General features: G+C 42.1%; 1 protein-coding gene across 1 annotated transcript; it reads right to left on the bottom strand.

Moving 5' to 3' along the window:
* Positions 1-126,465: 126,465 nt before the first annotated feature.
* gipc2 (GIPC PDZ domain containing family, member 2) lies at positions 126,466-264,654 on the bottom strand. Its single transcript, XM_069939324.1, has 6 exons — positions 264,273-264,654; positions 172,043-172,228; positions 156,239-156,419; positions 141,987-142,096; positions 131,459-131,540; positions 126,466-128,669 (listed from the first exon to the last, which is right to left on the bottom strand). The coding sequence occupies exons 1-6, from the start codon at positions 264,555-264,557 to the stop codon at positions 128,518-128,520; spliced, it is 996 nt and encodes a 331-aa protein (XP_069795425.1). The 5' UTR covers positions 264,558-264,654; the 3' UTR covers positions 126,466-128,517.
* Positions 264,655-288,358: the final 23,704 nt, after the last annotated feature.

Genomic DNA, 288,358 nt, shown 5'->3' with positions numbered 1-288,358 from the left:
TTCTCACCGAGAAGTCTGCCAGCTGATCAGGTTCACTACCCAGGATTAGATCAAGTATGGCCTCTGTCCTAGTTGCCGGTCCACATACTGTCATAAATTCGTCTTGGATACACCTGACAAATTCTGCCCCATTTATCCCTCGCAGTAAGGAAGTACCAGTCAATATAAGGGGAGTTGAAGTCCCCCACAACAACAACCCTGTAATTTCTGTACTATTTCAAAATCCGCCTATTTACCTGTTCCTTAATGTCCCAAGGGCTATTTGGGAGCTTATAGATTATTACCAGTACTTAGATTGGATTCTTTCTATTTCTGACAACCACCTACTTAGTAGACACTCCCTCTACAGTGTCCTCCCTTTCTATAGACCTGATGCTACCACTTCCACTGACAACTCATTCCACACATTCACCACCCTCTGATTTAAGAATTTCTCCCTCTTGTTCCCCTTAAACATTTCACCTTTTGCCCATCTCCTCTAGTTCTTGTCTCACCCAACCTCAGTGGGAAAAGTCTACTTGCATTTACCCTATCTATACCTCTCAGAATTTTGTATACCTCTATCAAATCTCCCTCATTCTCCGACACCCCAGGGAATAAAGAAACATCAACCTTACCTACAGCTCAGTTCTTCAAGTCCTGGCAACATTCTTGTAAATTTTCTCTGCACTCTTTCGAGCTTTCCTGTAAGTAGATGAATAAGACTTCACACAGTACTTGGCCTTACAATGAAAAGGAAGATCATTTACCAAAAGATAAAGACAGCATAATAGCACCATTATGGAGTTCATTCAGGAGCCTGATAGCTGCAGGCATCTATAAGATTTATTCTCAACCTCCTATACTCAAAGGAGAATAGGCCTAGTTTTTCTAGTCTTTCCATTGAATCATAGAACAACGACAGCACAGAAACAGGCCCCTTTGGCCCTTCTAGTCTATGCTGTATCTTTATTTACTTTGTCCCACTGGCCTGCACCCAATCCATAGCCCTCCATACCCTTCCCACCCATGTACCTGTCCAAATTCCTCTTAAATATAAATATTGAGCCCACATTCACCACTTCATCTGGCAGATCATTCCACATTTCCTCCATTCTCTATGTGAAGGAGCTCCCCCTTATGCTTCCCCCTGAACCTTTCCCCTTTCACCCTCTAGTTTGTATCTCACTTACACTCAGTGGAAAAAGCCTGCCTATATTTACTTTGCCTATGTCCCTCATAATTTTCAGTATCAAATCTCCCCTCATTCTCCGACGCTCCAGGGAATAAAATGTTGATCTTTCTGCCATCTACACTCAGCCCATTGTCAACACACTTCTGTACTTTGCCGAATTCTGTCTCAATGTCTCCTGTACCTGATTCACCTGCCTCTTCCAGCAGCGTGTTCTAGATATCAAACATTCCTTGTAAGAAAGATGTATCCCTTAGATCCCTTTTAAAGCTCTGACCTTTCAGCATAAAGCTCTTTGTTTTGATACTCCTAGCGTGGAAAATAGGTTTTGACGATCATCCCTATCCATGACTCTCATCTATTTGAACTTGAACTTGAAATTTAAGCCTGTGAGTGCAGTCTGGAGCCTTTCCCCTGATAGGAGGAGGGAGAAGGGAGTGTATCCAGGGTGTGATGGGCCTTCATTTTGGAAGGTCGGGGAGATGCAGATAAATTCCAACTCTGCAGCCTGTCTATATCCTAGCGTAACGGACTGAGTTTCCACACAAAAGCTTTCCAAGATTGAATTTCAAAATGATCTCTTCAGAATCAAGCTTAAACTGTAATGGTTTAGGTTTTAACACACACGCATGCACACGCATATTTTTGCATAGTGTGGTTAAGTTTAGAGATAAATAGTAAGTGTTATATTATTAATAATTAATAAAAAATATTGTTTTAAAAAACCATTGTCTTGGTTATGCCGCCTTCTGCTGATTTAGTTTGTAACACCTGGCATAACTTTCCACAACCTTCAACAATATCCAGAACACCTCCAAATGTCATGCCATCTGCAAACTTGCTGATCCATCCCTCTACTTCTTCATCCAGGGTCCCACATCCCCGTGGAATTCCACGGGCCACTGAGGTTGAAATCTGAAGTAAGAGAAGAAAAGGTTGGGATCTGTGGAGAGAGAAACCGAACGATCTCTTTAGGTCAATTACCTTTCACCTGATGCTTCTTGACCTGTTAAATTTATCCAACATTTATGTTTTTATTTTAATAAAGGACATCCTTGGCTTTAGCAGTGGAAAGTAAGAAAATGATTCAACTGTTTGTGTGGGTGATCTGGATGACTTCACGTACGGCTTTTGGCAAAACCAATGTTTTGAAATGAATCATTCTCATAATGTAGAAAAAGGCTGCAACCAGTTTGTGCACAGGAAGTTCCCAGAAAATAGTGTTCTGATAAAGGCCAGATGCAAATAGAGGAAGACAGGAGATTACACAGTGAACGAAAAGTGTAAAATGTCAAAAATACTAAACAGATCAGGCAGCATCTGTTGAGGAAGAAACAAAATCAAGGTGCAAGACCCTTCATCAAAACTGAAAAAGAGGAGGAACTAGAGGGAAAGTCTGAATAGGATAGTTGAGCAGTTAATAAATCATTAAAAGGAAATTGGAGAGAGAGAAAAAAAGAACAATATTGGAACTGTTAGAGGGAGAAAACAATAGACACTGGAAGTCTGAAGTAAAGAATGCTGGAAATGCCTCACATTTGCTGAATCCACGCCAGTTCTGACAGAAACTAGAAGAGCTGGATATAGAGAGTGGCTGAATTTTGGATATAGAAATGGTACAAAACAAAACAGACCCTTCAGCCCAGCTAGTCCATGTCAACCAATTGTGGCCTAACCCAATTTGCCTGCACTTGGTCATATCTCTCCTTGCCCCACTAATCCATAAACCTGTCCATTTGACTTTGGAAGTAAAAAAACTCAAGGCTGGAGAAACTCAGCAGGTCAAACCGTGCACTTTATGTAGCAAAGATGAAGAGACACAAACAACGTTTCAGGCTTGAGCCCTTCATCAAGGTATGACAAAATGTAGGCAGGCGCCTGAACAAAATGATGGTGGGGGGGGAGCACAGTCCCACAGGCCGGAGGTGATAGGTCCTTAAGAGTGGAAGGGCACAAGAGAAAACAAGGGATGGGGGGATAGCTCTCTGAATGGATTTTTTTTTTAATTTTTTTTTCTTTTGAATGTTGGTATTGTTCCTGCTTCTGCACTTTCCTCTAGCAGCTCGTCCTAGCTACGGACCACCCTCTGAGTGATCAAAAAGTCCTGTCATGTTCCTGCTAAATCTTTCCCCTCTCGTGCCCTCGACTCATAGAATCATTGACTCTGAGCCCTCGCTTTCAGATTCATGGACACGACCCTTCAGGTTTTGTTCTTTTTTGGGTTTTTTAAAAATTTTTCAAAAAGTTCAGAGGTGACATAATTGAGATTTCCAGTTAAGATGGAACTGAAGGAATGGGTAAAGAGGAACTGTTTTCATTGGTTAAGGAGAATATCAGAGCCTTCCCCCTCCCTCTGCTTGCTGGTGTGCCCTCTTCCCCTTATCCTTTAACATTAATACCTAATCTTTGAATCTTCCTAACTAACCTCTTATGTGGAACATTGTCAAAGGCCTTATTAAAGTCTATATAGACAACATCCACAGCCTTCCCCTCGTCAACTTTCTTAGCAACCTCCTCGAAAAACTCTATAAAATTTGTTAAATATTATCTACCATGTACAAAACCATATTGACTACTAATCAATCCCTGTCTTTCCAAATAATTATATATACCATCTCTAAGTACACTGTCTAAGCACCCAGCACCAATGTCAGACTCACAGGCTATTAATTACCAGGTTTATTTCTTGAGCCTTTTTTAAACAGTGAAACAACATAAGCTCCCCTCCTATTCTCTGGCACCTCCCCTGTGGCTAATGGTATTTTAAATATTTCTGTCCTAGCCCCACTATTTATACACTAACTTCCCTCAAGTTCCTAGGGAAGATCTTGTCAGGACCTGGAGATTTAACCACCTTATTTCTCTTTAAAACAGCCAGTACTACCTCCTCATTAATCTGTATATTTTCCATGACCTCACTACCAGTTTTCCTTACTTCACCTTGATGAAAGGCTCAAGCCCGAAACATTGGTCATGTATCTTTACAAAGGACACCCTTTGACCTGCTAAGTTTCTCCAGCATTGTGTTTTTTATTTCAATCACGGTGTCAGCAGACTTTCGTGTTTCACTCCTGGAGAATCAACCGCTGAACTTTACCGTCAGTGGATTTACACAATATAGGTGCAGCTAAATGATGGTGAAATTGCGCAACTGACCTGTGGAACTGTATGAATGATGCCAGTCCCAGTTGCCCATAAAATTAAAATCTCACTTCAAGATGGTAAGAACTTACTTTGTTCTTTCTGCTACTCTTTTTTCCAGTTTTATCCATCTTTGAGTCCAAATTAAGGTTAAAGTCCCCTCCTATCAGTATATTCCCTTGTGTATCTGCAGTCTTCAAAAAGATATCTTGCATAAATTTTTGATCCTCTTCATTAGGTGCATATACATTGAGCAAATTCCAAAATTCTGAATATATCTGACATTTTATCATTACATACCTCCCTGCTGGATCTATTATTTCCTCCTCATATTTTGATTGGTACATTTTTATTGATTAATATAGCTACTCCTCTGGCTTTTGAATTATATGATGCTGCCGTTACATGTCCTATCCATTCTCTCTTTAATTTCTTGTGTTCCACTTCACTTAGATGCGTTTCCTGCATGAATACTATATCAATTTTTTCTTTCTTCAGTAAATTTAACAGCCTCTTCCTTTTGATTTGGTTATGTATTCTATTAATTTTTATAGTCATATAGTTTATGAATTTGTTTATAAACAAATTTATGGTTAAATCGATGCAGGAAATGCAACTTTTGGATATATGGAGGAGACAACACCCAAAGGAGAAGGAATATTCATATTATTCGGGTACACATAAAACATACTCAAGGATAGACCTGTTCCTGTTGCCAGCCCACATCCAAGGGAGAGTTAGAAAAACGGAATATAAAGCTAGATTGTTATTGGATCACTCAACCCTGTTATTAGCAATAGAACTGGAGGTCATCCCACCGAGAACGTATAGATGGAGATTAAACTCCATGCTACATAAAAGACAGGATTTTAGAGAATTCATTGAGCGACAAATTAAAATGTACTTTGAAATAAATACAGAATCAGTGAAAGATAAATTTATACTATGGGATGCAATGAAAGAGTTCATCAGAGGGCAGATAATAAGTTATGTAACTAAGATGAAGAAAAACTACAATCGGGAAATAGAACAGCTGGAAAGGGAAATAGCAAGTACAGAAAAAGAATTCTTCTTTTTTTCTTCTTTGGCTTGGCTTCGCGGACGAAGATTTATGGAGGGGTAAATGTCCACGTCAGCTGCAGGCTCGTTTGTGGCTGACAAGTCCGATGCGGGACAGGTAGACACGGTTGCAGCGGTTGCAGGGGAAAATTGGTTGGTTGGGGTTGGGTGTTGGGTTTTTCCTCCTTTGTCTTTTGTCAGTGAGGTGGGCTCTGCGGTCTTCTTCAAAGGAGGTTGCTGCCTGCTGAACTGTGAGGCGCCAAGATGCACGATTTGAGGTGATATCAGCCCACTGGCGGTGGTCAATGTGGCAGGCACCAAGAGATTTCTTTAGGCAGTCCTTGTACCTCTTCTTTGGTGCACCTCTGTCACGGAGGCCAGTGGAGAGCTCGCCATATAACACGATCTTGGGAAGGCGATGGTCCTCCATTCTGGAGAACAAGGAAGATACAACAAAAAGAAGAGAATTGTCGGACAAAAAAATAAAATATGAAACATTACAAACGTATAAGGTGGAGAAGAACATAATGAAGACAAACAGAAGTATTATGAGCTAGGAGAAAAAACGCACAAAATACTAGCTTGACAACTTAAAACAGAACAAACTAAAAGAACGGTATTGGTATCAAGGAAAAAAGACAAACAAATTACATATAACCCAACAGAGATCAATGAAAACTTCAAGGAATTCTATGAGCAATTATATCGAACTGAGAATGAAGGGAAAGAAGACAAAATAGATGAGTTTCTAGCTAAAATTGAACTACCGAAATTGCAAGACGGGGAGCAAAATAAATTAATAAAATCATTTGAAATAGAGGAAATACAGGATATATTAAAAACTACCGAACAATAAAACCCGGGAGAGGACGGACTCCCAATAGAATTCTATAAAACATTTAAAGACTTATTAATTCCTCCTCTCTTGGAAGTAATGAACCAAATTGAAGAAACACAAAACATGCCAGATTCATGCAAAACAGCAATAATTACAGTAATGCCAAAGGCGGGGAAAGATCCACTAACACCAGCATCGTATAGACCAATATCTCTATTAACACAAATTATAATAAAATAGCTAAACTATTAGCAAACAGATTGGTCGACTGTGTACCAAAAATAGTAAAACTACATCAAACTGGATTTATTAAGAAAAGACGAACAACGGACAATATCTGTAAGTTCATTAACTTAATCCATGCAGTATAAGGAAACAAGTTGCCAACAGTGACAGTTGCCTTAGACGCAGAATTAGCCTTTGACAGAGTAGAAAGGAATTATCTATTCAAAGTACTACAGAGGTTCAACCTACCAGAGAAATATATTAATTGGATTAAAGCATTATATAAGGGACCATTGGCAAAGGTGACAGTAAATGGATATATATCAAACCAATTTAAATTAAGCAGGTCAACTAGGCAGGGATGTCCACTATCTCCCTCACTGTTGGCGTCAGCTATAGAACCACTGGCAGAACTGATAAGAACATAAAATAAAATAAGAGGGATAAAAATAAAAGAGAAGGAATATAAAATCAGTCTATTTGCAGATGACGTTATAATATACTTAACAGAACCAGAAATATCAATAAAAGAACTACATAAGAAATTGAAGGAATATGGAGAAGTATCGGGGTACAAGATCAATGCAAATAAAAGTGAAGCGATGCCAATAAATAATGCGGATTTCACAAAGTTTAAGAAAAAAATCACCATTCAAATGGCAAACACAAGCAATCCGATAACTAGGTATTCAACTAGATAATAATCTAGGCCATCTATACAAACTAAATTATCAGCCATTAATTAAGAAATTACAAGATGACTTAGAACATTGGAAAGATTTACCACTAACACTGATAGGAAGGGTAAATTGCATTAAAATGAATATCTTCCCAAGGATACAATACCTATTTCAATCATTACCAATTCACCTAACAGAGAAATTCTTCAAGGAGCTAAAGAAAATAATAAGGAAATTCTTATGGAAATGGGGGGGGGAAACCGAGGATAGCGCTAGATAAATTAACAGAATGGTACGAACAAGGGGGCTTACAGCGACCAAACTTTAAGAATTATTATAGAGCAGCACAATTAAGATACCTATCAGATTTTTATCAATCAAGGGAACAACCAGATTGGACCAGATTAGAGCTAGATAAAATAGGGGAGAAGGTACCTGAACATATACTATATAAGTGGGATGAAAAATTGGTGCAACATAGGAATTTACCAGTATTGCATCATCTGCTCAACATTTGGAAGAAGATTCACGTAGAAAGGAATAAAACAAATTATCAACTACCAAAATTAATATTGACGCAAAATCAACTAATCCCTTTCACAATAGATAGCCTTTCCTTTAGAGAATGGGAGAGAAAAGGGATCAAAAGAATAGAAAATTGTTTTTCGGGAAATAAATTATTATCTTTTGAACAAATGAAGGACAAATCTGGTATAACTCACGGTACAATGTTTGCATACCACCAACTGAAAACCTACTTGAAGGACAGATTGGAAAGCAGTCTGAGGTTACCAGAAGGAAGCAATTTTGAATATGTGATTACAGACACAATGATAATTAAAAGATTTATAACAAACATGTACATCAAACTGCAAGAGAAAGAGAACGAGGAAACAAGCTGTAAACCCAAACAAAAATGGGAACAAGATCTAAACATAAAGATAAAGAATGAAACATGGGAAAAGCTATGCTCCGGAACTATGAGAAATACAATAAACACGAGGTTACGCATGATACAATATAATTGGTTACACAGGCTCTACACCACACCCCAAAAGATAAATAAATGGGACCCAACAGTATTAGATAGATGTTTTTGTTGTAAGAAGGAAATGGGAACAATAGTACATGCAATTTGGGCATGTGAGAAAGTGAAAAAATTTTGGGAAGATCTAAATCAGGTATTAAATAAAATTACAATAAGCAATATACCAAAAAACCCAGAGATCTTTCTTCTAAGTAATATAAGAAGTAAAGAACTTGGACTCGATTTGGATGGAGCACAAAAAAGATTTATTATGATAGCCTTAGCTATAGCAAAAAAAATGTATAATGTCAAACTGAAAATCAGAAGAGAGCCTGAGAGTACAGCAATGGTACATAGAAATGAATAAATGTATTCCATTGGAAAAAAATAACATATAATTTAAGAAATAACATCACAGTATACAAACAAATTTGGGAACCGTACATGGAACACAACAGAGAGGGCCTACCGCGGTCCTCCACCACCTAAAATGACAGAAGGAGAAGAAGATGAAATGAACTGACCCAGTATGCAAAAGTAGAAGACACAAATTTCTTGTTTATTTTCATTGTGTGATGACATTGTTTAATGGGTTTAATGTATCATATAGGTTGAATGTTGAGTGGGTGGGGAGGGGGGGTGAAGGAGGGAGGGAAGGGAGGGGGGGAAAAGGGGAGAAAATGACACTTGTATCAAAGAGGGAAATGTTTGTGTGTATTTTGGTCAGTATGGTTCATAGTGTGAAAAATAAAAATTTTTTAAAAAGATAGTAAGAACTTAGGGGAGGCAGTGGAACAGTCCAGTCTCACTACACTCTCATTTAGCAACAGGGTCCTTGTTTTCCTCTGGAGAATCTATTTTCCACTGGGAATGATGAGCATGGAAATATTCCCTGTGGAGATTGATCAATTTATTGTATAAATAGTTCAAATATTTTCAAACCAAATGTAGTTGTATTTGCCTATGCAGTTCAGGAAGAGACCTTTCAACCCACAATGTCTGTGCCGTACATGCTGCCCAAATAAAACTGCACATGATACATATCCTTTTAATCCTTGCATATGGGCTCATCTGGAAGCTTCTGAAGCATTACTATTGCATCTGGTTCCATCTCTACTCTGGGCAGGCGATTCTGAAGCAGTGTGGAAAAAATCTGCTCCTCACATCTCCTTTACGCTTTCCCTCCTCTTACTTTAACACAAGTCCTCTAGTTTGTGATTTTTTTTAATCCTGTCAAAAATATTCCGAATGTCTACCCTAGCAACGCCTCTCATAATTATAGAAACTTCTATCAGGTCTTCCCTCAGCCTCTGACACTCTAGAACAACCCAAATATGTCCAGTTTTTTCCCTTAATTCATGTCCTATAATACAACATTACAAAACAATACACGCCCTTCGGCCTACAATGCTGTGCCAACCTATTTAACAAACGAAACCTTCCCTACCTCACACCCATAAACCTCTCTTTTCTTGCAGGCAACATCCTGGTAAATTGCATCGGTATCCTTCCCCAAGTCCCGACATCATTCCTGTAACGAGGCGACCAGAATTGCACCAGTACTCCATAGGGCCAGTACTTAATGCCCTATCTACTTACAAGGTCATTTTCAATGAGCAATGGACCAGGATCACCAGATCCCTCTGCACACCAATTCTTGAAGAGCTCTGCCATCAACTGCTTACTTTCCCCTTACAGTTGACTTCTGAAAGTGCAACACCTCACACTTGTCCAGATTAAACTTCATCTGCCATTGTTCTGCCCATATTTGTAATAGATCTCAACCCTGTTGCATACTTTGATAGCCTTCTACCTTGACCACAATTCCACCATCTGAAAATGGATTAACCTGCCCACCTACCTTTTCCACCAAGTTATTTGCATACAGAGAGTGTTCCATAACAACCGTTGCAGAATGTCACTGTCCACAGTTCTCCATCCTTCCATTGCCACTCGCTGCCTCCATGGGCCAGCAGATTGTGAATCCAAATTAGCAAATCACCATGGATATAATGCATTTTCACTTATTGGGTCAATTGAGCATGAGGAGTGTAATATAACAAAATTAAAGTCAACGAGCTTGCATTTCATATTTAGTTGCGTTTCATATTTAATTAACCCGGCTGTCGCCACTCGTCAGGTCACCTGACCTCTCTTGTTCCAATCAACTTCTTCCTCCAATCAGCTCCCAGCTGCTGCCTCATGTCTTTTAAAATTCTAACCTCTGCCTCTATTAGCTTTTTCTTCTTTCTTCTTTGGCTTGGCTTCGCGGACGAAGATTTATGGAGGGGGTAAAAAGTCCACGTCAGCTGCAGGCTCGTTTGTGGCTGACAAGTCCGGTGCGGGACATTACAAATATGGGCAGAACAATGGCAGATGAAGTTTAATCTGGACAAGTGTGAGGTGTTGCACTTTCAGAAGTCAACTGTAAGGGGAAAGTAAGCAGTTGATGGCAGAGCTCTTCAAGAATCGGTGTGCAGATGGATCTGGTGATCCTGGTCCATTGCTACCTTTATTTTCATACTATTTAGGTTGTTTACAGCAGAGAAAAATTAGATTAAACCCACTTACGTGGAATGTGTTATACGAGCTGTGCAGTTTTTATTTCTCATTTTTAGACTTGACAATAAAGTTGAGTAAAGCTTGGAAAGCAACCATCAAGTTTTTCATTTTCACAACAAGGAGCTTTGTCACATACCTTCATAAACTCCATGTCCACTACATCCACTGCCTTCGTCACTGCCTCAAATACGCTCAAGTTTCTAAGACATGGCCCGCCTTGCACAAAGCCATACTAACTTTCCAAATCCTATCCCTGACAATTCTCTCAAATAGCTTCCCTTCCACTGACATGAGGCTCACTGGTTTATAAAATCCTGGATTATCCCTGTTTTCCTTCAGGAACAAAACTGGCTAGAATCCAGTCCTTTCGGATCTCGCCTGTTGCTCGTGAAGACACAAAGATCATCGGCAAAGCCCCAGCAATCTCCTCTATTTATGTTGATTTGTCACAAAACACCCAGTACAGTGAGAAGGGTTCTTCTGCGAGCTGATGAATAGGTTATCTCTAACATTACCAATGGCCGTATATTGAGCACAATTTACGAGGATTACGATGAAATGGAAGGTCATTTAGCATCAAGCAAGGGCAGCATAAATTCAGTGTTATAAGTGTTACGAGCCCAAAGGACCCAAACACCAGCTGCAACAGAAATTCACCAAGACAATGGCTACTTAAACAAAACTGGTTTTATTTTCTTAATACAGAATAATAAGATCAATTCTTAACTTTATTATCAGTCACCTACTGATCAATACTTTCTTCCATTTTCTGTACACATACGTAAAATCTGTGCCTCTTAAACGTCACGTTACGTTTAGCTATGCAGTATGCCTCAGACAGTTCCATTATTTTTTCCAGTTTCATTTTGTCTCCTTTAGCAGCAAATGCGAAGTTATTATACAACTCCAGGGCTTCATCACCCACGACGTGTAAGAAAACTGATACTTTCACTTCATCACTTTTCTCATCAGCTCCAAATGACACTAAATACAATTCTAAATGATGTTTAGATCTGTTCCAATTTTCAGCCACATTACCTGTCAGCTAAAGTTTCGCTGGTGGATGTAATCCTTCTATTTTTCACTTTGTTATCTTCTCTTCAGTGACCAGTTGCTGACTTTAGATTTTACCTTTTAAAGTATTTCCTTCTAATTTCCTTCATCCCACTTCTGACACCATGTTTCATCTTGTGTTCATATGTGTGAGTTCTTAAGATAACACATGGATGAAGGTAAAGGTTCTTTACTTTAAAATTGATATGAACAGCACCATGAGGCAGGCCATGAGGCTGCAAGTCTCCATTACGGATCCAGCATAATATGTGTCTCCTCCTCTGTGTCAGCCCCTGGTGGCAGCCAAGAATAATCAATCAGTAAGGCATTGCTAGTTGCAAGCAACCACGATTACTATAATTACATTACACCTACTTTTGAAACTCTCACAAGCATGCCCCATTTTCTCTTCAAAGCCAACTGCAGACATGAAGTCTACTCTTGCATAGCTCTTGCATGGCAAATGAGATGTTTGCTTGTGAAGTGTGACCTAATAACTAAACCTCACAATCTTACCCTTTTAAGATATGCTTTATCATAATTTTATTAACTTATTCCGTATCTTAAGGTTCATTCAAAATTCAGATTTATTGTCAGAGTATATACATAACATCACATACAACCCTGAGATTCTTTTTCCCATGGGCGAGTTAGTAATTCTTGCCTCTTTCTATAACTTGGGATATATCCCATTAGGGGAATTTGGTCAAAATCCCAGCAGCACTTCCTTCTGATCTCAAAAAACATGAACACATTATCATTCTCCACACACCTTCTCCTTGGAGAATTACCAATGCTAAGTTCTGATTTAGTTCGATTGCTCTGACTCCAAACATGTTCCTTCATTCATTCCTTTCCCTAGTTATCCTCTCGTCTGTAATGCAGCTACAAAGTGCTTTCGATTCTATTTCCTCCTAGTTGCCAAGGGCACTGGAAAGTCTACAGTCATGCACTTTGGTGGAAGGAATAAAAGGGGAGACTATGAATTGGATGGGGAGAAAATTCAAAATTCAGACATGCAAAGGGACTTGAGGATCCTCATGCAGGATACCCTGAAGGTTAACTTCCAGAATGAGTCAGTGGTGAAGGTGAAGGCAATGTTGGCATTCCAATTTAGAGGAATAGGATGTAAGAGCAGGGATGCAGTTATTGAGGCTTCATAAGGCATTGGTAAGGCCTCACTTGGGGTGCACGGCACAGTTTTGGACTCCTTGTCTAAGAAAGGATGTGGTGGCAATGGAGAGAAGATTCACAAGAATGATTCCTGGAATGAAGGGATTAGCATATGAGGAACGTTTGATGGCTCTTGAGCTGTTCTCCTTTGGGTTTAGCAGAACGAAGGGGGCCTCATAGAAGCATTTTGAATATTGAAAGGCTTAGACTGATTAGATGTGACAAAGTTGTTTTCTGTGGTAGGGGAATCTAGGACAAGAGGGCACAACTTTAGGATTGAAGGGCGCCCATTTACAATGGAGATGTGGAGGAATTTCTTTAGCGTGGCTGTGGAGGCCAGGTCATTGGGTGTATTTAAGGCAGAGATTGATGGATGTCTGAATAGTCAGGGTATCAAAGGAGAAGGCAGGGGTTGTGTGGGAGAATGGATCAGCTCACGTTGGAGTGGACTCGATGGGCCGGATATCCCACTTCTGCTCCTGTATCTTATGGTCTGATGGACATTTCCCAGTGCCTCACTTGAGGTTTTTCCTGCGATCTTTATCTTCCTCCAGGGTGATGTTTGTTTGTCACCACCTGAATCTTCCCCATGTTTCCTTTCTCATTTTGATGAGATTTCTGGCCTCACTCATCATCCAAGGTTGTTTGACATTGCTTTCCCTGTCTTACTTGAACATGCTGGGCATGGACTCTAATTAGTTGGACCTTAAACAACTCCCACATATCATTTCAGTGGACTTTCCCAATTATGGCTGCCCCCCAATTAACTCCCCCTAGCTCCCATCTAATCTTGTCTTAATTTGCTATAATTAGAAGCTACCTCAGTAAATACATGTTATTTTTGAATATCTGATTTTAAACATTTTAGACCATATGTGTAGTCAAACACAAAATTAAAAAATATGAATACATAAGTAGAAAAAATTATCATGCATGGTGGGTGTAGCCCAAACCTTCCAATACCCCCCCCCAACACCCCCCCCCCCCACCACCCTCCACCTAAAAGACCCTGAAAGAAAGAAGAGAAAAAGAAAGTTAGAGTGGAAAAATAAGAAAGGTTGCTGGAAAGCACCGTTCACTCCACGGATTTCAATTCGCCATGTAACTCATCTTCTTCTTTGGAGAAGGTTAACGTGGACTCGAGAACTGGAAGAAATTCAACTAAAATTTTACACCTGGGACCTGGAAATATAACCATAGAACCATTCTGCAACCACTCGCTGAGTGAAAAAGCATCCTCTAATATTTCCCCTAAACATTTGCCCACTTACCCTTAACTAATGTCCTCTTGTTCCAACATCCTCACCCTCAGGGGAAAGAGTCTGTTTATGTCTAGTCTATCTATTCCTTTCATAATTTTAAATACCTCTATTAAGTCCCCTCTCAGTCATCTACCTTCCAATGAATAAAGTCCCAGTCTCCTTAATCTCTCCCTGTAATCCAGATGCTGTAAGCCAGGCAACATCCTAGTAAACCTTCTCTGGACCCTCTCCACCTTATCTTTCCTATAATTTGGAGACCAGAACTGAGCACAATTCTCCAAACCTGGACTCACCAATGCCTTAAACAGCTGTAGCATCACCTCCCAGCTCTATACTCTATAGTATGATTATGAAGGCCAGCATTACCATATGCCTTCTTAACCACCCTGTCTACATGGAAATCCACCTTCAGTAAACTCTGTACCATAACCCCCAGGTCCCTTTGCTCCTCTGCGTGCCTCAATGCTGTCCCCTTAACTGTATATGCCCTATTCTGGTTATTTTTACCAAAATGCAACACCACACACTTGTCTACAGTGAATTCCATCTGCCATCTTTCAGCCCACTCTTCCAAACAAACCAAATCCTTCTGTAATCCAAGAAAATCTACCTCACTATCCACCACTCCCCCTATTTTCATATCATCTGCATATTTGCTTACCCAGTTAACCACACCCTCCTCTAAACCATTAATATAATTGATAAACAACAAGGGACCCAGCACCCATCCTTGAGGCACCCCACTTGTCACAGGCTTCCAACCTGACAGACAGTTGTCCACCATGACTCTCTGCTGTCTATCTCCCAGCCACCTCTGAACCCATGTCACAATCTCTCTACTAATTCCTAGTGACTGAACCTTCCTTATTAACCTTCCATGCAAAACCTTATCAAAAGCCTTCCTAAAATCCAAATAGATCACATCCACCACTCTACCTTCATCCACCTTTTTTGCCACTTCCTCAAAAAACTCAACAAGGTTGGTCAAACATGACTTTCCTTTTTCAAACCAATGCTGGGTGCCCCTAATCAATCACTGCCTATTCAGATATACTTATATATTATCTCGAAGAATACCCTCCATAACCTTCCCCACCACCGAAGTCAAACTTACTGGCCGCTAATTACTTGGCCTACACATACTGCCTTTTTTGAACAACTGAACTACATTTGCAACCCTCCAATCCTGTGGTACCATCCCCTCCTCCAGTGATCTTTGAAAAATCACTGTCAGTGCCCCCACTATTTGTTCCCTGACCTCCCTTAAAGTGCTGGGAAAAATCCCATCAGGACCAGGAGACTATCCACCTTAATTGACCCAAGAAGCTCCAAAATCCCTATCCTTTCCATAACTAAGCCCTTTGCCTCTCTTATCTCGTATAGCCCAATGTCCCTTTCCCTTGTGAATACGGACAAGAAAAAAATTGTTCAATATTTCTCCCATCTCATACGGCTCCTGACATAGTTCACTGGTCCCATCATCCAGTGGACCGATTCTATCCTTAACCCTCCTTTTACTGTTCACATATCTGTAAAATCCCTTAGGATTCACCTTCGCCTTATTAGATATGGACACCTCATTCCTTCTTTCTTCCTTTCTAATTTCCCTCTTAATGTTCTTTCTGCAATCTAAGTAATGACCAAACATCTCCTCAATCCCTTGTTTTTTAAAAAATTTGGTATAGGCCTCCCTATTGTCCCAAACAAACTTCTTAATTTCACCAGAAAACCACGGCTCCCTCAAACCTTCAGTCTTCCCCTTCGGCCTGAATGGAACATAAATATCCTGTACTCTCAAAATCTCACCCCTAAATGCCCCCCAAATTTCCTCTACATCCTTTCTGGCAAAAAGATCAGCCCACACAACTCTCTGCAAATCTCTTCTCATTTCTCCAAATCTGGCCTTCCCCCACTCGAAGACCTTCAACCTTGGACCCGGCCTATCCCTTTCCATCATTAAGCTAAAGCTAATGGACCCATGATCACTGGATCCGAAGTTCTCTCCAATGCTCACCTCCGTCATTTGCCCTATTTCATTACCAAACAACAGATCTAACACCGCTCCACCTCTAGTTGGTGTCTCAACATATTGCTGCAAAAAGCAATCCTGAACACAATTCATAAATACTAAGCCATCCTGCCCTCTTACTGACTGTGTTTCCCAATCTATGTTTGAAAAATTGAAATCCCCAACCAACACCACCCTATTCCTACTGAACATCTCAGCTATTTCCTTGCACATTTGCTCTTCTAGTTCCTTTTCCCCATTTGGAGGCCTATAATATACCCCCATAATAGTAACCTTATTTTTCAGCTCTACCCACACTGCCTCCCTCCAGTCTACCTTGCCTCAGCACTGCTGTAATATCCTCCCTGACAAGTAATGCCACACCTCCCCCTCTTAATCCACCAACTCTGTCACATCTAAAGCAGCAAAATCCTGGAACATTTAACTGCCAGTCACAACCTTCCTTCAACTACGTCTGACTAATGGCCACAACATCATAATGCCACATATCAATCCACACCTTTAGCTCATCCAGCTTCCTTACTACGCTCCTCGAATGGAAATAAATACATCTCAGGGATCTCCTACATCCTACCTTCTGTCTATCCTCCTCTCTACTATTCTCACAATCATCACTACATCTTTTTACTACTTCATGCTGTTCCTCCCTCAAATTATTTAAACATGCCACTTTCCTTAGCCTACAAACCTTCTCCCTGCTGTCCTCCCTAACTTGAAACCCTGTCCCCAAAACGTACTAGTTTAAACACCCCCCCCCCCCCCCGACAGCCCTAGATAATGCCAGGAGACTGGTCCCTCTGGGATTAAGAAGTAACCCATCATTATGGTTTAGGTCCCATCTTCCCCAAAAAAGGTCCCAGTGGTCCAAGAACTCGAAACCCTGGCTCTTACTCCACCCCTTTAGCCATGTGTTTAACCTCCACCTGATTCTATTTTTGCCTTCACTGTCACGTGGCACAGGAAGCAATCCAGAGATTACCCCTTAGTGGTCCTCCTTTTAAGCTCCCTACCCAACTCCCTATACTCATTCTGCAGGACCACTTCCTCCTTCCTTCCAACATCATTGGTACCTACATGTACCATGACCTCAGGCTCCTTACCCTCCCCTTTTAGGATGTTCTGAACGCGTATAGTCACATCCTGGACCCTGGCAGCAGGGGGGAAAACCACCATCAGGTTTTCCTTATCGTGTCCACGAAAACCTCTGTCTGTCCTCCTAACCATTGAATCCCCTATAACTATCACCTTTTTCCTTTTATCCCTACAAAGGTTGACCCCACACCTCTGCCCACCATAGTCTGACTATCCCCCTCCCCAGTACTCAAGGTGGAGTACTGATTTCTAAAGATTACAGACTTGGGTGCTTGCACATGAACCTGACCCCTCCCTTTCCTCCTCCTCCTAACGGTAACCCACTTCCCCTCCTCCCTGGTCCCTGTGCGACCACCTGCCTGTAGCTCTTGTCTATGATGGCTTCATTCTCCCAAACCAGAGTGAGGTCATTGAGCTGCAGCTCTGGTTCCCTATTTCGATCCCTTAGATGCTGAAACTCAGTACACTTTGTGCACAAGTGGACGTCCGGGAGACATGAAGAGTCCATGACTTCCCACATGTGACACTGAGATCAGAAAACTGCCCTCTTTCCTTCCTCTTTCTCCTCACACCTTATTAAATTAACTGGGAATGTCTTACCTTTAGTACAAGCACGTTCGTCCTCAGCCTCTGCTTGCTGAAGCCTCTCGAGCAAAGCCTCAAGGACCCACTCCTTCACTGTGCCACTCAGCCGTTCCTCGCTGGCCACTCCTTTGTCTTACCCACCTTTTATTGCCCTTGACCAATTAACCCCACAGCCTCTCGTAGCTCCTCCTCCTCTCTTGTGATTGCCCAAGCACTGAAATCACCACCTCCTCCGACTCCTTGCCCAAACCTGTATGCCGAAAGCCCGGAAAGTTTTTATACCTTTACCTTCCAATGGCCTCTCGTACCTCCATAGGTTCTCCATATTTTCAGAAATATAACATACTTATTTCTGAGGTTGTAAGTAATTTTCTCAAGGGGAACACAGCGATGCCTTTTGTGCGTTCCAACCGCGATGGGAGCCTGACTTCCAAGTAACTGCAATACACTTTCTGGTCCCTGCCAATGTAATCATAACAAATTCAACTTGATATTTAGATCATTTCAATTTTAGTCTTATCCCCATTATATTTCCCAGTGAAAAACAATTCTGGGTTTTGTGGAAATGAAATTCCAATAATCTATTCTAAAAAAAATTTCCAAAGAGGCCTCACTTTTGAGCATGACCCAAGTTGAATGCAAGGAAGTTCTCATCTCCTCGCCACATCCAAAACATTGATCGGATCAGTCTGACTTCAACTTATTTAATTTTTGTGGTGTGAGGTATGACTGATACAAACAATTGTATTGTACTAATCTATCATATTGTCCTTACATAAATCAGAGCAGTTTTATTCATCAGTACTTACATTTAAGACTGATTCCCATCTCTGTCTAGAGCCCCCCTGTTTAGGGGCTCCCCTCAGTAAATATATTGAAGACAAGATTGGATAATTTTTACATAGTATAGGGAAAAGGCAGGACAGTGGAGATGAGCCTATCATCAGATTGAATTGAATGGGGGAGCAGGCTCGATGGGCCGGATTGCTTTTTCCTGCTCCTATTTCTTATGTTCTTGTGCCTTCCTCCAAATTAGTATTTTCCCACAAGTTGCAGGCGTATCCATGTTCATATCTGTGTTGAACCCTTGAGAATTGTGATCACTGGTCCCAAAATGCTCTGTCACTGAACCTCGAATCACCTGGCCAGACTCATTCCCCAGTACAAGGCTGGAAGATTCAAGAAATCTTCCAACTTCTACCCCATCTAAACCTCTGACACTAGAAAGTCCCAGTCAATATTGGGGAGATTAGCACCTCCCATGACGTCAAACTCGCATCATTTACATCTCTCCATAATCTGTCCAATTAGCTAGGCGCTACCCCAACCATGCCTTTTTTTAACACAAAGGGTGGTGGAAAGTGGTGGAGACTGGTGTAACAGAGACATTCAAAAGACTGTTAGACAGGCAAGAAATATAGAGGGCCATGATATAGATTCATTGGGAGTAAGTTCACATAGGTCGGCAAGACATTGTGGGCTGTAGGGTTTGTGCTGCAATGTTCTTTGGGTTCTGGCAAATGAAGGCTTTGCTCCCGAGATCATCGGCGGATCAGAAATGGAAAGGATGAGCAAATTTAAATTCTTGGGAGTCACTATCTCGAAGGATCTTTACTAGACACAACACACCAATGGCACTATGAAGAAAGAATGTCACCACCTCTACTTCCTCAGGAGTTTGTGTAGATTTGGTAAGATACCAGAAGCCCTGGCAAGTTTCTACAGAGGTGTGGTGAAAAGTGCGCTGACGGCTGCATCACGGTCTGGTGTGGGGACACCAATACCCCTGAGCGTAAAACCCTCCAAAAGGTAGTGGATGCAGCCCAGGACATCACAGGTGAAACCCTCCCCTCTGTCTACAACATCTACAGGGAATGCTGCCGTCGTAGAGCAGCAGCAGTCATCAAAGACCCTCACCACCCAGCACACGCTCTGTTCTCGCTGCTGCCATCAGGAAAGAGAGGTCTAGGCGCCATAAGCCTCGCGCCACCAGGTTCAGGAAGAGCTGCTCCCCCTCCATCATCAGACTCCTCAACAACAAACTCAATCAGAGACTCATTTAAGGACTCTTACTTTATTGTTTATTTTTTCACCTCCCTGAATTGTAGTCAGTCATTTACATTTCTTTATTTGCTTATGTGTACATTTTCTTTTGCACAGCCAATAAGTGATCATTCTGCTGTACCCACAGGAAAATTAATCTCAGGGTTGTATGTGCTCTGACAATAAATCTGAAGCCTGACCATGAAAATCGTGGTCTTGTTAGTGGGGGGGGGGGGGGATGTGCTGCATGGCCTTGGAGTTTGATGGACAAAAGGAGGTGATGAGATGAGCGAACAGTTTAGCTTAGGATGGACTCAATGGGCCTACTTCTGTTCCTTTATCTTGTGTGATCTTGTGATCATGTTGGTAAGTACAATGTATGAATGGACCGTAATTCTTCTTGCATAAGAAGTGTAAAATGCTCTAATAAACCATAAGTAATAGATAAATACTCACAGTTGCAGCAAGTGTAACAAGACTGTAATGTTACTGTCGTGCTGGTAGATTACAGCGCCATAGAATATTAGGTTCTCTTTTCTCCTCAAACACATACTTTCCATTTCAGAGTTTTGCTGTCTTATGCAAATACTTTTCTCCGCACTCCGAAATGAAATTCATCCCAGAAATCTTAAAGAGCAAGATTACTAGCAAACTTGTTGGCAAACGTAAAGAAAGGGATCTTTTTTTTTCCAGATTGCCCACACAATTGATCTTGCTTCATAAGTGAATCTAATCCCAATCATTATATTTTTTCCAAAATTATTGTTTTCCTCTATCTGTTCCATAGTCTGCATTATATTACAGTGTATTGTCAAGTTTTGACAGTGAAGTGTCTGAATTGCCAAACATAACAAATACCGTCGCATTTAGTTGGAACTAGAAAAAATGTTTTTACACGTTTGGCCAAAAAAGTTCTGCTTCAAATAGATGCTATGAAATTGCAGGTTGTCTACACGGTACAGTGAAGAATTTCTGTAAGAGACCTCACACAAACTTGGCTTAATTTAAGTACCATATCTTTATAACTATAACCATTTAATTCATGTCAGATGTGACAGATTATGTTGTATTTTATATTGTAAATAGATATGTTTTAAAGGAGAAAAGTGTGGCAGGTTTTATTTTAGTGCAGGTCACACTTCAAAATAGATCTCATTTAAAATGCTGGAGCTCTGCTCAGGCCAGACAGGCTCGGCTCCAAGTGCCTTTGCAGAAACTTTGGCGAGTGCCTATCAGGACTTCACAAATGGATTGTTGCTTTGGAAAGCAACAGATGAAAGAACTCGGAGGATTAGGTTCAGAGCCACAGAGTGCAGTTTGCTGTTCTAAGAGGGTCATGTGGTTTTGCAAGCAGAGAGAAAAAAACAGGATTTTCTCTGAGAGTGAGAGTGAGAGAGAAAAAGAGAGAGTGAATTCAGTTCTACAGTTCAGCAGCAGCAGCTGGGACTGGAACAGGACGAGCTGGCAAGCTTGTGGAAAATCCCCATTTTGAAGATGGGTAGTGAGTGCTTAGTTCAGCCTGGTCAAAGCCCTTGTGGTTCATACAAGAGGAGAGGACTGGCTGCCTAATGTTTCACTTGAAATAAGGTCTGTGGTGACCTGAAGTGGTTATCATCTGAAAAACCCTGAGGGGACAAGTTTCTTCAGCAAGACACTGATGTGGCTGATTAGAAGAAATTAGTTTGTGTCCAGCGACCATCAATTCTCTCTCTCTAAAAACCCACAAGAACCTTCCTGAGCAGTAACCATTTATTTTTTAAGCACCAAAGCCTGGTGAACTTTATAAATGTTAAATCCTGTGCACAGTATAAGAATTTCCCGCAACCAGTGAACTTGGATGAATGAGAAGTGAGAATGGACTGTGAATCAAAGAACTTTTCTTAACTTACATACACATTACATACACATGCACTTAGAATTACGAGGGGGTTATGGTAGGTTGAATTAATAGTAATGTTAAAGTTTGACACTGTTTTCATATTTAAAAACAAGTAAAAGCAACTTTTGTTTAAGTAAACATTTGTCTTGGTGAATATCTGTTGCTCCTGGGTTTTGGGGTCCTCTGGGCTCGTAACACAGATCTGTGGAACACTCATTCCCCACTTTATGGCCTCGTAGCTCAGGAATCTTTTCTTCCACATGTTGGCAGCGGCTGGTACGTTAGGAACATTTAAAAGACCCATAGGTGTTTAGATGCAAGAAAAATAGAAGGTCATGGGCTGTGAGGTTGGAAAGGGTGAGATTGGTGTGGAGAAGATTAAATAAGTTGGCATAACATCACGGGCCGAATGCCCTGTACTGTGAGGTACTGTTCAATGTGCATCTGAACTACCCACAAGAAGTTCCTTAAGCCACTGATGGCACTTCCGAAAGATCCTCTTAAACCACTGGCAGGGGACACAAGCCAACATCAGTGCCTTTTATCCCAATAGCTCTGCCAGTCTACTCTAGTGCCCACACCATGTCCTGAACATTATCCAACACCCAAGACCAATGTCCTACTCCAAGAACCACTTCAGGCACAGGTTATCAGATGAACAGTGAAAAAAGTCCAGGATTTTCTCAATGCCACCCTTGAAAGTCTTGACAACCTCACCCACACATCGGGGTCCCTCTCTCAAATGGAGGACGAGTATTTGGGATGGCTTAGAGCAGGGGTGTCAAACTCAAATTCACAGGGGACCAAAATTAAAAACTTGGACTAAGTCGTGGGCCAAACTAAATATTGAAAATTTTCAACAACATCTGCATGTTTTCTCTTCTTTCAACATATGTAATGTTAAACTTTTTCTTATTAAAATAAATGTTTAATAATAGTTTTGATTAAACTCTTTCCAGAAGAAGCATTAACAAATGAGAAATAAAATATTCAATAAATAATATTTCTCTATAGCCTTTAAGCTCCTTTTAAATGTTTTTTTTTTCACAAGCCAACAAGTCAAAAAAATAACAACTTGCTTCAATGAAAATCCAATCTTTCAACGATGAACAGTCCAAAGTTAACCAAAGAAAATATGAATCCAAGCTTAGCTTGCTCCACTGTGATTTACTCTGATGCACCTGGGTCTAAACCAGATACTTGGCATCTCTTCTTAGATGCAAGTTCATCAAACACTGGGGTCAGAGTTTGCCTCCCACCTGTCTTGAAAGGTCCTGTGTTCTGTCTTTCGTTTGGCCATTTTTCATAAGGGTTTTATTACATGTGAGTTAGGCGACAGGTCGCAGATACTAATGAAAGTAAAGAGAGGAGGTGGGTGGGGGCGATTAGCGGGCTGATGCCAACACATTTGCAAAGCATTCTGGGATTTTTAGTATTAGCTGTGCATGTACTATACTGGCGCGGCGGCCAGCGGACCAGCTCTAACACATATTTGATATGATCTTGCGGGCCAAATATAATTATATCACGGGCCAAATTTGGCCCGCGGGCCTGAGTTTGACATGAGTGGCTGAGAGGAAGTATAGTCCACTAACAGGCTCTTTCAGCCCATGAACCCATGTCACCCAAATACACCTAATTGATCTATAACCTCCCCAATACAGTTAAAAGAATGGGAGGAAACCAGAGCCCACGCAGACACGGGGAGAACGTACAAACTCCTTACAGACAGGGTGGGATTCGAACCCTGGTCCTGATTGCTAGCGCTGTAACAGCCTTGTTCTAATCACTATACTAACCAGAGTCTATTCAATGGGAAAGTACAGAAGTGAAGTCCAAGTGGTAAGAAGGAGTGCAAAACCTCCAAATGACCAACATGCCCCTTTCAAAGGCACAAATGGGTCCCGCATCAGCCTCATTAACCACTTCAGAACCCACTTTTTCTTTTTCTTTCTTTGGCTTGGCTTCGCGGACAAAGATTTATGGAGGGGGTAAATGTCCACGTCAGCTGCAGGTTCGTTTGTGGCTGACTAGTCCGATGCGGAACAGGCAGACACGGTTGCAGCGGTTGCAGGGGAAAATTGGTTGGTTGGGGTTAGGCATTGGGTGTTTCCTCCTTTGCCTTTTGTCAGTGAGGTGGGCTCTGCGGTCTTCTTCAAAGGAGGTTGCTGCTCGCCAAACTATGAGGCGCCAAGATGCACGGTTTGAGGCGATATCAGCCCACTGGCGGTGGTCAATGTGGCAGGCACCAAGTGATTTCTTTAGGCAGTCCTTGTACCTTTTCTTTGGTGCACCTCTGTCACGGTGGCCAGTGGAGAGCTCGCCATATAACACGATCTTGGGAAGGCAATGGTCCTCCATTCTGGAGACGTGACCCACCCAGCGCAGCTGGATCTTCAGCAGCGTGGACTCGGTGCTGTCGACCTCTGCCATCTCGAGTACTTCGACGTTAGGGATGAAAGCGCTCCAATGAATGTTGAGGATGGAGCGGAGACAACGCTGGTGGAAGCGTTCTAGGAGCCATAGGTGATGCCGGTAGAGGACCCATGATTCGGAGCTGAACAGGAGTGTGGGTATGACAACGGCTCTGTATACGCTTATCTTTCTGAGGTTTTTCAGTTGGTTGTTTTTCCAGACTCTTTTGTGTAGTCTTCCAAAGGCGCTATTTGCCTTGGCGAGTCTGTTCTCTATCTCGTTGTCGATCCTGATGAAATGGTGCAGCCAAGATAGGAAAACTGGTTGACCGTTTTGAGTTTTGTGTGCCCGATGGAGATGTGGGGGGGCTGGTAGTCATGGTGGGGAGCTGGCTGATGGAGGACCTCAGTTTTCTTCAGGCTGACTTCCAGGCCAAACATTTTGGCAGTTTCCGCAGAACAGGACGTCAAGGAACCCCAAGGGACCAACAACAATGAAGAAGAAGGTTGATGGGATGAAGAAACTTTGATGGTTTTGGAGCAAAGGGAAGTTAAGTTTCTCAACCGCATTGTTTCATAAAACCATATAACCATATAACCACCTACAGCACAGAACAGGCCAGTTCGGCCCTACTAGTCCATGCCGTAGAAAATCCCCACCCTCCTAGTCCAACTGACCAGCACCCGGTCCATAACCCTCTAGTCCCCTCCTATCCATGTAACGATCCAGTCTTTCCTTAAATATAACCAATGATCCCGCCTCGACCACGTCTGCCAGAAGCTCATTCCACATCCCCACCACCCTCTGCGTAAAGAAATTTCCCCTCATGTTCCCCTTATAATTTTCCCCCTTCAATCTTAAACCATATCCTCTAGTTTGAATCTCCTCCTTTCTTAATTGAAAAAGCCTATCCACATTTACTCTGTCTGTCCCTTTTAAAATCTTAAACACCTCTATCAAGTCCCCTCTCAATCTTCTACGCTCCAGAGAAAAAAGCCCCAGTCTGCACAACCTTTCCCTGTAACTCAGACCCTGAAATCCTGTCAACATTCTTGTGAACCTTCTCTGCACTCTCTCTATTTTGTTTATATCTTTCCTATAATTTGGTGACCAAAACTGTACACAGTACTCCAAATTTGGCCTCACCAATGCCTTGTACAATTTCATCATAACCTCCCTACTCTTGAATTCAATACTCCGATTTATGAAGGCCAACATTCCAAATGCCTTCTTCACCACACCATCTACCTGAGTATCAGCCTTGAGGGTACTATTTACCATAACTCCTAAATCCCTTTGTTGCTCTGCACTCCTCAATTGTCTACCATTCAACGTATATGACCTATTTAAATTTGCCTTTCCAAAATGTAGCACCTCACATTTATCTGTATTAAAGTCCATCAGCCATTTCTCAGCCCACACCTCCAGCCTTCCTAAATCACCTTTTAATCTACGGTAATCTACCTCACTGTCCACAACACCACCAATCTTTGTGTCATCCGCAAACTTGCTTATCCAATTCTCCACCCCTACATCCAGATCGTTAATATATATAACAAATAATAGTGGACCCAGGACCGAACCCTGAGAAACTCCACTAGTCACCGTCCTCCAATTGGACAAACAATTTTCTACCACTACTCTCTGACACCTTCCATCCAACCACTGCTGAATCCATTTCACTACCTCCTTATTTATACCTAATGCCTCCACCTTTTTTCCTCACCTCCTGTGGGGAACTTTGTCAAAAGCTTTACTAAAGTCCAAATAGACAACATCCACAGCTTTCCCTTCAACCTTTTTGTAACCCCCTCGAAGAACTCAATCAGGTTTGTCAAGCATGATCTACCCCTGACAAAACCATGCTGATTACTCCCTATCAATCCTTGTTATATGGTTATATGGTTATATGGTTATATGAAACAATGAGGTTGAGAAATGTAACTTCCCTTTGCTCCAAAAATTTGTAAATAGCATCCCTCAGAACACTTTCCATCAACTTGCCCACCACAGACGTCAGACTTACAGGCCTATAATTCCCAGGTTTGCATTTGGACCCTTTCTTAAACAGAGGAACCACATGCGCCACCCTCCAATCCTTTGGTACCACCCCCGTGGCCAATGACATCCTAAATATCTCTGTTAATGGCCCCACTAACTGTCCACTAGCCTCCCTGAGTGTCCTTGGGAATATTTTGGCCGGTCCGGGAGATTTATCCACCTTTATCTTTTTTAACACAGCCATCACTACCTCCTCGGTTTTCCTTATATGCTTCATGACCTCCCCACTATTTTTCTTTACTTCAACTGGTTCAACATTTTTTTCCCTAGTGAATACCGAGGCAAAGAAATCATTCAAAATTTCCCCCATTTCCTCAGACTTCTCACTCAGCCTACCCTCGCTATCTACAAGGGGTCCAATTTTATCTCTCACTAATCTTTTACTTTTAATGTACTTATAGAAACCCTTTGGATTTATTTTTACTCTGTCAGCCAAAGCCTCTTCTTTTTTTGGCCTTTCTAATTTCTTTCTTAAGATTCCTTCTACACTCCTTGTAGTCCTCCTTCAACTTCTCAGCTCCCTGCTCTTTATACCTCTTCTACACCTCCCTTTTTCTCCTAACCAAATTTCCAATATTCCTCGAAAACCAAGCCTCCCTATGACTTCCAGCCTTTCCTTTGATCCAGACTGGGACATAATGCAGACATAATTCATGATGCAGACATTCCTAATATGAGGAGGAACCATGTGGCTTGACTGGGTGTCAGCCTGTGGAGACATACACTTTGGAGGTGAATTAATTGTCCAGAAGGCTAGTCTAGTGCTGAACAGCTCTATCCTGCGTACACAATATTCCCTTACCAGAGAAACTGTTAGAATTGTAACATTTAATTTAATTTTTGATTTAATTAAATATTTTTAAAAATTTTTAAATTTAGACATACAGCATGGTAACAGGCCCTTTCAGCCCACAACCCCATGCCACCCAATTTACACTGAATTGATGTACAAGCCCACCACCACACCCCCATACATTTTTAAAGGTGGGAGGAAACCAGAGCCCCTGGGGAAAACCCTTGCAGACACAGGGAAAACGTACAAACTCCTCACAGACAGTGTGGAATTCAAACTCGAATCCTGATTGCTGGTGTTGTAACAGTAGCTAACAGCAATGTTTGTAGACAGAGGTAATATGCGGACAGGAAGGGTTTTGAGAGATATGAGGCAAATGAAAGAAATAGGATGAAAGGCCTGTTTCTGTACTGTAAAACTCTCAAGCAAGGACTGAGGGCCACAGGGTTTTATTTTTGTAAATTTTATCTTTCATTTGCATCAATGGAAGTACAGTATTTATCCATATCATAAAAATAATAAAAAAACAATGATGCAAAAAGAAAACATCATTTCATATTTTCTCTCCCCCACCCCTCCCTCCCCAAAAAATGTAGGAAAGATAGAAGAAAAGAAATAAAAGCCTGGCTGATAATCTTGATTAATTCAATTTAAATGTCATAGTGATCTTGAACCTTGAGTTAACTAAGGTGAGTTGGAGCGGAAATGGCGGACGCTGTAGATGAAGTCATAGCAATAAAATCAGTATAAGGTTTCCAAATCTTATCAAAATTATACATTATTTTCTTTAATGGTCTACAGTTTAGTAGTTCCATTGCCATTTATTCAACCCCACATAATTGTCTAATTTCCACATTACGGCTTTACATTTCTTTGCTATTGTTACATTTAAAAACCTGATTAGTATCTAACTTCAAATCAAAAATATCTCCTAACAGAAATATTTTTGGATCTTTCAAAACCTGCATCCTCATAACTCATCCCAATGAAATATTTACATCTTCCCAAAATTTTCCTACTTTTTCACATTGCCAGACTGCATGGAGAAAAGTTCCTACTTCTTTATTACATCAAAAACATTGAACAATTTGAATTAATCCCATGCAATTTATATGCAGTATAATACAACGGATGTAAAAAATTAAACTGTACCATTTGGTATCTAATATTAATTGTATTAGTTATACTTTCATGACATAATTTTGACCCTACATCTTCTTGAATTTGTATATTTAAATCTCTTTCCCATCTCAATTTAGATTTAAACAAATCCTTCTTCTGCACACTCTTGCAATTTTATATACATATTAATAAATCTTTTGATAAATGTATCCATTATTAAATATTCAAATTGACTTTGAAATTAGACCCTAACTTTCTTTTTAAATATGATTTAAGCTGATAATAATATAAAATGATATTATTTGGAACTCACAAAGATTAGCGTATACAGAGCCGTTGCCATACCCATACTCCTGTTCGACTCCGAATCATGGGTCCTCTACCGGCATCACCTACGGCTCCTAGAACGCTTCCATCAGCGTTGTCTCCGCTCCATCCTAAACATTAATTGGAGCGACTTCATCCCTAACATCAAAGTACTCAAGATGGCAGAGGCCGACAGCATCAAATCCACGCTGCTGAAGATCCAACTGCGATGGGTAGGTCACGTCTCCAGAATGGAGGACCATCGCCTTCCCAAGATTGTGTTATATGGCGAGCTCTCCACTGGCCACTGTGACAGAGGTGCACCAAAGAAGAGATACAAGGACTGCCTAAAGAAATCTCTTGGTGCCTGCCACATTGACCACCGCCAGTGGGCTGATATCACCTCAAACCGTGCATCTTGGCGCCTCACAGTTCGGCGGGCAGCAACCTTCTTTGAAGAAGACCGCAGAGCCTACCTCACTGACAAAAGACAAAGGAGGAAAAACCCAACACCCAACTCCAACCACCCAATTTTCCCCTGCAACCGCTGCAACCATGTCTGCCTGTCCCGCATCGGACTTGTCAGCCACAAACGAGCCAGCAGCTGACGTGGACATTTACCCCTCCATAAATCTTCATCTGCGAAGCCAAGCCAAAGATACTTACCTTTCATTTTGTCAAAAGTAAAAATAACGAACCTAAAAAATCAATCCTTTATCCTTTTTATTTCGCACTTATACCAAATATCAAAATAAACATTATTAACCATAAAGGGAATCAAAGGATTTTGCTTTAATAACATTCTAGCCAACTGTTAATTCTTGATTCCATTCCATATTTTAAGTATATGTTTCAAATTGGCGTATCAATTTTCCCTCTCAACTTTCTTTCATGCCATTTATACAAAATATACTCAGAATTATTTTCTCCTATTTTATTCATTTTGATTTGTACCCATGTTGCCTTTTCATTAGTTCAAGAACAGGACAAAAATCTAAGTTGAGCTGCTTTATAATAATTTTTAAAATTAGGCATTTGTAGTCACCCCGAACATATTTCCATGTTAGTTTTTCCAATACCATTCTAGGCATTTTATCTCGCCAAATAAACCTTCTTACACTTTTATTTAAATCTTGAAAAAACATTGTTGGTTCAAAAATTGGTAATGATTGAAATAGGTATTGTACTCTAGGAAAAATATTCATCTTTACACAATTTACCCTTCCTATTAAAGAAATTGGCAAATCCTTCGATCTCTAATTTTCTTCAATAGTGGTATGAAATTTAATTTAATGAAATTATTTAAATTCTTATCAATATAAATTCCTAGATAATTGACTGTCTCCTTCTGCCATTTAAATTTTGCCATTTTCTTAACTTGAGTGTAATCTGTCTCGGTCATTGGCATCACTTTACTTTTATCAATATTTACCTTATAACCTGATTATTAACCCATACTCTGCCAATCGAACATTTACTTTTTTAATGAACTTTCAAGGTTTATGAGATATAATATTACATCATCTGTAAAAATTTTAATTTTATGCTCTTTATCATTTATCTTAAAACCCTTATTATCTATTCTAATCACCTCTGCTAAAGGTTCTATGGCCAATACAAAAAAAGGAGATAGTGGACAACCTTGTCTAGATGATCTTTGTAATAAAATAATTGATATTTGTCTATTTGTAATTACTCTCGCCTTTGAGCAATTATATAATGTTCTTATCCAATTTATAAAATTTATTGGAATTCCAAAAACCTTCAATACTTTCAATAAATAGTCCCATTCTGATCTATCAAATACTTTTTCTGCATCTAAAGCCAAAGCTATGATGGTATTTATCTTTTCTGTGCCATATTTAACAAACTTAGGTCTGCGGGGGTGTAGGATTTGGTTTTGAAGAAGTGTATAGCAGTAGCATAGCTTTGTAGAGGTTGCACCTTGCTCGTCATCCCCTCTCCACCATGTGGACAAAAGTGTCAGTCTCGCAGCGCCCATGGATGGTGGGAGACCAGTTGAGTTTCTCCAGCATTTCTGTGTTTTGTCTTCAATCACAGCTTCTGCACACCATTCCCATGCCAACATGTCTGACCACGATTTCATTCACTGCTGGACTGAGACCGCTCACAAATTGGAGGAACAACATCTCATATTTTGTCTGAGCATCCTCCAAACGGATAGCATTAACATTGAGTTCTACAGTTTCCATTAGCCCCACCATCTTTCATTAAGTCTTCTGACCTCTAGCTCTGTCTCTCTCCCTCTCTTCCCTTTGTCTCCTTTCACAGAGCCAAAAATTACCCTGCCCTCCCTATTCAATTCTCACTTTTTCTCTCTCCTGTCCTCTTATCTTATCCAATTAAGACCTCTTGTCTGTTGGTCTGGACTTCTTCCCCTGCCCATTCTTTCCTTCTCATCACAGCTTTTTTAATATAGGGCTCTGCCTGATTTTTGCTCATGCCTGAAATGTCTTTATCTCCGATAGACACCACGAGACCAGCTGAGTAAGCAATGGGCAGCTGTAAAAACTCAGTGGTCACCAACATCCGTGGTAGAAATGGTCAGTCAATGCTTTGGGAATTGAAGAGGGAAGTTTCCACTGTGTCCATCTTTTCTTCAACTATTCCTACTACTTGTGAGCAGTTTTGGGCTCCTCATTTAACAAATGATGAGCTGATGTTGAAGGGGGAATCAAGGGAGGTTCACCAGGATGATTCTGGCAATGAAAGGGTTATCGTATGACAGCTCTTTGCCTGCATTCATTGGAATTTTGGAGAATGGTGGTGGGGGGAGGGGGGGAATTTCGTTGAAACATTTCCAATGTTGAAAGGCGTGGACAGAGTAGATGTAGAAAGGTTGTTTCTCATGGTGTGAGAGTCTAGGATTAAAGTGCATCTGTTTAAATAGAAATGTTTAGGAATTTCTTTAGCCAGAAGATGATAAATCTGTGGAATTTGTTCCCACGAGCAATTGTGGAGGCCAGATCATTGGGGTATATTTAAGACAGGGATTGATATGTTCTAGATTGGCCAGGGGTATGGTGAGAAGGCCAGGCAGTGGGGCTGACTGGGAAAATGGATTAATGATTAAATGGCAGGGCAGGCTCGATGGGCTGAAGACCCTATTTCTGCTTCTATGTCTTATGGTCATATTTTTTCTCCAATTTCCCCCCCTCCCCCACCCCCCCACTATAGTCTCTCCCAATTGGGGTCCAAAACTCCATCTCCTCTTGGCCCTTTCCCAGCATCATCCACACCTAGATATAGTTGATATATTTCCCCCCTACCGCCCCTTCAGACAGTTTCAATACAGGATCCTGACCCCAAACGTCCACTATTTCTACCCACGGAGGCCACCTGACCTGTTGAGTTCCTACAGCACCTCACTGGTTGCTCAAGATTCCACAATACTTACTCTTCCATCAATAAAACTGAGGGAAAAGCCAAAATGATCCAGATACTAGTGAACGAGAATGTCTACAGGTGCTGTAAAAAAGTGCTGGAGAAACTCAGCAGGTCCTGCAGTATCCAGAGGAGGCAAAGCTACATAACCAAGGCCTGAGTCCTTCATTAAGGTATGAGATAAAAGCCGGCAGGTGCCTGAAGAAAAGGGTGAGGGAAGAAGGGGCAGGGAGGGGACCTCAAGTCAACAGCAAAGAGGCCATAGTTGGCCATGCATAGGAGGGCAGGTGGGGAGAGGAGAGGTGAGAATTGATCAAGGGAGAGGAGTGAATGCAGAGCTGGAGGAAAGGAGTCAGAGGGATAGGGTAAGGGAAGAGGAAGATATATAAAACTGAAAAATGACAAAGATTGTTATTAGCAATAAGTGAACATTGTTTATTTAAGCAAATATTTGTCTAATGCAGTTTGTAATCCTTTACTCTTTCTTTTCATCACACATACCTTAATAACGTCGAATAACATTTCACAATTCTTGCCAACCTCGAATGCTTCTCTCGATGTTTGCAAGCATTGTTAATTTTTCCAATATATGTTGATAATTCCTCTAAGGTGAGTTCTTCCGTTAACACTTCATTAACATCTTCACGTAAACATTATTGATCCATTTCAGTGAGTTTCATCATTCACTTGAATGAGAATTAATGCATTGGTGCACACTGTCACAGTCCAAAGTTTCAAATCCCAGATTTTTTCCAATCTCTGCAGTGTCTTGAGAGACAGTTTTAACTTGTACTACCAAAATAAGACGTTGGATGTTTCCATTGCCGAACTTCTACTTCTCACGATAGCTTTAGACATATAAGATACTTTTGCCATTCCATGTTCTTTAATTTTATCTTTACTCTTGATTAGAGTTGGAGCAGATGATTCATTCGTACTATTTTAACAAATGATGCACCATCTTCATGTTGCTTAATAATTTCCAGTTTCTTTTCCAATGTGAGCCATTTACATTTATTATGTGGCTCGTCTTCACCGCATTTCCTTTTACCGGTAATTTTTTCTGTAGGGTGCACTTTAATACAACAGAAATAAAATATTACAGAGCAGCCACGGCCTTCCTACTCAGTCTAGAGTGATACTAAGACATTAAGCGATAATAAAATTGAATGAACGCGCCGAGCGGCGAGGATTATAATTTAATGTGTCTGCAATAATGCTCACCGTTATTAGTCTTTTTTTCAAACTTTATTTAAAGATAGAAAAAACAATATACAATCCAATAATCATCAAAAATTGATTTTACAAAGATATATAAAAGACAAAAAAACTCAAAAAACCCCAGAAAAATTAAATTAAATTAAAAAAAACCCAACCCCACCCTCCCACCCCTTCAGCCAGCTCCCTTAAGGGGAGACAAAAATATAAATTATATATTTTTAAAATTCTAAATGTTAAGACCAATTCAAAGCATATATTCCAAATATGGAGACCATTTGCTAACAAAAAATGAATAATTATCATGTAAATTATAGGTATTTTTTTCCATAACAGTACAAGCTTTCAATTCATTTTGCCAACGTAGTATATTAATCTCTGTATTGTCTTTCCAAGTAATCGTGACACATTTACGTGCTACTGATAACACCAAACGCACAAAAGCAATTTGAATTTTATCCAAACCTAATCCCCTCAACGAAATCAAATAACCCAACAAGAAAATCGTTGGGTCTAATGGTAATGTAAAGTTATACAATTTTTCCAAAACTACTTTAATTCCTTGCCAGAATGGTTGAACTTTAACACAAGTCCAAACAGCATGTAAAAAAGTTCCAATACATGAATCACATCTAAAACATAAGTCTGAATTACTAAACCCATATTTTTTCAGTTTCTCTGGAGTCAAAGATAATTGATGTAAAAAAAATTATAATTAACCATCCCATATCTTACATTAGTGAATTTGATTACATTGTCCTGACACATATCTGCCCAATCATCTTCAGGAAAAATAAACACTAAATCACTCTCCCATTTAAGTTTAGATTTTTCCCAATTCGGTTTATCCATATTATCTTGTAACAAATTGTATATGACTGAAATATAACCCTTCTTTGGTACAGAGGAAATCAAAGACTCAAATCTTGACAAAGTAGGTAAATTCATCTCTCTACCATAATTATCCTTTACCAAGGCTCTAAGTTGGTAATACACAAAAGTATTTACAGATATATGAAATCTCTCTCTCAATTGATTGAAAGAAAAAAATTGTCCCTCTTCAAAACAATCCTGTATTGCTTTATACCCTTAAAATTAATATTACTCTTTAATATTAAGTAAATATTAAGCATTGAAAAAGAACTAAGCTGATTATTGTACAATGGAGATGAAATTGATAATTTATCTTTTGATCACAAAACCCTATATTTTTAAATCCAGATCTTTAAATATGTTTCAATACTGGCATATTATATTCCTGCAACAAATTCAAGTTCCAATGAAATATAAATTCACGTACCTTGACTTCAGAAATACATGCCATTTCCACCTTAGCCCAGCAAGGAGGTTGATCTAGATCCATCAACCTGCTAATAAACTTCAACTGGGCCGCTTCATAATAATGCCACTCGAGCTCATTTACCTTTCCATAAAAACTCCCACACTACCTTATTTAAATCCTGAAAAAAACCTTTTGAAAGTAAACAAAGTATTGACTGAAATAGATATTGAATCCGGGGGAAAAATATTCATTTTAATACAATTGACCCTACTAATCAACGTTAATGGAAGATCTTTCCACTTAATAAAATCTGCTTTAATCTGTTTTAATATAGGCACATAATTTAACTGATACAATGACTGATAATTAAAGTCTACAAACACACCTGAATATTTAATTTTATTTGTCCACCTTAATTTTGTAATAATTTAAATTCTGAATAATCTCCTATTCCAACTGGTAAAATTTTAATTTTATCCAAATTAACTTTATATCCTGACAGTTCTCCAAATTTCAACAAACACTGCTTCAATGCAACTGCTTCAATGACTGTTCCAGTTCCGTTAAATATATCAATACATCATCTGCAAATAAATTAATCTTATATTCTTCATTCATAGCCTTCATCCCTCTAATTTCATCATTTTGCCTAATAGACTGAGCTAATGGTTCAATATCCAATGCAAGTAAAGCTGGTGACAATGGACAGCCCTGCCGAGTTGAACAAGTCAATCTAAATGGTAAAGAAATCTGACCATTTGTCACCACCATAGCAATTGGGTTTGTATATAAAGCTTTAACCCAGCCAATAAAAAAAGGGCAGAATTTAAACTTTTCTAACACCTTAAATAAAAAATCCCACTCAACCCTATCAAAAGCCTTTTCTGTATCTAGTGCAACTAACATAGGATGGTTAGGCTGCTTTCGGTATGCATTGACCAAAGTAATTAATTGAAGAATATTATCTGATGTATTTCTGTTCTTAATAAAACCTGTTTGATCAGTATGTATCAACTTAGGTAAGTATGTAGAAAGTCTATTAGCTTGACTATAATTTTATAATCTACATTTAATAAAGAAATAGGTCTATGTGAAGACACTTTTAATAGATCTCTATCTTTTTTGGAATAACAGTTATTAAGCACTTGAACAAGATTCTGGCAGCTCCTGTTCTTCAGTAACTTGTATTAACACATCTCCAAATGCATTAGATAAATCATCATTAAAAAACTTATAAAATTCCACAGGAAATCCATCATCCCCTGGGGACTTTCCATTTGGCATTTCCTGTATAGCTTCCTTGATTTCAAAATCTGTAAATGGAGATTCCAATTCCTGAATATCTTTCTCAGCTAATACCAGTAACCTTAATTTAGATAAATAAGATCCAATAGAACCATTATCCTGCTTCCCCTCAGAAGTATATAATTTTTGATAAAAATGAATAAAACTTATCATTAATTTCCTGAGACTTATAAGTAATTATTGAATTCTTTTTAATGGCATTAATAGTCCGAGATGCCTGTTCAGTTTTCAGTTGCCAAGCAAGTACCTTATGAGCTCTTTCTCCCAACTCATGATAACGTTATTTAGTTCGATTAATTAAATGCTCAAACTGATAAGTTTGTAAAGTATTACAGTGTAATTGGTTCAGCATCATGCTGAAGAAGATGCGCTGGATGGGTCACGTCTCCAGAATGGAGGACCATCGCCTTCCCAAGATCGTATTATATGGCGAGCTCTCCACTGGCCACCGTGACAGAGGTGCACCAAAGAACAGGTACAAGGACTGCCTAAAGAAATCTCTTGGTGCCTGCCACATTGACCACCGCCAGTGGGCTGATAACGCCTCAAACCGTGCATCTTGGCGCCTCACAGTTTGGCGGGCAGCAGCCTCCTTTGAAGAAGACCGCAGAGCCCACCTCACTGACAAAAGGCAAAGGAGGAAAAACCCAACACCCAACCCCAACCAACCAATTTTCCCTTGCAACCGCTGCAATCGTGTCTGCCTGTCCCGCATCGGACTGGTCAGCCACAAACGAGCCTGCAGCTGACGTGGACTTTTTACCCCCTCCATAAATCTTCGTCCGCGAAGCCAAGCCAAAGAAGAAGACAGTGTAATTTCAATTTCGCTAATGCAGCTTTTTTGTCTTCAGTCACATCCTTCTGAACATCTTTCTCTAACTCAACAATCTGATTTTTCCAACATTAAACTTTCTGCCATATGTTTCTTAACTTTCATAGAATAACTAATAACCTGTCCCCTCAAATAAGCTTTTAATGCATCCCATACTACAAAATGACTATCCACAGAATTAATATTCTCAGTCAAAAATAGAGATATGCTCTTGAACAAAAGTAACAAACTCTGTTTTTTCAATAACATTGCATTAAACCTCCATCTATACGATGAACGTACCACTTCTGAACTTTCACAGGAAAAAAGTAATAATGAGTGGTCTGATACTTTTATATTCAGCTTGCACTGCTCTACCCTGTAGGTGTGCTGATACCAAAAAAAATCAATTCTAGAAAACACATCATGTCGTGATGAATAAAAAGAAAAATCTTTCTCTGTAGAATTAACCTTTCTCCAAATATCTACCAGATTTAAATCTTTCATCAATGAATTGATTTGTATTGTTGTCTTTGATTTCCTTATACTCTTCGGGTTTCTGTCCAATGAAGGTTCCAAAACAAAATTAAAATCTCCTCCAACTAAAATATTTTCATTAGCTTGAGTTAACAATAAAAAAGCTTCTGAAATAAACCGCTCATCATCTATATTAGGCACATAAAGATTAAGCAAAGTCCAAGATTCAGCAAAAATTTTACAATTCACCCATAAAAATCTACCTGCGTTTCCCTCTGGATTCCAATTCAAATGATAAATTTTTATGAATCAAAATCGCCACCCCTCTTGCCTTAGAATTAAAAGAAGAAAAAAAAATCATGTCCAACTCAATCTCTTTTCAATTTCAAATGTTCCTTTTTGATCAAACGTGTTTCTTGTAAAAAGGCAATATCAATTTTCATTTTTTTTTATATAAGACAATACTCTCTTTCACTTAATTGGACTATTTAATCCCTGAACATTAAAAGTTGCAAAATTCAAAGTAGACATTTTTACTAACTACTAATATATTTACACCCTATAAAATAACACTCCCCTTTATAATTCTTCAAAAACACAAAAAAACGACCCCTCAATAAACAAAAAATATGTTAAAAATACCCCAAAAATTATTTTAAAAACCACCCAAAGGTAGTAACACCCTAAAAATCTGGGTGTGGTAAGCCCACTAGTGGTAGATGACAGTCAAAGCTTTCAGTGTCATCCACCCCCCCAGCCAGATACATATTCATTATGTAATTAAGAATAATCAAATATAGTAAATATATTCAACCCAATGATTCCAACCCAATGATTGTTCCAGATCTTCAATGTCAAGAAGTCTTCATGTCAGCTCTTCTTTCTTTCCATTTTTACCATTCTGTTTACCCTCCTCTTAAGAGATGATGGTGAAGACTGCCCATTTCTTTGCAATTCTGGCAATGAATTAGCAAAAACCAAGGCATTGTGATCATTCTCAAAAAATTGAGATTGAAAGTTTTCGTTAAAATCCTTCAAAATTGCAGTTTAATGAAAAGCAAACTTATAGCCTTTTCGCCATAAGATATCTTTAGCCGAATTAAATTCCCATAATCTTCTAATAACCTCTTGACTCAAATCGGCATAAAAAAACACTAATATTTTGAATCATCAACAGGGGTTGACTCTGCCGCACTTTCTGTACAATCGTAAAATAATTTCTCTATCTTGATATTTCAAACAACGAATCAAGACCGCCCTCGGTGTTTGTCCTGGAAGTGGTTTTTTCCTCAATACTCTATGGGCCTGATCCAGTTCCAAACCTTTAGTAAAAAGCTCTTTACCCAGTACCTCTGGGATCCAATGCTTAAAAAAATTTATTGGATCAGAACCTTCAAATAGTTGGAAGACCAACTATTTTCACATTATTTCTCTGGCTTTGATTTTCCAATGAATCAATCTTCTTCAATAAATCCCTTCTTTTATGCTCTACAGCAAACATACTGCACTGTGGTGCACTTGATAGAGCTAATACTTATCCAGCAATGGTCATTACCTTTTGCTGTGTCTTTACTGTATTCTAATTAGCTGCTCTACTAACATTCTGGGGAGAATGTAATTGATCACAAGGCAAGTTGTGAAATGTGCCATGTAAAGGTGTTTTTCATTCTTTTTCTTGACTGACAGACACTCTGCTGCCCTGGAAATAAATTTCCCATGTATCGGATTCTCAAATGTCCACTCATATAGCTGCAACTTCGACACTGTCCTCGACAAGGAAGCAGATATACTGAAAGGCACCACGTCTCGTTTATGACCAGCTCCTAGCAACAGCCTCTTGAGCACAGAACTGATAGGGCCTTGCCAAGAGCTCAACAAAGCACTGCCTTGTCCACCCCTGAAGTATCGTCTTCCCCTGTCAAGCACTTGCAATAAAGTCATGTTTATATTGGAGCACACAACCAGTGATGAGTCACACAACTTATTTTAAATGATAAGGGGCAAAATAAAGATTAAATATCTATACAGGGAAATAAAAAAATCTGAAAATCTTTCAAGACCAATTTGCCATTCAGTTATCATGGCTATTCTGATCTCAGCTTGAAGAACTACTGTCCCAGAGTTCCAGTGACCCCATTCAATTCAAGATTTAGATTTCAGATTTACAGCCTTCAGGAAGAAGCTATTCCCCAGCCTGGTGCACCCTGCAGGTTGAAAATCAAGACCTGTCAAAGGGCGGATGAACCCTCTCGTAGGGTCAATGACCATCTAGCAAGCACGTGCTGTGAAGCGCAGAAAGGGCATCCCTTGCATCAAAACTTGGTCTGGCCATTCACTGCAACAGAATTTCCCTGCCCCCCCCCCCAGCTGTCTTGGACCTCACCCTGCTGTTACATCTGGGAGAGGATTTCAAGAGGGGGGGTCTGTGCAACCCCCTACTCACCTAAAATCCATTCACACATAAAGCTGCTCCTTTCTGAGGAGTGGAGTATCCTCATATCAAACTGAAAGGAACCATCATCATCCTATGGGATGGAGAACCGGAAGAAGACTTCAGAGATCTGAGGTGGGAAGCATGACACTGAGCTGTAACATAATTTTAAGTCAGTTTACAGACACCCCAACCACTTGTCACTTCTGCAGTTGAGAGGAGACAGTCTACCACGTCTACACAAGGTGCGAGAGGTTGAAGTCTCGCTTTCATTTTCTAAAGGGGTTGCTCATCAAGTTTCAGTTCCCTCACTCTTGATCTTTGGCCATCCATTGGGGAGGGGGATTGATCACTCGGGGGATCTTCTGGTCATTTTGATCCTGGGACTCCATGGGTCTACACAGTGGTCAGTTGAGGTTTCGGCCCAGGCTGACTGCCTGCCCATCTCCTGGGGTTGGGGTCATTTTGCCTCTATGGGTCTACACAGTAGTCAGTTGAGGTTTCGGCCCAGGCTGACTGCCTGCCCATCTCCCGGGGTTGGGGTCATTTTGCCTCTATGGGTCTACACAGTGGTCAGTTGAGGTTTCGGCCCAGGCTGACTGTCTGCCCATCTCCTGGGGTTGGGGTCATTTTGCCTCTATGGGTTTACACAGTGGTCAGTCAAGGTTTCGGCCCAGGGTGACTGCCTGCCCATCTCCCAGGGTTATATCCATGCCTACATGTCCCTGGAGAAGGAGCACACAATGTCCACGGGTAAAATGGGGGATTTCCAGGACCAATGGATACTACGGGGGCTCTAGTGTGTTCTAGATAGGGATGACAATTTTAGAATTTTAACTTGTCAGCGGTGTGTACTTAAAGTTCTGTAAAATTGTAGGGTGGTACAGTTAGCACAGCAATGAACACAACACTAATACAGCACCTATAATCCCGGTACGAATGCAGTGCTGTTTGTAAGGAGTTTGCATATTCTCCCCATGTCTGCATGATTTCCTCCCACCCTTCAGAAACGTACAGGGGTTGTAGGTTAATTGGGGTATTTGGGTGGCACAGGCTCGAAAGAGCCTGCTACTTGTGCTGTATGGCTAAAAAAAAACGTGTTAAAGTAATTTTTTTGAATCATTGAACAAATCGACTTTGTTAAAGGGGGAGAAAAAATGCAGAATCAGTGGCATTGTTGGCAGTCACGGAAACAGAGTGGCAACCTCGAGGGATTGTCTGAGCATTAGATTGTCTATATGGCAGGCCTTCGCAATGCTTTCCAGAACTATTTCCATCACTGCTTGTAATACTTGTATACAAGTTACTCAGCTCATTCTTCTTCAAGACATTATCAACCATAAAATCTGATTCACTGTTTTATTTAGAGCCTCTCAAGGCATATTTTACCACATCAGAAAATTATGTATTTTTTTCAATGAAGCTATTTTTGTAACCTTGGAAATGTAGCAACTGTTTGCACACAATAGATCCTACATATTAGGAGAAAGGGGGAGATCTCTTTGAAACATTTCAAACATTGAAAGGCATGGACAGAGTAGATGTGGAAAGGTAGTCTCCCATGATGGGATTTCTAGGACAAGAGGGCACAACTTCAGGATTGAAGGGCGTCCGCTTTGAATGGAGGAATTTCGTTAGCTATAGTGTGGTGAATTTGTTGCCACAGGTAGTCGTGGAGCTCACATATCTTCTCTGTCTGAAACTGTTTCGGAAGTCACATCACCTGTCAATCAAAGTTGGACAGGCCACCCATTAGTGCACACCTTGCCATTGGCTAATTTAAATTACCTGGGGTCATTAGCGGCTAGACACTCAGATTAGAACTGTATAAAAGATCAATGCATAGCACATTCTTTCTCTCTGCCCTGATGTCCAAACTCCAGACATCACTCCACGACAGGTCACTACTGTGGTCATCACTAGAAGTGTCACAGGTAAGGTGTGCACTGTACTTAAGCTGAGCTGCAATATTGTGATAGATCAATACTTGTAGAGAGCTGCACCCTTATTGGTACAGGGAACTGGGAGTGTGTGTGAAAGTCCCTGTCTGTAGAGTGTGTACTCAAGTCTGTGAGCGTGTAGACTACGTGACCACTGGTATCAGAAACCAACCCAAGTCCTATGTGAATGTCTCCAATATTGTTTAGTAATAGAGTAATTGAGTACTGTTTGACATTCTCCCCTGTTTGTCTCCTGTGTGTTCAATAAAGTTACCCATGATAGTAACACTTGTGTCCAGACTCTTGAACCCACCAGACCTGATACTCTTCCTAACACAACAAATTTGTTGCCACAATCAGTCGTGGAGGCCAAGTCATTGGGTGTATTTAAGGCATAGATTATCAGGTTCATGTCGAGTTTATTGTCATCTGAGTGCACAAGTACAACCTGACGAAACAGCATTCTCCGGTCCTCAGTGCAAAACATGGAGACACACAACCAGACATAACACACACAGGCAAACAATACATATGCAGGACAAGCATTATATATATTTTCTTTTTAAAATATTTTTATTGAATTTAACATATAAGCATAAATACAGAATTGACAATTATGTAATAAATCATTTGGATAAACGAAAAAGCACATGCAAAAAAAGCCAATGGAAAAAACAGTCAATAAAACTACATCAGTAATTGCTTCTGTAAAAGAATATAGATATGTTTTTGGGATATAAATTGGGGAAGGGTTTTTAGTGTAGGTCACATACAAATACTTTTAAATAGATCTTATTTAAAATACTGGAGCTCTGCTCATGCTAGATATGCTGGGGCCAACAGTCTTTGCAAAAGCTTTGGAAAGTGCCCAAGTGACTTTACTAATGGATTGTTCTTTACAAAAAGGCAACAGATGAAAGAGATTATCAGAGGTGCCTTCTGTCTGGAGTGGAACTAAGAGGGTCATGTGGTTTTGCAAGAAGAGAGGGTCAAACAGGCTTTCTCTTGGGGGGGAGAGAGAGAGAGAGAGAGACAGAGATCAGTTCTATGGTGTTACAGCCAGCAACAGGGACTGGAACAGGACAAACTGGCAAGCTTGTGGAAATATGTCTGTAAAGATAGGGACAAACAGAGGGAAAGATGTGGGAAATCTCTGAAATGCATTTACTTTAATGCTAGGAGAGCTGTAAGGAAGGTGGATGAGCTGAAGGTGTGGATAGACTCTTGGAAGTATGACGTGGTGGTGATTATTGAGACGTGGTTGCAGGAGGGTTGTGACTGGCAGCTAAATATTCTGGGATTTCGCTGCTTTAGGTGTGATAGAATTAGAGGGGTATTGTGTAGCATTGCTTGTCAGGGAAAATATTACAGAGGTGCTGATGTGAGATAGATTGGAGAGCTCGTCAAGGGAGGCGGCATGGGTGGAATTAAAAAATAGAAAAGGTGAGGTTACAATTATAAGGGTGTATTATAGACCACCTAGTGGGGAGCAAAAAATAGAGGAGCAAGTGTGTAAGGAAATAGCTGAGATCTGCAATAAGCCCAGGGTTGTGTTAGAGGGGGATTTTAATTTTCCTAATATAGATTGGGAAATACTTTCTATGAAGGGGCTGGACGGATTGGAATTTGTAAAATGTATACAGGATAGTTTTTTTTAGAGCATTACGTAGAGGTAATGACTAGAGAAGAGGCAGTGCTGGATCTACTATTGGAGAATGAGATAGGGCAGGTGATGAAGGTGTGTGTTGGGGAGTACTTTGGATCCAGTGATCATAGGGCCATTAGCCTCGATGTAATTATGGAAAGGCATAGGTCAGGACCTAAGGTTAAGGTTTTCGAGTGGGGAAAAGCTAGATTTGAGGAGATGAGAAAAGATTTACGAGGAGTGGACTGGAACGATTTGTTTTATGGGAAGGATGTAGTAGAGAAATGGAGGTCTTTTAAAGGTGAGATTTTGAGGATCCAAAATCTTTATGTTCCTGTCAGGTTAAAATGCAGGGTCAAAAGTTTGAGAGCCATGGTTTTCAAGGAACATTGGAAACTTGGTTCGTTAAAAGTGGGAGACCTTCAATAACTATAAGAAACAAGGAATAAAGGAGATGTGTGGAGAATGCATTGAATATAAAAAGAATTGTAAGAAAGAAATAAGAAAAGCTAAAAGAAGATACGAGGTGGCTTTACTGAACAGGGTGAAAATAAATTTCTATAAATAAGTTAATAGCAAAAGGAGAGTGAGGGATAAAATTGGTCCATTAGAGCATCAGAGTGGACAACTGTGTGTGGAGCCAAATGAGATGGGGGAGATTTTGAACAAGTTCTTTTCTTCGGTATTCCCTAAGGAGAAGGATATTGAATTGTGCGGGGTAAAGGAAGCAAAGAGGGTAATTATGGAAAATGTAGTGATTAAAAAAGAGGAAGGCTTGTAGATTTTGAAGTATATAAAGGTGGATAAGTCTCCAGATTCCAACAGGATTTTCCCCAGGACCTTGAGAGAAGTTGGTGAGGAAATAGCAGAGGCTCTGACAATGAATTTTGAAATGTATTTAGAGACGGGTATTTTGCCGGTGGATTGGTGTATTGCACATGTGGTTTCTTTGTTTAAAAAGGGTTTGAGGAGTAAGCTTAGCAATTATCGGCCTGTAGTTTGATATCTGTGGTAGGTAAGTTCATGGGAAGTGTTTTTAGAGATGATATATATATATAAGTATCTGGAGAGACGGGGTCTGATCAGGGACACTCTACACGGGTTTGTGCGTGGAAGGCCATGTTTGACCAATCTTGTTGAATTTTTTGAAGAGGTGACTAGGAATGTTGATGAAGGGAAAGCAGTGGATGTTCTCTATATGGACTTCAGTAAGGCCTTCAATCAGGTTCCGCATGGAAGGTTAATTAGGAAGGTTCAAGTGCTAGGTATTAACTTTAAGATAGTCGAATGGATTCAACTGTGGCTGGAGGGGGATGCCAGAGAGTTGTAGTGGATAATTGTCAGGCTGGAGGCCGGTAACAAGCAGTGTGCCTCAGGGTTCTGTATTAGGTCCCTTGCTGTTTATCATTCACATTAATGATCTGGATGACGGGGCGGTAAATTGGATTAGTAAATATGCAGATGATACTAAAATAGATGGAACTGTGGATAATGAAGAATGTTTTCAAAGATTGCTAAAAGATTTGGACTGCTTAGAAGAGTGGGCTGAAATGTGGCAGATGGAGTTTAATGCTGAGAAGTGTGAGGTGCTTCATTTTGGAAGGAATATTCAAAACAGGAATTACATAGTAAATGGGAGGGCATTGAAGAATGCAGTGGAACAGAAAGATCTAGGAATAATGGTTCATTGTTCCCTGAAGGTTGAATCTCATGTGGATAGGGTGGTGAAGAAGGCTTTTAGAATGCTGGCCTTTATAAATCAAAGAATAGAATACAGGAGTTGGGAAGTGATGTTGAGACTGTTCAAGGCATTGGTGAGGCCAAATTTGGAATACTGTGCGTAGTTCTGGTCACCGAATTATAGGAAGGATATCAACAAGGTAGAGAGGGTGCAGAGAAGATTTACGAAAATGTTACCTGGGTTTCAGAATCTAGATTACAAAGAAAGATTGAGCAGATTAGGTCTTTATTCCTTGGAGCATAGAAGGTTGAGAGGGGGATTTGATAGAGGCATTTAAGATTGCGAGGGGGATAGATAAAGTTGATGTGGATAGGCTCTTTCCCTTGAGGGTAGGAGAGATTGAAACAAGAGGTCATGAGTTAAGAGTTAAAGGGCAAAAGATTAGGAATAACATGAGGGGGAACTTCTTTACTCAAGAGTTGTGGCTGTGTGGAATGAGCTTCCAGGAGAAGTAGTGGCAGCAGTGTCAATTTTGTCATTTAAGGAAAAATTGGATAGGTATATGGATGGGAGGGGAATGGAGGGTTATGGGCAGGGTGCAGGTAGGTGAGACTAGAGGAGAGGATTTAGGTGTGGACTAGAAGGGCTGAGATGGCCTGTTTCCATGCTGTAATTGTTATATGGCTATATGAGGAGAAGCAGCCCTCAGCTCATCCACTATGTGCAGGATTCGAGGTTCAATGTTCAAGGTTCCTTTTATTGTCTTTAAAAATATAATATATATGATATATTTCAACTTTTGTCTGCCTCAAGCCAAACAAAGAGTCGCTATGAGCATCGCCGGCACTCCTAACCAGAGGAGAAAGAGAAACAACAGAGAGTCCTGTGGTAAACCACTGTTGTGCCATGATTGGCGGCTTCCAGCTGCACCCACCTCCCGAGACTGATGCTACCCTTAGCCCCTTGCATGTTCTGTTGTCCCTTTGCTTCTATCAGTCGATGAGGTTGTTGGTAGTTCCTGTCTTTAGTTAGGAAGAGCCTGATAGTTTCACAATAACAGCCTTTTGTAATTATTGATGGAGCATCCAGTCCCATCAGAGACACTCAGTGTAGATTCTCCTCCAGTGCTGCCACCGTCTTTGCAGCTGCACTGACTTCTGTTCAAACCACTGGCAACCTGAGGTTCAGCTCCAAGCCACCAATATGTTCAGGATCCCTTCAGTGTTCAAGGCCCTTTGCGAGACCTTCTTGCACTCTGCAGTCTCTGAAACCCAGCTCTGATACCAAGTTCCCCTGAGCCAGTCTCCAACAGCACGCAGCCTGTGTGAGTCCTTCGAGTGTGTCACCAACTCCCTGCAGCCTGCGTGAGTCTTTCAGCCGCTGAGCTCCTCGCCAGTCTGCTACTGTGGTCACCGTCCTATAGATTCATCTTCTCTGCTTCCCTTTCTCAGCAGGAAGTGTTCTCCCTTTACTGGTGCCCTCCGCTGGTCCACTGTGTGCCCGGAACCTGCAACCCCTCATAGTATGCTGCCAAGCACAAGTGCCACCATCTTGGTTACAGACCTCTGTGGTTGCAGGTTTGAAAAAAAAACAATTAGGTCCATTAGGAGGCTGTCAGCATCAGAACTGGACAATAAGACCCTGAAGGGCAGCGCTATGTCTCTGGTCCTCACATTCCCGGGTCCGCCCTAGCGGAAGCGCTGCTATCACAGCAGCTCTGGCAGCACCACAATTTGCTAAAGACAAAGGTGGTGCCCATTGAGGAACAGGTGGCAAATATAACCCTGAAATTCTTTTTCCTGCAAAAATTGCCACTTTTTGGCAGTGCAAAAAAAACTGTGCACAATGTAAACAAATAAAGAAATGTAAACAAACTGACAGTGCAATACAGAGGGGGAAAAAAATCAATAAATTGCACAAGAAAGAGTCCTTAAATGAGTAAAACATGAAAATCTGTAGACACCATGGATGAAGTAAAACACACACAATGCTGGAGAATCTCAGCTGGTCAAATAGTATCCTTTATATAGCAAAGGTAAAAATATATAACTGACGTTTGGGCTTGTGCCCTTCATCAAAGTATGGGAAAATGTTGGCAGGCATCCGAACAAAAGAGTAAGTTGGGGAGGAGTGGTCGCAAAAGCAGGAAGAAGATTATAGGTGGAGAAGGGAGGGAGGGGACATCAGTGATCAAGGGGAGGAAGGATGGCTAGGAGAAGGGAGGAAAGAGAACTAGAAAGGGGAAGGGAAGAGGGGAGGCAGTAACTGGAAAAGTCTATGTTAATGTCATCTGGCTGGAGAGTGGCCGAACGAAAAATCAGGTGTTGTTCCTTCAATTTGCGGGTGGTCTTGGTGGGATAATACATGAGGCCATGGACAGACATGCAAGTGTAGGAGTGGAAAAAAAAGGTTGAAAACCACTATTATAAAGGTTTATAACAGTTGTTCTCAATCTTTCTCTTTCCACTCATATCCCACTTTAAATAATCCCTACGCCATTGGTGCTCTGTGATTAGTAAGGGATTGCTTAAGGTGGGATGTGGGTGGGAAGGGAAGGTCGAGAATCACTGCTCTAGACCCCATTGTTACAGAAATATTTTGTTTGAGAAAAATTGTCATTGGCCCATTTCCTTTGGAGTTCTGAAACCGTGCAGTTAACAAGTTAATGAGGGTTGATTAAAACAGTGGTTTAAAACTTTTTATTTCCACCCACATCCCACCTTAAGTAATCCCTTACTAATCACAGAACACCGATGGCATAGAGAATAATTAAAGTGGTATGTCAGTGGAAAGAAAAAGGTTGACAACCCCTGTGCTATAATAACGACCATCCCTAATCATCCTTCCAATGACCTAACGTTTAAGGTCAGATTTTGAAAAATACCCAGATATGCTGAAAAATCAGGTTTTGTTTAAATGGTGAAAGATTATGGCATACTGTTGTGGAGAAGGACATGGGAGTGTTGTGTATGAATTGCAGAAGCTGTCATAACCTTCACAAAAATAGGCTATCAGCCGGGAAGTGGGATTAGGCTGGAATGTTCCTTTTCAACTTGAATTTTCACAATAGGCCAAATCACTACCATCTGTTCCATTACTTTCTAACAGTCCAATATTCCAATATGGTGACACAACTGATAGCTCGGGTACCAGCGATTCAACTTTAATCCTGATCTATGTGGAGTCTCCGTGTTCCAAGTATGTTTTTCTTGAACAGAACATTCATCATTACAGAACGGGATAGGGCTTTCAACCTACGATGTTGTTGCCATCTAATGTAAACCTATTCCACTACAATTTAATGCTTCTCTACCTCTCACCCACAAAACTCTATTTGTTACATCTATGCACCTGTCTAAGAGTTGTTTAAATGTCCCTATTGTACCAGCCACCACCACAACCCTTGGTAACCTACCACTCTCTGTGTTAAAAACCTTACCTCTAATGTCTCCCCTAAACATTTCCCCACTCCCTTAAACTTAGAATCCTGTTTTTTTTTCAGATTCAGATTTCAGATTTATTGTCAGAGTACATATATGATGTCACATACAACCCTGAGATTCCTTTTCCTGCGGGCGCGGCAGAATCACCACTAATTGATAGAACTACACAACGTATACATGCAAACAAATAAAGAACTGTAAAGTGATAACAAATGTAAACAAACTGTGCAATACAGCGAGAATAAAACAAAATCAATAAAGTGTACCAGTGAGAGTCATTAAATGAGTCCCTGATTAAGTTTGTTGTTGAGGAGGTTGATGGTGGAGGGGTAGCAGCTGTTCCTGAACCTGGTGGTGTGAGTCTTGTACCTCTTTCCTGATGGTAGCAGCAAGAGCAGAGCGTGTGCTGGGTGGTGGGGATCCTTGATGATCGCTGCTGCTCTTTGATGCCAGCTATATAGATGTTCTCAATCCTGGGAAGGGGTTTTCCTGTGATATCCTGGGCTGTATCCACTACCTTTTGCAGGGCTTTACACTCAGGGGTATTGTTGACCCCAGACCAATCCATGATGCAGCTAGTCAGAAAATTTCGACCACACATCTGTAGAAATTTGCCAGGGTTTCTAATGTCATGCCAAACCTGTGCAAACTCCTGAGAAAGTAGAGGCACTGACGTATTATCTTCCCGATGCCATTATTGTTTTGTGTCCAGGAGAAATCCTCCAAGATAGTGACTCCCAATAACTTAAATTTTCTCACCCTCTCCACCTCTGATCCCCCAATGATCACTGGATTGTACACCTCAGACTTTCCTTTCCTGAAGTCAACAATCAGCTCCTTAGTTTTGGTGACATTGAGTGCAAGGTTGTTGTTGGTGCACCATTCAGCCAAGTTTTCAATTTCCCTCTTGTAGTAAAAACACACCAAAATGCTGGAGGAACTCATCCGGTCTTTTCAGTGTCCATAGAAGACAAAGGTACATTGCCGACATTTCGGGCCTGAGCCCTTCTTCAAGGAATAAGCAGAATAAGCCAGAAGCGGGAAATGTCCGAAAGTCTCAGAATTCAGACAGTGCTGGCGGCTGGGGGAGGAAATCAGACCAACAAAAGGGTTATTTTTAGGCTTGTTTGAGAATGATTGTAGATTGTATTTTATTTATACAGCATGGCAGAAGGCCCTTGCACCCCTTGAAACCCCAATGAGTACAATCCCAGAACATCAAATGCTCCTTATATGATAACCCCTTTATTCCACTTGTGAACCTTCTCTGGACCCTTTCCAAAGCTAACACACCTTTCCTGAGATAAGGAGATAAACTGTTAACAAAACTCCTAGTGTCATCTGGCCAATTACTTTAAAAGATTCAAAATTATATCCTCTCCCAACCATGTATCTGTCCACATTTTTCTGAAAAGTTAAAATTGAGCCCTCATTCACCACTTCGGCTGGCGACTCGTTCTACACTCTGTGTGAAGAAATTCCCCCAATGTTCCCCTTAAACATCTCCCCTTTCACCCTTAAGCCGGTTTGTATCTCACCTAACCTCAGTGGAAAAAGCCAACTTGTATGGCTCCATTGAGAATGACTGTTGAAACCCAACGCAAAATACTTATTGAGTTTGTTTGCCATTTCTTTGTCTCCCATTACTAATTCCCCAGCATCATTTTCCAACAGTTCAGTCCACCCTTATCTGTCTTTTGCTCTTTATATGTCTGAAAAATACTTTTCACATCCCCTTTTAAATATTACTGGGTATCTTACCTTTGGAAAGGCCCCCTTTATTCACAATCTTTGCCTTCTACCAGTTAGCCAATCTTCTCTCCAGGCTAGTACATTTCCCATAATACTATGGACATCTATCTTGTTTAGCAGGCTCGTGGTTTTGCAAACATCAGTGCTGAAATGGTTCTGCACTCTATGCCTGGAAGAATTGTGCTCATTTCAAGAAAGGGAACTGACAGGTATTCCAGAGTTCTCAATATCAGATATCAGATTTATTGTCAGAGTACATACATGACATCACATACAGCTCTGAGATTCTCTTCTCCTGCATGCGCAGCAGAATTACCACTAATTGGTAGTCCAAAAATAAACTGTACACAGCGTATACATGTAAACAAATTAAATAACTGTAAACTGGACCAAATGCAGGATGAACCTAGAATGCCAGCTCTGTTGGTGTTATGTTTCTGGAGTTACTCAGGAGGCTTCTTAAATAACTTAGAGAGGCAAGATACAAATAACAGAAGATACTTTACTTACTGATGTCTTCCACCATCTCTGGAAACTGTTCACACACTCATATACATATACATATGCCCCATGGTTACAAAATAGTTCACATTATCCTGACTGTATAACATCCCTCCTTCTCAAGATAAAGAAAAATTGAGAGCTATCACTTTCTTTTCATTGTAACTTAAGTAACTGAACTTGTCCACTAGTTTATTGACACAACTATTTTTAAATAGTTCTTATTGATATCGCACTGGCGACAGTACGTTGCTTCGCCATCTTGTGGATTTGGCTGCAACCCTTTGGTTCTGTGTTGCTGGTCCACGTGGAGGAGATGGAGCTTGTTGTGCTTCATCTGACAACTGCTGTGTTGATGTTTCGGCATTTGTGGTTGTGATCTCTTCACTTGATACCTTGCTTGCTATTGGTGTTGCAGGCTTTGCTGGTATTAAAGCTTTCTGCTTCTTGTGTTGGATGGAGGTGAATTCTGTTCCTCCTCAGCTGATCGCCAGGGTCTATCTGGACAATGTAAGATCTTGGTGTCTCAGCTTCTCTGATGACCTTTGCTGGGCTCCATGTTGCCCTCTGAAGAGTTCTGGCAATGTTTGTGTATGTTTGTTAAAATACTAGCATCCTTCTTCTGGTTTCCTCTTGGTCTTCTGGAGGGTGCATTTTGCTTGGCAAAGTTGTTTTATATCTCCTGCAATATAGAAGTTCTGCCGGGGACTTCATGTCAGCCCTTAAAGGTGTTGTTCGTAATGCTAGAAGAGCGACGTATGGGTCTTCTTTTGTTTTGCGTCACTTAACCAGTGTGCGTTTCACAGTTTGCACTTGTCTTTCAATGAACCCATGACCTTTGGTGTAGGATGGGGATGATGTAGATAAAACCCATCCTCTGCAGCAAGCTTTCTGAATTCTTGTGACGTGAACAATGTTCCATTGTCACATATTCCTTGCTCAGGTACTCCTTGTTCAGCAAGGAGCGCACTCATTTCTGAGGTGATAGTTGAGGCTCTCAGGTCTTTCAGCCTTTTGACGAATGGAAACTTAGAGGAATAACCACTCTTGATTCTCGGTCAACAAATCTGCTCCCACTGTGTGCCATGGCCTGGCAGGTACATCTGTGGAAATCATTTCCTCTTTTTGTTATGCATTTCTGTTGATTGTCTTGGATATCTTCTTCGTCTGGATCTCATAATTGACAGAGATCAACTGCAACTCCCGATGGCTATCCAGGTCTAGAATTGCTAATCCTTCTGCATCTATCACGTAGAATGTACAGAGGATGATCTTTCCCTTATGGCAGCCATTGATCTTCACTCTCCCTCACTACTTGATCATGGGTCCACCATGGACTCTTAATGTGACATTTGCTGTTTCCAATGCACCATCTTTTGGAATTCCTTTATGTTCACTGGGGACATCTGGCGGTAAAGTCTGAGTGGAAGGATGTTACTTTGTGATCCAGTATCCAGCTTCACTTTTAGGTTAAATATCGTAGGCTTGTTCTGGATTGTCCTCTGTATTTGGATCCTTGTATGCAACTCACTTCCTTCTTCCATCTCACCTGACATCTCATGAAGGGACATAGATTCTATGTCCAGTATCTGGGTGTCGGAATCCTCATTGTTGTTTCCTTTTATGTGGTGGATCTTCTCCTTGTCTCATCTCTTCACTGGTATCACTGGTTTTTTTTTTGTTTAAGGCACAGAGGACCCCAAAACCCAGGACCAATAGAAATTCACCAAGACAAATGGTTACTTAAAAAAAGTTACTTTTAATTTTCTTTAAACATAACAACAGGATCAAACTTTAACTTATTACTATTAACTTATTGTAACCCCTTTCTAATTCTTCGTGCACGTGTGTGTAATGTGTGTTTAAGTTCGGGAAAGTTCTTCAATTCACAGTCCAATCTCACTTCTCACTCCTCCAAGTTCACCGGTATCAGGGAATTCTCAATCTGTGCACAGAATTTAACATTTATGAATTTTCACCAGGCTCTAGTGCTTAAAGGTAAATGGTTACGACTCAGGAAGGTTCTTGTTGGTTTCAGAGAGAGATTTGTTGCTCATTGAACACACACACAAACTGATTTACTTCCATCAGTCACTTCAGTGTTTTGCCAAAGAAACCTGCCCCATCATAGGTTTTCCAAATGATAACCTCTTCTTCCAGATCACCACAGAGTTCTTCTTGTTTCCCTTAGTTCAGGAGAAACACTCTAGCCTCTCATTTCCTCTTGTAAGAACCACAAGGGTTTTCACCAGGCTGAACTCAGAACTCACAACCTGTCTTCAAAAATGGGGTCTTCAACAAGCTGCCAGCTTCCAAAAGCCATTGCAGAACTCGAACTGAATTCTCTCTCTCACTCTCTTAGAGAAAGCCTGTGTGGTATTTTCCCTCTCTCTCTCTCTCTCTCTCTCTCTCTGCTTGCAAAACCACATGATCTTCTTGCAGGGCTCCAGACCCAGTCTTTGGAAGATTTTGTCAGCTTTGAAGCGTTACACCTGCTTCTGACGTTCCTTACAAAACAGTCTCATTTTCTTTTGCAAAGCAACTGGTTCCTGCATATCAAATGAAATCTCTTTTTTGAAGTGTTTCTATCTGTTTCTTTGTGAAGTTACCTACACAAAACACCCCACAATCTATCTCTTTTAAAAAACATATTTACGTATAATATACATCACATCTTCATACCAGACTTGCACATCTTCGCCCAGTGATTTTCTTTACCACAGGCTCTACATTCAGAACCGTCCGTGGAGTATTTGTTTCAGTCATCAAAGGGGTGTTGTCTACCGCACTTCCTGCAGGACCTGGGGGTTTGCACTTTTCTGATTGTGTTCTTTATAGCATCAACCCTTCCTTTTCTTTGCTGTGGGTGGGTCTGTATAGATAGGAATTTAATTTGCATCCTTGTGGCTTCGAAAGCTCTGGCTGTGTCTATAGCTTCGGCCAGCTTCAAGCTACCCTTCCCTATAAGAGACTTTTTCTCTTCGCGATGGGCCCTCCCCCATATTAGCTGATCAACTAATCTTTCCTCTATATCCTTAAATCTGCATTTTGCAGCAACAATTTTTAGTCTAGTGAGGAAGTTATCAAAAGTTTCATCAGTCTCTTGCTTTAAGACTTGAAATTCATAGCATTTAATTCTATGATTAGACCTGGGTTCAAGGTGAGAAGCAAACGTGGCAAGTATCTGATCTGGATCATTTTTCTCCACCTCTGTAAGCTCCCAGCTATTAAATAAGTCAAGGCCTTGCTCCCCTGCCCAGAGAAGTAGATAACTGACCTTCTCCTCTGCTGTTGTATTTTTAAAATAGCTTTTGAATGATAAATCGCACTTCTGCTAAAACTTTTTAAACAATTCATCAATGTCATCAGCCTCCCGTCCATCGCTGTTACTCCAGCCATTTTTTTTAGTTTTTTTTTTCTCTTCTTCCCCTTTTTATTTCAGTGACTTACAATCAATTGTATGGCTTTATTCTAGTTCTCTGTACCGCTGCCACCATGTAATGTCTCTGTGTTACTTGGGAGGTTTCTTAAATAACTTAGAGATGCAAGATTCAAATAACAGAAGAGAATTTACTTACTGATGCCTTCCACCATCCCAAGAAACTGTTCACACATTCATTCACATATACATACACCCCACAGTGGGACACTACAGTTACTACAGTGAGAAGGGTGTATTCTTACACAGTTACAAAATAGTTCACATTATCCTGACTATATAACAGTTGGCATGGATGAGTTGGGTTGAACAGCCTGTTCTACGTCTCTATGATATGCTTTTGTAATAGCTATCAGGTCATACTATTTATTTTTATTTGTGCCTTAATCCAGGTGTTCTTCCACAACTGCTACATATATTCAGACACATAACCTCACAACAATTGTTTTTGTTTACCACTTATCCAAATTCTGACCTCATTTGTAGGTACACCCCTGTGCTTGCTTGAATTGTCACTTCTGGAACATTTTGGTTAATAAAATCCATTCTGCTGTCTTTGAAATATATTGCTATGTCTTTATGGTTGCCTAGCAAATTTGTAGATCTGCAATGGTCCAAGAAGGTAGTTCACAATCTCCTTCTCAAGTAAAATAAGGACAATAAATTCACTCATAAAAAAGCATGTCCTGGAAATCTTTTTTATTGCGCTTTTCACTCTCCTAAAGCTGCTGGTCTCCTGACATTAGATTTGTGATTTATAACAAAAAAATTAACTGCAGAAGCCATTTGTGTTAAAACTTGCTGTGGACGGAGAAACAGGCATTACATTAAAAACAAGTGCAACTCGGTCTTAAAGAGCCAAATGTGTTTTCAATTTTTCTGGAATTACATTTGCCAAGGAGATGAAGCATTAGCAAACATTGTCCTTCCCCTGTGCCCCAATGACTCAAGCAGAATGGAGTGACGAGCCAAAGGAACCTTGTGGTACAGATTCCATGAGTGTGATTCCAAGGTTAATGATCAGACCAAGATGGGATGAGTTGGGTTTCGGGAGAGCTCCAACATCAGCTGAGAGGAAATAAACACAGTTGTGGTGAAGAAACACTTGCCTTCGTCAGCCAAGGAATTGAGTGCCAGTGTTAGGACATCACATTACAAATGCATGAAGCGTTGGTGAGACCTGCTGCAAAGTTATACAGAGGGAATTCCTAAGCTGCAAAGGGGGCAGTTAAGAATTTCAAGGATGTTGCTGGAACTGGAGAGCTTGCGCAATAAGGAGAGGCCTCATGACTTTTCTCCCTGGAGTGGTGGAGGCTGTAGGGTGAAACTTAAAAATTTAGGCATGTTGACAGGCCCTTTTGGCCCACAAGCCTGTGCTGTCCCCTAATTCAGTTTTAATGGTGGGAGGAAGCCAAAGTGTCATGCAGACATGAGGAGAAGATACAAACTTCTTTCAAAGAACACCAGATTGCTGGCGCTGTAACAGTGTTGCACTAACTATGATATTACGCTGTTTACAAAATCATCAGGGCATTAAGGTAGATGGTTTTAGTCATTTTCTCGGGGTAGAGGAATCGAAAACTAGGCATGGACTTGTGAGAGATGGGAAAACTGATCTAAAATTATGAACATGAAGGAAACTAAAATTCATACATCAGTTAATGGCTGTAACCAGTACAAACAGGATGAGCTTCGGGGTTAGGATGCAGGAAAGCAGAGTCAGCACGATTAACATAAGAATCTTCTTTGTGACAAGAGCCACCATAAGACTAAGATAAGGAGTGGTAAGGAACAATAGAATGTAGGAAGTTGAGGTAGTCTGGATCAGATAAGGGTCTCCTAGCCCTGGACAGAAGTACCAAGTCCTACATATCTAATTAGCTAACCTTACACAGATTTATACATATTAAATTAGCCAACCCTAGACAGGATGAGCCAACTCTGCATATCAAGAGACTGTAGCCCCGAGAATCAGGAAGGTGTGAATAAGGACAATAACATGAAGGGACACTGACAGGATACCCCCTGGTCCTCCAAGTATACTGAAATTGCACGTAGGCAGGAAGGATTGCCTAATGCCAAACCTCTCCAGCAGGAGGCAGAAGAATGTAAGGGGGAGGGTATTCCTATACTGAAATCAACTGTATAAAAGTTGGGTGAGCCCCAGTGTATGTGTGTATTCCCAGGGTAAGGGGAAGCACCCAACTTTGCATTGTTGCTGTAATAAATGTTCTTTGTTCTCAATTTTTGTCTCGAGCAATTTCTTTAAAGGTACTTCTATTTCTAACAGATTTAAGGTAAAGGTGTAAGGTTTGAAAGGGTCCGGAGGGGCATTTTTTCCCGCAGTGTGGTAGGCGTGGGGGAACGAACTGCCACGTGAAGTACCAGAGGTGGGTACAATTGCAACGTTCCAAAGACATTTTGACATGTACATTGATTGATAGGAGAGGTGCAGAGCGATACGAGCCAAACACTGGCAAAAGGGAATAACTTAAGTAGGCTCGGACCAGTTGGGCCAAAGGGCCTGCTGTGAAACCTGATGACTCCATGACATTTTTGTAGCACCTCCCTGAGGACCCCCAAGTGCTTCACCACCTATACACTTAAGTACAATAATATTTCAATAATATAGCAGTCATTCTCAACGGGGTCTATATGTCTCTTCTGAGGGCCCTAGCACATTGTGGGGGTGGGGGGTAGGGGGGGGGGGGAGCCACGGACAGAAATCATAAATATTTTTTTGTTTTTTTTATGTAGTCCGTAGGAGAGAAGAACAGAAGAAACCAACTAAACTTTACTGCTTCACAGGGAATGGGGTTCATAAACTTTGAGAAGAGTCCTAAGGGGGTGGATAGCCTAAACAAAGGTTGAAAATGGCTGACTTAGTGGGCTCAGGGCTTTGGTGATGGCAAACAGGCCGATTTATTGCACTTTATTTATATTTAATACCTGATACAGGTTTAATTACCTTTTCTTCGATGTTGTACTGCATTAAACTAGATTTTCAGGTGAATCAGGGAGCTTGGGAAAAGGGGCCGGAGAACCACACTGCATTTGAAGCAGGCCTTTCTGCCCACATCCTTCATGTGAACCCTTGAGTATTAATCATATTTAGTCTGAACCTCCTGCATCTTCAGGGATTCAAGTTTGTCCGGATGCTTCTTAAATATTGTGAGAGAATCTGCCTCCGTCGACCCCTCGGGAGGTATGTTCCAGATTCCAATCTCCATCAAGGTGATAAAAATCCTCCTCAGATCTTCTCTCCCCCCTTACTCTAAACCTACTTCCTCTTATATTAGGTACACCTTCTCTTCGGACAATTTCCTTCCCAATACCTTATCTATCCCACTTGTATTTTACGGATCTCTGTCAGTTCTCCCTTAGCCTCTCCAAGGAACACAAACCAAACCTATGCAGACTGTCCCCTCATCTGAAAGGCTGCATCCCAGCCAAAATACAGCTGAATCCCTTCTTTAAATTTAAAAAAAATTTTGGCCCACAAGTCCGTGCCACCCAATTTACATCCAATTAACCTACATCCCTGATGGGAGGAAACCAGAGCCCCCGGGGAAAACCCATGCAGACACGGGGAGAACATGCAAACTTCTTACATCCAGTGTGGGATTCAAACCCCAGTCCTGATCGCTGGCGCTATAAAGGCAATGTCCTAACTGCTATGCCAACCATCCTGCCCACTTCTATTTGAAATTGAGGAGGAACGAAAATTCTACATCTTCTTCAATGCAACCCCCTACTTCATTTAGTCTGGCAGCCAGAACAGCATACAATATTCCTGATGTGGCCTTTCCAATAACATCCTTTCTCTCTTCTGGCTAATGGAAGCAAGTATCTTAACCACCTCATTTGTCTGTGCTATCACTTTTTAAACCATGGTCTTTTTCAAAGTTCAGTTATTGTCAGAGAACATATATGACATCATATACAGCCCTGAGATTCTTTTTCTGCAGGCCAGGCAGAATTTCTAATTACTGGTAACAGTAAACTGCACTTAAGAAGAAAGAAACATATACAAAAGACAGATATGTAAACAAACTGACTGTGCAAATACAGAAAATAAATATTCAGTAATAAATAATGAGGAAAATATGAAATCTTAAATGAATCAGGAGTCTGATGGTTGAGGGTAGCATCTATTCCTGAATGTGGAGGTACCAATCTTTCTGTTCCTTGGTACTCAATAGGGCCATACCATTCAGACAGAATTCAGCCAGACAGGATCGTTCATAGTTTTGGTCACACTGCTGTAGGAAAGACGACATTAAACAGAAAAGGGTGCAAAAAAGATTCACAAGGGTGAACGCTGGGGTAGGTCTCCTGCGCCTATTTCCTTAAGTTCTTATATTCCTGACTGTGCATATGCCCTGCATTAAAACATCTGCATTCATTCACTATGTGATCAAGTCTCTGCATTCGTATTTGACTGGAAGCTGTGAATGAATCCGGGAGCTGTGAATGAATGCAGAGTGATTCCAGATCTGAGTTACTGTCACTTAGCAGGTAATCGCCTGGCTTTTAAGCTAGTAGGTTGAAATTCCAATGCCCATTTCAGCTTCTTGCGAATGCATGAGAATATATTGTCATAAGTACAATGTACAAATGCACTGAAATTATTACTTGCTACAGCCAAACACATACATAAGGTACACCAGCTGAGGCCTGATCTTAGAGGTTTATAAAATTTTGAGGGGCATGGATAAGGTAAATGCTCAGTCTTTTTCTCAGGGTAGATGATCCTTGAACCCCTGGGTATAGTTTTAAGATTTAGGAGGAATTTTTTTCACTCTGAGAGTAGTCCACGTCTGGAATGAGTTGCCAGAGGAGATGATAAAACCTGGCGCAATTTGTCATTCAATAGATATTTGGAGAGATACATAGATAGGAAGGGCTTTGAAGGATATCAAGCAATTATGGACCAATAGATATTTGAAGAGATACATAGATAGGAAGGGCTTTGAAGGATATCGACCAATTATGGACCAATAGATATTTGGAGAGATACATATATAGGAAAGGCTTTGAAAGATATCGACCAATTATGGGCAAATAGGATTAGGCTAGAATACCATATTGGTCACCCAGGACTAGCTTGGCTGAAGGTCTTGTTCTATCCTGCCTGATTCTAGTGATATAAATTAAAATGACCACAATATGCCACAAGATAGAAAAAGAGATTATAAAATGGAAGGGTAGTTAGTGCAAAAAATGTAATGTTTCAATCATGCAAACAGATCTTTTGATGGTTCTGGGGCAGTTTATGGTGAGGCTTGGGGTAGTGCCAAGAGGATTAAGAACCTGATAGCCATTGGAAGAAAAACTATTCTTGAAATTTGGAATATTGTGTGCAGTTCTGGTCACCAAATCACAGTAAGGTTATCAGTAAGATTGAAAGAATTCAGAGAAGATTTACTAGGACGTTTCTGGGTCTTCAGGAGCTGAGCTACAGAGAAAGATTAAACAGGTTAGGACTTTATTCCTTGGAGTGTAGAAGAATGAGGGGTATAGACAGAGTAAATGCGTGCAGGTTCTTTCCACTTAGATTAGGATAGAGAACATGGCTTTAGGGTGAAAGGGGAAATGTTTAGGGGGAACATTAGGTGGAACTTTTTCACTCAGGGAGTAGTGGGAATGTGGAACGAGCTGTCATCTGACATGGTAAATGCGGGCTCACTCTTAAGTTTTAAGAATAAATTGGGTGGATACATGGATGGGAGAGGACTGGAGAGTTACGGAATGGGTGCAGGTCAATGGAATGATGTTTTGGGACAGACTAGAAGGAACAAATGGCCTGTTTTCTGCGCTGCAGTGTTCTATGGCTCTAAGCCAGAGGTACTGATTTTCAGAACCTTATGTCTGAAGGTAATAAGAATAAGGGATTGTGACCAGGGTGGCAGGGAACCTTGTTGAAGCAGTGCCTCACTTAGATGTCTGCAATGATGTGCACAATGATCTGGTGACACTCTGGAACAGTTCTGCTGCTTTGTTGCCATTTCTCTCTGTTGGTTGAAGTGTTCGGTCAATGCATTGTTGATTCTCTCTCATGCTCATTAAAATTACATGGATACTCTTCCCATTGGTTTATGTCCTGTCCAGTGGGGTTCTCACTCATATACCATTTTAAGTAATCCCACACGCAAGTCTGCAAATACTGAGATTGCAGTAAAAAAGCACTGAAATGGAGGAACTCGGCCGGTCTTTTCAGTGTTCATAGTAGACGAAGGTATATTGCTGATGTCTCGGCAATATATACTTGTCTCCTATGGATGCTAAAAAGACCAGCTGAGTTCCTCCACCGTTTCAGTGTGTTTTTGTTAATCCCTTACTAGCCACAGAGCACCTATGGCACCCTGTCCTTATAGCGCTATCGATCAATCCTGTTAGTTAAGATTAATAGACTTTAATCACCTTAAGATCTCAACACATCTCACATGTTGCTCACCCGGTTCCAAGGCAGGTCCTGAGGAAGGAGTTTTTCCAGAAGGGAGGAGTCATAGGTTCAGGGGGCGGGCCAGCTCCTACAGAACATACATACTACATATATGTATGGTGGTTGCACCACATTCAATGTTCGTTACAGGTTCAGTCTGTCCCATGGTCTTGTCTGTCACTGTGACCGTCATAAGATTCACTGTGGTTCAACTGCTGGCTCCCGGGCGGTGTCTTGTGCAACAGGCTGTGTCACCGGTGGCTGAGGGGGGGATGAGCAGGACCATGGGATTGCTTATTCTGGGGTTGGGGCGCTGCGTTGGGCACAATTAGTGGGACCAGCTGGCCGGGATTACCATGAGGTGAAGTTGATTGCTTGGTCGAAGGGTCCCCTGCAAGCGCCAAGTCTCGGATGGAAACAATGTCCTGCCGCCCATCCTGGGACTCCACATAAGCATATTGGGGGTTTGCATGGGGGAGGTGGACCTTTTCGAACAAAAAGTCATTCTTGTGGCATCTGATGTGCCTCCGGAGCAGGATGAGCCCAGGGGACGTCAGCCAGGATGGCAGAGTGGTTCCCGACGCCGACTTCCTGGGGAAGGAAAAGAGCCTGCCTTTCATGGGGTGTTGCATTAGTGGCGGTACCGAGGAGGGACCTAGTGGTGTGGAGTGCCTCAGAGAGGACGTCTTCCCACCGGGGGATGGGCAGGGCTTTTGACCTGAGGGCTAGGAGGACTGCCTTCCAGACAGTGGTGTTCTCCCTTTCTATTTGGTCCTGCTCATGGCTAGGCCTTTGGCCAACAGGTACTGGTGCAGCTCCTCATTCATAAACAAGGATCCTCGGTCACTATGGATAGCAGAGGTATATCCAGAGGTAGGGGATGGTGAAAGGGAAGCGGGAGTATTCATCTATGATATTTAGGAAGTATATGTTCCTGTTGGTGGAAGGGAGGGGACCCTTGAAGTCCATACACAGATGCTCAACTGGGTGGGCGGCTTTGATGAGGTGGGTTTTGTCTGGCTGATAGAATTGGGGTTTACACTCAGCACAGACCAGGCAGGTCCAGGTCACCTCACTGATATCCTCAACCGAGTAAGGGAGGTTACGGGTTTTAACAAAGTGGTAGAGCCTGATGACCCTGGGATGGCAGAGGTTGTCGTGGAGGACTCGGAGGCGATCCAACTGCATGTTGGTGCATGTCCCCTGGAACAGGGCATCGGGACGCTCGTTGAGCTTCCTGGGCTGGTACAAGATCTCGTAGTTGTAGGTGGGCAGCTCAAATCTCCACCTCAGGATTTTGTCATTCATAATTTTTCCCTGTTATTTGTTATTGAACATAAAGTTGACTGCACACTGGTGAGTCAGCAGGGTGAACGGTTTGCCACCCAGGTAGTGTCTCCAGTGGTGCACAGCTTCCACTATGGCCTGGGCTTTCTTCTCAATGGCTGAGTGCCGAAGTTTGGGGGCCTGGAGGGTTTGGGAGAAGAAAGCCACTGGTTTGCCCACCTGGTTGAGCATGGCAGCCAGGGCAAAGTCTGACGCATCACTCTCCACCTGGAAGGGGATGGATTTGTCCACAGTGTGCGTCACCACCTTGGCGATGTCGCCCTTGAAGCATGTGAACACCGTTTGAGCTTCCACCGATGGGGGAAAGGTGGTAGATTTCACCAGGGGCCGGGCCTTATCCATGAAATTTGGGACCCACTGGCCGTAATACAAAAAGAAGCCCAAGAACCTTTTCAGGACCTTGAGGGTCTGGGGAAATGGTAGATCGCATACGGTCAGGGTCGGGCCCAGTGACGCCATTCTCCACCATGCAACCAAGAATGGCCAGCTGTGATTTAATATAATCTTGATTATATGTTAGGTTGAGGTTTTTGGCCGGCTAGAGAAATTTCTACAGGTTAGCCTCATGATCCTGCTGGTCATGGGTGCAGATGGTCACATTGTCCAGGTAGGAAATGTGGCCGTTAGGCTGTAGTCATCCACTATCTGGTCCATCTCCCTTTGGAAGACAGAGACTCCGTTAGTGACCCCGAAGGGGACCCGGAGGAAGTGGTAGAGGCGGCCGTCTTCTTCGAAGGCAGTGTATGGGCTGTCCTCCGGATGGATCGGGAGTAGGCTAGGCATCCAGCTGGGTGAAGCGGTTTATGATCTGACCATGCAGTGTTTCTCTTAACAACCACCACCTTGTGCCCTCCAGGAGCTGGTGCTGTGCTCTATGATCCCCTCTGCCAGAAGCCGTTTGACTTCTGCTTTGATGAAGGCTGTATCCCTGGGGTTATATCGCCTGCTCTTAGTGGTGACCGGCTTGCCGTCAGGGGGTGAAGATTTCAAACACAGGATAGAGACCACATGTCTTGTTTGGAGGTGGGATCGGGTGCTTTAAAAATTGGCAGGGAGGGTGTGGCCCGTCAAACTAGTATGACTGGTGCCCAGAGCTGTGGCATGTTAACGAGCTTAAAGTTATAGTCCATGCCCCGCCCAGTCAGTGTCACAATGCAGCTGAGTGGGATTTGAAGCCAGGGAGGGAGTAGCTCTGCACTGTGCCTGGGTGAATGAAGCTCTCCTGTATCAAATAAGCAGTTCGTGAATGAAACAAGAACAGGGACAAAAATTACCAGGATACGGAGCACTGCAGTTACTGAAACTTGAAAAACAGGAGAATGTGAAATATGGATCTACATGGAAATATGAAGTGGGGCCAAAAGGACTGAGAGGATGAGCTTGACGAGAAGGTCATCCCCCCCCCCCCTCCCAAGAGGGGTGAATGGCCTGTGTTTCAGAATAAGTAATTGTGTTCATGTCAGGCAGCAGCTGTGCACAATGTGAAACTGAGATCGCATTCAGGGTTGCACCAGAAACTATGAAATTGTTCAACTCAATTATTCAAGATTATTTTATTGACATGTAATGTGATATTACACAAAATTTCCTTGAGTCTACTGTAAGGCAGAGAACGATTTGCTACCAGCAGAAATTTCAATCGGAGAAAGGGTGATTCCTGCATTTCATGCTTTTTATTTTTCTTTCCGGCTTTTACAATAACAGTTGTGGAAAGCTGTTTAATATGAGTCAACAAGGCCCTCCGCTCTCAACCTAGCAATAATCTTCGAGAGAGATTCTGCTGCAGTTGGAACTGAAGTGGTGTGCAGATGGTCCACTGAAGCAAAAATGCCATGTTGAAAATTTCAGCAGGTTGCACAGTGTACCTCATGTAGCAAAGATAAAGATACATAACTGACGTTTCGGTCATGAACCCTTGATCAAAGTATGAACAAAATGGAAGCAGGTGTCTGAACAAAGTGGTGGGGGGAGCAGGGATGTTGCACTGAATAAGACTCAGTTGACACGCCTCTCCTGGAATCAAAGCAAAGAGAATCCAACCGCTGCGTCTTAGTTTCTTGCCATACGCAAAAGTGCTGGAGAAACTCAGCGGCGTCCGTAGGAAGCAAAGGAGAACCAGCGTTTCAGGCCTGAGCCCTTTGTCAGGGTATGAGCAAAAAGAAGGCAGGCCTCCTGAATAAATAAAAAGGCAGGGGTATGGGGTGGTGGGGGAGGGGGGGGGGGGGAGGTGAAGACTGGAAGGAAGACGACACAGGGGGAGGAACACAGGCCTAGCAGATGCTAGAAGTCTGAAATGAAAGATATTGGAGACACACCAGCATGCAGCATCTGCAGAGAGAAACAGAGTTAACAATCCAGATCAATGGCATTTCATCATCCTCTTGATGAGCCAGAGTTGATGTTTCCCCAAGATGTTTGGAACCCAAGTCTCAATGTCAGAGGTCATCCATTTACAACTGAGATAAGAAGCAATCTCCTCACAGAGAATTTTTTTTAAAATTTAGACATACAGCACGGTAGCAGGCCTTGTGCTGCCCAATTACACCCAATTGACCTACAAACCCCATACATTTTCAATGGTGGGAGGAAACTGGAGCTCCCGGGGAAACCCACAGTAGCATGGGGAGAATGTACAAACTCCTTATAGACAGCGTAGGATTCATCGTTAGAGCTGTAACAGCGTTGCACTGACTGCTACACTAACCGTGCCGCCCTAATGTGATGACTATTTGGAATTCTCTACACGAGAGGGGTGCGGAGACTCAGACACTGAGTATATTCCACAGGAATGAAGAATATGGTGTTGATGAAGACCAAGAGGATTGACCAGGCAGTAAAGGTTGTATATATGGACTAGAGCTAGGTCACCAATGGCAGATTAGCCCAGAAGGTTAGAACACATGGTATCCATGGAGATCTGGCTGATGAGAAACAAAATTGGCTTGGTGCTAGGGGTCAGGGGGTGGTATTGGAGTATTGTTTTCAGATTGGAGGCCTGCGACCAGTGGTGTGCCACAAGATTCGGTGATGGTTGCTGATTGAATACTAAATAATTTGAATGAGGTGACATGATAAGTAAATTTGCAGATGACACAATATAGTGGACTGTGAGGAAAGCTACAACAGGGGACTGATCAACTGGGAAAGTGGGCAAATGACCTGCAATTGGCATTCAACTTTGACAAGTGATTTTAGGAAATTAAACCAGGGCAGGACAACCACAGCAAAATGACAGAGCTCTGAAGAAGGTTATAGAACAGAAAGTGTGTACAAGTACACAGTTCCTGAAATTGGCTATGTAGGGTGGTGGAGAAGGCAATGGCATGATTGACTCAATCTTCTCAAACCGTTGGGATGTCACGTTCTAGTTGTATACCACATTGGTTGGACCACACTTACAGTACTGGGTGCAGTTCTGGTCAAGACCCTGATTACATTTGAGAGGGTGCAGGAAAGATTCACAAGGAGGTTGCTCGGACTTGAGTCATAAGGAGAGATTTGATAGGTTTCCCTGAAACTGAGAGGTGACCTGAGAGAGGTATATGAAACCACGTGGATAATAGATAAGGTGGATGGTAACAGTCTTTTTCCTGGAGAGAGCAAAGATTTTAAAATGAGAGGAGAGAAATATAAAGGAAATCCGAGGACTGGTTTTTCAATCACAAGGTGGTGGGTGTATGGAACTAAGTCCTAATGAATGAAACTGGCAGAGGCAAGAGCAACTATGACACCAGGAAACCTTAGGATTTGGTACATGGATAGTAGAGGGATATCTAACATACACAGGTAAAGGGATTAGCTTAGAGAGATATATTGGTTGGCATGGATACGTTGGGGCAAAGATGCTGTTTCTTTACTGCATCACTCTGAATCCAGGAAAATGTCACTGGAGTAAAGAGGATCCATACAGAGTGAGGGGAGGAAAGTTTAGTGGAGTCATCAGGGGTAAGTTATTTACCCAGAGAGATGTGGGTTCCTGGATTGCATTGACTGGGGTGGTAGTGGATTTTGGAACAATAGGGGCCTTTAAGAGACTGTTTGACAGGCACATGGATGAAAGAGAAATAGAGGATTATGGGGTAGGAGGGGTTTCATTTTTTTTGGTGGATTATATGGTTCAGCATCACATCATGGGCCAAAGGGCCTGTACTGTGCTGTAATTTTCTACATTCGACATTGATTTTATTGGGGAGGGGGCAGAAGGATGACAGGAGGCAGAATGGTTTACTCCTGTTTCTGTTGAAGGTGAGTGTTTAGAAGTGTGAGAAAGTTTTGCTCAGTTTTTTGCACCAGGCGTGGCGGGTGCCTGGAATGCATGTAGTCGTGGTGGAGGCTGGCACAATGGGGACATTTAAAAGACTCTTAGACAGGCAAAAGGATGAAAGAAAAATGAAGAGTTATGGGTGTGAGGAAGGGAAGGATTGGATTATTGTGGAGTAGGCTGACATAGGGAGGCACAATATAGTGTCTGATTTTCTATTTACAGTTGTATTGGATTGAAGCCCATACAAGCACTCGCACACTCACATTAGCTTGCACCCAAACTGTGGGACCCACTGGGGGAGGAAGGGGCTCAGTGCAGTTGGAGGCAAGAGGGGAGGATTCCTTTTGTGCTAGACCCCGATGGAATATGCTTCCTACGGGGATTTCACAGTCTCCCACTCTGGGGAATACAGAGGATTATGGCTTTGCTCCAGTATCTCCATACATCGGGATACCCTGGCTAGCCTTAGGGGACACAGTGTCCCGTTACCTGCGATCCTCACGGACGGAGCCTACTGTGGCGACCACAATCCGGGACAGGGAGCAGGAGCATCGCCACGTGGAGGGCAGGAAGATAGAAACAGTGTGCTCAGACTTAAATATGCCCCACTCTGCAGAGCAGGGGCCAATGACTGGGGCCAGCCAATGGCAGTGCGCGTTCAGGATTATGGGTGGGTACGCTCTTGATTGGCTGGTTGCTGGCCAGTGGGGTGTGGCTTTCAGTGAAGGAGGTGGCTGATTGGCCAACGGTACAACAGCACAAATCCGATTATCCTAAATGATTGGGACTGGGCCTATTTTGGATAAATGTTATTTTTGGATAATTGGTCACTTTTTTAGCAACAGCAAATCACTTGTAACCGTGTCTCGGTTTTTAAAGCATGAAAACAATGTTTAATTCTCACCATAAAAACAACCTGAACAGAATAAGATAAAACCCAAAGCCAAAATCCTGAAATTCTGCTCAGACGTTTTTCCAAAATTCTCAAATGGTTTCAATCTGTGACATCAGTTGGGCTCCAGGAAAAAATCACGGATAACTGAGGATTTCTGATCGTTTCGGATATCCTCGTTTATTGAAAATTTTCAGAGGCGAAATGGCGCCTTTTGTACTTCGGAAGATTTCGGATAAGTGAGGATTTCTGATTCTTCTGAAATCCTCAAAATATCTGGGGAAAAGTTTTTCTGGAACCGAACAGACATCACTTCCGGGTCCAAAAAAATGTTGGATAACCTGAAGATTTTGGATAATCCGATTTTGGATAATTGGAGTTGTGCTGTATAATATTTCTATGTTCTTCATAGTATATATACAGTATATAGTGGACACATAAGAGACTGTAGAGGTTGGAATCTGGAACAACTAGTTAGATGGTGTTTGGTGATGGGTATGAATGGTTGTAGATAAATACAAATATAGCAGTGTCACAACACCATGACTGAACACAATGGAAGAGAGAGAAGTTGTTGCCTGTTGGATGGAGATGTAACAGGCGAGCTTTACATGGGTAATTATCTTGTTTTAAATGTCAGTGGAAAAGTTTCTGGGGAATTCACAGGCTTTGTCTCTGACGTGGTCAGGGAAAGATGGATGAAACAAGTAACAAGGAGCACGTGGTGGGTTCTCAACCGCCAAACGTTCAGGGTGAGTCAGTAAAAAGCTAAAGCACAAAAATGTCCATTTTCCAGAGGAGCTGCAAATATCCTCTGAGGCCATTAGAGAGGAAGGTCGGGCACCTTGCAAGTGGAACGCAATGAATTTTGCTAAGGACAAGGTGAGAAAATATTCAGTGAATGGCATTATTTTAAAGGGGTGTATGAAGAAATGGAAAGGGAGGGAGGGAAAGACTGGAATTGCAGAAACTAGAATGGAACAAGTCTCCAGACTTCCCTATTTCACTCCATTCAACTCCTCCACAGTGGAATCTCTTCGAGGGATGTCTATCCTGAAGAGTTCCTCCCTCCTTTCTTTGAAGTGAGTCTCTCTCACCGCTCCCCCTCTGCTCTCCCTGCTCCTCTCAAGCTCTGCAACTTTGTACTCACCTCGGCTCGCTTCCACAGCCACATTGTCCTTCTGTATTTACTGCAGAGATAACTGGAGGGGATCAGAAGATTAGGCAGCGTCAATGGAGGGAGAAGGTTGGACCACATTCCAAACCGAGAGCCTTGGCTTCAGTGAAATGTTCCAAGCCCGCTCTGCTCTCACAAGTGGGCGGTTAGGATTCTGTGGCACAGTTTGAGGAAGAGTTTGCCCTCCACATTCTTAGGTCTGCTTTGTTCATGAATGAGTGAGTCAGACACCAGACTGAGTCGAAATCAAGGTTCTTTGTTCTTTATTGCCGGATTGCAACACTTGCAACTAACAGTGTTAGTTGGAAAAGGCGCATTCTCCCGATATCAGCAAGTGATGTTTTTTTATACCCCAGGACACGCACTTAGTAAATTATCATACCATTACATTGTCCAATGAATTAGCTGTTGCTACCCTTCTCTGTTAGTCTGCTACACATCATTCTTGTTAGTGCAAAGCTTATCTTGAGTGTACAAGGTCACATCTGCATTCTGTTACTCCTTAGTACTGGGTGACTCCTTCTCCGGTCCCATCTCATGATGTTTTTACCTTACAACATCCAGTGTTCCACTGAGGTGAACAGAATAGTGGAGAAACACAATAACTGTAAATGCTGGGACCTTGAGCAAACAAAGTGAAGCTGGAGAGATTCAGCAGGTCAGGAGAGAAATGGGCAGTGAGTGCTTCAGGTCCGTCTTTGTCGAACCTTGAGGAAGGATCCTGAGCTGAATTGTGAATGCTGTCCGTCCTGCTGAGTTCCTCCAGCTTCTCTTTGTTTATTGAGGGCTCCCAAAGGGTCTCGGGCACTGGAGGCTTCCTGATCATGTCAGAGGTTTGGACCTGGAGCTTAGGATGCCAACATAGGCATAACGAGGGTAGGTCAGCTACGGCATGTGCCCAGGGCACCATTTGAAGGGGGAGGCACTGGTCCTGGCCACCTCCAGCCACTCCCTCCAAATGACTGCAACCCCTCCCCTCCGTGCTTCCCATTGGCCGGCCCGGCGCCAAGTTTGTCTTGCATTAATTCACTGCCCCGTCAATTGTCATTGTCCCCTCCCGTTCTTCTAAACTCCAATGAGTCCAGTTCCAAGGTACTCAATCTCTTCTAAGCTCGCCCCCTTCATTTTTCACTGTAATTGGCTTGTATCGCTTTATTAGATGGTTCAGTGACGTGTTATCTTCAAGAAGTAGTTTGGACAATGATGACTTTGCGAGCAATCCCTTAACCCATGAAAAAGCCAAAGAAGTGGAAGTGGACAGGTGCATTTGGAAAGGCAGCGCCTATCAGCGATGGCAGTACATCATTCTGAGTTCACATGTTGCTGAAATCTTCAGGAGTTGGTCATATTAAATGTCACAACATAATGAAAACCAGTGACAGAGTGAAAATAGCGATTGGAAACCTTGAGCTCGGGAAGGAAACGCGCAGAGTAACCGGCTTTCAGCTGAAGAGTCCGCGGTAAATAGTTCAGAGGCCACAGTGGATGTGGGTGGGTTTCTATTTTAAGAAATATCCCACTCTGCGATAAAATGCAGAGTATATCCACCCGCTAATTCGCATTCATCTTAATTCGACATTCAAGTTAGCAATCAGATTTAAAATGAAACCAAAACTAAATCCCCCCCCACCCCCCCACCACCGTCCTGAAAATCCTTCTGACCAAAACATTGCTTTTTTCTTCTCCCACCATATTTGGCAGCTGCGTCCAGCCGAGCGATCTCAAGGTTACACTTTCACCTCTCGTTTGCTCTACTCGCTGAAGCCAAAAGCTGAGCAGAGAAACTGACGGGGCCACTGACTCCCTCCTCTCACTGTGGGCGACCAGAGTCCGCCCAGGCGATGTGGCAAATTGCATGGAAGAAACATGAAAACAAATCGCAAGGCGGGAGGGGGGATTTTCCAGTCTCCTGGCCCTCTTACTTTACTTTCAATTGAATTCTACAAGCTGCAGCACAGGAAATTTCTGTTTGCATCGGGATACTTTTTAAACCCCCACCCTCCCATCAATGAGACAGTCCAGCTTGTAAACCACATTGGAAAAAAAAAGCCCAAGACTCATTAGGGATTTTGGAGGTAATGGGTTTTCTCAAAGAGTCAGAACACATTAAATTTGATTTGGAAAATATTTGATACCAGAGGATGTTGTGCCTTAGGAAAAAAAAACACGAACTGGCCCGCTACAAAAGGAAAGAGAAAAGTGTCTCCAACTTTTACCCGAAGATTGTTGAAGTTTTAGATTCACTTTTGGCATAAACACTTCTGCAAAAAGAACTCGTGTTAATTTAATTAACGTGGACCAGTGCTGACCACGGCCTTAAAGTTTGAACAGGGGTGCAATTTCAGGGCTTGCCATAGGTGCTATTTTTGGTAGATACGCCACTGGATGCCAGTGAATGGAACAGGAGTTTGTGCAGCTGTAAAGGGCTTTGGGAGCAGTGGAGGCGAATCCATGGACAATGTGGACTTCAGTAAGGCTTTTGACAAGGATCTGCATAAAAGGTTAGTTAGGAAGGATCAAGCATTAGGTATTAAAGTTGAAGTGAAATGAATTCAACGATGGTTGGACGGGAGATCCCAGACGGTAGTGGTGGAAAATTGTTTGTCAAATTGGAGGCTGGTGACTAGTGGAGTGCCTCAGGGATCGGTACTGCAGAATTTTCTATCCTAATGCAGGGTTTCGACCCAATTTGTCTCCTCCCTCCCGACATCCCCTCCCCAGAAGATGTGGCTCGATCCTCTGTTTCAACTCTAATTCCCCATTCGCAGGTGACATTTTGTTTTGTTTATCAAGAAACAAAACACTAAGTTATTGTTTCTGTATCTGTGCCTATTAACCTTTCCTTTAAGCTTCCTGTACGGCGGCTTGGTTAGCACAGAGGTGGCACAGTTAGCACCAGCGAGCCAGGTTCGAATCCAACGCTGTCTGTAAGGGGTTTGTATATTCTCCCCATGTCAATTGGGTGTAATTTGGTGGCTCAGGGATCATGGGCTGAAAAGGCCTGTTACCATGTTATATGTCTCAATGAAAATGTATACACTACACAAAGGCAATCCCACTGTGCCTATGAGCTGCTGGTGGGACCTGGTGGGCAGTGGATCAGGCAGCATCCATGGGTAGAAATAACCTGTCAACCTTTCGGGTCAGGACTTTGATTGAGTTTAAAGGCGACGCTGAGTCCCTCCAGCACTTCATTGTTTGGTCAAGACTAACATCTGCAGTTTTTGTGTTTCTCTGTGGTTTAAACCGATTGGAATGGGATTAAACAATAACATGAATTTAAGCAACCAAAAGGGGATATTTCTCAATATATAATTACCTTTAAATATCAAGTACCATTTAAATATTTCAGACCCTTTTTAAAAAAATTTTAGTTATCAGTCACAGAAGCAGACATCTGTTTTCCATCAGAATAACTGGCCAGTGAGGTGCTGTTTGGGGCTAAATTAAGTGATAACTCAACCAAGGAATTTTCGGTCGTGTGGCCCTTGCCATCAAGTTTAAAACATTACAACATCCACAAAAATATTCACTGTCTCCTGTACCCCTTCACCACAGTCATCTAGTGCAGAAAGGACCTGACCTGGTAATGGGTCTGCTCTGATCGACCTGACAGCAGGAGGAACAGAAGTGTTGCTTGCATAACTGTGTCTATGACTCCAATTGCAAAGTATGCTGTTTTCCTTTTAACCATATAACCATATAACCATTTCTGCATAAATTCTGCATGAATGTACGGAGGGGACATGGAGTAGTTCAGCTCTGTGACGCAACTGATTGAGGGGCTGCCTCACAGCTCCAGCAACCTGGGTTCAATCCTTTCTGTTGGCCGGTCCATGCAAGGTTTGCACATTTCACCCTGTGACCGCGAGTCATCCCCCCATCTCCCCTCACATCGCACAGGCATGCAGGTTGGTTCAGTTAAGTCCAAACATCTGATGCCAGAAATCCAGACCAGCTGAGAATCTGGACTTTTCAAAAACTCTCAAACTTTAAAAAAATTTACTGGGCTTCTGTGTGCGTGCGTGCGTGGGTGTGTAAGCATCACAGATGAACAGTGGCAACAAGAGACCATGTGTTTTGTCAAGGGTTGTCTTTATCTTTCTTTAAAACCATTTGTTTTGATAAATGAAGCATGCTGTATTTGCTAATAAATAAACTATAAATATTTACCAGCTCATCTCTTCTTTATTCCTCCCTAAATTTGAATTTTAAAAGTACTGGCCGAGAATCCAGAAAATCCAAAAATCTGGACAGACCCATCTGGATTTTCAGATTTCTATTGTAGATTGCTTGTCCATTTTAAATGGCTCAGGGTGTAGTTGAGGGTTAGAATGCAGGTGGAGAGTAGATGGGAATGTGGGGAGAGAAAAACAGGATCGGTTTAAACAGGTTCTTACTGGTCAGCGTGGATTTTATGGCTCAGGTATGCAAATGCATTTACACTTCCTTCCGTGCATGTCAGAATTTTTGTGCACTTGTGTATGTAGATATGGCGTGTATGTCTGCATGTGCATGCTCATGTGTTTGCACACGTGTGTGTGTGTGTGTGTGTGTGTGTGTGTGTGTGTGTGTGTGTGTGTGTGTGTGTGTGTGTGTGTGTTCCTGTGTGTGTGCTGTGCATGGACATTTGCTTGCATGCCAAAGACTGAGATCCGATCATTCTATAATATTCTACATTTACAAAATTAAAAAGGTGGTGGGCTGGTATTGTTAGTGAAGGGTGAAATCAGAGTGGCTCAGACAATCAAGATGTAGAATCAGTCTGGGAGCAGTTGAGGAGCATCACATTTTGGTGGAGCGGTTATCAAAAGAGCATAGCGGAAATGTAGGGATGACATAAAACAAGATATGAAGGCTGGATGTAACCAGGGTTCTACTGTAATCACAGAACACGTTAATAGAACATTGCAGTACAGTACACATCTTACAATCCATGATGTTGTGCCGACCAACATATACCTACTCAGCCATCTCACCCTTCCCTACCTCACAGCCATAACCCTCGCTATTTCCTGCATCCATGTGCCTATCCAAAAGTCTTTTAAATGTCCCCATTGTACCACCTTCGCCACCACCCCTGTTCAAATCAACAGTTTATGTGTTAAACCAATACAGTGGAGGATGAAATTCCAGGGTTTGAAGCAGCCTACTTAGAATCAGAATCAAAATTTATTATTATGAACACGTAATGAAACTCGTTGTTTTGCGGCAGTTTTACAGTTTGCTACCTGTGTAAATTACATTTCAAAAATAAATAAATAGTGCAAGGAAACAGGATAAAGTAAGACAGCGTCTGTGGTTCATTGTCCATTCAGGAATCTGCTGGCATCGGGGATGGAGCTGTCCTTGTGCCGCTGAGTGCTCATCTTCAGGCTCCTGTACATTTTCCCCGATGGTAGCAGAGTAAAGATTTGCCAGGACTTCAGGAGTTGAGTTCCAGGGAAAGATTAAACAGGTTAGGGTTTTATTCCTTGGAGCATAGAAGAATGAGGGGAGATTTGATGGCGGTTTACAAGATTATGAGAGGCATAGACCTCTCATGCAAATAGGCTCTTTCCACTTAGGTTGGGGGAGATAAACATGAGAGGTCATAGTTTTAAGCTGAAAAAGGAAAGGTTTAAGGGAACTTTAGGGGAAAGTTCTTCACTCAGAGTGGTGGGATTGTGGAAATGGGCTGCCATCTGATGTGGTGAATGCAAGCCCGATCTCAAGTTTAGAGAATAGATTGGATAGATACATAGATGAAAGGGACTGGTGTAATAATGGTCCACAAAGACCAGAAGGGCCAAATGGCCTGTTTTCTGTGCTGTAGCATTCTATGGTTTTAAGAGGGGCCCTTAAAGATAGAGGGTGCTTTCCTCAGACACCGCCTCTTTTAAATGTCCTCAATGGAGTGAAGACTGGGGCCCATGATGAGGCAGACCGAGTTAACAACCCTCTGGAGTTTTTTCCAGAGCTGTGCATTGGCATCTCCATTCTAGTCAATTATACAACCAGACAGACTCTACTCTCCACGGTGCACCTGCAGAAATTTTCAAGTATTTGGAGAAATACCAAATCTCTTCAAATTCCTCACAAAGTATAAACACTGGTGAGCTTTCTTCGCGATTGCATCTGAGAAATTTCTGAGGAACAGTGCATTCTGGATGGGATACCCCATAAGAAGCGGTTAGCTACTAGCATTGGTCTTCCAGGAAAGAGGCCTTAGAGCAGTGGTTCTCAACCTTTTTCTTTCCACTCGCATCCCACTTTAAGTAATCCCTACGCCATCGGTGCTCTGTGATTGATAAGGGATTGCTTAAGGTGGGATGTGAGAGGGAAGGGAAGGTGGAGAATCACTGCTCTGGACCCAATTGTTACTGAAATATTTGGCTTGAGAAAGATTGTCATTGGCCCATTTCCTTTGGAGTTCTGAAACCATGCACTTAATGAGTCAATTAGGGATGATTAAAACAGTGGTTTCAACCTTTTTCTTTCCACCCACATACTGCCTTAAGCAATCCCTTACTAATCACATATGGAATACTTAAAGTGGGATGTGAGTGGAAAGAAAATGGTTGTGAACCACTGCCTTAGAGTATGAGGGAATTATTCCTGAAGGTGGAAATGGAAGTAGCTTAATCTGAGCTGGGGCCTGCATTCTAAGCAAAAACAACAACAAAGTTATGAAGAGCAAGTTGGCTGTGATATTGAAAGATATTTGGGTGCAGAGACAATGGATGTCATTTGAGAAATGAATATAAAAACTGCAAGTTAAATTTTCAATTTCAAAATGTAAAATAAAAATCAACCTAATCATGGCTAACGAAAGGAGTGAAGGATCGTATTAGATCCAAAAAGGTGTCATATCGAATTGCCATGAAAAGGAACAGGCCTGATATTGGGAACAGCCAGAAATGAGAGGATTTATAAAAAGAAAGAGAAAAGCAATGAAATAAGTGCTTTGTTTTGATCTTTAAGGAAAAGGCTCAAATGCTGAGAAACCAACAGCCTAATGAATAGGAGAAAAAAGGAAGCAAGAATTAGTACTCGTGTAATAGTTGATACCTGTGTAAAAGTTGATCCCTGCCTCTTTTTGGCCCAAAAATATTTTCTGTACATCCCATGTAAAAGTCAACCCCTCCTCCCTTATTTTTGGCCCTGACTGCCCTCCTGCCAGAGCTCCCAACGCCCCGACTGCAAACCCTCGCCTCGGCCACTCAGTCATCTGAGTTCCCGATGCCCCAACCGTCGATCCTCACCTTGGCTGTTTGCCCACCGGAGCTCCCGGCGGCCCGACTGCGAATGCTCAACTTGGCTGGCCTGCCCACCGGCGTACACAATGCCACAAACATAAACTTACCACCTGGTCCTGGCCATCTGAGCTCCTGACACCTTGAACGTCGCAGGTACTTACCGCAGTCAAAAGTAATATCCGTGTAAATGTTGACACCCCCCCTAAACTTGACCTTAAAAATTGGTCCCCAAAACACGACTATTACACCAATATATATGGTAAAAAGGAAGCACTGGATAAATTAATGGGATTGAAAACTGACAAATCCCCAAGACCCGATAAGTTGCATCCCAGAGCACGAGCCAAAAATAGTTTCTTAAATTATAAATACGTTCTAAAGTCTGTAGACGAGATTCCAAAACTGTACAGGGTTAGTAGGTTAATTAGTCACATGGATGAATTTGGACAGTGCAGACTTGTGGGCTGGAAGAGCCTGTTTATTCTGTTGCTCCTCTAAATTATATTTTTTAAATTAAAATTAGGGAACTGTTTCTGCAGGTTGGAAGATGGCCACTGCCGCTGTTTAGAAAAGGAGGGAGAGTGAAAACAGTGAACTAAGGGCAAATAGCCCAGTCGTCAATGCGCTCAATCTCACCAAAACCAAAGTGCTGATTGTTGACTACAGGAAGGGAAAACCAAAGGGGTACGATCCAGTGATCACTGGAGGATCAGAGGTGGAGAGGGTGAGCAAATTTAAGTTCTTGGGAGTCACTCTCTCAGAGGATCTTTCTGGGACCCAGCACCCTAATGGCATCGTGAAGACAGCATGACAGCTCCTCTACTTCCTCAGGAGTTTGCGGAGGTTTGGTATGACACCTGGCAAATTTCTACAGAGGTGTGGTGGAAAGTGTGCTGATCGGCTGAATCACGGCCCGGTATTGGGACATCAATAACCCGGAGCATAAGGTCCTCCAAAAGGTAATGGACACAGTCCAGGACATCACAGGCAAAACCCTCCCCATTATTGAGTACATCCACAGTGAACGCTGTCGCCGGAGAGCAGCAGTAATTATCAAAGGCCCTCGCCATCCAGCACATGCTCTGTTCTCACTGCTGCCATCAGAAACAAGGTATTGGCGCCACAAGACTCACACCACCAGGTTCAGGAACAGCTGCTCCCCCTCCACCATCACTCTCCTCCACCACAAACTCAATCGGGGACTCATTTAAGGACTCGTACTTCATTGCTTGTTTTTTCTCCTCTCTGTATTTTACAGTCAGTTTTTTATTTGTTTGCGTGTGTACATTGTGTACAGTTTTTATTTGCACTACCATAAAGTGGTAATTCTGCTTTGCCCACGGGGAAAAGAATTGCAGGGTTGTATAGGCAACAAACCATGAAGGGTTGCAGACTCCGGGGAGCAGCGGACTGGTGCACAGCATCAAATATGTGGAGAATATCCCCCTCCCCATCCCCCCGCAGCCCCACTGAGAAGCCTAGAAGATGATCCTACAGGAAGGTGAACAGAACAGCAGACCAGGAGGGGGGCTCAGTGGCCAAAAGACCCACACAAGCCGTGGGCTGCTGGAGACCTGCGGTCAAAAGACCCACATCGGCTGTGTACTGCGAAGACTGGCTCAAGGGAACCAGGTATCAGACCCGGGATTCAAGAGGGTGCTGAGGGCTTCCAAAGGGCCTCCACTGCTTCCTGATCATGTTGGGTCTGGAGCTCAGGTTGGCGATAGATCGAACAGGAGTCTGTGCGGCTGCAGGGGCCCTGGAGGCAAATCCACGGACCCTCAGTGTCTCTGAAGGGACTCTCTTTTGCTTCTCTTATTGTTAGGGGCGCCAGGCCATGCTCATGGTGAAAGTTTGCCTTACGGCAGACAAAAGTATATCATTTTTATTTATTATTTACATGACAATAAAAGAAACCTGGAACCTTACTAACCACACCACGCTGGATCTGATTGTGAGTTGCAAAAAGAGACCTCTTGGTAATTTAGACAAATTGAGTGAGTGGACAAATTCATTGCAAGGTTAAATAATAGGTCATCCACTCTGGTATGTGTGGTGATACAACTACTGCACTGGCTGCACTTCTACCGGCCAACTGCAGTGTACCTGCAGGTATGCAATCTGGGAGGCCGGCCCACCTACCAGCTGTCATTCACCGGCCCGTATAAAGACATGAGCCGGCCCCTTCAGGGGACAGTCAGACACATGGAGCCAGCAAAGATACTAAGATGTGTGCAAGTTTAAGCTAATTAAAGCCTGTAGTACAGACCATGAACTTTGCATCAAAATTCATCGCACAGGCCTATATTAAAACATCTATTAAAGCTATGGACTAAAAAAATAAGATTTTAGGATCAAAAGGTAAATTGTCAATTTTAACTCCACTATATAACAATCAGCTTATTTCTTTTTCAATGTTTAATAGTCATTTAAAGAGTTGGGATTCTAAGGGTATAAAAACTTCATAGGATTGCTTTGTAGAGGATAATTTCTTTCTTTTAATTGCTGAAAATTCTTTATTTGTTTATTATCAACTTCGAGCTTTGGTGAAAAATATGTATGGTAGAGAGATGATTTTACCTGTATTCCTGGAATTCGAGTCTTTGATTTCTTCTATACCAAAAAGGGGTTATATTTCTGTTATGTACCAAATACCATGTCAGTAGTTCCTCTGTTTGCGCGAAAGCCGCACTGTGATTCTGGGAGAATATTCCCGGCGACACTAGGTATTATTCTATTTAGTAGAATCCTAGCGAAGATTTTGCCTGCAATGGAGAGCAGCGTGATTCCCCTGTAGTTTGAGCAGTCTGACATGGTCTTTGCCCTCAGACAGCTCCAAGAAAAGTGCAGAGAACAAAACAAAGGACTCTACATCACCGTTGTTGACCTCACCAAAGCCTTCGACACCGTGAGCAGGAAAGGGCTTTGGCAAATACTAGAGCGCATCGGATGTCCCCCAAAGTTCCTCAACATGATTATCCAACTGCACGAAAACCAACAAGGTCGGGTCAGATACAGCAATGAGCTGTCTGAACCCTTCTCCATTAACAATGGCGTGAAGCAAGGCTGTGTTCTCGCACCAACCCTCTTTTCAATCTTCTTCAGCATGATGCTGAACCAAGCCATGAAAGACCTCAACAATGAAGACGGCTGTTTACATCCGGTATCGCACGGATGGCAGTCTCTTCAATCAGAGGCGCCTGCAAGCTCACACCAAGACACAAGAGAAACTTGTCCGTGAACTACTCTTTGCAGACGATGCTGCTTTAGTTGCCCATTCAGAGCCAGCTCTTCAGCGCTTGACGTCCTGCTTTGCGGAAACTGCCAAAATGTTTGGCCTGGAAGTCAGCCTGAAGAAAACTGAGGTCCTCCATCAGCCAGCTCCCCACCATGACTACCAGCCCCCCCCACATCTCCATCAGGCACACAAAACTCAAAACGGTCAACCAGTTTACTTATCTCAGCTGCACCATTTCATCAGATGCAAGGATCGACAATGAGATAGACAACAGACTCGCCAAGGCAAATAGCGCCTTTGGAAGACTACACAAAAGAGTCTGGAAAAACAACCAACTGAAAAACCTCACAAAGATAAGCGTATACAGAGCCGTTGTCATACCCACACTCCTGTTCGGCTCCGAATCATGGGTCCTCTACCAGCATCACCTACGGTTCCTAGAACGCTTCCACCAGCGTTGTCTCCGCTCCATCCTCAACATCCATTGGAGCGCTTTCATCCCTAACGTCGAAGTACTCGAGATGGCAGAGGTCGACAGCATCGAGTCCACGCTGCTGAAGATCCAGCTGCGCTGGGAGGGTCACGTCTCCAGAATGGAGGACCATCGCCTTCCCAAGATCGTGTTATATGGCGAGCTCTCCACTGGCCACCGTGACAGAGGTGCACCAAAGAAAAGGTACAAGGACTGCCTAAAGAAATCTCTTGGTGCCTGCCACATTGACCACCGCCAGTGGGCTGATATCGCCTCAAACCGTGCATCTTGGCGCCTCACAGTTTGGCGGGCAGCAACCTCCTTTGAAGAAGACCGCAGAGCTCACCTCACTGACAAAAGGCAAAGGAGGAAAAACCCAACACCCAACCCCAACCAACCAATTTTCCCCTGCAGCCGCTGCAACCGTGTCTGCCTGTCCCGCATCTGACTTGTCAGCCACAAACGAGCCTGCAGCTGACGTGGACTTTTACCCCCTCCATAAATCTTCGTCCGTGAAGCCAAGCCAAAGAAAAATGTACCAAATATTACAAGACAATATATGGCTAAGCCGGAATGGGAGAAGTCTAAGCTTGAATGGGAAAATGATTTAGCTTTTGTTTTTCCTGAAGATTATTGGGCAGATACGTGTCGTGATAGTGTTACAAATTGACGAATGTGCGGTATGGAATGGTTAATTATAATTTTCTACATCAGTTGTATTTAACGCCAGAGAAATTGAAAAAATATGGTTTTAGTCATTTGGATTCTTGTTTTAGATGTGGTGTATGTACTGGAACTTTTTGACATGCTCTTTGGTCTTGTGTGCATGTACAACCATTCTGCAATGAAATTAAGTTAATTTTGGAAAAATTATATAATTTTGTTACCATTAGATCCATCTATTTTTTTAATGGGTTTTATGATTCCTTTAAAGGGATTAGGGTTGGATAAATTTCAAATTGCATTTATATATTTAGCATTGTCTGTAGCTTGAAAATGTGTAGCATGGAAAGATAATATAGTGATTAATATAATGCGATGGCATATAGAATTGAAAGAATTGAAAGTTTATATTACATATAATCTGCATGACAATTATGCTTTTTTTGTTAATAAGTGGTTACCATATTTGGAATATATGCATTTAGATATATTTTGATTTATTATATACTTTTAATTTCTGTTTATATATTTTTAGCTCTCCTTAAGAGAGCTGGCTGATGGGGTGGGAGGGGGGATTTGATTTAATTTTTTTTTAATTCTTTCATTTTTTTTAATTGATTTTTTTATATATATATTCATATAAAATTCTCTTTATGGAATGTATTCTGTATTACTACTAATGATCTTTCAAATAAATAAAGTTTAAAAAAAAGAATCATTTGCACAGCAGCGCTCACAGGATTAAAATAAAGGGAGAGTATTGTTTATATTTGATAGATTTGGAAACGTTGATTTTCAGAGAAGTTGGGCATTCGTGTACAAAAATCACTGAAAGTGTTCATGCAAGGGAAACAGGCAATTAAGAAGGTAAATGGTCTGCTGGCCTTCATTGAAAGCACATTTTGAGTTCAGGATAGCTTGTTACAATCATACAGGGCCTTGTAAAATCACACCTGGAGCAATGAACGCTGGGTTGAACTCAAGGGAGTGCAGTCAAGGTTCTGACTTCTGGGAAGGTGTAGAGCAGTTGGTCTCAACCATTTTCATTCCACTCACGTACCACCTTAAGTATTCCCTGTGCCATCAATGCTCTGTGATTAGAAAGGGATTGCTTAAGGTGGTATGTGGGTGAAAAGAAAAAGTTTGAAAACCATCCCTAATTGACTCGTTATGTGCATAGTTTCAGAACTCCAAAGGAAATGGGCCAATGACAATTTTTCTCAAGCAAAATATTTCAGTAACAATTGGGTCTAGAGCAGTGATTCCCATCCTTCCCTTCCCACTCACATCCCACCTTAAGCAATCCCTGACTAATCACAGAACACTGATGGCGTAGGGATTACTTAAAGTGGGATGTGAGTGGAAAGAAAAAGGTTGTCTATCATTTTCCATTGGATGCTGTATGACATACAAAACATATATTTAATAATTATATTTGTGATACAACATCCAATGGAAAACGAAAGGCAGCTGACGTTTCCAGCCTGAGCCCTTCCTTAGGCATGCCAGAAATCATGCAGGCAGTCAAATAAATGGGTGTGTATGGTGGTCAAGTTAAGTCAAGTTCAGGTTTATTATCATCCGATTGTACAACTACAACCCCAATCTTGGTGCAAAAACATACATACAGTAATATCACACGATCAAGACAATCAATACATATTCAGTACATAGATACAAACATAAATAATAAATAAATTTTATTTAATGAGGTCAATCCTCAAACACAAAGCCTGTGGAGACCAGATTTATGAAAGTACTTTTGGGCACATAATATTAATCGGCTACCATTATAGTGAAAGGTTGCGAAGGCTCGAAGGGCCAAATGGCCTGCTGCTGTTCCTATGTCACTCTCTCTGCCCATCATGCTGTGCGGAAACTGGCAACACAATTGACCAAGTTCCAGGGTCTGGGATTATTGGTTCGGGCATAGAGGAACTAATTTACAAGCAACGGAATCTACACTTAATTTCCTACCACCCACAGAGCAGTGCTGAACACGGGACTGTGAATTTCGCTGAATACAGGCACATAAAGGAACATTTTTTATTTCTAGCACGGAGCATAGAAAACGTCCAAAATATTATACCAATGTGTTTCTCCATATGACTGAACCTCAGAGTGGTTCAGGCAGCCTACGGCGGTGAAGACCACCCTCTGAGTGAAGACAACTTTCTCCATCCCCATATCCTGAAACTGTGACCCCTTGTTTTAATCAGCTACCCCCAGCTACAGGAACCATTTTTGTTGCCTTCATCTGTAGAGCACTGTCAGAATGTTTACTTTTCAATAAGATCTTCTCTCACTCTTCAAAAATGTTAGTAAAGAGAAACAAAGCTAACTATTTAGATCCAAGATCTTTCATCAGACTTGAAACATTAGTCCTGTTTCTCTTCCCATTGATGCTGATCAGGCTCCAGCGTTTTCAGTTTTTAATGTATATTTATGTTGATTTGCTGTTTTTATTTCAGAAATTCAGCACCTGGAATCTATTTGATTCCAACAGTGGCAGTGAGGTGGAGGTAGCTATCAACTTTACATTCCTAGGAATGAAATACCTTTGATAGCCAAGATGGTGAACCAGTGCCTCAACTTCTACAGATGTGGGTGTGTGGATGTGGGTGTGCCTCAAGATTATTGAATATCATGTGGTGGCGCACTCTTTCATGGTGAACCGGCCCCGTGAGTAACGCCAGGTGGCAGGGCAGCCATGGGAAGATGGCACCGTCAGGGGTTCTTCCTGACTCAAACCTCCCTCTCAGTGTGCGCCTCGGGCAGCGATTATGACATCACCATGCACGGGGTGACTGAGCCAGCACTGCCCTCAAAGGGGCACGCGCCAAATTCAAATAAACAATCGTTAACGATCTCATCGTGGTGGCTGTGCTTTCTTCAGCTACGCAGTGCGTCACAATCATTTATATCAGTGATCTGGATGATAATGTGATAAATTGGATCAGCAAGTTTGCAGATGACACAAAGATTGTTGGTGTTGTAGACAGTGAGGAAGGTTTTCAAAACTTGCAGAGACATCTGGACCAGCTGGAAAAATGGGCTGAAAAATGGCAGATGGAATTTAATACAGACATGTGTGAGGTGTGCATTTTGAAAGGATAAGCCAAGGTAGGACATACACAGTACATGGTATGGCACTGAAGAATGAGGTAGAACAGAGAGATCTGGAAGTACAGATACATAATTCCCTGAAAGTGGCATCCCAGGTAGATAGGGTTGAAAAGAGAGCTTTTGGCATATTGGCCTTCATAAATCAAAGTATTGAATATAGGAGTTGGGATGTTATGGTAAAGTTGTATAAGACATTGGTGAGGCCAAATTTGGAGTTGTGTGCAGTTTCGGTCACCGAAATACCAGGATGTTGCCAGGACTTCAGGAAATGAGTTACGGGGAAAGGTTTTACAGGTTAGAACTTTATTCCCTGGAGTGTGCAAGAATGAGAGGAGATTTGAGAGTCCCACTGAGGTGAGCTGAGATGGGTTAAGGGTGAAAGGGTAGGTTTAGGGGGAACATAAGGGAGAACTTCCTCACACAGAGAGTGGTGGGCGTGTGGAATGAGCTGCCAGCTGAAGTGGTGAATGCAGACTCAATTTTAACTTTTAAGAAAGAAATTTGACTGGTACATGGATGAGAGAGGTAAGGAGAGCTATGGACTGGGTGCAGGACAGTAGAACTAGGCAGAATAACAGTTTGGCACAGACTGGAAGGGCTGTGCTGTAATATTCTTTAGTTCTAACTGTGAAAGGTGGATACAATTTCAATGTTTACAAGACATGGACAGGTACATGGATAGGAACAGGCTGAGGAGGATATGGACCAGTCCAGGCTAATGGGACTATCTCAAGAAGGCATTTAGGTCAGTATGGACCAATTGGGCCGCAGGGCTAGTTTCTGTACTAAAAATGCATTGTAAATGATGGAGGAACTCAGCCGGTCTCACAATGTCCATAGGAGGTAAAGATATATTACCAAAATTTTGGGCCTGGGCCCTTCTTCAAGCTATAAGCAAAAGAGCAGACAGGCTGAGAGAGAAAAGTGGAAGAATGGGAGGGAGTGCAGACCAACAAATGAAAGGTGGGGTTTTAAAGGAAACCCCACCCATCTTGGTCCCACTGTTTCCTTACCCTTCGCAATGTCTGTCATGAATGCTTTCAAAATCTGGATGTTGTTTTGAATATAATTGGTCGGCGATGGTTTTGACTGAAGGCTGTGTGGCTGCGGAGGCTACAGGAGCGCTGGGCGCGAGTCCACGGATATTAAAGGAAACCCCACCCATCTTGGTCCCACTGTTTCCTTACCCTTCGCAATGTCTGTCATGAATGCTTTCAAAATCTGGATGTTGTTTTGAATATAATTGGTCGCCGATGGTTTTGACTGAAGGCTGTGTGGCTGCGGAGGCTACAGGAGCGCTGGGCGCGAGTCCACGGATATTAAAGGAAACCCCACCCATCTTGGTCCCACTGTTTCCTTACACTTCGCAATGTTTGTCATGAATGCTTTCAAAATCTGGATGTTGTTTTGAATATAATTGGTCGCCAATGGTTTTGACTGAAGGCTGTGTGTTTGCGGAGGCTACAGGAGCGCTGGACGCGAGTCCACGGATATTCGGTGCCTCTGAAGGGACTCTCTTTTGCTTCTCTTTTTCTGACCGTAAGGGGCGCCGGGCAATTTGTGTTGATGGCGAATCTTTGACTGAAGGAAATTTCATGTTCTATCACATTTTATGTGATAGATGACAATAATCTTGAATCTTTGCTCCTTAGGATTTAATGACTTTCCAACTCGCTAGTTTCTCTAATACTGCTTTAATATTGATACTTTTCCTCTTCAATTTCTCCAATAGTTTTGCCAGGATTTCAGTGCCTTTTTTCATGATGACAAACAGAAAATGGATGTTTTATTCCTCTGCCATTTAATTCCCCGCTATGCCAGCACTTGCACCCTGTGGAAATTTCACTAGCCTGTGGAAATTTGACAGGTCACCAGCTTCTACTGGTGAACCATTGAAAGTGTCCAGTCAGCGTGCATCACTGCATAGGATGGGAACTGCTCCGCCCAAGGACGCAAGAAAACGGCAAAGGGTTGTGAATGTGGCTCAGGTCATCACCTCACCTCCCCTCCATCGATGCCTCCCACTGCCTTGAAAAAGCAGCCAGCAAATTAAAAGACTCATCCCGCAATCTCTTCACCGCAGCTCTCCATCCCTCCCCCTCCTCTCCCCACCTTTCTTCCTCACCCAAGCAGGAAGATCAACAAGTGATCACTCACCATCAGATGCAAGGACAATTTCTTTCCTGCAGTCATCAGGCTCCTGAATGATCCTCGTAACAGTAAAATACCTGACCCAGGGTCCAGGCCCAAACTTTGGTTGCCATGGACTTCCTATGGACGCTGCGTGATCTGCCGAGTTTCTCCAGCACGTTTGAGCATTGCACTCAATCCCAGCATCTGCAGATTTCTGGTTGAAGTCTGCAGTAGAATTATATTACTGTTGCTCCTTGCCAGTTGAACTTTCTCTGTAACTTCTGCATTGTGTGTTTCTGGTTGTACTGTGTATGAGTTGTCCAAATGGATTGCTCACAAAACAAACTTTATCACTGAAGCTTGGTACATGTGACAATAAACTTGAACTTATTCTGGATGTAAAGGACCACATTGGCTCTGTCACCTTCCTTTCTACGTACTTGCAGAAGTTCTTGCAGTCCATTTTTGTTTCTTGTCAGTTTATTCCCAAAAACTATATGCCTTTTGTTTTAGTCAACTTCTTGGTGTTCCTTGGCTGAGTGCTGTAATATTCCCAGTCCTCAGCCCCACAGCTGGGACTGACAATTTCATAAATCTTTTTCTTGGATTTAATACCACCTTTAGTTTCTCTTGTCAACCCTGTTGGGTTTTCGTGCCTTCAAGGAATTTTTTTTTCAGCTAATTCTTCATTATTCCTTTCCGTATTAACCATTGCCTGTCTATGGTCACAGCTTTTCCTCATCACCTCTTCACAAACCTCCATTCTTTCTTTTAATTGAATTGAACTGTTAATTGTTGAGATACAATGAAAAGCTTTGTTATGTGTGTTATTCAGACAAGTTAACCCATACTTAAGGACGGAACATTGTTCAGCACAGACAAGTTGCCTCTGTTTCCATATTGTCTGGCTCTGTGACTTGGCTGGCATGGGCACATTGGGCCAATGGGCCTGTTTCTGTGCTGTAAACCTCGATGACTCGAAGTCAACCCAGTAACCTGCCCAATAATTATTCTTCAACTAGCATTTTACTAGACTAAATTACCTGGTTGTTTATGACACTGTTACTTCCAAAGGGGCCTTGGATATAGCAGCTGCTGTAATCCTGATCAGAAATAAAACACATGGAGGAACTCGGTGGGTCAAGCAGCATCTGTGGAGGGAAAATTTGGACATTTCGGGTCAAGATCCCGAATCAGGGTAATTTGATCAACTTCACTACTAAATTCCATCTGCCCAAAAAAAAAGCCTTTGTGTCACCATCCTCCATCAGGAAGGGCCCTCTGTTCCTTTCTCTTCCACTTGGCAAAGCTCGTTCTTACCCTCAACAACTTTTCTGTGGAGTCCTCTCACTTTCTACAAATTAAGAGGTGTAGCCATGGGCCCCAGCCACACTGGAGCAGTCCCAGTCCCAAACCTATTCTGGCACCGCTCCCCCCCCCCTTCCTCCTCAGCATCGACAACTGCACTGCTGCTCCCTCCAGCCGTCATGCAGAACTCCTCCATTTTATCAACTCCACTATCAACTTCTGTCCCGCCCAAAAATAAAAACCTCAGACCTGATCAGAGGGTCTCAAAACCTCGACTATCATATGCTGCCTGGCCTGCTGAGTTCCTCCAGCAGTTTGTTCAGAAGAGATTGATTGACTGAATAGCATTTTGGGTCCCATGCAAAGGCAATTTCGTCTCAATAGCTGGAAACGAAAAAGCTGAAGCCACAGTCAATTTAAGAACACACATATGGAAACGATAAAATCTGCTTGATTGACTGTCAGGCAAATTGATTTAAGGCCTCTGAAGGTCACATGCCTTCAGCAGCAGAGCGATATGGCTAAGAATAAACTCAAACTTTGGGGCGGCACGGTTAGCGTAGCGGTTAACACAACGTTATTACAGCGCTGACGACCTGGGCTCGAATCCCACGCTGTCTGTAAGGAGTTTGTACGTTCTCCCCGTGTCTGCGTGGGTTTCCTCAGGGGCTCTCTGGTTTCCTCCCACCCTTCAAAACATATGGGGGGAGGGAGGGTGTTTAGGCTATCTGGTTGGCATGGGCTCGTGGGTCAGAAGGACCTGTTACCGTGCTGCGTATCTAAATGTAACATTTTGATGAGCTGCTTCTGTCAGTTTTTTGAAGGTGGAAACCACACAGCGGTCAATCACCAGATGGACACTCTGCCCTCTTGGCTCATTGCACTACCAATTTGAGATCATAAAACAGTGGATTTGACCACTGACAGAGGCTGTGAAGAACATTATCATAATTCCTAAATTTAATACGAAACTTTAAATAGAGGCATTCTTTAGGTAGCCTGGTTGGGTTCGTAACCTTTTATTATCACCCACAAGTCGACTGGTTGCCAGTTCTTAATTTTTATTTTAGACATGCAGCACGGTAATAGGCCCAATTACCCTGCACGCCACCCAATTACCCCCAATTGAACTACAACTGCATGTACATTTTGAAGGGTGGAAGAAAACCCAAGCAGAAACGGGGAGAACGTACAAACTCCTTACCTCCAGCGCCAGACAGTTCTCGCCAGTCTCGTGATCATCTTGGCTCCACCCCTAATACCCACCCTCCCCAATCCTTGCACCTTTTGGAAAGCTGCTGGGCTGCCCGGTGATGTCTGCATCTCTCAAGTCGATGAGGTCCAGAGCCAAATACTGAGAGTCCCTCAGGCTTGAGGCAAGGACCTCTCCCAGCCCTCAGCTCCTGTCAGTAGTCTCAGCCCAAAGTGAGTCTGACACTTGATTCCCCTGCCAGCTCATTCCACTAGACTGGAAGTCTAGCAAGCTTCACCTCTCTGTAATTATATCCCATCGCCACAGAGACCAATCATTACTAATTGCCTTTGAAATTCTTATGTCCTACAAACTATTTACCAAAATATACAAATCTAATATAATTACAGTGTGGTTTAAAAGCCATTAAATTCCAGAAAAATGAATGTCATGTGAGCAATCTGGCTCACAGAAAAAGAAATATTGTTGGCAAGTTCCAAATCGAAAGAGTCATGAACAATACACTGTATTCAGGGAAGTACAAATCTGTAAAAACACAGTGCTGGAGAAATTCAGTAGGCCAACAGTGTACTTTATGCTGCAAAGAAAAAGATACATACCTTGATGAAGGGCTCATGCCCAAAGCGTTGGTTATGTATCTAGCTTCGCTATATGAAGCACACTGTTTGACTTGTTGAGTTTCTCCAGCTATGTGCCTCATAATAGTTGCACATTACCTCATGGCTCTTGAACTCAATCCCACAGCTATAGAAGGCCAACACACCATATGCCTTCTTAGGCAGCAGCTTTAAGTGTTCTATGGACACAGTCCTCAAGACCTCACGGTTCCTCCACGCTGCACAAAGTCCTCCTGTTAACATTACATTCAGTCTTCAAATTTGACCTACTATTCTATTGAACATAAAACCTCTTGTGAAGTAGTTCCCAGTGCAGTTTGGGTAGAGTACAGTATTGAGAGGGGGCCACCTTTCAGAGAAGCATTAAACAGAGTAAACTGCTTTCTTCCAACCAGCCTCACCTAGATCCATTTGCACTCTCAAGTGGACATGAATGATCCAGTCACCATTTGAATGTAGAGAGTGAAGAAATATTTATTCCTTAATCAACAACTGATGCCTTCACGAAGAAGGCTTGCCGGTGGCTCGACATTGTGAGGTGTTTAAAGTGATTTAGTATGTCACCAAAGACTCTCAAAAATTTCTGCAGGTGTACTGTGGAGAGCATTCTGGCTGGTTGCATCACTGTCTGGAACGGAGGTACCAATGATCAGGTCAAGAAAAAAACTTCAGAGGGTTGTTAACTCGCCTGCAACATCACGGGCACTGGACTTCACTCCATGAGGCGGTGTGCTAAGAAAGCAGCCTCTATCCCCCACCACCCAGGCCATGCCCTCTTCACTCTGCTACCATCAGGAAAAAGGCGCAGGAGCCTGAAGACGAGCATTCGGCGGCACAAGGACAGCCTTTTCCCTGCTGCCATCGGATTTCTGAATGATTATTTAACCCAGACATGGCCTTACTTTGACTTTTCGTGCATTATTTCCAATTATTTTTGTAAGGTTGTTTATATAAATATTTGCACCGAGATACTGCCGCAAAACAATGAATCGCATAACTTGTTCATGACAATGAATTTTGATTCTGATAAACAGAGCACTTGTCACACACATTTTTGGGGGGGCCTGGTTTGGGGGCCCTGGATACCATCATTTCAGTTTAGAAGCCATAATCATTCACTGAAAGCATTTCATTGGATCCAAAGCACTTGAGAGTCATCCTGTGGTCATGGAAGACACAAGGAAGACATTTTTTTGCTTAATGGGAGCATGCCTGTCTGTATGAATCACTAATGCTATTTACAAAGAGATTCTATTAATGTGGCTGCAATTACAATATGATGCTAAACATCACAGAGGCAATTTAGGCTGGCCTTTATACCAAAGAGATACGAGAAATATGATGTTTGAAGGGTCACAGAGGCTGTTGTTCCTCTCATTCTAATTAAGCAGCATGGTGAGAGAAGTGGTTAGCGCAACACTGTTATAGCGCCAGCGAATGGGACTGGGGTTCGAATCCTGTGCTGTCTGTAAGGAGCACGTATGTCCTCCCCGTGTCCGTGTGGGTGTCCTCTGGGGGCTCTGGTTTCCTCCCACCCTCCAAATAAAACATATGGGGTTGTAGCTTAATTGGTGTAATTGGGAGGCACGGGCTTATGGGCCGAAAGGCCCTGTTACCATGCTGAATGTCTAAACTTATTTTAATTAAAAATGTTAATTAAGCCAACTTTTTTTTCATATTAACTCATCTTTTGTGACTTGCCATCCAAGTGAGTCAGAGAAGCCAAAGGCTACCATAGCCGCTTCTTTCCCAGATGAAGAATTGCTGAAGGAATTCAGCAGGTCAGACAGCATCCGCGGGTAGAAAATGTCAACGCTTCATCTCTGGACCCTTTATCAAAACTGTTCCTTCCGCCCCTGCTTGCATGCAGATCACAGATTGTAGATTCAGTCCTTCCTCCACCTCAATAAGCCCATTTACTGCAAGAGAAAAGTTCCTCAAAGTGAGGGAGGGAAGAGTTAAAATGGACTTGAGGGCCAACCTTTATACCCAGGATGTGCGGAAACCTAAGAAGCAGGAGTAGGCCATATCCAGCCATTGCATCTGCTCCGCCTTTCAATGTGATCATGGCTGATCTGATGATAGGCTCATCTCCATCTACCTGCTTTTACCCCATTGTGCTACCAATCAACCATATCAGACAAGGATCTGTGATTAATAGGCTTTAATCACCTTTAGATGTCAGCACATCTCACATATTGCTGGCCTGGTTCCAAGGCAGGGACTGAGGGAGGGGTTTGGGCATAACTGCCTTTATGGGGATATCCAGGAGGGAGGAGGTTCAGGAGTGGGCCAGCCCATACAGCAATACATCCAATATTCATAATGGTAGCACACAGTGGTAGCACCACACCCTTGTCCCTTAATTCCATTACAATGTAGAAATCTATTCAACCTTGCCTTAAATATATTTAGTGAAGTCACCTCCACTGCTTCAATCGGCAGCAAATTCCACAGATTCACCGCCCTCTGGGAAAAGCATTTCCTCCCCGTCTCTGTCCTAATCTACCACCCTGAATTGTGAGTCTACGTCCCCTAGTTCTGGTCTCCCCTACCCATGGAAACAACTTCTCTACCTCTATTTTATCTATCTATGCCTTTCATAATTTTATATGTTTCTATAAGATCGAGCTGCCTAATGCCGTGGCATAATGGAGTACAATTGTGATGTTTAAAAGACATTTAGACAGGTTCGTGCATAGGCAAGGATCAGAGGGTTATAGGTTATAGGTCTGTTTTGGTTCTGTGAAACTCTATGACTCTGGAAATAGTGTTGAGGTCAGAAATTCTCACAACATTTAACCAGGACCTAGAACCCTTTCTTGATGCTGTACACATAATTGTTAACAAGTACCGATTTCCAGACTTAGTTTTCAGCAGGGGACCTACACAATCTACAATAACCCTAGTGAAAGGTTCCCCAACAACAGGAATAGGTTGTAATGGAGCCACTGGAGGACCCTGGTTAGGTTTCCCCACAACCTGACAAAAATGACATGTCCGGCACCAATTCACAACATCCTTCCTCGAACCAGGCCAGAAAAATTATTTCAAAATGTTATTCGTAGTTTTCTTTACACCAGGATGACCACCTAAAGGTGTACTGTGGGCTAAATTTAAAATTTCATTCCGGTAATTTCTAGGAACATCCACCTGATGAATCACCCCCCCACCCCCCACCCTTCATTAGCAGGAATATCAAGAGGTCTCCATTTTCTCATCAACAATTCATCTTTTAAGTAATAACCACAAGCCATTTCTTTCATCACCTGTTCAGTTACTCCTTCATCTGTTAAGTCAAGAAGACTTGTATCTGCTCTTTGTTGTCGAATTAACTCTTTCCTTGACAAAGAGAAATCCTTACTATCAATTACCCTGCTCTTTCAAAACCATTTCAGAAGCACCGGGAAATCTCTGTCAACTGGATCTTCTTCATCTCTCAATAATTTCTTAGACTCCGACCTTGTAACTGCACACACAGGATATATCTCACAATTCTCTTACAATTCATCCTTCCGAGGCCGATTTGTTAATCTCAAAACTGACCCAACTTTATCCTCTGCCAAATCATTCCCTAATAAAAATGAGGCACCCTGCATGGGTAACTTTGAAATTACTCCTACCACAACAGGTCCTTTAACTAACTCTGAATTTAGCACTATATTGTGAAGAGATATCGACTCCACCTCACCTCCAACACCTTTAATCAAAGTTGTCTCCCCTGTGTCAGTCCTTTGATCCAGAAATAAAACATCTTGTACCAACAATGACTGTGTAGCCCCAGTATCCCTAAGAATTTTAACTAGAACCTGTGATTCTCCCTCCTTTACTGAAACAAAACCCTCTGAAACAAAAGGTTTGAAAACATCCATGACACCCTTATCAGGTTTGGAACATCCGCTCTGCCCAAATTCAACTGTTTGAATACATGCTTCTGGTAAAACCTTCTTTTCTCTTTTGTTTTTCAATGCTAGACAATTCACAATAACATGACCAGGTTTCTTAAATCCAGAGGTTCTGTCCTTTCCAACCTTCTCTTCACCTTTTTCTCTTTACACTCTCTCCAGACATAATTTCAGGTTTACTAATCTTGCTGCATATCAATCCTCTGAACAGGGTTATTAATCAGTTCCACATTCACTTTCTGAAAATGCCTACCCAATCTGAGATGTACCTTTGTGAATCAGCGCAAATTCGTCTGCTAATCTAGCTGTTTGACGCCACGAACCCACATCTCTCTCATCCAGGTATAATTTAATCTCCTTGGGGACACACCTTTTAATTTCCTCAAAGGACCCCAAAATCCAGCAGCAATAGACGTTCACCAAGACAAGTGGTTACTTAAACAAAAGTTGTTTTTAATTATCTTTAAACAGAATCAAACTTTAACTTATCTCTATTAACTAACCCAACTTAACTCCCTTCTAATTGTAAGTGCACGTGTATGTGTGTAAATTTAAGAAAAGTTCTCTGGTTCACAGTTCAATTTCACTTCTCCTTCCAAGTTCACTGGAATTCTTATACTGTGCACAGAATTTAACATGTATAAAGTTCACCAGGCTTTGGTGCTCGAAAGGTAAATGTTTACCGCTCAGGAAGTTTCTTTGGAGGTTTGCAGAGAGAGATTTGTTGTTCCAGGATTTCCGCAACTAAGGTACTACCATTAGTCACCTCAACGTCTTGCTGAAGAAACATGTCCCATCAGGGTTCTCCAGATGATAACCTCTTTCTTTCAGGCTATCACAGAGTTCCTTTCTGTTCTGCTTATTCCAAGAGAAACATCAGACAGATAGCACTTCCAGCCATTTGCCACTCTGGAGTTTCTGTTTCAGTTCCAACAAACTTCTCCTGCTTGTTTCAGCCATGACTGTTCAGTCTCTCTCTCTCTCTCTCTCTCTCTCTCGCCAAAAAAACCCTCCTTCTCCAGCAAACAATTCTCTCAAAGGACCCCAAAACTTCATCCCATTCATTTCATCATTTCAATTAGCACCTACTTGTGAAATGTGCATAGAATTCTCCATAGTTTCTGTAAAGTCACTGAATATAAATTCTTCAGTATTTCAAATAAGATCAATTTTAAAGTGTGTGTATGTATGCAACCTACTCTAATTTTACCAATTTATCTCCCAAATATATCTATAAATATTACATCACAGGATGAATAACCAAAATAGGATGTATGCAGTGAAGGGGAGGGCATTGAGGAATCCTGAGGAACAGAGGGGTCTTGGAATAATGGTTCAGCATTCCTTAAAGGTAGATTCCCATATAGATAGGGTGGTGAAGAAGGCTTTTGGTATGCTGGCCTTTATAAATCATAGCATAGAATATAGGAGCTGGGAGGTGATGTTAAGACTGTTTAAGGCATTGGTGAGGCCAAGTTTGGAGTATTGTGGGCAGTTCTGGTCTCCAAATTATAGGAAGGATATAAATAAGGTAGAGAGGGTGCAAAGAAGGTTTACAAAAATGTTGCCTGGATTGCAGTATCTTGAATATGAAGAAAGATTGAGTAGATTGGGACTTTATTCGTTGGAGCGTAGAAGGTTGAGAGGGGATTTGATAGATAAAATTATGAAGGGAATAGAAATGGTAGATGTGAATAGGCTCTTTCCCCTGAGGGTAGAGGAGATTGGTACAAGGGCTCATAAGGGTTGGGGGCAACACTTTAGGAGTAATATAAGAGGATGCTTCTTCACTCAGAGAGTGGTGTCTGAGTGGAATGATCTACTGGAAGAAGTAGTTGCGGCGAGGTTAATTCTGCCATTTAAGTGGAGGTTACATGGATTTGAGGGGGTGGGAGGGTTATGGGCATGGGGTAGGTGGAACTAGTGGAGTTTCACGTAAATCGGTGCGGACTGGAAGGGCCAATATGGCCTGTTTCCATACTGTAAATTGTTATATGGTTATATCTTCTTCCATGATGAAGTCACAAACCAGATAAAGTGGCTAAACACAAAAATAGACGCAATAAAATGATGTCCTTTTTTCCAAAGAGACAGCAAATTGGTCTTCATTAATTCAATAGCCACTGATTCTGTTCCCCTTCTTCTAGGTGTAACTCACAAGAAACAGCACCAATTCTGGTTCTGTAACTCAACCCTGTCTTTCACAAGGTTTCAACCCCTGTATGTCACTTCTGTAAACTCCAAGTTGAACTATTCCAAAACTGAACTCAAAATGTCAGTATTCGGTAATATACTTCTACAAGTCCTTGCCCCAGCACATGGTGCCTAAAGCTGAAAAGCTACAAGGCAATGTGTTCATTTTTGCTTGTGAAGGGATGGGCCATGGATGGATGGACTTCTACAAGTCATGTGACAGTTACCTCATGGACAAGGTGAGTCCCAATTCTTGGAAACCACATGACCATCAGTTTTATTTCTATCAAAATTCTGTTCCTTTTTCAATCCATACCCATAACAGCCTCTGAACTCATCTGTGTTCAAGAAGCGTAAGTGGCTTTGATTAAAAATAGATGGCTTCCTCAGCAGTTCTTGAGTAATTACAATTCACTTCAAATCCATTTGCTCTGTCTGTCCAAGACACTGACTCCGAGAATGAACACCGTTCTCAGAAAGCAATGACTATCAATGTGGAGTGACCTGTGTGTGACCCTGTACCAACCTGCAGCTAACTTACTAAGAGTACAGATATAATATTTTAACTCTATAATTTACTTTACTAAGACATTTTTATGAAAGAAATATAGTTTAACATTAAATTAAAGGTTAACACAAATCTGTTACAGTATTTTTTAATGTTGTATTTGACTACATGTATGGTCTAAAAAGAGTTAACAAAATATTTTTTAAAAACTAGTCCCTTATTAACTACAGAGCACCTTTGGAATAGGATGTCATAAGTGCTCTGTGGTTAGTAAGGGTCTGCTTAAAGTGAGATATGAGTGGAAAGAAAAAGATTGAGAACCACTACTTTAAAAATAGCTGGGAAACTCTCCACAGGCTGGTCATGAAAGACACTTATATAAATGCATATTTCTTTCTTTGATTTCACGTGAAACGATTGGCACCTTAAGAGGACCCGGAGGCGATAGAGCAGTGATTCTCAACCTTTTTCTTTCCACTCACTTACCACCTTAAGTAATCCCTGACTAACCATAGAGCACCCATGCCATTGGTGCTCTGCGGTTAGTCAGGGATTACTTAAGGTGGTAAGTGAGTGGAAAGAAAAAGGTTGAGAATCACTGACTCAGAAAAGAGGTGCCATGTGCAGGGCTACGGAGCAAAAACAGAGAAGTGAGATTAAAATAATCATTTATTGGCCTGAATGGCCTCTGATTGTTACCTTTCTACCATGTAGTATACCACAAAAGTAGAATGAATGGATGGAAGTACATGCATTGTATGGGCAGAAATGTTTGCTGTTTCCAACAACTCAACTATAAATTTTCCAAATTAATTATGACTGCAACAGGATCATTACTACTTGTTTTGAATTGGACCGCTTAAATACAATCTCCTCGAATTCCATGTCGTGTTTATAGCTCTGGCATTGACTGTGAATAATATGAAACTGTTTCCACTGGCTGATGGTTAGAGTACCCAAGGATCAGTAGCTGGCAAAACAGGCAGAGAAACGACCAGGAAAATACTATTTTACTTTGCCTGATAGAGAAGGTGAAGCAGATTCAGAATCAGAATTTATTGTCATGTGAATGTCACGAAATCCATTGTTTTGCCGCAGCATCACAATACACTTATACAAAAATAAATAAATTAGTGCAAAGGATAGAAAGTGAGCTCGTGAATGTAGTTCACCAAATACAGAGAGAGGAAAATGATTCCGGAATTGCAGGTGAATGGGATGGATCTACCAGATGCCAGCACAGGAAAGCTGGGCTAAATGGCTTCTTCCTGTATTATATTATTCATGGGCCAAAGGATTTTACTATATTCTGCACGAATGACTTGGCTGAAGAAATTTCCTTCTCTCCATCTGTACCCATCACACTTTTAAAAACGCTTTAATTGGACTGTATTAATAGCCACACATGATTCCAGAATTTCAAAGGTTTATGATCAATCTCAGACATTTTGGCTTTTATCCCAAGCAAAGCTGCTTGCGGCTGGTGGCTGTAGTTCTGAGTCCGCTACATCCTGTTGTGTGGCAGATGGGATTGGGCTGAGCGCAGAGGTCAGGATTTGGAGCATAAATATCAGCATATTTGTTATGTATTTGGGCATCACATCATCTTCCTTTGCTTCACTTTACACATCAAGCACGCTGTCTAACCAAAATGTCCAAATGACTTTGTGGGCCCTGGAAAAGCTCCACATTTTAAAAAATTGCGTTTCCCAGAACCAAGGAATAAAAAAACTGCAACTTCCCTTCAAAATAGCTATGGCTTTAATGTTGACTCTGTTTTTCCACTGTACTAAAAGATTCCACGCATCATTGTTCAATAGTGTACTCATTAAGCATGCTTAAGCAATGATCTAACTTTGGTAAGCTTCACGACACAGTATCAAAGCCAAACCCAACGCTCAAGGCCATCACCTGAGCACAATTTCCAATCACAAATCACTGATGACCACCAGGAACAGGAACCCTTTCGCTGCTCTGCCCATGACATCCAGTTCCCTTCCATTGCTTGAACCATCCAAGCACAGTTAAACTTCTCATGTGCAGCCAATTAGGGGCCGCACATTGCCGGTTTCTGTTATTCCTACCACAGGAGTATGCACGTATTAAAACAATTCAGGGAACAGATATTCGCCCTGATGGAATTCACAAATCAGCTGATATATGGAATAAAAATCACTCCTGTGGAATTTATGTGAGGAAATGAAGAATTTTGTCCATCTTCGTCAAAGCTTCACATTGCAGAAAATTGCAATACCATTGTTTATTTTTGGAACACAATCCTTCTGTAATGCATGTGCATTCAAGTCTCACTCCAGAGGTCTAAACGTATACACCTAGGCTGACACTCCAGCATAAAACTGAGAGGGTGACGCGCTGTTGAAAGCGCTACCTTTTCGATGAGGTGCGAATGACCACATCTGCTCCCCGTTACAAATTTAAGGGACCCTGGTGCTGTATTTACATAAGAATATAAGAAATAAATGCAGAAGTAGACTATCTGGCCATGGACTCAGCTCCACTTACATACCTGTTCTCCATAGCCCATAATTTCCACCTATTCAAAATTCTATCTAGCTGTGTCTTAAAAACAGGTTCACTACTCTCTAGAAGCAGTTCCTCCTCGTCTCAGTCCCTGAGTCCTGAAGCTGTGCCCTGCCAGTGGAAACAACCTCCCAGATTCTATCTTATCTATTCTTTACAGAATTTAATATATCTCTGTAAGATTCCCTCCTCATCCTTCTGAACTCCAATGAGTAAAGTCCCAGGTCACTCATTCACTCCTCATGAGACACCCATTTAGTTCTGGAATCAACCTGGTGAACCTCCTCTGCACTGTTTCCAAAGCCTGTTACCAGCCCAGGGGACCCATAAACAAAACAGCAATAGATATTCACCAAGACAAATGGTTACTTAAACAAAAGTTGCTGTTAATTATCTTCAAACGTGAAAACAGAATCATACTTTAACTTATCACTATTGACTTGACTTACCTAACTTAACGTGTATGTAATGTATGTGTGTAAGTTCAGAAAAGTTCTTTGGTTCACAGTCCAATCTCACTTCTCATTCCTCCAAGTTCACCGGTTGCAGGCAATTCTTATACTGTGCACAGAATTGAACATGTATAAAGTTCACCAGGCTTTGGTGCTCGAAAGGTAAATGGTTACTGCTCAGGAAGGTTCTTGTCGGTTTTCAGAGATTCGTTGTACGCTGGACACCCACAACTGATTCCTTTTTTAATCAGCCACTTCAGTGTCATGCTGACGAAACTTGCCCCCTCAGGGTTCTCCAGATGATAACCTCTTTTTGTGGTTTTTGTTCCTTCTTGTTTCCCTTATTCCAAGTGAAACATTAGGCAGCCAGTCCTCTCCTCTTGCATGAACCACAAGGGCTTTGAACAGGCTGAACTAAGAACTCACAACCCGTCTTCCAAATGGGGTTTTCCGCAAGTACCAGTTGTTGCTGCTGACTGTCAAACTGTAGAACTGATCTCTCTGTGAGAGAGAAAGCCTGTTTGACTCTCTTTGCTTGCAAAACCACATGACCCTGTTAGAACAGCAAGTTCCCTTCCAGACGGAATACAGCTCCGACCAGTTCTTTCATCTGTTGCCTTTTGTAAGCAACAATCCATTAGTGAAGTCTCTTGGGCACTCTCCAAAGTTTTTGCAAAGGCTCTGGGGCCGACATGTCTAGCATAAGCAGACTCCAGTATTTTAAATAAGATTTGTTTTAAAGTGTTTGTATGTGATCTACACTAACAAACCTTTCCCAAATTTATCTCCCAAAAACATATCTATATTCTGTTATAAGCCTTACTCACATAAGGAAAATTAGATATTCTCAACTTGAGAATCTCAAGTAAGAGGAGTAGGAGATTCTCCCTGGCCTGGAACATTGGGTGATATTCATATTTTACCCTGACATCACAAGAACAAATTATCTTGTCATGTAAAAGACCACTTTAACTTGGCTATTCAGCAATTTGGGATTTCTCAAGTTTTTTTTTTAAATTTCAATCCAATCTTGATTCAGATTTCCTCCATAATGAGGCATTAACCAATTTAAGACAATACAATGATTTCACTTAAGTTCAGGGTATAAATGGCAGCACTACCAGAGCTGTCGCAATAGCAGCGCAGGGAGCAGGGACACAGCGCTTCTCCGCAGGGTCCAACTGCCCTGTCCTACTGCTGATGGCTTTAAATGGCCTATTAAAGGAGCCGACAGTGTTTGGGGTCTCAGCCACAGGCAGTGGTGCCTGTGTTTGCCAGCGGCCATGAGGGGTTGCAGACTCCAGGGGAGCATAAAACTGGTGCAGGGCGTCAAAAATGGGGAGAACGTCACCCATTGAGTAGGAGAAGCCGAGGAGACAGCCCACAAGGATTGATGAGCTCAGAGGTAGACCTGCAAGTGGTTCTGCGACCGAAGGACATACACAGGCAGTGGAGGGCTGCCGGACACTGGCTCATGAAAACCAGGTATTGGAACCGGGACTCAAGAGGATGCTGAGGGCAAGGAGGACTCCCGAAAGGCCCTGGGTGCCTAAGGGTTCCTTATCACGTCAGAGGTTTGGATCGGGGCTCAAGTTGCCAATGGCTTGAACTGAACTGGTGCACGAGCGCTGGAGGTGAATCCACGACACTCAGTGACTCTGAGAGAACTCTCTTTTCTTCCCTTTCTCTGACTGTAAGGGGCACCAGCCAATGCCATTGTGAATTTTTGTTTGCCTAAAGGCAGACTAAAGGCAATTTTATGTAATATTACATCTCTGTTTGATTACATGGCAGTAAGTAGTATCTGAATAGTGCAATACTGCCTGGCAGCAAGAACACTTGGCACATGGACCAGACCATGCTCACCTGCCACAGATTAAAACCAAAAGGACCAACTTGCACACTTTCTGTAGAATGATCAAAGTGGGTCACCGTGATTTCCAGATTGTTTGAAACCATGTTTCAATGCAATTTATTTTTTAAATGTAATCTAACTTGGCAAAAATACCATGTCCTTGGTTGTACCATCGGAGGTCTTAATAAACACTAAGAAAAGCTTGTAAGTTTAGAAGCACAAAACTTTATTCACATCAGGTAACTGGTCATGTATTGATACACTGTCGCACTGAGCATGCTCACCACTCAAGTGTGATGTGGCTCTTACAATGTGTCGCACTGAGCATGCTCACCACTTAAGTGTGATGCGGCTTACAGTCTTGCAGTGTTCAAGCTCCAGCATAAAATAGTCCCAAGTTTCCTCTGTATATAACATCCCTCCTTCTTTAAAATATGTATTAAAAATTAAAAGATTTATTAAGATTTAAAATTTCTTAAAAATAAAATGTTACTGCTTCTTTACCTGCACTTGCCATTAGGAATTAATTATTTTAATTACACCATTGCAGTTCTATATTCTTTTCAGCGGAATCGCACTGGTGGTAGGATGTTGCTTTTGCACCATGTAGACCTTGTGGCGTCTGTTTGGTTCGGTGGTGTTAGTACGCTTGTGGGTGGTCCTGTTGCCTGCTGTTCAGTGGTTACAGTGTTGTTGGTTGGGGTTTCTATTCTCATCCCTTCACAATGTAAGTGAAAAGTCACATGCATTTTGTGTTCAAGTGTCTTGAACATGGTCAGGCCCAGAACCTCCAGCTATAGCACCAGGGCTTCGTCAGCAATCCCAATGAGTTCCAGTGCTGGTGTGGACCCATCACTTTCAGCTTCTGGTTGCCCCTTCCACTGTTCCAGTGGATTCTCACTAAGTCCAGGGTGAACTTCCAATAACTTAAATTTAGACATATAGCACAGTAACAGCCGTGGTTTTCAAGGAATATTGGAAACTTGGTTCGAAGAAAAAGGGAGGTGTACATTAGATATAAGAAGCATGGAGTTAAGGAGATGTTTGAAAGATACATTGAATGTAAGAGGAATCTTAAGAGAGGAATTAGGAAAGCTAAAAAAAGGTACGAGAAAACTATGGCAAGCAGGGTGAAAACTAATCCAAAAGAGTTCTACAAATATGTTAATGGTAAGAGGAAAGCTAGAGACAAAATTGGTCCCTTAGAAAATCAGAGCGGAAAACTGTGTGTGGAGCCTAGAGAAATGGGGGAGATATTGAACAGTTTCTTTTCTTCGGTATTCACTAAGGAGAAGGATATTGGGAGATGTGAGATTAAAAAAGCAAATTGGGTAAATATGGGGAATATAGAGATTACAAAAGGTGTAGTTTTAAGGCTTTTGAAGAATATAAAGGTGGATAAGTCTCCGGGACCAGACGGGATCTTCCCCAGGACATTGAGAGGAGGAAATAGCAGAGGCTCTGGCGGTAATTTTCCAAATGTCATTAGATATGGGGATAGTGCCGGAGGATTGGCACATTGCGCATGTGGTTCCGTTATTTAAAAAGGGTTCAAGGAGGAAGCCTGGCAAACTAAGTTTGACGTCTGTGGTAGGTAAATTAATGGAGAAAATTCTTAGAGATAGTACTTATAAACATCTGGATAGACAGGGTCTGATCAGGAGCACTCAACATGGATTTGTGGGAGGAAGGTCATGTTTGACCAATCTGATTGAATTTTTTGAAGAGGTGACTAGGAATGTGGATGAGGGTAGCGCAGTGGATGTTGTCTATATGGACTTCAGTAAGGCCTTCGATAAGGTACCACATGGAAGGTTAGTTAGGAAGGTGCAGTCTTTAGGTATAAATTTTAAGATAGTCAAATGGATTGAACATTGGCTGAAAGAGAGAGGCCAGAGAGTGGTAGTGGATAATTGTCTGTCAGGTTGGAGGCCGGTGACCAGTGGTGTGCCTCAAGGATCTGTATTGGGCCCATTGTTGTTCGTTATATACATTAATGATCTAGATGATGGGGTGGTGAATTGGATTAGTAAATATGCAGACGATACTAAGGTAGGTGGAATAGTGGATAATGAAGAAGGTTTTCAAGGATTGCAGAGGGATTTGGGCTGCTTAGAAAGGTGGGCTGAAAAATGGCAGATGGAATTTAATGCTGATAAGTGTGAGGTGCTTCATTTTGGTAAGAAGAATCAGAATAGGACATATGTGGTAAATGGGAGAGCACTGAGGAATACAGAAGAGCAGAAAGATTTAGGAGCGACGGTACATCGTTCCCTGAAGGTAGAAACTCACGTGAATAGGGTGGTGAAGAAGGTTTTTAGTATGCTGGCCTTTATCAATCATTGCATGGAATATAGGAGTTGGGAGGTGATGTTTGAGATTGTATAAGACGTTGGTGCGGCCTCATTTGGAGTTCTGTGTGCAGTTCTGGTCGCCTAATTATAGGAAGGATATAAACAGAGTGGAGAGAGTGCAGAGAAGGTTTACCAGAATGTTACCTGGGTTTAAGCATCTAGAGTATAGGGAGAGATTGGACAGATTAGGTCTTTATTCTTTGGAGCGTAGAAGGTTGAGAGGGGATTTGATAGAAGTATTTAAGATTATGAAAGGGATAGACAGAGTGGATGTGGATAGACTATTTCCGTTAAGAGGAGGAAAGATTAAAACAAGAGGACATGAGTTAAGAATTAAGGGGCAGAGGTTTAGAGGTAACATGAGGGGGAACTTCTTTACTCAGAGAGTGGTAGCCGTGTGGAATGATCTTCCGGGAGAAATAGTGGCGGCGGAGTCAATTGTATTATTTAAGAAAAGGTTGGACAGGTATATGGATGCGAAGAAGATGGAGGGTTATGGGCATTGTGCAGGGAGGTGGGACTAGAGAGGGGTGTTTGGTTCGGTGCGGACTAGAAGGGCCTAATGGCCTGTTTCCGTGCTGTAATTGTTATGTTATTTCAGCCCACAGGTCTGTGGTGCCCAATTTACACCCCATTATCCTGCACGCCCTGTACATTTTGAACAATGGGAGAACACCAGAGCCCCCGGGGAAAACCCACACAGACACGGGGAGAACGTACAAACTCCTTACAGTCAGCGCGAGACTGGAACCTTCTCAGATCTCACGTTGGATATCCTATCCATGATCCTGTAGAAGACCAAATGTGGTGACAGCTCAGCAGTCCCAAGGAAGGGGGAAATTGGGCAGCGCAACAATGCACCTTGTAGAGCCACTACCTCAGAGCACCAGAGACCCATGTTCAACCTGAACCTCAGGCTCTGTATTGAGTTTGCACTTTTTCTTCCTGTGGGTTTCCTCTGATTTTCAGATTCCTCCCACATCTGAAAGATATGCCTTTAGTAGAAACTGGGATGTGTAAATGGGGTTTAATGGTCATTGCAGAATCAATGAGCCAAAGGCTCTGTTTCATGCTGTGATTGTTTTGGGCAGCAAGGTTATCGTAGTGCTCGCGTCCCGGGTTTGAATCTAAGGCTGTCTGTGAGGAGTTTGTACGTTCTCCCCATGCCTGCGTGGGTTTTCTCCAGGTGCTCTGATTTCCTCCCACCCTTCAATAAGTACAGGGCTGTAGGGTAATTGGGGTATATTTGTGTGGCAGAAGGCCATTTAAAGTAAAGCTCCCTATATCTCAATGGGAATTTTATAAAATATATTGTTTTATTATTTATTTAATGTGGCTCACTGTTTAAATTATTCTAAGTTCTTTGATATGCTCTGAATGGTATCAACTGAAATTAAATTAATACTTTTCTTTCAGAGCCCAGAGGACCCCAAATCCCAGCAGCAATAGACATTCACCAAGACAAATGGTTACTTAAACAAAAGTTGCTTTTAATTATCTTTAAACATGAAAAAAGAATCACACTTTAACTTAACTCTATTGACTTACTTAACCCCCTTCTAATTCTAAGTTCATATGTATGTGATATGTGTGTGAAGGTTCAGAAAAGTTCTTTGATTCACAGTCCAATCATTCCTCCAAGTTCACTTGTTGCAGGCAATTCTTATACTGTGCACAGATTTTAACATTGATAAAGTTCACCAGGCTTTGGTGCTGGAAAGGTAAAAGGTTACCGCTCAGGAAGGTTCTTGTCGGTTTTCAGTAAGAGATTTATTGTTCCTTTTTAATCAGTCATTTCAGTGTCTTGCTGACAAAACTTGCACCTTCAGGATTCTCCAGATGATAACCTCTTTCTTTCAGGTCACCAAAGAGTTCCTTTCTGTTTCTCTTATTCCAAGTGAAACATTAGACAGCCAATCCTCTCCTCTTGCATGAACCACAAGGGCTTTGACCAGGCTGTCTTACAACTGGGCTTTCTTGCCAGCTTGTCGTGTTCCAGTCCCAGCTACATCTGCTGGCTGTAACACTGTACAAGTGATCGATTGATCAAACGATCTCTCTCTCTCTCTTTTTCTCTCTCTCTCTCTCTCTCTCTCTCTCTGAGAGAAAACCTATTTGACTCTCTTACAACAGCAAGTTTTCCTCCAGGCAATATGCAACTCCAACAAGCTCTTTCATCTGTTGCCTTTTGTAAACAACCATCGATTAGTGAAGTTTCTTGAGCACTCTTCAAAGCTTTTGAAAATGCTCTGAAGCCGATACATCTACCATGGGGCAGAGCTCCAGTATTTTAAATGAGATCTGTTTTAAAGTGTTTGTATGTAACCTACACTAAAAATCCTTTCACAATTTATCTCCCAAAAATATATCTATATACTGTCACAGAAAATAGCACGCTATTCAGCCCTTCGAGCCTGCTCCGCAATCAAATAGGATCACACTGGTCATTTGATTTAAGTTGCAAATTCCTGCTTTCTCTCCAAACCCCCTTGATCTCAGGAGCCACATTCAACTTCCTTTTGAATACTGTACATCTAGTGAGCTGGCATCAACAACTTTCTGTGGTAGAGAGTTCCACCAGTTTACAACTCTCTGAATGAACAAATTACTCCTCATCTCAGTCCTAAATGGCCTTACATAGATAACATAGAACAGTACAGGCCCTTCAGCCCTCAATGCTGTGCCGACCCATATATTCCTTAAAAAAAAGTACTAAATCTTCCCTACCCCTTACATAAGAACTAGGAGCAGAAGTAGGCTATCTGACCTATCACTGCCTGTTGCACCATTCAACATCGATCTCTTGGGGGCGGGGTGTGATGGCGTAGGTTGGAGACGTGGAAAAACACCTTTCCTGGCAGAATTAATTAAAACCCAAATTGAATTTTTTTTTAAATACTGTAATTAAATCTCTTTAACAATGGCTATGAAGAAATTTAAAGCTCAAGTTGTGAAAAAAAATTACGAAAGAGCTTAGTATGACTGAAGAAACTTGGCCTACTTTCATGCTGGATGGAGCCTGGTGACTCAATTCCTCTCCTGCAACAGACGACCCGACAAGCGACGGCACAGGTGCATCTCATTCCAGCGCTGCTTCTCCAGGATGCCAATAAAGATGGCGTTGAAGTGAGGAAGAGAGTTCCTGAGCTGACTTCACAGCAACAACTGTGCATGCGCGGGATTCCGCACAAGGACACAACTACAAAATCCACTACAGTGTACCAGACTACAGAGCCCTTGTCAACCAGTGTTTCTGGTCAGACCAGAGCCAAGCAAAAGGCTTGTAGGCAAATAAAACCTGCCATTCTGTCCACAGTGGAAGAAGATGAAGAAGCAAGAACAGAAGAAAAGTCTTCTGAAGATTTAGAGGGAGAGTAATTAGTTCAGCATGAACATGGGCCCCAACCTCAAAGGTAAAATTGAAACTACTCACATTTCTCTGTTGATCCTTTAAGTCAATTTAATTTGATTTCTCAGCAAATTAAATCAATTGCTAATCAAATGAAACAGGAGTTTACATCTGTTAAAGTTCAATTCGATTCACAATTTGAATCTATTAACGATTATGTGACTAATTATTTAATCTGATAATGGTAAAATATGCTGAAGCTGTGGATAAAGTTAAAGTTCTAAAAATTGAAGAAGATTTTCAGGATTGCCATTTTGATGTGGAACAATGCAAAGATACAGGCAATAAAATGGAAGATTCCTTTACAGCTTGGGAAGTTCAAAGGAAAGATCTTTTACAAAAAATTGATGTGTTGAAGAATCAAAGTCATAGGAATAATGTTAAAATTGTTGGACTGCCCGAAGATTCTAATCCGGTGCAATTTTTTCAAAAATGGATACCTGAAGTTTTGGGTTCTGAAAATTTACCAAATGGTTTGAAATTGGATAGAGCTCATAGAGCTATCTGAAAAAAAAATTTCTGGGACAAATGCCACAGTCCATCTTAGTCAGATGTTTGCGCGATCAAGATAAAGAAATGATACTAAAACTGGCAGTCCAAAATGCCAGGAAACAACAAGCTCCGTTAATGACTGGATATTTTTCTACACGGACTTGAGTCAAATGATTGTTAAGAAAAGGAAAAAATTTAATCCAGCAAAATCAGTTTTGCTTTTCGGTACCCAGCTGTATTTAAGTATTTTTTTATGGAGAGTTTCAGTCACGATTCTTTACTGATGAGAAAAATGTGTTGCCTCATAATAAATAACGTGGCAGCCGAAGTTATTCTTCTAAGCAACTAAAATGAGTCAAGATAAATCATGACATAACCTGCAAAGGATGGAACATCGAGAATCCATTGAGATCGATGATGATCAAATGAATAAAGATCTTGAAGAAGTTTATCATACTTGACGGACTGAAAAATAAAGTTACTTCTGTATTCCATCCCGGGTGGGGGCAAGATTTTTATCTTCTCCTTCCAAGTCGAGTGCCACTTTGTGGTGGAGACCACTTCCCATATGGTAGAGGGAAGTAGTAGTTATTTTTTTTCAGTATTATTTTTTGGGGATCCTTTTTTAGGGGTTTCATACTTTCTTTTATTGAGAGATATTATTTACCTTTGGAGACTTCTGTGGAGCTGGGATCTCTGGGGATGGGAGACAAGAACTGTGTATTTTAGAGAAAGAAGGTTTTGGCTAATGTTAAAAAATTGAGAGTTGATATTGCATTTTACAAGAGACTCAGTTAACTGATAAAGAACATCAAAAATTATAAAGTAAATGGGTTGGTCAAGTTATAGCTTCATCTTTTAATTCCAAAGGAACTACATTTTAAATCACAATCTACTGTAATTGATTCTGCAGGGAGGTTTGTTTTAGTTAATTGTCAAATTTATTCTGAATTTTGGACTCTTATGAATGTTTATGCTCCTCATGTAGATGATGAGAAATTTATTCTGGATTCTTTTCTTAATCTTGTAGAAGCATATGAAAATGTGATAATTGGTGGTGACTTTAATTGTTGTTTAGATTCATTACTAATCTCAAAAATCATTGACAAAAACAAAAACCACAAAAAGAATTTTAGCTTTTATTAAATATTTGAATTTAGTTGATATTTGGAGGTTGAATCGAAGGAAAAAGATTATTCATTTTATTCTTTCAGGTTTGATTCGTATTCAAGAATAGATTTCTCTTTAGTTTCAGCTCAATTACAAGGACAAGTAATTCATGCAGATTATAAGGTGAGGATTTTATCAGATCATTCACCTTTATTGATTTCATGTTTAGGATCTGAAGAGAGTATTTCAGTTTATAGATGGAGATTTAATCCTTTGATGTTAACGAATGTTGATTTTTGTAATTATATGAGAAATCAAATTCAGGAATATTTGGATATTAATACTGATTTGGTGGATAACAAATATGTTTTATGGGATGCTTTAAAAGCTTATTTGAGAGGTCAAATAATGTTTTTCTAGTAAAATTAAGAAAAATTATCTTAAAGAACTAAATAAATTGGAGAAAGAAAGAGAATTTACAGAAAGATCCATCTGTAAAAAAATGTATTATAATTCAATACTAACTTATAGAACTGAGAAGTTAATTCAGAGAACAAAACTGAAATAGTATGAGTTGGGGAAAGAGCTCATAAGGTGTTAGCTTAGCAATTGAAAACAGAACAGGCTTCTAGAACTATTAATGCTATTAAAAGAAATTGAAAAATTACATAAACCTCAAGATATAAATGGCTCTTTTAGAGATTTTAATGCTAATTTATCTACATCTCAATTTAATAATGATGAAATAAAGATTGAAATATTTTAGCTCAAGTTCAACTTCCTTCTTTAAATTGCCAAGATTCTAAAGAATTGGATTCCCCATTAGTTAGAGAGGCCATTAGTGCACTTAATTATATGCAGAATGGTAAGTCTCCAGGTGAAGATGGTTTTCCATCTGAATTCTATAAGAAATTTAAAGATTTATTAATGTCTCAATTAATTAAGGTATTGAAACAAGCAAAGGAAGTCCATTCTTTACCAGAGTCTTTTTCTAATGTGATCACGTCAGTAATACCTAGGATAGATAGAGATCCGTTAAAGACAAAATCTTATAGACCAATTTCATATTAAATGTTGATTATAAGTTTGTAGCAAAAATTTTAGCCAATATTTACAAATTTAATTCATTTAGATCATTCTGGATTTGTTAAAAAAATGATATTCTGTAGATAATATTGCTAAATTTATTTGTTTAATTCATTCTTCTCAGATGAAATCTGATTTAGCAATGGTTTTATCATCAGATGTTGTAAAGGCATTTAATAGAGTAGAGTGGAAATTTTTATTTAAGGTGTTATAAATATTTGGATTTGTGAAAATATTTATTAATTGAATTTTCTAGGGAGGGAGTTCATAAGGTGAGGGCAAGGCCAGCATCAATGCCAGAGCTGAGAATCTGAGAACCATGAAACTCTACATCACATAAAACAAGCCCTTCGGCCTTTCTAGTCTGTGCCGAACTATTATTCTGCCTAGTCCCACTGACCTTCACCCAGTCCATAGTCCTCCATACCCTTCCATCTTTGTGCCTGTCCAAATTTTTCTTATATGTGAAATTGAGCCTAACATTCACTACTTGCTCCACACTCCCACCACTCTGTGAAAAAAAATTCCCCCTAATGTTCGCCCTAAAATTTTGTATCTCACCTAGCCTACTTGCATTTATTCTATCTATATTAAAGGTATATTTGTATACCTTTATCAAATCTTCCCTCATTCTTCTATGGAGGGTAGGTATGAAATCCTTATCTGCTTGACCTTTCCCTGTAACTCGGTTCCTGAAGTCCAGGCAACATCCGAGTAAATCTTCTCTGCACTCTTTCTTTCTTATTGATATCTTTCCTGTAGTTTGGTGAAGGAAACCGCACAAATACTCCGTATTTGGCCTTACCAATGTCTCATACAAGATTATTATAACATCCCAACTCCTGTAGTAAATGAAGGCCAATATGCCAAAAACTCTCTTTATGAGGCATTGCAGTTTGGAAGGACAAATCAAGGTAGGACATACACAGTAAATGGTAGGGCATTTAGGAGTGTGGGAGAAGAAAATGATCTGGGAATACAGATACATAATTCCATGAAAGTGTCATCATTACCTCCTGAAAGACATTACTTAGAACTTACTGCTTCAGCCTAGCTTTTGATCATCTGTTTTCATGAGAATATTAGCAAAACAATTAGATCTAGGAGCATGCTCAACCTGTACATTAGTACACTATTGCTGTATGCTTGATTTCCTTCAAGTCGTCCTGCCAGATAGCTATTGAACATGTTTGTGCACGGTAATTCACAGTTAGCTGGTGCTTATAGAGATTCCCAAACAGATTTTGTTTTTCAATTTTTAGATCTACAGCATTGTAACAGGCACTTTTGACCAACAAAATCATGCTGCCAATTACACCCAATTGACCTACAACCCCCTGTATGTTTTTAAAAGGGTGGGAGGAAACCGGAGCCCCCGGGGAAAACCCAAGCAAATACAGGAAGAATGCACAAACTCCACAAAGACAGCATGGGATTTGAACCCCAGTCCCGATCGCTGGTGCTGTAACAGCATTGCACTAACCACTACCACACTGCCCCAGCCTGCATCATACAAAGAGTTTGCTTTTTCAAAAGCACCTCTCAACAAATAAAATTGATGGGAAAATGTCCTGATTGATGCAGGTACAGGAGCATCAAAATCAGGACTGCCAGGCTGGAAAATAGCGGCACGGTTGGCGTAGCAGTTAACGTAATGCCTTTACAGCACCAGTGATTGAGAATGGGGTTGGAATCCCACCCTGTCTGTAAGGAGTTTGTATGCGTGGGTTTCCTCTGAGGGCTCTGTTGTAATAAGAGCTGTTTTTAAAGTGATGCTGGGAGAGGTTTACTTCCAGTCTGTCTTCTTTACTTCCTGTGTGTGCCTTGTGTGTGTGCTTGGAGGAGAAATGACAGAGGAAGAAGATAAGCCTCTGTGTGTGTACTTGTGGTTATGCTGCACTAGATAATGTTCTTCTTTTGAGCTTGAAGTTGTCAAGTGGTTCTTTCTCAAAGTAGAAGTTACCACAGGTTCTGGTTTCCTCCCGCCCTTCAAAACATACTGGGGGTGTCGGTTAATTGGATGTAAATTGGGCAGCTTGGGTCAAAATGGCCCAAACAAAAAAAGATCAATTCCTGCAGGCTGTGAGTTAATCATCCCAAAATATTTATTTTAAATTATATCTTCATGTATATATGTGATTATCATGCACAATGTATTGTGGGTGTATGTGTGTGCACTGTGGTCCAGAGAAATGTTTAGTCAGGATGTATAGATACAATCAGATAACAAACGTGAATTTATGGTGTGGAGAGCAAATGCTTCGGTCTCCCCAACATTGTGCTGCTGTGTAACACCACCTGTGAGGCATCCCTCTCCTTTGGGACTGCTCCATGCCTATGTGTGGGGAGGAAGGGAGACACATAGAATAGACTCCATTTATTTGGCACCTCTTTCCCAAATTTCTTTGTGCTCGTTGCTCTTTTACTGTAGGAGTCTTTGCACAGCAAGCAGCCACACACAGAACTGATTAATTAACTCACTCAAGCCATGATGATGGAGGGATACAGACTCACCAAGATTTTGGAAGTTGCTCCTTCTCATGTGTTAGAAATAATCCCAAGGGATCTCTTGCATCCATCTATTATGCTTTTTTGTACTTGGTATTTGTCCTGGGTAAACTTGTACCTCTCACTTTGTTCGTTTTAGATTGGTCACCGTGTTTGAGCTACCGAAAGAAAACAGAGACACTCGCCGAGAGCAGTTCAGTTTATTACTAAATCTAAAGCTGAATTCAAACTACAATATGCAAGCCCTTCCCAATTATACTTATCAACGCCTGGACTGGTCCCAACTGCCGAAGCGAGGCAATGACCGCACACTTGTAGTAGGTTGTCGGGGCGCTGGTAGCAGCTTCTCCACCTCCACTGACCGGTATGTTAGCTGGACTCTAGAAGTTCTTCTTGCTGAGAGACGTTTCCACCCCTCAGAGAGTCTGAAACTTCAGCAGCGGGACTTATATTACCCAAAAATTGTTTACTCATAGCCCATCACCCTGAATAAATGGTTTACTTATCTTCAAAGTCTCCTGACAGTCTGCGACCAACAAAAGACAACTGCATCTCTGGGCCTCATGGTGGAATTTAGATTATGCATACATTATTCTCAAAGTAGGTTACTGATACTCAGCCTAAGCAAAAGCATGGTCTAAATCCTCCATTACAGTATTTTAGAACCATAGAACATTACAGCACAGAAACAGGCCTTTTCGGCTAAACCATTTTTTGACTGGTCCCACTGACCTGCACCCAGTCCATAGCCTTCCATATCTCTCCCATTCATGCACTTGTCCAAATTCCTCTTAAATGTTAAAATTGAGCCTGCATTCACCACTTCGGATAGAAGTTCATTCCATACCCCCAACACTATCTTTGTGAAGAAGTTCCCCCTAAACTTTTCCCCTTGCACTCGTAACCCATGTCATCTGGTTTACATTTACTCTGTCTATACCTTCATAATTTCAAATACCTCTATCAAATCTCCTCTTATTCTTCTATGGTCCAGGGAATAAAATCCTTACCTGTTTAACCTTTCCCTTTAATTCAGTTACTGATGTCCAGGCAACATCCTTGTAAATCTTCTCTCCACTCTTTCTATCTTTCCTGTAGTTAGATGACCAAAACTGCACACAATACTCCAAATTTGGCCTCACCAAAGTCTTATACAACTTTACCATAACATCCCAACTCCTGTACTTAATACTTTGATTTAAGAACCCAATGTCCAAAAGCTCTTTTTACAACCCTATCCACCTGTAATGCCATTTTCAAGGAATTATGTATCTGTATTCCCAGATCCCTCTGTTCCACTGCACTCCTCAGTGCCCTACCATTTACTGGATATGTCCTTTCCTGGTTTGTCCTTCCAAAATGCAACATCTCACACTTGTCTGCATTAAGTTCCATCTGCCATTTTTTAGCCCATTTTTCCAGCTGGTCCAGATCCCCCTGCAAACTATCAAAATTTACCCATTCAAATCTTTATTCGCCTTAAATTTGGATTTTAAAAGTACTGCCCAAGAATCTGGAAAAAAATCAGAAAATCAGGACCGACCCAATCAATGAGCAGTTCAGATTTTAGGACATTAGGGTTAGGGTTAGGGTCATTGTTAAAAGATTTAAATTCCTAAAGAGGCTATTGTGTTCAATTCTGGTCACCTCATTATAGGAAGGATGTGGAAGCAATGGAGAGGGTGCAGAGATTGACCAGGATGTTGCCTGGATTGGAGAATAAGTTTTGAGGCAAGGTTAGCAGAGCTGGGACTTTTCTCTTTGCATCAAAGAAGAATGATAGGAGACTTTAGAGATAAGATAAGATGGAGAGCCAGCACCTTTTACCTAGGGCAGCAATGGCAAATACCAGGGGACATCTCTACATAGTTGATGTACACAAAGACTGAAGATGCCAAAACTGAAGGCTTTTATTTGCAGGAGACGGACAGCATCCCTGTGTCAGTCGCTCATACTGGCCTGGACTCGAACTGGCGGCAGGCTTGTGACATGACAGCCTTTATGGGGAAGAAAGGAGGGGGGAGTCATGAGCCAGCCAGTGAGAGCAGGGTCAACCAGGAAAGGTTATGTCATTTACATATGAAAAAAATGTACAATAGTGGTTTCACCACAAAAGTGAAAGGAGGAAAGCTGAGGGGAGACATTGGGGTTGTTTTTGTTTTACAGAGTTGTGGGTGCCCAGAATGCCTTGCAACGGTTGAGGGCGAAACATTAGGGCCATTTAAGAGACTCTTAGACAGGTACATGGATGAAAGAAAAAGAGGGTTATGTGGTAGGAACAGGGCCGAAGGACCTGTTCTGTGCTGCAGTGTTTTATGTTTTATACAAAAGTAGTTACAAAGCGAGGGGAAATGTGTGCCTGAGTCACAATAAACATCCCAGGCAAACAGATCTCACTCTAAATGGCTTGTTTATAATATTTTCCAAACTGGATTAAATCCCATAACTGACTCAGATATTGTGCAAAAAAAATTCACATGAAAATGAGATAAGTTAATCAAGGTTATGCACTTGGTTCAGTTCTGAGCACTTGAGGGTGTGCTCTGCCAGGGTTCAAGCTTTTCCCGCTCTTAACAATAGCTTTTCACATAAGAGGTCACATTCTTTGCATTGGCCCAGCCTGCCATCATGGCAAATGAATAAAAGGCATTTCAATTCCAGTTGTGCCGAATAGTACACTTAATGGATGCTTTAAATAAAACACAAACAATGCCAGAACCATAGAATGCTATAGCACAGAAAACAGGCCATTCAGTCCCTCTAGTCTGTGCTAACCATCATCTTGCTAGTCCCACTGACCTGCTCCCATTCCATAAATCTCCAAAACCTCTCCCATCCATGTACTTATCTAATTTATTCATAAAACACATGATCAAGCCCACATTCACATCAGATGGCAGCTCGTTCCACACTCCCACCACCCTGAGTGAAGAACTTTCCATAATGTTCCACCTTGACCTTTCCCCTTTCATCTTAAAATTATGACCTCTAGTATTTATCTCCCCAATCTAAGTGGAAAAAGCCTACTAGCATCCACTCTGTCTATACCTCTCATAATCTTGTTTCTTCTTTGGCTTGGCTTCGCGGACGAAGATTTATGGAGGGGGTAAAAAGTCCACGTCAGCTGCAGGCTCGTTTGTGGCTGACAAGTCCGATGCGGGACAGGCAGACACGATTGCAGCGGTTGCAGGGGAAAATTGGTTGGTTGGGGTTGGGTGTTGGGTTTTTCCTCCTTTGCCTTTTGTCAGTGAGGTGGGCTCTGCGGTCTTCTTCAAAGGAGGTTGCTGCCCGCCGAACTGTGAGGCGCCAAGATGCACGGTTTGAGGCGTTATCAGCCCACTGGCGGTGGTCAATGTGGCAGGCACCAAGAGATTTCTTTAGGCAGTCCTTGTACCTTTTCTTTGGTGCACCTCTGTCACGGTGGCCAGTGGAGAGCTCGCCATATAACACGATCTTGGGAAGGCGATGGTCCTCCATTCTGGAGACGTGACCCATCCAGCGCAGCTGGATCTTCAGCAGCGTGGACTCGATGCTGTCGACCTCTGCCATCTCGAGTACTTCGACGTTAGGGATGTAAGCGCTCCAATGGATGTTGAGGATGGAGCGGAGACTCCCCTCATTCTTCTTCGCTCCAAGGAATAAAGTCTTAACCCAGTGGTTCTCAAACTTTTTCTTTCCACTCATATACCACTTTAAGCAATCCCTATGCCATCGGTGCTCTGTGATTAGTAAGGGATTGCTTAAGGTGGGAAGGGAAGGTGGAGAATCCCTGCTTTAGACCCAATTGTTACTGAAATCTTTTCCTTGAGAAAAATTGTCATTGGCCATTTGCTTTGGAATTCTGAAACCGTTATGCGCACGGTTTCAGAACTCCAAATGAAATGGGCCAGTGACAATCTTTCTCAAGGAAAAGATTTCAGTAACAATTGGGTCTAGAATAGTGATTCTCCACTTTCCCTTCCCACTCACATCCCACCTTAATTAATCCCTTACTAAACACAGAGCACTGACGATATAGGTAATACTTAAAGTGGTAAATTTTGTCCCTTACTGTCCTTTTACTCTTAATATACTTATAGAACCTCCTTCAGGTTTACCTTCATAATATCTGCCAGAGCAACCTTGTCTTCTTCTTGCCTTCCTGATTTCTTTCCTGAGTATTTTCTTGCTTTTTTTGTACTCTTCAAGTACCTCATTAGCTTGTTGTTTCCTATACTCGCTATACATCTCCCTCCGAAACCAGATTGCCAATATCCCTTGAAAACCAGGGTTCCGAATGCCTTTAATCCTAACAGTAACATGCAAACTCTGCGCTCTCAAAATTCACTCTTGAAGGCCATCCTCTTATTCAACTCACCCTTGCCAGAATAAGATATCCTAATCTGTTCTTCCTAGATCCATTCTCATTTCCACAAAATTTGCCTTCCTCCAGTTTAGAATCCCAACATGAGGACCAGATTTATCCTTTTCCATATTTATGAAGCTAATGACATTATGGACACTGGACCCAAAGTGTTCATCTACACGTACATCTGTCACCTGACCTGTCTTGTTCCCTATTAGATCAAGTACTGCATCCTCTCTCATTGGTGCCTCTATATATTGATTTAGAAAACTTCACTGAACACATTTCACAAACTCCAAGCCATTCAGCCCTTTCACAGAATGGGAATCCCAGTCAATATTTGGAAAGTTAAAATGTCCTATCACATTGTTCTGCTTCTTACATCAGTCTGCTATCTCTCTACAGATTTGATCCTTCAATTCCCTCTGACTATTGGGCATCTATAAATACAACCTTATCAGTATGGTCACACCTTTCCCGTTCCTCAACTCCACCCATATGGCCTCTGTAGACAAATCCTCCTGGCTGTCCTGACTTTTCACTGCTGAGTTATTTTCCCTGACTAGCAATGCCACTCCCCCCCCTTTCATCCCTCCCTCTCTATCATGTCTGAAGCAATGGAACGCCAGAACATTAAGATGCCAGTCCTGCCCCTCCTGCAGCCAAGTCTCACTAATAGCAATATTATCATAATCCCAAGTGTCAATTTATGCCCTAAGATTGTCAGCCTTTCTAACAATACTCCTTGCACTAAAATAAATACACCTGAGAAAATTTATATCATGTCCAAACCTTTGATTTCTGTCTATACATGCAGTCTCCTCGCTTGACCTTTATCCTGCTCCTTCTCACTAACTGCTCTAACATACTGGTTCCCCCCCCCCCCCCACCCCACCACCACAAATCTAGTTTAAACCCATCAGGACAAGGCTAACAAACCTACCCGCTAGGATATTAATCCCCTTCCAGTTCAGACCCAATCCATCCTTTCAGTACCGATCCCACCTTCCCTGGAACAGAGCCCAGTGATCTAGAAAATTAAAGCCCTCCCAACTACACCAGCCACTTTATCCTCCTATTTCTAACCTCTCCAGCATGTGGCATGGGAAGAAATCCTGAGATCATTGCCCTGGAGGTCCTCTTCTTCAACCTAGCACCTAACTCCCTGAACTCTCCTTGCAGGACCTTATCACCCTTCTTGCCTATGTTATTGGTCCTTACTTGGACCACAACATCTGGCAAATCATCCTCCCAACTAAAAATGTTGTGAAGTCGATCTGAGATATCCCGTTCCCTGACACCAGGGAGATAACATACCATCCAGGATTCACGACCTCCCGCACAAAACCTCCTATCTATCTTCCTAACTATGGAAGCCCCTATCACTACAACCTCATGGTGAGGATTACAATTACAGAATAATTAAGATTGAGTGGACAGTGCGACCGATCAGTCGTTCTGGAAGACGTCTCTCTTTCTCTCTTGGATTGTCTTAGAAAGATAGAAGCCATCAAGATACTTTTCGGGCTGCCTCATTGGTGGTTAGGACTGTGGACTTGGTCTTTGGCAAACCTCATTGGGGCTTAGAATAGGACTGTGCTGTTGAGTAGGACGTAGGGTAGGACTGCTCGGTAGAGGGCTGCTTGGCTGAGCAATCAATGTAGAAGGAGACTTGCTGTCTGGAGATATTTCTGAAACATTGACGGTAGGTTCTGGAATCTCATCAGGGTCGCAAGTTGTGGGTGTGGCCATAGGATCATCCACTGTTAATTGGTCGATGTGCCATTTCCATATTTTAGTTCACGCCAGTATGAATAAGAACAAGGACACAATTTCTTAAGGATAACTCCTCTCACCCATGACCCCCTATTACCCTGGTAGTCTCATACCAGTATTGGTTTTCCCACCTCTAGAGACCTGGTGGATTTACTGGGAGACATTGATTACTCCATTCAACGGCCAATGTTTGGGTGCACTGTAGAAAGTCTTGTTATTAGGTTACTCCCAAACATCAATTCAGCTGGTGTTCTCTTGGTAGTAGAGTGAGGCGTTTTCTCAACAGAAAATCCACAATTTTGAGGTTCCATGATGCGTTTATGTGTTTCTTAGTCTTCATGCCCTTTTGAAGGTTTGTACAAAACCTTCTGGTTCCCCGTTGGTGCTTGGCTGGTAGGATGCTGTCAAGATACTTCTTATATTGTTATTGCACAGGAATTCTTTAAAAGCAGACCATTATCAGAAACTAGTTCAATAGGCAATCCATACTTAGTAGTCTTTCATTTGCCTGGTTCATTGTTGTTTTTACTCATGTGTGACACTACTGGCCATTTTGAGTATGCATCTACAAGAATAAGGACGTTTTCTCCCATAAAAGGACCAGTGAAATCAATGTGAACCCTTTTCCAAGGTCGTGATGCCCATTTCCATGGGTTAGCCTCGGCTTTGGGTTGTACATCTTGACAAATGCTACATCTCCTGACCGATTGTTCAATATCAATGTCTAGTGAGCACGATCAGATATGCATAGGTGCCAACGCCTTCATCCAAACCATTCCTGGGTGGTAGTGGTTGTGGAGTTCTGATAATATGGCTGTTTGCCTTTTTGTAAGGATGATCTTTCTGGTTTTCCACAATAAACACTCTTCCTCAATCGATATCTCATGGCGCCTTATATATTGGGATTTTAGTTCTTCCGATATCATTTCGGCCTCGGGCCACTCATTTGACATGAAATAAAGGACCCTTGATAATCCATCTTATTTTCATGTCTTTGCTGATCATCTTTGCTGTAATTGGTAAGTGATCAAGCTATTCTTGACTAACATGCTGTAGCCTCTGTCATCAATTTAATCATCTCATCTTCCTGCTCCGTTTCTGGTAGAGGTAAGCGAGATAGAGCGTCCGCGTGGTTGCTTATTTATCTGTCAAAACATAATTATATGGATATAGCATGGCCCACTTTTCAATTCTTGTTGCAGCTACCACTGGTATTCTCTTTTTAGGACCTAGGATTAAACTCAGTGGTTTGTTATCAGTGTAAACTTTCTACCGTATAAGTATTGGTTGAACTGTTTTGACACTAAATATTATGGCAAGTCCTTCTTTTTCCAGCTGGGCATAATTACGTTCACAAGTCATCAAAGAGCAGGAGCCATAAGCTATCGGTTGTTCTCCTCTGTGATAGGACCGCTCCTAATCTGACTGGCGAAGCATCCACCACAAGGGTTACTTCTTTCCCTGGGTCATAGTGGATGAGGACATTGTCGCTGGACATTAATAGTTCTTTCAAGCGGTCCACTGCTCCTCAATCCAGCACCTTTTTGCTCTTTTCTCAACAATTGATTTAGCGGATTGCTGAAAGTTGACATATTTGGAATGTGCTTCTGGTAATGGTTAACCAAGCCCAAGAATGACTGCAATTCCGCTCTGCTTGTTAGATATGGTGCTCTGCGGACAACTTCAGTACCAGCGGTGTCCATTCGGACTCCTTCTGTGTTAATGGTAAAGCCTAGATTAGTGACAGAAGATTCCATAAATACACACTTGTCCTGTCGTAGATGGACGTTTGCTTGTTGCAGTCAGGTTAGGACTTTTTTTTAGGTTGGATGTGCTCATCCCGATCTATAATTATGTCGAGGTAACATCCTACATTGATGCCATGTAATAATTTGCCATTGGTCGCTTGAAATATTGCTGGAGTTGCTGATATTCTGTATGGCATTCAGGTATAGGTGAATAACCCTAAGAGAGTATTGATTGCCATATATTTCTTTGGGTCTTCGTCCAACTCTATTTGTTGGTATGCCTGTGATAAATCCCAGTTTTGTGAATTCCTTTCCCCTGTTCAGGGCCTGGAATAATTCTGCTTTGGGCATAGGGTGTTCAGGAATCTGCAGGGCCTGGTAAATGGTGACTTTGTAATCACCACAAATTCAGATTTCTCTCATAAAATTGGCCTTTCAGCCATATCTGGTGGCCTTTCGCACTGGCTCGATGGGAGTTGCCCAGTCACTGTATTGAATTTGTTCCAGCATTCTCTCATTTCTAATCTATTGAGTTCCGATTCAATCTTTCCTTTTATTGCAAAGGGTACTTTAAAAAAAAATTTGGTTCAAACCCTGATATCAGTTGTAGTTTTGCCTGGACTCCCTGGATTTTACCTAGGCTTTTTTCGAAAAACATTTGATACTTCTTGAGGATTTTTTTAAAGCTCTATCTGGGCTCTAGCTTAAGTTCATTATTGATCCAATCTCGATCCAGTCTAACTCAATGTATGATATCCAGTGTCTTCCGAACAGCGCTGGCCCCATTATGTCCACGATGTAGAGGGGTGGCCTTCTTGGTTCTTTGTATTGAACGTTCACGTCGCATGTTCCAAGCACCATGACCTTATCCCCTGTGACTGTCTTTAAAATCATACTGGTTTTATTAAAGGGGAGCTGGGTATCAGTTGTATTAAATACATTGGCATCAGTGACACTGCTGCCCCCGCGTCCAGCTCCATTCTGAGAGGTTCATTATTGATTTTCAACTGGAGTTCAAATGAGTTTATATCATTTAATCCGCAAACATAAATGATCTCTGATGTCCTCTTCCGAGTTGTTTTGTTTCTTTCCCAGTGCTAGGGCTTTCATCCTTTTCTTCGACTCTTTTCATCCTGGGTAAGTGCTTTCCATGTTTTGGGTTTTGCCTCTTATCCATTTTTCCTTGGGCATCAGGCCCTGATATGTCCTTCTTTATCACAGAGATGACATCTGGCTTTCTTAAAATACCAATCATTGGAACTGTGGTGGTTGTTCCCGCAGCGAAAGCCTTCTTAGCGGGAAAATTTCCCAACTAGTAGATCTTGTTGGCCGATGTCCACATTTTTAATTGGCCATTTCTGAGCAGCTGTCTTGAATCCAGTGTTACATCATCTATGCTTAGTAATTTCTGTTTGGTATTGCGGTCAGCCAAACTCATCACTGAACAGTCTCGTAACACCTGGGTTAAGAATTAATCAAAATCAGTTTTTTGCTAGTTTACATAATGCAGCCAAGTATTCACTTAGTTTTGCCTATTCTTTGTGTTCTCTCATAAAATTGGCCTTTCAGCCATATCTGGTGGTTTGGGACTTGGATGTGCCCCTATTCTTGTGCACAACTGTGTGTACGATTTTGTTCCCAGATTCTCAGGTGTCAGCAGAGACATGAGTAGATCAAATGTTTTACTTCCTATTAGGCTAAAGAAAAAAGTGATCGCTTTCAGTTTATGGGCAGTGTTTCATCAATATTATGGGCTTGACAGTAGTGGCCAAATCTTTCTATAGTTCAAACAGTTTTCTTCTGGCTCCACAAATTCTCCAAACTTTACCTATGTATTTCCCGCCAATTTGAGATTTCTGTCCTTTGTTCTCTGTGGGGTCCATTGCATCGAAAATCTGATAGATTCCCTTTTAAATCTTCCCTCCACTGTCTGGAGTAGGAGGCCCGTTTTGATCCTCATCGCACTGCCACTGTTGATCCTCAACATTCACTGGAGCGCTTTCATCCCTAACGTTGAAGTACTCGAGATGGCAGAGGTCGACAGCATCGAGTCCACGCTGCTGAAGATCCAGCTGCGCTGGGTGGGTCACGTCTCCAGAATGGAGGACCATCGCCTTCCCAAGATCGTGTTATATGGCGAGCTCTCCACTGGCCACCGTGACAGAGGTGCACCAAAGAAAAGGTACAAGGACTGCCTAAAGAAATCTCTTGGTGCCTGCCACATTGACCACCGCCAGTGGGCTGATCTCGCCTCAAACCGTGCATCTTGGCGCCTCACAGTTTGGCGGGCAGCAACCTCCTTTGAAGAAGACCGCAGAGCCCACCTCACTGACAAAAGGCAAAGGAGGAAAAACCCAACACCCAACCCCAACCAACCATTTTTCCCCTGCAGCCACTGCAACCGTGTCTGCCTGTCCCGCATCGGACTTGTCAGCCACAAACGAGCCTGCAGCTGACGTGGACATTTACCCCCTCCATAAATCTTCGTCCACGAAGCCAAGCCAAAGAAAGAAATAAGATCGCTTCCCCAGTACAGTATACAAGTGTGATGACATGATTTACATAACACTATCATAACCTTCTGCCTCCCAAATGCTCTAGAGTTTATCTACTGCCGGCTCCAAAGCCTCAACATAGCTCATCAGGACCATCAGCTGGATGCACTTCTTGCATTTGTAGTCATCAGGGAAACTCCTGACTTCCACATCCTACAAGAGGAGCATTCCCCTGCCATGGGCTCCATCCCCACACTCTGCCTATTTATGATGGTAGTGTGGCCCCTGGGGGAGGCGAAAACCAAAGAAAAAACCTGTGCCCAATTTCAGGGAAAAAAAAACTTTGGAAAATTTCTCCCCATCTCCCCAGTGGCAATCGAGCAAAGCTCCAGGGGATCACTGAAAACAATGACACTACCAGCATACTATTTCTAATATTTGATGTTCTATTTTACAATTTAGAACAAAAAAAGGAAAAATTGATCCCTTCTCCCTTCAGTAAAAATACATAATTGGCATTTCAGGCTTGAACCCTTCGTCAGGGTATGGAACAATATTGCCAGATGTGTGAGCAAAAGAGCAAAAGGGTGTGGTCACAAAGGCTGGAGATGATACGTGGAGGAGGGAGGGAGGGGAACAGCAGCAATCAAGGGGAGGAGGGATGGCTAGGTGAAGGGAGGGAGGGAAGGGAAAGAGGTCAGCAGAAATTGGAAATGTCAGTTAATGCCATCTGGTGGAGGGTGCCCAGATGGAAAAGTGTTATCCCTCCTGCTGGTGGTCTTGATGGAATAGTACACAAGTCCATGGACAGACGTGAGTGTGCGAGTGTGACACAGAACTGAAATGTTTGGCTACTGGGAGGTCTCTGTCACTGCTACGGGTGGAGTGAAGGTGCTCAGCCAAGCTATCTCTCAATCTGCGCCCAGTCTCTCCAATGTAGAGAAGGCCACAAAGGGAGCACCATATGCAGTAAATCAGTCCTGCGGATACACAGGTGAAGTGTTGCTTCATTTGAAAGGCCTGTTTGGGGCCCCAGACTATGACAAGGGGGGAGGTGTGGGCACAAGTGTTGCACCTCCTGCAAGGGGGGGAGGGAAAGAAAGAGATTGGTGGGGAAGGGTGAGTGCATAAGGGAGTCACAGAGGGAGTGGCCCCTATGGAAGGTGGGGTGTGGAAAGATGTACCTGATAGTGGAATCCCATTGTAAGTGCCAGAAATTCCAGAGGATGCGGAGGCTGGTGGGGTGGTAGGTGAGGATAAGGGGGACTCTATGTTTGTTGCCTTTGGAGGCAGAGGGGGCCAGGGCAGATGAGAGGGAAATAGAAGAGATGCGGGTGAGGGCCAAGTTCATAGTGGTGGAGGGTAAGCCACAATTGTGAAAGGCAGACATTTCAGAAGATCTGGACTGGAAGCCCTCATCTTGGTAACAGATGCGGCTGAGATGGTGAAATTGAGAGAAAGGGATAGAATCCTTGCAGGGGACAGGGTATGAGAAAATGTAGTCAAGGTAATTGTGGGAATTAGTGGGCTTGTAATAAATGTCATCTCCATCCCAAGATGGAGACAGAGAGATCCAGGAAAGGGAGAGTGTTGTCAGAGATGGACCAGGTGAGTTTGAGATCGGGGTGGAAGATGGCCGTGAAGTGGATGAAGTTGACAATCGCAAAGGCAGATGATAGATGGAGAAGGGAGGGAGGGGACAGCAGCGATCGAGGGGAGGAGGTACATCAGTTATGTATTTTATCTTTGCTACATAAAGGACACTATTTGACCTGCTGAGTTTCTCCAGCATTGTGTGTTTTTACTTCAACCACAGTGCCTACAGATTTTTGTGGTTTACTACTTAATGGATGCATGCCTGATCCAATTTAATTCAGATTTACTGAATTAAGTAAGTCAGCAAAAATCTTAATAAATTTTCCACGTAAATTTCCCTCACTTCAGTTGTCCAAGTTGCCAGTCAACCATGCACCTTTCAATTCTGGACAATTAATAGAAGAGTAGAAAGTGCAGAAGACTTAATCCTTTCAGAATGGACTGCAAGTCATTCGTTTGTCCATATTTACAACTTGATTTTATCCTTTTATTTAAGCTGAGAAAAACATTCCCAATAACCAGTGCAAAACACAAACATGCTGGAGAAACTCAGCAGAATATGCAGCATCCATAGGAAGGGTAACCTACGTTTCAGGCCTGGGCTTTGGTCCCTATGGATATTGCTCAAACTGCCGTGTTTCTCCAGTACGTGTATTGTACTTGACCCTAGCATCTGCAGATTTTCTTGCTCAACACCAATTACCTGAGCTTTAAGTTTTGGCTTTAACTGTGTCAGCAATCTGGACATGTGAGAGAGTAGAAAAATTTTGGGATGATCTCAATCAGATATTAAATAAAATAACAGAAAACAATATACCAAAGAATCCAGAGATCTTTCTCCTAAGTAACATAAAAAACAAAGAATTTGGAATTGATTTGGAGGATGCACAAAAAAGATTTGTTAAGATAGCTCTAGCCGTAGCAAAAAAATGTATTATTTCAACCTGGAAATTGGAAGATAATGTGAAAATACAACAATGGTATATAGAAATGAATAAATGTATTCCATTAGAAAAAATAACATATAGTTTAAGAAATAATATTGAAATATTCGAACAAGTATGGGAGCCTTACATTAAATACAATAGCGAAAACCTACTGGGGACAAACATTACCTAAGTTGATGGAAGGAGAAGGAAAGAAAAGAATGGACTCTGTAGAATTTCTGGTGTATTTTTGTTGAATGACAACATTGTCTGACTGAATTAATGCAACCTAGATTGTATACCTAAAATGGATGAGAGGGGAGGGGTGGGGGGGATGGCTTGGGAGGAGGGGGGGGGGGGGGGGGAGAAAAAGTCACTGTAAATGTGTGAAAAAGAAAAAGTGTATATCATGGCTATTGTGATTTATGGTGTGAAAAATAAAAAAATTTTAAAAAAAAATAAAAAAATAAACCACCGTTCTCCCTCCTGTTAAAAAAAAAATTAAAAAAAAAAACTGTGTCAGCTATGTCGCTTTTGTCAACCGTGTATTTTATTTGAAGAATTGCGCTTTTAAAATACAGATATGGCACATCGATTTGCTGGAAAATCATTTTCATTTCTTCAGGCAAACAAATCAGGGACATAACTTGGGTACATGCAACAATGCATGTGGTTGGAAGAGGCAGAACCCATTTTGAGTGAAAGCAGGAGTGCCAATGGATGCTTTTGAATGTAAAGATATGTTCTCATCCAAGTCAGCCAATTTTTTTGGTAGTTTCCCATTATCTGGCACCTACGGAGATCCCAGATACCAGAATTTTCCAGTTGATCTACCACCCCCGTACGTTTTCAACAGTGGGAGAAAACGGGAGCCCCTGGAGAAAACCCATGCAGACACGGGTAGAAGCTACAAACTCCTTACAGACAGTGTGGGATTCAAATCCCAGTGTCGCCGGTTCTGTAAAAGCATTGCATAAACTGTTCTGCCCTGAGACCGACTCACTCTTCTAATGCTTAACTAATGCACCTACATGAAGAATGCATCATTTAAAAGACAAGACAGTGCAAAATGTAATCGGAAAAACATTCAGTATTGTCGTCTTTAATTATGTCAAGTTCACTTTAATCAGGTAATTCCAGTAACTTACAAAATTGAAATTCAAACCCGTCGCTGGCGCTGTAACAGTACTGCACTAACCATGCCGCCGTCATAATTAACCCCCACTTATTTTATTCAAATAACTGCTGCGGGTGGGGCACGACCAGAGCGCTCTGCTCAGCTGGCTGAATGCTTGCTCCCATCTTTACTAAGGCAACCCAACTCATCTCTACGCAAGAGTCCTGGTCAGACCCTCGGCGCACATTTCTCATGCTGACAACCCAGCTCCCCTCCATGCAAGTGTCCCAATCAGGCCCTCAGCAAATCTTCCTCTCACTGACAACCTGACTCACCTCTACGCAAATCTCCCGATCAGACCCTCGGCACATCTTCCTCATGCCGACAACCCGAATGACCTCTACGCAAATGTCCTGGTCAGACCCTTGGTGCACATGTCTCAGTTGCAAATCTCCTGCTCAGATCCTCAGCACATCTTCCTCACGCGGACAACCCTGCTCACCTCCACACAAGTGTGACGGTGAAAAGTGCGAGAGAATTGAGGAGCAAACCTGTATGTGTCCAACAAAATCTCATCACTACCCCCACCGTGTCTAACCACCCAGTCTTATTTATTTGATTTTTTTTAAAATTTACTTACATTCAGCACTTTAACAGGCCCTTTCAGTCCACGAGCCTGTGCCACCCAGTTCCACCCAATTGATCTCCAACCCCCAGTACATTTTAAAGGGAGAACGCATTGACAGCCCAGGATTTGAACCCCAGTCATGATCGCTGGTGCGGTAACACTATATTAACCATGCCACCCTCAATTTTTGTTGTTGGTTGTTTGAGCCTCTGGTTGATTGAATTTTGGATAATGAGGATTTGGGGGAAAATAACAACCAAAGAAACATCCCTACACCTAACCAAAATAAAACAAAGCGTTCAAGTCATATCTACATTTCAGCCAACATCTATCAGTCAATCACTGAATCAATTATTTGATCATTCAGCTCACTTGTGGAATTTTGACATGTGAAAATTCTCCAACCACCCGCCAAGTTAAGTGGATGGTCATTAATATTGAAGACAATTTTTTTTAAAATTAGATTCTGTTCTTAGTGAATAAATGCCTAGTCATTTTTACTAGTTTGTATCATGCCTACCTTATACCATGAGGAACCCTTTTTTGGGGCAAGACTATGTGCTTATGTCATCACTGAAAACCCAGGGAACAAACTGATCCAATTTGGCATTAAAATAACATTGGCCAACTCACCATATTTACCATACAGTGGTAGTTACATTACACATGGAATAGAATTTTTTTGCTTTCTTGCACAAATTAACCTAGGAATACTTGAACCAAAACAGAAGGAACATTCATTATGCTGAATGCAATGATGAATTACGTATAATGTGCTGAACAGTTATTGCACACAAGAACTATTTCTGGAGCAGATTGTCAAATTAATGCTGTTGACACAAAACGTGTTGTGCAATACTGTTGGAATACTGAAATTAATATTAAATAATGCCAGAAATGGTTATATCATTGTAAAATTCTGAACAGATAATCACTATACCATGCTAAGAGCTGAGAATTTGAGCTGATACAACAGCATCTGTTGTAGATGATGTGTACATTTAACAAAACCAAGGGATTCAGACCGAGTTAACAACTAAAGGGCTGGAGTGCATCAAGATGATTCAATCCCAGGCAGGATGTAAATGACCTCAGTTGCCAAATGGAAATAAGATGCGATCTAATACTAATTACAGATAAAGAAATTCAGTATTGTGTAATGCACTGCAGTAATTGGTTGTGGATTTTATGCTAAAATGTGACACTTAAATGACTTGTGACTTGCAGATCACAGGAGTTACCAAAAAGATTGATTCACATTGGTACACAAGATCAACTCCTCCATCACTGAATTTACCTTTGAGAAAGGAAATTGGATTCTTATAAAAGACGTTTGCTTGGACGCTTGACCAAAGATGTTGCCTGAAGTATTGGTGAAAAATATTCAACATACATCAGAGTTAAATCTTTCATACAGAACATTGAAAATAATTAACACAGAGTTTGTCAAAAAATTTAATAGAAAACAATCTTTACAGAAGGCATTTTAACATGTAGTGTAAATCATTTTTTGTTTTCAGTAGTTCAGTACAGATGCTTTTAGGTTAGGCAAAGTAGTCATTATTTTGTGGCATGTTGAAGCCAAGGTACGACTGTGCATTTCCACTGTGCATACAAAACAAATCAACAAGTTATTTTTCCTGGGATGAATTATTTTCCTTTACTGAAAGTGCAGAAGAAAGTTTGTTGTGTTTGGAAAGCAAACTGGTCCCATAGAGTTGGAAGCATCCAAATTTTAAATCGCGAGTCTCCTCCAACCTCTAAGTTGATCATTATTTTCATTTCTTAATTTGTTTAGTCCAAATTTGGTGGAGTAGAGCTGGCTGGTGATGTCTCATTAAAGGATAAACTGGTGGCATCAATAATGGATGATACATGTACATAAGAATCATTACTATTAATGGTTTGATATAACTCCATTATGTGACACAGGTCCATGCCTATCATATAGCTCTCCAGCCCACAGTGAAGTGGGCCACTCTGGAACATATACTTGGATTATACAGATGTAGGACATGGGGCACACCTGTGGGGCTCAGTAATATAGGGTAGGGCACTCAAATAAACCATAGACCCAAGACTCAATCATATGGCATGAACCCATGGAGACCAAATCTGGATGCTGTGAAAACTGTTTGAGGTAAGTGATTTGTTTTAAGCAAATATAGAGTTAAAACAATATAAAATGGATTAATAACTAATGACTCACTGAAAAATATAGCAAAGTCAACAAAAATCTATTTGGCTATGGAACAAAACTAAAATAAATAAAGATGTTGAAGATTATAGACATCCAATGCATGATGCAATCTCATGAATTATATCCACTACATACCACCCTAAAAAATGAAATTAACCTGTTCCCAGCAGATGGTGGAAAAAATTCAACTCAAAGATTATATATAAAAATTATTTTAATGAAAAGTCTTGACCAATCACCAAGCCTCTCTGCATCATCTAGTGTTTAAGGAACTGTTGTTGAATTAGTGAGTAGTGGGGGCAGGTGTCGCGACAAGGCTATCAGCATAAATCGTGATCAAAAAATTCACCACAATTAAACTCCAATCTACATTCAGCTAAGTCAAGAGACAGTGTATTCACAGGCTAAATACAGAAGGTACAAGATTTATTATTAAAATAGAAATCTTCTTATCAAATGGCTGTTCAATTGATCTCTCTGGTACCAAAGATTCCAAAAAAATTAGAAAGCAACTTGGTCATTAAAAACACACAGTGCAACATTATTAGGCACTCCATGGTAAATAAATTCAAGGCTTCAAATATTATAAAACCAGACTTTTTGGTTTGTAATTCCTTTGATCCAAAATACAAGTTTAAAAATTATACAAAAACCTCCATTAGGTTGAAGGAGTGTACAAATATTCTTAGAAAATCTTTGGTGCAATACCATTTATAATTAGCACATAATATTGTTGTCCGCCTTACCTAGAATCCATATACCAGTGGTAATCTTTTTGCTATCACAAAAATTAAACGGGGTGTTGTAAATTTTAAATACCCGCTCTATTCACAGTTCTACTTACAACAGGCAATGTTTATCATCAATTAGATACCAAGTTAAACCTTTCTCAATCCCCTTGAACTTTACCTAGTGATAAATAGTCATTTAAGTTACGTGCTGTCCCTTTCGTAGATCCTTACAGTGAGAAAGGAGAGCACATTTAAGTCTCGCCCACCTTAATGTCTAGGGAAAAACAGCAGTGATAAATACGTCAATAATTTATCAAGACCTGAAAAAAGTGAGTGATTAATAAAGGCAAGTTTTACGATGTGACAGCCCTGGCAAGAATGAAATTAATGCTGTGTTTTATTGGCTATTCTTTTGATGGCTATTCTTTCTTTCGTTCCTGAAAAGTGACAGGGTAAATTGAACACATCAATCACAAATATGTTCACTCCACCCAGTCTATTTGAATTTAATGAAAAATGGAACTTCAAAACATTGCATATTAATTCCTATTAAAATGTTGGCACTAAAGTCGTCCCTTCTTTGCATCACCTATTGCTCCCCAAATATCAAAAACAAACTCATCTGGAAATGCAAAGTCGCCCAGGGCTTCATCAAGTGCCACTGCAAATTCATCAGGATTTTTCTTGTCTTTTCCAACTTCAACCATGGTGGCAGCTGAGAAGAAAAGGGGAAAATGGATTTTAATCAAAAGCATGCATTTTAACACAGTAAAAGGTCCTGCTCAGCAGAGTGTTCAGGACTTACGATTGGTGCAACTGAAAGTCCCAGCAGTAAAGAAAAAGGAACCAAATTGACTATCCTAAACAAGTAACATTTGACAGAGAAGTATCAGAAAATCAACTGCTCAATCAGCAGTATCTCCAATCAACACATCAGGAACAGATGGAGATCTCTCTGTTTAACTCGTTCATTACAGTCGAGCTGCTATCTCAATACCAAAGATTGGTTTCCTTCAGGTACTCTGGTTTCCTCCCATATCCTAAAGACATGCATTATAACAGGTTAATTTCAGTAAATTTCCCCCACTGTTTAGCTGAATGATAGAATCTTGGAGAAGGGGGAAATGAGAATGTGGGGGGGGGGGATTTTATAAAAATAGATTAATGAGTGGTTTATGTTCAGCATGGACTCAATGGGCTGAAAGGTTGATTTCAGTGCTGGATGTCTCCATGTCCTACAGATCCTCTCCATAGCCATGCAGCATTTAAAGCAACCACTAGTTCCTGAAATCTGCTCCAAGCATTAATCACTTAAAGTCCCGTAACTCAGACCACTCAGTGTATCCTTTCCTGATTGAGAAACAGTAGTCACCTGATCTCTACCTGCATCAGCTAATATTTCTGCAATTTTAAATACTAGTCTTGTTAGTGCTTTAACAGTATTAAAAGGGCTCCAAAGGCTCTTTTATCAACCAGAAAGGCGGTATGAAAAGCATTTCCCATGTTTTAATTGCGTGCAGTATGATAATTTAGAATTGCATTTGTGGCGCCCATCCCTGCAGCCCAAACAATAAGGGTTGCTAACTCCTGGAGAACAGTAGGATGATGCAACAACAGTAGGTTGGTGCAACAACCCTCCAAGGAGAAGCCTGGGAGAGGACCTGACAGGATAGGAAACCAGAGCAGCAGACCAGGCACTTGTGTAGGGCTCAGCAACCAAGGCCTTGTACCGGGTCGCAGGCTCCTTATGACAGATTTATGGGAATCAGATACCACGTCCAAGATCCTCAAGGCCAGAAGATACAGGAGCAGATGCAGGCTATTCAGCCCATCGAGTCCACAACATCATTCCATCATGAGCTGATCCTCTTTCCCACTCAGCCCTTCTCCCCTGCCTTCTTCCCATAATTTTTAATACACTGACTACTGATTCCAAAATTCTCTGCCTTAAGTACACCGAATGACTTGACCTCCACAGCCACCATGGTAGCTAATTCCAGAGATTCACCACTCTCTGTCTAAAGAAATTCCTTTGCATTTGTTTTAAGTGGACACCCTTCAATCCTCTTCTCCTATCAGTGAGGTTGCCAATGGTGAGCAGGCATCCAGAAGGGCCTCAAGTGCAGACAGCTTCCTAACACAAGGAGTCGAAGAGGGTGACAGAATCTTCAGTCACTCAGTCTCTGAAGAGACTCTTACTTCTCTTGTCTTAGAATGTAAGAAATAGGCACAGGAGCAGCCCATTGTGTCTGCTCTACCATTCAATGTGATCATGCCTGATCCGATGATAGGCTCATCTCCATTTACCTGTCTTTTCCCCATATCCCATAATTCCCTTACTATGTAGAAATTATCATACCTTGTCTTAAATATATTTATTGAGGTCGCCTCCACTGCTGCGAATTCCACAAATTTACCACTCTTTGTGAAAAGCAGTTCCTCCTCATCTCTGTCCTAAATCTTGAGGCTGTGTCCCCAAGTTCTGGTCTCCTCTACCAATGGAAACAACTTGGCTATCTCAATCTATACCTTTCATAATTTTGTACATTTCTATAAGATCCCCTCTCATCCTTCTAAGTTCCAGGAAGTACAGACCCAGACGACTCAATCTCTCATTGGCCAATCTCTTCATCCCTGGAATCAACCTGGTGAATTTCTCTGCACTGCCTCCAAAACCAGTACATCCTTCCTCAAGTAAGGAGACAAGAACTGCACATAGTACTTAGATGCAGCCTCACCAGTGCCTTGTATAGTTGCAGGATACCCTAGCTCCTTGCTCCCAAATTCAATTCCTCTAGCAATAAAGGCCAACATTCTATTTGCCTTCTCCACCTGCAAACGAACTTTTTGTGATTCATGCACAAGCACTCCCAAATCCTCCCTCGTGGCAGCACGTTGCAATTACTTGACATTTATAATATTCTGATCTTCCTTTCTTCCTTCCAAAGTAGATAACATCACATTTGCCAACATTGTACTCCATCTGCCAAATCCAGATAGTGACAATGGACAAGTGGCACCTTTGTGCGCCTTTACAGGGTAATCAAAGGAAAACTAATTTTGCATGCATTACAAAGGAATGCTGAAACCCTGGCAATGAGATTATGAAAATATTTGCTAAGCGGCTGATGAGAAGTCACATGGTTGGATTTCTATGCAGCATATTGCAGTCATCATTCACAAAGTAGCCTCCTCTAGACAAGATGTAATTTTTTCTGGAATCTTTCCATTCTTTTTCCATCTGGCCCCTTAAATCATCTTTTACTTTAATCTGTGGTCTTATTCCTATGCTGACCCCTGTGCTTTGTCTCCTACACGATTCCAATACAGCTCAACCATGGACAATTCAGTTTCTGACTGAGGATAACACAGTCATCTGGATTTAATGAGTTCATACATTTCAGATAATCGGCAGCTTTGGAAGTTTGAAATAAAAGTGTCGTTTTTATTTCCATAGTTTAATTATCACCCATTTTTCACATATAAAAATACCAACAAACTCACCTAGTTCTGTGTCCCTTATGCCCATGTAACTTTCTAACAGGTCATCAACTTTACCGATTGCTTTCTCTTCGAATTCACTCGGCTGTTGATTAAAAAAAGATCATTCAGAAATGAAAATGAACACATTTAGCACAGAAAAATAGATCTACCCAATGTTAGTACCCTCAGACACAAACTAGCAGCTCCCAGAAATACACAATATCTCCATATTTTACAGCCAATTAATTCTTTGAAGGAGATTCAATGGAGTGGAGGAAGCACAAATTTTAATTGAACAAGTCAATATCCCAGAAACAGCAGTAAAATTTTGACAATAATCTGAGTGGCGAAGATAAATATTTGGAAGACCAAGAAATCAATTATAGGGAACTATAAAAGAAGAGGAATTAACATCTGGGGCAGATTTGCCATGATCACATTGAAGGGTGAGGCAAATTTGAGGGGCCAAGTGATATTTTCTTATTGGGATGAGAACAGTGTAGAACAAGCTGCCAGCTGAAGTGCTGAGTGCAGGCTCAATTTTGACATTTAAGAACAATATGGATAGGTACATGGATGATCCAGGTGCAAATCAGTGGGACTAGATGGAATAACATTTTGGCACAGACTTGATGGGTTGAAGGCTATGTTTCGGTGCTGTAGTGTTCTGAAGGAGCTCAGATGTTGGAGGAGGAATAAAACAATCAACCTGACTGGCGCTGAGTGTTGTACTTTACTCAAGGGATTGCTACAGAACATAGCACTGGGAGATTGTTCAGCCCTTAGCTATTCCATCATAGTCTGCATAAAGCATTTTCTCAGCATCCTTCAACTCATCAACGTAGGTCATTTTTTTTCTTCAAGCATTTACCCAGTTTCTCATACACTATCTCAGATTGAACATCACCCAAATTTTAAGATTACAAAACTCAACAGGTTGGAACGTCACGAAGAAGAAGATTGCACTGCTGAGATCAGTAATCGCAAAGGGACTGGTATATTCCAAGCCGCTGCTGATAGCAGAGGATTTCTCGCATAATGAAGAAAAATCCCCAAACGCATGTCCAACAGTTCAGAAACATTCTTTAATTTTAATATTTAATTTTATTTTACACAAACTTACAGTACAATAAACAAAGCCATCCATGTACATATTCATACCTAAAATCTGAATTTGTCCCCATACCCCCAGCAGATACATTCCAAAAACTTATCTCAATCACAATCCCCCTATCAAAACCTGTAATTTAAAAGAAATAACAGTAAGAATGCCATTCAAACAAAAATTTAGGAGGCAGGTGTGGACGTGTCAATGTCTGCAGAAGATTTCATGAACAGAAACACAGAGGCTACACTGCAAGATGCAAACCACCCTTCAAAGACGTATGGTCTGCTTTGGGTCTTGGGCAGTTCCTTTATTCCTAAACACTTTGCTCTTGCCATCACTCTGATACAGGTTAATCTTGGTCTCATCTGTTCACAAGACCTTTTGTAGAATTGTGCTAGCTCTTTCAAATACTTCTTGGCAAACTGTAATCTGGCCATCCTGTTTCTGTGGCTAACTAGTGGTTTACATCTTGCAGTGTAGCCTCTGTATTTCTGTTCATGAAGTCTTCTGCAGACACTAGTCATAGACATACCCATGCTTGCCTCCTGAGGAGTGTTTCTGATCTGTCGGGGATTTTTCTTCATTATGGTGAGAATTCTTCTGTCATCGACAGTGGAGGTCTTCCTTGGAATACAAGCCTCTTTACGATTCCTGGGCTTACCAGTAATGATGTTCCAAACTGTTGATATTGGTAATCCTAATGTTTGAGTGATGTATCTTACTGTTTTATTCTTGTTTTTCAGCTTCATAATGGCTTCTTTGACTTTCATTGCCACATCTCTGGTCCTCGTGTAGAAAAATGGCAACATCAGACTCCAATGGTGATCAAAAGCTTAGAAGCAAGCCTACCTCTCTTATACCTGCACCAATGAAGCAATTAAACATACCTGAGTACTCACAAACACCTGTAAAGCCAAATATCCCAAGCAACATGGTGGCCTGAAATGAGGGGACGATGTATAAAAAGCGCTGTATTTCAACATGGCCAAACCAAAATATATACAAATATCCTTTTATAAAATCTGGAAGGTGCACTTTAATTACATGTGAATTATTTGATTACAAATTTTAAAATGTGGAGCATAGGGGCAAATATAAAACTGTGTCCCAAACATCATGGAGGGCGCTGCATTTAATTTATTCAGCAATTTCAAATATCCAATTTTTATTTTGAGAACTTTCATTGTCATTTATTCACTGTCTCCTGCAGACAACCATCTTTCCCCATTATGCCTTTCATAATGCACCATGACCTCAATTGTCATTTAATTTGCCATCCTTGACACTGACCATCAAGGTCTCCATCGCCCTCCTCCTTTCTCTCCATCTTACCATTTACTTTAACTTTTGCAGTTCTTTTGAAAGCTCATCAGTGCAAAACATTAAATATTTCTCTTCACACATTTACTACCTAATCTGTCTTGTCTACTTTTATTCCTTCCATACATTCCCCCTCATGTATGCATCAGCATTTTCTGAAATACGTCAACACTATTCATTTCAACTATTCCACACAGCAGCAGGTTACACATTTTTAGCACTTATGAATCCCCCTCCCTCAGGTCCTCACTTGATTGGTTTATGGTCATTTCATAGTTAAACAGAAAACAGGGGAGTGTGGCAGGCGCAACACCATTGCAGGGTTGTGGTGATCCAGTTCAAAACTAGTGTTGATCATTAGGAGTTTCTACATTCTCCCCATAAGCTGTGTGGGTGGGTTGGTTTTCTCCCACCCTTCAAAGACGTATGAGGTTAGTAGGTTAATTGGTCACATTGGTGTATTTGGGCAACACAGGCTGGTAGGCTGGAAGAGCCTGGTACCGTGCTGCATCTCCAAATTAAATTAAAAATTAAAACAGTACACCATAGGAAGAGGCCCTTTGATCCATGATATCTGCACAAAGACGATGCTACTTGCACAAGATCTAAATCCCTCTACTTCCAGTAGATTCAAATGTTTAATCAAGAGAGCAAAAATAAATTACGAAAGTCTTTCTTTGGCTTGGCTTCGCGGACGAAGATTTATGGAGGGGTAATGTCCACGACAGCTGGAGGCTCGTTTGTGGCTGACAAGTCCGATGCGGGACAGGCAGACAAGGTTGCAGCGGAAAATTGGTTGGTTGGGGTTGGGTGTTGGGTTTTTCCTCCTTTGTCTTTTGTCAGTGAGCTGGGCTCTGCGGTCTTCTTCAAAGGAGGTTGTTGCCCGCCGAATTGTGAGGCGCCAAGATGCACGGTTTGAGGCGATATCAGCCCACTGGCACCAAGAGATTTCTTTAGGCAGTCCTTGTACCTCTTCTTTGGTGCACCTCTGACACGATGGCCAGTGGAGAGCTCGCCATATAACACGATCTTGGGAAGGCGATGGTCCTCCATTCTGGAGACGTGACCTACCCAGCGCAGTTTGATCTTCAACAGCGTGGATTCGATGCTGTCGGCCTATGCCATCTCGAGTACTTCGATGTTAGGGATGAAGTCGAATATAAAAACCGACTGCAAAAGCTTTTATAAATATGTCAAGAGGAAAAGGTTGGTGAAATCCAGAGTAGGTCCTTTGCAGTCGGAATCAGGGGAATATATAATGGGGAATAAGGAAATGGCAGACCAATTAAATTCTTACTTTAGTTCTGTTTTTACAAGAGAGGATACAAATAACATCCCAAGGATGTTGGGAAACAGAGACTAATGCAAGGGAGGAACTGAAAGAAATCAGTATCTCTAAGGACATGATCTTGGGGAAATTGATGGGATTGAAGGCAGATAAATCCCAAGGGCCTAAATCTACATCCTAGGGTACTCAAGGAAGTGGCCATTCAGATAGCAGATGCTTTAAGAATTATTTTCCAGAACTCGATAGACTCAGGATCAGTACCCACGGATTGGAGGGTAGCTAATGTTACCCCACTATTTAAAAAGGGGGGTAGAGAAAAAGCAGGGAATTATAGGCCGGTGAGCCTTACATCAGTAGTGGGCAAAATGATGGAATCCATTATTAAGGATGTAATAGCAGAGCATATGACTAGCAGAGAAGGGATCGGACGGAGTCAACATGGATTTACAAAAGGTAAATCGTGCTTGACAAATCTATTGGAATTCTTTGAGATGGTGACAGGTAAAATAGATGGGGGAGAGCCAGTGGATGTGGTGTACCTGGACTTCCAAAAGGCCTTCGATAAGGTCCCGCATAAACAACTGGCTTCCAAAATCAAGGCTCGTGGGATTGGGGGCAAAGTATTGATGTGGATTGAGAACTGGCTGTCAGGTAGAAGACAGAGAGTTGGGATAAATGGCTCGTTTTCTGAGTGGCAGGCGGTGACCAGTGGGGTGCCACAGGGATCTGTACTGGGACCCCAGCTGTTCACAATTTACATTAATGATCTGGATGAGGGGATTGGATGTAATATCTCCAAATTTGCAGATGACACTAAGCTTGGAGGGGTTGTGTGCACGGAAGAGGGGGTCAGGAAGCTCCAGTGTGATTTGGATCAATTGAGGGACTGGGCAGATACATGGCAAATGCACTACAATGTGGATAAATGTGAGGTTATCCACTTTGGTAATACAAACCGGAGGGCAGATTACTATTTGAATGGCAATAGATTAAGAGATGGGGAAGTGCAGAGAGACCGAGGGGTACTTGTACATCAGTCTCTGAAGGCGAGCATGCAGGTACAGCAGGCGGTTAAAAAGGCAAATGGTATGTTGGCCTTCATATCAAGAGGGTTTGAGTATAGGAACAAGGATACCTTACTGCAGCTGTACAGGGCCTTGGTGAGACCACACCTGGAGTATTGTGTGGAGTTTTGGTCACCTTATCTAAGGAAGGATGTTCTTGCAATGGAAGGAGTACAGAGGCGATTCACCAAGCTGATTCCTGGAATGGCAGGAATGACTTATGAGGAAAGATTGCGCAAATTGGGATTGTACTCGCTGGAGTTTAGAAGATTGAGAGGGGATCTCATAGAGACATATAAAATTCTGGCAGGACTGGACAGAATGGATGCAGATGAGATGTTTCCAAGGATGGGAAAATCCAGAACCCGGGGCCATGGTTTGAGGATAATAGGCAAACAATTTAGGACCGAGATGAGGAGGAATTTCTTTACCCAGAGGGTGGTGAATCTGTGGAATTCATTGCCACAGAGGGCAGTAGAGGCAGGTTCATTAAATCTATTTAAGAGGGAATTAGATCTATTTCTTCAGTATAAGGGTATTAAAGGTTACGGAGAGAAGGCGGGGACGGGGTACTGAATTTTAAGATCAGCCATGATCTCGTTGAATGGCGGAGCAGGCTCGAAGGGTCGAATGACCTACTCCTGCTCCTATCTTCTATGTTTCTATGTTTACCCAGAATCCTCTTAAATACTACTGTCATATCTACTTTCTCCAGTACCTCTGGCAGCCTATCCCAGAGACCGAGGACTTGACCCACATATCTCTTTAAAACTTCTCTCAACAGTAAACCCCCTGATATCCAGCACCTATGGGGATTGGTAGATGCCAGATATTTCCTGGTTGCTTGAGACTTATTCTTACAATCCCAACTGATACACCTGCATTATGAATAAACAGTTTAAAAGACAAAATACCATGCTGTACTTATACCGAACAAACTTCACTTGCATAAATCTTCTTTGGCTTGGCTTCGCGGACGAAGATTTACGGAGGGGGTAAAAAGTCCACGTCAGCTGCAGGCTCGTTTGTGGCTGACCAGTCCGATGCGGGACAGGCAGACACGATTGCAGCGGTTGCAAGGGAAAATTGGTTGGTTGGGGTTGGGTGTTGGGTTTTTCCTCCTTTGCCTTTTGTCAGTGAGGTGGGCTCTGCGGTCTTCTTCAAAGGAGGCTGCTGCCCGCCAAACTGTGAGGCGCCAAGATGCACGGTTTGAGGCGTTATCAGCCCACTGGTGGTGGTCAATGTGGCAGGCACCAAGAGATTTCTTTAGGCAGTCCTTGTACCTTTTCTTTGGTGCACCTCTGTCACGGTGGCCAGTGGAGAGCTCGCCATATAATACGATCTTGGGAAGGCGATGGTCCTCCATTCTGGAGACGTGACCCATCCAGCGCAGCTGGATCTTCAGCAGCGTGGACTCGATGCTGTCGACCTCTGCCATCTCGAGTACCTCGACGTTAGGGGTGTGAGCGCTCCAATGGATGTTGAGGATGGAGCGGAGACAACGCTGGTGGAAGCGTTCTAGGAGCCGTAGGTGGTGCCGGTAGAGGACCCATGATTCGGAGCCGAACAGGAGTGTGGGTATGACAACGGCTCTGTATACGCTTATCCTTGTGAGGTTTTTCAGTTGGTTGTTTTTCCAGACTCTTTTGTGTAGTCTTCCAAAGGCGCTATTTGCCTTGGCGAGTCTGTTGTCTATCTCATTGTCGATCCTTGCATCTGATGAAATGGTGCAGCCGAGATAGGTAAACTGGTTGACCGTTTTGAGTTTTGTGTGCCCGATGGAGATGTGGGGGGGCTGGTAGTCATGGTGGGGAGCTGGCTGATGGAGGACCTCAGTTTTCTTCAGGCTGACTTCCAGGCCAAACATTTTGGCAGTTTCCGCAAAGCAGGACGTCAAGCGCTGAAGAGCTGGCTCTGAATGGGCAACTAAAGCGGCATCATCTGCAAAGAGTAGTTCACGGACAAGTTTCTCTTGTGTCTTGGTGTGAGCTTGCAGGCGCCTCAGATTGAAGAGACTGCCATCCGTGCGGTACCGGATGTAAACAGCGTCTTCATTGTTGGGGTCTTTCATGGCTTGGTTCAGCATCATGCTGAAGAAGATTGAAAAGAGGGTTGGTGCGAGAACACAGCCTTGCTTCACGCCATTGTTAATGGAGAAGGGTTCAGAGAGCTCATTGCTGTATCTGACCCGACCTTGTTGGTTTTCGTGCAGTTGGATAATCATGTTGAGGAACTTTGGGGGACATCCGATGCGCTCTAGTATTTGCCAAAGCCCTTTCCTGCTCACGGTGTCGAAGGCTTTGGTGAGGTCAACAAAGGTGATGTAGAGTCCTTTGTTTTGTTCTCTGCACTTTTCTTGGAGCTGTCTGAGGGCAAAGACCATGTCAGTGGTTCCTCTGTTTGCGCGAAAGCCGCACTGTGATTCTGGGAGAATATTCTCAGCGACACTAGGTATTATTCTATTTAGTAGAATCCTAGCGAAGATTTTGCCTGCAATGGAGAGCAACGTGATTCCCCTGTAGTTTGAGCAGTCTGATTTCTCGCCTTTGTTTTTGTACAGGGTGATGATGGTGGCATCACGAAGATCCTGAGGCAGTTTACCTTGGTCCCAACAAAGCTTGAAAAACTCATGCAGTTTGGCATGCAGAGTTTTGCCGCCAGCCTTCCAGACTTCTGGGGGGATTCCATCCATACCTGCTGCTTTTCCACTTTTCAGTTGTTCGATTGCCTTATATGTCTCATCCAGGGTGGGAACCTCATCCAGCTCTAGCCTTGGAGCAGGGCGGAATCTTGGACTGAGCGGTTGGTACTGAAAAGAGATTGGAAGTGTTCTGACCATCGGTTGAGGATGGAGATCTTGTCGCTGAGGAGGACTTTGCCGTCTGAGCTGCGCAGCGGGCTTTGGACTTGGGGTGAGGGGCCGTACACAGCCTTTAGAGCCTCGTAGAAACCCCTGAAGTCGCCAATGTCCGCGCTGAGCTGTGTTCGTTTGGCGAGGCTAGTCCACCACTCATTTTGGATCTCCCGGAGTTTGCGCTGAAGATGGCTGCATGCGCGACGGAAGGCTTGTTTCTTCTCTGGACAGGACGGCTTTGTAAGGTGAGCCTGGTGGGCAGCTCGCTTCTTTGCCAGCAGCTCCTGGATTTCCTGGCTGTTTTCGTCAAACCAGTCCTTGTTTTTCCTGGAGGAGAAGCCCAGTACCTCTTCAGTGGATTGCAGTATGGTAGTCTTCAACTGATCCCAGAGGGTTTCAGGGGACGGGTCCGTGAGGCGGGTTGCAACGTCGAGCTTTGCTTTGAGGTTTGCCTGGAAGTTTCCTCTCGCTTCGTCTGACTGCAGTTTTCCAACATTGAACCTCTTTCTGGGGGCTTTATTGTTCCTGGGCTTTGGCTTGAAGTGAAGGTTGAGCTTGCAGCGAACCAGCCGGTGGTCAGTGTGGCATTCCGCGCTAGGCATGACCCTGGTGTGGAGCACATCTTGTTTGTCACTTTCTCGCACCAGGATGTAGTCCAGGAGGTGCCAGTGTTTGGATCGGGGATGCATCCAGGTGGTCTTAAGGCTGTCCCTCTGCTGAAAAAGGGTGTTTGTAATGACAAGCCGCTGTTCTGCGCAGAGCTCCAACAGGAGGCGCCCATTGTCATTGCACTTGCCGACGCCATGCTTGCCCAGGATTCCTGGCCAGGTTTCTGAGTCTTTGCCGACACGAGCGTTGAAGTCGCCCAGGATGACAACCTTGTCGGCTGTAGGGGTACGTTGGATGAGGTTGCGCAGGTCGGTGTAGAACTTGTTCTTTTCTGCTGGTTCCGCCTGGAGGGTTGGAGCATAGACACTGATGAGGGTGATGTGACGCTTGTTTTGAAGTGGGAGTCGCATGGACATGATTCGGTCCGAGAGGCCTGTTGGAAGGTTTTCGAGTTTGGAGGCAATGAAGCTCTTGACCATGAAGCCTACACCAGATAGGCGTCGTTCATCCGAAGGCTTGCCAGACCAGTAGAGTGTGTAGCCCGCGCCGCGTTCTTGGAGGCTGCCTACATCTGCCAGGCGGACTTCACTGAGAGCGGCTATGTCGATGTCAAGTCTGAGGAGTTCATGTGCAATGAGGGCAGACCGACGTTCAGGTCGATGGCTGTCAGTCTTGTCTAGCATGGTTCTGATGTTCCAGCATGCTAGCTTGAGTTTGTGAGCATCTTTTGAGGGGGAGGACGTGGAGGGGGAGGACGTGGAGGGGGAGGACGTGGAGGGGGAGGACGTGGACCTGTCCTCGGGCCTGCGCAAAGGAGCTTTTAGGTGGAGTGCAGTGCGCATAGTACTGGCCCCACCCTTTACACCCATGGTTCGTGTGCCGTGAGGTCGAGTGAGGCAGGAGGAGGCCCCGGTCCGGACAGGGAGTGGGAGGCGGCGGCCCCAGTCCAGGCACAGGGAGAGCAGCAGCGGCCCCGGCCCCGGTCCGGGCGAAGGGTAGACGGCGGCGGCCCCGATACGGGCAGGAGCAAGGGGGAGACGGCGGCCCCGGCCTCGGTTGAGTGAGGCAGACGGAGGCCCCGGTCCGGGCAGGGAGTGGGAGGCGGTGGCCCCAGTCCAGGCACAGGGTGAACTGCGGCGGCCTCGGCCCCGGTCCGGGCAGTATGGACCGACCTAGGAGGGGAGGCAGACCCCTCCAGCCCGGGTAAGAAACCTGCATAGGAGAAGGCCACTCCGATATAAAACCTACGACCCAAGGACCTCGCTGCCACTTGCATAAATATATAAACTTTAAACCATCTTACTTTATTTTCAGTCACATTCTTTGAAAACATTTAGTTCCTCTCCCCACAGAGAGACACCCGAAAGATGAACAACATTATAGATAATTAATCCCCTCTCCCCAAGATTACATATAAAACCTCTGACCTGGGCGACTCTTACTAAGCAAGGATAAGGAGGAAACTTTAAGCGATTCACCCCAACGGTGACCAATAGACAATAGGAGCTGGAGTAGGCCCTTCGGCCCGTCGAGCCAGCATCGCCATTTTACAGATCATGGCTGATCACTACCATCAGTACCCCTTTCCAGCCTTATCCCCATAACCCTTAACCACGTCAACTAGCAATGGCATTGCTGTTTCTCACAACTCTATTCATACAGCTACTACGAGCAAAGCATGACCAAGGCTCTCTGCTGGATGAATATTTGCTCCCATCTTCACCAAAGGTTTGTGTGTTACATCAGGGATCATTTATTTTTACAATTTTAAAATTGCGCATTTTTACCTATTATTTTATTCTTATTTATTTTAAATTTTTTTTTTAATTTTATTTTCCTCAATTGTTTTGCAGTTGCTTGAGGCTGCCAATTGATTTAATTCAAGACATCATGGATTTTACTTATAGTAACATGGGAAAAGATTTGAATCTAAAGTCAAAACTTGTTTTGGAATCATTCACATTGAAATAACTTCATCTCCACTTGAGGGAAATCTCAATGATTTCAAGTATTCCACTCATTTTTTTTCCTTTGAGGGAACTTGTGTTCTACCTATAAATGGAGCTGAATATTAAAACGGTTCTTGTCAGTTTTAATCATAATGATACAAGATGTTATACTAAAAAAAAATCACATTCAGAAACAGGTGTTCCTCAGAGATTCTTTCTAAGGCCCTTTGAGGTGAACATCCAAAACTCTCCTCTTTTCAGACAACTTAATACAGCATGGAGCTTGAAACAATGCAAGCATTTTGATGCAAATTGTTTGGAACCTCATTCAGTGGATCATAGTTCTGTTGCACTTACCAATTCTTCCACAGTTGCAGGTCCCTTTGAACGCAACCGTAGTGTCCCCCTTCCAGTACCAATCTTGCCCTCACCACCAGGTCTTCCCCGTGATCGGGGCTCAATCACATCTAAAAAAGAAATCAAAATTTTTAAACTTGCACATCCCCACCAGATAGTCTGGACTTGGAGGTCATCGGTGATCTGCTCTGCCTGTTCTATTGTACAAATTCAAAATGTCAATTAGACAAGAACAAAATACTCTGAAATTAGAGTCTCTTCATCACAATCTTGATTGTAATGTATTTTTTTCTGAAGTGATACAAATTGGGGGATAAATAAAATCTTAGATAGAGAAAGAATTGTCCGAAATATTGCCAAAGGTTCTTTACCGAATAGAGTTAACAAGGTCTTGATTTAACAAAATGGCATCACTCGAGGAGGAATGGGTTAAGAGCCTGGAAATTCCAGGAAATAGCATTACTTGCTGAGTTGAGGTTGTCCATAAATTATTGATTTGTGCAATTTACAACAGTTGTATCAATAGTGCAATGGAGCCAAAATCTGATTAACCAGACAAATTAATCAATCCCAGTTGGGTGTCTATTTTAACCTCGAGTCACTCTGACATGAAGCTGGCCACTGCTAATTTTCCAAGTCTCAGTCTTTCAGTCAGCCTCTATAGTGCAGCTTCAATAGAAAGCAGATTCACCTCAACTGAACATCCAGCACACCAACCATTAATTTATAAATGACAGCAAGTCATATGCCATCATATAGCCCTAACTTTGGCTCTATGATTTTTCTGCTGCACTGCATTCTATCCAATCCCAGTAGGGAGAAAGAACCTGTAGTCACACTGACCTCACTCGGCCCTTTCAAATTGCCATGTAAACTGGGCAATTTACTGGATTGACAACCCAGGTATGTGACTATTTGAAAGGGTCCAAACAGGTCCCAGACCTATATCAGAGGTGGTCAAGGAACCCACTAAAACGTACCTGGGCATTCTCTGGCAATTTGAAAGGGGAAATGATGGATCTGATTACTCTGGTGACATCAGTGTAATGGGGGAAACCCCTGGCTGGCTCAATGCGGGATGTTATCGTGGTTCTGCCTCAATGTGCCGCTGCCGCGAAGGGTTGAGGGATTGGAGGGTGCTGCGATGTGTGGTTGCGCTAACTGCTACATCAACTGTACACTAATTCTTTACTGACATTAAAGTGGGAAAGGAAGTAGCAAATATAGGGTGGAGGGGGTAAACTAGATGAGGTGATAGGGTACTGGACAAGTAAAGGCAAGAGAGGTGAACAGACAGGTGGTGGTTGACACAAATCTATGGGGGGGGGGGGTTGGTTTCAGGAAAAGTTGAGAGGAGCTAAACAGAACCAGTTAAAGGAGGAAAGAGACAGTGGAATGTGATCAGGATGTTTGGGAGTAGGGGGGGTAAGGCAATTACCCCTCAACCAACATTATACAGCATATCATTGCTTAATGCAGTTTTTCCTTTACAACAATTACTACAAAACACCTATCACTGGCTGTAATGCATTTGAAATATGATTTTAAAGTCATGCACGGACATCTTTCTTTCTCTCAACGTCTCAAACTACAAGTCAAGTGGTATGGAAGCGCTGACAATTGAGCAAGACTGCAGCCATTTTTCAAGTGCACTTCCCATCCACAGAAAACGAGATTAAGATCCAGTCATGGCTGGTGATGTTGGTGAAAATAATTTTAAACAATAAACTGTTGACAGTGCAAGAAATGATTCTTGGTGAAGAAAGAAAAGCTGGGGGGACTCAGCAGTTCAGGCAGCATTTATGGAGTGAGGCAGTTAGCAAGCGCGTCGGCTGGGAAACCTTTGAGACCCAATGAGCCCCTGCAGCTCCTCTTCGTTCACTGAAGGTTTCTGCATCTGCAGCCTGTTTTTGAAAGGAAATATTCGGAGTGAGACACAGCTGCACCGCGAAGCGTAGCCCAATGGTGGGGCTTGGCACAGTCTCTACTGGCAAGAAGGCTTCCTGCATTCCACTTGCATTAAATGAGAGGATGATCCAGCAAAGAACAGTAGAGTAAGTGAGTGGAGAAGGCTTGTCAACCAGCTGACAGTGTGGAGAGCAGGAGATCTCTTGAAAAACAGGGGGATAGCACACTCTGGAGTATTCCCTCCCAGAATACTGGGACTACATTAAAGGCAGCAAGTAAATGCAGAAAATGCAAGGAATGCTCACAAGATCAGACACTATGGGTCCAATCTGTTCTTTTCTCAAAACTCTAATATGTTTGAGATGTAACTTGCATGGTCACATAATTCCAAGATCTGTCATGGGAAGAGATTACCAAAAAAATTCAAGGATGTTCTCAAAGCCTTCTTGGAAAATTGCAACACATCACACTGTGATAAGTCAGCATTCTCTGGTAACTGGTGGCACCAAAATGACAGAATTCCTGCACCATTGGAGTTTACTCCCATCACTACACAACAATAATATTTAATCATTTTTTAAAAACATTATAAAGAGGGAGGATATTACAACAGTGCTGAGGCAAGGTAGACTGGAGGGCTCGTCGAGGGAGGCAGTGTGGGTAGAGCTGAAAAATAAGAAGGGTGAGGTTACTATTATGGGGGTATATTATCAGCCTCCAAATGGGGAAAGGGAACTAGAAGAGCAAATGTGCAAAGAAATAGGTGGGATGTTCAGTAGAAATAGGGTGCTTTTGTTGGGGGATTTCAATTTTCCAAACATAGATTGGAAAACGCACTCAGTAAAAGGGCAGGATGGCTTAGAGTTTATACAATGTGTTCAGGATTGCTTTTTGTAGCAATATGTTGAAACGCCAACTAGAGGGGGAGTGGTGTTAGATCTGTTGTTTTGGAATGCAATGGGGCAGGGGACGGAAATAAGCGATGGAGAGAACTTTGGATCCAGTGATCATGGGTCCATTAGCTTTAGCTTAATGATGGAAAGGGAAAGATTGGGTCCAAGGTTGAAGGTCTTCGAGTGGGGGAAGACCAGATTTGGAGAAATGAGAAGGGATTTGCAAGAGTTGTGTGGGATGATCTTTTGGCCGGAAAGGATGTAGAGGAAATTTGGGGGGCATTTAGGGGTGAGATTTTGAGAGTACAGGATCTTTATGCTCTATTCAGGCCGAAAGGGAAGACTGAAGGTTCGAGGGAGCCATGGTTTTCTGGTGAAATTATGGTTTGTTTGGGTCAAGAGGGAGGCCTATACCAAATTTTAAAAAAAACAAGGGATTGAGGAGATGTTTGGTCGTTACTTAGATTGCAGGAAGAACCTTAAGTGGGAAATTAGAAAGGCAAAAAGAAGGTATGAGGTGTCCATAGCTAATAAAGCGAAGGTGAATCCTAAGGGTTTTTACAGATATGTGAACAGTAAAAGAAGGGTTAAAGATAGAATCGGTCCACTGGATGATGGGACCGGTGAACTATGTCAGGAGCCGTATGAGATGGGAGAAATATTGAACAATTTTTTTTCGTCCGTATTCACGAGAGAAAGGGACATTGGGCTATACGAGATAAGAGAGGCAAAAGGCTTAGTTATGGAAAGGATAGGGATTAGTAAAGCGAGGGCTTTGGAACTTCTAGGGTCAATTAAGGTGGATAAGTCTCCTGGTCCTGATCGGATTTTTCCCAGGACTTTAAGGGAGATCAGGGAACAAATTGTGGGGGCAGTGACAGTGATTTTTCAAAGATCACTGGAGGATGGGGTGGTACCACAGGAGTGGAGGGTTGCAAATGTAGTTCTATTATTCAAAAAAGGCAGTATGCGTAGGCCAAGTGATTATCAGCCAGTAAGTTTGACTTCGGTGGTGGGGAAGGTTATGGAGGGTATTCTTCAAGATAGTATATACGTATATTTGGATAGGCAGGGATTGATTAGGGGCACCCAACATTGGTTTGTAAAAGGAAAGTCATGTTTGACCAACCTTGTTGAGTTTTTTGAGGAAGTGACAAAAAAGGTGAATGAAGGTAGAGCGGTGGATATGATCTATTTGGATTTTAGAAAGGCTTTTGATTAGATTCCGCATGCAAGGTTAATAAGGAAACTTGGGTCACTTGGAATTAGTAGAGAGATTGTGACATGGGTTTAGAGGTGGCTGGGAGATTGAGAGCAGAGAGTCATGGTGGACAACTGTCTGTCAGGTTGGAACCCTGTGACAAGCGGGGTGCCTCAGGGATCGGTGCTGGGTCCCTTGTTGTTTATCATTTATATTGATGATTTAGAGGAGGGTGTGGTTAACTGGATAAGCAAATATGCAAATGATACGAAAATAGGGGGAGTGGTGGATAGTAAGGTAGATTTTCTTGGATTACAGAAGGATTTGGTTTGTTTGGAAGAGTGGGCTGAAAGATGGCAGATGGAATTCAATGTCGACAAGTGTGTGGTGTTGCATTCCGGTAAAAATAACCAGTATAGGACATATGCAGATAAAGGGACAGCATTGAGGCATGCAGAGGAGCAAAGGGTCCTGGGGGTTATGGTGCAGAGTTCACTGAAGCTGCTTCCCATGTAGACAGGGTGGTTAAGAAGACATATGGTATGCTGGCCTTCATAAATCATAGTATAGAGTATAGGAGCTGGAAAGTGATGCTGTATCTGCATTGGTGAGGCCTGGTTTGGAGTACTGTGCTCAGTTCTGGTCTCCAAATTATAGAAAGGATAGAGATAAGAATGAGAGGGTGTAGAGAAGCTTCACAAGGATGTTGCCTGGCTTACAGCATCTGGATTACAGGGAGAGATTAAGGAGACTGGGACTTTATTCACTGGAACGTAGTCGACTGAGAGGCGACTTGATAGAGGTATTTAAAATTATGAACGGAATAGACAGACTAGACATAAACAGACTCTTTCACGAGGGCAGGGGAGGTTGGAACAAGGGGACACGAGTTAAGGGTAAGGGTGCAAAACTTTAGGAGCAATATTAGAAGTTGTTTTTTCACTCAGTGGAATGATCTTCCAAATGAGAGAGTTGTGGCAGGGTCCCTTCTGTCATTTGAGAGAAGGTTGGATGTGTACATGGAAGTGAGGAGGTTAGAAGGCTATGAGCAGAGAGTGGGAGGGTTGAGCTAGTGGAGTTGTTCTAGACTCGAAGAGCCAACATGGCTTGTTTCCGTGCCGTAAACGATTATATGGTTATAAGTGCAAGGCAAGTTTTAAAGAGAAACAAAATCTGATGTGTTCAAAGATACTGTAGGAACAAGCCCTAGTCTGTTCAAAGAACATGGGAAATTGGGGCCCAATTACTTTAAAGGGAGCACACATTGGAGGAAAAACATCTTGTATTCTGTCTGGACGCCCTCCAATCAGATGGCATCAACATTGACTTCTCCAGTTTTCACTAGTCCTGCCCCATCTCTCCCCTTCCCTTTTCTTTTTTTCCTTTTGCTCTGTGCTTTTCTCTTCTCCTTGGCTGTCTCCTCCAGCTCTACATTCAGAGCAACTCCTTCCCCTGATCAATTCTCACCTTTCCCCTCTTCTTCCTATCCATGCCCAATTATCACCTTTTGTTTGTTGGCCTGTGCTCCTCCCTCTGCCCTTTCTTCCTTTCTCCTCCTTTTTAATTATTCAGGAACCTGCCTGCATTTTGCTCAAACATTGACGAAGGGCTGAATCTCGAAATGTTGGTCATATATCTTTACCTCCTATCGACGCTGCAAAACCAGCAGTTTCCTCCAGCTTTTGTTTTCAAAGGGAGTATAGGAAATTGATACACTTATAAGAAACATAGGAATGGGGCTAAAGTCTTTCAAATTTAACTTTATTTGTCACAAGATATCATGTGCAGTGAGAAGGGTTCTTCTGCGAACAGACCAACAAATTATTTCAAGCATTCACACAGCCATGTTTCGAACACAATTTACATTTCTTAGCCACTCTGAGGCAGTTCCCAGAATCTTTCGTACAAATGTAGGATCTTTCTAATATTTGCAGTGACAATTCAGTCACACCTAACATCAAGCCACATCTCACTTACAGCAGCCACTTGGGCCACCTTGATCTCCGTCAATGTTCATGCTCCACACAATGCTGTTCTCAACATATTAGCTCACCATTCTGGTCCTTAGTCCTTTGTGCGTTTACTTAGCTGAATTTATTGAATCCAACTATTTTGGAAGTGAGCTCCACGTCAGAGAAGTTGTACAAGATATTGGTGAGGCCAAATTTGAGGTATTGTGTACAGTTTAGGTCACCCAACTACAGGAAAGAGATCCATAAGATTGAAAGAGTGCAGCGGAGATTTGCAAGGATGTTGCCAGGACTTGAAGAGTTACAGGGAAAAGTGAAACAGGTGAAGACTTTATTCTGTGCAGGATCAGAGAATGAGGAGAGATTTAATTAAGGGTACAAAATTATGAAGTGTGTAGAGGCAGCTGGGAGGCATGGCTTTTTGTTTGAATTGTCCCTGTAAGATGGCGCTAGACCCCCTCCACCTTGAGGATGAAGCCCGGGGGCTGAGAATTACGCTGGGAGTATTACATCGTCATTTCCAGTTTCAGAACGGCCGAACCAGAAGTGACAAAATGTGGTCTGAAGAGAAATTAAAATAGTTCTTTGCTGATTACAATGCAAGTCAGTGTTTTCCTTTGCAGCTCTGCCTTAAAAAGCACCACAAAGTGTATAGATAGGGTAAATGCAAGCAGGTTTTTTCTAGAGGTTAGGTGAGATAAGAATGAGACAAAATGGATTCAAGGTAAAGGTTAAAATAGAAGCAGAGAACCAAAACAATATAGCACAGAAATAGGCTCTTCAGCCCTTCTAGTCCATGCTGAACTATTATTCTCCCTAGACCCACTGAGCTGCACTCTGACCTTATCCCTCCATACCCCTCCAAGCCATGTATCTTCTCAAATTCTTCTTAAAAATTAAAATGGAGCCTGCATTCACCACCTCAGTTGGTAGCTCATTCCACACTCCCACCACTCTCTGATCTCCCTCCCCTAATGTTTCCTTTAAACCAGTGGTTCTCAAACTTTTTCTTTCCACTAACATACCACTTTAAGTATTCCCTGTGCCATAGGAGCTCTATGATTTGTAAGGGATGGCTTAAGGTTAGGTGGGAAGAAAAAGTTTGAAAACCACTGTTTTAATCGTACCTAATTGACTCGTTATGTGCACAGTTTCATAACTCCAAAGGAAATGGGCCAATGACAATTTTTCTCAAGCAAAAGATTCCAGTAACAATTGATGGTATATACGGATGGTATAAACCTTTCTCCTTTCTCCCTTTGTATCTCACCTATCCTCAGAGGAAAAAGCCTACCAACATTTACTCTGTCTATCCCACTCAATTTTAAACACCTCTATCAAATCTCCCCTCAATCTTCTACGCTCCAGTGAATATAGTTCTAAAAGTTTAACTTTTCCCTGACATATGCAGTGAAGGGGAAGACGTTAAGGAATGCAGAGGAACAGAGAGATCTTGGAACAACAGTTCATCATTCTTTGAAAGTGGATTCTCATGTAGATAGGGTGGTGAAGAAGGCATTTGGTATGCTGGCCTTTATAAATCAAAGCATAGAATATAGGAGCTGGGAGGTGATGTTGAGATTATTCAAGGCATTGGTGAGGCCAAGTTTGAAACATTGTGTACAGTTCTGGTCCCCAATTTATTGGAAGAATATCAGTAAGGTAGAGAGGGTGCAGAGAAGATTTACTAAATTATTGCCTGGATTGTAGTATCTAGAATACAATAGCATTACAGCATTGAAGGTTGAGGGGGGATTTGATAGAAGGAAAAACCCAACACCCAACCCCAACCAACCAATAACAGTGCAACCGCTGCAACCGTGTCTGCCTGTCCCGCATCGGACTTGTCAGCCACAAACGAGCCTGCAGCTGACGTGGACGTTACCCCTCCATAAATCTTCGTCCGCGAAGCCAAGCCAAAGAAGAAGATGATAAAATTATGAGGGGGATAGATAGAGTAGATGTGAATAGGCTCTTCCCCTTGAGGGTTGGGGAGATTGGAACGAGGGGTCATAAGTTAAAGGTTAGGGGGCAAAAGTTTAGAAGTAACATGAGAGGAAGCTTCTTCACTCAGAGAGTGGTGGATGAGTGGAAAGACCTTTCAGAAGAGGTGGTTGCAGCAGGGTCAATTTTGTTAAGAGAAGGATGGATGAGTGCATGGATGTGAGGGGATTGGAGGGTTATGGGCAGGGAGCAGGTGGGTGGAACGAGTGGAGTTCACTTAAATTGGTGCGGACTAGAGGGGCTGAGATGGCCTGTACTGTAATTGATATATGGTTAATTAACATCCTAATAAATCTTCTCTGCACTCTTTCTATCTGAAAGTTACCTTTCCTGCAGTTAAGTGACCAAAACTGTACACAATACTCCAAATTTGGCCTCACCAATGTCTTGTGCAATTTTACCACAACATCACAACTCCTATATTTCTTTGGCTTGGCTTCGCGGACGAAGATTTATGGAGGGGTAATGTCTACGTCAGCTACAGGCTCGTTTGTGACTGACAAGTCCGATGCGGGACAGGCAGACACGGTTGCAGCGGTTGCAAGGGAAAATTGGTTGGTTGGGGTTGGGTTTTTCCTCCTTTGTCTTTTGTCAGTGAGGTGGGCTCTACGGTCTTCTTCAAAGGAGGTTGCTGCCCGCCGAACTGTGAGGCGCCAAGATGCACGGTTTGAGGCGATATCAGCCCACTGGCGGTGGTCAATGCCTTTAGGCAGTCTTTGTACCTCTTCTTTGGTGCACCTCTGTCTCGGTGGCCAGTGGAGAGCTCGCCATATAACACGATCTTGGGAAGGTGATGGTCCTCCATTCTGGAGACGTGACCTACCCAGCGCAGTTGGATCTTCAGCAGCGTGGATTCGATGCTGTCGGCCTCTGCCATCTCGAGTACTTCGATGTTGGTGATGAAGTCGCTCCAATAAATGTTGAGGATGGAGCGGAGACAACGCTGGTCGAAGCGTTCTAGGAGCTGTAGGTGATGCCAGTAGAGGATCCATGATTCGGAGCCGAACAAGAGTGTGGGTATGACAACGGCTCTGTATATGCTAATCTTTGTGAGGTTTTTCAGTTGGTTGTTTTTCCAGACTCTTTTGTGTAGTCTTCCAAAGGCGCTATTTGCCTTGGCAAGTCTGTTGTCTATCTCATTGTCGATCCTTGCATCCGATGAAATGGTGCAGCCGAGATAGGTAAACTGGTTGACCGTTTTGAGTTTTGTGGGCCCGATGGAGATGTGGGGGGGCTGGTAGTCGTGGTGGGGAGCTGGCTGATGGAGGACCTCAGTTTTCTTCAGGCTGACTTCCAGGCCAAACATTTTGGCAGTTTCCGCAAAACAGGACGTCAAGCGCTCCTATATTTAATGCTTGGACAAACAACAATAGTCCCAGCACCTGACGCACACCATTAGTCACAGGCTTCCAGTCTGAGAAGCAATCATCCATTCCCACTCTCTGGCTCCTGAGTGGCCAACGTAGAATTCAGTTGACTACCTCCCCATGAATATCAAGAGTTTTTACCTTTTTGACTAATCTCCCTCATGGGACCTTGTCAAAGGCCTTACTAAAGTCCATGTAGTCAACATCCTTCATCACCTTTCCTGGTAATCTCCTTGAAAAACTATGAGATTGGTTAAACAACACCTACCACAGAACAAAGCCACGTTGACTCTTCATATTCAGTTCCTGGCTGTCCAAATACTTGTATACCCGATACCCCAAGAAGAACACCTTGCAATAACTTACCAACTACTGATGTCAGGCTCACCAGTCTGCAATTTCCAGGGTTATTTTGGCGCCTTTTTTTAAACAATGGAACATGAGCTACCCTCCAATCCTCTGCCACTACACCCGTGGCTAAGGACATTTTTAAATATTTCTGCCAGAACCACTGCAATTTCGACACTAATCTCCCTCAAGGTTCGAGGGAATGTCTTGACAGGCTCAGGGGATTTATCCACCCATATGTGCTTTAAGATAGTAAGCACCTCCTCCTCATTAATCTGTATTGGCTCCATGACCTCACTGCTTGTTTTCCTTACTTCCTTAGACTCTATACCAGTTTCCTGAGTAAATATTGATGTAAAAAAAAAACAATTTCAGATCTCCCCCATCTCCTGGCTTCATACATAGCCAACCGCTCTGATCTTCAAGGGGACCAATCTTGTCCCTTACTATCCTTTTGCTTTTAATATACCTGTAAAAACCTTCAGGATTTTCCTTCACATTGTTGGCCAAAGTAACCTCATGTCTTCTTTTAGCCTACTGATTTCTTTCTTAAGCTTTTTCTTCTGTCTCACAGGGAGTGATGAAAATGTGGAACAAGCTGCAAGCTGAAGGGGTGAATGTGAGCTCAATTTTAACATACAAGACAAATATGAATAGGTACATGGATGGGAGGGATATGGAGGGCTATGGTCTGGGTGCAGATCAATGGGACTAGACCGAATAATAACTCAGAGATATGATTGGCAAAAAAATCTGGGGTGCTATTGTTCTTACTATTCATGAAGTTTATCAAACATTTACACTGTCAAGCCTTTCCACCATTTTAAAGACATCTATTAGTTTATCACTTACAGTCTTTCCTGGAGGTATCCAGTGCATCTGGCACCGCCTATGGTGAGAAATGGACAATTGCAGTTTCAAGCGGAGATCCTTCATCTGAACAAGCAAAGTCTTGATAAAGGGCCCCATTGCAGATTCCAGCATCTGTCGATGCTTGTGCAACTAATAATGGATATGCATAAAATAACCTCGTTTTTCATGTCTCTTTAGAAATGATTCAACTTTTTAGCTTATTCCTCAATCACTTGGAGTACTGTGTACAATTTTGTGCATCTTATTTGAGAAAAGATGTGGTGGTGTTGAAGAAGGTTTACTAGAATACCAGAAACAAAAGGTTTAGCAGATGAGGATTGCTTGTCAGCTCTTGGACTGTTCTCATTGGAATAGAGAAAGTTGAAGGGGGGGCTTCAGTGACATTTTAAATGCTGAAAGGCCTGAACAGAGTAGATCAACAAGGATCTTTCCCATTGAAGAGGATTCTAGGATAAGAAGGCATAACTTCAGGATAAAATGGCATCAATTTAAAACTGAGATGCAGAAACATTTCTTTCCAAGAGGGTCCAAAACTACTGGATCAGGGGTGGCCAAACTTGCTTAATGTAAGAGCCAAAAACGATAAAGCTCAGGTGCTTGAGAGCCGCACGACATGAACAAAATTCACACATATGTTTTTATTGTTACATACACATTTTGTTACAAAAATTTGATATAAATTGTAAGAAATGCAATAATATTTATTCATGTATGCAGTTTTTAAACTGTTAATTTGTATTAGTTTCTGTAATCACAAAGACACAAATATGTAAAAAAAGGTCAACCAAAAAATTAAGAGATATTTTGATCAGATTTCCACCTCACAAAATTAGTTGGGCGGGCTAGAGGCCGGCAGCATGAGTCGGGCGGGCGAGAGGCCGGCAGCGCGAGTCGGGCGGGCGAGAGGCCGGCAGCGCGAGTCGGGCGGGCGAGAGGCCGGCAGCGCGAGTCGGGCGGGCGAGAGGCCGGCAGCGCGAGTCGGGCGGGCGAGAGGCCGGCAGCGCGAGTCGGGCGGGCGAGAGGCCGGCAGCGCGAGTCGGGCGGGTGAGAGGCCGGCAGCGCGAGTCGGGCGGGCGAGAGGTGAAATTTCTAGAATACTTGAATTTTCCACAAGCCACATATTAAAGGTCAAAGAGTCGCATGTGGCTCACGAGTCGCGGTTTGGCCACCCCTGTAATAGATCGTTAATTTTACCTATTTCACTGCTCAATACTAGGTCTAAAATAGCATTCTCCCCTGTTGGTTCCTTAACCTGTTGTTCAAGAAAGCTATCATGGATGCATTCTATGAAGTCATCCTCAAGACTCCCTCGACTGACTTGAATTTCCCAATCTACGTGGAAGTTTAAGTCCCCTACGACACTGCCATTTCGTCCTTACATGCCTCAGTTATCTCTCGGTTAATTGCCTGTGCATTTGGTGGGCGATAGACAATTCCCACCAGTGATTTTTCTTTCCCTTTATTATTCTTGATCTCTACCTAGATAGACACAACATTCTGTTCCTTAGATCTTATATCATCTCTCACTCACTGTTGCCCTGATCTCATCCTTGATTAAGAGCGCCACCCCACCACCTTTACCACCTGTCTATCTTTATGTATTTCCTGATACCCTTGAAAATTTAATTCCTAATCGTGCCCATCTTGCAAATATGTTTCAGTGATGGCCACTAAATCATATGCCTGGGTAATGATTTGTGCCTCAAGTTCACTATCCTTGTTTCTAATACTTATGGGCATTCAGATAACGTGTCCTTATGGTCATTGATAATCCAGTGACCTCTGCCTCTTTTGCTTTTGACTTTTCTGCCCTCTATTTTTCTTTTTCTCTTTCCTACCTCCTGCTTTGGTCTCTGTACCACCTTCCTCCTTCTTTCTTTGTACATTCCCATCCCCCGCCCCATTATTTTTAGGGGGACATCAGGGGGAACTTCTTCATTTAGATGATCGTGAGAGTGTGGATCGGGCTGCCAGTGGAGGTGGTGGATATGGGTTTTATTTCGATATTTAAGAAATGATTGGATGGGAGGGATATGGAAGGTAAGGTTATGGGCCGGGTGCAGCTCAACAAGACAGGGCAGAAAGAGAGTTTGGCATGGACTAGATAGCTGAAGGGCCTGTTTGTTTGCTACAGTGTTCTATGGTTGTAATGATTAAGGGTTGTTTGTTATTCATTTGCTGCTGATCTCCTGAGCATTTCCAGATATTTTGTTTCTATTTCAGATTTCCAAAATCTGCACTATTTTGCTTTTGGTCTACTGTTCAAATTCATACATCACATGCAACTCTACGATTTTTATTCCTGCAGGCCAGGCTGAATTTCTACTGATTGGAAGTGTAAACTATACTCAAGAGAAAGTATTCAAAAGAGAAATGTAAACAAAATGATTGTGCAAATACAGAAAACATTTTAAAAATTCAGTAAAATAATGTGCAAAGGAAGAATCCTCAAATGAATCTCTGAGTGTTGTTTAGGAGTTTGATGGTGGAAGGGTAGCAACTGTTCCTGAACCTGCTATTTGATATTCTGATTCTTTTCACAGGTTATATTAAATCTTCTACAGCTGATATTCAACTGAATGGTGGAATTGCCATTTAAGAGGGAATAAAATACTTTTATTGGAAACCAACCAATTTTTTTTAAAAAAGTGTGAAACCAGCATATCATTTGAAGGCAACAATGGAGCGACAGAGTCATGTCGATCTAAATCGTGCAGTCCTTGGTCAACATGTAGCTTGTGATATCAAAATCTATCGCAATGAACTGCAAATTTGGATGCAGTCGGAAATATAGTCATTTAATTGATTTAAAGATGAGGCCACAAAAAAAAAGATAGGATTGAACAAATGGAATTCAACTCTCAGCCTCAAGTGATTCCAGCCATTTGAACCGATGCCGCCCAATTACACATAAATTAACCTACAACCACATACATTTTGGAGGGTGGGAGAAAACCGGAGCACCTGGGGGAAACCCACGCAGATATCAGGAGAATGTACAAATTTCTTACGGTCTGTAAGATTCGAATCCAGGCTGCTAGCACTGTAAAAGCATCATGTTAACCGCCATGCGAACACTGCCACATTCCATTACTAGAAGAAACACTGATGAGTATTTCACAGCTTCCCCATGTCATTTGACATTTGTTTTGAGTGAACTAAACTTGGAAATATTTACTCTTCCTCCTCACCCTTAGTTCCTGGGCACAATGCATTCAAATTTTCAAACCAATTCGATTACAATCATCATCCCACATGTAGGAAAGGCCGGCATTTATTTCCTCAAGGCAAGGGTGTACTGCCAACTTTAACAGACACACATAGGTTTCATACAAACGAGTGCCCAGTCATGATAGAGAATAGTGAGAGAAGCAACCTGTTTAATGTGGGATTGCAGAAATTAGGTCAAATGCAACAGGTTTCTATTACTGACATTAATGAACCAATTGAACTGTCATTTTAAAGAGAATTATCAAATGGCATAGCAAAAAAAAAACTGACCAAACTTGGGGAAAATAGGCATGGTCATTGATCAGTATTTGTATTACAAATCGAGACACTGCTTGTTTTCCCCAAGTTTGGTCAGAACTTGCATCACAAATTGATGCACTGCATGAGGTAGGAAGAAAGATTTCAAGAGGGTGCAAGAACTCTGCAACTGTGCACTGGTGTCGCCTTTTGAACTTACCAAATGCTTTAGTGGTTTCAACCAGTTTTAAAGTGAAGGTTTTGCCTTTCGGCAACTCTTTCAGCATCTTGGCCACTTCATAGTGCCGACAACCCACCACACCTTTGCCGTTGATTGATTCGATGTGGTCGCCAACGAGAATTACTTTAACTTGGTCGATGATACTGCCCTCTTTGATGCGCTGAGAGAGAGAGAGCAGGAAAATTAAGTTTGTTAAAACAAAGCCAGTAAGAGTTTGAATCCATCCAAGAATTGACACTGAAATGTGATCTTTCCTGCAACTCTGACTTCTGTAACTTTAATGCACATACAAGACACCAAGATCTGCTTACATTACCATTTCTGAATCTTTTCACATCCCTGTCATCGATCGATCAAGCACTAAGTGGGAGTCATGCCTTTAAATGCACAGACTGGAATTCCTCTCTGAACTCTTCCACCATCATGCAAATTTCAGATTTCTTTCACTCAGGTCTGGGTCATCTTTCTTTTGATCTCCTTTTCCAATTTTGAGTCTGTGAATCATTGAGGCATGCTTTACTATATTAGGTCCTTCAAGACTTCTATTAACCAGACTTCAGTGCCTTGAGCACCCTCTCACACCCCAGTTCCAATATCTGATACCCCTTCCGTCAGTTTCCAGCCAGTCTCCAATATCCGCAGCCTGGTGTGAGTCCCTCAATTACAGTCACTAGCAGTCCACCACCTGTGTGGGTCCTTCAGCTGCAGAACCCCTCACTGGTCCACTGCCATGGTCAACACACCATAGGTCATCTCCTTTGCTTCCCCTTCTGAGACATGAGTGTTCTCCCTGTTTTATGGCGCCCTGGAGTCTGCAACCCCTTGTGGCTGCTGCCAATCATAGGCTCCATCATTTTGGGTGCAAACCCAGAGGTCGTGGGATATTTTTTAATGAAGCCACCATTAGAAAAATGGATTTTATTTTCAAAAAGAATGTTATCAGGCTTAAAATTTTGTACAAAATCTCACTAGTGGAGATTTTCAATTCTTCCTGCAATATTTGCCCATACCTGTGGTTAAATACAGATGTCTTTAATGTTTTATCCAATGTTTCAACAGTGCATTTTTCTCAGGAAATGAGCAATGGCATCTTGGTCATTTCCCACAGAGGTAGGGATGCTCCAATTTAGGTTTGAAGGATTCATGCAACAATGGAAAGGAGGTGGCAGGGTGGTGGGGAGGGAGCAGCCACATAAAGGTAAAGGTACAATTCATTGTCCTAAACTAGGCCAGGTCAATTGAAATTTTCTAAATAGCTTCCAGATCAACTTTGCAGAGTGTGGAACAAAAGAAGGTGAAGTGCATTTTTTTTATTGTAATAATTTATTTTCCAACAGAACTAAGATTTTATGATCAGAAAAGCACTGCCTCAAAAGATGAAGAGAAGCAAATACAATCATAACATTTGAAATGGTATTACAAATTTCCCTTTTGATTCAGCCAGAGGATTTGCAGGCACTGGCAAAACAAGCAATGAATGCCCCTTTCAGCACTCGCTTGAAACGCATTTCAGAGGAGTTTAGAGTCAACTGCATTGTTGCAGATGTGGTTATAAATTCCTTCCTTACAAAATGACTGTCAATGTGTTAATAGATTTTTCATCACCGTAACTTTGTTATTTCTTTTCATGAACTACATTGCACTTCCCCAGCAGCCAAGAATCATCGTCCCATAATCCTACTATTCCCTACTCCATGTACTGGTGAATGTTTAAAATTCAAATTTATTGTCAGAGCACATGACATCACATACAAACCTGAGATTCTTTTTTTTCCTGCAGACCAGAAAAAGAAAAATGTAAATAAAGAAAGAAATGTAAACAAACTGACTATGCAATACAGAAAATAAATATTCAATATTAAATCATGTGCAAAGTAAGTCTTTAAATGAGTCCCTGACTGAGTTTGTTATTGAGTGTTACGAACCCAGAGCACCCCAAAACCCAGCAGCAATAGATATTCACCAAGAGAAAAGGTTACTTAAACAAAAGTTGCTTTTAATTATCTTTAAACATGAAAACAGGATCAAACTTAAACTTATTAGTATTAACTTAACTAACCTGACTTAACCCCATTCTAATTCTAAGCATGTGTACGTTATGTCTAAGTTTGGAAAAGTTATTTAATTCACAGTCCCATCTCACTTCTCATCCCTACAAGTTCATTGATTGCAGGCAATTATTATACTGTGCACAGAATTTAACATTTTTGAAGTTCACCAGGCTTTGGTGCTTGAAAGTTAAATGGTTACCACTCAGGAAGGTTCTTGTCGGTTTTCAGAGAGGGATTTCTTGTTCGTTGGACACCCACAACTGGTTCCTTGTAACCAACCACTTCAGTGTCTTTCCAAATAAACTTACCCCATCAGGGTTCTCCAGATGATAACCTCTTTCTTTCAGGTAACCACAGAGTTCCTTTTTGTTTCCCTTATTTCAAGTAAAACATTAGGCAGGCAGAACTCTCCTCTTGTATCAACCACAAGGGCTTTGACCAGGCTGAACTAAGCACTCACAACCAGTCTTCAAAATGGGGTTTTTCCATAAGTTTGCCAGATTGTCCTGTTCCAGTCCCAGCTGCTGCTGCTGAACTTCAAAACTTCAGAACTGAATTCTCTCTCTCTCACTCAGAGAAAAGCCTGTTTTACTCTCTCTGCTTGCAAAACCACATGACCCTCCTAGAACAGCAAACTGCACTCAGACAGACTGCGGCTCCTCCAAGTTCTTCCATCTGTTGCTTTTCAAAACAACAATCCATTAGCAAAGTCTCTATATGCACTCCCCATAGCTTTTGCAAAGGTTCTTGGAGCCGGACTGTCTAGCATGAGCTCCAGTATTTTAAATGAGATCTGTTCTGAAATGCTGCCACACTTTATCTCCCAAAAACTTATCTATATACAATATAAAACACAACATATTCTGTCCCAGGAATCTGATGGTGGTGGGGTAGCAACTGTTCCTGAATTTGGTGGTACATGTCTTTTGGCTCCTACACCTCTTTCCTGATACCAGTTGCGAGAATACAGCATGTCCTGAGTAGTGTAGATCCCTGTAGATTTTCTTGATGGTGGAGAGTTTTGCCTGTGGCTGGGGTGTGTCCATGATGTTTTATAGAGCTTTCTGCTTGGATATATTGTTGCCCCCATACCAGGCCATGATGCAGCTAGTCAGCACACTTTCTTCTACTCATCTGTAGAAGTTTCTAAAGTTTCCCATGTCATACCGAATCTCCATAAACTCCTGAGGAGGTACAGGCACTGACGTGCATTCTTTACATGACATAAGTTTGTTGGATCCAGGAAAAGGTCCTCAGAGATAGTACCTGCCAGGAATTTAAATTTGCTCATCTTCTCTACCTCCAGTACCCCAATGATCACTGGTTTTTCCTTCCCAAAGTTACAATTAGCTCCTTGGCTTTGGTGATATTAAGAGAGAATCAAGTTTATTTTCATCTGAGTGTACAAGAACAACCTGATGAAACAGCATTCTCTGGTCCTCAGTGCAAAAATATACAGATGTAACCACATGCTACTTGAACGAACACACACACACACACACACACACACACACACACACACACACACACACACACACAGACATGAGTGCAGTCAGATACAGCTCTCGTTTATTGGGGCTGAAGCCCGACTTTTATACCATTTGCATTCCTGCCATTTGCCCCCATTTGCTGAAGTCACCGCCAGCATAACAATACCGGGTTTCCCGTGCATGGGTAAATTCTTACATGACAATACCTTCTTCCCCATGAGCTGTCCCTATCTGTTAGCTGTGCAGCGGTGCCACCACCATGTTGGGAATGCTGGCCCCTATGCTGCCTTAGCCACCAGTTTGCTTGCTGGGGCCAGTGCCACTGCGTGGTCTGCTGGCTCTTGGTTGCGCTCACCACCTGAAGCACTGGCCCAAATGCCGCAGCAGTGTGCTGCTACATGGCCCACCCCAGAACCAGTGGTATTGTCTTTGGTGCCCGAAGACAGTGTCTCTACAGGCTTTGGTGGCCTGCCTCACTTGTGTGGTGCTGGCGTCTCGACTGGACGTGCCAGGTCCAGGTGTGCCGGCTTTAACCTGTCCGTAGTGAAGACCTCTGCCTTGCCTCTGACCTCCAGCTCAAATGTGACACCGTTGTTGTGCACAACCCGGAATGGACTTTCATACAGCCTCTGTAGCGGTGGACGGTGTGGACCCCTGCAAATGAAAACATACTCACTGTCCTGCAGGTCTTTGAGTATGTTGATCCTCACTTGTCCGTGCCTGGTCGGTGGAGTTGGGCCCAGGTTGCTGATTCGTTCCCGTAGCCTGCGGAGGAGTGCTGCTGTATTGGTCTTGTTGCCTGTCTGGAGGTGGTGCAAATTCCCCAGGGACCACCAGTGGAGCTCCGTAGACAAGTTCGGCGGAAGAGGTGTTGAGGTCCTCCTTGGGCGCTGTGTGGATCCCCAGCAGTGCCCACAGTAGCTCGTCTTCCCAGTTGGGTCCCTGTAGTCTGGCCATAAGTATGGATTTGAGGTGCCTGTGGAAGCGCTCCACCGGCCCATTTGATTGCGGGTGATAGGCTGTCGTGTGGTGTAGCTGAGCACCCCACAGGCTGGCAAGGTCAGACCATAAACTGGAGGTGAATTGGGCCCCTCTGTTCGATTTAATGTGGGACGGCATGCCAAACTGTGCCACCCAGGAGGAAATAAGGGCCCTGGCGCAGGAGGTCGTGGAGGTGTCTGCCATCGGGACTTATTCTGGCCACATGGTGAAATGGCAACAGGTAGCGGAACTCCTGGGATACTGATGGGGGTCCCACGACGTCCACATGGACATGGTCAAACCTTCGGTCCATGGGCTTGAAGTGTTCTGGTGGCGTCTTGGTATGCCACTGTACCGTGGCTGTTTAGCACTGCGTGCACTCCTTTGCCCACCTGCTGACCTGTTTCCAGAAACCATGCCAGACATATTTCCTGGCCTCCAGCCGTACTGTGGTCCTGATGGATGGGTGAGCCAGCCCGTGGGTGGAATTGAAAAGCTGTCGTCTCCAATCTGCTGGGACGATAGATCTGGTCTGTCCGGTGGCCACGTCGCACAGGAAGGTGATGCTACCTGTGCCAACCGGGATGTCCTGGAGTTGCAGTCCTGAAATGGCTGTTCTCTACTGGGGCATCTCTGTGTCGTCTTGCTGTACTTTTGTTAGTGCTACTGTTACAAGCCCAGAGGACCCATAAACCCAGCAGCGGTAGATATTCACCAAGACAAATAGTTACTTAAACAAAAGTTACTTTTAATGATCTTTAAACATGAAAACAGAATCAAACTTTAACATCTATTATTAACTTAACCTAGCTTAACCCCCTTCTCATTCTAAGCGCTCGTGTATGTAATATGTGCAAGTTCAGAAAAGTTCTTTAGTTCACAGTCCAATCTCACTTCTCATTCCTCCAAGTTCACTGATTGCAGGCAATTCTTATACTGTGCACAGAATTTATTATGTGTAAAATTCACCAAGCTTTGGTGCTCAAAAGGTAAAGAGTTACTGCTCATGAAGGTTCTTGTAGGTTTTCAGAGAGAGAGAGAGATGTGTGGTTCCAGGACATCCACAACTGATTTACTTCCATCAGCCACTCCAGCGTCTTGCTGACAAAACTTTCCCCTTCAGCGTTCTCCAGATGATAACCTCTTTTTTTCAGGTCACCACAGAGTTCCTTTCTGTTTCACTTATTCCAAGTGAAACATTAGACAGCCAGTCCTTTCCTCTTGCATGAACCACAAGGGCTTCAACCAGGCAGTCTTCCAAAAGCTTGCCACCTTGTCCTGTTTCAGTCCCAGCATCTTCTGCTGGCTGACACTCAAGTGATCTCTGCTTCTCTTTCTCTCTCTCTCACACACACACACACTGTTGAATTTTACAAAACCACAGGATCTTCTTACAACAGCAAGTTCTCCTTTCAGACAGCAGCAGCTCCAGTCTGCTCTTTCATCTGTTGTCTTTGATAAACAATAATCCATTCATGATGTCTCTTGAGCATTCTTCAAAGCTTTGCAAAAAAGGTGTGAGGGGCAACAATATATTCAATATGTCTCCAGTATTTCAAATAAGATTTGTTTTAAAGTGTTTGCGTGTGACCTACTCAAACAAACCTTTCCCAATTTATCTCCCAAAAACATTTCTATTTACTCTTGTCACACTACGAAATCCACTCTCTTCAATAGCACATGGATGTTCTGCCTGGATAGTGCGTCCGCCACCACTTTGTCCTTGCCCAAGACGTGCCACACATCAGTGGCGTACTTGGAAATGTATGACAGATGACGCTGTTTGCAAGCTGACCAGGTGCCCGAGATTTTTGCCAGGGTATAGGTTAGGGGTTTGTGGTCCGTAAGGGCTGTAAATGTCCTGTCCTTGAGGAAGTACCGGAAGTGGCGGATGGCTAAGAGCAGCGCCAGTAGTTCTCTGTCGAAAGCACCGTACTTCAGTTCCAGAGACTGCGGATGTTAGCTGAAGAAAGCCAGTGGTCACCAGCTCCCTTCGATCTGCTACTCCAGAACACCACCAATCGCCATTCCTGAGGCCTCCACCGTCAGCATTTGCCATGGGGTGTGCAAAAGAGCGGTACCCGCCAGGGCTTCCTTGGCCTCCATGAAAGCCTCCGCCAACTCTTTGTCCCATGTTACGTCTTTGGCCTTGCCCGCCATCCAAGCGAACAAGGGTATATGATTCTGAGAGCTGAGGAGATGAACGTGTGATAAAAATTGATCATCCCCACAAACTCTTGTAGTCTCCTGGTCACACTGAGCCAAGGAAACTGCCGGATGGTCCCCACCTTCCTGGTGCGGCCTCCTTCCTTGGTTATCCTATAACCCAGCAAGTCGATAGTATCCAACACAAACTGGCATTTGGCTGGGTTGATCATCAGTACAAACTCGCTCAGCTGGGTGTTGAGGTTGCAGAGATGCACCAAGTGTTCTTGCCGCTATTTGCTCACCACGAGGATGTCTTCTAGGTAGACGAAGGTGCCATTCAGGTCTGTCTCGGCCCACCGAGTCCATCAGCTACTGGAAGCTTTGCGCAGCATTCTTGAACCCGAACGGCGTGTGTAAGAATTTGAACAAGCTGAATGGGGTAATGATAACAGTCTTGGGGATATCATCAGAGTGTCCTGGGATATGATCGTATCCCTGCACGAGGTCCACTTTCAAGAAAATCTTCGCCCCATTCAGGTTGGCCGCAAAGTCTTGATGTGCGGTACAGGGTAAAGATCTGGCGTTGTGGCCTCGTTGAGTTGGCAGAAGTCACCGCATGGTCTCCAACCCCCAGTGGCCTTGGGCGCCACGCGCAGGGGTGAAGCCCATGTGCTGTCTGACCGCCATACTATGCCAAGTTCTTTCAAGTGCTTGAACTCCTCCTTTGCTAGTTGGAGGTTCTCCAGGGGAGTCATCTAGCTCGTGCATGGAGGGGTGGGCCTTATGTGAGGATGTGATGCCACACTCCGTGTTAGGGCATTTCTGTGGTAAACTGGGGGGCATACTTGTCCGTGGATCACTGCATGGAGTCCAAGTGGGGAGCCAGAAGCCTGGCATCCTTGAGGGGGTAAGTTTGTGCGTGAACCAGTCTCTGATCCTTCAGGAAGAGGCTGCCTCCAAACTGCAGTTGGACCTTGTGCGTGCCATAGGTCCTGATGGTGCTACTGTTGGCAGCCCTCAGCATGGAGCCCACTTGCCTGTTTCTGGTTTCCCGCCCCTGTCGGTGCAGGACACTGACCTCTGTTCCTGTGTCCATGAGGAACCGCCGTCCAGATTGACGGTCCCTCACATACAAGAGGCTGTCTTGTTGGCCAGCCACTGTGGTCAGCAACAGCGGGCCCCAGAATCCCATCGCTGGTGTTAGAAGCAGTGCTGGTCATTGGGCTCATCTCCCACATAACCATATAACCACTTACAGCACAGAACAGGCCAGTTTGGCCCTACTAGTCCATGCCATAACAAATTCCCCACCCTCCTAGTCCCACTGACCAGCACCCGGTCCATACCCCTCCAGTCCTCTCCTCTCCATGTAACTATCCAGTCTTTCCTTAAATGTAACCAATGATCCCGCCTTAACTACGTCTGCCGGAAGCTCATTCCACATCCCTACCACCCTTTGCGTAAAGAAATTTCTCCTCATGTTCCCTTTATAATTTTCCCCCTTCAATCTTAAACCATGCCCTCTCGTTTGAATCTCCCCCACTCTTAATTGAAAAAGCCTATCCACATTTACTCTGTCTGTCCCTTTTAAAATCTTAAACACCTCTATCAAGTCCCCCCTCAATCTTCTATGCTCCAGAGAAAAAAGTCCTAGTCTGCACAACCTTTCCCTGTAACTCAAACCTTGAAATCCTGTCAACATTCTTGTGAACCTTCTCTGTACTCTCTCTATTTTGTTTATATCTTTCCTATAATTTGGTGACCAAAACTGTACACAGTACTCCAAATTTGGCCGCACCAATGCCTTGTACAATTTCATCATAATCTCCCTACTCTTGAATTCAATACTCCGATTTATGAAGGCCAACATTCCAAATGCCTTCTTCACCACACCATCTACCTGAGTATCAGCCTTGAGGGTACTATTTACCACAACTCCTAAATCCCTTTGTTGCCCTGCACATCTCAATAGCCTACCATTTAATGCATATGACGTATTTAGATTTGCCTTTCCAAAATATAACACCTCACACTTATCTGTATTAAATTCCATCAGCCATTTCTCAGCCCACACCTCCAGCCTTCCTAAATCACCTTTCGGTAATCTTCCTCACTGTCCACAACACCACCAATCTTTGTATCATCCGCAAACTTGCTTATCCAATTCTCCACCCCTACTTCCAGATCGTTAATATATATAACAAACAATAGTGGACCCAGGACCGATCCCTGAGGAACTCCACTAGTCACCGGCCTCCAATTGGACAAACAATTTTTCACCACTACTCTCTTTGACACCTCCCATCCAACCATTGCTCAATCCATTGCACTACCTCCTTATTTATACCTAATGACTCCACCTTTTTTCCTAACCTCCTGTGGGGAACTTTGTCAAAAGCTTTTCTAAAGTCTAAATAGACAACATCCACAGCTTTCCCTTCATCGACCTTTTTTGTAACCTCCTCGAAAAACTCAATCAGGTTTGTCAAGCATGATCTACCCCTGACAAAACCATGCTGATTACTCCCTAGCAATCCCTGTACCTCCAAATATTTGTAAATACCATCCCTCAGAACACTTTCCATCAACTTACCCACCACAGACGTTAGACTCACGGGCCTATAATTCCAAGGTTTACATTTGGACCCTTTCTTCAACAGTGGAACCACATGCGCCACCCTCCAATCCTTTGGCACTACCCCCATGACCAGTGACATCCTAAATATCTCTGTTAATGGCCCCACTATCTGTCCACAAGCCTCCCTGAGTGTCCTTGGGAATATTTTGTCCGGTCCTGGAGATTTATCCACCTTTATCTTTTTCAACACAGCCATCACTACCTTAGATGCTTGTGGGGTTACTGTTCCTTTGGCAGGTTGGTCCAGGTCTGCCTGTGAGGTTTGGCGAATTGCCCTAAGGATGCCAAGCACTATCTTTTCTGCTTCCATAGGATGTCCTCTAGTCCTGCAACTTTCCAGGGGGTCACTGAAGTCAGGAGCATTTGGACGTCCTCAGGCAGTCACTCCAGTAATGCCTGCTCAAACATTATGCAGGGTTCATGCTTCCCAATGAGGGCCAGCGTATTGTTCATCGGACTGACGGGTGCCTATCCCCCAGCCCGTGCAAGTGGAGCAGGCATACTCCTCTCTCACACCATGACAGGCCAAAGGTCTCAATGAGCAAGTCTTTGAAGGCAGTGTAGGTGCCTTCCGGCAGGGGCCCCTGGATGAAATTGGCCACCTGGCTTGCCGTGTCCTGGTCCAGGGTGCTCACCACGCGGAAGTACCGGGTGGACTGCTGTGATCTGCCGTTTCTGAAACTGTGCTCAGCCTGGTCGAACCATACACGTGGCTGATTTGTCCAGAAGGTCGGCAGCTTCAGGGCAACTGCGTGGACTGCTGCCAGCTCGCTCATCTTATGTCTAAATTGTCAGGGTCACCAACTGTAAAGACACACACACACATGAATGTAGTCAGGTATAGCTCTCATTTATTGGGGCTGAAGCCCGAATTTTATACCCTTTGCACTCCTGCCGTTTGCCCCCATTTGCTGAATCACCACCCACATAACAATAGCGGGCTCCCGCGTGCGGGTACATTCTTATAGGACAATACCTTCTTCCTCGCGCACTGTTCCTATTTGTTGGCTGTGCAGCAGGGCCTGCACCATGTTGGGGATGCTGGTCCCTACGCTGCTTTAACCACCGGTTCACTTGCTGGGGCCATGGTCTGCTGGCTCTTGGTTATACTCTCTACCCAGAGCACCGGCCCGATTGCCGTGGCGGTGTTCCATTACACAGACATACAACCAGACATAACACACATACAGACAAATAAACACAAGTGCAGGACAAATATTATATCTATAAAAATAAATAAATGGTGCTTTGTACAAATGGGAGTCTCTGATATGGTTGGTACACCATTCTGGCAAGTTTACAATCATCCTCCTGTATGGAAAGTACAGGGAGAGTGGAAAATTCAACTTTTGACATGAATTTGATGAGGTGTCATTGAGAGCAAGGCAGTTCATGTTATTCACATGAATTTTAGTAAGAAGGTAAATTAAACCGAGGCTCGACATACTCTTTACAGGAGGACCTAAAAGGGTGTTAGGGAACAAAGGGACCGAGAGATGCAGGTATATAGTTCTTTAAAGATGGCAGCATAAGTCAAAAGCAGTAGAGAGAATTCGGCATGCTTTTGCCTTCATCAGTCGGAGCATTGAATACTAGTGTTGGGACGTCATGTTGAAGTTACAGCAGATGTTAGTGAGGCTACACTTAGAATATTGTGCACAGTTTGGTCACTTAGCTACAGGAAGGGATATTATTAAATTGAAAAGCATACAGAAGGGGTTCACCAAATTGTTGTCAGGATTAGGGAATTTGAGTTATTGTGAGAGACAGGAAAAACTAAGCCTGTTTTCCTTTGAGCATTGGAGAATGAGAGGACATCTTACTGAGGGCTATAAAATTCTAAGCGTCATCGACAAGGTTACTAATAACAGTCTGTTTCCTTGAATTGGAGAATCAAAGACAAGAGAGCCTAACTACAAGGTAAGGAGAAGGGATATAGAAGAGTCAAGAGTTGACTGTTCACTCAGAGGGTGGTGGGCACACGGAACAAGCTACCTGACAAAGTGGGAGAGGCAGGTATGTCAGCTTCCTTTAAAAAAAACACGGATAATTACACTGATGGAAGAGGCATGGGCCTAATACAGACTAGTGGGACTAAAGTAGGAGGGCATGTTGCTCAGCATGGACAAGTAGGCCTGTTAGCCTGTTGTGCTGAACAACTCCATTATTCATTTTATAACAGTTCTATTAAGGGTGTAGCCTGGTTGGCCCCGTGACACCTTCCACCTGACTTGATTCCTTGACAGATGAATGGAAGAGCATTTGAAATGGGTTACATGGTTACTACTTTTCCAGAGTGTGGGCAGATTAGGCAGGAACCAAACCAGAGAAGCCCTAAATGTAATTCACTGTTCATCACCAGGAGATGAAGGAAATTTCAAGGATGAGCTTACCCACAAAAGAATATCACACAGTCCATCAATGATCATACCAACCTTTCGGACCCATACAATGTATTTTCCGCTGCCCATAAATAACCCTTTACTGCCATTAGATGGCACTGTAGTACACTTTATGCAGATGGCTCATGCCACTTTGCACACATTATTTATAAAAGACACATACTCAAACTTGAACCACTTTGTACTCCAATTTCTATGCATCATTTAGATGCCTTGTTTTTAAAAAAAACTGCCCTCCTTCAATTGCAGTGCTAACCACAATGCACTATAGCGTCAACACTCAGTCCCAGCAAAGTATGCAACGATGATTAGTGAACCATAACAGGCTGTCAGACCGAAGTGGCTTGACCAGTGCTCAAATGATTCAATGGGTCTCCTGCTAACTCAACACGAGAGGAATTTGCTTCATAATTCAAATAATCTAATTAAGATGGTTGCCTGTTATGGGTCATCAGGTCCCTTGACAGAAAATCCATTTTCCCTCCCTCCTAAATTAGTGTGCCGTGAGCTGACAAATACTCTTCTCAAAGGATCATTAACTGAGGCATCACAAACCAATATAAAGGAAGAAGTGTGATAATCACACTGCATTTCAACAAATATCATGGCTTCAAATGAAAAGTTTTAAAATCTGTGCTGTTATTGAGCACTATTTATTTATTGCAAATCAATAATCTCATCCTAAACCGAATAACATCCATTCCCCAACACTAAAAGGTTTATTCTAGGACAGCCTTCTTTCCATTTGGATATTTTTACACTCCTGCTAAAAATGCAGAAATAAACAGATCATTACACATGACAAATACAGAGCAATGATAGCTTCCTTCCGTTTCAGAACATTTTGCAGTGTTTACATAATTAGCAATGATCATCTGGCTGGTTTCTTTGCCCACTGGAAACATGCACACACCCACATCCAACCCTGCTGACACTTACCCTGACAGGAAATTAATATTGCATTGCTACTCCCATCATTCATATATAGATTAGAAAAGACCCAACTCAAAACCATTAGTAAAAAACAATGCTGGAGAAACTCAGCAGGTCAAACAGTCCATTTTATATAGCAAACTACACTATTTGATCTGCTGAGTTTTCTCCAGAATTGTGTTTTTACCTTAACCACAGTGTCTGCAGACTTTTGTGTTTTACTCAAAGCCATTAGCGCATTTTTTTAAAGTATGGTACATTCTGTAAAATGTTCACCTTTCAGTCTTGGGTTGTCAACCACAAAATGCTGCAGTGCAGAGATCATTTCCCCTTCATGCCATCTCCCTAAAAGAGTTCTCCAATTAGCCATCACCTACCATTGTTGTATTATTTTATGTGGGGGGCTATTATTAAATTTGCCTCCATCACTCATCTCTTTCAGCGCAAGACTGCAAGGAAGGCAAGTGACAAAAAGAAAACAGATGACAGACTTTCAAAACCTTATCTACAGCCATTAAACTGCTTCATTGGATCTCAGAAAATGATCAATTCTTTCTTATCCAATTTTTTTAAATTCAGAGTAGCAGCAGCCAATCCAATAAAGATTTTCAGATAAAGATACATCCAGGAGCAGGTTACAGATTTACAGAATAAGGAAGCTGAATGAGGCAGTGATGGAACAGGAACAATAGGGGCATTTAAGATGGAATCAGATATTCTGGTGAAAAAAGGTCACGGAGCTGCTTGGTCATTTTGGCGTCAGCACTTGCATTTGGCAATGGACATTGCATGTAATTTATTATAATTTTCATTAAATATAATAAATATTAAGAATTGATTACAATTGTTACTTGGAACTAACAGTTAGGCTACAACAATTTATTCACTTATTAGACTTATTATGAAGCAAGGAGAGGCACTTCAGGCTGTCGTGCGAAACCCTGCACATGGGACAGTGGCTGTCGCTCTATCACATCAAGCTGGCCAACACAGCACTACAGATACTGGAAGCTCACCAGCAATGACGGAATCAATGAGTCAATGGGATCGGGGGATAGGGGTGGGTGGAAGGGACCAGGTGGCAGAGGGGGTCCAGGAGCAGAGGGGATTAGGGATCATGAGGGGATTGGTGTCCATTCCCCAGCCCTGAGACAATCTGCCTGCGCTACCCCGAAAAGGCTCAGAAACAGATTCCCTCCCACCATCCACTGCTTCCACTTACACACCGCCAAGCACTGGTAAGACTCCAGCACCTGTAGTGCCGCGTCAGTCAGCTTCAATTGAAAGAGTGACAGCCACTGTCCCAAATGCAGCGTCCCGCACGACAGTCCAAAATGCCGCTCTTCGCTTCATAATAAGTATAACAAGTGAATAAATTGTTGCAGTCCAACTGTTAGCGCCAAAATGTCCATCACCAAACTGTGGACGGAAAAATGTCTGGCACCAAATTGTGAACGCCAAACTGTGGAGGCAAAATGTCCAGCACCAAAGTGTCCTCGACCCCATTTAAGAGACTCTGAGGCAACTGTACAAAGAACTGGTGAGACTGTGTGCAGTTCTGGCCTCCTTTCTTGAGGAAGGAGATACTGGCTTTGGAGGCGGTGCAGAGGAGGTTCACCAGGTTGATTTCAGAGATGAGGTGTTTAGCCTATGAGGAGAGATTGAGCTGTCTGGGGCTGTATTCACTGAAATTTACAAGAATAAGAGGTGATTTTATAGAAATGTATAAAATTATGAAAGGCATAGAAGAGATAGAGTTAGGCAAGTTGTTGCCATTAGTGAGGGAGAGTAGAACTAGGGTACTCACGATCTTGGGTAGTAGATTCTGGTCGGAGATGAGAAACTGCTTTTCCCAGAAGGTGTGAATCTATGGAATTTGCTTTTACAAAGTAGGAGAATTAAGAGATAGGAAGAAATGGCAGGTAGGTGGAGAGGAGCCTAGCATCAGATCAGTCATGATCTCATTGAACGCAGGCTCAGCAACCCAGATGGCCTACTCTTCCTCCTGTTTATGTTCTTAAGGATAAAAGTAAAATAGAGGGTTATGAAGCGAGGAGCGGCACTTTGGACAGTCGTGCGGGACGCTGCATTTGGGACAGTGGCTGTCACTCTATCAATTCAAGCTGACTGACACGGCACTACAGGTGTGTAAGTGGATGGTGGGAGGGAATCCGTTTCTGAGCCTTTTCGGGGTAGCGGAGGCAGGTTGCCTCAGGGCTGGGGACTGGACACCCACCCATCCCTTCATGATCCTTAATCCCCTCTGCTCCTGGACCCCCACTGCCACCCGCCCCAATCCCCTGATCCCATTAACTCATTGATTCCGTCATTGCTGGAAATAGAGGTAGTGAGGGTTTAGTTTTTTTTTAGGCACCACATCATGGGCCGAAGGGCTGAAGGGCTTGTACTGTGCAGTAATGTTCTAAGCACTAATTTTCAGTTTAACTGGACCTACATGTTTCATTTTAAGTTTGAACTTGAACATTGGCTGTAATGAGGGTGTCCTCAGAAAGATATTGAAACCCTTCTAAATTGAAATTGTGTGGTGAAACTGCTCCTGCAGGGAGAGCAACAATAACAAAAGTGAATAATCACTGACAACTGCCCAAGTCAGGAACATTACAAGAGTCAGTGAAAATTAACAAGACAAACTATCGGTTTGGACTTTCATCAATAAGAGAAATACTTTTTAAGTTTTACTTTGAACATGTGAATATACAGGAAAGTTAGGGATATGAATCATGTACAGCCAGACGAGATTTAATTGAATCTAAATAAAAACGTTCTGCTCAAACATCCTAGGCCAGAAGGCCTGCTCCTGTGCTGTACTATTTTATGCACGGTACCGGACCATTTCGGCCCACAAGTCTGTGGCATCCAATTTACACCAATTAACCGACACGCAGATACTGGGAGAACATACAAACTCCTTACAGACAGCACAGGATTCGAACCCAGGTCTTGATCACTGGCACGGTAAAGGCATTGAGCTAACCACGGCACCAACCGTGCCACGCTGTTTTGAAGGGCAAAGACAACCAAAATTCTCAAAGGAAAAAGCAGTAATGATACTTCAACAATCTCGCTGTATATTCAGTGCTACTTTCTGAACTTCACTCAAGTACAAGATTGAGACCTACCTTTATGAAAGCAAATCCTGCCCCATTATCAGTAATGGTTAATCCCAGAGCATCCTCTGCTTTAAAAACATCCACTTCTTTCCTGAGTCCCTTTGTATGTGCAAAAATAAAATCTTCCAGGCCAATCTGCCCTCCAAGAAGTTTTTCCATGTCAATTCTGTGTGTGTTCAATGTGCAGAACAAAATCTGGATGGAAGAAAGAACACTGATTAGAAATACAGAACAGTAGTTTCAGGAGATGAAATGAAGTTCCCTGGACTAACTATCTCAACCATTTTGCATCACCAAAAGTTACAAACAAATTCAAATCCAATCATCCGGCTCTCTCAAGCATCTTCACTCTACCATCTGCTGTTGAGTCTTCAATCTCTTACTTTGACGGTTTTTTTAAAAAATCTCTAACAAAACCTTTAATGTGGTTTAAGGACGTTTGCTGATTTCCTTTCTTTCCCAGTTCAGAATGAAATATGGACTCTTTCCATGGATACTGTCTGATCTGTTGAGTATTTCCAGCAATTTCAGTTTTTGTGCCATAGCATTGTTATTTACATTTTCAGAGCAGAAAGAGCCTCATTTTAATACAGGCCTCCCCAGTATATAAATAACATGACTTATGGAAATCCAACTTCCACAAAATCTCCAAGACATTTCTAAAGCATTTTTCACAGCAGTAGTAAGAAAAATCAAATGCTTCTTGGCATTCATTACTGAATGGATACAGTTTACCTTCCACAATTTTAATTATAGGCTGTTATGACAAGGGTATATGATGTGGACCGGGGCCTCCGTCTGCCTCACTCGACCGAGGCCGGGGCCGCCGTCTCCCCCTTGCTCCTGCCCGTATCGGGGCCGCCGCCGTCTACCCTTCGCCCGGACCGGGGCCGGGGCCGCCGCTGCTCTCCCTGTGCCCGGACTGGGGCCACCGCCTCCCCCTTGCTCCTGCCCGTATCGGGGCCGCCGCCGTCTACCCTTCGCCCGGACCGGGGCCGGGGCCGCCGCTGCTCTCCCTGTGCCCGGACTGGGGCCGCCGCCTCCCCCTTGCTCCTGCCCGTATCGGGGCCGCCGCCGTCTACCCTTCGCCCGGACCGGTGCCGGGGCCGCCGCTGCTCTCCCTGTGCCCGGACTGGGGCCGCCGCCTCCCCCTTGCTCCTGCCCGTATCGGGGCCGCCGCCGTCTACCCTTCGCCCGGACCGGGGCCGGGGCCGCTGCTGCTCTCCCTGTGCCTGGACTGGGGCCGCCGCCTCCCACTCCCTGTCCGGACCGGGGCCTCCGTCTGCCTCACTCGACCTCACCAAAGCCTTCGACACCGTGAGCAGGAAAGGGCTTTGGCAAATACTAGAGCGCATCGGATGTCCCCCAAAGTTCCTCAACATGATTATCCAACTGCACGAAAACCAACAAGGTCGGGTCAGATACAGCAATGAGCTCTCTGAACCCTTCTCCATTAACAATGGCGTGAAGCAAGGCTGTGTTCTCGCACCAACCCTCTTTTCAATCTTCTTCAGCATGATGCTGAACCAAGCCATGAAAGACCCCAACAATGAAGACGCTGTTTACATCCGGTACCGCACGGATGGCAGTCTCTTCAATCTGAGGCGCCTGCAAGCTCACACCAAGACACAAGAGAAACTTGTCCGTGAACTACTCTTTGCAGATGATGCCGCTTTAGTTGCCCATTCAGAGCCAGCTCTTCAGCGCTTGACGTCCTGCTTTGCGGAAACTGCCAAAATGTTTGGCCTGGAAGTCAGCCTGAAGAAAACTGAGGTCCTCCATCAGCCAGCTCCCCACCATGACTACCAGCCCCCCCACATCTCCATCGGGCACACAAAACTCAAAACGGTCAACCAGTTTACCTATCTCGGCTGCACCATTTCATCAGATGCAAGGATCGACAATGAGATAGACAACAGACTCGCCAAGGCAAATAGCGCCTTTGGAAGACTACACAAAAGAGTCTGGAAAAACAACCAACTGAAAAACCTCACAAAGATAAGCGTATACAGAGCCGTTGTCATACCCACACTCCTGTTCAGCTCCGAATCATGGGTCCTCTACCGGCACCACCTACGGCTCCTAGAACGCTTCCACCAGCGTTGTCTCCGCTCCATCCTCAACATCCATTGGAGCGCTCACACCCCTAACGTCGAGGTACTCGAGATGGCAGAGGTCGACAGCATCGAGTCCACGCTGCTGAAGATCCAGCTGCGCTGGATGGGTCACGTCTCCAGAATGGAGGACCATCGCCTTCCCAAGATCGTATTATATGGCGAGCTCTCCACTGGCCACCGTGACAGAGGTGCACCAAAGAAAAGGTACAAGGACTGCCTAAAGAAATCTCTTGGTGCCTGCCACATTGACCACCGCCAGTGGGCTGATAACGCCTCAAACCGTGCATCTTGGCGCCTCACAGTTTGGCGGGCAGCAGCCTCCTTTGAAGAAGACCGCAGAGCCCACCTCACTGACAAAAGGCAAAGGAGGAAAAACCCAACACCCAACCCCAACCAACCAATTTTCCCTTGCAACCGCTGCAATCGTGTCTGCCTGTCCCGCATCGGACTGGTCAGCCACAAACGAGCCTGCAGCTGACGTGGACTTTTTACCCCCTCCATAAATCTTCGTCCGCGAAGCCAAGCCAAAGAAAGAGAAAGATATGATGTGGGCAGTTGTTAAAAAATTGACATTCAAGAAATTAGCTGACAGACATTTCTCAAAAATGGGAGCATAGAACATTGCAGTACAGAAACAAGTCATTCAGACCTTATGGTCTGTGCCAATCCATTTTCTCCCACTGACCTACACCCAGTTCATAGCCCTCTATGCCCCTCCCATCCAGGTACCTGTCTAATTTCTTCTTAAATGTTCAAATTGAGCTCGCATTCACCACTTCAGCTGGCAGATCATTCCACACTCCCACTACTCTCTGTGAAGAATTTCTTCCTAATGTTCTTCCTAAACCAGTGGTTCTCAACCTTTTTTCTTTCCACTCACATACTATTTTAATTATTCCCAATGCCATAGGTGCTCTATGACTAGTAAGGGGCGGTATGTGGTGGAAAGAAAAAGTTTGAAGACCACTGTTTTAATCGTACCTAATTGACTCGTTATGTACGTGGTTTCAAAACTCCAAAGGAAATGGGCCAATGACAATTTTTCTCAAGTAAAAGATTTCAGTAACAACTGGGTCTAGAGCAGTGATTCTCAACCTTCCCTTCCTACTCACGTACCACCTTAAGCAATCCCTTACTCATCAGAGCACCGATGGCATAAAGTGGTACGTGAGTGGAAAGAAAAAGGTTGAGAACGACTGCCCTGATCTTTTCCCCCAATAACTCAGGGACTGCCAATACAACCTCAAAACTGTCACCTCTGAATGCACCAGTCCTTCATCACAGCACTGTACTATCACTGTCGGACTTTGTGCACAAATCTCAGGTGGAGTAATTTTCTATTTGCATGAATCAGCTCAATCTACTGAAACTTCTTGCCATTGGAACTGTAGGTATTTTTATCAGTGGGGTAGGGGGGGAATTTGCTTTCTTTAAAAAAAAATTTTGAGAAAAATTAAATAATGTCTTTGTTGGTAAAACCTAGATCCCAAAAAGGAAGTAATAAAAGCAAATTCCATGTTAAACATGCCGCAGGAATACACTGGAATCCTTGCATAGGAATGCAATGACTCACAGACATCTGAGCTGATTCAAGAAAGTACGTAATCTCAAATAAAAGTATTGCTGATCCAGGACTCTTGATCAGCCATTCTCAAAGGGGGCCACGCCACCCCACACCCCCCCCCCCAACTCCCAACTGAGAGCCACAGCACATTAAGGGGAGGGGCACTGACTTAAATCATAAAGTATTTTTAATTTTTTTTGTCGTCAGGAGAGAAGTACAGAGGATACCAACTAAACTTGCTGCTTCACAGGCAAGGGGACCATAAACTTTGAGTAGTCCTAAGAGAGCTAAAGCCAAAAAAAAGGTAGAGAATGGTTGCTCTGGATTATTAGGCCAATAACTCAACCATTGCACTTGACCATCACCATTTTTTTTAGTTTAAAGAAGTCTCCTACATTCCTCAAAATTTTAGAACGACCCTGGCAATTTTTTCCAATCTAACAGAATAATAAAATTAAGGGGAAAAAAACAGGATTCTGTTGACACCGTGGTTAAGTGAAAAAACACACAAATGCTGGAGAAATTCAGCAGGTGCCTTTATGTAGCAAAGGTGAAGATACATCACCAATGTTTCGGGTTTGAGCCCTTCATCAAGGTGTGGGGGAACATGAGAGATGTTTGAACAAAATGGGGAAGGGGAGGGTGGGAGATGATAGATGAGAAGGGGGGGAAACAGAGGGGTGGGGGGAAGGGAAGGAGTCTTGGCTAGGTGGAGAGAGAAAAGAAGTAGGATCTGGAATAACAAGTTGGGGGAGGGAAAGAGGGGGAAAATACAAGCTGATTAGTGGAATGCAGTGAACTCAATGTTCATGCCCTGGGGTTGGAGAGTTCCCAGATGAAAAATGAGGGGTTCTTCCTCCAATGTGCGGGTGGTGAGAGTGGGGTAGTGTGAAAGGCCAGAGCTTGGAGAGTGTGACTCAGAATTGAAATGGTTGACTACAGGGAGGTGGCTTTTGTTGTGGACGGAGAGGAGGTGCTGGGTGAAGCAATTTCCTAATCTGTGACCTGTCTCTCTGATGTAGAGAAGGCCACAGAGGGTTCATCGGATGCAGTAAATTAATTCTTTGGAGGTTCATTGGAGAGGCCTCCAATGCAAGTTGGGATACATGGCAGCGACCTTATCTAGATTTTTAAAAAACTCAAACTCTCTTTGGCCTAAGCATCTAATCTACATTAATGCTTAATTGAAGGATTGAGAGAGTTCTGCAGATTAGTGGGACATTAAACAGACAAGCATGAGAATCTTGCAACATTGTTCAAGGAGTTCTTATGTCCATTTTTCTCTCAGGCACTACCAAAAACATCAGTCATTCATTCATTTTTGTTCATGGGCCATTGATGTGTACAAATTAGTTGATTTTTTTGGCAGAATCACAAACTAAAACATTTCCATGAACTTAAAATGCATTGCAAGCCTTTTCCCTTTCAAACTTGCATACTTAAACATGTAAAGGGGGAGAAAAAAAACTGTGCCTCAAACAGCAAGAACCTTCTCACAAATATGCCTGAGTATGTCTGATCTCAGAAGCTAAGCAGGTTCAGGCCTGGTCAGTACTTGGAAGGGAGACCACCTTGGGAACACCAGGTGCTGTAGGTTTCTGTGAGGGGCGACTGTCTGCCTGCCTTACTCATGGGAGATAAAAGTCAAAGAATTTCATGCATGTTACATTCTAAATATAGTATTAAACGACAATAATGGAACCTTTACTTTTCATGAATCCTTAGAACGGAGTTAAGGTAAATACAGTAGCTTCCAAACGCCCACAAAGATGTGACCAAGCTAAGGTGTAACTTTTGATTGAACTATCCGGCTTTCTTCCATAGACTCATTGTTACAAGCACAGAGGACTCCAAAAGCCAGCCCAGCAGCAATAGAAATTCACCAAGACAATGGTTACTTAAACAAAAGTTGCTTTTAATATTCTTTAAATCTTTAATTTATTAACTTAACCTCCTTCTATTTCTAAGCGCATGTATATGTAATGTGTATATGTTCAGGAAAGTTAACTGTTTTACTGTGCAAACATTTATTTTTCACTTCTCCAAGTTTATCAATATCAGGCAATTGTCATCTTCTTTGGCTTGGCTTCGCGGACGAAGATTTATGGAGGGGGTAAATGTCCACGTCAGCTGCAGGCTTGTTTGTGGCTGACAAGTCCGATGCGGGACAGGCAGACACGGTTGCAGCGGTTGCAAGGGATAATTGGTTGGTTGGGGTTGGGTGTTGGGTTTTTCCTCCTTTGCCTTTTGTCAGTGAGGTGGGCTCTGCGGTCTTCTTCAAAGGAGGTTGCTGCCCGCCGAACTGTGAGGCGCCAAGATGCACGGTTTGAGGCGAGATCAGCCCACTGGCGGTGGTCAATGTGGCAGGCACCAAGAGATTTCTTTAGGCAGTCCTTGTACCTTTTCTTTGGTGTCATACTGTTCACACAATTCAACATTTATAATTTCCACCAAGCTCTGGTCCTTAAAGTTAAATGGTTACTGCTCAGGAAGGTTCTTGTTTGGTTTCAGAGAGATATTTGTTGCTCGTTGGACTCACACAAACTGATTTCCTCCAATCAGTCACTTCAATGTCTTGCCAAAGAAACTTGCCCCATCATGGGTTTTCCAAATGATAACTAATTCTTCCATGTCACCAGAGTTCCTCTTGTTTCCCTTATTTCCGGAGAAACACTCTAGCCAGCCATTTCCTCTTGTAAGGACTATAAGGGCTTTGAACAAGCTGACTCAGAACTCACAATCCATCTTCAAAATGGGGTTTTTCAACAAGCCTGCCAGCTTGCCATTTTGCAGCCTCAATTGATACCGTAGAACTGACTTCTCTCTCTCTCTCTCCAAAAGAGAAAACACCTGTTCGTTTTTTCCTCTCTCTGCTTATAAAAAAAACAAAAAACCTCTCCTAAGGCTTCAACCCAATTTTCAAAAGATCTTATCAGTATCTGAGCCTGAACATTATGTTCCATTTGCACCTCTTTTTGAAGTCCTTTCCAAAGCAATTCCATTGTCTCTGCAAAGCTCTTGCATTTTAAATGAGATGTTTTTTTGTGGTGTTACTCTGTTTGAAAAGTGTACCCAAACTAAACCCCCACAATCTATCTTTTTTAAAGACATATTTTTCTCATAACTATTCTAACATATCCCGTGACACTCTCCCCCACAAAGGAATTTTAACACGAGTTAAAATTCTGTTATAATTAAACTGACTTTACAATCACTGCAGTGATAACAATACACAATAGATACTGTTAGAACAATGTATCCCAATCTTGAGTTTATATTTTACATGTTCATTTTTAACACCTAGACAATCTGCTATTGCATTATTTGTACCTTGATATGATTAATTTTCAGATTATATTCCTGAAATATCAAACTTCAGTTTAACAATCTTCAGTTTTTATTCTTCGTTTTATTTAAAAACACCAGAGGATTGTGGTCAGTAAATATCACAACTGGCTCATGAATGGTACCCAGATACACATCAAAATTCTGTAAAGTATTATAGACAACAGTTCTTTCTCAATAGTGGTATAGTTCTTTTGATGAACATTGAAATTTTTTGAAAAGTGGGCAACTGGATGGTCAATTTCATTATGTTTTTGTAACAAAACTGCACCTGCTGTCCCCTCACTGGCCTCCATTGCTAAATAAAATGGTCTGTCAAAATCAGGAGATTTTAAAACAGGGTAATGGCATAGCATCTCCTTTAAATTTTTTTAAGCTCTCTGACAAAATTTTGTCCACACAAGTTTCTTCCCCTTCTTCAAAAGATTGGATAAAGGAAGAACAACTTCAGTAAAATTTCTGCAAAATTTCCAATAATATTCTGCCATTCCTAAAAACCTTCTCACTGCTTCCTTGCCATTGGGAATAGGAAATTCAGAAATTGCATGGACTTTAACCTGAATAGGTGCAACATTGCCATGACCAACTACATGACCCAAGTACATCAGAGTAGCATGTCCAAATTCATTTTTAGCTAATTTGACAGTTGTTTGCTTTGGATAATCTTGCAAACAATTTGTCTAATTCCCTCAAATTTCTTCCCATGTATCACTTTTTGTGACCAAGTCATCAATATAAGCATCTGTAGGTGTTAAACCTTGGATTACCGAAATTATCAACCTTTGGAACAGGGGTGTCAAACTCAAATTCACGGAGGGCCAAAATTACAAACTTGGACTAAGTCGAGGGCAGAACTAAATATTTATTGAAAATTTTCAACAACATCTGCATGTTTTCTCTTCTTTCAACATATGTAATGTTAAACTTTTTCTTATTAAAATAAATGTTTAATAATAGTTTTGGATAAACTCTTTCCAGAAGCATTAACAAATGAGAAATAAAATATTCAATAAATAATATTTCTCTATAGAGGATTTGTCAAATGTTGCTAGTGTGCTGTCGAATAGTAAAATCTGAGGGCTATTGAGAATGTGGGAGAATAACATGATTCCTGAAACAATCCAATGGGTGACTGATTGTGGGCATGAACTCTAGCAGGGTTATTTGCCATGCCCTTTTTCCATTGGTACAGATATCCTTTGATTGACACACTTTTCAAGTTTGATGCCTAATGAGCTTGTATCCAGGTGCAGGACCATTTTTAACCAGGAATATATTTATCACTGTGACATGAAACTATTGGAAGATCGTTTTATCCTGAGATTAAAGTTCATAATCCTTACTCAGGCCTGTGTGCGGGAGGGCGGGGTTTGCGGGCGATCGGGTTGGACAACGACAGTGCGGGGGCATCGGCTCTCGCTGCAGGGCGGCATCTCGGCAGATCAGCGGCCCCGTCACCGTGAGTCGCGGGTCGGCCTGCGGCAAGGAGGGGGAGTGGGCAACGGTCCTGGCGAGGTCAGGCCCGAGGCCTCCGGTTCCGGGCGCTGGGAAGCGACCTTGGCTTCCCCTGACACCGGCCAGGCCCCAAAACCAGAGTCCACGGTGAGACCCTGCAACGTAAACAGAGGAGGTGGGGGCGATTAGCGGGCTGACGCCAATGCATTCTGGGATTTATAGTATTAGCTGTGCATGCGCTATACTGGCGCAGCGGCCAGCGGGCCACCTCTAATACATTTTTGAAATGATCTTGCGGGCCAAACATAATTATATCGCGGGCCAAATTTGGCCCACGGGCCAGAGTTTGACATGTGTGCTTTGGAATGTTGCAGGGGCATTTTTCATGCCAAAAGGTAGCACATTATATTCTTATAAACTAGATGGTGTCACAAATGCAGAAGTAATCCTTCCTCTCTCTGTTAGTAACACACACCAGTAACCCTTCAACAAATCCACCTTAGTAAGAGATTTAGCTTTCCCAATTTTATCAATACAGTCATCTATTCTCGGAATAGGGTAAGTACCTATTTTACTGAATTAACTTCCCTGTAACCTGTACAGAACCTAACAGTTCCATCTGGTTTCGGTACCAGAACACAAGGAGAACTCCAATCGGAGTTCAGAGGACTAATATTATCATTTTTCAACATATTTTCCACCTCCTGATCCACGATTTTACTCTTCTGAGTGTTTATTCTATAGGGGTGTTGTTTGATGGAACTTGCTTCTCCCACATCATGCTAAATCACTGACGTGCTTTTTGGCACTTCAGGAAACAAATTTCCATATTTCAAAAGCAACTGCTCCGACTGTTTCTGTTCTAGTGATTTAAGATGGCCGAACTTTTCCTTCAGATTTTCAAAAACTTGAGTTAGGCACATAGGAACCATGATGTCTTTAAGGTTATCTTCACAAGATTCTGTTTCCATAACTTATGATCCACAAATTCCTCAACCCTGTCAACATCCAACACCTCTGATACTGACGGTTCTCCACTACCTTTTTCCTCATAATAAAGTTTCAACATATTAATATGACAAACCTGAATTTTATTCCTACGATCTGGAGTGTTTATCACATAGTTAACATCTCACTTCGTATGATCCAGAAAATTTCACTCCAAGAGGATTGTCATGAATGGGAACAAAATTAACATTTTATTTCCTGTCTTAAAATTCCTCATTTGAGCTTTCCTGTCAAATAATCGTTTCATTTACCCTGATCCATTGTTAAATTCTCTTGAGCCAAAATCCATACTTTTTGTAACCGTTTAGAAACATAGTCCAACTGTACATCCTCATTAACCCACTGTTCTGTTAACAACATTAAAGGTCCTCTAACCTGATGTCCAAACACAATTTCAAAAGGGCTGAAACCTAATGAATCCTGCACAGACTCTCTTGCTACAAATAACAGTAATTGAATATCTTCATCCCAATCCTTCCCATTCTCCAGACAATAAATCCTAATCATATTTTTTAAGAGTAGGGTGAAATCTTTCCAAAGCCCCCTGAGTTTCAGGATACTACATAGATGAAGTGATCTGTTTAATTCCTAACTCATAAATCAACTGCTGAAACAACCCAGACATGAAGTTACTTCCTTGATTGCTCTAGATCTCTTTTGGCAAGCCAAAAACTGAAAAAAAAATTCCAAAGCCTTTATCATTCTTTTTTCTTTAATATTCCTTCTGGAAACATGGATGTTGTACACGTAATTGTTAACAAGTACTGATTCACAGCTTTTGTTTTAGACAGGGAACCAACACAATCCACAATAACCCAAATGAAAGGTCCTCAACAACAGGAGTAGGTTGCAAGCGAGCTACCAGAGGACCCTGGTTAGGTTTCCCCACAACCTGACAAAGGTGACATGTCTGGCACCAATTTACAACATCCTTCCTCAAACATTTTATTCATGGTTTTCTTTACACCAAGATGACCACCCAAAGGAGAACTATGGGCCAAATTTAAAATTTCATTCTGGTAAATTCTAGGAATGACCACCTGATGAATCACCACCCATTTTTCATTTGCAGGAACATCACAAGGTCTCCATTCTCTCATTAACAATTCACAGAGGGAGGAGTCACGTGATGGAGTAGTGGCCGGTCAGGGAATTCCAGCCCTCTCAGGAAAAGTTAAAAAAACACACACAAAGCACAAGGGTACAAGATTTAAATTTACAACAAAGTAAAAATAAAGGTGAGAAGAAAATGTCAGCGAAGAGAGAAAAGTCGAAAACAACGGGAAGAAAAGAGGAAGAAAGAACGTCAGAAGAAGAAGGTGAAGGCCTTACCTGTCCAAAGAGGCCCGCCGCGGAGAGAGAAGCCCGCTCCCGCAGGTCAGTGGAGGTCCCAGGCTCGGGACGACAAAAATGGCTCACAGAGCCGAGTAAAAGTGCGCAACTGCGCATGCGCATGAAAAAAAACACACTGACGGGAGGGGGGAACAGCTGCGGAGTCGGTCTCCACAGCTGAGAGAGACACCTGCAACACAGCAACAGGTGCAGAACACAGACAATAACGACAACAAGAAAGAAGAGGGTAAAAAGAAAACAAGGAAACAACAGATGGTCAATCCAGAGGAAGAAGAAGAAGAACAGAAAGAAGTGGAAGAAGAAGAGAAAGGCAAGACAATGGATGTATCTTTTTTTAAAGAATATATGGAATCAGTGAAAGAATGGCAATTACAAGAATTTAATGAGATAAAAAGAAGAATTAAGAATGCAGAAGAAAAAATGAATAAAATAGAGACAGTCATATCAGAGATAGGAAAAAGAGTGGAAAATATGGAAGAACGAGAAACAATTGTAGAAATGGAAGTAGAGGACTTAAAAGAGAAATTAGAAGAATCTAATAAAAAAGTTAAAGAGGCACATGAGCTGTTAGCTCAGAAGATAGATATAATGGAAAACTATAATAGAAGAAATAATATAAAGATAGTGGGCCTTAAGGAAGATGAAGAAGGCAAGAATATGAGAGAATTTATAAAAGATTGGATCCCCAGGGTCCTAGGAAGACCAGAATTACAGGAAGAAATGGAAATAGACAGGGTACATAGAACTTTAGCCACGAAACCACAACCGCAGCAAAAACCAAGATCTATTTTAGTAAAATTCTTAAGATATACAACAAGAGAAAATATATTGGAGAAAGCAATGAAGAAAATAAGAGAAGACAAAAAGCCACTGGAATATAAAGGTCAAAAAATTTTTTCTATCCAGACATAAGTTTGGAACTCCTGAAGAAGAGGAAGGAGTTCAATACAGCAAAAACGATCTTATGGAAAAAAGGATATAAATTTATGTTATAGTACCCAGCGGTACTTAAAATATTTATTCCAGGGCAACAAAACAGACTATTCTCGGATCCAGAGGAAGCAAGGAAATTTGCAGAACAACTACAAAACAAGCAGAGAGATGAAGACATGTAATGAGAGTAAAAATGACCACGAACTATATGTATGTGTGTATATGGGTGTATATGTGTGTATATGGGTATATATATATATATATATATATATATAGACAACAGAGATAGACAACAGACTCGCCAAGGCAAATAGCGCCTTTGGAAGACTACACAAAAGAGTCTGGAAAAACAACCAACTGAAAAACCTCACAAAGATAAGCGTATACAGAGCCGTTGTCATACCCACACTCCTGTTCGGCTCCGAATCATGGGTCCTCTACCGGCACCACCTACGGCTCCTAGAACGCTTCCACCAGCGTTGTCTCCGCTCCATCCTCAACATCCATTGGAGCGCTTACACCCCTAACGTCGAAGTACTCGAGATGGCAGAGGTCGACAGCATCGAGTCCACGCTGCTGAAGATCCAGCTGCGCTGGATGGGTCACGTCTCCAGAATGGAGGACCATCGCCCTCCCAAGATCGTGTTATATGGCGAGCTCTCCACTGGCCACCGTGACAGAGGTGCACCAAAGAAAAGGTACAAGGACTGCCTAAAGAAATCTCTTGGTGCCTGCCACATTGACCACCGCCAGTGGGCTGATAACGCCTCAAACCGTGCATCTTGGCGCCTCACAGTTTGGCGGGCAGCAACCTCCTTTGAAGAAGACCGCAGAGCCCACCTCACTGACAAAAGGCAAAGGAGGAAAAACCCAACACCCAACCCCAACCAACCAATTTTCCCTTGCAACCGCTGCAATCGTGTCTGCCTGTCCCGCATCGGACTTGTCAGCCACAAACGAGCCTGCAGCTGACGTGGACTTTTTACCCCCTCCATAAATCTTCGTCCGCGAAGCCAAGCCAAAGAGAAGAAAAAGAGAAGATATATATATATATATATAGATGTGTATGTATACATGTGTATACATGAATGTATCCGTATTTAGAGGAAAATATATAGAGTATAGATAAGAATTAATAAGGGAATGAAAGGGAATAAAGGGAATAAAGAGGGAATTAAAAAAGTGACCTTTGTTACATATGAAAATTGAAATCTTTTCTGGAGGAAGCTGGGTGGGGAGGAGTTACGGTCACTGCAAAATCAGTTGACGTTTGCAAGTGAATTCGCAAATCCAAATGGAGAGGGGAGATGTGGTTGCCCGACAAGGGATAAAGGGCAACTCAGGAGGGGGAGGGGAGAATGGGGTTAAAGAAGTTTTAAATAGGAGAATAAGGAAAATGTTTGATGTTTTAGAAATGTTGTCTTATAAAGTGTTCAAAACAAGAAAGCAGAAATGGACAAGAAGGAAAGGTGATGATGGAGAAACGGAAAGGGAAGATAAAGTATGAAATGGCTACGCTGAACTATATGACTTTAAATATTAATGGAATACATAACCAAATCAAAAGGAAAAAACTGCTAAATTTACTGAAAAAAAAATTGATATAGCATTTGTGCAAGAAACACATTTAACTGAATTGGAGCACAAGAAATTAAAGAGAGATTGGGTAGGACATGTAACAGCAGCATCGTATAATTCAAAAGCAAGAGGAGTAGCTATATTAATTAGTAAAAATGTGCCAATTAAAATAGAAGAGGAAATAATAGATCCAGCAGGGAGATATGTAATGATAAAATGTCAGATATATTCGGAGTTTTGGAATCTACTTAATGTATATTCACTTAACGAAGAAGATCAAAAGTTTATGCAAGATATTTTTTGAAGATAGCAGATACGCAAGGGAACATATTAATAGGAGGGGATTTCAACCTGAATTTGGATTCAAATATGGACAAAACTGGGAAAAAAATTAACAGAAAGAACAAAGTAACCAAATTTATAATTAAATCGATGGAAGAAATGCAACTTTTGGATATATGGAGGAAACAACACCCAAAGGAAAAGGAATATTCATATTATTTGGGTAGACATAAAACATACTCAAGAATAGACCTATTTTTGTTATCAGCTCGTATGCAAGATAGAGTAAGAAAAACAGAATATAAAGCTAGAATATTATCGGACCATTCACCCTTGATATTGACAATAGAGTTAGAGGACATCCCTCCAAGAATGTATAGATGGAGATTAAACTCCATGCTACTTAAAAGGCAGGATTTTACAGAATTCATTGAAAGACAAATTAAAATGTATTTTGAAATAAATACGGAATCAGTGAAAGATAAGTTTATACTATGGGATGCAATGAAAGTGTTCATTAGAGGGCAAATAATAAGTTATGTAACAAAGATGAAGAAGGACTATAATCTGGAAACAGAGCAGTTAGAAAGGGAAATAGTAAATATAGAAAAAGAATTAGCAATGAAGGAAGATACAACTAAAAGAAGAGAATTGGCAGATAAAAAATAAAATATGAAACACTACAAACATATAAGGTGGAGAAGAACATAATGAAGACAAAACAGAAATATTATGAACTAGGGGAAAAAATGCACAAAATTCTAGCATGGCAGCTTAAGACAGAACAAGCTAAGAAAATGGTATTGGCATCAAGGAAAAAAGACAAACAAATCACATATAATCCAACGGAGATCAATGAAAACTTTTGAGAATTCTATGAACAATTATACCAAACTGAAAATGAAGAGAAAGAAGGCAAAATAGATGAATTTTTAACTAAAATTGAACTACCAAAATTACAAATAGAGGAACAAAATAAATTAATAGAACCATTTAAAATAGTAGAAATACAAGAGATAATAAAAAAATTACCAAATAATAAAACACCAGGAGAGGATGGATTCCCAATAGAATTCTATAAAACATTTAAAGATTTATTAATTCCTCCCCTCCTGGAAGTAATCAACCAGATTGATAAAACACAAAGCTTACCAGATTCATGTAAAACAGCAATAATTACAGTAATACTAAAGCAAGGGAAAGATCCACTCGCACCAGCGTCATATAGACCAATATCATTGCTTAACACAGATTATAAGATCATAGATTAGCAGAGTATGTACCTAAAATGGTAAATCTAGACCAAACTGGATTTATTAAAAAAAGACGGACAACAGACAATATTTGTAAATTTATTAACTTAATTCATGCAGTAGAAGGGAGTAAAGCGCCAACAGTAGCAGTTGCTTTAGACGCAGAGAAGGCCTTTGACAGAGTAGAATGGAATTATTTATTCAAAGTATTGCAAAAATTCAGTTTACCAGAGAAGTATATTAATTGGATTAAAGCATTATATAAGGGGCCATTGACGAAAGTGACAGTAAATGGATATATATCAAAGCAATTTAACTTAAGCAGGTCAACACGGCAGGGATGCCCACTATCACCCTTATTGTTCGCGATAGCTATAGAATCACTAGCAGAATTGATAAGAACAGAAAATAATATAAAAGGGATAAAAATAAAAGACAAGGAATATAAAATCAGTTTATTTGCGGATGATATTATAGTATACTTAACAGAACCAGAACTATCAATAAAAGAATTATATAAGAAATTGAAGGAATATGGAGAAGTGTCGGGTTACAAAATTAACGTAAATAAAAGTGAAGCAATGCCAATGAATAATGCGGATTTCTCAAAATTTAAGAAGGAATCACCATTCAGATGGCAAATGCAAGCAATGAGATACCTAGGTATACAAATAAATAAAAACCTCGGCCATCTATATAAACTCAATTATTATCCACTAATGAACAAATTACAGGATGATTTAGAGCATTGGAAAGATTTACCATTAACACTAAGGATAAACTGTATTAAAATGAACATTTTCCCAAGGATATTATACCTATTTCAGGCATTGCCAATGCATTTGACAGAGAAATTCTTCAAGGAGTTAAAGAAAATAATAAGAAATTTTTATGGAAAGGGGGAAAACCGAGGATAGCACTAGATAAATTAACAGAATGGTATAAACAAGGAGGCTTACAACTGGCAAACTTTAAAAATTATTATAGAGCCGCACAATTAAGATACCCATCAGATTTTTACCAAACAAGGGAAAAGCCAGATTGGACCAGATTAGAACTAGATAAAATAGGGGAAAAGATACCTGAACACATATTATATAAATGGGATGAAAAATTGGTACAACGTAGGAGTTCTCCAGTATTACATCATCTACTCAATATTTGGAAGAAGATTTATGTAGAAAGGAATAAAACAAATTACCAACTACCAAAACTAATATTGACGCAAAATCAGTTACTCCCTTTTACAATAGATAACCTTTCCTTTAGAGAATGGGAGAAAAAAGGGATCAAAAGAATAGAAAATTGTTTTTCAGGAAATAGATTATTAACCTTTGAACAAATGAAAGATAAATACAATATAACTCAAGATACAGTGCTGGCATATTACCAATTGAGATCCTACTTGAAGGACAAATTAGGAAGCAGTCTGAGTTTACCAGAGGGAAGTAACTTTGAATATGTGATTACAGATACAATGATAATCAAAAGATTTATAACAAATATGTATATTAAACTGCAAGAAAAGGAGAATGAGGAAACAAATGGTAAAACTAAACAAAAATGGGAACAAGATTTAAATATAAAGATAAAAAAGGAAACATAGGAGAAGTTGTGTTCTGGAACGATGAGAAATACAATAAATACGAGTTTACGTATGATACAATATAACTGGATACACAGGCTATACATTACACCTCAAAAGTTAAATAAATGGGACCCAACAGTATCTGATAGATGTTTTCGATGTAAAAATGAAATGGGAACAACAATTCATGCAATCTGGACATGTGAGAAAGTAGAAAAATTTTGGGAAGATCTAAACCAGATATTAAATAAAATTACAGAAAACAATATACCAAAAAATCCAGAGATCTTCCTCCTAAGTAACATAAAAAACAAAGAATTTGGAATTGATTTGGATGGTGCACAAAAAAGATTTGTTAAGATAGCTCTAGCCGTAGCAAAAAAATGTATTATGTCAAGCTGGAAATTGGAAGATAATTTGAAAATACAACAATGGTATATAGAAATGAATAAATGTATTCCATTAGAAAAATTAACATATAGTTTAAGAAATAATATTGAAATATTTGAACAAATATGGGAGCCTTACATGAAGCACAATAGAGAAAACCTACCGGGGACATTCACTACCTAAATTAACGAAAGGAGAAGGAAATGAAAAGAATTGACTCAGTGGAATTTCTTGTTTATTTTTACTGAATTACAAAATTGTTTGACTGGTTTAATGTATCCTAGATTTTGTACTTTAAATGGATGGGGGGAGAGTTCGGGAGGGTGGAATGGGAGGAGGGAGGGGGGGAGAAAATGACACTGTATATATTTGAAAAGGAAAATGTATGTATCATGGTCAATGTGGTTTATGGTGTGAAAAATAAAAAAAAAATTTTTAAAAATTCACAGAGCATTTCCTTAATCTCCTCCTCATTCACAGCTTTTTCCCTCAAGTCAGCAAGATCAGAATCTGTCTTTTGCTGCTCAATTAACTCTTTCCTTGACAAAAACAAATCCTGACACTCAAATTTAACCTGCTGCTTCTGGACTATTTCAGAAGTTCTGGACAAGTCTCTATCAACAGCATCTTCCACTGCTCTCATCGTTTTCTTAGACAAAGACCTTTTTAAAGCACATGCAGGACATATATATCTCACAATCTTCGTCAACCTCATCCTAGGCTTATTTGTTAATCTCAAAACTGATCCAACTTTATACTCTGCCAAATCATTCCCGAATGAGACCCAGGTGCCAAGGTCAGGTATGTCTCAGATTGTATTCCCAGCATTCTGAAAGGAGAAGGGGAGCAGCCGGATGTCGTGGTCCACGTGGAGTCCAATGACATAGGAGGAGATAGAGAAGAGGCCCTAAAGAGGGAATATAGGGAGTTAAGTAGAAAGTTAAAAGAGAGGACCTAGAGTACACACGTCAAACTCAGGCCTGCGGGCCAAATTTGGCCCGTGATAATAATTATATTTGGCCCGCAAAATCATATCAAATATGTATTAGAGCTGGCCCGCTGGCCGCCGCGCCAGTATAGCACATGCACAGCTAATACTACAAATCCCAGAATGCTTTGCAAATGCGTTGGCACCGGCCCGTCAGCCCGCTAATCACCCCCACCTCCTCTCTTTACTTTCATTACCATCTGCAACCTGTCGCCTAACTCACATGTAATAAACCCCTTATGAAAAATGGCCAAACGAAAGACAGAACACAGGACCTTTCAAGACAGGTGGGAGGCAAACTCTGACCCCAGAGTTTGAGGAACTTGCATCTAAGAAGAGATGCCAAGTATCTGGTTTAGACCCAGGTGCATCAGAGTAAATCACAGTGGAGCAAGCGAAGCTTGGATTAATATTTTCTTTGGTTAACTTTGGACTGTTCATCGTTGAAAGATTGGATTTTCATTGAAATTGTTATTTTTTTGACTTGTTGGCTTGTGAAAAAAAATACATTTAAAAGGAGATTAAAGGCTATAGAGAAATATTATTTATTGAATATTTTATTTCTTATTTGTTAATGCTTCTTCTGGAAAGAGTTTAACCAAAACTATTATTAAACATTTATTTTAATAAGAAAAAGTTTAACATTACATATGTTGAAAAAAGAGAAAACATGCAGATGTTGTTGAAAATTTTCAATAAATATTTAGTTTGGCCCACGATTTAATCCAAGTTTTTAATTTTGGCCCTCTGTGAATTTGAGTTTGACACCCCTGACCTCGAGGGTGGTATCTGTGCCACGCACTAGACAATAGGAAGATATGGTTGATGAATGCGTGGCTAAGGAGTTGGTGCAGGCGGCAGGGCTTCAGATTCCTGGATCATTGGGACCGCTTCTGGGGAAGGTCAGACCTCTATAACCAGGATGGGCTGCACCTAAACTGGAAGGGGACCAGTATTCTGGCAGGAGGGTTTCCTAGAGCTGTTGGAGGGGGTTTAAACTAGTTTGGCAGGGGGAGGGAATTCAAAATGAAAGTGCAGAGAATAGGACAGTAAGGAGACAGGAAATTACAACGGAGTAAAATAAATAGTGAAGAGTTACTCAATAACAACATTAAAAAAAAGGCAGGTGAGCAGGCAGGAGGAAGTGGTCTACGTACAAATTTGGTATCAGGTTTAAGGGCACTATATTTAAATGCACGTAGCATTAGAAACAAAGTGAATGACCTGGTAGCTGAGATTCAACTGAAAAAGTATGACACTGTAGCCATTACTGATGAGTCAATGAGGGGTGTGATTGGGCGCTGAATCTCCACAGTTACACAGTCTATAGGAAAGATAGGCAGGTCGGTAGAGGAGGGTGGGGGGGGGGGCTCTGATGATTTAAAAAAATGGCATTAAATCAATAGAAAGAAGAGACATAGGGTCAAAAGTGATAGAATCATTATGGGTTGAATTAAGAAAGGTCATGGTTAAAAAGACCATATTAGCAGGACCCCAAACAGTAGCCAGGAAGTGGATAATAAAATAATATCAAAATAATTATAGGGGATTTTAACATGACAGGGGATTGGGAAAGACAGAAAAATTCTGGAAGCCAGGAGAGAGAGTTTGTAGAAAATCTAAGAGATAGCTTTTTTGAACAGCTTGCTTGCTGTGAAGCCCACCAGGGGATCTGCAGTTCTGGATTGGGTCATGTGCAATGAATTAGGGAATTAAAGGTCACAGAACCTCAAGGAAGCAGCGATCATAACATGGTTGAATTTAATTTAAAATTTGAAAAGGAAAAAAATTTATCGGATGTATCAAATTTTCAGTGGAATAAAGGAAATTACCGTGGTATGAGAAAGGAACTGGCTCAAGTAAACTGGGAAAGCAAACTAACTGGAGAATCAGAGCAGGACTGGAAGATATTTTTGCAAGTAATAAAAGGTATGCAGGATAGATTTATTCCAAGGAAAAAGGAATTTGTCCAAGGAAAGATTGTACCATTGTGGCTAACAAAAGAGGTGAAGGCTTTGATAAAGCAAAGGAGAGAGCATACAAGGAAGCTAAAATTAGTGGGAAATCAGAGGACACTGATTCCTTTCGACAATTACAGAAAGAGACAAAAAATGTCATTCGGAAAAAAAAGATGAGCTATGAAAGGAGATTAGCTAACAATAATAAAAACTAAGAGCTTTTTCCAAATATATAAGAAATAAAAGAGAGACACATGTTGACATAGGACTGATAGAAAATAATGCTGGGGAAATTGTAATGGGTTATAAAGAGATGGCAGAGGAGCTTAATCAATATTTTGCATCTGTCTTCATCATGGAAGACATTAGTAATATCCCGGACAGACAGAGGCTTCAGGGAGTAGAGTTAGATTCACTTAGGGTTATTAGAGAAATTGTGCTAGGCAAACTAAACAGGTTAAAGATTGATAAATCTCCCGCGCTGGATGAGGTGCATCTGCACGTTTTGAAAGAGGTGGCTTTGGAGATTGTAGATCCATTAGCGATGAACTTTGAGAAATCGATAGACTGGAGAAATTCCAGAGGATTGGAAGGTCACAAATGTGGATCCACTGTTTAAGAAAGGTGGGAGACAGAAAAAAAGTAAACTATAGGCCAATTAGTCTGATGTCGGTGGTTGGGAAGATATTAGAGTTGATCCTCAAGGATGAGGTGATGAAATATCTAGAGATGCATGACAGGATAGGTCCAAGTAGCATGGTTTTTTAAAGGGTAGATCCTGCCTGACCAACCTATTAGAGTTTTTTGAAGAAATCTCAAGTAGGATAAACAAAATAAATCTATTTAGATTTTCAAAAGGCTTTCGATAAGGTGCTGCATATTAGGCTGCTAAATAAGATGAGGGCCCATGTAATTACAAGGAAGTTATTAAACTGGATAGAGATGTGGCTGATAGGCAGGAAGCAAAGGGTTGAAATTAAGGGTTCTCCTCCTGGATGGCTGCCAGTAACTAGTGGTGTTCCGCAGGGGTCGGTATTGGGGTTGCTGCTGTTTACAATTTATATTAATGATTTGGATTGTGGTATGAATAGTTTTGTGGCCAAATTTGCAGATGACACCAAGATAGGTGGCGGAGTAGGAAGTGTAGTAGAAACTGTAAAGTTGCAGAAGGTTATAGACAGATTAGGAGACTGGGCAAAACTATGGCAGATGAGATTCAACATAGAAATGTACAGTTGTACACTTTGGCAGTGGAAACAAACAGACAGAATACTATTTGGATGGGGTGAAAATTCAGACCTCAGATGTGCAAAGGGTCCTCATGCAAAGAAACCTAAAAGTTAATGACCAGGTGAAATGGGTAGTGAAGAAAGCGAATGCTATGTTGTCCTTCATTTCAAGAGGAATAGTGTACAAGAGTAAAGAGGTGTTGATGAGGCTCTATGGGGCACTGGTGAGGCCTCATTTGGAGTATTGTGTGCAGTTTGGGCCCCCTATCTTAGAAAGGATGTGATGTTGTTGGAGAGGGTGCAGAAGAGATTTACTAGGATGATTCCCAGAATGCAAGGGCTAACGTACAAGGAGAATTTGGCAGCTCTTGGATTGTATTCATAGGCGTATGAGAGGGAGATCTCATAGAGGCTTTTCGTATTTTGAAAGGTTTAGATAAGGTGGATGCAGGTAAGATGTTTCCCTTGGTGGGTGAATCAAGGACAAGGGGTCATAGTCTGAAATTTAGAGGCTAGTCATATAAAACATAGATTAAAAAGAACTTCTTTAGCCAGAGGGTCACAGATCTGTGGAACTCGCTGCTGCATACAGCAGTGGAAGCCAGATCACTGGGAGTATTTAAACAAGAAATAGACAAGTATCTCATTACTGAGGGCATCAAGGGATATGGAGAAAAGGCCGGAAATTGGTACTAGTGTAGAGTAGCTTAGTGTAGATTTATGGAATAGACTCGATGGGCCTAGTGGCCTGGTTCTGTTCCTTTGTCTTGTGATTTTGTGAACTTTGAAATAATTCCAACTACAACTAGTCCTTTAACTAATTCTGAATTCAACACCATTTTGTGCAGCGATATATAATCTCCTCCAACACCTCTAATTAAAGTCATCTCTCCTGTGTCCGTCTTTTGAACAAGAGTTAAAAACATTCTCCAACAACACTGGGCAGCCCCAGTATCTCTAAGAATTTTCCCTGGAACCTGGGAATTCTCATTCTTTAGTGAAACCAAGCCCTCTGACACAAAAGGTTTGAATACATCCATAACGGGTTTGGAACATCTGTTCTCATTAAATTCAAATGTCTGAATACACGCTTCTAGTAATATCTCCTTTTCTCGTCTCTTTTTCAACACTAAGCAATTTGCAAGAACATGACCAGGTTTCTTACAAAAATGACATTCAAATCCATAAGCTTTCTGTCCTTTCCCACCTTGCCTTCATCTTTTTCCTTAATAATCTCCCCAGACTTAATTTCAGGCTTACTAGTCTGCTCCACATTAACTCTCTGAAAAGGCTTCCTATACTGAAAATAGTTTTTGTGAATCAGGGCGTGTTAATAGAAACAGAAACATAGAAGATAGGAGCAGGAGTAGGTCATTCGACCCTTCGAGCCTGCTCCGCCATTCAATGAGATCATGGCTGATCTTAAAGTTCAGTTCCCCGTCCCCGCCTTCTCTCCGTAACCTTTAATACCCTTATACTGAAGAAATAGATCTAATTCCCTCTTAAATAGATTTAATGAACCTGCCTCTACTGCCCTCTGTGGCAATGAATTCCACAGATTCACCACCCTCTGGGTCAAGAAATTCCTCATCTTGGTCCTAAATGGTTTGCCTATTATCCTCAAACCATGGCCCTGGGTTCTGGATTTTCCCATCCTTGGAACCATCCCATCTGCATCCATTCTGTCCAGTCCTGCCAGAATTTTATCTGCTAACCTAACTGTTTGTTGCCACGTCCCCATGCCTTACTCATCTAAGTATAATTTGATCTCATTGGGAACACACCTTTTAATTTCCTCAATTAATATCAGTTTTCTTAATCTGTTGAAATCATTATTTATTCCTTTTGAGGTGCACCAATGGTCAAAACATACAGATTTGCCTAGACCAAGATTGGTTCCATGTTTTCACCAAACTCCTAATTTTTTATCTATATGCATCTGAAAGCAACTTATAAGCTTTCAATACTGCTTGTTTAACAGTCTCATAATTTACCACTTGCTCTATAGTCAAACTAGAAATTGCAATTTGTGCTTTTCCCTTCAATACACTTTCGAGTATGAGGCCATTTTTCTTTTGGCCATCTGGAGGTCTCAGCAACATTTTCAAAAAGCTGAAAATATGAATGTATATCTCATTGAAAGGAGCAACTAGATTTACCTCTACTAGCCAAAAACCTCTCTCCAGGAGTTACAGCCTCAATTCTCTTACCTCCTTCCATCTCAATTTTTAACTTCTCTAATCCAAACCATCTGTCTCTTTCAATTTGTTCCAAATTATATTTTCTTAGACTTTCATCGTCCTCCCTGTTTTTCAGCCTCCTCTGCCTCATATTTTTGTTTCTACAATTCAAACTCCCATTTCTCTTTCTTCTACCACCCTCCATTTCTCTCTTTCTTCTACCACCCTCCATTTCTCTCTTTCTTCTACCACCCTCCATTTCTCTCTTTCTTCTTCCCACCTCCATTTCTCCACTTCTAATTACAATTCAAAAGATCTGTCCTCCAGAAAATTGTCTGTCTTTCTCAACAAAATTTACCTCACCTATATAGTATTATACTATAATTATATGTATTGGTGTACACCAAGACACAAGAGCAACTTGTCCGTGAACTACTCTTTGCAGACGATGCTGCTTTAGTTGCCCATTCAGAGCCAGCTCTTCAGCGCATGATTTCCTGTTTTGCGGAAACTGCCAAAATGTTTGGCCTGGAAGTCAGCCTGAAGAAAACTGAGGTCCTCCATCAGCCAGCTCCCCACCTTGACTACCAGCCCCCCCACATCTCCATCGGGGACACAGAACTCAAAACGGTCAACCAGTTTACCTATCTCGGCTGCACCATTTCATCGGATGCAAGGATCGACAACGAGATAGACAACAGACTCGCCAAGGCAAATAGCGCCTTTGGAAGACTACACAAAAGAGTCTGGAAAAACAACCACCTGAAGAAACATACAAATATCAGCATGTACAGAGCCGTTGTCATACCCACGCTCCTGTTCAGCTCCGAATCATGGGTCCTCTACCGGCATCGCCTAGAACGCTTCCATCAGTGCTGTCTCTGCTCCATCCTCAACATTCATTGGAGTGACTTCATCACTAACATCGAAGTATTCGAGCTGGCAGAGTCTGCAAGCATTGAATCCACGCTGCTGAAGACCCAACTGCGCTGGATGGGTCACGTCTCCAGAATGGAGGACCATCGTCTTCCCAAGATCGTGTACTATGGCGAGCTTTCCATTGGCCACCGAGACAGAGGTGCACCAAAGAAGAGGTACAAGGACTGCCTAAAGAAATCTCTTGGTGCCTGCCGCATTGACCACCGCCAGTGGGCTGATATCGCCTCAAACCGTGCATCTTGGCACCTCACAGTCTGGCGGGCAGCAACCTCCTTTGAAGAAGACCGCAGAGCCCACCTCACTGACAAAAGACAAAGGAGGAAAACCCCAACACCCAACTCCAACCAACCAATTTTCCCTTGCAACCGTGCCTGCCTGTCCCGCATCAGACTTGTCAGTCACCAACGAGCCTGCAGCAGACGTGGACATACCCCTCCATAAATCTTCGTCCGCGAAGCCAAGCCAAAGAATGTATTGGTGTTTTCTTCATCCAATGCTTGACTTCAGCCAGCTTTAATGACCATCATTTCCTCTTTTCTTTTTCTCTGCAGCTCCACAGGTGATGATGTAACAAAAATGTACTAACATCCATTGTTTTCCCTCACACAAGCTTTGAATTAGCTTAGAATTTCTTTAAAGACTGGATTCCGCAAATATTAGGGCAAGAAATTTTCTCTGGGGAATTAGCACTGGAAAGACCCCATAGAGCTTTAAGAAGAACACCCTCAGCTGGTCAACCACCGAGACCGGTAATAATTCAATGTTTGAGTTATTTGGATAGAGAAGCAATACTTCGACTTGCAGTACAAAATGCAAGACAACGACAAACCCCATTATTGATTCTGAATAGCAGAGTTTTTTTTTAATCCTGATTTGAGTCAAGAGGTCATTCAACGTCGATGTCGATTCAATCCAGTTAAAGAAGTTTTGTGGCGTAAAGGTTATAAGTCTACTTTTCGTTACCCTGCAGTGTTGAAGAGTTTTATGGAGACTATCAATTTCAGTTTTTTAAAAATGATCGTGTAGCAATGACTTTTGCTGATTCGTTGTCAGATATAAGAGGACAAAGACGTAGTCCACCATTATCTCCTAAAGAAAAATCTGGTTGCTCTGGAAACTGAAAAAATGGCAGAAATGGGGAAAACGGGAATGGAAAGAGTCTACTTCCTTCTGAAATGGGATCTTCAAGATTGGAATCTTTTGGATGAAAAGATGAATTTTCTTATTCTATTTATTCTTTTGTTATTATGATATTTTGATGTTATTGACTGTTTGGCTGGGGAGGGAGAGATGTGCACTAAGTTCTTTACTAGTCATCAACCACTGGTGGGTGATCCACACCCAATTTTTGTTTAGGGGATTACTACCTTTTGGGGGGGAGTTCTTACTTTTTTCTTTTTTTTTATTTTATTTTCATTTTATTTAGTTTTTAATTTGTGATTTTTTTTCTATTGAAGGGCCTATATACGTTGATTTCAGTTTTTATATAAAGATATTATTGTATCTACTAATAATAGTAGATAAGTCGAAGTTGAGGCTTGCTACTTTTAATGTTCGAGGATTAAATAGTACGATTAAGCATAAGCAAGTCTTGGTGTAGATTAAGAAAATGAAAATTGATATTGCCTTTTTACAAGAAACACATTTGAATGGGAGGGAAAGCGAGAAATTAAAAAGGGACTGGGTTGGACATGTATATCCTTCTTCATTTAATTCTAGAGCTAAAGTTGTAGCAATTTTGATACATTAAAAATTTATCTTTTGAATTACAATCAATGGAGGAAAAGGCAGGATGCATTCTTAAATTGGATTGTAAGATTTTTAGTGGGGCATATTTATGCCCCAAATGCAGATGATAAAATATTTATTTCAGATGCATTTTTACGTTTGGGTCAGGCTAATGATAATATTTTTGTTGGTGGTGATTTTAATTGTGTTTTGGTTCCTTTATTAGATAAATCTCCGAAGAAAGTTAAAAAATCCAAGAAGGCAATTCAGGTCCAAGCGTTGATGAAAGATCTTAATTTAGTAGATATTTGGAGACGTCTTAATCTGACAGAGAAAGATTTTTCTTTTTATTCATCTAGACATGAATTGTTTTCAAGGATTGACTTCTTTTTAGTATCGGCACATTTACAAGGGAAAATACAACAAGCGGAATATAAAAGTAGGGTGATTTCAGATCATTCTGTGTTATATTTTACATATGAAACTTCTGAGAAAACTCAAATAGCTTATCGTTGGAGATTTAATACAATGTTGTTAAAAAATATGGAATTTATTGATTTTTTGAAAAAACAAATTAATTTTTTTAAGAAAATTCTAAATCTGTTCAAAGTAAGTTTGTATTATGGGATGCTATGAAAGCATATTTGAGAGGACAAATAATTAGTTATACTTCTAAAATAAAAAAGAATCGATTAAATCAGAGTCTTGAATTAGAGAAACAGATCGATGAGTTAGAAAACGAATTTCAGAAAGATGCTACAGAAGATAAGAAAATAGAATTATCTAGGTTGAAATTGAAATATAATACTTTGCAATCTTATCAATTTGAATGTGTGATTAATAGGACTAAACAACGGTATTACAAATGGGGAGAGAAAGCACATAAGGTATTGGCGTGGCAATTAAAGAAAGAACATATATTGAGGACTATTAATGCTGTTAGACGGAATTCTCTTATTACATAAACCTCGTGAGATTAATGATGAGTTTTATTCATTTTATAAAAAGTTATATACATCTGAAGGAAAACAGGAAACTGGATCGATTGATTTTTTTTATCACAGTTGAATTTACTGATATTAGAGGATGGAGATATAAAGGAGTTAGAAGAACCATTTACTGATTCGGAAATTAAAATGGCTATGCTGGAAATGCCGAACAGTAAATTGCCTGGTGATGATGGATTATTGGTTGAATTTTATAAAATTTTTTATGATGATTTATCTACAGTGTTTGGGGATGTATTACGTCAAGTTGGAGAACATTATGATTTACCTGAGTCTTGTTCTAGTGCTTTAATTACAGTAATTCCTAAAAAACATAGAGATCCTTTGAAGGTATCTTCATATAGGCCAATTTCGTTGTTAAATATAGATTATAAAATAATAGCTAAAAAATTAGCGAATAGATTGGCTGAATTTTTACCAAAGTTGATTCATATTGATCAAACAGGCTTTATAAAGAATAGATATGCTTCAGATAACATTTTGCACGTGATTAATTTGATTAATAGGTTTTGACAATCTTTAGATCACCCGATGGTGATATCCTTAGATGCAGAAAAAGCATTTGATAGAGTTGAATGGAATTTTTTTGTTTAAAGTTTTGGAGAAATTTAAGTTTGGTCCTTCTTTTATTGGATGGATTAGGGCTCTATATAGTAAACCGGTAGCAATAGTATTGACGAATGGTTTGATTTCGGAATCTTTTAACTTAACTCGATCAACTCATCAAGGTTGTCCTTTATCACCAGCTTTGTTTGCGTTAGTGATCGAACCTTTAGCACAGTTGATAAGACAAAATACACATATATAAGTTATGAAAGTTTTAGATGAGGAGTACAAAATTAATTTATTTGCTGATGACGTGTTGGTGTATTTAATAAACCCAGCTCAGTCACTTTTGCATTTGAAGGAATATTTAATACAATATGGATGTCTTTCTGGATATAAAATTAATTGGGGTAAAAAGTGAAATACTACTGGTAAGTGAAGGAGATTATTCAGTTTATAAGAATATTATTAATTTCAAGTGGACTGATCGAATTAAATATCTGGGTATATTTTGAATGTTAATTATCAATCTTTATATAAATTAAATTATGCTCTGTTAATGAAAGAAATTAAAACTGATTTGATTAAATGGAAAGAATTCCCTATTAATTTAATGGGAAGGATAAATACAATTAAGATGAATATCTTTCCGCGTATACAATATTTGTTTCAATCTATTCCGTATTTACTTGATAAAATTTTTTTTTTGAGATTTGAATAAAATGGTTAGGGAGTTTTTATGGAGGGGTAAATTTTCGAGAGTAGCTTTGAATAAATTAACTTGGAAATATGAGTTAGGGGGACTACGTTTACCACATTTTCAAAATTATTATGAAGCAGCCCAACTTAAATTTATTAATTCATTGATGTATTTGGTACGGCCTCCTAGTTGGGCTAAAATTGAGATGGCAAATATTTCTAAATTTGAAATACATCAATTTTTATTTAGGTAGAATATAAATTTGTTACAACAATATAATGTGCCTTTACTAAAACATTTAATGAAGTTATAGATAATAAAAAATAAAATGATAGGCTCTAGGGATAAATTATTGGCTTTGACTCCGTTGTATAATAATCAATTTATTTCTTTTTCAATACATAATCAAAGTTTATTGCATTGGAGATTTAAAGGTGTGAAAGATTTGGGAGATTGTTTTAAAGAGGGTAAGTTTTTATCTTTTAATCAGATGAGGGAAGATTTTGGTATTGATAAGAACCCTTTATTTCTTTATTATCAAATTCGATCTTTGGTAAAATGTATGTTTGGTAGAGATATGATTTTACCTAAAATGACTAAATTTGAGACTTTTCTTATGAAGGTACCAGAGAGGGGTTATATTTCATCTATGTAACAAATATTACAGGATGGTATGGATAAAAAGGGTTGGGATAGATCTAAAATTAAATGGGAAGAGGATATTGGTTTTATTTTTTCTGAAGAAGATTGGTTAGATATCTGTTATGATAGTGTAACTAGTTTGATAAATGGACGTTATGCAATGATTAATTACAATTTCTTACATCAATTATATTTGACACCTGAAAATTTTTTTTAAATACGGTTTTAATAAATCAGATTTGTATCTTTCGATGTGGTGATACAATTGGAACTTTTTTTCGTGCTGTTTGGTTATGTATACATTTACAATCTTTTTGGAAGAAAATTCAATCGTTTTTAGAATACCTGTATAAGCTTAAAATAGTTTTAGATCAAACAGTATTTTTATTGGTAGTTTGCAACCTCTGAAAGGTTTGGGATTAAATAAGTTCCAGCTTGCTTTTGTATATTTAGCTTTATCCGTAATGAAAAAATGTATTGCTAGTATGTGGAAAGATACAAATATGATTGATATTAATAAATGGCATGAGATGAAATATTGTTTAATAATGGAAAAAATTACATATGTTTCGCATAATTATAATTTTTTTTATTAATAAGTGGCTGTTATATTTACATTTCAATTTATATTGACTAGATTTTAATATGTATATTTAACTTTTTCTTTAATATTCTTTCTTTTTTCTTTTTTATGGCTCTCCTTAGGAGAGTTGGCTGAAGGGGGGAGTTCTTTTTTTTCTATATATAAAAAAATGTTCATGTTTAATTGCTGCATATGTCATATATTGTTTGTTTTTTGAACGAATAAATAAAGTTTTTTAAAAATTAGCTTGGAAAAACCAATTAACTAATAAATCACAAAAACTCCAAAAGTTTAAGATCCCAAAAAATTTTTAATCTGAAACAGATGATCCCCCACTTGTTACAAGCCCAGAGGGCTCTAAAACCCAGCAGCAATAGAAATTCACCAAGACAATGGTTACTTAAAAGTTGCTTTTAATTTTCTTTAAACATAATAACAGGATCAATCTTTAACTTATTTCTATTAACTTCACCCCTTTTTAATTCTAAGCACACATATATGTAATATGTATGTGTTCAGGAAAGTTCTGTTTCACTTAGTTCACTGATACCAGGCAATTGTCATACAGTGAACAGAATTCAACATTTATAATTTCCTCCAGACTCCGGTGCTTAAAGTTAAATGGTTTCCGCGCAGGAAGGTTCTTGTTGGTTTCAGAGAGATATTTGTTGCTCGTTGGTGTTATGAGTCCAAATGACCCCAAAACCCAGCAGCAATAGATACTCACCACGACAAATGGTTACTTAAACAAAAGTTGTTTTTAATTATCTTTAAACATGAAAACAAAATCACACTTTAACTTAAAGTTCTTTGGTTCACAATCCAATCTCACTTCTCATTCTTCCAAGTTCACTGGTCGCAGGCAATTCTTATACTGTGCACAGAATTTAACATGTATAAATTTCACCAGATTTTGGTGCTCCAAAGGTAAATGTTTACCGCTCAGGAAGATTCTTGTAGGTTTGCAGAGAGAGATTTGTTGTTCCAGGATTTCCACAATTGAGGTACCACCATTAGTCACCTCAATGTCTTGCCGATGAAACTTGCCCCATCAGGGTTCTCCAGATGATAACCTCTTTCTTTCAGGCTATCACAAAGTTCATTTTCTGTTCCTCTTATTCCAAGAGAAACATCAGACAGATAGCACTTCCAGCCATCCACCACTCTGGAGCAACTGTTTCAGTTCCAACAAACTTCTCCTGGCTTGTTACAGCTTTCCGTGGAACTTGCTGTTCTATGAGGGTCATGAGAGTTAAACAGGCTTTCTCTCTGAGACAGAGAGACAGCAATCAGTTCTACAGTTTTACAGTCAGCAGCAGCAACTGGAACTGGAACAGGACAAGCTGGCAAGCTTGTGGAAAACCCCATTTGGAAGACAGGTTTTGAGTGTGTAGTTCAGCCTGGTCAAAGCTCTTCTGGTTCATGCAAGAGGAGAGGACTGGCTGTCTAATGTTTCACTTGGAATAAGAGAAACAAAAAGGCACTCTGTGGTGAGCTGAAAGAAAGAGGTTATCGTTTGGAAAACCCTGAGAGGGCAACTTTTGTCAGCAAGTCACTGAAGTGGCTGATGGAAGTAAATCATTTGTGTGTGTCCCGGAACAAGAAATCTCTCTCTGAAAACCAACAAGAACCTTCCTGAGCGGTAACTATTTACCTTTCAAGCACCAAGGTCTGGTGAACTTTATAAATGTTAAATTAGAAGGGAGTTACGTTAGGTTAAGTTAACTTAATAGTAATAAGTTAAAGTTAGATCCTGTTTTTTTATGTTTAAAGATCATTAAAAGTCACTTTTGTTTAAGTAACCATTTGTCTTGGTGAATTTCCATTGCTGCTGGGTTTTGGGGTCCTCTGGGGCCCATAACACCACAGATTCTATCAGAATGCTCTGTTTTATTCTACAATAGCAAGTTTGAAGATCAAAAAAGATTGTTTCAGGTGTTCGTTGGTGCATAAATGTTGACCAGAATTCTTCTGATCTTTAGAAGAGTATCAAACATTCAAACAAGAGAATACATGGGATCTCAGTTTAACAATTCAACCTACAGGAAAGTACCTCTGAAACCACAGTTATTCCTTTGGCAATACACCTTTGTCAAGCTGTGTGCACACAGAACTCACTTCGTGCAATAAAATCCAAAAGTACTACATCAATTTTTGGGTGCTCCCACCTCCAGCCCAAATATAAACAGTCACCCAAGACCATACATCCAGAAGGCAAATAACATGCATCAACTGTACTGTGGCAACCAAATTAACTGTAAATAGGATACAAACACATGATTCATCAGTTATTTATTATTCAAGTATACTAAAATAGACTTTAGAATTTTATTTCAGCGGATCATAGAATAATTTATGATCATTTGGTTGATCCTTTCCTGCACTTTGTCCAATTGAAAAACAAGGATCCTTCAAAAATATTATGAAGGAATGCAATGCTGGATGTTTAATTAAATGACAAAGCTAAAAGGTACCATGTTTGCCTATACTGAATGAGGAATAATATACATCCAAAATCAAAACTGGAGATGCTGAAAATACTCTGTCTGGCAACACTGTAGAGACGGAAAAACAGGCGAAGTTACATACTGATCTCTCATCAGATATGTTGGGGTGGTGTTTCGACAGGTCAGTTTTAATGCACGTAGAAAAGGCTTCATGTGTTTTCATTTATCAGTATCCAAATAAAGTTCACTGCAGACATTGGGTGCAGAAAAGTCTCATTTTCCCATCTCACCACAGCCCCGTAATTCTTTCCGTAGCATCAGAATAATCTTGTTTTACCTTCAGATATTTTCAATTGTGTCTTGCAGTAGAGAGATGTCAGAGGATGCACAGGAACCACTGTGTAATGCACTTCCACTGATATTTTGATGCTCATAAACTACAAATAGTTTAAGAATCATACCAAACAGCTTTGTGAATAAAATGCATGGTGCAGCAAAAGGAGCTCCAACGTTTCACAGCAGGCAGCCACTGACACAGGTGCTCTGGAAGCAGAACCCTGTGCTTATTCAGGCAACAATTGGTTCCTCAACTTGCACATTGAAAGATTTATTCATTTTTGGGACAAAGCAATACAACGATGTTCAACGGCATATTCCAAGATGATTGGTCATATCAAATCAGACAAAAGACTATTATTTGGGAATTTCAAGCACCTCCTTGCCACAATCCAAATTGTCCAAGACAATATGAATGCTTGAAGGAACTAATCATTGATCAGTTTCTGAGCCCATTGTGTCAAGTGTGCACTTGTGTTTGATTGGAAGTGAACTTTGTGGTTTCCAAATGGATCACTGCAAGTTTCATTTGAGATAGTTTGTTAGCTAATATCAATTTGTTGGGCATTTAAATATATCCATTTAAACTAGAACTTGGGGAAAGAGCCTTGGGATTCAGGTTACTTCACAATTTTTTTTTAATGGAGCCAGATCCCCTTGTGGCTTTCAAAATGACCTGGATAAATTATGAAAGATTTGGAAGGCTATGGAGAAAGGGAACTAGTTAGTTGTTCTGGTTGAGGACTGTGAATTATAAAGTAGTCTCTGCTATTCCTACTCCAGATTACCCCACAATACCCCACTCTCCCATCAACAAAACTCTGTTTGCTGATTAATCACTCCTTGCAAACTGCCACTTTCCTATTACCTGTTGAATTTTCCAATGCATTCTTTCCACATTTCCCACCCAAACACAGCAGGCCACTGTTATATTACACAAAGTGTATTTAAAGCTGTTTGAAAAAGAAGTGTTTGACCAAACATTCACGCCCAGATATTAATGGTCTGGAAAAAAGTTTCTAAGAAGAAAATGATGCAAAGAAGACAGGGACATGCCAGGTGATGAGGAAGGGAGGAACAACAAGCAGAAGGGATGATCTCCATCGAATAAATAAATGCATCTTGATGTTTTATTTAAAAGAAAAACACAAATGGGCCTCTTGCAAGGAAGTTAAAAATCTACCAACACAAAAATGACAATATAAATAGGAGTAAATTTCTCGGAATTTGCCGTGGTGATAACACTGAACACATTCCAATCTTTATGGTTATAATTCAGTTCAGTCTAACCACATGACCCCAAAGGAACAAAATCAGTGTTAGTCACAGAGATCTAATACACGGGTTATTTGATCCACAGCCAGCACATACTGTTGTTCCCAAGTCAGCACTAAGTTGTCAGGCACTTTGTCTTATTTCATGTAACCTTGTGTGGAATTTTTTTTTCAAATCAACAGGAAGATAGAGCAGAGCCTCAGTTGCTCACAGATAAAAATTCCATTTTCCAAAGCATTTTTTTGCCTGAACTAGCAAAATTCATTAATCTAAAATGGAGAGTGATCTATTAACTTAAATATGGAATCAGAGACAAGTTTAAGACTACAAAGGAATCAGAGCAGTATTTCCTGCTAGCTGGCAACAGCTTTGAAATTAAACAGCTACACACTCATTTGAGTCAATGTCTGCCATAATTAAGGCAGCCTCCTGACACAAAGGTGACCCCAGGCATTCCTGAATTTCTAAATATTCAAAGATACTTCACTTTGACTTGTTCACCAACCCCACTGGAAAATTGTGCAGCTCCACCACGAACATTAACAAATCTAAAACATGCTGGTGCATTTTTAACTCATGGACAGTATAACTTTCTAAAACCGGATTCTGTATTCAATTAAAAAGCCTAATCCTTTAAAAATTTTAAAGGGGTTCCTCAAACAATACAGAGATACTTCCATCTATAGGCAAACAAACACTAGAATCAAAACCACCAATAAATCAAGTCGTGAACGTAGAACACAAAAGGTCACAGTATAGCGCAAGCTACAGCGAAGAAACTTACAGCCACAGTGTTTGATGTCCTTAACGGCTAATTTATTCAAATCCCGTGCTCATCCCTTTAAGGGCAGCATGAGCTCAGCCACCGCATGCGCGGTGACATCATAACGGCTGCCCAAGGCACGTGCTGGGCTGGAATCACGAGGCAGGGAGAACCCCTGATGGCACCATCTTCTCATGGCTGCCCCGCCACGCAGCAGGTCAAGCAGGGCCGGTTCGCCACTCGAGAGTGCGTTGCCACACAACCCCCCCCACCCCAGAACCGGCTTACACGTCCCGGCGCTTGGGCATGGCCGTTTGAACTGGCCACAATAGGTCCAAGTGTGCTGCCTTTAGGCGGTCTACAGTGAACAGTTCATTTTCCCCCCCATGTCCAAAGTAAAAGTCTTTCCGGACTGCTGGAGGACCTTGTATGGGCCCTCATACAGGCACTGCAAAGGTGCAGTATGCAGTCCGCATTGAACAAAAACAAATTCCGTCAAGTCCATCTCTTTGGGAAGATGGAATGGTCGTGCGCCATGATGCATGGGCAATGGGGGGGGCTAGCAAGGAGAGCTTGCTACAGAGATCCGTTAACAAGTTCGTGTGCTCAGACGTAGAGCTGGGTTCTAGGCAGAAGAACTCGCCGGGCATCGAGAGTGACGCACCGTATACAGCTCTGCAGATGAAGCAGCCACATAGAAATAATACCCCAATTCTGTCCTTGAGTGCTGTTCTGATGCTGAGGAGGACCCAGGGTAGTTCGTCTCCCCAACCAGGGCCTGTGAGGCAAGCCGTGAGGGCTGACTTCAGGTGGCAATGGAATATCTCCACCAAACCATTTGCTTGCAGGTGGTAGGCTGTGGTGTGGTGGAGTTTAACCCCCAGATGGTTCTCCAGTTGAGACCAGAGGGCGGCGGTGAACTGGGCGCCACTGTCGCTGGTGATGTGCACCGGAACTCCGAACCTGGCTATCCAGTGGCTGACTAAATTTCTGGCGCACGTCTCAGAAGAAGCTTCCTTGATGGGAATGGCTTCCGGCCATCTCGTGGTCCAGTTGACCACTGTGAGCGGGTAGTGTGCCTCCCTAGACACCGACCGCCAGGGGGCCCACAAATTCGACATGGATGTGTTGGAATCTCCTAACTGTCGGATTGAACTACTGAATAGGGGCCTGCATATGCCGGTAGACGTTGGAGGCCTGGCACTTGGTGTAGCTCCTCGCCATCTCGGCCACCTCCTTCTTGAGCCCATGCCATACGACCTGCTCCACTACCATATGTATCGATGTCTTCACCGAGGAGTGGGCCAGGTCGTGGACTAAAATGAAGGCCCATGATCTCCACTGCGGCAGGACTACTGGGCGCGGTGAACCTGTAGAAACGTCACAGAGCAGTGTCCGGGCTGTTCGGCAACTGAATGTCCTGGAGGTCAAGACCCAAAATGGCGGGCCGGAGGGCCTGCGCCAGTTGGGTGTAGTCTAGGCCAGGAGCGAGGGTGTTGATTGACGGCCAGGAGAGCGCGTCCGCCACGACATTGTCTCTACCTGCTCTGTGCCGGATGTCGGTGGTGAACTCCAACACGTAGGAGAGATGGCGTTACTGGTGGGCCAACCACAGATCCTTGGCCATCGCGAGAGCCTGTGTGAGGGGCTTGTGGACCATGAACACCGTGAATGGCCTGCCCTCCAGGAAATACTGGAAGTGCCGAATGGCACTCGAGTACAGCGCCAGGAGCTCCCGGTCGAAAGCACTGTACTTGAGCTCCAGTGGGCCAGCGGGTACCACTGTCCATTAACCCACTGTTCGAGTACGCCCCCTATGGCCATGACTGAAGCGTCTACTGAGAGCGCGGTGTGTGCCTCCGGGCAAGAGTGGACCAATAAAGTGGCGCTAGCCAGGGCATCCTTCGTTGCCTCTAAAGCGCTCTCTGTCTCCTCTGACCAGATCAGAACCTTATCCTTAGTGGTGATCAAAGCGAATAGTGGCCGCATGATGCAGGCGGCGACAGGGATGGAACGATGATAAAAGTTTACCATCCTTACGAATTCTTGCAGGCCCTTGAGGGTGGTGGGTTTGGGGAACTGCCATACGGCCGCAAATTTTTCTGGCATCGGGGCAGCTCCTGCTGCCAAGATGGTGTGTTCAAGGAACTGCAGCATCTGTTTGCTGAACTGGCACTTGGTCACGTTGACTGTGAGGCCGAATTCCGCCAGACGGGCAAACAGGGTGCAGAGATGGGTCTCATGCTCGCGGCTGACGATAAGGATATCATCAAGGTAAATAAACACAAAGTCCAAGTCACTACCCACTGCGTCCATGAGGCGATGAAAAGTCTGGGCCACGTTCTTGAGCCCGAAGGGCATGTGCAAGAATTCAAAAAGGCCGAAAGGGGTGATGATCGCTGTCTTACCAATGTCCTTGGGATGGACTGGGATCTAATGATAGTCCTGCACCAGATCGACTTTTGGGCACCATGGAGATTGGCCGTAAAGTCCTGAATGTGGGGAATCAAGTACCCGTCCGGCGTGGTCACGTCGTTCAGGCATCGATAATCACCACATGGTCTCCAGCCCCCAGAGGATTTGGGGACCATGTGAAGAGGGGATGCCCAGGGGCTGTCCAAATGGCGGATGATACCTAACTCCTGCAGTTGAGAGAACTCCTCCTTGGCTAGCGGCAGCTTCTCGGGCGGAAGTTGTCGGGCCTTGGCGTGCAGCAGGGGGCCTTGTGTGGAGATGTGGTGGTATACCTTGTGTTGGGGTAAGGCGGCGTTGAACCGAGGCTGTAGAATGGAGGGGAACTCATCGAGTGTGCTGGAATTCTCATTCCTGGGAGCAGCGATTTCGGACTTGCAGTCTTCCGTGGCATCTAGACGAACCAAATGGAACGTACGAGTGTTGACCAGCCTTTTGCCCTTCATGTCTAGTAGTAGGCTTTGCGCTCTGAGGAAGTCGGCCCCCTAGTAGGTACACGGTTGCCTGTACTTACGAGCTTGTGGTAAAAGCACCAGATGGGATGGTGCTCCTCTGGCTTGTGCTTGGGGTGGCGGGGGGCTGCAGATGGCTGGTTCCTGGATGAGTGACCTTGCTGAGGGCGGCCTCATTCTCCCTCTTGGTGCGCCAGAGGGTGTCCGCTCAGGCTGTGACTCGCCGTGGGTCCGTAAAGTCCTCGTCCGCCAGTAGGAGCTGAATGTCCTTGGGCATCTGCTCCTGGAAGATCTTGTGAAACAAGAAGCAGGGCTTGTGATCCTCCGACAGACCCAGCATCTCATCCGTGAGGGCCAATGGCATTCGGTCTCCCAACCCGTCCAGATGCAGGAGTCTGGAGGCACGCTGCTGAGGTGAGAGACCGAATGTGCCCAGCAGTAGGTTCTTGAGGGCAGGGTATTTACCCTCGGCTGGTGGGTTATGGATGAGATCGTCCACCCTTGCTGGTGTCTCCTCATCCAGCACGCTCACGAAGTGGTAAAACATCGTGGCGTCCGTGGAAATGTTCCTGATGCGAAATTGTGCCTCCGCCTGCCCGAACCACATACGAGGGCGATGGGTCAAAAAAGGAAGAGGGGGGCAGTTTGATAGCAATGGCATTGATCTCCGCTGGATCCATGTTGAGACCAGAAAGACATCTGGGCTACAGCGAAGAAACTCACAGCCACCACGTTTGATGTCCTCAATGACTGATTTATTCAAATCCCATGCATGCCTCTTTAAGGGCGGCATGAGCTCGGCCACCACGTGCACAGTGGTGCGCACTGGGCTGGAAACACAAGGCAGGGAGAACCCCCCCGTTGGTGCCATCTTCTCATGGCTGCCTCGCCATGCAAGGGTAGAAGCGGGGCCGGTTAGCCACGAGAGAGTGCGCCGCCCCAACAGCATAGAAACTGGCCCTTCAGGCCATGATGTCCTGGAAGAACTCAACATATCAAGCAACATCAGGAGAAAAAGAATGGTCACCTTTTTAGATTAGAACCTTTTTAGTCATGGTACTGAAGAGAGGAGATGGCCAGTATAATAAGGACAGGGTGAGAAAGGTAGAAAGACAGAGATAGTTGATTAGGAGGTGCTAGACAAAATGTGGGGGGCAGGGGGGTTGGGGGGAACAGAGAGATAGACAGAGAGAGTGACACAAAGAGAGTCAGAAAAAAAGGTTAAAAAAAAAAGACAGTACAAGGTGTTGTTTATCGTGTGCTTCACTCTGGTATCGGAGAAGGCTAAGGTCAGTGTGGAAAGGGAAGGGGAGTTGAAACAAGCTTTGGATGGCCATTGCCAACACTTTGCAAAAACTCCTCAAGACTTCACTTGATCTCACCTGGAGGCACCCACGTAGAAATAATACCCCAATTCTATCTGGGAAGAACACAGCCTAGATTCAGATTCTCAGATTTAGATTTATTGTCAGAGTACATATATGACATCACATACAACCTTTAGATTCCTTTTTCCTGCTGGCGCAGCAGAATTACCACTAATTGGTAGTGCAAAAATAAGCTGTACACAGCTTAGACATGTATACAAATAAAGAACTGTAAACAGATAATGAATGTAAACAAAATGACTGCACAATACAAAGAATAAAAGGTATACCAATGGTATGAACAATTATTTTTATTTCAATTTTAGGTAATGTCCCCTCTCACTTCTTCTAGGAGTCTTCTGCTCTTCTCCCTGCACGCCTGCCTCTCACTTTTGCCTCTTTCCAAACACCCTGACACATTCTCATCCCCCCTCTCTCTTTGGTTCCTCTCTCTTGTACCCACACATCCCTCATTTGGTTCTTTCACCTTCCCCCGCACCCCTGCCAACCCTTCAGTTCTATCATTTTACCATTCTTACCACCACCTTATCTGATTCCTATACTGGCAGCCTTTGACTCCACTTACTAGACCCCTCCACCTGACATCACTCATCAACCTTCACTTGAGCCTTTCATTCCTTCTGCATCTCTTTCCCTTGTCTGGCACGTGCAAATCAACTGCATCTGCCCATCATCTTTCACCCCTCCTCAATTCACCAATCCCGTTCTGTCCAACCCTTCCCACCCTTGTTCGACTGCCTATCTACCCTCTGCACTGACTTTAAAAAGGGTTGTGACCCAAAACTTGGGCCATTCTTTTTCTCCCACTGATACTGCAGATCCTAGTAAACCACTTTTTCATCCTCTCCAAAGCCTCAACATCCTTCCTGTAATGCAACAAGAATAGCATGCAATATTCCAAATGTGGTCTCATGAATATTTTTACGTAACTGTAACAAGAGTTCCAAATCAATTCCCCAAAAGTAGACAATACACCTTCTTAAATACCCTACCCAATTTTGTTGCTACTTTCAGGGAGCTATAGGCTTGGACCTACTAATCTCTCCAACCAGGAGTAGCTGGATCCTTAATATGAATATGTTGGCCTACAAGGAGATATTGAGTTTGAAACACTTCTTTGCAGTAAATGTGCAGGATTTTATAGTGGCACCTTTGATAGACATTTCTGCTAGAGGTAAAAACACAATGCTTGGTTTGGGCTGAAAGTAGGAGGAGGAGGAGGAGGAGGAGGAGGAGGAGGAGGAGGAGGAGGAGGAGGAGGCAGCAACTGGAGCTCGGGCAACTATCTAGAGGAGGAGGAGCTTGGAGAGAGTGACGGGCAGGTAAGCAGTAAAATTCCAGGGCTCGAGCCTATTTGGTTCGGGTTGTGAGTCAGAGGAGGCGGTGACTGGAGCTCGGGTGACTCTCTGGAGGAGCAGCAGCTTGGAGAGAGAGAGGGGGTTAATTGGTCAAGGACAAATTAGAGGGGAGTAAGGCAAAGGAGTGGCCAGTGAGGAGTGGCCTGGTGAAGGAGAGGGGCTTCAAGGCTTTGGCGAGCAGAAGCTGAGGACAAGCATATCGGGACTAAGGTACGACGGTCACATATATCTTTTTTTCTCTTGTAAGGTGAGGGGAGAGAGAGAGAGAGAGAGAGAGAGAGACGGATATGTGTGAGAGCAGTTTTCTGCTCTCATTGTCAGATGTGGGAGGTCCTGAGTCTTCTAGCCTCCAGGACATCCATGTCTGCTCTAGGTGAGCTGAGCTGCAGCTCCTCAGGAACCGAGTCAGGGAACTGGAGCTGCAGCTCGATGACCTCGCTCTAGTCAGAGAGAGTGAGGCCGTAATAGACAAGAGTTATAGCCAGGTGATGTCACCAGGGCCACAGGAGGAGAATCAGTGGGTTATGGTTAGGAGGGGGAAAGGGAAGGGTCAGGTTCAAGAGAGAGCACTTGAGCTGTAGACCTTAACAATCGGTACTCCTCCTTGGGTTGTGGGGGGGTGGGTAGGAGGACAGTCAGGCTGAGAAAGGCAGCGGTGGGTATATCTCTGTTACGAGGTCAGCCTCTGTAGCCCAGAAGGGAAGGGAGAGGAAGAGGAGGGCAACAGTTATAGGGGATTCGATAGTCAAGAGGATTGATAGAAGATTCTGCGGATACGACAAAGGTAACCAAATGGTGGTTAGCCTCCCTGGTGCCAGGGTCCGAGATATAACAACGCGAGTCCAAGACGTCCTAAAAGGGGAGGGTAATGAACCAGAGGCTGTGGTACATGTTGGTACCAACAACATAGGAAAGAAGGAGGAGTGGTCCTAAAAAATGAATAAAGGGAGTTGGGTAGGGAGCTGAGAAGGACCACAGAGGGGGTCATCTCTGGATTACTTCCTGTGCCACGTGATAGTGAGGGCAGGAATAGAATCAGGTGGAGGTTGAATAAGGTGAAGGGATTCAAGTTCTTTGATCACTTGGACCTATTAAGGGGAGGTGGGACCTGTAGCGAACAGACAGGTTGCATTTGAATCCCAGAGGAACCAGGATAATGGCGGAGAAGTTTGCTAGGGCTACTAAGGGGGCTTTAAACTAGTATGGTTGGGGGAATGGGTTCATGTGGAGGACAGCAGAGAGGTTTTGTCAGCAAAGAGAAAAGGCTTATAGACAAAATTTGGGGGTAAAACGGCAGTTGATCGAGGAGGAAAGGGATCGGTGCTATGATGGGGGAGGGATGATGGTAACGAATAATAGTGTGGACAGTAGAGAGGGAGATAGGCAGAAAGTAAGATGTGGGAGGTCTCTGAAGTGCATTTACTTCAATGCAAGGAGTGTTGTTGGAAGGTGGACGAGCTGAAAGTGTGGATAGACACTTGGCAGTATGGTGCGGTGGCGATTAGTGAGATGTGGTTGCAGGAGGGATGTGACTGGCAGTTAAATATTATGGGATTTCACTGCTGTAGATAGGATAAAATTGGAGGGTTAAGGGGGGGTGTATGGCATTGCTTGTCAGGGAAAATATTACAGCGGTGCTGATGCGTGATAGATTGGAGGGCTTGTCAAGGGAGGCGGTGTGGGTGGAATTAAAAAATAGAAAAGGAGAAGTTACAATTATAGGGGTACCCCTCCATAAATCTTCGTCCGCGAAGCCAAGTCAAAGAGAAGAAGAGTGGGGAGAGAGAACTAGAGGAGCAAATGTGTAAGGAAATAGCTGAGATGTGCAATAAGCACAGACCCGTGTTAGTTGGGGATTTTAATTTTCCTAATATAGATTGAGAGAGGCAGTCAGTAAAAGGGCTGGATGGCTTAGAGTTTGTAAAATGTGTACAGGATAGCTTTTTGCAGCAATATGTTGAGGTACCCACTAGAGAGGGGGCAGTGTTGGACCTACTCTTCAGGAATGAAATAGGGCAGGTGCCGGAGGTGCATGTTGGGGAGCACTTCAGATCCAGTGATCATGGAACCATTAGTTTCAGGATAATATGGAAAGGGATAGGTCTGGTCCAACGATGAAGGTCTTTGAGTGGGAGAAAGCCAGATTGATGAAATGAGAAGGGATTTGCATGGAGTGGTTTGGACTGATTTGTTTTTTGGGAAGGAGGTGGAGGAGAATTGTAGGGCCTTTAAAGGTGAGATTTTGAGGGTGCAGAATTTCTATGTTCCTGTTAGGATAAAAGAGAGATTAGGAAGTTGGTTCGAGATAAGAGGGAGAACTACATTAAATACAGGAAGCAAGGGATGGATGAGTTGCTTGAAAGATACACAGATTGTACAAAGAAGCTTAAGAAGAAAATTAAGAAAGCGAGAAGAAGGTATGAAGTAGCTATAGCAAATAGGGTGAAAGAATAGCAAAAGAGAGTGAAGGATAGAATTGGTCCACTAGAGAATCGGAGTGGACAAATGTAGTATGAGATATTGAATGAATTCTTTTTGTCGGTATTCACTTGGGAAAGGAATTTGGAATTGAGTAGGATAATTGAGGCAAAAGGGGTAGTTATGGAAATGATAGGGATTAGGAAAGAGGGGGAGTTAGAACTTCTGAGGTATTTAAAGGTGGATAAGTTTCTGGGTCCCGACAGGATTTTCCCCAGGACCTTGAGGGAAGTCAGGGAGGAAAGAGCGGAGGCTCTGACAGTGATTTTTCAACAGTCACTGGAGGAAGGTGTGGTGCCGCGGGATTGGCGTTTTGCAAACGTGGTTCCACTGTTTAAAAAGGGCTCAAAGTGTAGGCCCAGCAATTTATCGACCAGTAAGTTTGACATTGGTGGTGGGTAAACTTATAGAAAGTATTCTTAGGGATAGTATGTATAAGTATCTAGAGGGGCAGGGATTGATCAGGGACACCCAACATGGGTTTGTCAGGGGTAGGTCATGTTTGACAAATCTTGTTGAATTTTTTGAGGAAGTGACTAGAGAGGTTGATGAAGGTAGAGCAGTAGATGTGGTCTATTTGGATTTCAGTAAGGCTTTCAATAAGGTTCCACATGGAAGGTTGGTGAGGAAGGTTCAGGCACTAGGGATAGATGTTGAGGTAATCAGATGGGTTTAACGGTGGCTAGATGATAGGCACCAGAGAGTCATGGTGGACAATTGTCTGTCAGGCCTCAGGGCTTGGTGTTGGGTCCTTTGTTGTTCGTCATTTACATTAATGATTTGGATGATGGAGTGGTAAATTGGGTGAGTAAATATGCAGATGATACAAAAATAAGGGGAGTTGTGGATAGTGAGGAGGGTTTTTGTGGACTGCAGAAGGATTTGGACAGCTTAGAAGAGTGGGCTGAAAGGTGGCCGATGGAGTTTAATGTCGATAAGTGTGAGGTGCTTCATTTTGGGAAGAATAACCAAAATAGGACACATGTAGTGAAGGGGAGGATATTGAGGAATGCAAAGGAACAGAGAGATCTTGGAATAATGGTCCAGCATTCTTTGAAAGTGGATTCTCATGTAGACAGGGTGGTGAAGGTGGCTTTTGGTATACTAGCCTTTATAAATCATAGCATAGAATATAGGAGCCAGGAGGTGATGCTGCGACTGTTCAAGGCATTGGTGAGGCCGTTTGGAATATTGTGTGCAGTTCTGGTTTCCAAATTATAGGAAGGATTGAGAGGGTGCAGGGAAGATTTACTAAAATGTTGCCTGAATTGCAGTATCTAAAATATGGAGAAAGACTGAGTAGACTGGGTCTTTATTCATTGGAGTGTAGAAGGTTGAGAGGGGATTTGATTGAGGTATTCAGGTACACAATCCTTTATCCATCTAAAATCCGGAAAGCTTCAAAATCCGGCAAGTGGGGAGAGAGATGGCAGCACAAGTCGGGCGGGCGAGGGAGACCAGCAGTGTGAGTCGGGCCATGAGATGGGGGGGGGGGGGGGGGGGGAGAGAACCGGCAGTGTGAGTTGGGCCGCTAGGGGGAGAGACTGGCAATGCAAGTCCAGCTGGCGAGGTGGGTGGGGGGCGGGGGAGATCAGCAGCGCAAGTTGGATGGGCGGAAGACCAGCAGTGTGAATCTGGCTGGCGAGGGGGAGAGACTGGCAGCACGAGTCGGGCCGTGAGGGGGGAGACTGGCAACGCGAGGGGTGAGACCAGCTGCATAAGTCAGGCTGGCGGGTGGGGGGGGGGGGGGGGGGGGGGGGGGACAGCAGAGCAACTGGAAGGTGGTGTGGCAGCACAATTCAGATGGGTTTAAATCTGGCTTTCCAAAATCCAGAAAAATCCGAAATTCAGAACATACCGTCCCCGTAAGGTTCCGGATAACGGATCATGTACCTGTATAAAATTATGAGGGGAATAGATAGTGTAGATGTGAATAAGCTCTTCCCCTTGAGGGTAGGGGAGATTGGAACAAAGGGTCATAAGTTGAGGGCTAGGGGGCAAAAAATTTAGAAGTAACCTGAGAGGAAGCTTCTTCACTCAGAGAGTGGTGGCTGAGTGGAATGATCTTCCGGAAGAGGTGGTTGCAGCAGGGTCAATCCTGTCAGTGAAGAGGAGATTGGATGAGTACATGGATGTGAGGGGGGTAAGAGGGTTATGGGCAGGGAACAGGTAGGTGGAACTAGTGGATTTCACTTAAATCGGTGCAGACTAGAAGGGCCGAAATGGCCTGTTTCCATACTGCAAATTGTTATATGGTTATAAGGTTATAAACTCAGGTCAAACAATGTACTTTACATGGATGTGAGGGGTTGGAGGGTTATGGGCAAAGAGTAGGAGGGGGAAGCTAGTGGAGTTGTTCAAGTGAACCAAACAGTTATATGGTTATATATGTAACAAAGGTACAAAACCAATGTTATGGGCTTGAGCCCTTCATCAGAGATTAAGCAAAATGTAGGCAGGTGCCCAAACCCTCTTTGCTTGATGCACCAGTAATCCTGGTATTAGAAGCATATGCAGAAACTGAATCACTGCTGCCCAGTAGTCTTCATGTTTTGTACCAGGTCAGCTGTTGGACTTCAAACCACCTTCCCCCTACTCAATGAAAAGCTGCACCAGCACTTTGATGACAGCAGTAAATTTCATCACTGATGTCTGCCTTTTGCTTGGAGAAGGCTCCCAAGATGTGGCTGGTGGTCCCAAATAGTGAGTGGCTTGGAGAAGGCTCCCAAGCTGTGGCTGGTGGTCCCAAATAGTGAGTGGCTTGCTTGCCGCTAAAAGCAGTTAAAAATTAGTAAGTGTATGTGGGATCAAATGCAAAGATGGGCCAGACCACATGACATCAATGGATTTTATAGTGCTAAGAATATTGATAGACCATTGGGTCTCCTATCGAACATGGTTTCAGAAGCAGATCAGCACTCTTCAAAAAACATTTAGACAGATGGACAAGGAAATGAGCAACTTGGATTCGACAAATTGGACCGAAGGGTCTATTTCTGTGCTGTATAATTACAGTATAATTAACTCAAAACTTTGCCTTGTTAAACCACAAGTTTGTTTGACAAAAGGGCACTTTTCTGTCAGCTCTTTGTAGTTCCGATTGTGAGAGAACGAGGGCACAAACTTCAGAATTTGGTTATAACGTTAGGCCTCATCAACTCACAAATCCAAATCAATGTTTTTTTTAAACATGAACAGTATGTACAGTTCAATGCACTCAATAATTGCACTTGTCTTTGTTGCTGGACAAAATGACAAAGGAGCAGTCATAACCAGAGGGAGGTTACAAAATCTACTGCCCCTTCAGCATTACTAATGACCAGACTGCACTGATTTGATTTCACAGCAATTGTGAACAATTTCACACACCCTAGAGTAGAAACAGCAATTTTTCCACACTGTATCAGTCTCCTGCAGCAGCTTACTATTTTAGTAATGTAGGTTAAAACATATCATTCAGGATTGAAATCTATGTAATTACATTGAACCTTTGGCATTTCGTTCTATTGGCCACTTTAAACATGTATTAGTTCACACAAAAAATCATTGCTGTTCAAAGGTTTCAGGGAACAGTATTCCTGGTCTGAAGAAAATAATTCAATAATTAATGGGCTATGGAAAAAAAAACATAAATGCTAGAAATTTTGAACAAAGTACTGGAAATAGATTAGGGACAGGAAAGAGGGTTATTAACATTTCAGGCCAGAGGCCCTTCATCAGACAGGCAATCATGATTTAAGAAGTCAGTGAATGAATTATATAATCAATAGAAACATCACCACAAGAATTTCTACTACCTTTTCCCAGGATTATTAATAAAGGAATTCAAATCTAAAATCCATCCCTGAAAGTTGGATCTTGAAAGAAGTTGAAATGACAAAAAATAAATCAGTTTGAAGCTCCTGCTGTTTTAGTTTTTTTTGCTCGAACAGCCCAGCAACCTCTTTGTTCCTTTACTGTGAGCAACCATCAGGAAGATGCAGGAAAAAAAAACCCATAAATTTAAAAGCTTGACAGAGAACAGCAATGGAGGAAGATGTGTAATTAATTTGTAATGTTCACCTTGCTGACCTCTCACCTGGCAGAGCTATCAACTTCTTCAAGAGCACTTGTCCCATCCTCAATCCCTGCCTCATTTAGTTCCTTGCAATGAAATTTAAAACCAAGACCTCCAATTTTCTCTCACAAAACTCAATGAACGAACCTTATCTCTTATCTTCAAATTGATTACAAGATTCAGTAAGGATTGCAAACGTCAAGCAAGGAAGCTTGCACAAGGAAAATTAGATTAAGGTATTATATTTTTAACGCTCACATATTAAATCTCTGTCTTTATGGCTGCTTCGGAAAATTATTAAATGGTTTTATACTTTGGGGATGCTGTGAAGAGGTCATATGAATGCAACCCATTATTGATGCATACATCAGAATGTTCTTTATTGACTACAGTTTGGCATTTAGCAACCATCATATCAAATGTGATCAGCAAATTTAAAGACCTGGGTGTCAATATCACACTGTGTAATTTGATTCTGGATACCCTAATCAGTAGAGATTAGTAGGAACATCTCTACAATCTCCATCAACACTGGAACAATACCATTTACAAATCTGCTGTCAATACCTCAGTAGTGGGTTGAATTAAAAGGGATGAAGAGGCAATTAAATATTTGGCTGAATGGTGTACTAACAACAATCTCTCACTCAATATCACCAAAAACAAGGAGCTTCTTGCAGACTTTGGGAAGGGAAAATCAGAGATGTATCATCCAGTAATCAGAATTTATGGTCATGAACAAGTCATTAAATTCAGTGTTTTATGGCAGCGTCATAGTCCAAATATTTATATATAACCATCTTACACCATTACTATAAATTTAAAAAATGCACGAAAAGGAAGGCAGTGTCTTTGGTTCATTGATTATTCAGGAATGTGATGGCAGTGGCGAAGAATCTGTCCTTGCGCAATTGAGTGCTCGTCTTTAGGTTCCTGTACTTTTTTCCTGATGGTAGCAGAATAATCATTTGGGGATCAAAAGTGGAGTGGGCGAGCAAATTTAAATTCCTGGGAGTCATCATCTCCAAGGATATTTTCCTGGACCCAACATACAAACTAATGTCAATGTGAAGAAAGCATGTCAGCACCTCCACTACCTCAGGAGTTTGACATTGGAAACCTTGGCAACTTCTATAGTTGTGTAGCGGAAAGTGTGCTAACCGACTGCATCGTGACCTGGTATGGGGGCACAATGAAAGGAAAGCCCTGCAAAAGGTAATGGACACAGCCCAGTTCATCACAGACAAATCTCTCCACACCATCAAGGAAATCTACATGTAATGCTGCCATCAGAGAGCAGCAACAATCATCAAGGATCCACACCACCCTCTGTTCTCACTGCTGCAATCAGGAAAGAGGCATAGATGCCTCAAGACTCTTACCACCAGGTTCAGGAATATTTGCTACCCCTCCACCATCAGACTCCTAAACAAGACCCAGAGTCTCATTAAAGGACTCTTACATTACACATTACCTATTACTGAATATTTTTTATATTTACAGTTTACATTTCTTTGTTTATATTTCTCTTTTGTTTATGTATCTTTTTCCTTGATTATAGTTTAGTTACCAATAAGGAGAAATTCTCAGGGTTGCGTGATGTCTTGCATGTACAATAAATTTGAACTTTGAACCTTTCTCAAGCAATTACTTTGATTGCCAAGGCTACAATTCATTTGAGTGCCAAAGCCTGCATCTTTTGTACATTCTATATCAGAGACCAACTGTTCCAAATGCACACTACAATTTCACCATTGAGATCTTGTTTCATCCATATTTGAAGTAACAGTATATCAGTTCAAATTGAAATTCATACGTTCAAGATTGCAGCAAGCAAATTCAAATTTGCAATTTCCTTCTGCCATTTCTGCAGAACCACGAGAAAGAAAAATCACGAAGTTCACCCAGTATAAAGTACAGCACTAATGCCATGATTTGCTAGAATATTTAGCATGTATACACAAGCACTGCCAAACCAAGAAACCACAATAGTTTGAGGAACATTTAGCTATGCATTTCCTCTAACATACATACATGTCTTTTGCAAGTCCAGAAGGTATTATTGGGTGGAGTTTTTTAATTATGAATTTTTGTTTTAGCACCAGCAGGCTAACATTACCCATCCCTAAATGCAGAATTGTAAAGGAAGACTGGCAGGAAACCAAAAATTAGGAAAACTATTGGAAAAAAATGTGCAGTTTGGGATTAATCTAGAATAATCAAAATGGCTTTGTTAATGGGACATTGTCTAACTAATATAATTGAATTTCTCATTGAGCTAACGAATTTAGTCCTGTTGATGCAAGACCCATATGGTCCAAAAGATAACAGTCCATGAGCCCCAGAGCAATTTGACCAAATGGAACTAAATAAAAGCAGAGAATGGAGGTCAAGGATTGTCTTTGGGATTAGATTGTGATCAATTGTGCAACTCAAATGTTAGTACTGGAATCCATGCTGTTTATTATACAAAACAATGGCGTTACGCAAGGCTGCGTTCTCGCACCAACCCTCTTTTCAATCTTCTTCAGCATGATGCTGAACCAAGCCATGAAAGACCTCAACAATGAAGACGCTGTTTACATCCGGTACCGCATGGATAGCGGTCTCTTCAATCTGAGGCATCTGAAAGCTCACACCAAGACACAAGAGCAACTTGTCCGTGAACTACTCTTTGCAGATGATGCCGCTTTAGTTGCCCATTCAGAGCCAGCTCTTCAGCGCTTGACGTCCTGTTTTGCGGAAACTGCCAAAATGTTTGGCCTGGAAGTCAGCCTGAAGAAAACTGAGGTCCTCCATCAGCCAGCTCCCCACCATGACTACCAGCCCCCCCCACATCTCTATCGGACACACAAAACTCAAAACGGTCAACCAGTTTACCCATCTCGGCTGCACCATTCATCGAATGCAAGGATCGACAACGAGATAGACAACAGACTCGCCAAGGCAAATAGCGGCTTTGGAAGACTACACAAAAGAGTCTGGAAAAACAACCAACTGAAAAACCTCACAAAGATAAGCATTTACAGAGCCATTGTCATACCCACACTCCTGTTCGGCTCCGAATCATGGGTCCTCTACCGGCATCACCTACGGGTCCTAGAATGCTTCCACCAGCGTTGTCTCCGCTCCATCCTCAACATTCATTGGAGCGACTTCATCCCTAACATCGAAGTACTCGAGATGGCAGAGGCCGACAGCATCGAATCCACGCTGTTGAAGATCCAACTGCGCTGGGTGGGTCACATCTCCAGAATGGAGGACCATCACCTTCCAAAGATCGTGTTCTATGGCAAGCTCTCCACTGGCCACCGAGACAGAGGTGCACCAAAGAAGAGGTACAAGGACTGCTTAAAGAAATCTCTTGGTGCCTGCCACATTGACCACCGCCATTGGGCTGATATCGCCTCCAACCGTGCATCTTGGCGCCTCACAGTTCGGCGGGCAGCAACCTCCTTTGAAGAAGACCGCAGAGCCCACCTCACTGACGAAAGACAAAGGAGGAAAAACCCAACACCCAACCCCAACCAACCAATTTTCCCCTGCAACCGCTGCAACCGTGTCTGCCTGTCCCGCATCGGACTTGTCAGCCATAAACGAGCCTGCAGCTGACGTCGACATTTACCCCTCCATAAATTTTCGTCCGCGAAGCCAAGCCAAAGACAAGAATTGCATATGAAAATAGATGGTATAATTAGTTTGTTGATAAGATGAAAATTGTAGCTGTTGATAGTGAGAGGATGGTCTTTCGCTAGATGATTAAACTGAGTTGTTGAGATGAAGAGAGCATCAGAGGGTGTGATTTAATCTTGAAATAATGCGAGTTAAACCCACATATACTCGCGTAAAAGTTGAACCCCCCACCCTTTTTTGACTCAAAGATCACACGTTTTCTTATGACCCATGTAAAAGTCAACCCCCTTATTTTTGGCCCCGACTGCCTGCCCATCTGAGCTTCCAATGCCCCATCTGCAAATCCTCGCCTCAGCTGCCTGCCCATCCAAGTTCCCGGTCACCCCAATCACAGATCCTCGCCTCAGCTGCCTGCCGATCTGAGCCCCCGATGCCCCAAATGCGGACTTACCACCTAGACCCGGCCATCTGAGTTCCCGACGCCGTGAACGACACAGGTTCTCACTGCAGTCTAAAGTAGTAGGCACCACGCCCCCGCCCCCAAATTTGACTCAAAAATTTAGTCCCAAAACTTGACTCTCACATAAGCATATACAGTACTTTTGGATTCTTCTGTGAATTTTAGCCCCTCAAATGCATGACCCATGTAAAAGTTAAACCCCCAAATTTGACCCAAAAAATTGGTCCAAAAAATTCTATTACACAAGTATATACTTGTATGACAATCAAGTATCCTGAGAACTACTGAGGAATGGAGATCCAAAAATCCCCAAAGACAGCATCATTGTTGGAAGTGATCAAGACACATAGGATATTTGCCTTCATACAAAATGTATGATCAAGAAAGTTACTGTATAATTGCATACAATATTGGTTAGGCTACCATCTGAGTACCAAGTGCACTTTTGCTCATCGTACAATAGGATTTATGCAATTGAACTTGCTGAATTTCTTGCAGCAGTGTGGTTTTGGCATGTAGAAAGGATGCATTGCCTGGGTTTGTTTTTCTTGAAGCAAAGACAACCAAGGGGGAAACTGGATGAAGACAGCTTGTGGAGCCCACAAGGATGTACTGCAGCTGATTTGAAAAGACTGGGAGACAATCTTGAAAGCTCATGAGAATTTAAGAACATTGCCAGGGGCATGAAATATATCAGAGGACCACCAAGTACCAATAATTTTCACTGATAAAATTGGCATGCTCCACCTGGACACCACTAATATCACTGCACTTAATGTTTTGCCTCAGCACACTCCAATCGGATGACATTAACATCACCTTCTCTAGTTTCTGCTAGACCTCTCCTTGTTCTCTCTCTCTTCCCTATCTCTGTCTCCTTTTCCTTCATCTCTCCACAAACTTCCCTCTCCAGACAGAGCTATTCCCCCACCCTATTTTCCCTTGTGCCCTCCCTCCCATATCCACCTATTACATCTTGCCTGCGCTCCACGCACCTGCCTACATTTTGCTCATATGATGATGAAAGGTTCAAGCCCAAAATATTAGTTATATATCTTTACAATATCAAGGACACTGTTTGACCTGCTGAGTTTCCCCACCATTGTGTTTTTACTTTTATTGCAATGAGGCAAGATGATTTTTGGAGCAGCCATCTTAGGAGTAGCAGTACTAGAGCTGTTAAGTCCAATAACTGAGTTTATGTTGAATCATTTGATCGAGAGGCAGAGAGTTACTGGTAAGAACAGGCAAGGTTTTTTTTCCACATTTCAGGCAGTGCCGTAGAAATAACAGTGCAGGTGTAGGTATGCTCCTCCAACAAGATGTGGGACATCATGGAGAATTCAGGATAAGTGGAAATTCTGCCTGGCCCACAGGAAAAATAATCTCAGGTTTGTATGTAATGTCAGGCATGTAGAGTAAAACCCTCATTATCCAGGATTCAAGCAACCAGCAAAAATGAGGAAATAAATTTTAAAAATTAAAATATTGGTAAATAAGAATAAATAAAAATTTAAAATTGTAAAAGTAACTTCTCTGAATTAATGCATAAACCTTTGGTGAAGAGGGAAGCAAATATTCAGCCAGCAGAGAGCCTTGGTCGTGCTTTGCTCATAGCAGCTGTTTGAATAAAGTGGTTTGAAAAAAAATGGCAACATTCAGGATGAAGAGCTGGTTGATCTGCCTGCTTAGAAAGAGGCTTGCTTCCTGCTTAGCAGGAGTCTTTATCATTATTAGTATATTATTAAGTATATTACTAAGGCTTTATCTGCAAACTTGGGGGAAGGGAGTTAATTATCTATGTTATTGTTTGTCTTTCCACATTTGGATAGTCAGGGACTGATTATATGTGTGCGGCAGATCGATCTCACAAATGTGATCATTTTTGGGAGGTGACCAAGTGGGTTGATGAAGGCAGGGCAGTGGACCCTCATATGGACTACAGCAAGGTTAGTTTGAAAGGTGAGCAGGCCATTGAATTCAAAAGTGGCTTTATTGATGTTTTTCTGATTGGTGTCTCGTGGTGTGCCTCAGGCGTCAGGATAGGGTGCAATGCTATTCGTCATCTCTGTTCATGATTTAGATGACAATGTAGTTAACTTAATTAGTAAATATGTAGATGGCACCACGATTGGTTGTGTAATGGAATGTGAGGAAGTATATACAAGTTTACAATAGGATCTAGATCAGTTGGATAGGTGGGTCAAGGACTGATAAATAGAATTAAACAGACACACAAGATGCATTGCACTTTGGCAAGCAACACCAGTTGAATGGCAGGGTCCTAGAGAGAGAGCTCTGCACTGGCCACCGAGACAGAGGTGCACCAAAGAAGAGGTACAAGGACTGCCTAAAGAAAGCTCTTGGTGCCTGCCACATTGACCATCGCCAGTGGGCTGATATCGCCTCAAACCGTGCATCTTGGCGCCTCACAGTTCGGCGGGCAGCAACCTCCTTTGAAGAAGACCGCAGAGCCCACCTCACTGACAAAAGACAAAGGAGGAAAAACCCAACACCCAACCCCAACCAACCAATTTTCCCCTGCAACCGCTGCAACCGTGTCTGCCTGTCCCGCATCGGACTTGTCAGCCACAAACGAGCCTGCAGCTGATGTGGACATTACCCCTCCATAAATCTTCGTCCGCGAAGCCAAGCCAAAGATAAGAAAGAAGAGAGAGAACATTATTAAACAGAGGTCGAGGGATACAGTCTCATTGATTTTTTGAAAGTGCCAACTGAGACAGATAAGGTGACAGCAGCACTTAGCATGCTTGCCTTCAGTCTCAGTGCACAATAAGTTGGGGACTCATGATTCAGCTCTACACTGTATTGGTGAGGCCAGACGAGAATTGTGTGGAAAGGATGCAGAGGAGATTCACTAGGAATGTTGCAGGTGACAACATAGGCTCAGTGTTTATTCCCTACAACAAATGCAGCTGAGGGATGATCTAATAGATTTACAAAATCATGAGGGACATAAAGTTAATGCCGTCTTTTTTGCAGGAACCAATGATTCTTCTAGAACCAAAGGGCTTAAGTTTAAGGAGAGGTAAATACTTGGAAGGAACCAGAGAGGATATTTTGTCCCACTCAGAGGGTGATCGACATCTGGAATGTGCTGGTAGAGGAAATGTAGAAGTGACCACAATAACATTCAAAAAGAATTTGGACAGATTTATGAATAAGAGGGATAAGGACCAAGTGCAGGCCAATATAATTAGAACAATATACTATAATGGTCACCATGGCCTAGATGGGCCAAATAAGTTGTACTACATTCTATGACTATGTTATTAAAGATTTAAGAATCCACCCACAAGTTAATGCTGTGTTATGAACTAAACAGGTCCTGAAAGCCCCTTTCACACTTGCAAGTGATCCCAGGAATTAACGGCCAATCAGCCTTTAATGTGTCGAGTGTGAAAGCAAAATCAGCTCAACACCGTCATCAGGTGACGTTATCTCACGCTGGGGATTTACGGCCTCAAGCCCTAGACTCTGGTGTTGCAATCATATAAGTGTGAAACGGCCAATTGCATGTGGGATTGAAATGACCCAAGTTTTTGCATGAGTGGAGGAATATGAAGGAAGAAGATTAAAATGAAGGTATAAACTTTACCATGGTAAAGTTGCAGCGGGAGAGGGAAGTAATAAATAGCAATAGCAGACAATTTTTAAACAGTGTATGAAAGTTGGTAGCGCCATAGTACACAATTTATAAAGACCGTGGGGAAAAAGCAATAGCAGACCTGATTTGCCAGAATGCCCTACGGTAGAGAAACTCCTCCATGAATGCTCCATGCATGCAACCATGCGTACAGCCCTTTCTCTGCCGCTATTTTTTGCTAGCAACTTTCCACAGTCCCTTATAATGGTCGCCACAACAACAACTGGGGCTGAACGGGTCATCCTGTGCTTTACATAAAGCTTAATTATGATATTATTAGGCATGATTAATTTTGTTCAAATGCAAGATCCATAATACATTGATCAGGATTTAGGGCAGGTCCACCATCACTCAGTGCATCATGAAGTCACCTGTAGAAGATAGAACAGTCCTAACTCTGGAGATGGCTCCTTACAAGTGTGAAAACGTTCAGTGTCAAGTGTGAAAAGCTAAGCCCCCATTCCTATCTCAGAACACTAAACAAGTTTAGTGGGACACAAGTATGAAAGGGCCTGAAGGTGACTGCAGTCCCAGTATGGAAGCGCAAAGTCTAGCACGATGGGGGCACCAGAAGTCCATTTCTGTATAGCCATGGCTACTGCTTTGTGACACTGTTCATGGTTTTCCATCAGTTTTTGGCAGCGCCAGTCTTCAAATTTGGTGTAGGCTTCATAGCACAGAATCGGTCAGCAGTGGCAGCTTCTAACTCTCTTGGCTGGAGCCACAGTAGGTAGGGTTTCCTTCGTAAGGCCTTGAGGTCTTCTTCCTGTCTTCAGTTCACCACAGAGCAGCTGGTCGTCCATTCTGATGATATGTCCCACCCACCGTATCTTGTCTCTGGTGATCAGGGATTCAATGTTGGTGGACTTCACGCAACCCAAAACCTCCAAGTTGGAAACATGGTCTTGCCAATGAATGCCAAGGATGGAATGGATGGCATGCATGTACAATTTACACAGTTATTCAAGGAAAACCTTTTGCTGATGACTGTGCGTTTTTGGCACACAAAGATAGTCATCTATGCTACGCTCTTTGGCTTGACCATCAACCTGAACAAGACTGAAGTACTCCATCAGTCTGTTCCAAATACCAACATCATAAAACCAAAAATTGATGACACCCAGCTGACAAATGTAAACAGCTTAAAATACTTGGGGAGTATCATCTTGAATGATGGCTCTTTGGACTAAGAAATTGATTTCAGGATCAGAAAGACCAGCTAGACTCTGGGGAGGCTGCGTACCAGAGTGCTCAATCAACACAATGTCTGCATCTCCACAAAGCTGAAAGTCTACAGAGCTATGGTCATCCCTTCCCTCCTATATGGATATCAGACCTGGAATCTGTACTGATGTCACATCAAACAAATGGATCAAGTCATCAGACCTCTAAAACTCTCACATTTCTTTTTTAGAGTTGTTTTCAGAGCAATGTTTCTTCATATGAATAATTTTCTCTCTCTTGCATAGAGATTTTGGAATTTGTGGGGTCCTCAAATAATTTGTCTTTTTCCCCCCCAAGGAGACAGCAAAATGGCTATTTTCTTCCATGATGATTTCACAAACCCAGACAAGGGCTACATGAAGTGGCCAAATGAAAATGGACAGCAGAAATCTATCCTCTTTTCCAAAGAGTCAGTGAAGCATCTAAATTCTTCAAAACCACTTTTACAGTGTTCCTCCTTTTCATAAGGAGAACATAAGCAGTCTGTTTGTAACTGGACTTTAAATCCTGTCTTACTTACAGGATGGCCAAGCATCTTCTGGTTTCAAAATGTTTGTTTTCAGTAATAGGTTTCTCAAAAATGACTCATCACATGACATCATTTCTGTCTTTGAAGTTCATAATGCCTTCCTCAAAAGTATGAATCATGAGCCAACGGACTCTGAGTTGTCTGTGCAGGTCTTTCAAAGTTACTTAACATCTACATTCTGAAAACACATGATGGCATCTTCTCCACTCAAACGCAGAATCAAAGTGGCTGTTCTGTTTGAAATTTAAATTCTGAACATGTGATCAACAGATAGTCTCCGGATTGACCAGTTCTTCTTGAGTACGCAAATACTTCAGCTTTTTATAAAGCTAATGCTCCATTGTTCTCAGTATCTCAAGAACCAACATAGAGCTTTTCATCTTTCTGCTTCAGCTGCAGAATTAGCAGGCGTTTCATCTCTGCAAATGGTTTGCCATCTGCTATCTCAAAGAATTGTGTGAGTGCCCCTGAATCCAACTCACACTAACTTTACTAATATGCATGCGCACGCGCGCACACACACACACACCTAAAGATTCATCATAATTTCTTCACAGCTGAGCCCAAAAATATTTTGGAAATTTCCCCAGCAGAACCAGTTACTATAATTAATATTAGACATATAAATTTGTTACTTCTATTGGTGAATTTCTTGTACAATTTAAGGGAAATTATTAATACACTGTTTCTGACAAGAAATTGGTCAAGTATTAGGAAGATACAATTCTGTGACACAGAGAATCCTTGATTTACAGGATTTTAATTCAACCAAAATTATATTAAAACAATCTAAGAGCCGGTATAACCAGTCCTCTTTTCACAATAACTGGTACATGAACTTATCTAACCACGACCAGCAAACAAAAACAAACAGAAAAACAAGGCAATTCTTGTTTTCTACCATTATGAACCCAGCAGCCAAATGCTTTCCGATGTAAGCTGTCCTACAACAATAATCATCCATTTGAGCTGATTTCCTATGGAGTACTGCCACCCAGATTACACAAAAAATTTTGAAAATTTTATTTATCATTTGCATCAATGAAAAAAATAATTTGCAGCAACATAAAAAATGAAAAAATATTTTTTTCTATTTTCTCCTCAACCCCCAAGATAGAAAAAAAACTAATCATTATTATCATAATATTTACTATGTTTTATAATTATTAGCTGAGAAGGGCTGGTAAAGTGGATGATGTGGATGGACATTTATTCACGGAATCCATGTACAATTCCCAAATCTTATAAAAACTCCCAATCTGATTCCTTAAACTGTAAGTAATTTTTTCTAATGGTATAATTTTGCATTTCAGTATTCCATCCATCAATTGTTACAAAATTCTGTTTTCCACATTATTGCTACACATTTCTTTGCTGTCGCTATTGCTAAACTTATAAATTTTTCTTGATATTTATTCAACTTCAATTTTTTTATCTGCTTCATATATATTTCCAAGCAGAAATATTCTTGCATCTTTTTGTATCTTTATCTTCAAAATTTGTCCAAGTAATATACTCAAATCCTTCCAGAACTCTTCCACTTTTACATAGGACCAAACCGAATATAACAAAAGTCTCCATTTCCTTATTACATCAGAAACACCCATCAGAATAATCGGAATTAAGTCCATTTAATTTATATGAAGCATAATATAATTGATGTAGAAAATTATATTGAACCATTTGATATCTAACATTAGTCGTATTTGTCACACTCTCTCAACACAATCGAGACCATATTTCCTCTTGAATATGTATATTTCAATCTTTTTCCCATCATGGTTTTGATTTATGTATGGCCTTTCCCCCCTTTCAACTCAGGAAGTCTCAAATTTGCACCCAATTTCAAGTACAATTTAAGATGATAATATCGAAAAATTGTATTATTTTGCATGTCATATTTCTCTTTTAATCGTTCAAAAGTCCAAAAAATCCAAAAAAAAACAACAAATTACACAACGATGATGGAGATGATACAGTCATTTGATAAGATTGGAAAGTAGCTGCCTATCCAAGGACATGCTATACTGGGAATAATTGGAGGGAACAAGAATTTTCATTCATGGTCGAGTAAAATCCATGGTAGCCGAAATTCAAGCAACAAAAAAAGAGGAAAATAAATTTTTAAAAATGTAAAAATAAATATTCCCTGAAGTAACACCTAAACTTTTGAAGATGGGAGCAAATATTCAGCCAGCGCAGTGCCTTGGTCATTCTTTGCTCATGACAGCTGTTTGAATAAAGTTATGTTTGAACAAAATGGCATCACCCAGGATGAAGAGCTGGTTGATGCCACTTGCCTTTGAGGTGACTCTCTTAAAGTGTCTCCTTATCCCTGCTTAGCAAGAGTCACTCCAGTCAGAGGGTTAATCTGTAAATTTGGGTTGGTGGTGGATGGGGGGGGGGCCCCCCCAGAGAAAAGTGTGTTAATTGTCTATAATGATATTGTTCATCTTTCAGGCAGCTCCGTGGAATGGGAGGAACCTACAGATGCAGCAACAGTTAAATGTTTTCAAAGAATGCGACTGAAAATAAAGTAAAATGTTTTAAGATTTGAATATTCATGCAAGTTTGTTCTGTGCAAGTATAGTATTTTTGTCTTTTAAAGTGTTTATGTTTAATGCAGGTATATTAGTTAGGGATTGTAAGAGCGAGTCTCAAGCAACCAAAAATTCTGGCATCTACTAATCCCCATAGGTGTCAGATATCAGGGTTTGTTTCTGTATTAAAGTACATGCAAACAAGATGTGAAGGAATTTGGAATTAATCTTGACCAATGGAAAATGCTCAGAATAAATAGCATCAGTCTTCAGCAATGGAAAGTCCATAAAAGCTTAAAGCAAATAACCTGGAGGAGATTATAGTTTCTCTAGCAATCTTTTCTTGAAATAGATCATGTAAATCTAAAGAAATTAGGCTGCAACTTTCACCATCTCTCACATACAAAACAAAGTTGACTTCACAGACTTTGGAACTTCTGCCATCTAGAGAGGAGGCGGGGGGGGGGGGGGGGGGGGGGGGGGGAGAGTAGATTGCACTGAGAAGGTAAGCGTCATGTGAAAAGGTTTAAAGCAGGCTGGAACAAGGTTGGATGAAAATACATGGCACCAGAATCAGAGAGAAAAAGAAAAATCCAACAGAGATGTCAAAATGGAAATGCAGGGAAATGGGAATAAGGAATCAATAAAGCTTTCACAATTAACCACTAATGAGAGTTCAAAAACCAATGCAGGGCAATGCCATGGATGCAACAGGGCAATGCCATGGATGCAACAGGGCAATGCCATGGATGCAACAGGGCAATGCCATGGATGCAACAGGGCAATGCCATGGATGCAACAGGGCAATGCCATGGATGCAACAGGGCAATGCCATGGATGCAACAGGGCAATGCCATGGATGCAACAGGGCTATGCCATGGATGCAACAGGGCTATGCCATGGATGCAACAGGGCAATGCCATGGATGCAACAGGGCTATGCCATGGATGCAACAGGGCTATGCCATGGATGCAACAGGGCTATGCCATGGATGCAACAGGGCTATGCCATGGATGCAACAGGGCTATGCCATGGATGCAACAGGGCTATGCCATGGATGCAACAGGGCTATGCCATGGATGCAACAGGGCTATGCCATGGATGCAACAGGGCTATGCCATGGATGCAACAGGGCTATGCCATGGATGCAACAGGGCTATGCCATGGATGCAACAGGGCTATGCCATGGATGCAACAGGGCTATGCCATGGATGCAACAGGGCTATGCCATGGATGCAACAGGGCTATGCCATGGATGCAACAGGGCTATGCCATGGATGCAACAGGGCTATGCCATGGATGCAACAGGGCTATGCCATGGATGCAACAGGGCTATGCCATGGATGCAACAGGGCTATGCCATGGATGCAACAGGGCTATGCCATGGATGCAACAGGGCTATGCCATGGATGCAACAGGGCTATGCCATGGATGCAACAGGGCTATGCCATGGATGCAACAGGGCTATGCCATGGATGCAACAGGGCTATGCCATGGATGCAACAGGGCTATGCCATGGATGCAACAGGGCTATGCCATGGATGCAACAGGGCTATGCCATGGATGCAACAGGGCTATGCCATGGATGCAACAGGGCTATGCCATGGATGCAACAGGGCTATGCCATGGATGCAACAGGGCTATGCCATGGATGCAACAGGGCTATGCCATGGATGCAACAGGGCTATGCCATGGATGCAACAGGGCTATGCCATGGATGCAACAGGGCTATGCCATGGATGCAACAGGGCTATGCCATGGATGCAACAGGGCTATGCCATGGATGCAACAGGGCTATGCCATGGATGCAACAGGGCTATGCCATGGATGCAACAGGGCTATGCCATGGATGCAACAGGGCTATGCCATGGATGCAACAGGGCTATGCCATGGATGCAACAGGGCTATGCCATGGATGCAACAGGGCTATGCCATGGATGCAACAGGGCTATGCCATGGATGCAACAGGGCTATGTCATGGATGCAACAGGGCTATGCCATGGATGCAACAGGGCTATGCCATGGATGCAACAGGGCAATTCCATGGATGCAACAGGGCAATGCCATGGATGCAACAGGGCAATGCCATGGATGCAACAGGGCAATGCCATGGATGCAACAGGGCAATGCCAAGGATGCAACAGGGCAATGCCATGGATGCAACAGGGCTATGCCATGGATGCAACAGGGCAATGCCATGGATGCAACAGGGCAATGCCATGGATGCAACAGGGCAATGCCATGGATGCAACAGGGCAATGCCTAGGATGCAACAGGGCAATGCCTAGGATGCAACAGGGCAATGCCATGGATGCAACAGGGCAATGCCATGGATGCAACACAATACGTGGTCAAGAATATTCCTGTCACACCAAGGTACACCTAGCCCAAAGACCAGCACCTCCAAGTTCAAGAACAGTTCTTATCCAATTATCAGATTTTTGAACCTCCCCATACTACCCAGATGCTAAACTGCCACAGGACCACCATCTAGCAATACAACTAAACAGTCTTTAATTCTATTTATTTATTTATTTATTTTTAAAATGCCTATCCTTTGATGTTTACACAAAAATGCTGAGAAACTCAGCAAGTTACGCAATGGTCTTTATGCAACAAATGTGCTTTTTAAATAACTACTTCGTTCTGGGACAATTGTCCTTTTTTCTGGAATGCATGCAGTGTAAAAAGCACAGAAATGGAATGGGGGGTGGCTTTCTAGTCCCACTGTAAGAGTCAAAGGCTCATTCCTTACCCGTTGTGGCCATGGGTGTCAGCAGTGTCCAACAGGGTTCATACGTCTCTTCCTGTCGACTGCATGCACGAAGGCGGGCACCGCTTACATAGCTGAAGGAGCATGGCGGCACATGCGTGGTTGGCTCGGCCCTGGCAATGGCTTCTTCAGCCAGAGTCAGAATGTTCGCCAGTGCATATTCGCCATGGACTGGGTCATTACGTGTTTGACTTGGTGCCAGCAGTGAGCTGTTGGAGCCAGGACCAGTGTGCACACACAGGTGTTTTGCATGCATTGAAAATGTTCATGAGCCCACGTCATCAGTTGGGAGACTCAAGGATGGAGTTAGACATCAATAATTTCTGTCGACTGTTACATTAGGATAGACTTCATGTTATGTAACATGAACATTACACAGACCTTAGATTACAGGACTGTTACATGGAACATTACATGTTATGATTAATCATTATTTTGAGAAAACATTACTTTCTTCTACAATAGATTTTGCTGTTGATGTTGAATGTTACTACAGACATTAGCCCTTTTGTGTTTGTTAATAAAGACTGTTTAAGAAAATTCACTTGGGCTTCATTACTGATTCATTCAAAAAACGTGTCACAGACAAATGCATAAGGTATAAAGGAGCATGGGAAAATGTGGCATTTCTTTAAATAGAAGTCGCTACATCCTTTTATTTAAAAAAAAGGCAAAACGAACTTCTAAAATTCCCGGAATGCCTGCAGTGTAAACTGCTCTTCTGACATTCCAGGAACAATTTGGGTCATGATGCGTATTGCGTACCATAATTCTTTTAGTGCTGTTTCCTCTCTTCCACGGCCTGCTATCCTGCTCTGTCCCACCAGTCCGCTGCCTGGTCTCAGTTGCTTGGAACCGCTACCCTGACCCAAGATTTGACACTAATCTTCCAGATTATGAGGGCAATCACAAAGAACAAAAATTTGACACTAGGTCTGCCAGATTGTGAGCATGCTGGTCTGTGGGTTTCTCCTTGAATTGAACAGTCTGAAGCCCACTGCCCCGCTCCCCCACCAACAGGAAGTGGTGATTAGTAAGGGATTACTTACTAGTAGAAAGAAAGTTTGAAATCCACTTCTATAGATGAATACTTGCCATAGATTTTCCCATATTATTTTATAAATTGTCCACACATTTTCCCACACTCCTTTATACTTTGCACGTGCCTTATTAAATTGTGTGCACATTTTCCCACACTCCTTTATGACTTGCAAGTCTTAAATTGTGCGCGTATTTTCCCATGCTCCTTTATACCTTGCACATCTTAAATTGCACGTGTATTTTCCCACGCTCCTTTATACATTGTGCTCGTATATCTTACTAAATTATGCGTTCTCCCCCCACGCTCTTTTACACATTGTGCATTCATTTATTTTAATCCCACTGCGATTTTCCCACGCTCTTCTATTAATTGTTGTGTTAATAAAAGTAACATTTGATAGCAAACCGTTGTCCAGACTAGTCTCTCACAGACCTAACACTTTCTCAACACAATAATGACAAGTGCAGTGACTGACAGTGTTACTGTTGGCCTCACTCACCATTATCACCATGGCCTACGAGACCAGTGGAATATTTTTGAACCATTTTTTGAACATGTTATCAAATACGGTATGTTATACGTGAAACAAGACGCAGACACTGTTGAATTGCACACCCCACCACCCCTTCTGTCCATGGAATGCCAGCTTGCTGCGTAAAAAGACACACTGACCCGGAAAAATGCCAGATTTGTTCGATTCAGTGTGAATGACCAATGCCAGCATAATGGAGGGTCTTCATTATGGAAGTATCACGGGATTGCTGTCTAAAAACCTTTAGATAAAGATACATAACCAATTTTTCAGAACCGAGTCCTTCAAGGACACCTTGAAGAAGGGCTGGAGACCGAAACATTGGTTATGTAACTTTATCTTCACTACATAAAGAATGCTGTGCAACTTGCTGAGTTTCTCCAGCATTTATGTGTAAACTCCAATCACAGTACCTGCAGATTTTCTTGTTTAATCCCTTCTATCCTATGATTTTTTTTCCCACCACTTTTTGTGCCTCGGCATTTGTGATCATTTAAATTTTTACCATTTACAGTTGGTGCATCTCATGCACCTGTGTGACTACTTCAAATAAACGTTTCAGTGCATCTGTGCAACGTAATTGTATATCCAACAATAAACACACATTTAACATTGGCTTGAAGAGAAAGCAAAACATTGAGCAAGAAATCTAGGCACCTTTAGAACATTGCAGCACAGTACACACCCTTTGGCTCACGATGTTGTGCCAAGCTATATACTCCCACCCAAAAAAAAACACTAAAGACCTTCCTACCTCGCAACCCTCTTTTTTTTTTCATTTATGTGCCTGTCTAACAGTCTCTGAAATGCCCCAATGTTTCAGCCTCCTCCATCACCCCTGGCAAGATATTCCAGACACCCACAAATCTGTACTAAAAACAACTTACCCCAATGTCTCCCCTAAACTTTCCTCCCTTTTCATTTTGTAAGGGATCACAAGTTGTCTCATGGCTCACTCCAGGCTTCGCTACAAAGTGAGGCCTGAAATGTTTGAAGATACAAGAAATATTATAATTTAATAAGGTTTTTCCACTTAAACACAATTTCATTTGAATTTATTATGTCTTTTTACAAGGCAAACACTTTTGTTCCATTATTTTCTCATTGATGGCTTGTGAATCTTTCTAGTTGACACTTAGTTAAGTGGAAGTTTAAGAAAACAGGATAGGGAAAGTGTGAGTAAAAACAATGCTGGAGAAACTCAGCAGGTCAAGCAGTGCACTTTATATCGCAAAGATAAAGACACATAACCAATGTTTCGGGCTTGAGCCCTTCATCAAGGTGTAAGTCATTCCTCAGGTAAAGAGGCATTCAGCAAATGCCAGATATACTGTAATTGATGGAAATGGTAGGGACTGGTAAAACTGAACCTCAGAATACTGGAAGATTGTGTCAATATTGAAGCATTTTCAGGACAGAGATATTGACCCAATGATTCTGATGCTATTTTATTATTTGTATACACAAGGGCTGCCTTTTTCATGCCTTACGTCATTGTACCTCTTTTTTTTTAAATACAAACTTAAAACAAGTTCTTCTCCCTTCTCAATAATCTGAATTGGAGCTATAAAGAAAAACTGAAATTTAAAGTGAATAGGTATCCAAAGAGCTGGTACACTATGGCAGATACTGTGGGATGCGGCAAGAAGAAGAATGCAAAACAATGGCAAAATTAAAATGGCACTTTCAGACCAAGTCATACTCAATGTTCCAATAACTTCACATTCAGAAGACCTGAACCATGGATGCATAATATTTACGCAACATACATCAATCAGTACAACGATCAGCATCTGACAATACGATGAAAGACTGTCCTTGTAGGTTTAGATGCCATTTTCATTCGGAGCCCTACGTCACTCCTACCCCACCCATAGTGGGGGCACTGCACATTTAAGCAAAGACCTTTTCTTTTCACCTCGCATAACAATTGTTTTTTAATCATATAGTGGGTAAGAGAGGCATGCGGAAGAAGCCTAAACTTGACTGCTTTACAGGGAAGGGGGTGGGGTATAAAATTCATAGTCGGGTCATAGTCAAAAAAGATTGAGAGTGGCTGGTTTTGGGAGTTGATTTTGAAAATGATCATTGGAGAAATATTTGTAGAGATAATATGACAAAAATTCTAAATGTTAGGTATAGACTTGTAGCCTTTAATTTTATACATCAATTCTATTTGACTCCAGAACATTTGAAAAGATATAATCTGGGTGCTTCTGATTTGTGGTTTTGTTCCTAATGATCAGAAAGGTACGTTTTTACACTCAGTATGGTTTTATGATAAAGTTGTGATTTTGGTATAGGGGAAGAGATTATTTACAGAATATATTGAAAATAAAAATTTCCTTTAGATCCAATTTTTTTTTAATAAATCAGAGACATTAGTGAAACGGGTTCATTTTATAAATTAGATAAATTTCAAATGTTTTTCTTTAGGTTAACTTTAGCAGTGGCGAGGAAATGTATAGCTATTTCGTGGAAAGACCAAATGGATATTAATTTACAAAGATGGCATTTGGAATTAAGATCGTGTATTCCATTGGAGAAGATAACATAATTTAAGGGATAAATATTATGTATTTAGAAGGATTTGGAGCCCATATTTGGATGATTTTAATTTGAAAATTTAAGGATAGGGTTTTGAATGCCGCTGAGTCTCCTTATCATATTAAATGAATTGTGTTTGGTGTTCTCTTTTTCTTTTTAGGTGGGTAGGGGGTTTAGATGTAGGATAGAGGGAGGGTGTAGTTTTAGGTTTAATGGGGGGGGGGTTGAGTTTTTTTGGGTCATTTTTATTTCTGTAAACCATGTTTAAGCTTTGATATATTGTTATATTGCACTTTTTGTAACTGTGGTTGTTTCTCTTTCATAAATAAAATATTTTTTAAAAAGAGAATGGCTATTTTAGTATATGCCGAAAGTGCAATCTGAGCTGCTAAAACCTTTGTCTGACAACTAATAATTGGACAAGATTTAGAAATAAATATGTACCAACATTACTATCATTTTTCTTAAAAAGAGTCCATGTATACCAATTACAAATTCGTCTGTTCCAGCTGGACAGATAGGCTTCCCAGGAAACTAAAGGACATGGGAACAAATGATGAGCATTTGCTGCATTAAGACTTACCCGCTGTTCAACATAAATCATGACTGATCATTTTGTACTTCAACTCCAAGTCCCCTTGTCTTATAAAAATCAAATGTTCTGTCTTAAAAAGCTAAAACAGTCGTAAAATCAACTTTTTATAGAAGGTGAAGAGGAAAGATATATCAGTCACAATACCAAGGGCAGAGCAGACCCATAGGTGCAAAATTAGGCATGGTCTTTATATTGAGGCATCACAATTTTTTGCCATGAAGAAGTAATGAAGTTCATCGCTCTACTGCAGCATCCACTCACACAAACCACGACATAATAATAACAGAAATGGTGTACTAGAAGTCAAAGTGAGGCAGTGTCTTTGGATCATTGATCGTTCAGGAATCAGATGGCCTTTGGGAAGAAGCTGTCCTTCAGCTACTGAGTGCTCATCTTTAGGCTCCTGTACCTTTCTCCCCCTGATGGAGGCAGAGTGAAGAGGACATGACCTGGGTGGAGGTCTTTGAGTGTAGAGGCTTCTTTCTTAAGACAGGTGAAATCTGGAGTGAAATCTGGTGCCTGTTATGTCCCAACCCTAACAACTCTCTGGAGTTTTTCTTGACCTGAGCATTGGCACCTCCTTACCAGACAATGATGCAACCAACCAGAATGCTCTCCACGGTAGACCTGTAGAAGTTTCCGAGAATCTTCAGTGACATACCGAATCTCCTCAAATACTTCACAAAGTGGCGGGAAGTCACATGATGGAGTAGTGACCGGTAAGAAAATACCAGCCCTCTCCAGAAAAGTTAAAAAGAAAAAGCAAAGCCACAAACACATAAACCATAACAAATTAAAAATAAAAGTGTGGAGAAAATGGCAGCAAAGAAAGAAAAACCAAAAACGAGAAGAAAAGAAGGTAAGATGTCGGAAGAGAAAGGTGAAGGCCTTACCTGTACGAGGAGGCCCGCCGTGGAGAGAGAAGCCCGCTCCCTAAGGTCAGTGGAAACCCCGAACTCAGGACTACAAAGATGGCTCACGGAGCCAAACAAAAGTGCGCGATGCACAAGACAATAACAACACTGATGGGAGGGGGGGACCAGCTGAGGAGTAAATCTCTGCAGCAGAAACAGACAAGTATAAAACGACAGCAAGGCTCCCAACAGGAAAACAAAATAACGGGAACAAGAAGGAAGAGAATAAAAATAGGAAATCAGAGAAACAACAGATGACCAACCCAGAGGAAGAAGATCAACACCAAGACACTTCTAATAAAAATAATAAAAACAAAAATACCCAACAAAATAAAAACAAACAACCCAACAAGAAAACCAGAAGAGACAGAGGTGAAGGACACAGATCCTGGAGTGGACCCAGAAGAAGAGGAGGGAGAACATCAAACTCTACACAGAGAAATGGAAGATGAAGGGAAGGGCAAGTACATGGACAAAATTTTTTTAAAGAATATATGGAAACATTAAAAGAATGGCAGTCACAAGAATTCAGTGAAATAAAAAGAAGAATAAAAGGTACAGAAGAAAAAGTGAGTAGATTAGAGATGATCATGACAGAAATAGGAAAAAGAGTAGACAAGGTGGAAGAACGAGAAACAGCCATAGAAATGGAGGTAGATGACTTAAAAAAGAAATTGGAAGAATCTGATAAAAAAAGTTAAAGAAACACAGGAGCTGTAGAGGTGCACCAAAGAAAAGGTACAAGGACTGCCTAAAGAAATCTCTTGGTGCCTGCCACATTGACCACCGCCAGTGGGCTGATAACGCCTCAAACCGTGCATCTTGGCGCCTCACAGTTTGGCGGGCAGCAACCTCCTTTGAAGAAGACCGCAGAGCCCACCTCACTGACAAAAGGCAAAGGAGGAAAAACCCAAAACCCAACCCCAACCCCAACCAACCAATTTTCCCCTGCAACCGCTGCAATCGTGTCTGCCTGTCCCGCATCAGACTTGTCAGCCACAAACGAGCCTGCAGCTGACGTGGACTTTTTACCCCCTCCATAAATCTTCGTCCGCGAAGCCAAGCCAAAGAAAAGATAATAGGAGAAACAATATAAAGATAGTGGGCCTTAAGGAAGGTGAAGAAGGCAAAGATATGAAAGAATTTATAAAAGAATGAATCCCCAGGGTCCTTGGAAGACCAGAATTACAGGAAGGAATGGAAATAGAAAGGGCACACAGAACATTAGCCCCTAAACCACAGCCACAACAAAAACCAAGATCCATTCTAGTAAAATTCCAAAGATATACGACAAGAGAAAATATATTGGAGAAGGCAATGAAGAAAATAAAAGACAAAAAAACCACTGAAATACAAAGGTCAAAATTTTTTTCAACCCAGACATAAGTTTTGAACTCCTGAAAAAGAGGAAGGAGTTTAATGCAGCAAAAACGACCCTATGGAAAAAAGGTTATAAATTTATGTTAAAATATCCAGTGGTGCTTAAAATAGTTATCCCGGGGCAACAAAGCAAACTGTTCTCGGATCTGGAAAACGCACAAAAATTTGCAGAACACCTACAAAACAGACAGAGAGATGAAGAGGTGTAACAAAACCATATAAAGAAGAATAAAGTATAAGTAAGAACTAAAAAGGGGAAGAAAGGAAGTAAGGAGGGAATTAAGAGAGTGCGCTTTGTTATATATGAAGATTAAAATCTTTTCTGGGAGGCTGGGTGGGGAAGAATAACAGTCACTGCGAAATCAGTTAACGCTTGCGAGCAGGTTCGCAAATCCAAATGGAGAGGGGAGATGTGGTTATCCGACAAGGGACAAAGGACAACTCAGAGAGGGGAGGGACTATTGGGGTTTAAGGAATTTTAGATATGGGAATAGTGGAAATATTTTATGTTTTAGAAATGTTGTCTTACAATGTGTTTTAAAAAAAGAAAACAAATGGATAAGCAGGGAAGGTGGTGATAAGGAAACGGAAAGGAAAGATAAACAAAGTATGAAATGGCCATGTTGAACTATATGACCTTAAATATTAACGGAATACATAACCAAATCAAAAGGAAGAAGCTGTTAAAAAGAAAAAAATTGATATAGCATTCGTGCAAGAAACACATTTAACTGAAGTGGAACACAGAAATTAAAGAGAGATTGGATAGGACATGTAACAGCAGCATCATATAATTCAAAAGCCAGAGGAGTAGCTATATTAATCAATAAAAATGTACCAATCAAAATAGAAGAGGAAATAATAGATCCAGCAGGGAGGTATGTAGTGATAAAATGTCAGATATATTCAGAATTTTGGAATTTACTCAATGTATACGCACCTAATGAAGGAGATCAAAAATTTATGCAAGATATCTTTTTGAAGATCGCAGATACGCAAGGGAATATACTAATAGGAGGGGATTTTAACCTTAATTTGGACTCAAACATGGATAAAACTGGAAAAAAGGCTAACAGAAAGAACAAAATAACCAAATTTATAATTAAATTGATGCAGGAAATGCAACTTTTGGATATATGGAGGAAACAACACCCAAAGGAAAAAGAATACTCATATTATTCGAGTAGACATAAAACGTACTCAAGGATAGACCTATTTCTGTTATCAGCCCACATTCAAGGAAGAGTTAAGGAAACAGAATATAAAGCTAGATTGCAGCTTAAGACAGAACAAACTAAAAGAACTGTATTGGCATCAAGGAAAAAGGACAAACAAATTGTATATAACCCAACGGAGATCAATGAAAACTTCAGGGAATTCTATGAACAACTATATCAAACTGAAAACGAAGGGAAAGAAGACAAAATAGATGAATTTATAACTAAAAATGAACTACCGAAATTGCAAAGAGGAGCAAAATAAATTAATAAAACCATTTGAAATAGAAGAAATACAGGAGATATTAAAAAAACTACCAAACAATAAAATACCAGGAAAGGATGGACTCCCAATAGAATTCTATAAAACATTTAAAGACTTATTAATTCCTCCTCTCCGGGAAGTAATGAACCAGAATAAAAAAACATAAAATATACCAGATTCATGCAAAATAGCAATAATTACAGTAATACCAAAGACGGGGAAAGATCCACTAACACCAGCATCGTATAGACCAATATCTCTACTTAACACAGATTATAAGATAATAGCTAAACTATTAGCAAACAGATTGGCCGACTGTGTACCAAAAATAGTAAAACTAAGACGAACAACGGACAATATCTGTAAATTCATTAACTTAATCCATGCAGTACAAGGAAACAAAACTCCAACTGTAGCGGTTGCTTTAGACGCAGAGAAAGCCTTTGACAGAGTAGAATGGAATTATTTATTCAAATTACTACAAAAATTCAACCTACCAGAGAAATATATTAATTGCATTAAAGCATTATATAAGGGACCATTGGCGAAAGTGACAGTAAATGGATATATATCAAACCAATTTAAATTAAGCAGATCAACAAGGCAGGGATATCCACTATCTCCCTGACTGTTCGCATTAGCTATAGAACCACTATCAGAACTGATAAGAACAGAAAATAAAATAAGAGGGATAAAAATAAAAGAGAAGGAATATAAAATCAGTCTATTTGCAGATGACGTTATAATATACTTAACAGAACCAGAAATATCAATAAAAGAATTACATAAGAAATTGAAGGAATATGGAGAAGTGTCGGGGTACAAGATCAACGCAAATAAAAGTGAAGCAATGCCAATGAATAATCCGGATTTCACAAAGTTTAAGAAAGAATCACCATTTAGATGGCAAACACAAGCAATTCGATACCTAGGTATACAACTAAATAATAATCTCGGCCATCTATATAAACTAAATTATCAGCCATTAATGAAAAAAAATTACAAGACGACTTAGAGCACTGGAAAGACTTACCACTAACACTGATAGGAAGGATAAACTGTATTAAAATGAACATCTTCCCAAGGATACAATACCTATTTCAATCATTACCAATTCACCTAACAGAGAAATTCTTCAAGAAGCTAAAGAAAATAATAAGGAAATTCTTATGGAAAGGGGGGAAACCGAGGATAGCGTTAGATAAATTAACAGAATGGTACAAACAAGGAGGCTTACAACTACCAAACTTTAAGAATTATTATAGAGCAGCACAATTAAGATACCCATCAGATTTTTATCAAACAAGGGAAAAACCAGATTGGACCAGATTAGAGCTAGATAAAATAGGGGAGAAGATACCTGAACATATACTATATAAGTGGGATGAAAAATTGGTGCAACATAGGAATTCATCAGTATTGCACCATCTGCTCAACATTTGGAAGAAGATACACGTAGAAAGGAACAAAATACATTATCAACTACCAAAATTAATATTGACACAAAATCAACTTATCCCTTTCACAATAAATAGCCTTTCCTTCAGAGAATGGGAGAGAAAAGGGATCAAAAGAATAGAAAATTGTTTTTCAGGAAATAAATTATTATCTTTTGAACAAATGAAGGACAAATATAACTCACTATACAATGTTTGCATACCACCAACTGAAAACTTACTTGAAGGACAAATTGGGAAACAGTCTGAGGTTACCAGAAGGAAGCAATTTTGAATATGTGATTACAGATGCAATGATAATTTAAAATTTTTAACATGTACATCAAACTGCAAGAAAAGGAGAATGAGGAAACAAACTGTAAACCTAAACAAAAATGGGAACAAGATCTAAACATAAAGATAAAGAATGAAACATGGGAAAAGCTATGCTCCGGAACTATGAGAAATACAATAAACATGAAGTTACGTGTGATACAATATAAATGGTTACACAGGCTATACATCACACCCCAAAAGTTAAATAAATGAGACCCAACAGTACCAGACAGATGTTTTCGCTGTAAGAAGGAAACTGGAACAACAGTACATGCAATTTGGGCATGTGAGAAAGTGAAAAAATTTTGGGAAGATCTAAACCAGATATTAAATAAAATCACAAAAAGCAATATACGAAAAAACCCAGAGATCTTCCTTCTAAGTAATATAAGAAATAAAGAATTTGGACTCAATTTGGATGGAGCACAAAAAAGAGTTATTATGATAGCCCGAGCTGTAGCAAAAAAATATTATGTCAACCTGGAAATTAGAAGACAATTTGAGAATACAACAGTGGTACATAGTGTAATGGAAGATTCTAACCTGTTTTTTTTAATTTGCTGCTCTTGGTTTTGCAAGGCTGAGAACCTGCTTGTGCTTTAGAATCAGTAGACATAAGCTAAATTCCACTGAGGGGCCAGCGATGCTGTTATCTGAAGAAAGGACATCTGTGTACCAAGAGCATTTAATCTTCCTGCTTGTTTTAATCACAGACTGTCAGAGGCCTAGCCTTGATGTAGAATAAACCATTGTATTCAAAGTGATAAGCTAAAAATTATGTTATTCATTAATAGCCTAGCATGCTAGCTTGCTTATCTTTCTTGCTGTGCTGGGAATAGGTGCTTGGGTAAGCAGTTTTTGGGTAGTATAAGCCATGGTCCCGCTGCTGAAGTTTTAGACTCTCCGAGAGGTGGCAACATCTCTCAGCAAGAAGAAGAACTTCTGGAGTCCAGCCAACGTCCCGGTCAGGGGAGGTGGAGAAGCTGCTACCGGCGCCCTGACAACCTACTACAAGTGTGCAGTCGTTGCCTCGCTTCGGCAGTTGGGACCAGTCCAAGCGTTGATAAGTATAGTTGGGAAGGGCTTGCATATTGTAGTGTGAAATCAGCTTATGAATTTGTAATAAACATTTGTATAATCTGAACTGCTCTCAGTGTGTGTGTTTATTTTCTTTTGGTAGTTCAAACACTGTGACCAATCTAAAACGAACAAAGTGAGAGGTACAAGTTTACCCAAGACACATAGAAATAAATAAATGTATTCCATTAGAAAAAATAACATATAATTTAAGAAATAACATCACAATATTCCAACAAATATGGGAACCATACATGAAACATAATAGAGAAATCCTATCACTGACCTCCACCACCTAAAATGACAGAAGGAGAAGACAACAAAATGAACTGACTCAATATATAAAAGTAGAAGACAAAAATTTCTTGTTTATTTTTATTAAGTGACGACATTGTTTAACAGGTTTAATATAGATTGAACTTTGAATAAATGGGATGGGGGTGAGGGAGGGAGGGAAGGGATGGGGGAAAAAGGGGAGAAAATGACACTATATATTCAAGAGAAAAATGTCTGTATGCATTTTGGTCAGTATGGTTCATAGTGTGAAAAATTTAAAAAAACTTCACAAAGTATAGCTATTGACAAGCCTTCTTCGTGATTGCATCAACATGGAGGCTCCTGGACAGATCCTCAGAGATGCCATTACCCAGGAATTTGAAGTTCTTGACCCTCTCCATTTCCAAGCCCTAGATAAGGACTGGATCACGTTCTCCTGGCTTCCTCCTGGTCCACAATCATCTCCTTGGTTTTGCTAACATTGAGCACAGGGTTTACCATTCAATAAGTTGATTAATCTCCCACTTGTACGCTTCCGCATTGCCGTTGTGTACTGGGCTATAGTCGTTGAGGCAGCTCACCCTCCTCTTCTTGGGCACCAGGATGATTGATGCCTTTTTGAAGCAGGTGGGTGCCTCTGACTACAGAAATGAGAGGTTGAAAATGTACATGAACACTCCGGCTAGTTGGCACAGATTTCCAGTACCCTGCCAGGTACATCATCAAGGCCTGATGCCTTGCAAGGGTTAACCCTCTTCAATGATGTTCTGACATCAGCCTCAGAGACAGATATCACAGGGTCCTCAGCCTTTTCAGGGATTCTAGTAGGCATTGATGGGTTCTCCTTCTTAAACCAGGCATAGAAGGTGTTCAGCTCATTGGGTAATACAGCATCACAGTCATCTATGCATTCTCCAGGAGTTTCCTTATCTCACTTATCACCAATGAGCTTTAGTTATGCCCCCTCACACTGAATTAACCCCACCACAGAATATGGTTGTTTAGTTACTAATCATTTACAACAACTCAGGAACAAAATTACATCATAACCTGATCAAGACCCAATCAGAAGCAGAAGTTGTTGATAAAGTTACAGTTTGCAAGTTGAGTGTTAGTTAAGATTGGGCTCTGGCCACTAGTTAGTGCACACCTTGCCAATGGCTAATTCAAATACCTAGCATCCTTTTGGCTTAGAGCCCAGTATTTAGCACCAGCACAGAGGACATTTGTTCCCTCAGCTTTGTGGAAATAGCCCCAGACACTGCTCTATGCCAGGTCACTACTGTGAACATCACTTGGAAGGGTCTCGGATAAGGTGTATACTGCACTGAAGCAGAGCGAATGTCTGCATCGTCTGGGTGAATTAGTAATTGTGTACTATTTAACTTTTACCCCTGTTTGTTCCCCACTATGATTTTTCCACGCTCCCTTATAAATATTGCATTTTATTAAATTGTACAAGCATTTTCCCCACACTCTTCTGTTAATAAAAGTTATGTTTGATTGCAAACCCTTGTGTCCAGACTTATCTCTCTGTGAACCCACCAAACCTGATACTTTCTCAATATAACTCTATCTTGATCATTGCCATTGATACAACAATTGAAAACATGTCAAAGATGGGGGAAAAAAAAACAGTATTAATCAAGAACACACAAGACTTACAGTATTACTAAATAAATCATCCTGACAGGGATAAAGTACTGATTTAAATGGGCACAGCCATGCAAAGGACCAAGACAGACATGTTTTGGTTGAGCTCTCCATGAAGAATGCTAAATAGATGGTTAAAATGAAAAATCAAGATTTTCTTCATCAAAAATGGATAAATCTAGCACAAAGCCAAGACAACTGAGAACAAATAATGCAGGAGGAAGACAAAATATATTTATTGTAAGAGATTTTAATTTTTGTTTAGATCCAATATTGGACAAAAAGCTGCAAAAACTAAATCATTTATGAAGGATTTAAATGTAATTGATACATGGAGGCAACTCAACCCCTTCGAAAGACTATTTGTTCTATTCAAGGGTACATGATTCACATATAAGAACTGATCTATTTTTAATCTCTATTCAGTTACAGAGTGGTTAAAACAGTATTTGGCAAGACTTTTTTCAGACCATTCACCATTAACAATAATGGAAAAGCAAGGAAGTATATACAGATGGTGTCTTGATGCTACATTACTTAAAAAAGGATTTCTGTGTATTTTGTGAAAACAATATTCTTTCTACTGATGATAGTTTTCTAATATGGGATACACTTAAAGCTTACTTGAGGGGACAAAATATTTCTTATACTAAAAATCAAGAGAATATGCGGAGAATTAGGTTTAGAGAAGGATATAAGAACATTGGAAAAGGAATATCAGAAACTCAAGAAAAATATTGAATATTAGAGAATTTAAAAATTACAATAAAATACACTGCAAACATATAGAATTGAAAAAAATTATACTAAAAACTAAACAAAAATGAGCTAGGAGAATGGGCATACAAAGTATTATCTTGGCAGGTAAAAGTAGAGGAGTCATCCAGAATGATAAATGCAATAGAAACAACAAAATATAATCAAAAATAAATAAATAGATAGATAAATAAATACATGGGTCAGACAATACTATTTGAAACTATATAAATCAGGAATAGTAAGCGATGAAAATGAAACAACAGCATTTTTAACAAATGTTGAACTTCCTAAATTAGAAGAGAGAGAAAAAGATGATTTAGATGCACCTTTTACAAGGGAAGAAATAGAGAATGCTTTAGGTACTTGACAAGCTAACAAGTCCCTGGGGGTAGGGGGAGGGAGATGGGTTCTCTCCTGAGAACTGTAGATTTGTTAATGCCTCTTTTGATGAATGTGTGGGACCAGCCAGTTCACTCTCCTGGAAATTTTATCTGCTAGAATTTTACAGTGCTACCGAAGAAAGGCAGAGACCCACTAAAAATCTTATCATACAGACCTATATCACTTCTGAATGCAAACTATAAAACTATAACAAAGACATTAGCTAATAGATTGGGTGAGTATTTACCAAAATTAATACATGCACATTAGGTGGGATTTACGAAAGGAAGATGTTCTTCAAATAGTCTGTCAGTCGTTCTCAATCTTCTTTCCCATCACATACCACTTTGTGAGTGGGAAGGGAAGGTGAGAACCACTGTCCTACACCCAATTGTTCCTGAAATATTTGGCTTGAGAAAAATTTCCTTTGGAGTTCTGAAACCGTGCACATAGCAAGTGAATGAGGGATGATTAAAACAGTGGTTTTCAAACTTTTTCTTTCCACCCACAGACCACCTGAAGCAATCCCTTACTCATCACAGAGCACCTATGCCATAGACAATACATAAAGTGGGATGTGAGTGGAAGGAAAAAGGTTGAGAACCTCTGCTTTAAGTAGATTATTCAATACAGTACATATGGCAAACTTAATTATTTCTTTAGATGCAGAAAAGGCATTTGACCGACCAGAATGGTCTTTCTTATATAAAATGTTGGACAAATTTGGTGTAGGCAGAAAATTCGTAAATTGGATTAAAAACTTTATCATAAGCCACGAGCTAAAATTATAACTAATAATCAAATGTTATAAATTTTTCCCCTTGAACAGATCGAGTAGACAGGGGTGTCCCATATCACCAGCATTATTTATTCCAGCTATTGAACCTCTGGTAGAGACTATAAGAGGAGACAGGAACATAAAATGAACTTATTTGCTGATGATTACAAAAAAAAGTAGAAAAATATGGAAGAATATCAAGATATGAAATAAATATGGATAAATGTGAGATGGCATTGTAGAATTTGGACTGAAAGATGTCAAAAAGGCAGTAGATTTAAATGGGAGAAGGATGAAATTAAATATTTAGGAATAATGTCAGATAATTTACAGAACTTGTATAATCTTAATTATATCCCTCTACTAGAAAAAAATAGAAAAAATTTACAAAAATGGAAAAATCTGCTGATTACATTAATAGGAAGGGTAAATTAAATAAAAATGAAGTTAATGTTAAGACTACAGTATTTTTTCACTCGTTGCCTATTGAACTAAAAATTTCTTTAAATTATTACATAATTGTACAAGACCATTCCTATGGAATAACAAAGTACCAAGAATTGCTCTGGAAAAGTTAACTTGGGACTATAAACTGGGAGGCCTTAGATAATAATTCTTAAAATCCGGAAGTCTATCAGCCCAAGAAAGGTTTTTATCAATTTTCTTTATTTAAATAAAATAGTCCCCCTTCGTGGATTCAAATGGGACTGAATTCAATAAAAAAGACAATAAAGAACTTCATTTATAAGCGGAATGTCAAATCAATAAAAAAAAACCAGATAATCCTATATTAATGCACATGATTAGAATATGGCCAGAAACAAATGAAAGTATCTGGGAAAAAAAAGCAGGTATATCACTGAGGACATCATTATGTAAAAATGTGCTACTGCTTATGACTCTGGGTAACAAAATATTGAATTCATGGTATGACAAAGGAATAAGATACGTTGATGATTCTTATATGGAAGGATCTCATGTCCTTAGAACTAAGAAATAAGTATGGAGTAGCTAATGGGACATTCTTCTGCTTTCTCCAGTTAAGATCGGTCTTAAGAGAAAGATAGTGACCAAACTTGGCCCCACCTGAAATTAGTGAGATGGAACAAACTATTTGGCTGGGGAATACACCTAAATTTATATCTAGGATGTATTTTGCTCTCCAAAATTAAAGTGCAAAGCCAGGTTTACAGAGATCAAGAGAGATGGGAGTCAGATCTAGGAGTCGCAATAATGGAAAGATGCTGGTCTGATTGGTGTTGGAATAGTATGATGTCAATTATAAATGCAAGATACAGATTAGTGCAATATAATTTCCTACACCAATTATATCTCACCCACAGAAGTTGCATAAATCAAAGTCTGAAATATCTGAACTGTGTTTTTGATGTGGGATAGAAATAGGAACATTCTTATATACTATGTGGTTATGTGTGAAGGCAAGACGTTTCTGGCAGGGTATTACTGAAATACAAACAATGATAACAAGGGTGGCCTTCACAGATGACCCAGAGCTTTATCTTTTGGACAATTTTATTGATACAAGTAATAAATTAACTAAATTCCAAATTTCATTTGTTAAAATAGCTTTAGCTGTGGCAAAAAAATGTGGCAATTACTTGGAAGTCCGACTCCCCTTTACAGAAAGCACGATGGAAAGCAGAGATGAATTCCTATGGGGAAGAAAAAAAATCACATACAATCTAAAAAGTAAATATGGCATTTTTTTAAATATGGCAACCATATCTGGACTATATAGAGGCCCAAATATAAAAAGGTGCTACTATTATAAAAATATAAGTGACCTCCACAAATGAAGATTTTATTTCTTAAGCCAAATTGTAAGGCCTGATGGTGCACAGATTTATATTGGGAAGAGGGAGGGAGGGAAGGGGTTGTGTTTTGTAAGAAAAAAGTTATATACATATACATTTATATATTTTGAAAATGGACATTTTTGATATATTTATTGAAAAACAAAATATTTAAAAAGTACTGATTTGAAACAACACTTTTAAGCTCAACCCACACGTGCATTTTTTTTCTATGAGATCTTGCAGCTCACTGCACTCAAACCCAATGAAAATTGATGCGCTCAACAGGTTTGGCTCAGTCTATTTTAAACATTATGATTGAATCTTCTGAGAATCAAAGGAATACAAAACAATTACACATTAGCCACCCAGTTTAAATGTTTGCTCCTAAGAAAAAATTTACCCAATTTTGAAATATACTGATTCACTAAATAAACCAGCTCAGCAAGGTTGCAGACATTAGTTATATACTTGGGTTAATGTCTGCTACTATGCCAATTACAAAAAACATGCTTGAATTCCCTACAAGATGTTGTGATTTTGCTTTAAAGCCAAATGATAATTCCTGATACCTCTTTCCACATGTATCCCATTCCATATTCAAAACAAATGTTTTAAAATTGGTACTTTTTTTCTACCTTTAAAATTTCATAGTTCCATTTATACAATATTTGGTCTGGACTTTCTTCACCTATATTATTCATCTCAATATCTACCCAAGATGTTTTTTCTTCCCTTTGATACCAAGACAACAAAAATTTCAATTGAGCTGCTTGTAATAACTTTTAAAATTTGGTAATCTCAAACCTCCTTGATCTTTTGTCCATGTCAACATTTCCATACTTATCCTTGCCACTGTTCCTCTCCATAAAAACTCACTAATATTCTTATTTAATCGTCTAAAAAAAACATTTCAGGCACCTGAATTGGCAAAAGTTGGAATTAAGTATTAAATTCTAGGAAAAATATTCATTTTTACACAATTCACCCATCTTATTAACGTTATTGGTAATTCCTTCGATCTTTTTAAATCCAATCTTTTTTAAAGTGGTAAATAATTCAATTTATACAAATTATTCAATTGCTTACTTACTATTATCCCTGTTTACAATGAATAATTCGTAGTGGAAACTATGAGGAAAAAGACTCTCCACCACCACGTTGTGAGTTTCAATGGCAGTTTAATTCAAAACCAGCGCATGCCCCTTTAAGGGCAGCGTGAGCTCCACCCCCATGTGGGCAGTGACATCATCACACTGCCTGGGGCACGTGCTCAGCTCAAACAATGAGGCAAAGAGGTCCCCCAACGGTGCCCTGTACTCGCAACTGCCCCGCCAGCGTGGCGGTACAAGCGAAGCCGGTTCATTACAAGTGCACCACCACACAAACCTTGCCCCCTCCCCCAGAACCGGCTCATGTGTCTCGTAGCTTGGACGGCCGGCCTCAGCGCTTAGGTTGGGCCATTTGAACTGGCTGACTGGGGTCTTGGTGCTCCGCCTTGAGGCGGTCAATCGTGAATAGTTCTCCTTTTCCCCCAATGTCTAAAGTGAGTCTTGTCCGATCGCTGCAGGACTCTGTAAAGGCCTTCAAAATGGCGCTGCAGGGGTGCGGTGTGCGAACCTCGCCGGACAAAAACTTATTCAAATGAGTCCAGTTCCTTGGGCAGGCGGGATGGTCAGCCACCGTGGTGGGACGGAGGTGGGAGGGCTAGCGAGCCGAGCTTACTCCTAAGGTCTGCCGATAAGATCAGATTGTCGGCTGCAGAGTCCGTGTCTGGGCCGAAAAACTCTCCGGGTAGCGACAATGGCGCACCGTAAACTAACTTTGTGGATGATACCTGCATATCCTCCTTCGAGGCCATCCTGATGCCGAGCAGAACCCAAGGCAACTCATCCGCCCAACCAGAGCCAGTGAGGCGAGCCATGACGGCCAACTTAAGGTATCGGTGGAATCACTCCACTAGGCCGTTGGCTTGAGGATGATATGCCGTGGTGTGGTGGTGCTTGACCCCCAAAAGGCTCGCCACTTGTGTCCAGAGGGAAGACATGTATTGGGCACCTCTGTCACTGGTAATATGTGCTGGGACTCCGAACCTGATGATCCAATGAGTAAGTTCCTGGCGCACGTCTCGGCGGAAATGTCTTTCAGCGAAATGGCTTCCGGCCACCTTGTCACTCAGTTGACCCCGTCAACAAGTAGCGGGTGACCCTGGACATCGGCAGGGGGCCTACGATGTCCACATGTATATGTTGGAATCTCTTGGCTGCGGAGTCGAACCATTGTATCGAGGCTTTTGTGTGATGGTGGACTTTGGAGGACTGGCACTGCATGCAGCTCCTCGCCACCTGGGCTACTTGTTTTTTGAGCCCATGCCACATAAAATGTCTGCAACCATCCAAACTGATGTCTTGACCGAGGGGTGGGTCAAATCGTGGACCATGCTCAAAGCCCACGACCTCCACTGCGGTGGAACTACAGGGCGCGGTAAGCCGGTGGAAACATCGCAGAGCAGCTCGTCTGGGCCGCCCAGCAACCAGAGGTCCAGAAGTTAGAATCCTGTAATGGCGGTGCAGAGGGCCTGTGTTTCTGCGTCCTCCTTTTGGGCCTGCGCTAGTTTCGCGTAGTTCAGACCGGGGACAAGGCTGTGGATGGCGGGCCGCAAAAGTGCATCTGCCTCAGCATTGCCTTTACCTGCCCTGTGCCAGATGTCGGTGGTGAATTCCGACACAAAGAATAGGTGCCACTGCTGGCAAGCCGACCAGGGGTCTTTTGTGAGTGGCTCGTGGTCGGTGAACACAGTGAATGGTCTGCCCTGCAGAAAATATCAGAAATACCTCATGGCCATGAACTCTCTGTCGAAGGCACTGAACTTTAATTCCGGAGGACAGAGGTGTCTGCTGAAAAAGGCTAGTGGGCGCTACTAGCTGTTGTCCCATTGCTCCAAAACACGTCCACTGAGAGCGCGGTGTGAGCATCTTGCCGCAGGTGGGCTAAAAGAGTGGCGCTCACCAGTGTCTTTTGTTGCGGTGAAAGCACCTTCCGCCTCTTCCGACCATACCGGGACTTTGTCCTTTGCAGCGATTAGCGCGAATAACAGCCACATGATGCAGGTCGCCCCGGGAATGAACTGGTGGTATTAATTAACCATGCCAACGACCTCTTGCAGGCCCTTGAGGGTGTTGGGCTTCGGGAACTGGCGCACAGCTGCAACCTTCTCCGGTGCCGGGGTGGCTCAAGCCGCCGAGGTGGTATGTCCAGGAACTGCAGGGACTGCCTGCTGAAATGGCACGGCTACATTGACCATGAGGCCGAACTCTGTCAGATGGGCGAACAGTGCGCAGAGATTAACCTTGTGCTTTTCGTGATCTCGACTGGCGATGAGGATGTCATCAAGATAGATGAACACACAAAGTCCAAGTCTCTGCCTACCACGTCCATCAGGCACTGGAAAGTTTGGGCCATATTCTTTAATCCGAAGGGTATCCACAAGAATTTGAAAAGGCCAAACGGGGTGACGATTGCGGTCTTGCCGATGTCATCAGGAAGGATTGGGATTTGATGGTAGCCCTGTACCAGGTCGACCTTTGAGAACACTTGGGTGCCGTGCAAGTTCGCCGAGAAGTCCTGAATATGCAGGATGGGATATCAGTCCAGCGTGGTCATGTCATTAAGCCGAAGGTAGTCCCCGCAAGGGCACCAACCCCCTGAAGTCTTGGGGTCCATATGGAGGGGGGAGGCACAGGGGCTGTCGGATCTACAGACGATTCCCAGTTCCTGCAGTCGGGAAAATTCTTCTTTGGCAAGTTGCAACTTTTCTGGGGGTAATTGCCTGGCCTTGGCGTGAAGCAGGGGGCCCTGGGTTGCGATGTGACGGTAGACTCCACGTTGAGGCATGGCAGCGGTGAACTGCGACTGCAGGATGGAGGGAAACTCATTGAGGAAACTCGTCTATTCGTCCTTGGGGGTGCTGATGGCGGCTATTCCCGGGTTGCACGAGTCTATGGCATCCAGGCGGACGGATTGAAAGGTACAAGCGTTAACTAACCACTTGCCCTTGATATCCACTAACAGGCTGTGCACCCGGAGGAAGTTGGCCCCCAACAGCGCCGTGTCCACTGAGGCCAGCACGAACTTCTGATCCGGATCTGCGCTCTGCGAGTTCCGACGGTCCTGATGGCGGATCCATTGGCTGCCTGCAGGAATGGGCCCCGTGCTCGGGTGCAGGTCTTGAGGGCTTTCGGGGAGAGCATGCTCAGCTCCGGTATCGACTAAGAACTGTCGGCCAGCAGACTTGTCGGTCAAAGCAGGAGTCTGTTTGCGTGGCCAGCCTCCACAGCCATTAACAGCGGCTGGCCAACTTGTTTCCCTGAAAGGTACAGGGCTGCCTGCACTTGCGGGCTTGAGCCCCCCACCATTGATGATAGAAACACCAGGTGGGGTGGTGCTCCTCCAGCTTGTGCTTGGGGGGGGGGGGGGGGGTGGGGGCACCTGCGGCCAACTGGGCCCTGGGCGGGTGACCTGGCTGAGGGCAGCCTCGTTCTCCCACTTGGTCCATCAGAGGACGTCCGCGCAGACCACAACTCGCCGTGGGTCGGAGAAGTCTTTGTCAGCCAGCAGGAGCTGTATGTCTTCAGGCATCTGCTCGAGGAAGATTTGCCGGAACAGTAAACACAGTTCGTGGTCCTCTGTTAAAGCCAGCATCTCGTCCATCAGGGCAGACGGAGTTCTGTCTCCCAACCCATCCAGGTGAAGGAGCCTGGAGGCGCGATGTTGCTGGGAGAGGCTGAAGGTCCCGAGGAGGAGGTTCTTGAGGGCGGGATATTTACCAAACTCCGGTGGGCTGTGGATGAGGTCACCCACCCTGGCCGCGGTCTCTTCATCGAGTATCTCACAACGTGATAAAACATCGTGGCATCTGATGAAATGTTTCAGAGGCAAAACTTCGCTTCTGTCTGCTCGAACCACATACGCAGGCGATGTGTCCAGAAGGGGGACAGTTTCACCATGACTGTGTTGATCTCCGAGGGATCCATAGTCAGAGGCCATAAAAATGTCTGGACTAGTCGGGGTCACCAATATAGCGGCAGAGAAGGCATATCACACAGGGGTAAAGATGAACAATTACTTTATTAACAAAAAGTTCACCTTCAAACTTTAATTCAAAATCCCCCCTTTTATAACAATACCCACTGGTTACTATGCAAATTTCTATAACAGTGGAAAACTAATAAATTCCCCAGCCTAAATATAACATACGTAATTAAAGTCCAAGTTATATTTCCAACCAGCCCACAGAAAAACTTAGACATAAAACACACAAGACTCACAAAAATTTAAATCTCAACTGAAGCAAAGATCATTAACAAAATTCAATTTTTTGGTAAACTGAAGCCAAAAGATCTTTGAGAGAGAGAGAGAGAGAGAGAGAGAGCACAAAATTCAAAGTTGTCTTATGTTGCTTGCAGAGAGAGAAACCATGGCTTGGTCCAGATCCTTCTGGCTGCCTTCGGAATGTTCCTCATTTTTGAAATCCCAACATTCTAAACTGTCCTCCAGACCGTGACTCATGCTCTGGGTCCCCTTCCACTCCACAACACCCCCCAGTGGTGGTTTATCTTCCAAGTCCAGAAATGTTTAGATCATTTTCTGCACATGCTCAGTCCGTCTCCCACTCTCTCAGCAGTTCACCTTCACCTTGGCTCTCTAAGGCAAACTGTCACTTTTTAACATAAAACCACACAACACATAAGCCAATACAGAACTCTGTAATACTAGTAATAGCAAGAAAGTGTGAGCTAAAATGTGGAAATCAGAAAGTAATTTAAAAATAGAAGAATGGTTTAATGAAATAAAATATTGTCTAATTATGATAAGTTTTGTCAAATTTGGGAGCCATATATGAGATTTATGAATAGAGACCAATCCAGACCTTCTAATCCAATCTCTCACCCCCCCCCGAAAATAAGGTACGTTCATCAAGAAATGTATTTATTGTATTATTAATGTTGTTTAATTATTATGATCAATGTGTTATTTTCTTTTTTTCTATCTTTTTCTTCTATCTGCAGGGGTGTGGGATGGTGGGAGGTGGGGGATTAAAATTGAAAATCATTTAATATCTATTATGCTATTGCAAGTTAATTTGAAATCTATGAAAGATACTAATAATAATACATACTAATAAATAAAAAAAATTTAAAACTTGAAATAATGCTTTAAATTTGTGTATGTAACCTTCATACTTTGTTTTCTTAATAGGTCCTTCATGTTGTATCTCTTGGCAAAAGCTGATGAATTAGCTCATTGCCAGAAAACAATTCTACACAGAGTTCAAACAGAGGTCTTACATAAAATTAGACTTTTAAAGACCCAACCACATTAATTTGAGTTCTGAGAAATGGAAAGAGGACAAGTTAACCAGCTATTTCCCTCAATTGATTTAGGATTAGAGAAGGTCACCTGATTAATGGCGCAACCCAGATGGATGGCCCAAATGCTAAATTTGAACAATCAGCCACAAACAAGTTTGTTCAAAACAGCATTAAGGAAACTGATGGCTGGCTTCAACCAATGAACATCAGGGAGAAATAGAAGCTTCCATTTTCAGTTATTTACATTCCTGAAAATTGTACAAACAGTTGGGAAAGAATGGGAGCTGCATCACACACTGGCCAAATAGCTGATTGGTGATCATTGTCTAATTTCAAATGTAATCAAAAATATTATAAAATTTAACTGTATATGTGTGAAAAAGAAAAAGTGTATATCATGGCTAATGTGATTTATGGTGTGAAAAATAAAAAATTAAAAAAATAAAAATTTTTAAAACAAATTATAAAATTTAGATTTCAGCCATGAATGAGTGTGAACAACTGAGGCATGCGTCAAAAAAGTTGTGCACTAGTCAGGTGCAGCTTTTATTTTCATCATGTGATGGATTTCTAGCAATGAAGTCAGTGATTCTGTGGATCAGAATTTATAACGAGTCAATTTATTCATCTTGTATTTTCATTCCTTCCAATCTTCTCAAATCTTAATTTAACAAGCTTTGAAAGACGAGATTGTCAAGAAAAACTGTCTAAAACCCACTCACTTCTTGTTGCTCTATAGTTTTCAAACAGGAAAATTTCCAACAGGATCAACATTTAACTCCAAGAGCTGAATGGTGCTTCAAGCACAAAATCATTTTCCTTCGAAACAGGATGCAGAGGACTTCCCACATCCTACACCTGACGGCTGGTCTTGAGAGTTTCCCTAATCATCATCTAAAATGAAATTTATTTTTGTTAATTCAATATGATAAATTTTGCTTAGACTAGATGTGTTTCAATCATGACCATTTCTATGATGACAATTTTAAGTAGCTTATCAACTAAAATAAAAACAGGAAAGTGTTGAGTAAGCATAACTATCCATGGTAAATTCTCTCATGTAAATAATCGCATTCAAAAGTAAACAAAAATGGAAAAAAGGATTGACAGAACTCTTGACTGAATGTGCCAGATCAAATTACAGGTCCAGACAGGATGCGAGATACACCCACAGCCAGCTCTTTAAGTGCAGCATGTGGTAGAGAAATGCAGGATGTGCGTATACCAGTTTCCACAAAGGAATTGTGAGCAAATCACTTATTGACACTTTAACAGTGACTCATTTCAAGTGGTCAAATCTACAAAAACTGTACACTTTTTAACAGGAGAAAGTATTTTGGAAGTATTGTTGCTACTGTAACGTGGGAAAACTACTCAAAGTGCCAATAAAAAAAGTGGGTACATTTGCTCTTTTAAATAATATCCAGAGATCAAGATTCAGCAGGACCACTTCTGTCTAAATAGCGCTATGAAAGTTTATACATCCTCCCAAGAGATCCCACTGTTTCCGTTTCACATCTTAACTGAAAGATGACACCTCTTGACGCTACAAGAAGTCCGAAAGTTTATTATGGGTTCAAGTCAATTGCAAAGCTAATTTTAACCAATATATCACTGATCTACTGCAGCAGGAATTATTGAGTATGGAGATTTCAAACAAGATCCTACATTAGTTTCTGGCTCATGTTAAATACTTCATACATAAACAGTCCGTGGCACTATCACTGTTAACGCCAGCATTTATTGTCCAGCTATTTTTAAACCTTTCATAATATATACAGTACTCCAGACTGGATCCATGGGCAAACTACAATATGGACACCAGTATGATGCAGCTTATGGTTAGGTACAAAATGGGCACAGTATACACGCTTGTCGGTAGTCCCTGAAAACAGAGGCACGGAGACCAAAGTGTTAACTGCCACTTGAACTGAGGTGCTTACCAAGTGAGCTGATGCACTTCAGGGTCAATCACATTAGAATAAGATGCCATCCAGGAGTGGTACTCAATCAGTAAACCAATTTTATTTTCAGTGATTACTGCAGTTACATGTATAGCATTATTGCTAATAGATACAGTATTTGTTCCAAATTTAGCCAACAATTAAATATTCTTGCTCTGCCCTCTGACAAACAACAATTTAGAAGTTTTGATTTGCCTTGAAATCTGCCCTTCAGCTCAACTCATCCATGTCTACCAAGATGCCTGGCTAGCATCCTTCTCACCAGTGTGAACAATATTCAGAATTTATTGACACAATTAAAATTAAATTAGCAAGCGATAGACATACGGCAGATAAACTGGCAAGGATACAAATTTCACTGCCGAGATAGTTGTGGAGACATAAAAGAGAACTGAATAAGCCTCGGAAAAAAAAGGTGCAGGGTATGGGACAAGAGGATCAACCAGATTGGTCTTGCATATAATGGATAGAGACAAAAAGGAAAATAGCCTCCTTCGGGGAGTCTTTCAGGTGAGATGCTCTTTCACTCTTCGAGATGACAATAAATATCCCATTGCAGTGGACTGCAGAGGAACTGGAAAATTATCCCTGTCCTGAAGAAGACTCTCCTCGAGCAAAGTCATTTGAAAACTATTCTTATCTCAGAAATTCTATCTAGTTTTTTTTTAAACATCTTTTAATTTAGAGATTCAGAATCACAACAGCCCTTCGGGCCCCCCACGCACGCATGCCCCCCACGCACGCATGCCCCCCACGCACGCATGCCCCCCACGCACGCATGCCCCCCACGCACGCATGCCCCCCACGCACGCATGCCCCCCACGCACGCATGCCCCCCACGCACGCATGCCCCCCACGCACGCATGCCCCCCACGCACGCATGCCCCCCACGCACGCATGCCCCCCACGCACGCATGCCCCCCACGCACGCATGCCCCCCACGCACGCATGCCCCCCACGCACGCATGCCCCCCACGCACGCATGCCCCCCACGCACGCATGCCCCCCACGCACGCATGCCCCCCACGCACGCATGCCCCCCACGCACGCATGCCCCCCACGCACGCATGCCCCCCACGCACGCATGCCCCCCACGCACGCATGCCCCCCACGCACGCATGCCCCCCACGCACGCATGCCCCCCACGCACGCATGCCCCCCACGCACGCATGCCCCCCACGCACGCATGCCCCCCACGCACGCATGCCCCCCACGCACGCATGCCCCCCACGCACGCATGCCCCCCACGCACGCATGCCCCCCACGCACGCATGCCCCCCACGCACGCATGCCCCCCACGCACGCATGCCCCCCACGCACGCATGCCCCCCACGCACGCATGCCCCCCACGCACGCATGCCCCCCACGCACGCATGCCCCCCACGCACGCATGCCCCCCACGCACGCATGCCCCCCACGCACGCATGCCCCCCACGCACGCATGCCCCCCACGCACGCATGCCCCCCACGCACGCATGCCCCGCCACGCACGCATGCCCGCCACGCACGCATGCCCCCCACGCACGCATGCCCCCCACGCACGCATGCCCCCCACGCACGCATGCCCCCCACGCACGCATGCCCCCCACGCACGCATGCCCCCCACGCACGCATGCCCCCCACGCACGCATGCCCCCCACGCACGCATGCCCCCCACGCACGCATGCCCCCCACGCACGCATGCCCCCCACGCACGCATGCCCCCCACGCACGCATGCCCCCCACGCACGCATGCCCCCCACGCACGCATGCCCCCCACGCACGCATGCCCCCCACGCACGCATGCCCCCCACGCACGCATGCCCCCCCACGCACGCATGCCCCCCACGCACGCATGCCCCCCACGCACGCATGCCCCCCACGCACGCATGCCCCCCACGCACGCATGCCCCCCACGCACGCATGCCCCCCACGCACGCATGCCCCCCACGCACGCATGCCCCCCACGCACGCATGCCCCCCACGCACGCATGCCCCCCACTCACGCATGCCCCCCCACTCACGCATGCCCCCCCACTCACGCATGCCCCCCCACTCACGCATGCCCCCCCACTCACGCATGCCCCCCCACTCACGCATGCCCCCCCCACTCACGCATGCCCCCCCACTCACGCATGCCCCCCACTCACGCATGCCCCCCACTCACGCATGCCCCCCCACTCACGCATGCCCCCCACTCACGCATGCCCCCCCACTCACGCATGCCCCCCCACTCACGCATGCCCCCCCACTCACGCATGCCCCCCCACTCACGCATGCCCCCCCACTCACGCATGCCCCCCACTCACGCATAGCGCCCACGTGACCAAATCATTCATCTAGTTCCATGATACCTCAGATAGCTCCACTGCTTTCAGCTTCCAGATACTCTGCATCATAATCACCTTTATCACGGACATTAAGTCTTTCTACACGGCTCCTTTCCTTCTCCCTGAAATACTGACCCAAAATCTTATTTATGATGTAAAAATTAAAAATACAGATGCTAGAAAAACTCTGGTTAGGCTGGATGTATGTGAAGAGAAAAAGTTAACATTTCTGCTCCAAAACCTTTCAAACACTCTGACAAAGGGTCTTCAAACTGAAACATTAACTCTGCTTCTCACCCCACAGTTATGGCCTGACCTGCTGAGTACTTCCAGCATTTTCTGTTCATCATTTTCCTGGGTGAACTTATTCTTATAAAAGAACAATTTCTTCAATCAACTCACTTACGCCAAGCCAAAGGTGTGGATATAGAATGCACGAGGCCAAGCCATGCCTGTCTGTTGGAAATATGGAACAAGGCAAGATTTCCATACTCACCCCAGCCTCCAACTGATCATCCATAATTTCCACAATCACCAACAGGGTTCCAGTACAAGCTACATCCTCCCCTTCCAGCATTCCAAAGACACCTTTCTTCCTGCATCTCCCAGTCTGACTCTCACCTCAACCAACCATACTCATTGTCACTGAAATCTCTCATGCAGCCCCTGCCTTTTTTACCTCTTCCCTTTCCACATTTCAGCGACTCAAAGAGTCCTTTCAGAGGAAACAGCAATTCACTTGCATTTCTTCCAATGCCGTACTTTGCATCGGGTGCTCACAATGCAGCCTCTACTTCAGAGATCAGATGCCAATTGGGTGACTTCTTAGCACCAAAGTTCAGTCCACAAGGGCTTCCTTGAGCTTCCAATCATCTGTCACTTGAATTCCCATCTCAGTCCTACTTTAACTGCTCCATTTTAAAACTCCTATATCGCTCCAACAATGTCCAAGTGAGTTCAAGGATCAGCAACTCCTCTTCGAAATAAAAACACAATGCTGAATAAACTCAGAAGGTCAAAGTGTACTTTATAGAGCAAAAACAAGGATAAATAACAAACCTTTCAGGCATGAGCCCTTCAAAGGCACGATGTGTTTTACTTCAACTCCTCTTCGAACTAGGCATGTTACAGTCCTCTGTACATAATATAAACTAGTTTTTACTTTGAGTTGTTTCAATTTGCATCTATTCAATTTGTTCTGACTACCATTTATTTAATTGTTACCTAGACAATTTTGATCTGCATCCCATCAAACAATTTTGATCTGCATCCCATCAAACAATTTTGATCTGCATCCCATCAAACAATTTTGATCTGCATCCCATCAAACAATTTTGATCTGCATCCCATCAAACAATTTTGATCTGCATCCCATCAAACAATTTTGATCTGCATCCCATCAAACATCCCTGTCCTCTTTGCAGCATAAAACATAAGCATTTTTTTCCTTGTTCAGTTCAAACTAAAATGTCAACTTCCCAACCTGTTGAACATTTCCAATATTGTTTGTTTCATACTGTCAGCTTTTGCACTTTTTTTTTTACTCCAATTACCACTTCAAAAAAAGTACAAATTCATGAGGATTTGCAATGGGCTCTAATTGTTTTCTATATTTCTGGACAATGAATAAACTTCAAAAGGTACTTGATTACAAATCAAAGCTGACATTTTATTCCACCAAAATTATTATCTAAATGTAATTGATTATTGAATGCCCTTTCAGTGATACAGTGTAAACACATCATTGAATTTTTAAGCACCGGAGGGCTTGGGCTCACTTTGCTTTCACAAGATTATTGCAAATTCATTGCTGAGTTCCACCAATCTGCTCTTTCCCTCAAACTTCAACAATTCCCATTAAAGTAGTCATCAAATTGAATTCCAACCATGAAGATCAATAATGAACACCAGAATAAGATAACACCTCAATGCAGCATTGAGGAAGCATTGTATGATCAAAGGTTCCAATTTCTTCACCTTTTTTTAAAAACTGAGCATCCGACTGCCTTCCTGGCACAATGTCTACAAACAACAGGCTACAGTAAAAGTCCTAAAATTCGGACAGCTCGGGGATTGGATCAGGCCGGATTGTCCAGATTCTCATGCAGTACATCTACGGCAATGCACACATGCAATGTACGCACGCAAACACAGAGTTGTCAAGAAGTCCAGATTTTCAGGTGGCCCCGATTTAGCCGAGAGTTTTTGAGAAGCCGATTCTCGGGCATCAGGATTTTAGGACTTTTACTGTAGTTAGTTATCTATGGAGTTTGTCAATATTTATGTTAATATATTCTTCAGAAAGAGGGAGAAAAATATGAAAAGAGGAAATTAAAGGAGACACCAATCAGCAAGAAGGTGCAAGGCAATTAATGGGTAATGCACTGGATGCGAAAGAGGCCACAACCAAAAGAGACTGGTGAAAGCAAGAGAAAAGACCAATTGACAATTGGCAGGGTTGAGGGGGAGGTAAAGGCAAGGGTGACACTAGAGTTGACTTTGAGGTGGAGGGGTGAGGACATCATTGGGGGAGGGAGAGGGGTGGGTTGGCTGGAAAACCAGGATAGGGCAGGCACATAGGACCCAGCAGGAAAAATGGGGAAAGGGGGACCGGCAGGAACCCCAGGCAAAGGTGGCCACCAGGAAGTCAGGGAGTGGAAGGCAGACATAGCGGAAGGCAGAGGGGCTGGCAGGAAGATGGGGGGGGGGGGAAACGGAAGGCAGGCAAGGGATGAAGGTAGGCGGCATGAATGGGGTGCCTGTGGGGAACGCCGGGGGGCAGCGGGGGAAAGAGGGGGACAATTATGATGGTTATAGATAAAAGTACATTCAAGTGATTTTTGTTTCCGGAGGTTCGGTGAGATTATTTAGCCCAGTCACACTGGCACTTTAGCCTAGTAACTAACCGCCAAGCTACCAGCTAGCGTGCCAGTGTGACCAATCAGATGACCCTGGGGATGAACTGGCGAGGTAGGGTGCATCATCGCCGATTCATTTTGAATCGTCGTACTGCTTAGCCCAGGGTGAAAGGGACGGGGGGGGGGGGGGGGGGGGGGGGCACACACCGGGACCAATTAATGGAGGAGAGGCGCCCCTTGGCTCTGGGGTGCCAGGCGCACAGAGAAGCGGTTAACGTTGGTGCAGTGTGAACGCAGGTGCAGTGTGAACGCCCACAAGCCGGTTCGTTGAGCCGCCAATTGACTGGTCAGCCAATGTAAAAACGTGAACATGGCTGGGGGGGGGGGGGGGGGTTAAAGGGAACGTTTTCACTCAGAGCGGGTCCATTAGAACATGGAAGGCAACGTTGGACCAGGCGGTGGACGGGAAGGGGGCAGAAGGGAGTAGAGGGGGCGAAGGGTCTCTGGGGACACTCACTTCAGAGGCGGGGATGCCGAACACCTCGGCGATCTTGGCGTAGAGCTCCCGCACGTTGGAGAAGCCCTCGATGCGGCCGGTCGGGCTGCCGTGGGCCAGCTGCGTGTGGAAGACCAGCTTGGGCCGGGCGTGGGGCGGCGGCGCGGGCAGCCCGGCCCCGCGGGCGCCGTTCGACGAGGACGCCCCGGTCCCGCCGCCCCTCCAGCCCGAGCCCCCTTCGTTCTCCACCAAGGTCGTGCTGTCCCGCGACCTGTGCTTCCACCGGCCCTTCAGCCCCAGCGGCATTTTCCGGCGGCGGCGACTCTCCTCTCGGCCGTCACCGAGCTCGCAGGTGAGGCGCCCGACTTTCGACGCGCAGGCGCACTCTGCCCGCGGTGTGGCGGCGGCGGGGGGAGGGGCTCCGGCTGCGCATGCTCCCTCGTTGCCAACGGGCGCGGGGGTTCGCGCCCACTCACCACGCATGCGTCATGGGCACAGGTGACTCACCTGGGACTTGGGACCAGGTGAAGTGGAACAAGGGCGTTGTTCTGACATCCCAGGTACGTTTCGAATTGATATAATCGAGACTTTCATTAACCCCTGACAACCTCTGAATTTGTCTTCAGCGTCAGGAGTTCCAAATTGCCCTCCCAATGAAGGTTAGTGAATATTTAATTTAAAAAGAATTGTTTATTGTCGAATAACCCTCCATAATTTTTTGGGGTCAAGACACTTTTTATTTGCCCCTGTGCTCCACAGTTTTAAATTTGGAATCAAACAATTCAGTGGATTCAAGTACATATTCTGGATTTTATTCAGAGTATTTGTACCTACATAGCGAGGCTCACCCATGCAGCAAGCCAACGCACAGGAAAGCCAGCAGGATTTTGGTGGTGGGGCGAGCCTCGCACCAGAAGCCCACGACACTTCCACCCCATCAGATGTTCGGGGGGGGGGGGTTAAAGGGGACGCTTGAATCATGGGTTTTGGTTTTGAGTAAAGGAGACATCGCTGGACTCTGCTCGTTTCTTGTTTCTTTCACACTTCTCGTTCAACGCAGAAAACCTCCATTGCCCATCGTGGCACACCGCCATATTGGTGACCTTGACAGTTCAAAAGAGTTTGAACCCAAAAGAAAGATGAATGACGCTAATGTAGCTTCTCTGAAGCTGCCAGTATTCTGGACCACTTGGCCACTGGTATGGTTTCAGCAGGCAGAGGCCCAATTCCGGGTCAGGAACACTTTTGCAGATGAAATCATGAATTACTACATGGTGGCTGCGCTTGACCAAGAAACAGCGGGACAAATAGTTGATTTTCTACAGCAGCCTCCAGAAAACAACAGGTATGAAGCACTCAAGGCCCTGTTGTAAGAGATATTCGGTCTATTATGCCACAAGCGGGCCTCATGTTCACTCCGTATGGTCAGTGTGACTGGGTGCCATCGGCTTTGATGTGTAATATGCCGGCACTGGCAGGTGGCCATAGACCATGTCTGCTTTTTGAACAAATCATTCTAAAGCAGGTGCCAGAAGATATCTGCCTCCTCCTATCAGATGAGGACGTCACGAATCCACAAAGGGTAGTCACATATGCAGACATTCTTTGACGTGCAAAGCAACGTGGCGCAGCCAGTTCTGAAATTAGTACTGCATCTCGTCCAAGAACAAATGCAACGTACCCCAGCAACAATACCCGCCAGCACCAATTACCAGTGACAATGACAATTCCAGTTGGTGCTTTTACCACCGAAGGTGGGGATCCAGATCCCACAAATGCTGACCACTGTGCTCATTTCCGAAAAAGGAAATGGTCCAGCTGTTGGTCATGGCTATGGAGGCTGGACTTTGGGGTAGCCTCCTGTATGTCTGGGACAGACACTCTGGATGCAGGTTTCTAGTATACACAGATGCAGAGGTCAGTGTCCTCACTCCCTTGGGCCATGATACTAGGAAAAAAAAAGACTAGACAGGACCTCAAGATGGCCAACAGTCGCACCATCCGGACCTATGATACGTGAGCCATCCCGTTACAATTCAGTGCCAGCCATTTCAAATGGACATTAACTGTGGCCACAATATCAAATGGACATTAACTGTGGCCATGGTATCGCAACTATTGCTGGACACAGATTTCCTCCATGCATGTGGTTTGTTAGTAGCCCTTAAAGGATGATGGCTGGTCAACACTAAAACTTTTCAGACTTTCTCCCTCAGGATTCCAAAATTGCCTGTACCACACCTGGACTCCGTAATGTAATCTAGTAATGAATTTGCCAGAGTATTATCAGAATTTTTTTCCATCATTACACTGCAGTTTTTCACAGCAAAACCCAGATATGGAATGGTGCAGTTGATCCTCAAGGAAGGACATCCCCTACACGTCCAGGTCTGAGGCTACCCCGGACAAGCTCCAACTCGCAAAGGATAAGTTTCAAAGGATGGAGGAAATGGAGATTGTACGGCGGTTAGACAGCCCATGGGTCTCTCCACTCCATATGGTGCCTAAATCCACGGGAGGATGGAAACCATGCGGGGACCATAGGAGGTTGAACGATGCAACCAGCTCTGATAGATACCCAGTCCTGCACATACAATATTTCATGGCAAGCTTGCAAGGAGAGCATATATTCTTTAAAATTGATCCAGTCAGAGGATATCATCAGGTCCTGGGTAACCCAGCAAATATTCCAAAAATGGCCACCATCACCCCATTCAGCCTCTTTGAGTTCCTTCAAATGCCTTTTGGTCTTAAAAACACAAGACAAACTTTCCAGTGCCTCAAGAACACAATAGGGGAGAGTTCAAATTTTCTATTCACTTATTTAGATGATATCCTAGTTGCCAGCTGCTCCCACCAGGAACATCTGGCACACCTGTGTATTCTCTGCCACCGTAACGATGAATTTGGACTCCTAATCAACCCAGCAAAGTGTCAATTTAGGTTGTCAACTATTGATTTTATAGGTCATCATGTCAACCTCCACGGTGCCATACCACTACCATCTCAGGTGGAAACCATCCAAAAATTCACTAGGTCTGACACAGTTAATGGACTACAGGAATTTGTCGGTATGTTTAATTTCTACCAAAGGTTTATTCCATCTGCGGCCCGGATCATGCAGTAGTTCTAAGTGATGGCTTGCCACAAGCTAAAGCCCATGATGGGGCAAGTTTCTTCTCCAAGACACTGAAGTGGCTGATCGGAGGGAATCAGTTGGTGTGTGTCCAACGAGCAACAAATCTCCCTCTGAAACCAAACAAGAACCTTCCTGAGTGGTAACCATTTACCTTTAACCATCACTAACTAACCATTCAAGATCCTCATTCTTATAAAGTAATATTTATTTATTTATTTGTATTGTTGTCAGCCTAGGGGACCCCAAAACCCAGCAGCAATAGAAATTCACCAAGACAAATGGTTACTTAAACTAAAGTTGCTTTTAATTTTCTTTAAAAATAAAAACCGGATCAAACTCTAACTTATTTCTATTAACTTAACTTGACCTAACAACCCACTCCTAATTCTAAGCGTACGTGTATGTAATGTGTATATGTTCAGGAAAGTTATTTTCTTTAATAGTCCAATCATTCACTTCTAACTCCTCCAAGTTCAATTCAGGCAATTCTTATACTGTGAACAGAATTTAACACTTATGATTTTTCATTTGGCTCCGGTGCTTAAAGGTAAATGGTTGCCACTCAGGAAGGTTCTTGTTTGGTTTCAGAGAGATATTTGTTGCTCATTGGACACCCACAAACTGATTCCTTCCATTCAGCCACTTCAGTGCCTTGCAGAAGAAACTTGCCCCATCATGGGTTTTCCAAATGATAACCTCTTCTTCCAGGTCACCACAGAGTTCCTCTTGTTTCCCTTGTTTCAGGAGAAATGCTCTACCCAGCCATTTCTTCTTGTAAGGTGTTGTAGCCTCAAAAGCCACTGCAGAACTGACTTCTTTCCCTCTCTCTTTCTCTCTAAGAGAAGAATCCTGTTTGTTCTTTTCTCTCTCTGCTTGTTAAGGCCAGAACCCCTTCCAAAGCTCCAAATCCAATCCTTGAAAGATCATTATCAGCACTTTGAGCCCAGACTTTGTTCCATTTGCACCTGCTTTTGAAGTTCATTCCTTTTGCAAAGCCACTAATGCCTGAATGTCCAGCTTCAACAAAGCTCTTGCATTTTAAATGAGATATGAAGTGTATGAATCACTAAACCCTCCACACTCTCTTTTAAATACATATTTATATATAATATAATCCATAAGAATATGCATAAATACTAGTCCGCATTATGTATTATTTGTCTGTATGTGTGTTACGTCTGGTTGCATATCTGTGTTTTGCACCGAGGACCAGAGAACGCTGTTTCGTCAGGTTGTACTTGTGCAATCAGATGACAATAAATTTGACTTTATTGCTGTTTCCTGTCCTCCCTAATTGTTGTTGGGTACCTAGTGGCAAGCCATCATTTTGAACTACTGCAAGCCTTCTTTTGAAGATATTTTACAGGCTGCTTGGTGGGGAGTTCTGCAATTTAGGTCCATCAGCAATTAAAGACTGGTGATATATTTTTAAGCCTGGCTGATCAACAATGTAAGGGAATCACAAAGTGTTCTTGTTTGCGTGCTGCACTTTGTGAGTTTTTACCAGTTTACCTATCTCGGCTGCACCATTTCATCAGATGCAAGGATCGACAATGAGATAGACAACAGACTCGCCAAGGCAAATAGCGCCTTTGGAAGACTACACAAAAGAGTCTGGAAAAACAACCAACTGAAAAACCTCACAAAGATAAGCGTATACAGAGCCGTTGTCATACCCACACTCCTGTTCGGCTCCGAATCATGGGTCCTCTACCGGCACCACCTACGGCTCCTAGAACGCTTCCACCAGCGTTGTCTCCGCTCCATCCTCAACATCCATTGGAGCGCTCACACCCCTAACGTCGAGGTACTCGAGATGGCAGAGGTCGACAGCATCGAGTCCACGCTGCTGAAGATCCAGCTGCGCTGGATGGGTCACGTCTCCAGAATGGAGGACCATCGCCTTCCCAAGATCGTATTATATGGCGAGCTCTCCACTGGCCACCGTGACAGAGGTGCACCAAAGAAAAGGTACAAGGACTGCCTAAAGAAATCTCTTGGTGCCTGCCACATTGACCACCGCCAGTGGGCTGATAACGCCTCAAACCGTGCATCTTGGCGCCTCACAGTTTGGCGGGCAGCAGCCTCCTTTGAAGAAGACCGCAGAGCCCACCTCACTGACAAAAGGCAAAGGAGGAAAAACCCAACACCCAACCCCAACCAACCAATTTTCCCTTGCAACCGCTGCAATCGTGTCTGCCTGTCCCGCATCGGACTGGTCAGCCACAAACGAGCCTGCAGCTGACGTGGACTTTTTTACCCCCTCCATAAATCTTCGTCCGCGAAGCCAAGCCAAAGAAAAGAAAGAAAAATTGGAATAGGGTAGCTGAGTATCTGCTGTACATTGCACTTATGCTTGTTGATGGGCGCAGTTTATAACTGTTTAGAATTGTACATGGGAGAACAATCAAAAGAGCTCCAATTTCTTGGATAATATTGAGCTTCTTAAGTGTTGATGGAGCAGCACACATCCAGGTGAGTGAAGAGCATCTGATCATACTCCAGACTTCATTGAACATGGGGATGTCGTGGAGGTACTGCCTTCTCTTCCTACTAGTTGCACACACCGTCCGTGGATAGATGCAGCATGAACGCACAGCTTTGATCTTACCTTTTAATTGGGGAATCTGCCAATTTGGGGAACAACATCTCATCTTCCATTTGGGAACCATCCAATTGAATGGCATTAACATTGACTTTTCCAGGAGGTTGTCACCTGATGGAGTGGCGGCTGGTCCAGTGAAACTAGCCCTCTCCAGAGAATAGTTAAAAAGTGGAAAAAAAACATGCTGTAATTTCAAAAACCTAGGAATCAACAGTTAAACATTGAAGAAAAAGAAAGAAGATCGCTCCGAAGAAAGAAGGAGTCGCGTCAAATAGCAAATAAGAGCCAAAGAAATTAACAGAAAACAAAAAAAGGCCTTACCTGCACTCCAGAACTGGGAACTCTCTTGGGCAAGGCAGTCTGAGCTGCGAGACCAGCAGGTGAGCAGTGTAGGGGAAAAGCGCCCCAGGGCAGGCTCCAGTGATGGCTGACAGAGACAGAACGAAGAATGCCAATGTGCGGAACGCATTCCAAGCAAGACTCTGAGGAGAGCAGTCGCCAGCAGCAAGATGCTGCAAACCCAATAGAGAGCAATGCAGGAGAAATAACCCTGGAAGCAGACTTCACATCGTGAAGACATTGAGCAAGAAACAGAAGATTTGAAAGAGACAAGGAGGATACAGAAGAAAATTAAAGGTAAGAGCGAAAAACAAATGGTAGACATATGAAAATATTAATCGTATGGAGAAAACAACACCCAAAACATAGAGATTATTCATATTACTCTAACAGACTTAAGACTTACTCCAGGATTGATATGTTTTTAACTTTCTGCCAAAATACAAGGGAGAGTCCAAAATGTTGACTATAAAGCAAGACTGTTATCAGATCACTCTCCCTTACAGCTAACAATTGCTCTGGAGGATAATCCAGTTGAAGGATGTAGATGTTGCCGAAGGGTTCTTGATTTGAATATATAATCACGGGCACTATGAAAAATAAAAAGTTTATTACAAATTTGTATATTAAATTACAAAATAAAGGAAAAGATACGGACCCAAATGCCATTGGGAAAATTATTTAAACGTACATGTGCGGGCACCATGATGAATACAATAAATGCTCAGTATCGATTGATACCATATAATTGGCTTCATAGACTATATGTTACGCCTCAAAAATTAAACAAACGGAACCCGATGTTATCTGACAAATTATTTTGCTGTAAAGAAGAAATTAGTGCAATAATACATTCAGTTTGGGCACGGCCAAAAGTGAAACCCTTCTGGGAGGATTTAAACTCAATATTAAATTGAATTACAGAAAATAACATACCAAAAGACCCAAAAAAAATTCTGTTAAGTAATATAAAAGATAAAGATTTAAAGCTAAATTTAAATAGATTTCAAAAGTGATTTTTCAAGATTGCATTAGCAACAGTGAAAAAAGTGCAAAATGATAACTTGGGAAATGGAAACACCAATCAGAATAGAGCGGTGGTTCACAGAAATGAACAAATGTACTCCATTAGAGAAAATTACTTGTAATTTAAGGGATAATTATGCTCAATATGAACAAAGCGGGGACCCATATGTAAAGTTTATTAGGAACTGCCAACTTCAGGCCTCCAACTCTTAACAATATACGTAAGGAAAAAGCAAATCAAACAATATTTAGATGACACACTCCTTCTTGACTTTATTTTTTTTCACTGTTCTGTTCTTCTTTCTATAGAGGGGTTGGGTGGAAAATGTCACTACTGAGTTTCTGTAGATATTGTTAAAGATTTGTTATTTTGTGACATATTAAATTTTAAAAATTTAAAACTCCCTCCCCCATCTTCCCCCTGTCAGATCAGATTTCAGATTTCAGGTTTACTGTCAGAGTGCATCATGACATCACATACAACCGTGAGATTCCTTTTTCCTATGTGGCACTATTACCACTCACTTGTAGTACAAAAAAATAAACTGTACACAGTGTAAACATCAAAACAACTGTAAACGGATAACAAAAGTAAACAAACTGACTGTGCAATACAGGAAGAGCAAAGAAAATCAATAAAGTGCACGTGTAAGAGTCCTTAAATGAATCACTGAGTTTGTTGCTGAGGAGTCTGATGGTGGAGGGGAAGCAGCTGTTTCTGAACCTGGTGGTATGAGTTTTGTGGCACCTAGACCTCTTTCCTGATGGCAGCAGCGAGAGCAGAGCATGTGCTGGGTGGTGAGGGTCGCTGTAGATGTACTCAATAGTGGGGAGGGTTTTGCCTGTGATGTCCTGGGCTGTGTCTACTCCCTTTTGGAGGGCTTTACACTCAGGGGTATTGGTGTTCCCACACCAGAGTTGACACAGCTGGTCAGCTTCGTTACTATCCCACCCCTGTAGAAATTTGCCAGGGTTTCTGATTCAATACCAAACCTCCGCAAACTCCTGAGGAAGTAGAGTCACCTTTCCCCCAGCCCCCTTCCCCCACTCTCTCTCTCTCTCTCTCTCTCTCTCTCTCTCTCTCTCTCTCTCTCTCTCTCTCTCTCTCTCTCTCTCTCTCTCTCTCTCTCTCACACATCACATTCAATTAACACTTTTTGGCTGTTTGGTCTGGACTCCTCCCCCTCCCATTCTTCTCTCTTAATCTCTAGTATTTAATTAATACATCTGCCTGCTTTTTGCTTATACATTGAAGAAGGGCTCAGGCCTGAAAAGACAGTAATATATCTTTACCTCCAATGGATGCTGCGAGATCACCTGAGTTCCTCCAGCATTTCTGTGTGTTTTTACAACAATCTAAGCATCTGCAGGTTCGTTTAGTATTATCTGTTGCACATCGTATATCACATGTTCTAGCTCCTCGTAACTGGCACCTCAGTTTCCCTGCATCCCTCATTGAGCTATGGCTTTTGATAATCATGAAGGAATGAGGGATGTGCTTGGTCACAAGGTGACAGATTATGGTCATGCAGGTTTCCTTTGTGGCTTTTGATGATCTGCAGCACCTTATGGATGGCCAGTCATCTGTGAAATACAATTGTATTGCTTAATAACACAATGAAGGGTGTCTTTAATGTGAAATTAGTATTTTGCCTCCTCAGGGCAAAGCAGTTCTCGTGGGTAGTAAAAGCACCGAATTTCTGGAAGAACTCAGCTGGTTTATTCAGCATTTAGGATCGTTTTGACAAAGATATATTGCCGACGTTTCAGGCCTGAGCCCGTCTTCAAAGAAAAAGCAGAAACAGGAAATATCAGAAAGTCCCAAAATTCAAACACTGGGAGAGGAATTCAACAAAAGGTGTTCATTGGATATGATAAGGGACTAGGTGGAATGTATCATGTCTGTGTGAAATGAAACAGGAAATGGAGAGACAACGAGTGGGGGGGTGGGGAGGCGGAACCAAGGGGTGGGGGAATTTTTTTTAACAAATCCCAATTAAGTCGATATTAGTGCCATCCAGATGGAAGGTGTCTTGTCGGAAGCTGAGGTGTTATTCCTCCCATTTACAGGTGGTCTCAGTCTGGCAGTACATGAGTCCATGGACTGACATGTCGGCAAGGGAAGGGATAAATAATTGAAATGGGTGGACACTGAGAAATCCACACTATTGCGGCAGACAGAGTGGACGTGCTCAACAAAGCGATCTCCCACTCTGCATCTAGTCTCTCTGATGGAGAGGAGACCACAGCGGGAGCAGCGGAAGCAGTAAGTGACCCCTGCAGATTCACAAGTGAAATGTTGCTTCACTTGGAAGGACTGTTTAGGGCCCTGAGAGCACAGGGGTAGGTCCCAAGGGATGATTGGTGGGGAGGGAGGAGTGGACAAAGGAGTCATGGAGGGGGCGGTCACTGCAGAGAAGGGAGGAGAGTGGAATATGTGTCTAGTGGTGGGATCATATAGTAGGTGGTGGAAATGGTGGAGGAGGATGTGTAGGATGTGGAGGCTGGTGAGGACAAAATGAATCCTGTCCTTGTTGCATGTGGGGGCAGAGGGGACCAGGGCAGAAGTGCAGGTAAAGGAGGATATGCAGGTGAAGGCCGCGTTGATGGTGGTAGAGGGAAAGCCATGTTGTTTGAAGAAGGAGGACATTCCTGATAATCTGACATGGAAGTCTTCATCCTGCGTGGAGATGCAACGGAGACGGAGGAATTGAGAGAATGGAATGGAATCCTTACAGGGGACAGGGTGGGAAGAGGTGTAGTCGAGGTAGCTGTGGGAGTTGGTGGATTTATAGAATATGTCTGTCGATAGTCTGTCTCCTGAGATGGAGACAGAAAGATTGAGTAAAGGGAGAGTGTTGCTAGAGATGAACCAAGTGAATTTGAGGTCGGGGTTGAAGTTGGCAGCAAAGTCAATGAAGTCATCAGGCTCATCATGGATACATGAGGCAGCACCAAAGTAGTCATTGATGTTGTGGAGGAAGAGTTGAGAGGCCTTGCCTGTGTCACCTTGTAGCATGGATTGCTCCACATAGCCAACAAAAAGGCAGGCATAGCTGGGGCCATGGCTACCCCCTTTAACCTGAAGGAAATGGGATGAGTCAAAGGAGAAATTATTGAGGATGAGGACAAGCTCTGCCAGCCGGAGAAGGGTTTTGGTGGAAGGGGACTGGTAGGTTGCTGAGGACAAGGTCAAGCAGGGTTATCCCTTATTGATTTTTCTTTATATGTTCCATTTTAAATTATGCAGCTGTCATGGTGGGATTTGAATTCCCAACTCTGGTTGTTAATCCAAGACACTGGGTTAAGTTTCATCCAGAAACTTTCATCCTACTGCAACTACTGGAGGACATGAACTAATTTATTCTACAATGGGTTCTTGTAAAGCAATGTTTTTCAAACTGCCCCCTAAACTCACATTCCATCGTAAGTAACCCTTGTGCCATAGATGCTTCGTGATCAGTAAGGGATTGCTTAAGGTGGTATGTGAATGGAAAGAAAAAGTTTGAAAACCACTGTTTTAATCGTCCCTCCTTGACTCATTATGTGTACGGTTTCAGAACTCCAAATGAAATGGGCCAATGACAATTTTTCTCAAGCGAAATATTTCAGTAAAAATTGGGTCTAGAGCAGTGATTCTCAACCTTCCCTTCCCACCCACATCCCACCTTAAGCAATCCCTTGCTAATCACAGAGCACTGATGGCATAGGGATTACTTAAGATGGAATGTGAGTTTGGGGGGCTGTTTGAAAACCACTGTTGTAAAGCAAAGCTTTGTATTAAATTTTCAATCCTCCTCTTCAAACTCTTGGATGTCACAGGCTTTGGTCTTGGGTTGCTTTTCTATATTAAAGGTGGTACCCAACAGTAAGTTGTGTTTTTTTTTCCAATAGTAATTTTCCAATAGTGTGCAGTGCACACTGTTTAACAAGGACTCAAGCGTTCCAGCTGTTTAGATTTTTGGTATTTTTTTAAATTTATGTCCATTGCAAATTTGGAGTAATTTACATCATACTTCCACAACCTGTGGCCAAAATTAAACATTTGTGTAAAGGCAATATTGAGTGGTGTATTGACAAGGATTGATTGATTATCTGCATTTGAATTGGTGGCAAATTTTTGGTTACAGCAAATTGAGCAACGTGCTCTTTTAAAATTGTACAGCATAGAATCTGTCTTTCTGAAAGAGCTATCCAATGATTTCCACACTTTGTCCTTTCCTCATAGCCCTGAAGAGCATTTCTTTTCAAGTATCCATATGTTCATAGAACAATAACATATTTCAGCACAGAAACAGGCCCCTTCAGCCCTTCTAGCCTTTGCCAAAATATTCTTCTGCTTAGTTCTGCTGATCTGCACCCAGTCCATAGCCCTCCATGCCCCTCCCATCAAGGTACTTGTCCAAATTCTTCTTAAATGTTAAAAATGAGCCCACATTCACCACCTCAGCTGGCAGCTCGTTCCACACACCCATGAAGAAGATCCCCCTAAACTTTTCCCCTTTCACTCTTAATGCACATCCTCTGGTTTGTATCTTACCTACCCTCAGTGGAAAAAGTCAACTGTAACGACCCTAGAGGACCCCAAAACCCAGTAGCAATAAATATTCACCAAGACAAATGGTTACTTAAACAAAAGTTGCTTTTAATTATCTTTAAACATGAAAACAGAATCACACTTTAACTTATCTCTATTGACTCAACTAACCTAACTTAACTCCCTTCTAATTCTAAGCGCACATGTATGTAATGTGTATGTAAGTTCAGAAAAGTTCTTTGATTCACAATCTAATCTCACCTCATTCCTCCAAGTTCACTGGTTGCAGGCAATTCTTATACTGTACACAGAATTAAACATTTATAAAGTTCACCAGGCTTTGGCGCTTGAAAGGTAAATCGTTACCGCTCAGGAAGGTTCTTGTCGGTTTTCAGAGAGATATTTGTTATACTCTGAAACCCATAACTGATTCCTTTTTTTAATCAGCCACTTGCTGAAGAAACTTGCCCACCCAAGTTCTCCAGATGATAACCTCTTTCCTTCAGGTCACCACTGAGTTCCTTCTTGTTTCTCTTATTTCAAGTGAAACATTAGACAACCAATCCTCTCCTCTTGCATGAACCACAAGGGCTTTGACCAGGCTGAACCAAGCACTCACAACCCGTCTTCAAAATGGAGTTTTCCACAAGCTTGCCAGCTTGTCCTTTTCCAGTCCCAGCTGCTGCTGCTAACTGTAAAACTGTTGAACTGATTGCTCTCTCTCTGAGAGAGAAAGCCTGTTTGACTCTCTCTGCTTGCAAAATCACTCGACCCTCTTAGAACCACAAGTTCCCCTCCAGACAGAAGACGGTTCCAACCAGTTCTTTCATCTGTTGCCTTTTTGTAAACAACAATTCATCAGCAAAGTCTCTTGGGCACTCTCCAAAGCTTTTGCAAAGATTCTGGAGCCAATATGTCTAGCATTAGCAGAACTCCAGTATTTTAAATAAGATCTGTTTTGAAGTGTTTGTATGTGACCTACTCTAACAAACCCTGCCCCAATTTACCTCCCAAAAACATATCTGTATTCTGTCACACTACCTACATTTGCTCCATCTATCCCCTTCATAATTTTAAATACTTCTTTCAAATCTCCCCTCATTCTTCTACGCTCATGGGAATAAAGTCCTAACCTGTTTAACCTTTCCCTATTTCTGTTCCTGAACTCCAGGCAACATCCTAGTAAATCTTCTATGCACTCTTTTCTATCTTATTGATATCTTTCCTGCAGTTTGGTGACCAAAATTGCATACAATACTCCAAATTTGGCCTCAGCAATGTGTTTTACATCTTTACCATAGCATCCCAACTCCTATCCTTCATTCAGTAAAGAATTCACTTCCATCAACCTTTGAAGCAGTGCATTCTTGACCTTAATAAGTTCACTGACACCCACTCTAATTATGAAAGCTTAAAACTTCTTCTGAATATATAACTTTTTTTCCGGTAATGGTGGGGCGAACATTTTTTTGAAAAATTTAAGTGGAGCCTCGGGCAAAAAAGGTTGAGAACCACAGGCTCAAATTAATCCAAAACAAAAATAAACCTGATTCAGCAATAGAGCACCTTGAGCCATTTAATAAATCATGGACAATCATTTATTTCAAGTTTAAATTCCTGCCTGATCCCCCAGATATATTAGTCAAAGCCTTAAGCATACATTGCCTGGAAGAGAAATCCAAGGATTTACAGCCTTTTAAGTAAAAAAAATGTCTTCCATTTGCAAGAGTTAACATCTTAGCCTGAGACTGCACCCCTGAGTTGTGCTTTCTGGAGCTGAGGAACCAATCTCACTGCATCTGCCCTTTCAATCACTCTCGGAATCTTGTATATTTCAATAGGATCACCTCTCATTTCTCTAAACTCCAAGGAGGAAAGTCCAATCTTACTTCATCTATCTTTAAAGGAAAGATGACACAGTCCTTTTATTCCAATTAAGATCAAAAACAGGAAAAAAAATGTGACAGATTTGTGTTTTTATGTAGTTTTTTATCCAACTGCACGAAAACCAACAAGGTCGGGTCAGATACAGCAATGAGCTCTCTGAACCCTTCTCCATTAACAATGGCGTGAAGCAAGGCTGTGTTCTTGCACCAACCCTCTTTTCAATCTTCTTCACCATGATGCTGAACCAAGCCATGAAAGACCCCAACAATGAAAACGCTGTTTACATCCGGTACCGCACGGATGGCAGTCTCTTCAATCTGAGGCGCCTGCAAGCTCACACCAAGACACAAGAGAAACTTGTCCGTGAACTACTCTTTACAGACGATGCCGCTTTAGTTGCCCATTCAGAGCCAGCTCTTCAGCGCTTGACGTCCTGCTTTGCGGAAACTGCCAAAATGTTTGGCCTGGAAGTCAGCCTGAAGAAAACTGAGGTCCTCCATCAGCCAGCTCCCCACCATGACTACCAGCCCCCCCACATCTCCATCAGGCACACAAAACTCAAAACGGTCAACCAGTTTACCTATCTCAGCTGCACCATTTCATCAGATGCAAGGATCGACAATGAGATAGACAACAGACTCGCCAAGGCAAATAGCGCCTTTGGAAGACTACACAAAAGAGTCTGGAAAAACAACCAACTGAAAAACCTCACAAAGATAAGCGTATACAGAGCCATTGTCATACCCACACTCCTGTTCGGCTCCGAATCATGGGTCCTCTACCGGCATCACCTACGGCTCCTAGAACGCTTCCACCAGCGTTGTCTCCGCTCCATCCTCAACATCCATTGGAGCGCTTTCATCCCTAACGTCGAAGTACTCGAGATGGCAGAGGTCGACAGCATCGAGTCCACGCTGCTGAAGATCCAGCTGCGCTGGGTGGGTCACGTCTCCAGAATGGAGGACCATCGCCTTCCCAAGATCGTGTTATATGGAGAGCTCTCCACTGGCCACCGTGACAGAGGTGCACCAAAGAAAAGGTACAAGGACTGCCTAAAGAAATCTCTTGGTGCCTGCCACATTGACCACCGCCATTGGGCTGATATCGCCTCAAACCGTGCATCTTGGCGCCTCACAGTTTGGCGGGCAGCAACCTCCTTTGAAGAAGACCGCAGAGCCCACCTCACTGACAAAAGGTAAAGGAGGAAAAACCCAACACCCAAGCCCAACCAACCAATTTTCCCCTGCAACCGCTGCAACTGTGTCTGCCTGTCCCGCATCGGACTTGTCAGCCACAAACGAGCCTGCAGCTGACGTGGACTTTTACCCCCTCCATAAATCTTCATCCGCGAAGCCAAGCCAAAGAAAAAAGAAAGAAGAAAAGCTCCTACAATCTATTTTGATTTTTTTATATAAACTTTATTTATAAAAATATAAAATACATAATTATAAACACAAAAAACCCCAATCCCCCTTAAAAAAAAGAAGAAAAAACCTCTATATAACCCCTCCCCTTACCCCTCTTAAAAAAAACCCTTGAACGAAGCAGAAAAAAAACATATCAGTTACTTATTCATTGCTGCGGAATGTGCCAAACCTTTACAATTTTTTTTTAAAAACACAAAACACCAAAAATAATAACTAGTGTACCTCCAAACCCATACGTCCCAAATATGGAGACCACATCTTCGCATAAAAAGAATAATTATTACGTAAATTATATGTTATTTTTTTCTAAACAAACACAAGCTTTTAATTCATTATGCCAACAATTCATATTCAAGTCCATATTGTTCTTCCATGTAACTGCAATATATTTCCTGGGCCACTGCTAAAGCAAAACAAATAAATTCACATTGAAATTTATCCATTTTAAAATCCCTTGTCAAAGTTATAATATTCCCCATTAAAAAAAACATTGGATTCAGTGTTAAAGTAATCTCAAATAAATCCTCCAAAAACTCTTTAATTTGTATCCAAAAAGACTTAGCCTTATCACACAACCAGACAGAATGAAAAAAAGTACCAATTTGAGTCCCACAACAAAAACATAAATCCAAATTACTAAATCCATATCTTTTTAACTTTTCCAGAGTTAAATACAACTGATGTAAAATAATTATAATTCATCAAACTATATTGTACATTAATCAATTTAGTCACACTCTCTTTACACATTCTTGCATTAATTTCAAAGATAAATTTTTTTCCCATTTATTCTTTGATTTATCTAAATCCAGTTTAGCCATTTTTTTCTTGCATCAAAGAATACATTTCTGAAATAAATCCCTTCTTTACCCCATTTACAATTAAATTTTCAAATTTAGTTAACTTGGGTATCTTCAATTCTCACCAAAAATTTTCCACTACTAAAGCACATATTTGATAATATGCAAAAAAAGAATTTAATAGCACCTCAAAATTTTCCCGGAGTCTATCAAAAGAAAGAAATATCCTTTCTTCAAAAAACCAATCTATTTTGTTTATCTTTCTCAATTAGTACTTTTTTTAAAATTTCAGACTTTTGATCAATCTATTACTGCTTTTAATCCTTGGGCATTGCAGCCTGTTCTTTTAATCTAGAGCCATCTAGGCCACCTTTGTTTGCCTGCATGAAATGCTCTCCATCTGGCATATTTTTCCCCTCAAAGAAATTTAAATACATTGAGATTTTTTTTTATTATTGTTTCTCTACTAGAAAACTGTAATTTCCTTTAATCTTTTTAATGTGTGTTGCTTCTTGCAATATTCCAAGTTAGTGATTAACTATTACAGCACCGGCAACCCGGCTTTGAATCCAGAGTTGTCTGTCAGGAGATTGTACTTTCTCTCCCTGTTTTCTCCAGGTGCTCCAGTTTCTCCCACCCTTCAAAAAATTATGGGTTGGTCGGTTAATTGGGTGGCACGGGTTTCAGTGGCTGGAATCGGTTTACTTCATACAAGTAAACTTTTAAGTTGTCGGCATAATGGGAGGCATTTTCCTCACTTGTACGAACACATCCCAACGTCAGTCAAGAAACTCAACATTTCTCAGGACAAGTCAAAGGATCCTATGGATGGTACATGACCTGCTGAGCTTCTCCTACACTTTTGCTGTTCTGCACAAGTATCTGCAGATGTTCTTGTAATAATCAGGTCAAAACAGCTTGTGATATTGGTGCATCATCTGCCACCTTAAACATTCACTTTCTCCCCACCTTCAGCACTGTGGATGCAATTCCCATGGTCTGTAAGATGATAATAACACACCCAGGCTTCTTTCACCCAACATCCTGTGCCCAGGAGTTCTAGTGCCCGCAGAACAATAACAGCAGGTGAGCAATCACTCCCAAGTTCTCCTGATTTGGAAATGAATTGCTGAATCTTGTGGTTCACTCTGGGGAGTATCTTCGCTGCACCAGTTCAGGTTGATAAGCCTTCGCAGGCAAGGCTCCTCAACTCTTCCCTCAAAATTCCTTAACAACAGACCCAACAACAACAATTCATGCAATCTGGACATGTGAGAGAGTAGAAAAATTTTGGGAAGATCTCAATCAGATATTAAATAAAATAACAGAAAACAATATACCAAAGAATCCAGAGATAAAAAATAAAGAATTTGGAATTGACTTGGAAGATGCACAAAAAAGATTTGTTAAGATAGCCCTAGCCGTAGCAAAAAAATGTATTATGTCAACCTGGAAATTGGAAGATAATTTGAAAATACAACAATGGAATAAATGTATTCCATTAGAAAAAATAACATATAGTTTAAGAAATAATATTGAAATATTCGAACAAGTATGGGAGCCTTACATTAAATACAATAGCGAAAACCTACCGGGGACAAACATTACCTAAGTTGATGGAAGGAGAAGGAAAGAAAAGAATGGACTCTGTAGAATTTCTGGTGTATTTTTGTTGAATGACAACATTGTCTGACTGAATTAATGCAACCTAGATTATATACCTAAAATGGATGGGAGGGGGGGGTGGGGGGGTGGGGGGGTGGCTTGGGAGGAGGGAGGGGGGGGGAGAAAAAGTCACTGTAAATGTGTGAAAAAGAAAAAGTGTATATCATGGCTATTGTGATTTATGGTGTGAAAAATAAAAAATTTTAAAAAAAAACAAACAACAGACCCAACCAGTCACCCTCCATCACCCCCCACTCCTCTGCCTGGCAGAACTTGTCCTCACCCTCACTAACTTCCCCTTTGACTTATTGCACTTTCTCCAAGTCAAAGGGATGACTATAGGTACCCACATGAGCCTCAGCTATGCCTGCCATTTAGTTGGCTACATTTAGCTACAAGCCTATACAGGCAGGGCCCCTCAACTCTTCCTCCAATGTTTCACTCAGTTTTTTAAGAGTGTGACAATGAAATTGTAATAACCTTGTCGGTGATGCTGATGTTGAATACTGAAAAATCCCCATTATCTGGCATTCAATCAACCAGAAACTCAAACAACTGGCAAAAAAAATTGAGGAAATAAATAAATATTTTTACAAGTTTTAAATAAAAGTTTAAAATTGTAAAAGTAAATGCTCCCCAAAGTAACACACAACCCCTTGGGAGCAAATATTCAGACAGTGGAGCAGCTATTTGAATAAAGTTTCAATAAAGTTGTGTTTGAATGAAATAGCAGAGCCCAGGATGAAGAGCCGGCTGATCCAGCTCATTGCTGGGTGACTCTCCCAAAGTGTCTCCCTATCCCTGCCTGGTAAGAGGCTTTATCTTTATTAGTATTAGGCATATTAGTGAGGCTTTATCTGTAAACTTGGGGGAGGGAAATTAATTACAACAGCGTAGTAGGTAACACTGTCACAGCACCAGCTACCAGGGTTCAAACTTAAATTTTGCAAGTTATGGGCATTACTTGATTAAAGTGAACTTTACATAATTAAAGACTTCAATACTGATTTTTGTTTTTTAAATTGTATTTTTCACTTTTCTGTCTTTTAAACAGTGTATTCTTAATACCGGTCGGTGCATTGTAAGAGTAAATCTCAGTCAACCGGAAAATTTGCATTTCCGTGTTCCCCGTAGTTGCCAGATAATGGGGATTTTACTATATAGGAACTTTTAAAAATTCAAAAATTAATAAAATTATGTATTTAACAAATTTGAGTAGGATTGATCTTTTGCAGACTAAGAACCTTATTGCATGAATTTGCTGGATTTGACACCAAGTGAACAAAAATTTGTTATCTTTGTACTTTTGGACTGAAAAGGTTAATAAATTGTCTTTCAATTTTACACTTGTTTTAAAATGAAAGAACACAGCAGTTATGCCAGAATGGATCCAAGCTTTTTTTTTAACTCAAGTCACTTGCAGTGGACACAGGATCATAGCAAAAAGCTGGAAAACCCTATCCCCCACCCTAGCTTGAGGAGGTTCTGCTAATCAGACCTTTACTCACACCATTTGAAGTCAGATCAGTTTACACAGCACAAATTGCAGAATCAGCCCTAGTTATTACAAGTCTGCATTATCTCATCAAGCAGCATTAGTGGAAGTTTAAAAAAAATTGTCAAGGGTTCAGGCTGGAACCCTTCTTGATGAAGGGTTATGGCAAAAAAATGTTAATGATTCTTTTCACCCATAATGGTCAGGTTCCTCCAGCAAATTAATTGTCACTCCAGATTTCAGCATCGGCAGTCTCCTTGGTCCTTCCTATATAATCTGAAGGCAATTACTCTGAACCATCAATAAAACCTACTGTGCATCACTAGTAGATGAACAGGTATGATTTATGTCAGTACATTTTAGGATCAGAATCAGAATTTATTGTCATGAACAAGTCATGTGTTTTGCAGCCGCATCATGGAGCAAACATCCATATTATAACCATCTTACAACATTACTATATTAAAAAGGAGTGCACGAAAAGTAAGGCAGTGTCTTTGCTTCATTGATTATTCAGGAATCTGATGGCAGCGGGGAAGAAGCTGTCCTTGTGCCGCTGAGTGCTCGTCTTCAGGCTCCTGTACCTTCTCCCCCAACAGTAATGGCCTGTTGGTCGGAATCTTTGAGGATAGAGACTGCTTTTTTAAGACACCGCCTCATGTAGATGTCCTCGATGGAGTGAGGTCTGGTACCTGTGATGTCGCAGGCCGAGTTAACAACCCTCTGGAGTTTATTCTTGTCCTGAGAGTTGGCGCCTCCATACTAAGCAGTGATGCAATCAACCGGAATGCTCTCCATAGTACACCTGTAGAAGTTTACGAGAGTCTTCACTGACATACTGAATATCCTCAGGCACCTCACAAAGTATAGCCACTGGCAAGCCTTCTTTGTGATTGCGTCAACACGGAGGCTCCAGGACAGATCCTCGGAAAAGTTGACACCCAGGAATTGAAGTTCTTGATCCTCTCCTCTACTGAGCCCTGATCAGGACTGGGTCATGTTCCCCTGACTTCCTCCTGAAATCCACCATCATCTCCTCGGTTTTGGTGACGTTGAGCACAAAGTTGATGTCGTTACACCATTCAACGAGCTGATCCATATCCCTCCTGGACCCTTCCTCATTACCATTAGTAATTCTGCTGACAACCGAGGTGTCATTGGCAAACTTGTAGATGGCATTGGAATTGTGCCTGGCCACCCAGTCATGGGTGTATAATGAATAGAGCAGGGGCTAAGCCCCCATCCTTGGGGTGCACCTGTGTTGATGATCCATGAGGAGGAGACGTTGTTTCCAATTCGTGTGGTCTTCAGATGAGAAAGTCAAGGTTCTAGTTGCAGAGAGGGGTACAGAGGCCTAGAGTTTGTACCTTCTTGACCAGCACTGAGGGAAAAATGGTATTGAAGGCCGAGCTGCAGTCGATGAAGAGCAGCCGTAAGTACGAGTTGCTGTTTTTAAGGTGATCCAGTTAATGAAGACAATTTCTCTGAGCCATCAATAAAGCCTAGAGTGCATCTCATTAGCAAATAAACAAGTATGATTCATGTCAGTACGTTGTAGTCCAGTGACTGGAGCACAGAATCTCATCTGGCACTCCGTTATAGACAATACTGTAGGAGGGCCACCCTGCCTCAGAAAGTAGTCCTGTGAAATCTATGTATCCATCTATATGGCTGGAGATCAGAGCAGCAGAGTTCTTTCAATAAACACAGAAATAGTTAGGTTCAACTGGTTTAGAACGATAATTTCATCTTTATCTTATTACTGTTTACAGGAATTGGTAAGGTCAAATGGTCTGATGCATTTCCTGTAGTATTTCAAACAGTCTGCCGTTTGCTGTGAAGAGCATGTTTGAAAATGGTATATAAATGAAAAGTATTTTGCTCAGTTTTACCGCTGTCTATTTGTCCACAAATTTTGTTTCAATCTACTAGTTGTATGGAGATTGAACTCATTTCACATATAGTTACATCTATATTCTGCCAAATTCATTTAATTGTGGTTATATCAGAATTGCCGAGAGTGTCTGAGTTGTAATTCCAGATGGTCAGGATATCATGTCTGCATCCTGATTGCCAGGAGAGGGCTCTGTTCTTTCACAACTGCACTGAGTTTTATTTCCAGCTGACAAATTGCAGATAATCTGCAAACCAAGTATTGAGAATATACTTTCTCAACTGTTTCATGTTGTGAAGCATCCATTTCGAGCCTTGATGTACTTAAAGTTTGTAAGGTGTCAAACTGAAAGTAATTGAATTATTTATTCGACATGAGTGCCAGAATAATAATGGTGTTATTATCATTGAGTGGCATGGTTAATGTAGTGGTTAGTGCAGAGTTATTACAGCACCAGCGTCCTGGATTCAAACTCGGCGCTGTCTGTAAGGAGTTTATATGTTCCTGCCCACCTCCCCCGGGTCTGTGCGGGTTTCTTCCAGGATGCTCCAGTTTCCTTCCACCCTGCATGGGGCTTGTAGGTGTATTTGGACAACGTGAATAGATGGGCCGGAAGACCCTGTAATTGTGCTGTATGTTGAATTTAAATATCAATTCTAAATTTCAATTTCAATTCAGTATATGCGCTGAAATTCTTATGTGCTCAAAGTTCAGATTTATTGTCTGAGTGCAGACATAGCATATGTGCAACTTTTTCCTGAAGGCCAGACAGAATTTCTACCTGCAGCTGCACAGGTGCTTTATATTGAAAAAAAAAACAGACATACTAAATACTTAATTGAATTAAAAAGTCAATAATGACAAGGATAAGTTGTTTTCAGGCAAGAATGTGTGAGGTAAGTGGAGGACCTCAAAGGTGAAATTTTGAGAATACAGAGTTTGTCTGTTCCTGTCAGGAATAAAGGCAAGTTTAGCAGGCCTAGGAATCCTTGGTTTTTGAGGGATGTGGGAGATCTTGTTCAGAAGAAGAGTGAGGTGCATAACAGGAATAGAAAACATGGAGCAAATGAGGTCCTTGAAGAGTATAAAAAATGCAAGAAATCCTCATGAAAGAAATCAAGAAGGCATGAGGTTGCTTTAGCAGGCAATGTGAATGAAAATCCTATGAGTTTCTTCAGGGATATTAAGAGCAAAAGGGAAGCAAGGGACAAAATTAGTCCCCTTGAAGATCAGAGTGGTCGGCTTTGTATGGAGCCAAAAGAGACGGGGGAGATATTCAATGTTGTTTTTCATCAGTGTTCACACAGGAAACTGCCACAGGTTCATGGGAAGTAAAGAAAACAACCAGTGAGACCATAGAACCCTACTGATTAAAGAGGAGGAAGTGCTTGCTGCTTAAAACTAATGAGGGTTGATAAATCCCCAGGGCCTGACAAGATATTCCCTCAGACCTTGCAGGAGGCTAGTGTAGAAATTATAGGTGCTCTGGCAGAAATATTTAATATGCCCTTAGCTACGGGTGTGGTGCCAGAGGATTGGAGGATAGCTCACATTGTTCCATTGTTTAAAAAAGGCTCCAAAAGTAACCCTGGAAATTATAGGCTGGTGAGTAAATTTTTGGAAGGAGCTCTGAGAGATTGGATATACCAGAGGTTCTCAACCTTTTTCTTTCCACTCACATCCCTCTTTAAATATTCCCTATGCCACTGGTGCTCTGTGATTAGTAAGGGATTGCTTAAGGTGATATGTGAGTGGGAAGGGAAGGTTGAGAATCACTGCTCCAGACCCAATTATTACTGAAATATTTAGCTTGAGAAAAATTGTCATTGGCCCATTTTCTTTGGAGTTCAAAAGAAAATAATTCAACTTATATAAATTCTGCGTTATTATCTACCTTAATACTTTGTAGTCATTTGTGGGTTTCATTGTTTAACAATTCAGTTCAAACATTAAGTTTAATAATTCAATTCAAATGTCGTTATCTACGGTTGAAAATGCATATCGACTTGCCAACTCAGACAGAGGAAAAGTAACTGCCCAGCCTCGTGCTGCCAGTCCACTTCTCCTTACCCATCACTCTCCAGGCACCCATTCCTGCGAGAGCCTGAACATCTGAATGATGGTTCAAGAACTAAGTGGCACAATCCACCACATGATCCCCCTCCCCCAAGAACAAGAGTATTGGAGGTGACTAGATTGTTGAGTTGATGGTGGGCTTGGTCATAATGGTGGACATCACCTCCACAGGTTGGTCAATGTCCAAATGTGCATGCTTGAGACGGTCCTCGGAGACAGTCTCGGGTCTGCCACCCATGTTGATGATGAGAACCTTGGCATCATTTTGCAGTACTCTGGAGGGCCCCTTATATTGCTTTTGCAGAGATTTATAGTGGGAATCTCAGCGAAAGAAATCATACTGGCAGTCCTGGAGGTTGGGTGGGTCGTGGTTGTGAGACCATGTCTGGATGTTGTGACTGGAGAAAGCATGCCCACCTTCTCACGGAGGTGTGTCAGCATGGACATGAGCAAATTTTGATGTCCTCGCGCTGCCGGCATGAAGTTCCCTGGCACCATAAGCGGGGAGCTGTACACCAGTTCAGCCAAGGAAGTTGCCAGATCCTCCTTTGGAGCAGCGCATATGTTTAGCATGACCCTCGGAAATCCACCCACGGCTGTGCCAGACGCATCGACTGTGCCAGCGCTTCCTTGGTGCTATCGAACTTGGTCGTGGCCGCGTCATCCCAAATGAACTTTCAGCTTGTTGGCCAGGATCTTGAAAAATGGTTGCATTATCCTGGCTGCTGACACGAAACATTGATAGACATTGACCGTGCCGACAAACTCTTGGAGTCTCTTCACAGTAGAGGGTCTGGGAAACTTGCGAATGGCCTCTACCTTGGACGAGGGTGGGACCACTCTGTGCTGGATGATATGGTTGCCAAGGAAGTTGATGGAAGTGAGGCCAAACTGCAGTGAGATTGATTGAGATCAGAGGTGTGCGCTGAGTTCCTGGTGAGAGCAGCTGGCAATGAGGATGTCATCGAGGTAGATGAACACAAAGTCGGGCCTGTGGCCTACTGTGTCCATAAGCTTTTGGAAAGCTTGGCCAGTGTTATTGAGGCTGAAAGGCAAGCACATGAACTCAAAGAGCCCAAATGAGGTGATGAGAGCCATCTTGGGGATGTCATCTGGGTGGATTGGAATCTAATGATAGCCGTGTACCAGGTCGATCTTGGCACCATCCAAATTTGCCATGAAATTCTGGATGTGAGGGATAGGGTACCAGTCAGCTG

The sequence above is a fragment of the Narcine bancroftii genome, chromosome 5 (assembly GCF_036971445.1).
Source record: "Narcine bancroftii isolate sNarBan1 chromosome 5, sNarBan1.hap1, whole genome shotgun sequence".
Taxonomy (NCBI): Eukaryota; Metazoa; Chordata; class Chondrichthyes; order Torpediniformes; family Narcinidae; genus Narcine; species Narcine bancroftii.
Note: the sequence above shows the minus strand (reverse complement) of the source record. Positions and strands in the feature narration are given on the sequence as shown.

What these genes read in the sequence shown, in the direction of transcription:
- gipc2 (XM_069939324.1), bottom strand. Translation starts at nt 264,557, where the DNA reads ATGCCGCTGGGGCTGAAGGGCCGGTGGAAGCACAGGTCGCGGGACAGC. An exon ending in CAGGATTTGCTTTCATAAAG is followed by an intron (nt 156,420 to 172,042) that starts GTAGGTCTCAAT and finishes TCTCTCTCTCAG; the next exon opens with CGCATCAAAGAGGGCAGTAT. An exon ending in TGAAACCACTAAAGCATTTG is followed by an intron (nt 142,097 to 156,238) that starts GTAAGTTCAAAA and finishes TTTCTTTTTTAG; the next exon opens with ATGTGATTGAGCCCCGATCA.